General features: G+C 39.4%; 1 protein-coding gene and 2 long non-coding RNA genes across 9 annotated transcripts; 2 read left to right on the top strand and 1 right to left on the bottom strand.

The window, feature by feature from the left end:
- Nucleotides 1-72,707: 72,707 nt before the first annotated feature.
- On the top strand, nt 72,708-263,824 carry LOC132648924 (uncharacterized). 7 transcript variants are annotated; one of them, XR_009587312.1, is made up of 4 exons: nt 166,721-166,824; nt 259,651-259,710; nt 259,958-260,010; nt 262,965-263,824. It is a non-coding gene; the product is annotated as an uncharacterized LOC132648924 (long non-coding RNA). The 7 variants fall into 7 exon arrangements; XR_009587318.1 differs by lacking the exon at nt 166,721-166,824 and adding an exon at nt 185,122-185,225; XR_009587322.1 differs by lacking the exon at nt 166,721-166,824 and adding an exon at nt 253,596-253,701.
- LOC110553689 (protein UXT) lies at nt 106,303-106,873 on the bottom strand. The gene has a single exon (XM_021645752.2). It carries the CDS (start codon nt 106,821-106,823, stop codon nt 106,350-106,352), a length of 474 nt encoding a protein of 157 aa, XP_021501427.1. The 5' UTR covers nt 106,824-106,873; the 3' UTR covers nt 106,303-106,349.
- A 9,256-nt stretch (nt 263,825-273,080) lies between the features above and the next one.
- On the top strand, nt 273,081-276,269 carry LOC132648931 (uncharacterized). Its single transcript, XR_009587324.1, has 3 exons — nt 273,081-273,134; nt 274,837-274,888; nt 276,071-276,269. It is a non-coding gene; the product is annotated as an uncharacterized LOC132648931 (long non-coding RNA).
- Nucleotides 276,270-288,358: the final 12,089 nt, after the last annotated feature.

Here is a 288,358-nt window from a genome sequence, read left to right as displayed (position 1 = left end):
TTTCTTCACCATTTGTCAACCTGAAGCCTTCTCTTTTTCTTTGCGAGAAGAGTGTTCTACATTGATGTGATTGAAGTCTCACTAGAGGTTCCCTTTGGGCCTTTCACAATAACTGTGCACCCCTTCAGAATGATGTTTACATTTTCCAAAACAATAGTTCTTCACCTGTGGTTCACAACCACTTTGGGGGTCAAATGACACTTTCACAGGGGTTGCCTAAGACCATTGCAAAACACAGATATTTTTATTATTATTCGTAACAGTAGTAAAATGACAGCGATAAAATAGAAACAAAAATAGTTTTATGTTTGGGAAGTCACAATATGAGGAGCTATATTAGAGGGTTGCAGCATTAGGGCGGGTGAGAACCACTGCTTTAGAATGCCTACAGTCTGATTGCTGGTTTGACTCCTCTGTTATGGGGGTGTGGCTCAGAAAGTTCTTTCCTGGGCCATTGCATTCAAATGTATTCTTTCCATTTTTGTCTACTAGATTCAAGGTATCAAGACTTATTCATTCATTTGGACTTGAGATTTGTGTAGGGTGAGAGAGATAAAGAATCTACTTTTAGTCTTCTACATGCAGCTATCTTGTTTTAGCAGCATCGTTTGTTGAAGATGCTTTATTTTCAACATGTATTATTGGCCTCTTCATATAATATTAAATGGACATATGAGTATGGGTTTATGTGTGAATTCTTGATTCTATTCCACTGACCAACTCGCCCATTTTATGTCAGCCCTATGCCGATATTACCATAGCTTTGTAGTATAACTTGAAATCTGGGATGATGATAGTTCCTGTTGTTCTTTCATTGTTTAGGTTTGTTTTGGCTATCTTGGATCTTTTGTGTTTTCATATGAAACATATGGTTACTTTTCTAAATTTTAATTTTGCTCTGGATTTTATTGATTCTGAAAATTGCTTTGTGTGTGATGGGCATTTTCACATTATCAATTCTTCAAATCCATGAGCATGAGAGATTTAGTATCTTTCTCACTTTCCTTTTTCAGGGTCTTCAGTATTTTCATTATACAAATTTTTAACTTTCTTAGATAGATATAATATTTTTTATGCTATTGTGAATGGAATTGTTTCCCTGATTTCTTTCTCAGCGTATTCTTATAATTAATGTATACGAAGGCTACTGATTTTTGCATTTGTAACCTGCTACATTGCTGAATGTGTTTATCATTTGTAGGAAATTTCTGATGGCGTCTTTAAGGTGTTTAATGTTTGAGTCAAGTCATCAACCAATAAGACTTCTTTGACTGTTTCCTTTCATATTTGTATCTCTCTTATCTCTTTTACTTGTTTTACTGCCCTAAGACTTCTTGTACTAAATTGAATAGGAGGCAGGACAGGAAAGTGGACATTCTTGTCTCGTTCCTAATTTTAATGCAAATGCTTTGCGTTTTCCCCTGTTTAGAAAGATGCAGGCTGTATGCTTGCTTTGTATTGCCTGTATTGGGCTAAGATATGTCCCCCTTATTCGTGGATTATCTAGGATTTCTGTTATGAGAGGATGTTATATTATGTCAGCTGGCTTTTTGGAATCTAATGTGATCATCATGTGGTTTCTATATTTGAGTTTATTTATGTTATAGATTATGGTTAATCATTTGTGTATGTTGAAACATTCCTGCATCTCTGGGAGAAACCTGACTTGATCGTGGTGGTTAATATTTTTGGGTAATCATGAATTTAATTTGCAAGTGTTTTATTGAGAAGTTTTGCATTCATGCCCTCCAGAGGTATTGCCCTATAATGTTCTGTTTTGTGGGTCTTTGGTTTTGGTATCAGTGTGTTGCTGACCTTATAAAAAGAATTTGTAAATGTTTCTTTATCTTCTAGTTTATGAAATTATTTGAGGAACATCAGTGTTAGTTTTTCTTTGAAGGTCTGGTAGAATTTGGCACCAAATCCATCCGGCCCTGAACTTTTTAGTTGTGACATTTTAAAGTATTGTCTTTATCTTATTGTATGTCATGGGTATGTGTAAATTGTTTATTTTACCTTGATGTAGGGTTGATAGATCACATATATCTACAAATTTATCCATTTCTTAGATTTTTCCATTTTAGTGGAATATATGGCTTTAAAGAATGTCTTAATGAGTCTCTGAATTTCCTTGGTGTCTGTTATAATTATAACCCTCCCTTTCATCTTTGATTTGTGTTAATTTGGGACTCTCCTCTCATTCATTCACTCACTCACTCACTTATCAGTCAGTAGTATGTGGTTTCATTTCTGTGAGTTTTTGTATTAATGTAGTTTCTGTTGCTGTTGATACCCAGCTTTATTTCATCATTATCAGATAGAATGAAGAGTGTGATCTCAAATTTTATATATTTGTGAAGTCTTGTTTTCTGTTTTAAAATGTTGATTTTGAGGGACGTTCAGCAGGCTGCCTAGAAAAATGTCAGTTCTTTAGAGTTTGGATGTAATGTGCTGTAGATATCTCTTAGGTTAATTTGATTTATGATGCCATTTAATTCCCGGGCTTCTTGTTTCCAGAAGGCTTGTCTGTTGTAAGAGTTGGGCATGGAAATCACTCACTACCCAGTGTGTTGAGGTCAGCATGTGATTTTAGGTTGAACAGTGTTTCTTTTATGAAATTAGATGTCCCTGTGTTTGTTATGTATATGTTTAGGATTTTAATATCCTGTTGGTGGATTTTTTTTTTCTTTAATGTGTATGATGTGCTTGCCTCATCTCTTCTGACTAGTTTTGGTTTGAAGTCATTTTGTCAGATATTAGAATAGCTACACCTTCCTGCTTCTTAGTTTCCTTTGCTCAGAATGTCATTTTTATCCTTTTTTGCCAAAGGTAGAATCTATTGTTGGTGATGAGGTATTTCTTAGAGATAGAGAAGATGAATTCTATTTCCCAATTCAATCTGTTTTTCTGTTTCTTTTTATTGTGGTATTGAGATGATTAATATTCAGAGTTATTATCAAAAGGTATGTGCTAATTCCTATCATTTTATTAATTTTGTGAGAATGTTTTTCAGATCTATTTTGATTATCTTTATTGGCATTGTTTATATTTTTCTAATGACCTCTTGAGTATTCTTATTCTTCTCTTTAAATTGAAATATTCTATCTAGCATTCTCTACAGTTTTTGTTTTGGAAATCATAAATTCCTTTAATATGTTTTTATCATAGAAAGGTTTTATTTCTTCTTTAATTTTAATAGATACTGTTGCTGGGCATAATAGTCTCAGTTGACAGATACGGGGTCTTTCAGAGCTTGAGGTAAACCTTTCAAGCTCCCTTTGCCTCTAAATTATTCTGTTGAATTATTAGGTGTTATTCTAGTAGGCCTACCTCTATATGTGACTTGAAATTTCTCCTGTGAAGCTTTCAATGCCCTGTGTTCTGTGTTCTTAATGTTTTAACTGTAATAAGTCATAGTTAATTCTTTTCTTCTCTATTTAGTGTTCTGTAGGTTTCTTCTGTATAAATAGGTTCCTCTGTCTCTAGTTTGGGAAATTCTCTTCTATGGTTTCAATGAAATGATTCTGTATGTCTTTGTTGAAGTATTATTCTCCTTCTTCTATAGCCATAATTGAGAGGTTAGGCCTTTTCATAATGTCCTCAAACTCTGTTCATTTTTTTTTTAAACCTTTACTTAGTGATCCTGCTCCTCTAGTTTGTCTTCCATCCTAGAATTTTTTTTTTCTCAACAGGATCCATTCAGTTAGTGAGATTTTTCTACTGAGAATTTTAAATGTTTTATTAAGTTTTTTATTTCCAGCATCATTTCAGGTTAGCTTTTCTTAGATACAAACAGGCACAACTTGTCCTCTCTGCTTGAAATTCTTTTACTGTCCCAGGAAGAGATGGAGGCCCTCCTGAATCTTCTCATTACACTTTTCAGCATTGCATGTGGTAAGTTGTGTCCCTTTAAATCAGACTGAGCATTTTTGCAACGATGTCTCTTTGTCACAATTATATGTGTGTGTATGTATGTATGTGTGTGTGTGCATGCATGTGTGTGTGTGCATGTGTGTTTATCAGTTACTATGTTAGGATTTGATACACACACAAAAACTGAGAGAGAGAGAAGGAGAGAGAAAATGTGTTTAGTCTCCATTTGGTTAATTTGTCTGCCTGCAAGACCTGATTTAAATGTGTCTTAGATTCTTTCTTGATTACACCAATAATCCATAACAATTTCTCCTAGTATTTTTTCTCCACTTGATATACTGACTTTTAAAAAATTTTATTTGTAATAAAATTGAGTTACTGAAGAAGAGAGGATATTATTCTACCTTATGGCTAGTTCAAGTTAGGACTCAACAAAATTATCAGATAAATAATGACATTATTTACTTACAGAAATTATTTCCTAATCTAAAATCTATTTTTATGTCTTGGCTTGATTTCCTATTTTCATTTCTCTGTTTGTCTTTGTCTTCTTTGAGTTGTTTGACCATACTTAAAGTCTTTCTTTCCAGTTCTTTGTGAGCTTTTCCATAGTTTCTCTGTTTAGCCCAGGCTGTCCTAGAACTTGCCTTGTGGACCAGGCTGGCCTCAAACTCAGAGATCCACCTGCCTCTGCCTCTTGAGTGCGGAGTTAAAGGTGTGCGTCACCACTGCCCGCCTATAAATTCCATGACATTGTATTAGTGGCTATTACTATGGGATTTGTGTTCTTTGGAGGAGGAGACATGTTAATTTGATTTTTCACAGTTTTCATTTTTTTGTATTAGAATTTTCACATTAAGAATTATTTTACTGGTTAAGATTTTCTTTCTTTTTGTTCAAGTCGTCTTTCTTCTTTCTGTAGAGGTATGTACAAACATTCAGGATAAAGCTAATACAATATGAGGTTGAGGTTGGATGTAGATCTCCTCTGTTTGGTATTTTAGGATATAGTCTCTATCAGTTCTTCTGCTCTCTGCTGTAGTCTGATGTCTTCAGTCGTCTGGTCAAGGTGCCCGGAAAGAATATCCTAATAGCACATACTGGTATCAAGTCTTAAGAACAGATAGAGCAAAAATAGGGCTGTGGAACTCTGGGTCACCAGTGCTGGCAGCCTGGAGAAATGCTGGTAGGAATCAGGGAGTGATCTTATGGGTGTCAGGGAGAAAGGTGTCCCTGACAAGTGGCTTCAGGACATGAATGAACAAATGGAGGGAGGAGTGGAGAAAGGGTACTGGTAGCTTGTCTTTGTCTATGCCACATGTGATAGCTGCAGAGTCCTTGGTAGTAGCTGGTGGGGTGGGTTTTGGTGAATTCCAGAGGGAGGGAGACAGGCTGAGAAGGGGTAGGTATCTCCGGCAAGCAGCTGTGGGGCTTGGGTGACCTGATGGGGAAGGATAATTCTGCTAGTCTCTCTGGGTCTCAAATAATTTTCAGAACTCACATTTTGCCAATTTCCCCACCATAAAATTTTATGTTACTATTGCTGCTTTTTAATTTTTATCTTGTAGGGAAACACACAATGGCAAACAGCTATTATAAATTCAGTAATGATTTTTGCAGATAATATATTTTATTTATATGTAATGCACTTGAAAATAAAATAAGAGTGGCTGTATACTCAAACCGCCGTTTTTTTTCTAAGGGAGAGATGACACTTAATGCACGCAAATATCTGAAATCGTTTGCTGTAGTTCCATATTGTTCAAGGGCACTTGGCTCATAGCTTGAAGACTTTTGGTTTACAATATCAGCCATATAAAAGTTGGAGTGATTAAGCCTGGGAAGGTTCACCTGAAATAGACTTAACTCATTCCTGGCTGTTTGGCTCACTTGGCTGAGTTTCTAATGTCAGGCACTCTGTCCTGTAGAGAAGCATAAACAGACAGTGTCTGCACAATTCATCTGGGAAAATGCTGAGGACCTAAAGGGACATGCTTCATAGATTTCCTTCTATCTGCTCTGTTATTCTTAGATTTCTTTTGTGTATGTTTTTACCTGACAGTATCAAAATATCCATTACGTGGCCATGATATGGATTGCAAAAATCATGTAAAACAGGGCAAGGTCACATTAGATCAACAGCAGCCGTAGGAGGTGTTTTTGTATAGGATGGAACACTAACCGTGATTTTTAATTTGTGTTTTAATTCTCTTTTCCTTGCACTACTGAGGTCTGGGAAGCCAACTAACAGAGAGCTAAAGAGGATTCAGGACCACAAGAAGTTGTTGAAAAGGGAACAGATTGTTGTACAGACCAAGAATAGCTGGATGCCATTCATGGTTTGTGTTTGTTTGGCTCCTGTTATGCCAATATATTTGCAGAAATTCAATCACAAGATATATGAAAAACGTGTATACTGCAGTTGTTGCTGTCCGTTTTCTTCCTGTGGATCATGAAGGATATTTTTCTTCATGCTCATCATTGAGAAGACAGGAGCTTAGAGTGACTTGTCTCTGTGACTTGAAGGTCACACAGCTACTAAAAAATAGAACCAGGGTTAGATACAGGTTCTACCCCACTGAGAAGCACAGACATACTCGTTAGGATCTCTTGGGAGGCCTCATTGCTTCCCAGGGTCATTTGACCCAACTGTGAAGACTGTTAGTATCTGGTGTCCCTCAACAGAGACAGCTGGCTGCCTTCCTGTGGACCCCTTTCCTGTGTGTGTGTGTGTGTGTGTATGTGTGTGTATGTGTGTGTGTGTATGTGTATGTGTATGTGTGTATGTGTGTATGTGTGTGTATGAGTGGGCTCTGCCATCTAGGAAAAGGAGTGCTGCCTTGTGGAGGATTCAGTGGGGGGTGGTCCTGCATAGAGAAAGCAGAAATTCTCATTTTTGCTGTAAGGGGAAAAAAAAACCTTGTGAAACCAGAAGCCCATGTATATCATTGTTTGACTTTTAGTAAAATTCCCAATATCTCTAAACCTCAATGCCCTTTTCTGCAAATTAATGATTTATTCAGGTAGTTTTGTTGGCTTCTAACTTTGAACTGGCTATAAGGGAGAGTGATATTCTCTATCGTTCAGTAACTCAATTCCGTGGCAAACAATTTAAAAACAAAATCAGTGCACAAAGTGGAGAAAGATACTACGAGAAATTGTTATGGATGCCTGGTAAAATCGAGAAAGGCTTCAATAAAGAGGAAACATTTGAATCAGGTCTTACAGATGTACAAATTAACCACATGGGGGATTAAATTCAGTGTGTGTGTGTGTGTGTGTGTGTGTGTGTGTGTGTGTGTGTGTTTGTGTGTGTGTGCATGCACTTGTACTGTGTACCATTTACTGTGTTAGGCTTTGATGCATGTAGTGTGACAAAGACATAGATCTCATTGCTAAAATTCTTAATCTGATTGAATGGAACACAATTTACAATGTGCAGTGTTACAAGGTATGATGAGCACACACAGGAGGGCCTCTGTCTCAATCTGGGATAGGGAGAGAATTTCAAACAGAGAGAACAGGTTGTGTCAAGATGATAAATCATGGAAGGTCACAGCATACCCCAGCACTGTTTTTATGGGGAAGAATGTGGTGAGTGGAGAATGATTTAAGGGACAGCCTGAAAAGAGTTACACATGTCTAATTAAAAGTTCAGATTTTAATCTGAGCTCAATGGGGGACTTTAATTAGGGAAAAACGCCAAATGGGAGGGTTTTCTTTTTGTTATTGCTTAGAGAAAGTTAGAACAAAGATAACAGAATTTCCTCAGAAACTAGAAACACAGTAGTCATTGTGTCATTTTCCACTGCATTTTCACTTACCTATAAGTAAACTTTGTTACAAAAAATTAAATAGTAAATTCCAGAAATAAAAATAAAAAATCTCAGGTTTTAATTGTGTTCTGTTTGAGTAATATAAAAAGATCTTTAACTGTTTCATTTCTGCCTGGGATGTGAATCACTATTTGTCTAATGTATCTAGACTATATACACTTCTGACCCTTAGTAATTTGGGACCCATCTTGGTTATTTGGTAGGCTGTCTTGGTGTTGTAGTGTTTGAGTTGAAGGAACTAATAATGGCCTCAAAATGAAAGAATATCAATGCTGGCAAATTAAAATACTACTTAAAGACCATAAATAAAATGCCTTTTTAAAAGTTCCACCCCATATTGTCACAAAATAAAGGAAAGGGGCTAGAAAAAGTCACATTGCATAGTTTTTATGACTATGACTTTATTTCAGTATGTGTTGTAAAAAATAAAAAATCAGTCTATATGTAGTTCAGTACCACCAGTAATTCTAGGCCTCCCCTGTGGGTCCTTAGTAAATAAAGGGGCTATTGTAATGACTTGGGGCAGTAAGTGCAGATAGAAGGGCATCCATATAAGGAGGTACAGTACAGTGTTATTAGAGTGAGAAGAGCTGAGCTAGGAATTGGTTCTGAATTAGAAGGAATTTGCGGGTTGATAAGGTCCAGAGATGAAGAACACAGAGGTAATTTATAAGCTTCCATCTTGAAGGACAGGTATGCTAAAAACAGTGTGGAGTTCTCTGAAGAAGATCAAGGTGGGATTCATGTCTAGACTTCAGGAGAAGGGCAGGAACTTGAGGTCCGGATTTGATGATTGGTAAATAGGTGTGTTTCTGAAGTCAGAGGAACTGTGAAGAAGGAGAGCTAAGAAAAAAATACTCCCTAGGAAGGGGAATTCAGGGTTACCTTGAGTCAGATGAGTGGCTGAGTTTGAGGAGGAAGATGAAGTGTAACTGATGTTCTGGAGACTGAAAGCGGCAAGAAGCTCATGTCACAAGGCAGAATGGACATGGAAAAGGACTCACTGGGTAGCAGCTAAGGATGGACTTGAGCAAGGACCAGAACTTCCCAGGAAAACTCAACAGGGCTGCCCTGAGGTGGATGAGGTGATCTGCCTGAGAACAATGGAAGGAGAAATGAGATCAATAACACCATTGAGTTCTCCACCCGCACTTTATCTCCCCCCACTGCCCTGCCCCTCACATCCTCTCTAACTCCACTTCAGCTGCCCAACCCTTCTAACAAGCCCCTTGTCTTGTTCCACCTGCTTTCCAGCCAGGCTGCTAAATTTTTATTTCTTTGCTCACATTTCTCTGCCAGCCTTTATCTATTCACTTCTCAAGAACCTTAGGACATGGTTAGTCTATTTACTACAGAAAGTATTCTCTGATTCTTGGTGTTGGTCCCTTTCTCCAGGACACCCATCAAGGGCTGGAAAAATTGCCCCATCTTTGGTCACTCATAATTCATTATGTGTCCACACTTACTAAATAGTGCCTGTTTATAATGTCACTAGGACATGTTCTCTTTTCTGAGTGAGATTTCTATCTATTTCTCTTATAGTTCCCACAGTCCAACCCAAATGTTGGAACTTCACAGTCTCAATAAACTATTGTCGAACACAAATAATCAAATAAGACACAGACACTCGGGTGCTGTTTCATTTTCTAGAAACCAGAACAGTAAGTAGTCTTCTTCCATGATGTACCTAAGAAGGTCAGCAGTCTGTTGGGAACTGTGTGGCCACAACAATGTACAGTACTAACTACAGCACCGGCCCATGCATGTGTAAACCCAGAAGAAACATGTCAGGCAAGCTCACTCCTCTTCAGCATGCACCCCAAGAGCTTTTTCCTGAGCCCGGCTGTGGAAAAGTGATGGGCATCATGACCACTTGATAAAATTATTTCTATCTGGTAAGCATGAGTAGGCATGTAGGTACACAAGTGTCTTCAAAACCAGAGCAGGCAGGTCAGGAGCTGATGGGAAGCCAAATTACAGAGGTGTCAGGAATGAAAACAGGGTGATCAAAATGCCCTGGGGACCTCATTAGGTTTGGGGTTAGAGAGCATGGACTTGGGAGGAAATATCTAATTGTTGCATTTCTCATACACCATCCGACTTTCATGATCAATGTGGTATCAAACCACAGATACAGATCCATACCTTACACAAATGAGCTTGGAGACCCTCAGTTTACTGGAGCTTCAGTTTACCTGCCTGCAGCCACTGGGATGGACACAGAACAAGTCCAAGAGTTTATGTGGCAAGAAATGCTGTCTTCTAAGAATCTTTGATGCTCTGGGAGGAGCGGTAGTGATGGAGAGGAAGGCGGGGATTCAGTTTCTCCTCCTAGTACTATTACAAACTGTGTGAGGTTGGGAAAAACATTTGACTTCTCCGAGCCTTTGTCTAATTGTCCTTAAATGAGAGGCTTCACACTAACCGATTGCTAGTGTTCCTCAGGCTATGATCATAAAACGTTACCCTTTCAAGTTTAGAAGCATTGATATGCGCTAAATTCAAGCTCATTTGGAGATAGAGAAGCTGAACTTTAAAAAAAACATTTCCTGACCTGATAATTTAGACCACTCTAGCTACTTCTAACTCTTGTTTTCGCCTATTCATACAACTCTGTTTGTTTGGCTGAGTGTTTGCTATTTTTATCTCCTGGCCTTCGGTGATTCCCATTTTTCTTGATCTGACTCTCAACACTGCTGCTGGGCAGTTGTGAGCATCCAAGACCTGTCGTAGAATACGCAGAGAGAGTAGTAAAAGAAAAATGGAAATTCGCTTTGTTTGTAGCAGTGCACTTTCACGAGGCTATAGCTTCTCTGCAGTTGCCCACAAACCCATCCAGGATTGCTATCCAAGTGCCTCCCAACAGCTTCTGCAATAATAGTACATCACAGTGTCAGGCCTAGAGGGGTTCTTTTGTGCATGTACGAATCCTGGATTGCCACTTCAGGCTTGCTCAGCCAATAGGGACAGCCCTGGAAGGGACCACATTGCTCTGTGTGGTATCGACAGAGGTGACACGTTATTTTTCAGCACCAGAGGAGTGTCCAGAGTTTTCATGGAGCTTACTGCACTGAAATCCCTCCTGGACATGTACAGACAGTTTGCTTACTGATAGCTCTTGAAGCAGGCTCTTAATTTTCCTTGAGTTTCTTTCCGGATTTTCAATTGCTGTTACTCTAACAATTCAGCTTACATTATCTGTATTTAGGGAAGTCAGCAGGGACTCAGCAAATAATGGGAGCCCATAGGTTTTAGTCAACAGCCTCACTTTTCTCAACAAATGTGTATTAAATACCTACTGTGTGCCAGCCCATTTACCAGCGGCCACAATTATAAAAAAGGAATAAGGCTTCAAATCTGCAACTCTAAGATTATATGTCCAGTAAGAAAAAGAGTCCAAACTAGAAAATTGTCACCAGAGCTATGGAGTTGAGAGCTGTTATTGAAATGCAGATAGGTAATGGCCACTATTTCTTCCTTGGGAAACTGATGTCTGGTGTCAAGAGAAATTTTAAAACTGGAAACTGGGTAAGGTGTTTAGGGGAAGAGGGGATTGCTTCCAAGGAGACGGGCACAAATGTGAAGGATCACTCAGTGGAAGATGGAGAGTGGCTCTCAGGGGCTTCAGGCTTCTCCAACTTGTTCCTCTGAGACACAGTCTCTCACTGAACCCAGAGCTTTCTTTGTGATCAAGCCCCAACAATCCTCTTGTCCTCCACTCCAAGTGTTGTTTAAAGATGTCCACGACCACACCCAGCTCTTGAACTTGACTACTGGTCATCTGACCGCAGGCCTTCATGCTTGCATACTGAGCCAACTCCTCAGCCTCCTATTAAATAGGGGATTATGAAGGTTGACTGCAAAGGGAAGTATAAGATCAAATTTCTGAGGCTACCCTTTTCCTGTGGTGCTGGGAATTGTGCCCATACCATCTAGGATCCTGTCAGCTGTCTAAAGCACAGATCCTTCTTAAGTCTATAGTTCATGGGACAAAAACAAGTTGTTTAACAACTCATATATATATATATATATATATCAGAGTTGTCTGGTTTGACTGTGGTTTGTTCATAATAAAACTGATATTGTGAGATAAGAGGGTTTTTGTTCAATCTTTATGTTAGACCTGCTGCCAGGAAGATATCATTACACCCGTTTTACTATGTGCCTCAATCTATTTTGTGTCTCTATAATAGAATCCCTGGTGCTAAATAACATATAAAGCAAAAAGAATTATTTGGTTGATTTGGACCCAGGAGGATCCAAAAAACATAATTCTTAGTGTGGGAACTTTAGGAGGTGATTAAGTCATGGAAATTCCAACCTCCTGGATTGCTTAATGGTGCCTCCCTGGTGGACCTTATCTTGTAGGAGATAGAGGCTGGAAATTCAGGAATTCAAGGACATTCTCAGATACATAGGAAGGTCAAAGCCAGTCTGAGCTACATGAAACTATCTCAAGACAACAGCAACAGGACAGGACAAGACAAAACAAAACAAACAAGTATGTGTTGCTATAAAAAGATGAGCCTGAATGTCCCCAGTCTTAATTTACTTCTCATAGAAGTACACACTCTGCACGTAGTCAGTTTCCTCTGTACAGTCTCTTTCTCCCTTCCCCCATTTGATACATTCTTGGGACTCTCACCACAGAGCAGCATGCTATTTGGACTCTCCAGACACCAGGGTCGTCAGCCAAGTAAGTAAGTCTCTTTCTTTTTGGTATTAGCACAAAGCAAACTGAAGCAAACTGAGTAAAAGGGGCATGTAGTAAAATAGGTGTAATAATGTGTTCCTTGCAAGGCTGATGTCGAGGTTCTATGTAGAAGCCCAAGAGCCTTCTGTTTTTCTGGGCTTGCAAATACTATTTCCTGATAAAATGGAGCCTTGCAAATGTAGTGTGTGGATTCTGAGCAACCCAACCAAGAGATCCGTGAAGGTTCTCCTTATGAACCCTTATGAACCCGGGGAAGCAAAGGAGAGTGTTCTTTTTTCAGCACCCAAAGAGCCTCTTGTGTGCAGCACCACTACCTGTGAGGGGGCACCAGAGGTGGCCTGGGAGGCAGAACTGTAGTCACAGAGCTTCATTCAGATCATCTACTCCAGGTGAAAGTGCATGTTCTTGAATGGCTGGTTAGGAGAGAACAGCTGCGGGGCTTATCTGTTGAGGACTGTTGTAAGCATGGAGCGTTATCAATTGTCAACTATCATAACAAAATGATGGTAGAAGTAACGGATATAACAATAGCATCAATGGTTTCTCAGCTTCTGCAAGATGCAGGAGGCTGTGCTGAATACACTCTTTCTTTGTGCTTTATTTTATTTGTGTTATTTAGTTTATGCCTTACAAACTCGCAGGTCAGTGCTATTGACCCCATTGCATAGATGAACCACAGAATGACCAAGTTTTTAAAGCAGGATTTTCAACTAGTGTTTAGAGTTGAGAGAACTCCCCAGACCACAAGACCTTCCTCCAGAGCTTGTTTGTCCTTTGTCTTCCTTCTCTTAGGGAGCGTTAGTGCCTTAGATCCTTTCCTACCTACAATGAGGTGGGATGGGGATCTTGGGACCTTGTATAATCAGGGCTGTGCACAGCAAACCAGAGCTGCGGAGGGGAGCTAATGCTCTCCACACAGCTGTGGGGTGAAGAAGAGCTGTAACAAAGCCTCTCCTGTGAGGCTGTGTGGGGAAGCCATGCTCTGCTAACCCCTCCAATGAGAGCTTGCTGATAACTACATATTACAGCTGGAATCGCAGGCAGTAATTACCAGACAGGAATTCAGCCTGAAAGGTGAGATGGGAGCGGCTGGCATTGGCACGCTTTGGTCTCCTCGCCCACGGGTAATGTCTGTAGACAGAGGAGAGTGGGGCCCTGGGACCTGGAGGAGGAGATGAATTTTGGAATTCTAAATGCCCTATGCCCCTGACTGTAGAAAAATCGTAAACAACTCTACCCAGTACCCAAACTGATATATTCAAATGCTTTGAATATTAAAAAAAAAAAAAAAAAAAAAAAAAACAAAACTCTGCCTTCTCATTAGGACAAAACTATTCTGATAAACTACAGTCTTAGTTGGCCTCAGCAGAGCCCCATGAGAAGACAGTAATCCCATCCCAGATACTGGGTTGGATTTAACATTTTCGTTTTAACTTCCTTTCATTTCTTGATTTGGCTCCTATTGCCCGAACCTCACTGTTTGGTTTCACGGCTACGGCTATTTTGGATTTGTGAAGTAATTTCTATTCTTAAGTGAGGAAGTGTGGTCAGACAGTGCGAGCCCACAGTAAGGTGCTCCAGCATCTCTCTACCACAGACAGCAAAGATTCACTTAGCTTGTCTGCTCTGCTTTCCAGAGGCAATAGGACTGGGTGTGGCTGGTGTTCCATTTGAGATACCAGCACACAAATAAAAGATATCTCCATTTCACTTCTGACATAGCAATAGTGTTCATAGTATACTGTAAATCCCCAGTCTCCTAGTTTTACCTACTGGTTTGTCTTACCTGGAAATGGCCAGGGATTTTTTTCCAGTGCCCTAAAAAGAGTGCTCAACTACTACTAGCGCTGACAGCATTGCATCCATCTTGATCCCAGGTGTGAGGAAGTACCAGGGTGCCTGGCTAACCTGTTCACCTCCTTTTCTCTTTCCTGTTCCCCTATGATTGGGAAAGTGCTTCTCTGTCTTAAAAATGCATGGGCATTGAAGATAAATGAAGACTGAGAGCTAAATTCACTATTACTGTTCTATTCAAACTTGTTTGTTTCCCACGGAAACTAAATAATGGATCTAAACTGTTTTCTATTATTTTAAGGAGTTGCTGGTGCATCCTAGAAGTCTTTGAAAACATCTTCCTCAGATTCATGATTTTACTTCAAATACAGTGATTTTCTCCACTCCCTTATTTGTTTGGTTTTATTTATTTTATTTTGTTTTGTTTCCTTCAAAATCTTTGCAAGGGCAAAGATCCTTTACTGGCTGGGATTTGCAATAGCAGTTGCTCTCAAGCTGGAATATACTGAGATGCCGGAGCATAAGCGCATACCCTTTGTCCCAGTCTTGCCCACGGGTGCTTTGGCACTCTGCTAACACATAGTGTTTCCCTTAATTTTCTCCCATGGGTACCGAGAAGAGGCTCAGCCAAGGCTTCAGAGGAATTACATGGTAGAGTTAAATAGGTCAACCTCTGTCATGATTCTTCTTGCAGACTGCAAAACTGAGAATTGATATTCCAAAGGAAAGGAAAAGATTAAATTCATTAAAAGTCTTTTACGTAATTGCTTAATCACATAATTTTGCTTTTGGAAGGAAACATTTTATTGATCACCTATTCCAACCTCATCTTATTACTGGTGAGGAAACTAAAACAAGAAAGGAGTTCAACTGTCTCCCTAGCTCAAGGTCATCCGGGTGTTTGGGGATGGGACCAAATCTGGATTCACATATTCCAATGGAAAGTTCTTGCCAGCCCATCTCACTACTCATGACATCTATACAAGAGAGGGAGATTCAATCAGCATATCTGGTTATTTTGGTTATGCATATATTAGGCAAATGTTATGCAAAGACTAATCAACTGAAACAGGTTGCATTAGATTCTGATGACGCACATATTTAGATAATATGGCCCCAGTTCCTGGAGCTCAGAGTGAAAGGCCACCAGTCACTATCCATGCCTCCCCTTTTCTCTCTCAATGGATTCCTGGCCAGGAGTTCCCACTTTAAATTATCAGAGGACCTTACTGAATAGAAATTTCTGTGCAGAATCTCACTGTTAATTGTAGTTTTGTAGTTATGATTATTGATGGAGAAGGTTGAACAGAGGAGTACAAGTTCTGGATGAAGTCAAGGTTTTTGGATGGAGGATAGATCTGGCTAGAGGCAGGGTGTGTTTCTCCTCTCACTCATCTGGAGGAAACCTGTGCAGAACTCATCCTCCTTTCTTAATCTAAGCTCAAAAATACTCTAGAACCTAGGGTATTTTCTCATCCAATCTGATGATTGCTGTGGTTTGTCCCTTACAGAATAACAGTACAGAATGCTAGTTAAATAAAAAAGTGAGTAGGACTGAAATCATTACAGAAAAAAGACTAATTTTATTTTTGCAAGAGCGGTGTGTTTCATTTTCAGCCTATTGTGTGTCTTTGTTTCATGTTCTTTTGTCCTTCCATTTTCAACATAGATGATATCGTCTAAAGGACCTCACTATGTGCATACAACTTGATGTTAGACTTCTCAGCCTATAAAACTCTGAGAAATAAATGCATGTTCTTTACGAATTACTGAGAATGTTCTACTCTGTTGTAGATAGGAAAATGGGACCAAGAGGTAGGGCTATTGCTACAACAAAGTGCTGGAAATGTGTAAGCATCTTTGGGACTGGGTAATGAGTAGCAGCTGGAAGAATTTGGAGGTTTAGATTTGAAAATGTCTAAATTGCCATAAAAGAAGCAGTAAGGGTGATTCTGGTGAAAACTCTGGGAGAATAAAGAATGTAAGAAAAGTTTTGTAACTTCCTAGAGGTAACTTAAGTAGCTCTGAGTAGACAGTTGTTAGGAATGTAGACTTTAAAGGTTGTTCTGATGAGGTCACAAATGGAAATAAAGAGCAAAGTACCAGAAGCTAGAGTAATCAACTGTCCTTGTGATAGATGGCAAAGAATCTGACTGAATTATATCCTTGATCATTGGCTTTAAGGAAGGCTGGCTTGAAGATATCTAATATAAAAAAAATTCTAGAAAAACATAAAGGAGCTGTGTGGCTACTTTTAACCACAAGCAGTAAGATGTGAGAGAAAAGAAATGGCTTAAATAAGGAATCTATAATTAAAGGAGAAACAGAATGGGGAAAAAAATTGGAAGACTGACAGCCTGGCCATGTGAAAATGAAAAGGTACTTGGAGCTACAACCCAAGGGTGTGACCAAGGACTTTTTATTAAGGTAAATACAGATGACTAGAAATGCTCATCAACACAATGGAAAAATAGATGTCACAAAGACATCTGGGAGATATTTTAGGCTACCTGTCCTATCACTGATCCAGAACTCTCAAAGAGCTGAATGTTTCAAAGGATGGGCCCAGGGCTACATTCCCAGGTTTAATGATCAGAGCCCTGTTGCATCTTTGTTCCCTGAATTCATCCCAGCATTCCTGAGATGTCACAATCATGGACCATATGGATATAGGACAGAACAAGTCATATAAGACTTGGTGGCATTTATATATGCCAGTTTGAAGATGGGCAGAACCATTGTAGCCTCCACCTAGATCTCAAAGAGTTTATCAGACAACTTAAATAAATTTGCTTCAGACATGTGGCCACTCAGAGAAATGCACAATGGCACCATGTAAGTAGCACAACTCAGAGAACAACTCTAGCTGGGGACAGCTACAAGTACCAAGAGTGTTAAAGTGTGGGTTCAGCTCCTGGGCTTGAGGCTTTGACAAAGGACTAGAGATTTTTTATTTTGTTTTATTTTTATTCACTTTACATCCTTATTGTAGCTCCATCCCTCTTCCCCTCCCTGTCTCACCCTCTTTCCCTTTCCCTCTCCCTTTGCTTTTCCTCAAAAAAGGGGAGTTCCCTTCCTCATCCAGCCCAGCTCATCAAGTTGCATCAGGACTGAGCATGTCCTTTTCCCCTGTGAGCTGGCAAGGCAGTCCTACCAGGCAGAAGTGATACAAAAGCTGGCAAGTGAGTCTGTCTAATGCTGTCTCCACTTCCCTTACTAGAGGACCCCCATGAGGCCTAAGCTGCTCATCTGCTACATGTTTGTAGAGGGCCTACGTACAGTTACTACATGGTCCTTGGTTGAAGCTTCCCTTTCAGTAAGCCCCTCTGGGCCCTGGATAGTTGGCCTCTCTTGGTCATCTTGTGGAGCTCCTGTCACCTACAGGTCCTTTTCTCTTTCTTCCAACTTTTCCACAAGACTTCTTATACATCACCCAATGTTTGGCTGTGAGCCTCAGCATCTGTTTTGAGGCACTGCTGGGTAGTTTCTCTCAGAGGACAACTCTGTTAGGCTCCTGTCTGTAAGCTTAGCAGAGTATCATTCATAGTGTCAGAGGTTGGCACTCTCCATTAAGATAGGTCTTTGGGCCAGGCATTGGTTGGGAAAAATGCAAATAGATTCATATTTATCTTCCTGCACAAAACTCAAATCTAAGTGGATTAAAGACCTCAATATAACACAAGATACACTAAATTTATCAGAAAAGAAAGTGGGGAAGCACCTCAAACTCATTGGCACAGGAGACAACTTCCTGAACATAACACCAACAGCTCAGGCTCTAAGATCAACAATTAATAAATGGGACCTCTTGAAACTAAAAACCTTCTGTAAGCAAAGACACTGTCAATAGGACAAAAGGACAGTCTATAGATTGGGAAAAGATCTTTACCAATCCTACATCTGACAAAGGGCTAATATCTAAACTATATAATGAACTCAAGAAATCAAACAACAATAAACAATAACTCAGTTAAAGAATGGGGCACAGAACTAAACACAGAGTTCTCAACAGAGAAATCTCAAAAGGCCAAAGGGACTTAAAGAAATGCTCAACTTCCTTAGTCACCAGAGAAATGCAAGTAAAGATGACTCTGAAATTCCATCTCATACTAGTCACAATGGCTAAGATCATATTCTCAAGCAACAGTACATGCTGGCGAGGTTGTGGAGAAGGGGAACACTCCTCCATTGCCAGTGGGAGTGCAAACTGTACAACCACTTTGGAAATCAATCTGTTGCTTTCTCAGAAAATTTGGAATAGCTCTAACTCAAGCCCCAGCTATACCTTTCCTGGGTATATACCCAAAAGACACTCCAGCATACAATAAGAACACTTGCTCAACTATGCTCATAATAGCTTTATTGGTAATAGCTGAAAACTGGAAACAACCTAGATGTCCTTCAACCAAAAAATGGATAAAGAAACAGTGGCACAGTTATAAAATGGAATACTACTCAGCTATTGAAAAAAAAAAAGGAAAGTATGAAATTTGCAGGCAGATGGATGGAACTGAAAAAGATCATTCTGAGTGAGTTAACCCAGACCCAGAAAGACACACATGGTATGTACTCACTTACAAGTGGATTTTAGCCATATAGTACAGGATAAGCATACTATGAGGTACAAACACAAAAAGACAAGTAACATAGATGACCCAAGGGAGGACGCATAAACTTCACCTGGAAGGGGACATAGAATAGACAGATGTAGTGGTTGAAGAGAGGGAACCAGGTAGGAGAGGGGGTGCAGAGAGATAAGAGGGTGTAGATGAGACCTGGGGAGAGGGAGGGCAAGAGGATAGAAGACCTGTAGAGAAAAGAGAAATCGAAGATCTGGAGACCTAAGTCAGGGTAGGCTCCTGGAAAGATATGAGGGGTACTCAAGCAAAGACTCCTAGTAGCAGAGGCTATAGAGACTGAAGAGGACACCCACTAACTAGACTTGTCTCCTAGCAGAGGGATGAGAACACCAACATATCCACAAAAACTTCGACCCAAAATTAATCCTGCCTACAGGATGTTCAGGGATAAAGATAGAGCAGATAGAGCAGAGGTTGAAGGAAGACTAGAATCTCATCCTCAAAAGTACCCAGGCTTCAGTACATACAGTTAAAAGAGGTGAGTGTTTGGCTTTAAGAGTCATAAAAGAGGAGAAAGAAATATTAAAGAAGAGTTGAAAGTAGGGGGTGATGCAATAAATGTGACATAAGAAAAGAAAGGAGAACTCTGAGGGTGAGAAACAGAACCAACAAGAGGGTTCAGATGGCACAAGGGAGGGTAGTGCAAGACAGGATATATTAGAATAAGATTTAACAACACACATATGAATAGCATAATGAAACCCAATGCTTGGTATGCTAACCTACTAATTTGTAAAAAAAGATCTTGTTCTAAATGCTGTAACCTTTACTTTATTAGTTCACTGTGGTTTTTCATATTCTTTATCTCTATTTCTCCCTGTTGTTGTCTCCGTACCTATATTAATAATGACTTTTCATCGATTCAACTTTCATGTTAGAGAGAAAGCTGCAGTAGGAGCAGATGGGCTGCTTAGCAGAAAGTGTCATAGCTAAACATTTTCATAAACCAGAAGTTCAGTGAATACGCAAGGCATGCTTTTCTAATGCCCTACACATGGATTTTATACCCTCTTAAATTGGCAAAATATGAACATATTCACTAATAAGACTCAAAGACATAATCAAAATTAACAGATGAACAAATAAAGAAAATGTGGTATATACACAGTGGAGTTTCATTTAGCTAAAAAGAAGACTGAAATTAAGCTGTTTACAAAAAACAGGTGCACCTGGAGATCATCATGTTAAAAGCCATCAGTCAGTCTTACTGTGAAAAGAATAGCTTAGTTTTCATAATATGTGGAAGCTATAGGGAAAAGGACATGAGATTAAGTCAGATGTGGTGGCACATGCCTGTGTTTCTAGCACTCAGGAAGGCAGAGGCAGGTGGATCTCTGTGAGTTCAAAGCCAGCCTGGGTTACAAAGCAAGTCCAGGACAGCCAAGGTTACATAGAGAAACTGTTTTTAAAAAATGGGGACTGCTAGGGATATGGTAAAAGAAGCGACAAAGATGAGGAACACAAAAGAGTAATGAGAGGTGAATATAATGAAAATACATTATACGTATGTACAAAATGTCATAATAATACCATAAGATACACTTAATATATAATAGAAATGAAAGCACAAAAGACTCCATCTTATTTTCTCTTTTGTGCTATCAAATGACTTGGGGAAAGTCACCCCCTTTTTTGTCTATTTTTCCCTTTGGAAAGAGATTAGCTTATGCTAATCCTGCCATTTCATTTTGAAAAATATGTAACTTGTTTTGACATCATATGGGCTCACAGCTAGAGAGGAATTCACCTAAGAATGAATCAGGCCTGAAGTCTGACCCATGTTTGATTTAGATGAGACTGGGGACTTTTCGGAGTTTTCATTTCATGCAGGAACAAGTAAAGAGCTTTGTTACTATAGGGATGGGATGGGTACATTTTGCACATGGAGGAAGAACATAAGTTAGGGTGCGGAGCACACTGCTGCTCAAAACTATGGTTGAATATGTCCTCCACGATACATTGGAAACATTTTCTCTATGCGACAAGTGGGATGCGTCAACTCTGAAAGGAGGCGATTAGGTAAGAAATTACACTGTCATCATTTGTAAGATTAAAAAACCAATGTTCCAGGAGTAGTTACCACAGTCATGGGCTTCTGAGCAAATTCTGTTACCTCTTTCTCTGTTTTAAAAGCTTTATTTTATCAGTATTTATTTCATGGCACAAGGGTTCTCACCTATTTCCTCATACATAATGGATATGGTACCTTTGAGCTATGCCCCCTTCCCTTTCTTGTCTCAGAAGGACAGACCCTTCTGCCACTGGATAACACAGCATGGAGGCCTTCATCAGACGCCAGCACTCTTTGGAATTGGACCTCCCATCCTCCATCCTAAAAATATACTTATTTTCTATGTTACTCAGCCTGGCTATCCTGTTATAGCTACATAAAACAGAATAAGACAATCAAGTCTCAGCAGGAACGTGGAGCCACCAAGCCTACATGAAAAATATTCAGTTCTGGCTTTTGCATCTTGGGACCAACAGGAGATATTACAGGCAAGAGCTGCCACAAGATGCATCTTTCAAAGTCATGAGAATAATGATGTGGTCTGTGTCAAGAGGCGAAACCAGTGCATCCTCCTTTATTTTCTGTTTCTTGTCTGGGTCTCACATTGGAAGTTGCACCTCGGTTGGCCTGCAGGGGTGGTCAGCATGAATCAAAGGCTATTTTCAATTTCTAGCCTGCAGGACAGAAGGCTTTCCCACGGAGAAAGGCAAAATTAGACCTAATTTGTTCCCAATGTGGTCCACAGGTCACCAGCTAGGAGTGGGCAGACTCCTCTCTTGAATACCAAATAACATGGTATTCCTGCAGGACAGCAGAAGAGACAAGGCGTGGTTCTGAGTAGACATGTGGCTTGAGGACAGCTGCAGAGAGCATCTTTGACTAGATGACCCGGGTAGCAACTCTCAGCCTCTGGATGCGGCCTGACAGCAGCAGAGTAAGAGCTAAGAGAGAGATGGAAGGAAGCTAGAAGTTAGGATTCTGACCAATTGTTATTAGATTTTCTCTGAGAATCAGCAGTTCTTCCTGGCTGGTGCATGGGTGGTGTAGTAGCTTCACTCAGGCCAGGGGCCTTTTGAGGTGACTGTAATGAGCTTGTAGGTTTACCTAGAGGAAGTAAAGATAAAGTGGTTATATTTTTACTTTTCGGATCATGTAGTGTAGTAAGGAACATAAATAGGTTGGTTCTGGGCCACATCTGCCTACCGGACACATACTGATAGGGTTTAGAGAATTCGATTTTAAGACAGTTTATACAGGATATGTGTCACTTTCCTGCAGCGCCTTGCTTTCAGCTGAATTTAACTCTTGTCCTATTGCCTAAGTTCTAATGTCACTGGGGCTTGTCAACTCCTCTGTGTTGTTTGTGGATCCACTCAACCACACGGGCAGGGTTGCTCTTTCCTTGTGTGCTGAAGAAGCTGAGACAAGAGAGCATGTGGGAAGCTGCAGTCACAAATATGGTTAATTACCAGAGCCTAGCTCAAATCCTTGAATAGTAGGCTTCAAAGCATTAATTTCTCCCCACAAACCTGAGACACAGTACCTGGAAATTCACTGCTCAACCCAATTTCCTTGTGTCTCTACCTTCGACATACATACACCACAAAAGCACCCTGACTCCCATCCTACAAGCATGTGCATGTGCGCGCATGCACATACTGGCATCTTCGGATCTGGAGTTAAGCCTAGCATATTTTTACCTATTCTCTTCCTTTATGAAACGAAGGGAGATTTTAGTGATGTTGGTCTCTTCATACTCCAGTCTTCTTTGGAAAAAAAAATGTCTGATTCCTTTGCCCAGTTTTTTAATTATTTAATTTTATGTTTTGTTTTTGTTTTTGTTTTTTTTTTTTCTGTTGAATTGTTAAGAACCTCTTTGAGAAACATCAAAACAGCCAACCGACCGTGTGTTGCTGGGGTAGGAGAGGGAGATAGTGCATATGGAGAGTTGTTTTTAATAAGTACAAAGTTTTTCAATTCTGTCAGATGATTAAGTTTAAATATTGGCTGTACAACAGCTCTCCTGTCCTCAACAGTGAACAGTAGACTTAAAAGTTGTTAAGAAACTAAATCTCAGGTGAAGTGTTCTTACAATATGAAAACAAGTGACACGTAGGGGGAGAAGATAAGGATAACAGGATGATGGAGTTGATGTGACATTTATTCACTAGCATCTTTGAAAAAGGTAGAAAATCTCATACATATATCTGGGGGGATATATTCTGGAATCTATACAGCCTTTATCTTTCCCATTTAAAAAAATTAAAAATCTAACCAGCCCTGCTATTAAACTTTCATCTCGAAAGAAACTCAAAGTTGTGAACGTGAAAATTCAAAATATACTACAACTTGCACTTAAATGTACGGACCTAGCAGGTCTGGGGTGCTATTTGTGGATTCAAATATCCTATTCTATTGAAAAAAAAAAACTTATGTGCATCTTCCCTTTAGAGGCCACCTCTCTCTGATCTGTGACAATCACAGCGAAGCCATCTGGCAGCAGGTAATGTGGAGTCCTGGCTGATGGAAATTGCTGAGCTTGCCCTCTACTGAGCAAAAAAAGCTGTTGGGCGTAAATTACTTTCTGTACAAGTATGAATGGATGACCTTGCCATCTTGACCTTTCAGGCTAACGTGGCTCAAATGTCTAGGCTTCTTGATCACCTGTGCGATGGAATTTTTTTCTGTGATGAAAAAGACAGCATATTTATTTCTCTTCAGGATCCATTTTTTCCTCATATTGACTGTCAGGGTCATTATTTTTGGCCACCAGTGAAGCATGAGGAGGTTTAATAGCCACTGGGAGGAGGTCAGCTGGGTGCTAGGAAGGGTTTCACACACAGCCATAATACAGATCTGGAAGAGGGTATCTCCCCTTCTTGTTGTCCCTGTGGCTGAGTTCGTTATGACAGGCTTCTGCATGGTGGCATTGGATAGGGATGTTATTTCACAACAAAGACCAGTCCCCAGGATGGTGTTCATCATAGTGACAAATTCTACACCTCTCTCTCCTCCCCATCTCCTGCACAGCCTGTGATGTTGGGTCACTCAATTTCAAAGGCTTGCTGTGCTGTTTCTTGATTCTGAGAGTGAATGTGGGCATGTGGCCTGCTTTGATGGCAGATATGTCATTGCTGCTGTGCCTCTAGAGCTTTCATGATGTGGTCTTCTTCCCTGACCCATATTCTACTTATCTTTCTCTTAGGGTCTATCTGCACCAGCAGAGAGGGAAACCCACGGTATGACCTGGATGTCAAGAGAAGGGTAGCAGAGGAGTGTAATACTCCAGTATTACAAAAAATGGTCACATCATGTCAGACATGATGACACACATTTCTAATCCCAGAACCTGAAAAGCTTAAGGCAGGAGGATTGTTGTGAGTTTGGGTTCAGATGAGATATGTGATATGTTTTATGCCAACTTGTGCTACAGAATGAGACCTGTCTCAAGACACAATGAACAACAATGGTAAAATGAAAGGCACATTGATTGTTCTTGACAGGATGTGCAAGTGAAGATCAGAACTAAACCCAGGCTGGCACCAGGGAGCTGGGCTGAAGATAGGAGGGAACTTGGACAACAATGGATCAAAAATTATAATTGGGATGATAATAGTTTCTGATTAAGCAGCATGGTGAGTTGGTGGAAGGTGGTAAAAAGATGGGATTCAGTGGTACTCAGACCACATCAAACTATCAGGCAGTACAATTAGCCAATCATCATGGAGCCTGGCTTCATTATATTAGCCCCTTTCCTCCCTTATCTCTTCTCCTTCAAACGCATTGCATTTCTCATATTCATTATAAATGTCTCCTCTCTCTCTAGCTCATATTCTTGCCTCATCCTCATCACTTAAGTATCACTTGCTTAGTTTTTATAAGCAGTGGTCTAAATGTAATTTCCTTTAAGAAGACCTTTAAGACCTCTTTCTTTCTTTCTTTCTTTCTTTCTTTCTTTCTTTCTTTCTTTCTTTCTTTCTTTCTTTCTTTCTTTTTTGGTTTTTAGAGACAGAGTTTCTCTGAGTAGCCTTGGCTGTCCTAGACTCTCTTTGTAGACCAGGCTGGTCTTGAACTCACAGAGATCCACCTGCCTTTGCCTCCCCTCTGGCTCTGGGATTCCAGAAGTGCACCACCACTGGTTTAGGAAGCCATTTTAAAGTACTTTTGCTTTTCAGTTTTGATTAGATACTTCTCTGTCTCCTCCTCTTTCCTATACTTTCCACATCTCAGCATGTGCCACACTTATTCTTCCCTGCAGAGAAGGCTCAAGAAAACAAGGACCATGCCTATCTTGCTCTACCATCCAATGTAAAGTGTCTACCCTCAATATATATATAGCAAATGGAATTGTATTTGTTTGTGTGAGAAACTTTTCTCAAATGTGGATTCTAACAAGCAAGAGCAAAGCCAGCATTAAAAAAGATCATTCTATCCTTCAAATGAGTTAATCTGGTCTCCTCCACAGTGTATGAGTCACTTGAAGACACAAACTGTGTTCTGCTTCCTCCCTGCCCCCACAATAGACTATTTCTTTTCCCCAAAGTCCAGCATCATGCTGGGACTTTAGAAAAAGCTCATTTCAAAAAAAGAGAAGTGTTATTTTCAGGAGTTTCAAGAGTGAGCTTTCAGAAGGAGGAGGGGGTGATCTCTTCTTTAAGACAAAACAATTTGCTTCAAAGCTGAGTATTTGAAATCAGACAAAATTTCTTTTTATAATGGGAACGAGGGACTTTAATAGGTCTTGCCCTCATTTTTTTTTTCCTGTAGATGAAGCAAGCATATCATTCCATTGGAGATGTTGTCTGCAACAAACAACCCTTGGGATTTGAGAGGGATTATTTGGCCACTGGAGGGCTCTTACCTTTTCCTATGTAATGCAATTGAAACCTATTCAGACTGACTAAATAATTAATGCCACAGTGTTCAAAGCGAGCTCCCCAGCTCTGATCACAATTCCTCTAAATGCAGAATATCAGAAAGACTAGACTTAATTTACTGTGTATTTTGCTACTTCAACAAAAATGTAAGATGAATAATTTCCCCACATCATGGCTTTACATTTTCTTACAAATACGGCATCTGGTAGGATGGATCATTATGTAGGCAGCACTAACATGATTAGGTTTAAACACTCACCCAAAGTGGGGATCTCTTAAAGGAGTGACTCATGGAAAAGTGAGAATGAGAATCAAAGGAGAAAACATTTTAAGGGGAATGTGATAAGGCCAAGCAGTGGAGACAAAACTAGATTTTCATTTCCAACTAAAAGGATGAGCACCTTTCTTTGTAGTGTACTATGGGTCTATTGTACAGTCAGTGTGGTCAGTGTTGCATTTTTATGCAACAGTGCTGTTATTTTGCTACTGAGCATACAAATAAGGAATGCAAATAACAACACTAATCACCTCATCTATTAAGGGTCCAGACTTTGTCTTCATCACCTCTAAACCTGGAACCTCATTAAAGTAGGGCATCAGTGTGTGTATACTATAACTTTAAATGGATAGCCAATGCTTGTGGAGAAATTTATATGTGCTTTGTATCATCTTTAAATCTTTATCATCTATTATATCTTTAATCCTCCCAATAACACAAGGCTTGCGGTATTTTTAAAAATTTTAAAATGGAGGAAGTTGAGGCTAAGTGGGATTGAGTTGTCTGAGGTCACCATAAGTGGAATTAAAATACCAATCTGTTGGACACCAAGTCTGATATGTAAGTGCTTTCCAATCATTAAGCTCCACCATATAGATGATAATCCTGCAATCTGTGCTTTCACACCTAGTACCCAAAATAAATGTGCAAGCGAGTGGCCAAAATAAAAGTAATATAATTAGAGAAAGACACTTCTGCTGCCTCACTTATCTGTCTGGAGAATTCTGGAAGGTTTTGTATAGGAATTACAATTTGATCTGGTTTGTGAGGATGATGTGAAACAGAGGTATACTTCATACCCAAAGATACATTACATGAGACAACCATAGTCCTTTATAGTTACAGGTTCGAGGGCAAAATCTTTTGTTACTATGAAATGTCCTATCATGTTTTGAATGCTGCACTATGATAAAACTCAAATTATTTCAAAGTGTTATAAAGAGAAATTTGACACGCACTTACGTATGTGTTTATATATATATATATATATATATATATATATATATATGCATTCTTACGTTTGTAAAGTTTTACATACACACACTCACATAGATTGTACAGCCCAGTGAGTTTTCATAAGCTTAATATGTTCACTCACAGAGAAAGAAAAATAATACAGAACTTTATCCGCATCTTAACAGGCGTTATTAGTCTATTATGGCTCGTATAACAAATAGTAAAAGCAACATTCCCAGGTGCATTCTGGAGGCCAGATGTCTACAGTGACGTCCTGGTGGGGACAGCTATTTTGGAGTCTCTGAGGGAAAACCTGATCACAGCTCTCTCTTAAAAGCTGGTGGTTCTCACCCATCCTCAGCATTGTTCTGCTTAGTAAATGCATTGCTGCATCCCATGTGCCCACGTGCACATGGTCTTCAGTTGTGTGCCCCAACTGCCTCGCCTTTTTCATAAGCACACCAGTCAACTGATCATGATGAGCTCTTCATGGGAGCCTTGTTTTCTTGCTATTGGCTATCTTTTCAAAATACCTGAGAAGCCAAAAGGAGTCAACATTCATTTTGTCTCATAGTTGTGGAAGTTTATCTCTTGGCACCCAAGAAGCAGAGAAGTAGGGGCAGAAAGAGAGAGACAGAAAAAAAGGGGGGGATAATAAGGGACTGGGATTCCAACATTGCCTTCAAGAGAATGTGCTCAGTGACATGACCTCCTTACACATGGGTGCAACCTCCACAATGTTCCACCATTTCTCAATATATCCACAAGTGGGAAATCAAGCTTTTAACACATAAGCCTTTAGGGGACATTCAGAATCTAAACATAAGAGAGATAATTAAAATTTTCTTTTCAAATAAGCTCCCCTTCACCAGTGTCAGAGGTGAAGACTTGGACCATTTTTGGATGAGAACAAAATTAGTCAGGCGCAGGCTCCTTCTGATTACTAACGGTCTCAAGGGCAACACTGTCCCGCTTCATCTGCTTTCCTTCTTCACACAAATGGAATCATATGTTTCAAACATATGTGTCAACACTTTGGTGCTTAATTTTTTTTCTTAGAATTACATTTATGATAGTCATTGGGAGTTGTTATCTGTAGAAAATTTATTATCATTATTATACAGTATTACCCCGTGTGGCGATCATAGCATTTATCCACCATTCTATCGTGGATACTTCATCTTTTTCAGTTTTCTGCTAATACAAATTCCTTCCCTGTAAACTTTTATTTTATTTTTTTAAAGATGAGCTTGTTTTATGTTGGGTATATTTCAGAAAAGAAGTCCCAAGGAATACATAGACTTGCTGTACTGGACTTGCCAGTCAGTTCTCCACTGTGATCTGATAAGATTTCAAGCAGACAGAGCCATGGTTGGATTCATGCATTGGGAGCATCTCTAGTTGCAGGGATACAGCAACACTGAAAGTTTATTTCTGATCAGCACTCTCATGGGAAGGAAAGAGGAAGCAAAGCTGAAGAAGAGCTTTACCAGAATCTGAGTGTTCCCAACTTGTACCCTGTAAGTGTGGACTCCTTTTCTTAGGAAAAAAAAAAAAAAACACAGAGAAAAGAAAGAATGGCAGTATTAGATTTATTTGTTCATTAGGGAAATAGGTGATAGCCAGTTTTAGACAGATAATAAGACTTGGGTTGGGGGAGAGTATATAGGGTCTTAGGCAAGAGGTGCAGGGATGGGAGAAATGTGATGGAGCAGACCAGACAGTTTCTACTTTACCCAGTAGTATAGAAATGGAGGACTTATTGGGACCTTTCAGATTAACAACTCTTTAAAGCTACTTTCTCCAGGGCTGGTGAAATAAGAGGATATACCTTCCCCCACCTATGCTTATTTTGACTAAGGACCAGTAGACATTAGAATGATAGACATTTCGTACTCACAATGCTTCGCTGTGGGTAACTGAAGATCTTCGTGTCACCATTGTGCATCTGTTTTCGTTGTGAAGTCTTAAGGCCACCTGGAAATGTGCTGTCATCTCTGTACTCTTAAATACCAGGAAGGAGAAGAAAATTAAGCTGGCTCACTCAACCTGTGTATTTAAAGGAACCAAGCACCTGAACAAAGAGAAGCAGGTCAAGGTCAACAGGGATGTCAACAGAAGGAAGCACATGGCCTGACCAGAGTATCTGGGAAGGCGGTGGAGAACATGTGCACCAGGCTTCGGTGTATAAGTAGAACTCTTAGAAGAAGAAAGGGCTAGAAAGCTGAGGACGGAAAGTGGTCCTGATGGAAGGCAGTATGGGGAGTGATGAAGGCCATTATTGGATGATGCTAAATATTCAACACAGGTTGCTTCCTTGGATCTTTCTCATGTTCATGAAAGCAGGCATACTTAGTATTTTAATATAATAGATAGGAAAACTGTGGCCCAGATAAGTCAAGGTGTTCAATGTCTTTGGAGACAGATTAAATTATCACCTTAGAATTGTCTCACCCTTAGAAGACACTTAGAATGGGGTGGACATCATGACAACAGCTTGCCTCTCTCACAATGAAGTTAGAGCAGACAAACTCTTCATTCTCAGCATAATGGATGGCAGATCATTTCCAAAATTCTTTCCTAGCCCATGCGAAAAGAAATAGGAATGCCCCTTTAAGACTTTGAATACACTAGTGATATTTACTTATGTTGATACATTGGGATAAAAATAGTCCTTTTTGCCCATTTCATTTAACCCTTACATTTTAGCTCAATAGGCCTCAAATCCTGCTGCTGCTGCTCTATCCCCCTCCCCAACCCCTGTTTGAAGACACATCAGGCCTCAAGTTTAGCTTAATCCAACTGCTAGATGTATTATTCATTTCTTCGCTTTAATGATGTGATAAGGTTTCTGGAAATAGGAAAAGGCTCATTAAACTGTCATTTGAATATAGATCACACCTAAACTCTAAGGAAGACAAAGTCTGCCAGCTGAGGATGTGTTTTCCTTCTCTACACAGCTCTTTGCAAACCGGGAAGGCAGAAAGAAACATTTCAAAGACAAGATCCTTGGATTAGCATGTATTCTTGATTTATTCTGTAATTAACGATAACTCACAGAATGACGGAGTCAGGGAGACAGGGAATGAGTACAGGGCCAAACAGAGAAGGGATCTGCAGTGTCAGACACGGTGAGATGTGTGTTTTGTCCCTGTCTCTGTTCCGTGGTTTGATCAGGCAGGCTCCATTAGAAGCAGGGGCATGTGCAGGGATTTTAATTTGACTTGCATGGTTTAGAACACGTCATCCCTGCCTGCAGAAGCTGATTTGAAAACACAACAGCTTGTCTGCCCATTTTCGACTCTGTTTACTTTCAGGCTTGAGAAGATGTTAGAAAAATGTAGTCACCCAAAAGAAGGATTTGACTTGTTGCCAGATGCTAGTGAGAGTGGTGGTTTTCCATTTCTCACTTGTAGCATCTGAAGAACTGAAAGCGTTTCCTATGCTAAAAACACTGTCCTATACCAACCCCTGGCTTGTGCACTCTTCAGGAACTTTGTCCTTTATTTCATACTGGCATCCTATGAGTCAGGTTCTCTTGTCCTTAGACCATGGTGGCCTCCATCCAGATACCTTGTATGTTCAAGTCTATTCTAGCCCTCCACAGTTGGAAGGGCCTCAGTGAGAACAAGAAACCACTCTCTGAGGCTAAGGGGCTATTTCACTGGCCTCCTAGAACCCTTTCCCAGCATCCCAAGGGCATTCCAGATTCTGAGTGGAATTCTTACTTGTTCTATCCTGTGTATCTGCAGCACCATTTCCTCTTTCTCAGTTGCAAGCTATCCATCAGTGTGGATAGTGAACAGAGCTTCAGGTGGACCAGGCTGGAAGCACATAATGTGGGATGGAGCCATCACTGGAAGAGAAGAGGATTGAGCTGAGAGCAGAAGCTGAGGCTGTGTTCCTTGCATATTAGAACATGGAGGAAGCCCACAGAGTACAAGAACTCTGAACTCAAACCCTGTGCCTCGAAGCCCTTATAAAATGGGATCTGTCACAAGAGGGCATTTTTATTTAATAAATTGTTAGCTTGTGTTGTGTTTTTCAATGATTTTTTTTAGACATTCTTCCCTAGGCTGTCAGTTGTACTCTTGATCTAGCCCCCAAATTTGTGGAAGGTGGGCTTGATGTGGGCATAGCCATGCCTGTAGATTACTTATGAGAATGCAGACAGCTGAGACACATGCTAGTAAGTGCTAACGTCAGAATCTGAATACAGGAAGTCTTATTCCAGGTCCATTTTCTCAATCAGTATCTGAGATTTTTTCTTTCTTATTGGGTTTCTGTGGTTTAAATGATGATGTCCCTTGAAAATGGATGTTGGCACATAACACCCAGTACAATGAAATTAAGATGGGGATCTTGGGGAGGTAATTAAGGCATGAGAGGTGATGGGGTACATATGAATTTGCCAATGAATAACTAAACAGTATTTTATTAATAAAAAAAAAACAGTAGAAGACAACTGCTTTGCTGTCTCCATCAGGTTTTTCTTTCATCAGGGGAGGGTATATAGAAAGTGGTTTCCCATACATACACAGAAAGCAGCCTTCAGCAGATCAGCCAGCACCTACATCATAGACTTCCCAGCCTTCAGAACTGTGAGCAATAAGCATATGTGCATTATAAACGGCTCCGACTGAGGTTTGTTTTTATAGCAGCTTAAATGGACTAAGACAGAGGGAAACCTGCGGTGCACCCATTTAAGTCATGTAATATGGTGATGGAATTAGAGTTATTTCATGAAACTGAAAGAGCTTCAGTGGGCAACTCTTTCTTTTACCATGTTCCTAGAAATGGAATAGGGCCCTTGGGACTCTGGAAGAATGGGTAGTGTGTGCATGAGTAGAAATGGCAGGGGTAGGTAGAGGGAGGGAGGGAGAGAGAGAGAGAGAGAGAGAGAGAGAGAGAGAGGACAAAGGAAGTTACTGGAAGCACCATAGTGTATCAGAAACATTTCACTTAACTTTATTAAATTTATTCTAAGGAACTGATGTGAAATCAAACAAGTCTAGAATGGAAGACTTGATGGAAGAAATCCAAAGCTATGTCCTGAGACTTCCTGATGTATGAGCCTTGTGTTATACCTATGGCAAAAGCCATTGGGTTGTGGGTAGAACCAAAATTTCTACTTAATGGATTTACCACAATACATTGCATATGAGATTCTCAGAGTACAGCTGGTCCTGAGTAAGGCCTGGCCTGAAGGACCAAGCTGCTATATCATAAAGGGGGCTGTGGCAGGTGCCAGTGGGTAGCTTTCACAGGGCAAGAATTTGAGACTTACACATTCAGGGAACTCAATTTCTCTCACTAGCTAGTGAGAGGGGAGGAAGGTCATCAGCCTCAGGTCAGAAGCCATCCTCACCACACCTTGCTTTCAGTCTTGTGATTTCTCGTGAGAAGAACCCAGCTAACCTGGTCTCCCTGTGGCCTGAGTGCTGGAGCTATGAGAAAACAATACTGGGTAATTTTAAGTTGCTGAATGTACACTAACTTGTTTCAAAGCAATAGGAAACTAAACCCAATAAGACAATTAATTGAGGCCCTTTAAAATAGCATCAGTCATAGAAATCAACACAACAGAAAGTAATGTGATGGTGCTAGCTTAAGTGTTCTTTTCCAGAAAGCCAGTATTAATAGTCTGAGGCAACAGCAGCCTTGTCTGGACTAACAGAAGCCCGAGTGCTCACATAGGCCATGTTTGGAAAGCTCAATGCTAATCCTGCCTCTGGAATATTATTTTCTCTTCAGAGACCTTTCTCTTCCTCTGCTTGGTATATGTAACCATGGCTTTGGATCTTCATGAGATACAGAGAGTTGAATGCTAATAATTACAGTTTCAAACCTAGAGATGTGATTTCTGGCTCCCGTTTGTGGCAGAAGAGCAAGAATTTACTAGATATGTTGGGTTCAATATCTGTGGACCATAGCCAGCCTCCTCTCTTAGCACTTAGAAGGTTCACAAGCAGGGGTGAACTACTATGCAAATTTATAGTGATAGTTTTCTTTCTTTCTTTCTTTCTTTCTTTCTTTCTTTCTTTCTTTCTTTCTTTCTTTCTTTCTTTTCTGTGTCTTTGTATCTCTGTTTCTCTCTCTCTCTCTTTTCCCCAGGTTTTTATATAACCTATAAGTCCTATATAACCTGTAAGTCCTCAAACTTGATCTTGTAGCCTTGTAGTGTGTGACCTTGGATTCCTGGTCCACCTGCCTCAGTCTCCCAAGTGCCGTGTGCCACCGTGCCTGGCATGCATACTTTTTCAACAAGGTCAGACTTTTGCAATGAAAAGAATTTACTCAGAAGCCCATGGTACAGTTTTTCTAAATCATGAAGCCTGTCATTTCTCCACATAAAGAAATTCATTTCCTACCTTTGTAGGAAGGGAAAATACTTGGAATCTCATTCCCGTTGTAAGAAGAGCGAGCTCTACATAAAGCTCTGGTACTTGAAAAGATTGCTGGGTGAGTCCAATGCTTAATCCAGATGAGAGCAGTCCTAATGGCAGACCTTCAGTCTTAGTGACACCATGATATTGGAAGTCAATTTTAAGATCTCTAGAATGTTCTAATTATTTTACTTTACTCTAAGAATACGCCTATTAGATAAAATGCAAATCCTATGCTCCTCAACTCATTCACCCCACACACTCACACAAAGAGAAAGAGACAGAGACAGAGATAAAGACAGTGCAAAACAGAGAGACAGACACAGAGACAGACACTGACTAACATACCACCACCAGCAGCAGCACAGCAATTAGGCAGACACTAACTTAGATAGGCTTAAATTTGCGGGTAGAAGTGTAGTATAACCATGTAGTCACAGACATTCACAGATGGGCATTAATCACCATATCATTAAGTATGTATAGCAAGCTTTTCTTTTCTATGCTGTATGGGGCATCTGAAGAAATACTAAAGATACAGGCAATTGCTTTGTGTTAGTGCTCTAAACCGAACCTAACCCTGTGCAGTGTGACTTCTCTGATATCAGCTCATCTAAACTACCATGTAAAGGATTTATGCAATGTGTTCCATTTTATGTGTGATATATTGAGACCCAGAAAATTAAATAAGTCCCTCAATGCCACAGACAGAAAAAGACTTGTTTGCTCTCCAAATCAGCATTCTACATAAATCATGAGTCGGGAGGTCTAATTAGCTGTTTTCTTTAAAGAAAGACACATGGCTGTGAAGGGTCAGAGAGAGAGAGAGCAGGAGAGCTGAGGTGACAGTCAGAGAATGCTTCTTGGAGACAGTGACACTGATTTGCATATATGTATATATATTATGAGGGAACACAAATGAGTAGTTAGAAAGGGCTAAATAAGGACCCAAAGATTAGTGTAAGCTGAGAGGGCACAAGGGCTCACCCCACATTGATTACAGTTGGAGCCAGAGTCATGGTGATAGGCAAGCAGTGAGCAAGAGGAATGTGGGGTGGGAAATCTGGGGCACAAAGGAGCTGGTTTCCTCATCCAGGAGCCGGCCGCTAAAATCTTACATTCGAGTGTGGAGGGAAAGGTAGTGGGTATGTCTTTACCTTAAGGTGGTAACTTACCACACTGTGGTGCTGGCCACAGGAAAGCACGAGAGCAGGACATCAGCGATGGTGATAATGAAGATGAAGGTGGTGGTGGCATGCATGAGCTTTAGTAAGCACTTACTTTGCACTTGCAGGAAGTGCTGCTTGACGTTACATGTAACAACTGTAAGGAAGACACTATGAACAATGACACTTTACAGGGAGAAACAAGTTACACAGCCGGTCTGTGATCCCACAGTTTGTGACTGGCAGGAATAGAGTCTGAGCCAAGAGGCAGAGTTGAAAATATGGAGCCATTCCCCTGCTGAGGGATTCTCAATGGGAGGAATCTTGTAGGAGCCCTCTTTTGTCCTCCTCCCGCAGCCCACACCAGAGGAGGCATGCAAATATGAGAAAAACATCAAACCATCTACTAGCTGTAAAGGGTTTAGAAATGTATGCCCATTCCCCTGCATGGAGGAATTGCCAGCTCCTTATTCTGCCTCAGAACCTTTTTATCTTTTAACCATTTTTTTTTCTTCATATTTAACTCTGCTGCCTTCTGCATTGAGGATTAACAAAAGGCCAAGTTTGACATTTTTAATCCCAGCTCATCTGAGTGATCTGAGAGCAGAAAAAGTACAGGGACAACTCTTAAAGTGTTAACTCTGGAGGTGCCACAGGGAGCTGAAAGGGGCAGTTTCTTGCCCTCAGGACCCTGCAGGGGTCACACCCATGGGGAAGCACCATGAGCTGGATACTGCTAAGTGATCCTTCGAGGTCTCTGGGCCCCTGGTTTGTTTAAGCTGTGTTTGAAAAAAAATGCTGCCAGCACATAAATCATATATAGCCCCTCAAGCTACCTGAAAGTAGTTCCCAGAAAGATCTTAGCTGGAAAGACAGAACTCCTAGGGAAACTGTGAATTCACGGAAATCAAGCTGTTGAAGAAAACTGACAGGTGTTTCTTTGTGAGTATCTGCTGTGGGTCCAGAGACAGACTGGTTTAGGGAGCAGAAGTGAAGTTGCATGATGATCTTTCACATCATAGTTATTCTTCAGCATCTGCAGTGTGACAGCCTGAAAACATAAATACAAGTAATGTTGTACAGACTGAGCAGGTTATATACATAAACACATCTATGAATGCGTATATATACATGTAGCTATACATGTATATAAATGCATGTATTTATACCAACAAATAATGAAAAAAGGCCATGGATTTGAAAGAGAGCAAGGAAGGCTATAAGGAGCATGGATAAAAGGCTATAAGGAAATGGATAAAAGAGGGAATATGATATTATATATTATATTTTTATTTGAGTTTATATAACTTCTTTCATTTTTTTTAAAGGAAGGAAAAATACAATGTTGCTGTGCCGTGTGCAGACAGGTGATTCAACAGTGAACAAAACATACTTTGTCTCCTGCTCTCATGGAATTAGTATTTTAGATTTACTTACACAAAATTAAGGCGCATTTCCTTTTTAATTATATTCTGAATAGCAAAAGGAAACACCGGGCAGGCCCAACAAAAGTCATCATCACCTGGACCAACAGATAACACAAAATTCTAACCCATTATTTGTAGGAGCATCTGGGACAATGATGGGTTACCATGACCACACACCCAAAGGCACACAAGCAACATTCACCTCCTATACAAAACATATGCTCTCTGTTTAGGATTAGCTGAAGGAAAAGCTCATAGGTTTTACAGTTTTAATAAAACCAAACTAGAGAGCAAAATCTTTCCTATTGGGGATCCTACAGTCAGTTTGTAAAGATTTTCAAATGTGGAAAAAAAAAAATAAGTGAACAATTCAAGATAATACAGTCAAGCTCCCTATTACCCAGACCACCTCTATTAAATTTAAACATGGATTTTACCTTCTTAAGGGAGCAGACTGCTTCTAAGAACATAGCATTAATTACTGCAATGCAGATGGGTACAAATAGATGCTCCCAGCTATAAATGAGTCTTATCTGTTCAATGAATTAGGACTCATCAAGAATATGTTATCTTTCCCCAAGTCATAAAGTACATTTTTTTATAGTTGTATCACTTTTGTATCTTATTTATCAACTCATTTTATTTATCAACTTGCCCAAATTCTTTAATGTATGGCAGTGGCCCCTGGAGATAACACAGTGAATGAAACAGAAACACAGAGTACCTTTCCTTCCAGAGTTTGCATTCTAGTGGTGAGATAAAAACAGGCTTAAAAAATATAAATTAAATGATTGCAAACTGCAAAGAGTCTATGGAAAATAAGAAGGCAACACTAGGAGAGAAAATTACAGACAGAGCTGTACTTCAGATAGAGTGGCCGGGGAAGGTTTAGGGTTGAGTTGGTGGAAGTTCAGCCAGTCAAGGGAAAAGAGTGACCAGATGAAGCCAGTGACCTGGAGCATTCAGGGAGTCAGGCTGAATGAGTGTATGGCTTTGCAACGCCCTTGATTAATGAGGAAGAAAGAACAAGAAGACCTAAGGATGACCATTTCTTTAACTTGAGTAATGAGTGGATAGGATGTCCATGGTACTACTGAGGAAGAAGAGAAATGAGGCAGAAAAGACTTTCCCTCTCAGAGAATGAGGAACTTTGTGTTTGATGGTAAATCTAAGGAGAGAGTCTTTGACCATAGCTTTTGTTATGGGTGAATTAATTTTAGAAAGTTTCTTCTGAAGACCTCTTCCTACAATATTCTTTGAGTTGCACAGTTTCATTGAGTAACCATTTTTTCTCCGTCCGTCCTCTTAGCATTTGTACCTTCCCATTCTATGCCAAATGTGTCTACAAGCTCTTTCTGCCCTCTGAGTCACTTAGCAGGTATCTTATTTTAACCCCCCCGACACCCCCCCCCACATTCTTCCCTAGATGCACATTCTGCTGAAATCTAGACCCAAGGGAACAACAAAACGAGGTAAAGGATGTTGAATTTCTTTTAGTATCACTGCCTGTGTCCCACTTTAGGACACCCTGATTGCAGTGAGGGGATATAGAATAGTGCTTTCTTTCATTGCCAATTTAATGACTCTATTATACTAATTGCTTCCTTTACCACAATGCCAACTCTTCTTCACACATCTCAAATAACCTAACCTTCCAAACACAGTTTAGGAGGTACCTATTTACTATTTCAGTGTATTAAGCTAGGGTTTGCACATGTATGTATGTATCCATATGAACCATAATGTAATAGAAGAAAGTAAAAGCTAAAAATAAATGTAATTCCATAATTACATTACTTTTCTTTCACGAGTTGCAAAACTTGAGTCCCAGCAAGTAAGAGGATAAGGATCTGCAGTTTAAGCGATTTGTGTTCAGAGTCCAAACATACAGAAGAGTAGCACATGGGGACAGACCTGGTTGGAAAGGATCTGATCTGTCCCCATCATTCATTTATCAATTCTTTTATATCTCAAATATCCATAATGCATCTCGCATGTGCTCAATGACCTCTCTGCATGTTCTTGGCACTGGGAGTTTAAGAAATGAACAAGAATTAATTATCACCGAAGAGCAGGGATGAACTCAACAAGCTGTGGAAACTGGGACTTAGAAGGGACAGCTGTCTAGAGGCCAGGGTCCTGTCAGCGTTGTAGACAGTGCAGGAAGTAGCCAGGAAGAGCATTTAGGAAGGAGACTAATTAAACTGTAATCAAATCAGTATTACATTGCTGTATTATTTGAGATGCAGCTGATGAAGAAGATGGAGAATGAGAAGAAAGGAGCTTTGTGGAAATGAGGGAGAAGGGATATGCAGAGCTGGTTTACTAGATCTGGAAACATCCTAAACTACATTTTGTAAATGATTTCCACAAACACCTTGTAACCTCTTTTTATAAGAATATGATCCTTCCGGATATTATTTCCCTCTCCACCTCGCTCAGAAGTATGTTCTATAGGGTTTAATTTGACTTATGATCACCATTGCAGAGAGCAATTCTATGTGCCAAAGCTGACTCCGAACTCTGACACTTGCCTCCTAATGGATCAGCCCTATATGGGCATGTGTATACAACCTATTGGGTGCTGGTGGTGAAGAATTGCAAGGAGGTAGAGAGATAGTTCAGACTAAAGAAGCAAGCAGGGAGTGGTAGCACACAGTTGTGAGCCCACTGCCTGAGGTGACACACTGAAACCCTGTCTCAACACTCTACCACACATTAAAATAAAAGGCAGAATAAAGGAGGAAGGAAGGGTGCGAGGGAGGACCAAAGAGCCCATCTCAATGCTAGTTATGGCTTAAAAGTAGTGTTTGGGTATCAAGTTGACAAGGGTGGAACTGTGATGAGCAGCGATAATTGTCAACTTGACAGGATATGGAGTCGCCTGGCAGATAGCTCTGGGAATGCCTGTGGGGATTGTCTTGATCACATTAATTCATGTAGGATGATGTGTCTTAATCGAGAGTAGGACCATTTTCTCGGCAGAGCAACCCAGACTGTTAAAAATAGAGAACGCATGCTGAGTACCAGCATGTGTTTGTCCCCTCTTTCTCTGCTTCTGGACTACAAATGCAGTGTCACTGGCTCATTCAAGCCCCTTCTTCTATGACTTCCCCACTGCGATGGACTGTAACCTGGGACTGTGAGTCACAATAAGCCTTGTTGGCATAAGTTGCCTTCATCACAGTACTTTATCACAGCAGCAACATCACAGAGCTACTACTATAGTCCTCACGTTCCTTAAAATCTAATTGATGTGGAAACAGTAAGTTGAGATGACTGAAGAATGTATGCTGAGCAGCCTTTAGACAACTACCAGTTCTTCCTACCCAGAGTGAAAGCTTTGGAGATGATAAGCATGACTGCATCTTCACTGGTACCCTCCAACAGCTCGCTGAGCTGACCTTTGGAAGTATTCTGTGTTTTGTCATGGTTCAAAGAGGGAGCCAAAGAACGTCCTGGCCATGGAAGGAGAGGGAGAGGCAGGGGTGATAGTCAAGGGCGCACATTCAAGGAGGCAATGCTGTTGTGACAGACTAAACCCAGGAAATCTTTAGATGTTAAATGACCAACGTGGCTGAGAAACTGGTGCCCATTTGTTTGCCTGATGCAGAACTGACATTCACAGAACAATTAAATAAAATGAAAGACTTAGTTCTTTGGCAAGCCAATAACAGGTTTTGGGATTTTGCTTTAAACATTCTGCATAATCCTATTAGCAGCTTAGAAAAATGGGGTTGTTTTAATGATAGAATGAATATATATATATATATATATATATATATTCATATTTCCCATGAACCAGCATCTGTAGGAGGTTGATCCACACCAGCTGAGTTTGACCTTCTTTCTGGGATTTATCCCTGTCACTAGATTTGGAGAAGCAGGAGGCATAAGCCTCTCTGTGATTCCTCTGGAGCTGAGGCTGTCACACAAACTCCTCACCTGCTTACCTGTCTGGGGGTGTACAGTTCTCTTGGTGTCCAATGAACCAGGTCCATCATGGGCAACATGGTACAAAAGGCAGAGCCAAACTGCTGGATGAAAAGACATGAGCTTATGACTTGGTTATGGCAATGCCATTTTACCTACACAACGGAAATAATCATAATGTTCACGTCATAGGTTACCTTGAAAATCAAGGCTATCCAGTGGAGGTAACTGGTCAAGTACTTAGATCTCTACTATTGGTTGCTATTTGTGCCCTTCTGGGTGCCTCAGAGCTATTGGGTAATATTAATAGCCATGTCAGTAGAATAAGCTGCCTTGACTAGGATCAGGTGGAGTTTGTTTTTTGATCGAGTTACAACTTTACTAGAAGGTAGAAGGCACAAAGGAAGAGGTGCTCTTCTATTCTCTTTCAGCCTTTGGGTCCTGCCAAGTAAGGGTCACAAAGGTGAGCCCATGTTAGCTACTGTATTTGAATAAGAATATGCAAAATGTCTTATGGATGTGACCTGTGATTTCCCATACTTTGTGGTTATGTGATCTTAGCAATCTTTTAAAAAGTAGCTTACATTTACTTATTATATATGAATGTTTGTACATGGGCATAAGTACATGATCAGAATCCTTCACTGTGTGAGCTTTAGCAACTAAGCCCACGTCATCATGCTTGTTGGCAAGTGCCTTTATCCAGGAAGCCATCTCACTGGCCTTAGTAATCCTCCTTACATAACCTCTGTACCTTCTCCCCCAATTTTAGGAACTATGTCATCCCTGGACAAGATAGCCTGACACTTCTAAAGCCTTCCTGTTTGCCTGATGTTGTTACTTGCAGGGATAAGGCCTGCATGTTGCCAAGAACATTTCTCCTATATGTTGTAATGACTCATGTCCCCAGGATAATGAACAAGACTTGGCAACTGCCATGCCCCAATTCCAGAGCCAACAGAGGATGTCTACATCAGAAAAGCTGGTGCTCACGAGCACATCCTGAAGCTCTGCCTATAAGTGCTAAAGGAAGAAATAGTTTCTTAGCTACTGACACCTCTGTTCATTCTAACAAACAACTAATATGTCTCTCACATGTATATTCTTTTGTAATCACCTAAATTTCCCCTTGTGAATCTTTATTTCAATAGGTAATGGAGGTGAGGAAAGCTTTGGGACATATTAATTCAGTCAAGGAAATCCACAGAGAGGCATCTACAGACATTTTATTCATGGAAAAGAAGAGAGTACAGTGAAAAGTACAGCTCAGCTTTCGTTTAAAGATCAAATAGATTTAGGCTTTGTCAGGGCTGGCACAAGGAGGAGAGAGAGTGTGTAAACAGTATGCAAGATAGACTTTAGTTAAGGGTTAGCCAAATGAGTTGGGTGGGGAGAAGGGCTCTTTGGAGGAGTAGATATGAATGAGAAGAAGCACAACCCCAATAAAGTCCAGGGGTGGGGGTAGGGAGGAGGAGGAGCTCAGTGAGGCACAAGATGAACTGGAAGAAGGTACTGAAAGGCACATACTGGTCTCAGTGGTTTCAGAGTTCTGTTGCCTGCTGAAATGTTAACTGATAAACTATTTCCAAATACTCCTCAAATGTTTTAACCTTTAAACCAAATCCCCTGTAAATTGGATAACCATAGCAACGTGATACATTGTTAACTTTCTGGGTGGACAGCCACCTCTAGAGATGGCCAGAGGCCCAAGGAAATGGGTGGAAAGTTCATTTGGTGCTCACGAGGGGTCATCCCTGTCTTAGAATGAGGAATTCACCCATGAGCTCTAAAGCCTCCACGGTTTAAATCTGGAGTCAGGTCAGACAATGACCATCTAGGCTTGCCGTGTAGACTGGGGCTGCACCAAGAAGGGACCATGTTTGTGCATGCCCTGCGTATGGCTGCCCACAGGATTCAGCCATACATCACTGTACAAGACAATGTAACGGAAGAGTAAACAGCGCATTTGTTATTTCTGTCCAGGCAGAAAACAAACAGCAGCACTAACATCGGGCAAGATTCAGTGTAGGAACAGCCTACAAAATGTGGGCTATAACCTCGATGCTATTGATTGAGTGCACCTGTCCGTCTTCATTTTAAACCGGGAGCTTGATTGCTGGCAAGTTTATAGGATTATGGGTTTAATTGGATGCCTGTGTTTTACTAGATGTAAGTGAAATTTATGGCTGTGGGGTTTGTGGTGCCAAGGTTTACCTCAGTCATTGCCTCTCAGCTAAGAAGCCAAGACTCAGGGAGCCAATGAGAGTGAGCAGAGGGCCTCGCGTGCAAAGGAGGCACCTGAGAGCTGCTAGCAGGCTGAGGTCACATGAAGAGCAGATGGACCAGGTGACAGGAGCCAGGAGCCAGGAGCTCATGCTGTACCCTCGAGGCTGCCGAGCTCTCTGACCTCATGTAATGCTAAAAGGCTCTGGTAGCAGGCATCTTGCAGAAGTTATTGATATTCTGTTAGATCCCCAAGCACTGGCAGCGTGGACAAGTGCTCCGGAGGATGGCGGATGGCGGTTGCACTCTCTCTCTCCAGTGCAGTACTGTTGTGAAGTGTTTCCAGAGGGCTTCTGTGAGTCGGGGAGGGCTTTCAGCAGAAGAGTGTGTGTACCGTGTAGATCCTCCAAACTTGGGGGCTTGGCATACTTACCTGCCCCGTAATTACCTATTATGTAAATTAAAATTTTTTTTTTCAGTAACTCATTTGACCTTACAGTACTTATTCTTCCTCAGTTGAGCACATTATTCATGGAGTCCCTAATACAGGCCCTCTTCTAGGCTTAGGCAAATATGGGAAGAATTCCTATTGTCTTTACTTTACAGATGAGAAAAACTGAGGCCTGGCAAACATGTTTTTTCCTCTCTGATCTTCCAGAGATCTGAGAGTAGATCCCATTCCCCCCCCCCACACACAATACACACACACTCCTTGTTCAGAAAGAACTCAATCAACTGCTTGATGGGTGGAATCCTAGTTACAAAAACAAGCAAAGAACCCGCAAGGAATAAACTTGTTGCCTTGGACTTCTCTTCACCTGATTGGAAAATCCAAGTGCGTATTTTCTAATTTTAGTTCATCAGGGACAGTTTTATCATCATATTAGGTAGTTCCTTAAAAGATTATATGCCACTTAGCTTCTCTAACCCAGGACAGTGGCACACTAACTAATGAGATCCAATCCCAATGCTTCATTACAGAAGTGCTTTGCTGTTATTGAAGTCTCCTTGGAATAAAGACTATGGATAGAGCTCAGATTAAAGTAGAAAGTACCTACCATCATAACATATTCTGACAAACAAAAATAACAATTAAAATTGATACATACACACAGAGAGACTTTATGGGATGCATTTTAATTACATTACCTCTATTGATTCTTAAAAATACCCACTTTATAGATGAAGCTTAGAAAGTTATACAACTTTCCCTGGGTGTTCAACTCCTAAGTGGGAAGAACTAAGGCTCTAAGCTGCTTTAACTTCAGCATAGAACTCATGATGTTACCCACAAAACTCTCCTCGGAGTATCAAGGTAAGCTGAAATAGCTTTGCCCCTCAGAGAAGCACTACTTTCAAGAAAAGAGAGGGGTACACTGGTTGGAGAGGTGACCAGGGACTTATGAAGGAGGAAGGAGGTCTGATGCTGGACTATTGAGAATACTTTTGAAAGAACTTTTTAATAAGTAGACAGACACCATACCACTTTTTTCCTTCATTAAGTTATTTATTTGGTCATTTTGTAGCATAATTGCAGCCCCACTCCCTTCTCTCCTCCCAGTACCACCGTCCCACCCACTTCCCTCATAACCCATTTATCCCCACCCACCTGGTGCCAACCCACTCTGGCACATCAAGTCACATCAGGGCTAAGGGCCTGAAGCAGCCCTGCTAGGGAAATGGCATCCAGAGGGAGGCAACAGAGTCAAGGCAGAGACAGCCGTGCTCCAATTGTTAGGGGACCCACTTGAGGACCAAGCAACTCATTGGTTTCAGATGTGTAGGGGGCCTAGGACCAGTTCATGCATGTTGTTTGGTTGGTGGTTCAGTCTTTATGAGCCACCATGGGCCCAGGTTTGTTGGCTATGTAGGTCTTCTTGTGCTGTCCTTGACCCCTCCAGCTCTGCCAAACCTTCCCCTAATTCTTTCACAAGACACCCTGAATTATGCCTAATATTTGGATGTGGGTCTCTGTGTCTGTTTGCATCATTTTCTGGATGAAGCCTTTCAGACAACAATTGTGTTGGGCTCCTGTCTGCAAGGATCATTAATAGTGTGTCATTAATAGTGTCAGGTATTCGGTCTCTCTCATGGGGTGTGTCTCAAGTCAGGTAAGTCATTGGTTGGTCATTCCCTCAATCTTTGTTCCATTTTTATTCCTGAAGATCTTGTTCAGGCAGCATAAATTATGGGCAGATGGTTTTGTCCTAATCGACAACTGCCCAAACATTCTTCTAGTGTCCCCTCCCTCCACTGGAAGTCCTGCCTGGCTACAGAATATGGCCACTTCAGTTTAAGTATTCCCCACTTCTAGGAGTCTCAGCTGGGGTCATCTTCCTATCTTCCCAAGAGTCTTCCCAATTTCAGGTCTCCAGCTTGTACCAGAGATGCCTCAACACCATTTTCCCTTCCATCTTTGAGCCCTCTCATGCCCATCCTTGCTCTCCCCATACCTGATACCCCCTGCCCTGTTCCCCTTTCCAAACCTCTCTCACCTAGTTCCCTCTCTCCCTCCACTTCTGATGTCTTTTTTTTTTTTTTTTAATTTTGCTTTCTTAGTGGGATAGAGGCATCTTCCCTGAACTCTCCTTGTTAGTTAACTTCTTTGGGTCTGTGAATTCTAGCATGATTATCCTGTATTATATGGCTAATATCACTTATGAGTGAGTCTATACCATGTATGTCATTCTGGGTCTGGATTACCTCACCCAGAATGATCTTTTGTGTGATAACCTAGAACCCCTGCACAGATTTAGCCCATGGCTGTTCAGTCTCCAAGTGGGTTCCCTAGTAATGGGAACAGGGGCTGTCTCTGACATGAACTTAGTGGCTGGCTCTTTGATTACCTCCACCTGAGGGGGTGGGGCAGCCTTACCAGATCACAGAGGAAGACAATGCAGGCAGTCCTGATGAGACCTGATAGGCTAGGGTCAGATGGAAGGGGAGGAGGACCTCCCCTATCACTGGACTGGGGAAGGGGCATGGGAGGAGAAGAAAGAGGAAGAGCAGGATAGGGAGGAGATGAGAAAGGGAGCTACAGTTGGGATACAAAGTGCATAAATTGTAATAAATTTTTTAAAAAGACAAAAAAAAAAAAAAGAAATTTACCAAATGATATACTACTTAGCTATTAAACACAAGGACATCATGAAATTTTCAGGCCATACCATTTTTAAAAGAACCTAAACTCTTCAGAGGCTGTCTTATGAGAGAAGTATATAAATACATGGCAGAAAAAAAAGGCATAATGTTGAAAACTAAAGGGTTGACAGATTTTACTGAATAAAGAGGCTGGACCTGATTCTGTGGAAGCAGGGGATGTCTAGGGCTCTTGGGAAGGGCAGTGTAATGGTGAGGGTTACACAGTGGTGCTGCTGATGTCCAAGTGGAATTGTTCAGTAGAAGTAGTTGGATTTCCATTCCTGCTGAGTCCTTTCTCTTCTCAGGGCTAGTTTAGTGCAGAAAGAACTGAAAAAAGGGCAAGGAAGTAAGGGGACAGGAGAGGCATATGGGGTATAAAGAGGATATGAAAGGTTTTAGGTTCTTCAGTCGGGGAAGGAGGGTTGAGAAATGTCAGTTGAGGTACTCAGTGGGTAAAAGGCTTGCCAAACAGACTTGAGTTAAATCCCTGAACCCATGGCAAAGATGGGGAAACTGACCCCACAAACCTGTCCCATGATCTCCACACATACTCTGTATATATGTATGTTCCCACATACATTATACACAAACAATCATCATTTTTTAAAAAGAAATTAAATAACCATTTATCAAGGCTGGTTGGGGAAAGCCTTTGCAAAGAATGCAGGTGGCAAGGCAGTGGATATTTTCTTCCTGGAAAGTGGCCCAACTCTGCTGAGAACATGGGGTGGCTACTTGAAAATGGTAAGAGATTGGTTAGCTAGTCAGCAGAATGACAGTTTATTTTATGGGCTAGAAGAGAGAAAATATGTATAAAGTAGAACAGAAACAGTAAAGAAGACAGAAAGATAGATGATCTGAGACAGGTAGGGAATTTTTAATAGACTATCTTGATTCAGGAAGAAGCCCAGTGGCTTCTGTTTAAGAGCTTAGAACAAGACAGCAAAGAAAGACATACTGTTGGTGCATTTCTTTTGTAAACTCTATTTTATTTGTGATGTATGGGTTTCTACCTCCCTTCCACCAATCCTTTAACCCTAGGAAGAGAGAGAAGGTTAGTAGGGAGAGGGGGCGCAGACCCTTTTACTTCTCCTGTCTGTTTGGAGTCATTGGGTTCTTTTGCGTAGGGGGTACACCAATCTCCATCAACAAATGCATCAAATAGTCTCCTCCATCTTCCTCCTCCAGGCTGATGCACTGTGAAGCATCTCTCCAGTGTCTTTCTAAATCTCGACAATGTCTGTCTCTGGTCTCTCCAAACAGCCATACTTTCTCTTTCTGGGCTCTCATATTTATATCTCTCAGAGTCCTAGACCACGCCCCTCTCCATGCTGCATAAGGCAGGCCGTTACCAGCTGGCAAAGACCATGCCTGAAGGAGGGAGTTATCAGCTGTGGACAAACTAAAGTCCAAACTAAAATCCCACACTTGGGATTGAAATAATATGTATTTAAATAACATAACTTAGTTTTTAAAGAAACCCAAACTTCCATTACACACTTTGATCACCATAAACTATGCAAATATTCCTTGGGTCACCTGTTAGAGCATGGGTGGGTAGGGCAGGGGAGGAAACAGTTCAGGTGACTTTCAGACAAAATGAAATGGAAAGATTTCACATAAGATTAAAATGTCAGCTGAGTTTAATTAAATTGACTCTTTCAGCGAATGAACGTTAAATGTGTATTCATGAACTTCTGCAGTTATAGTTTAACACTGTATCCCAAGCAGTGTGTGTGTGTGTGTGTGTGTGTGTGTTTGTGTGTGTGTGTTTGTGTATATGTGTATTCTGGAAATTGAACCCGTGGATTTGCACATACAAAACACACGCTCTAGCCTTGAGCCACACCTCCAGCCTGCAGTTATATTTTAAACCTTGGAAAATGAATAAAAAAAGCAGGTGGCAATCTTCCCAAGTTCAGAATACAAGGAAGAGTATTGCATAGGAGGTGTGGCAGGGTGGCATCTGAAGGATGACATGAGCCAGTGTGGCACTAAGGTGAGTATGGAGTGACATGCTTGGTTTCTGGGACTTGCAGTGACCTGAATTAGGTCATTCCAAATTGAGGCAAAGGAAAGAGGAGAGCAAGAAGGTTAGAAGTGGAAAAGAACTATGGCAAGTTCAAGCCTCCAGCGTTAGAAGGTCTCAGCTGTAAATGGTGGGTAGTGGTGACATATGACTATGCTGGTGAAGAGATTAGCTGCCAAAGAGTTACAAGAACATCACCATGAATATTGTTCTATATTAAATCGAAACTTTTAGGTTGATGTGAGAACCTGTGACTGTTTTGGAGCTGGTAGCCACTGAGGACATAATGCATAGGCTTCAAAGCTTGGCATGCAACCATGGGTAGTAACACTGTTGTGGATGCTGCCACATATAAGAGCTAAACACTTTCAATGATATGGATGCCCAGGATTGGGAGTCATGTGCAGAAATAAAGCCTGTTCAGAAAGAACTCTGGGGAAGAGACTGGAGTGGTTATAAGCACAGCTTCTTGGTCAGATGACCTGATTCTTTTCAGCTGTAGTCATGGGTAAATTACTCAAGTCATACGACCCTCAGTATCCTTGTTTCGAAAGTGGTGATGGTGGTGATGATGATGATGATGATGTCTACTCTTAGGTGTCTGAAGGATTAATTGAAAAACTTATAAAAGGAAGTAGTAGCATAAAGAACATCAAATGATAAATAAAAACTTTTCTTCCTTTCATCCTTTATTACCATTACCATTATTGCTGAGAGTGTATGCAGAAAGTAGTGCTTTCAAGGGGAAAATAGTGTTTCATTTTCTGTGGCCATGTAAGGCTGAGTAGCTTAAAATATCAAAGATATGAGGAATCTTTTTCCCAATAGAATTGGGCACCATGTGTACCCTAGTTCTGCTCCTTAGAGAAAAAGTACCTTTGAGAACAGAGCGGTACACTGGTTGGAGAGGTGACCAGAGACTCATGGAGGAGGAAGGGTCTCATACAGGACCATTGAGAATTCTACAGTAAGAAAAGCCTGGGGTCCTGAGTTGATGCATGTGAAACTCTTTTTATGAGTGCACCCCACTCCCATGTTTGTTTGATTTCCTCCATGTTTAGGGTGAGCTTGATGACAATACCTCATAGATTTGCTTTGGAGAACTTTTAATGTAACTTTTGAACTGTAACTTTTGTACTAGCTTTATTAACAGATATAAATTTAATCAAAATCACTTGTGTTTTATTGATCTTAGGTAGTTTTAAAAGTTTCCTTAAACTTGTCATGAAATTTAAAGAAAATGTATGAACATGTTGCTAATTACAATCTTATCCCTTCTTCTACCTTGTAAAATGACAGATTCCCCTCAAGAAGTTGGTTTGGTGCCTTTTATTAGATGGTCTCAGCCTCCCGAGGAAAAGGCTCTAAAGAAAGCAGAAGGAAGAAACAAGTCCCATTCGGAAAGACTGTTTTAAGGGATTTATGGGAGATGGAAGGCATATGCAATGAATGTGAACTTTGAGGAGAGACATTGTAAAATACTGCTTAAAAATTGTTATGAAAAATTTAAAGCTTGCAGTAAGGTTGAAAAATTGTTCAATGAATAACAACATATTCACCATTTAGACTTGACAATTGACAGCGTTTTTCTGAATCTGCTCAATCCATCTATCTGGCTATCTTTACCCATGTTTATTCAAAGCCATTTACAAGTCAGTATTTTATCTTTAAGTTCTCTGGTATGCATCTTCAGAAGTTGTCAAGAGAGTACCAAGTTAATTTTTCTTCTTAACAAACCACTCTAAACTCAGGGGCACAAAACAACAACTGTATGAGTGTTATTTCCCTGACAGATCCCATGTGTCAGGAATGTACAGAGTGATGACTTGTTCCTGTCGCACATTATGTGGACTTTTAAATGGGAATATTGAGATGGCTAAGGGCTGGAATTATCTGGAGGTTTCTGCAGATTAGATGAGGAATGATTCAAAGTCAAGTTATAATTGGATGTGGAGACTAGACAGCTTACATATGGTCCTTCCCTGCACCTTGGGCATTTTCCACTATGGGACTTGAGTTTGGAGAGGGAACAGTTCAAGAATGGAGCTTCTAGAAATTGAAGTTCTAAAAGATGGAGGCATCTGTATGGACTTTTTTGCTATAGCCTAGGAAACTATGTAGCATCATCTCCAGTGAATTCTGCTCATATAGGTAGAAACAACCATGCACATATACACGAGGGAGGAATAGAAGCGCCCTTCTCCGTGAGATGTCAAAAGACTTATAGCTACTTTAAAAATCCATCAAAAAGACAATAACTTAAATTACATGATGCTACTATCATATCAGTACATAATTTGTGTATATTTTCTAATACAAATAATTTTTCTGTTATCTCAAAAGAAAGTTTTTAATAGTTGATTTTTAATTTATTTGTATTATTGAAACAAAGTCTTGCTATATAGATCTATCTGTCTTAGACTTCAAGATCTTTCCAAACAACACAAGGTATTGCCAAGGCTCTTGGTGGCTGTCCACAAATTTTTGCTAAGGCCTTACTGCAGAAGACATCTTTAAGACTCATTGATAAAGAAGTTGAGCTGGTGCCTACTTAGAGCCTTCAGCTGTAACGACTAATATTCATAGTATTGGAAGGTACTCTTAGCAGAGGAGAAAGGTAAACATCAACACAGCTACAAGCCCTTCAATCTATAATGGTGACCTGCCTACAAGATATGCTGCTGCAATAGAGGCACTATTGGATTTAAGGCCCCTGGGATAGAATCCATGCATGACACTGCCCAGAATGCCAAGAACCTGAGACTAGATAGGCCATGGAGCTAGAGGAAGTCGCTAAACAATGATGCAGAAATTGTGGTACATTTGCACAATGGGATTCTACTCATCTATTAAAAACAAGAAAATCATGAAAATGGCAGGCAAATGGATGGTACTAGAAAAGATCATTCTGAGTGAAGTAACCCAGAACCAGAAAGACACACATGTTATGTAATCACTTATAAGTGGATATTAGCCATATAATATAGGATGAACATGCTAAAATCTACAGATGTAAAGAAGCTAAACAAAAAGGAGGACCCTAGGGAGGATGCTTAATTTTCATTCAGAATGGCAAACAGAATAGACACCGGAAGCAGTGGAAGAGAGTGAACAGGATGGGAGCCTACCATAGATGTCTTTTTAAAGGCTTCACCCAAGAGGGGATTGAAGCAGATGCAGAGACTCACAGGCAAACTTTGGGCAGAGGGCAGGGAGTCTTATGGAAGAAGGGAAGGATAGAAGGATCTGAAGGGCACAGGAGCTCCACAAGGAGACCAATAAAGCCAGCAAATCCGGCCCATGGCAGCCTGCAGAGACTAATTACCAACCAATAACTATGCATATAGAGGACCTAGACCCCCTGCTCAGATGTAGCCCATAGGCAGCTGAGTCTCCATGTGGGTTCCCAAGTAAGGGAAGCAAGGGCTGTCTCTGACATGAACTCGGTTGCCTGATCTTTGATCACTTCCCTCTGGCAGTGCAGACTTGCCAGACCACAGAGGAAGAGGATCTAGGCAGTCATGATGAGACTTGATAGAATAGGGTCAGGTGGCAAGAGAGGAGGACTCCCCCTTTCAGCAGACTAGGGTCAGAGGGAATGACTAGTAGAAGATGAGGGAGGGGACTGCAATAGGGATATTGAATAAATTGTAAATAATACAAATTAAAAATTAAAAAAGAATGTAGCAATCAAATGACTTCTAATGACACTCTGCTGCTGTACTCATAGGTCAATGATTGTTCAGCCATTATCAGAGAAGCTTTCTCTTGCAGCAGAGGGGAACAAATGCATAGAACCACAAATGGATGGACAATGTGCAGAGAGTAAGAGAACTTGGAACACCCGGGCAAAAATGGGATGTCTTTCTCAAATCCTTCTCCTCTTGGCTAAGGGGACTTTGTGGAAGAGGAGGTGGAAAGAGTGTAAGACACAGTGGGAATGGAAGACAGCAAAGAAACAAGGCCCTCTACACAGAACAGTTCTGAGGTACATATGAACTCAAGAGACTCTAGCAGTGTGCATAGAGCCTATGCAAGGCTAAGCTAGATGGAGTCTTTGAGCTGAGAGAAGTGGACAAAAGCCCTCATCCCTAACTCAAAGCTATCTAAAATTGGTAGCTGCTCATAAATGAAAAAACAGTTTTGTCCAACGGAGCCTCACTGAGGAAACACCTAAGGACAGACCCCGTGCCCAGCAATAGATGTCCAACACAAGATGAACTCAATGGTATTTTTCAGAGTTTGTTTGTTTAATCTTATAATGCTTTCCTGGACATAAAAAAAAAAAAAAAACAAAAAAAACAAAAAAAAAAAAACAAAAACAAAAAAACCCTGACAAGTCTGTTGCTCATGTATTATGGTTTAGTGTAATATATAAAATAAAATAATTCAGTGTTTTTATGTTATCTTTCTCTCCTGTGTGCATGTGTGCGTCTATGTCTATATGTGTTTCTTATGCTTTTATTTAGGTCTCCTCCCACCTCTGCTTCTTTTATATTCTATTTTTATTGTTGTTGCCTGCTTGTTTTCTTTTCTTTTTCTTTTTTCTATTATTATACATCCTGACAGCAGTTTTCCTTCCATCCTCTTTTCTCAGTCCCCCCCGAACCTCCCCACTGCCCCCATCCCATACACTCCCTCTCTGTTTAGCTTCAGAAAAAGGCAAAGGCAGGCCTCCCATGGATATCAACCAAACATGGCAGATCAAGTTGCAGTTAAGTACCACCCCTCATGTTAAGGCTGGACAAGGCAACCCAGTAGGAGGAAAAAGATGCCAGAAGCAGGCAAACGAGTCAGAGACAGCCTCTGCTCTCACTGTTAGGAGTCCTACATGAAGACCAAGCTACACAACTGTAACATATATACAGAGGGTCTAGGTCAGTCTCATGGAGGCTCCCTACAGGCTTGCTACAGATTGGTTCAGTCTCTGTGGGGCCCTATAACCCCCTCTGTGGGTTTTCCTGTGCTGTCCTTGACTCCTCTGGCTCCTACAATCCTTCCTCCCCTTCTTCTGATGGATTCTGTGAGCTCCACTTAATGTTTGGCTATCAGTCTGCATGTGTTTTCATCAGCTGTTGGGTGAAATTTCTCTGATAGACACCAATCTATGATTATAGCAGAATATCATAAGGAATCATTTAATTGACTTTTTTTCCAGTTGTATTTGGTTCTATCCTATGTCTCTGAGCTATCTGGTCTTTGTGGCCTGGCCCTCCAGGCAGTGTCTGGTGGGGGCCTCTTTCTCATGGCCTGAGTCTCAAGCTGGGCCAGTCATTGGTTGTCTACTCCCACAATATCTGCACCACCTTTACCCCAACGTATCTTGTAGGCAGGACGAATTATAGATCACAGATTTTTGTGGCTGTCTTGGTGTATGAGAAGCCTTGCATTGTTATAGGAGATTGCAAGTTCAGGCTCTGTAACCCCCATTGCTAGGAGTCTAGTGTCACCCTCATAGATTCCTGGGAGTTTCCATTGCTCACCTATACCAGTTGTTTCTCCCAGCACCCTCTTCCTCCATCCTCCCCTAACATGATCCCTCTTGTTCTTGTGTCTACCTCTTCCCTCACTCCCAACCCTCCATCTACCTGGGATGCCTTTTTAATTTCCCCATCCCAGAGAGATTCATGCGCCCCCCCCCTTGAATCCTACTCATTATTTAGCTTCTCTGGGTCTGTGGGTTGTACCATGGTTATTCCTTATTTTACAGCTAACATTCAGGTAATATAAGTGGATACATACATACCATGTTTGTCTTTCTGGGTTTGAGTTACTTCACTCAAGATGACTTTTTTTTTTTTAAGTTTTCCATCCATTTACCTACAAATTTCATGATGTTATTTTTTTAACAGCTGAGTAATACTCCATTGTATATATGCACCACATTTTCTTTATTGTTCAGTTGAGAAACATCTAGGTTGTTTCCAGGCTATTACAAAGTGTCCTTGCAGTATAATGAGGGGTCCTTTGGGTATAGCTGGATATTGTGGTAGGTCGATTTCCAATTTTCTGAAAAACTGCCATCTTGATTTTCAAAAGGGCTGTACAAATTTGCTCTCCCACCAGCAATGGAGGAGAGTTCCTTTGCCATCTTCAACAGCTTGAGTTTTTTTTTTTAATTTTTACTTTTTATATTAATTACAGTTTATTCACTTTGTATCCCAGCTATAGCCCCCTCCCTCATTACCTCCCAAATCCCACCCTCTCTCCCTCATCTCCTCCCATGCCTTTCTCCAAATCCACTGATAGGGAAGGTCCTACTCCCCTTTCATCTGACCCTAGCCTATCAGTTCTCATCAGGACTGGCTTTATTGTCTTCCTCTGTGGCCTGGAAAGGTTGCTATACCCTCAGGGGGAGGTGATCAAAGAGCTAGCTTGATTTTTTGATCTTAATCATTCTTATAGGTGTAAGATGGAATCTCAAAGTTGTTCTGATATGCAGCTTCTCTCTGATAGCTAAGGAGGTTGAACATTTCTTTAAGTGCTTCTTGGCCATTTGAGATTCCTCTGTTGAGAATTCTCTGTTTAGATACATACCCCCCTTTTAAAGTGCATTATTTGGTTTGTTGATGTATAGTTTCATAAGTTCTTTATATATTTTGGCCATTAGCCATCTGTAAGATGTGCGGTTGGTAAAGATTTTTCCTATTCTGTAGGCTGCCGTTTTGTCCTATTGGCAGTGTCTTTTGCCTCACAGAAGCTTTTAAGTTTCATGTGGTTCCATTTATTAGTTGTTAACCTTAGTGCCTGTATTATTGGTGTTCTGTTCAGGAAGTTGTCTACTATGCCAAAACATTCAAGGCTAGTCCCTACTTTCTCTTCTATCGGTTCAGTGTGTCAGATTTTTTTTTTAAATTCACTTTATATCCTGATTTTAGACCCCCCCTTTTCTCCTCCCTGTCCCACCCTTCCTTCCTCTTCCTCCTCTTCCTCTTTTTCTATTCCTCAGAAAGGGACCTGACATATTAAGTTGCATCAGGACTGAGCGCATCTTCTTCCTCTGTGGCCTGGCAAGGCAGCCTCACCAGAGGAAGTGATTGAAAAACAGGCAACAGAATCCATGTCACAAACAACTGCTGATTCCCTTACTAGGAAACCCACATGAAAACTAAGTTGCCTATCTGCTACATCTGTATAGGGGCCTAGGTCCAGTCCAGGCATGGTCCTTGGTTGGCCCTTCAGTTACCATATATCCTCCTAGGCCCAGGTTAGTTGACTGTGTTGGTCTTCTTGTGGAGTTTTTGTCCCCTCTGGGTCCTTCTATCCTTACCCCTACCTTTCTCCACATGTCCCACCTAACGTTTGGCTGTGAGTTTCAACATCTGTTTCAATCAGTTGCTGAGTGGTATCAGTCTCTCAGAGGTATGACAGATGTTATGTTGAGGTCTTTGGTCCACTTGTACTTGAGTTTTGTGCAGAGTAGTAAATATGGATCTATTTTTATTCTTCTACATGCAGACATCCAGTTAGACCAGCACCATTAGTTGAAGATATCAAGAGATAGAAAGGTCTTCCATGCTCATGGATCGGTAGGATTATCAGTAAAAATTATCAATTTACCAAAAGCAATCTACAGATTCAATGCAATTCCCATCAAAATTCCAACACAAGTCTTTACAGATCTTGAAAGAACAATATTCAACTTCATATGGAAAAACAAACAACCAACAAGAAAAACACCCCAGAAGAGCTGAAACAATCTTATACAATAAAAAAACTTCTAGAGGTATCACCATCCCTGATTTTAAGCTGTACTACAGAGCTATAGTAATAAAACTATGTGGCTTTAGCATAAAAATAGATATGTTGCTCAAAAATTGAATTGAAGACACAGATATAAATCCACACCCAATTTTTGACAAAAAATACCCTGAAATTATATAAAGGAAAGAAAAACATCTTCAACAAATTGGGCCTTTTTGTTTTCTAAAGACAGAAAGAATGTATGTAGATTTGGATGGGTAGAGAGGCAGACAGGACCTGGAGCTGTTTGGGGAGGGTAAACTGTGATCCAAAGATATCGTATAAAAATAATTTTCAATAAAAATATTAAAAAAGATTCCCCTACTTTGGGCTTTCCTATGTTCTAGTTTATTATTTTTTTTCTTCAAAGATTTTTGGCTCCTATTATGAGTAATATGTTTTACTTTTTATTTCTTTTTTTATGGAGGGTTTTAAGAAAGACCTCTGGCACGATATTTCTTTGTCCCTGTAGTTGAGTGTCAGAAGTTCTTCAATGCTTTCAGAATCTGTCTCTTTGTTGTAGATGTAGTCTGTGTACTGAGATGAGCCTCAAATCACATTGACTGCACTTGAATAATTTGTTCCTTTAATAATAACATGGCAGGAACTTTCCAAACACTGTGTTAGAGCCTAGACATAGAACACAAATATGACAAAAGAATTAATAATGCTTACCTAACAAATAAAACTCCGAAAGTGTCTAGAAACAAGCAATAAACAGACAATCAGCAGTCAGTCAGGATAAGAAAAAAACTAAATAGGTAAATACAGTCTAGGAAGGTGCCTGTTATGACAGAGGAAACTTATCAGGGATCATGAAAGCAGAGTTATGTGGCTCTCAGTTTTCAGGAGTCAGTCCAGAGTCTACTGGGAATGTAGACATGTCTGTAGGTAAATCAGGAGGCAGGCACTATTGCACAGTAAGCACAAGCATAAAGATGGCTCTTGGCAACAGAAGCACTGGCAGTGGCCAATTTCCCAGAAGATGAGATCCAAATGCATTAGAAGACGGTGCTTTATCTCCCCTTTATGTGCTTTATTTCCTGATTCCTCTTTTTTATGTCCAGAAACATTTTCTTGAGTCTTGAGTCTTTGTTCTCTTGAATGTTCTCTGGCCTAGACTGTGGTACCAATTGGCTCATTTGAATATTTTTTTTTATAAGTTTAGACTTCCTTTTATATGCTTAGATGTGTTTTCTGGGCCCAGACACAAAGCCTGCCAAGTGCACTTCCTGTGTCTTTGTTTGCTTCCCTTTGTTTTTTTTTTTTTTTTTTTTTTTTTTTCTTTTTGCTGTAGAAGCTGGAAAATTGAAGGGTTCCCATAGACTCTACCATTTTGGACCACATCACTGCTGCTCACTAGGGAAGCAATAAAGCCCAGCTCATTTGCATGAATCTCTGCAGTGGCTCTTTTGACCCCAGGGCTGTTAGAAGTACTCATTAGATCCTCTTTAATTAAATATGTAACACACATCATGCCATCAAGAATAAAAAAAGATAGAAAAATACAAATCTAACAACAGCCCTGAACCTAATTAAAAGCAGGCTGCCTTTGCCTCAGAGCAAGCTGGGGACAGTGCTTTTATCCTGGCCACAGCCATGGAACCCCTGGTGCCAAAACCCAGGAGGCAAGGACATGGGACTTTGGATGTGCTGAGGGGAGGGTTCTGAGCTTTGTTGGGTGACATAGCCTCCCTTGCCTCCCAGTAGGTGGGATCTAATTTCAGCTCCTGATATGTAACTCAAGGTGAGGACCAGCTTTCATAGCCTTTCATCTCTTTTTTTCAATGCTCTTCTAGTGAATCCATCTAGGTAAACAGAACATGGACACAGTGGGATGGGCTTACCAGCAAAAAATAAATAAAATAAAATAAAGAAAAAAGCTCAAAGAAAACGACCTACATGCATCAGTTGCTTGTTTGTTACTCTGACTGAAAGTAGAGAAGGAGGTTGCATGGCACATGGGGGCAGGCTCCTTTTTTTTTGTACCGAGCCAAAGATTGAAAATAGCAAATCCAAGCAGGAGACTTGTTTGCTCACCTTTTCATAATCTGCTTCATAGATATCCTCTGAGCTGTCCTCCTCTCCTCTCCTAATTTCCTGTCTTCTCCACTCTCACTGATGCTCTCTTAAAAAAAAAATTCTGTAAAAACCTGTCTACCTCCACCCTTGGCTTCTCTTTTATTGTATGAGAGTCTCAAAATGGTTTTTTCTTGCTCAAGGGACCTGGAATGCCTCTGACCATCTTTTCAGTGATGCCAGCCCATGAACTGTTACATTGGTAGAAGTGCTGGGCAGGACAGGTGGCTGGAAGCCACATGTGCCCCGAGAGTCCATTCTTGCCAGTGGTTTATTTGCATAGCCCTGAAGGAACATGGGCACTCAGTGCTGCTTTTCTATAAACCAGAAATTCTGGTTCCTTTTTTTTTTTCAACATTGGTATTTGCAATTTTTTTTTTAATTCAAATGCTTATGCGATGCAGCAACTTAAAAGAGTAGAAGGTGGAGATTCGTGGCATTGCTTGTCATGTTTGCTGCCAGCTCTTTGGGCACAGGAGCTCTTGAATCTATCACAATCCCTCAACCATAGACATACTCGTGGAACAAGTAATTGTTACGATTCCATCATTTGCCAGGCCCTATTTGAAATGCCAGGGACCCAGCAGCAAAGAGAAGAAATGATACTCTGAAGGTTTTCATATGCTGGGCCAGAACCTCTTAAATCCTGGGTCATGGTCTCATTATGGGTCCTGTAATTGAGTATGGAGGTGACCAAACTTTGGCAATAGTAAAGGGCTTCTTAAAGCTCAGTGATCAAAAATTGGTTCAAAATCAAATGCATTATGAATCTGAAGTGCTTCCAGCAGAACCTACCCATGTGGTATTATGTGACTTCTCTACAGCTCTGGTTCTGAACCCTCCAGGTGTGCTCTTTGTATCATGCCACATAACATGTACAAACACTGCCTGAAACACCGCAGCTCAGATTCCAGGCTATTGAGTTATTAATTGTGGTGTTTTTACTGTAAATACTACTTTTTTTTGCTCTTATGGAAATATAATGGCTTAATTATGGAAAACAAAGATTTTGAATAATTTTTATATCACCATTTCTCAGCATCTCAGTATCAAATTAGTATGTCTTTGGATTGTAATGTGTGAAAATATTCGGTTTGAAAAATTGTTTGAGTTGCTGACTTGAGTTTTATAAAAAACAAAAAACAAAAACCAAAAATCCATTAAGTGAATTTTGGCTTGGGATTAGAATGGAATTTCCAACAATTTCTGAAATAGCTCTAATTGGTACTTTTGCCATTTTATATTATGTATTTGTGCAAAGCGATGTTCTCAGCATTGACAGTTTTAAATAAAGATATTGATCAACTTTGAAAAACGTTGAAGATAATCTATATCCTGTAGTATCAACTATTCATCCATGATTTTTTTTATGTAAAAATTAGCAGGCACATCTATTTCATTAGCATTCAGCTTGCTTTCATCTTTAATAAATGAAAATTATGTGTAGAAAGAATTGTTTTAAGATAAATGTCTTTATGATTATTGGTGTTTGATTTGCATAGTGATTCTGTACAGCTACTGTTCCAGTTTCATTTCTGTTGCTGTGGTAAAAACACCCTGACCAAAACCAAGTTAAATAAGGTCAAAGGGTTTATTTTGTTTATAATTCTAAGTTAAAGCCCATCTTTGGGGAGAAATCACTGTGGAAACTCATTCAGCTAGTTACATCATATAGAGAGAGGAATTAACCTATGTTACCTCCTTTTTAGGTAGCTTATGCTCAAAAACTTTGTTCACTTGTGTAGTTCAGGCCCAACTGCCAAAACAATGGCACCAACCACAGTGGCTTAAGTCTTCCCCAATCAATCAACAATCAAGATAGTCCCCCCTGAACATGCCTGTAGGCCAACTGATCTAGGTCATTTTTTTTCTTTTTTTTTAATGTATTCACTTTACATCCCAATCTTAGCCTTCTCTCTCATCTCTTCCCAGTTCCACCCCATTTCCCTCTTTATTCCTGTCCCCCTCACCTATTCCTCAGAAAAAGGGAACCTTCTTCCCTAGCAACTGACCCTAACCTATCAGGTCTCATCAAGTCTGAGGGCATTCTCTTCCTTTGTGGCCTGGCAAGGCCACCCCACCAGGAAGTGATTGGGGAGCAGGCAACAGAGTCAGCCCCTGTTCCCCTTACTAAGGACCCCACATGGAGACTGAAGGCTACACCTAGATGATTTACTTTTTCCAACTGAGGCTTTCTTTCTAGGTATTCTAGTTTGTTTTCCTGTTGCTGTGATAAAACGCTGACTAAAACCAACTCGTAGGAAGTAAAGAGTTTATTTGGTTTATAGGTCATAGTTTGTCATGGGTAGTCTCTCTCTCTCTCTCTCTCTCTCTCTCTCACACACACACAGGGAGAGAGAGACAGAGAGAAAGAGAGAGTGAGAAAGAGCAGAAACTCAAGTCAGAAGGCAGGAATGTGTCTCTCTCAACTCTCTTTCTCATACAACACATGATCTGCTAGAAATGGCTATCCCAAGTCAATCATCAATTAAAAAACGTTCCCCAGACACGATTTCAGGTCAATGTGATAGAGGTAACTCTTCAACTGGGGTTCTGTCCTCCCAGGTGATTCTAGTTTGTGTCCAATCAACAAAAATAAACAGCATACCAGGTACTTCTAGACTATAGCAAGTCGGCATTTAAAACTAACTAGTATACCCATCATGGGGTCATAGAAAAACTTCTCAGTTGAAAATAGTTTTTAAGTGAAAAAAGCTTAGAAACCTTGTTCTTGTGTGAGTCATAAAATAATAACAGAACCGATACCCAACTATAAAAACCCAGAAAACCTATGTAGGAAAACAAAGCAGTTAAAGCCACAAGAAATAATAGAGTTGGTAGCTTATATATGATGTTTGAGAAAGCCTCTCTGTTTTGAGAAAAATTGAAGCTAAGTGAATATTTATGGAAATACAGATGAGCAGGACATTTAAAGGCAACTTCTTCAGCTACCTACCTCTCTCTCAGCTGATAGAGAGGTAGCAGGATTCTTCTGGTTAATTCTGAAAAGTCAATTGCATATTTATAACATTGCAACTGCTTTGCACCACATCAGTGTCTCCATTGTAATAGACAAGTAATTTTAATGGACAAAAGTGATGATTAACTTCTACCATATAGATTGCTGGGAGGTAGATTAAAAAAATGGAGAAGAATACTGAACTGTGGGACTATAGGAATCTTTGTGCGAGTTACAGCGAGATCATCATGAAAATTGGAGACACTAACCATAGCTGTTCTTGAAAGAGTCTGAGCCTTTAAGATGGAATACAGACACAGAGAGGCAAGAGGGAGAATCAGGAATAACTAGTCTAGAATTTTCCTTGCAACTTAGGTCTTTACCATCTAGACTTATGTATATCCCCTGGATGATTCACCTCCAAGCTCAATATTCATCCTCCATCGTCCTCATCTCAAATGAAAGGTCTGTTTCCCATTTTGTTCAAACTTTCTTTACCTCTTCTTTTTTCTAAGACGTTATGATCAACTTTATGGGTTTTTCTTTCAAAGTATCTTCAGAACTTGAACACTTCATTTTATGGCAGCTCCTGGCCCAAGCCATCCTCTCCCTCACTTGAATGGAGGTGACTCCTGACCAGTCCTGCTTGTTTCTATCCTTGTCTGATTCATAGTCCCATCAGCCTATTGTGTCTCAGGTGCCAGGATAAAAATCAATGTAAAATCACATAATTCCTCAAAACTGTGAAATGGTTTTCCATTTCTTTCAGAGTAAATCCCCACATCCCTCAGATTGTGAGTTACCTTCTCTTGGGATCCCTTCACTATTGTGACATCATCTGCCTGAGTTGTTCACTTTGATCCCTTGATCCCTCTGTTATTATTATGCACACTGAAAAAGATACTTATACTAGAGATTCATTGTTCAGAATATGTACTCCAAACAGGATCATACACCCCTGTAACAGTATAATATGTATTTTATATTATGATAGTGTTTACTTTGTGGTTTAAGAATCCTAACCAGTCTTTTCTGATCCTCTGTTTGGAGTACATATTCTGAACAATGAATCTCTAGTATGTGCATCCTTTTCAACGTGCATAATAATAACAGTGACTCCAGCCAAGGACCAGGCATGGAGATGGCCTGGAACCCCTGCATAGATGTTGCCCATGGCAGCTCAATGTCCAAGTGGGTTCCATAGTGATGGGAACAGGGACTGTCTCTGACATGAACTGATTGGCCTGCTCTTTGATCACCTCCCCCTGAGGGGGAAGCAGCCTTACCAGGCCAAAGAGGAAGACAGTGCAGCCACTCCTGATGAGAACTGATAGACTAGGATCAGAAGGAAGGAGAGAAAGACCTCCCCTATCAGTGGACTTGGGGAGGAGTATGTGTGGAGAAGGGGAAAGGAGGGCAGGATTGGGAGGGGAGGAGGAAGGGGACCAAGAGGGGATACAAAGTGAATAAAGTGTAATTAATAAAAATTAAAATAAAAATGGAAAGAAAAAATGCAAAAAAAGAAATCCTAACCAATAATGCTGTATCATTCTCAAAACCTTAGATCATTCTCCCATTTTATTTTTTAAATTTCTATAGTTACTAAATTAGTTTTGATATTAATGCTATTTTTCACATGTTAAAATATACAGTCTCACTCATTTTAATCTTACCAGGCTTAATAGAGCTTTAATGCAATCTCACTGCCCCAAATAGCTTGACCTCTACAGCAGCCAACTCATTTTCTTTTCACAATATTAAAATAATATCCAGTTATGTTGTGTATATTTTAAGCTCTTTATTTTGCAGTATGTCATAGTCACAGAAGACCCCACACAAACACATAATTGCCTAGCTATGCACAAAAATGTTTACATAAAGCAACTTACATGTTTAAGAATGTATCACTCTCTGTTCCTTGGAAACCATGTTTGTGAGTCAAGCATCTTGTTACAACCATTGCCTTTCCTGAAGGTTAAATGGAGTTTATTATTATTATTAAACAGCTTTCATTTCTTTCTAGATTCATCTTTGTATATATTTTGAATGATTCATTTTTCTTTCTTTAAAAAATCTGAAACTATAGCGTTAGACTCTTGATGTGTTCTTTTGGATTGTTTCTTTACTCAGTTGTATGTTCAACTGTTTATTTCTATCATATTGACACAGATAATTACAAATAGATGAGTTTTTTCAGGCCAACATTAAGCCTAGTGTTTTGTGAGATTCTCCTATTCTTCTACTAGATCTTATGTAGTCTTTAAACAGCACTTTATTTTTTTCTCTTTGCTAGGGGCTCCTATATTTTCTCTTGTAATACAGTTTCTCATATTCTCTTATATTTACTTGTGGTTTATTGGTCTTTAAACGGCAGACTGTTTATCGCTGATTTTCTTGTTTTCAATAGCACCGGACTTAGAGTATGTGCATAATTTATGATTATAAAACACTTATTAAATGCATGATGTTGAGAACTACTGTATATATTTAGATGGCAGACCCTTTATTGCATATTCCCCAAAGTCTAGCTAGCTCAATAATAAATACATCTCATCTATTTCTCATCTCACTAGACTATTGTACACGGTCGGCTAAGTGTTTGACTTCAATTACATTCTCAATAGCATTTTTCATCTCTCCAAAGCTATGTTTTGTATCTGCTAACCTGTATCTGTCTAATATTGAAATCTTTGCTCTAAAGAAAACAATTGAGTAAACAAAAGGGTAAGTGGGTGAAGGATTAATCAGAGTCGGGCCTCTTCATTCTGTTCTGCTTCTGATAAACAAATGTAACAAGGGAGAATCCAATCATAGAAGCATGAAGAGTAAGAAGTGGTCCCTGAGAGTGTGTGGAGACATTGCTGTGCTTACTCCAGTTTCTGTGACATAGCAGTACAATGGTTCCCACGGCTGAATGTCCCGGAGCCCTGGGATGACTGCCTTTGTGAAACCCTTCTTCTGTAGCATGCCTCGGCCTTAGCTGAGCCCAAGAAAAAGTGTATTTCAGGAAGCTCACATGAATTCCCCTAAGCCTGAAACATACAGAGCAAAATACAGCATCCTTCTGCAAAGGAAATGAAGTGTTTTATTTCTTTATTTATTAGATGTGTTACTAACCGTACCCCATGCCAGAGGCCCCAAGGCAGAAAAGCTTATTGTAAAATAATAGAGATAATTAAATTTTATATTATGAAACAGCAATCAATGCAGCAAAACTAGTATCTCATCCACTGGGGATACTGAAACTAAAGAGGTGGGTTTGTCCCAAGGCCAAACAGCACTGCTATCTCTATTCTCTGCTCTCCTCCTCATCCATTAATAGTTATTAAAAATTGTGGTTGCTGTGAACCTTTCACATCTTGTTTGCTACAAATTAAGACTGGAGCTCAATTATATAATAAAGTCTCTTTCTGGATAATACTTGGTATATTGACCCAGGAAGAACTTAAGAATATATGCCATCACCCTAAGGTGAACTTATAAAGTTGGTTAATTTTGTTCTCAAGGAGGACTTTGCCTCTTTCCCATTCTGTTCCCCTTTCTGAACCTTCTTCCTCTAAGTTCCTACTTTACATCTCCCTGCTCACCCATGTGGAATTTCATGTAGAAATCTTTTGGTCTATTCCAGTAATATCCTCAAACCCAACTTGAATCTTAAATTTTGTGTGCTCATGGTATGGCATTTACATATATTTCAGTAAGTATCTTTTCTAAGAGGTTTCCTGTAGGAATAACAATGGGAAAATGAAAAACACTGGACTAGATACTTAAAAGACTTCATGTGAATGCTGATATACTGACCTGTTGACCATATGACTTCAGGAAGCTTACTTAGACAATTTTAGCTTTTATTTTTTATTATACCTGGAAAACAAGTCTATCTTGTTTTCTTTGAAAGCAAACTAGCAATTGTGTTCTGGTTACCAAAGATTTGATCTCCCAGGAAGAAGGGAGACTCTACAAAACACAGTAGAGTGCCATTCCAAATGCAAAGAGAACAATGTCTGCAGCCACCTGGATCTCTCTAATAGTGTGCTCCAACACTGGACAAATGGGGTTGAGCAAATGGCTACATCATCACAGCAGTAGCAATGTAGCAGCAGTGGAGACATTTATGGGGACTTTTAGAGCATCCACAAAATTCTCTGCAAAGTTTCAAGCCACTCAATGTCTCAGCTACATTTGGAATCCTAAAGGTGTTGTACATTTAGACAATAGCCATGCACACTGAGGTACCCCTCTCTAGAAGTTGGAGACGTTGGCACGTATGTACAGATGTGTTTGATTTAAAACCATCTCTACAAAAGTAGTCAGGGGGGTTGGACTTTTTGCTTTATCTTAGCTCTGTATGGCTCAGTTTGAGAGTGTGTATTTCAGTTTCAGACCCTGAATTCATGGGAGAATGAGGTTCAAGAACTTTTAAATAATAGTGGCATTCATTCAAGGAAAGAAAGTAATACTCCATCACATTTTTAAGTATTTGCGCATGGGCAGCAGGGGCCTAACTCCAGGTTATTCTGTTTGTATACTACTTTACTGTGCTCATTATTTTGTGATCAACTAAATCATTGGTGGTGCATCTTCTGTCCTTACTTCCACCACTGGATAGTAAATATTACAATTAAAAGGGGATAACAAAGAGATTATTTGTCTTGCAGTACAGTGGCAGAAGCATACCCTGTGCTATGATGAACAATCTAGCAATACAGGGATGGTCCTTTGGGCCTATGAGGACAACATAATGCCAATGGTGACCAATACAGAATTGGCCAACATTCACACAAGATGGCCACTTGTAGACTATACCACTTTTTTGTGTGCTTATAAGGGTAATAAGTAATTATTACTTATTTCACCAGGAACAAAAATATTATCAACAGATAACATCCAAATGCCTTTATTGCATCTGAATACCTGACAGTTGACCAAACAACTAGGCATTAAAAATCTGTCTTTCTTATCTTCCCTATGAAAACAACATTCACAAGCCATTGAAACCATCTAGAAGCACAATTATCAAACTTACAGAAGTGATGGAAAGAACAAAATATTTAGAATCACAGATTTAGGATCCATCATTTACCAGTTACAAGAACCCAGCCTGGGAAACAGAATGAGAATTATTTATCCTGTATGTCATGAAGACTGGATATAATGTATACAAAAAAAACATTCTGGCTGATACATTTGAGAAACTCAATCACTTATAACCATAGTTGTTATTTTGATCATGACTGGGAAAGGGTGTGAGAAGCAACCTGCTGACTACATTGACAATAATGGGAAAATTGTTTTTCTGCATGATGACTCATGAAAGAATGAGTTCTCTGAGCAAACGGTGCAAGCTGCCACTCAGATACCTGGAAGAATATGGAAACACACCCATCAACGTGATCGGAATAAACAAGCATTTAAAAAAAGCTAGAAATAAAGATCAGATGAAATGAAAGCAAAAGCTATACCTCTTGGGTGGAGAAGTGGTGAGAAAATGATGCCTATAATAGGAACAACATAGTAGAATACATATACCTACAGCTGCCAAACATTCTCAATAACCAAACACAGCCAGCTTTATATTTTTAGATATATACATATTTGTCTGTGTGTATTATGTGTGCATACATGTAAACCTATGTGATTATGCACATATACAGTACTATTAAACCTTTTTGTGTGGTTACTGAAAGTCCACAAGTGTTTGGATACAGTGTAATAGTGTAGTAATAGAGAAAGTACACCTGTTTTAAAAAAATAATAAACCAGAAGAGCAAGAAACTAAGGCCATCTGTTAGCCTGCAGTACACCTGTCATCTGCAACATCAGCAACAGGCTGGTGTCCCGAAGGCACATGTATGAACCCAGAAGCAGAAATGAGCAAAAGCTGGATAATGGAGGACACAGTGGTTAGTTACTATGATTTCCTGTGTCAATATGGTGGCTGACAGTCGTCTGTAACCCAGGTCCAGGCACACATGTGGTGCACATACATGTATGCAGAGAAGCATTCATTCACATGAAGTAAAACAAATACATCTGAAAATTATTCATGAAAAAGTCACAAAGAGGAAATTATTGTATTAATTTAATTCTGACCTTGGCAGGGAGGTAAGCGCTGTTGTCAGAAGAGCCAGGGACTTGGAAAAACAATTCTGCATTGTTCCAGAGAGCCTGGAAAAAACAGAAGTGAATAATAATAATATAAAAGATAATCAGTAAATATGAGTGGGTGTATAATCCATAAAAAAAGATGATGACCTGAGAGAGACAGCATGAGGTAATGATGGTAGAGGAAATAATCCCACGAAATCAGAAATTATTCTAATAATGGTAAAGAAATCTTAATGAAATGTCAGACTGAAAGTTGGATTCCTATTTTAAAGAGACACATGCTAAGTATTGAATGAACATCAATGAAAACCACAAAAGAACAGCCTAGAAACTAGGACATACGAATGGTTTTTCAGAAGCCTAAGACAGACGAAGATTTAGGATTGATAATTTAAAAATATGAGATTAAAAAGCAATGTAAAATACATGGTGTTAAGTCTCTGAGTCTGAGTTTTGAGCAAGCAGCCTCCGTCAGACGGTTTGCATACTGGGAAAGCATTCACAAGCAATCCTAAAGAACAATGATGAGGCACCACAGGGAAGAGGGAAAGTCACAAAAGAAAGCAGGGTAGAGTTGTTCCCTGTTCGGTTGCCCTTCTAGAACTTGATATTAAAGCCCTATTGCTGGAGACATCACATATATTGGTCACAGGACATGGAGAAATCAAATCAGTACTAACAGGGTGGGAAACTTCCTCTATGCTGGCTAAAGCTCATAGTACTGGAAGTTACTATGAAGGCTACTGGAGGGTGAAAATGTCATCAACAGTCTTATTCAGATATAAATACTGTGAACTGCAGTGATGACCACCATGGCAATATGTTCCCATTGATGCAGTAGTGGCATAAAAGTTATAGAGGTAATCAACTGCTTTCTGGTTGGATTTAAAGCCTTCACAGGAAGGAAAAACATGCTAGGTACAGCCAATCTAGCTCAGAATCTATGACTGGGTAGAGAACAGGCCCCAGGGCTAAATCCGCTTACTACTATTCTACTGAATGACAAACTGCCCTCTAAACCGATATTTCTCTACTTACAGATTAGTGCATTTCTCAAACCACATCAGAGATTTTTCTCTGAGCAGTGGAGAAACTCAACAACTTGTCAAAGTACAGAGTATAGTTTTCAGTGGAATGCTCCACCTCAAATGGGACATTTGTATCAACTTCTTAAGGCTTGGGGAAGTTCTTGGAAGAGGGAGAAGAAAGCCAACACTGTTCCTAGTTGTCTGAGAAAGCACCAGATTGATTTCCGAAGTGGTTATACAAGTTTACATTCCCACCAGCAATGGAGGAGGACTCCAAATGGGTACCCTAGTAAGGGGAACAGGGGTTTATCTCTGACATGAACTCAGTGGCTGGCTCTTTGATCACTTCCCCCTAAGTGGGGGCAGCCTTACCAGGTCACAGAGGAGGACTATGAAAGACAATCCTGATGAAACCTGATAGGCTAGGGTCAGATGGAAGGGGAAGAGGACCTCGCCTATCAGTGGACTGTGGAAGGGGCATGGGAGGAGATGAGGGGAGAAGGGAGGGAAGGCGGGATTGGGAGGGGACAAAGGTGGGGTTTTCAGCTGGGATCAAAGTGAATAAATTGTAATAAATAAAAAATATATTAAAAGAGTAAAACAATGCATTAAAAAAAGGAAAGCCAACAGTTGGGGAACTGGAACAAAACAATGTCTTCTGAGCATGGAAGGACTGCTGTACTCATGGACTCATAACAGCTCTCATTGCCTGCATTAGATTATGTCAGTCAACATCCTAGCAAAAGGTTTGAAATGGTTGAGGTGTCTACACCCCTAATTGATGACACTGGATGGCTTCTGGGGATAGAGGAGTCAGTTTTCTTCAAGGATGTGACTTCTAGGAGGTCACCTATTCTCCAGAGAAAGGGCCCACACCCAGGAATGTATGGGCAGCACAATTGGAGTCAAGTGGTAATTAAAATAAAAACTAAAACCAAAACAGAACATAGAGTTGGGATGAGTCTGGAGGAGTTGTGGTTGAACATGATCAAAATAGACTGTATGAAATTCTCAGAGGCAGTAAAAGTATTTAAAATAAACTACAGCCACGGTGCCTTGGAAGAGGCTTTGGAGGTCTCCTGTCTGGATGTCTAGACTTGAGAGTTGGTTGTTTAATCTATCAGTTCTGGCTGTTCAGTGGGGAAGCTTGTTGGAGAGCATTCCTGCATGGAGCTCATTTCTCTATACTTGTAACTTGTTCTTGCTCAAGGAGCACATAGATTTGATCTTCAACCCTAATTAATAGAGAGGAAGGGACACAGTACACATGTGCATGCATTATGGAAGTCTTCCAGTGGCTTCCTTGGAATGCTGCTGCTGCCAGAATAAGAGATGAAACCTAGGGCATCTGCCCAAACCCCTCTTTGTGTGTGTATGTATTTGTGTGTGTCTGTGTGTCTGTGTACAGAGGCAGTATAGGGCTCTTGGTTTTGGAATGTACTTTTGTAATGCATACAGTGAGCAAAAAGGGAATGTCGAACCACTGAGCTACAACTAGAATAAGGTAAAAAGTAGAGTTTATGTAGAATAGAATCTACTTTCCAATGTCTGCCACCTAGTATGCCCAAAGCCCTGGGTTCTATTCTCAGGAAGCTTTCCACTCTCTCAAAATACAGTGCTGTTGCCTGATGAGTCCAGTTTATTTCCCTGTGATCTTCAGTAAGACATCTAAACGGAAAACACTAAAAAATAAAACAAAATAATAATTAGGCAGGTGTGGTGTGCAAACTAGTTTTGTGTCAACTTGACACAACATAGTCATTTAGGAAGAGAGAATTTCAGTTGAGAAAGCAACCTGGCAAAACTGGCTGCTGGGCAAGCCTGTGGCGCATTTTCTTGACGGGTGATTGATGTGGGAGAGTTCAGATGATCGTGTGTGGCACTACTCCTAGGCAGTATAAGATGGTATAAGAAAGAAGGCCTAGCAAGCCCCTAGGAACAAGCTGGTAAGCAGGGCCCCCTTCAGGTCTCTGTATTAGCTCCTGCCTCAAGGTTTCTGCCCTACTTGAGCTCCTGCTCCGAGTTTCTTTGATGGTGTAGAAGTACAAGTGAAATAAGCCCTTTCTTTTCTTCCTTGAGTTGCTTTTGTTGGTTGTGTTTTTATTTTTTTCAGCACAGCAATAGAAACCCTAACTAAGACACATGAGGGCATGGTCTGATAATCCCACGACTAGGGAGGCCGAGGTAAGAGGATCAACAGTTCAAAGCCAGACTAGGCTACATAAGGGACTCTATCAAAAAAGAAGTGTGAAACCTCAAATAAATATCAGCTAATTGTGTAACAATTTGTACAGAAGACAGAATATTTAGGAAGGCACTCCCACTCCGTTTTAGGACGGTGGACACTTGTGTGATGTGTTTGCCTGTACTCAGTGTCTGGAGCCCTGTCTGTGAGCTTGAGAGGGTTTTAGGTCTCTATGTCTGTGTTTTTAGCTCTTGTTTTAAGGCATCATCCACACATTTTTCACAGCTGTGTCCCCGGCACCTGGATGTGAGCTTGTCACAGAGAAAATGTTCAATATAACCTGGTAAATGATCAGATGATTGAAACATTGTTGTTACGGTAGAGTGTTAAAATATAACTTGAAAGCAGGTAATTTTAATAATGTAACAAGTTTTAAATTGAAAATGTATTGATTTTCTATGGTACACGAAATATAGATCTCATTCTCAAATTTCAGTGAATAATTATGAAAATTGATTACATTATATCTCACAAAGAAAATACATATCAGAAATTGAGTAAGAAAATGTCTGGTTACCATATAATGCATGTAAATTAATAACTAAAGCTTTAAAAAAATCAAACAGAAATAAGACCTAGCAATTTGGTAATTTAAAACATTCTTTAAAAAACCTATTAGGACAAACAAGAAAAAAAATCAAAATTACAATGATAGGCTATTTAGAAAATAATAGAAATAAAAATACGTTATTATACTGAAAAGCAGCTGAAGTTATTCTCAGAGGCAATAATCTTAAATGCTTTCATTATTAAAATAATAATAAAATAAAGTAATATAGCAATCAACTGAGTGACTTTAAAAAAGGAACCATAGAATATACCTAAGGAAACAGAAGAGAACATATAATAAGGACAGAAAGATTTTTAATGGATTCAAAAATGAAAGAATGTAACTTCTTAGTAAATCTAAGAGCTTTTCTTTAAACACAATGCAGCAATATCAATGAAAAAAGGCAAAAGGCAAGCCCAGCAAAGATAAAAGAGAGGAAATAAACACAGTTTTTGATGTGAGAACATAAGAGCAGATAAAATTTTAAGTCAAGAAGACATGACTCACACTACACAATAGATATTTTTTTAAAGCTACATTAAATAAATGATTTCCTAGGGAAGAAAATCAATGCCCAACATTTAGCTAAGAAAAAGTAAAAAATTGGGTTTGACCAAAAATAGAAAATAAATGACTTTTGAAAATCTTTAATAACAGATCCGTGATCAAATAATTTTACAGTTAGAATTTCACAGAGCACATAATTCTCATACCACCCACAATTTTCTAAAACATTAAAAAAGAGTTCTAGATATTTCATTGCTTTTAAGAGTTCTGCCACCCCAAATAAAATAAAATAAAATAAAATAAAATAAAGTAAAATAAAATAAAACAAGCAGAAAGCATCATCTTCCTGAAACTGGAAAGGAGTTTTCTGAAGGGTATTGATATAAAACACTTAAACTGTTACCAAATGAAATTTGGCACTGTCTCCAAATAATTGCAAACCATGACCAAGTAGGATTTGTTCTGAGATTAAGGAGCTGGCTTATTGCTGTCATAATATACTGTGGCACAAATCTTGTATAAAAATTGCACCAGTAATCAAAAAAGATGTTGATACTGTTTGACAACAATCAATTCGCTTTCTGTTTTTTTCTCTTTGATCCTTTTCCCTTCCTGTGTCTTTAAGAAGCACAAACACATCTGTGAAGCTAGGTTCAGAAGATTAAGCCTTTGATTACGGAAGGGTGGCTATAGAGACTAGCAGGTAATGCGGTTAAAGGTGAAACACTAGAGGCAATTCCATTAAACACAGACTTATGCCTGTCTCCTCTGCTTCTTAATCCTGGTCTTTCATTATCAGAAAACAAAATAAAGAAGGGAGAAATAGAGGCAAAGAAAGGAGAGAAAAATAGTCACATCAATAGAGTTGGCAAAAGGATAATTTTGAACTGCATTCAGATGCCTTGGTATAAATAATTTCTATCCCTTGTTATGGGAAAAATTATGGAAATAGCTGGAGAGCCAATTGTGATGGCCTTTGAGGAACAGCCTGCCACAGGCTGCTAGACACACAAAGGCTGTGTTAATCTGTAATATGGAAAAGAAGGGGATTTCAAATTAGAGAATCTGATTATTGACACAGTTCGTGGCACATTAAAAGGTCATGAGATACAGGATATTTGTTTGCAGGGATTCTTATTATAAAATTTGTAAAAAAAAAAAAAAGAAAGAATATGATCAGAGTGTTTGGATCACTCAGAAAAGGCATAGGTTACTTTAACAGTCTACTCAAGGCTTCAAGTTTCTTTTTCTTTTGTTTTCCTTTCTTTTCTCTTTTTTCTCTTTCTTTTTTCTTCCTTCCTTTCTTCTTTTTTTGCTCTATTTTAGATTCTAGCATTCAAACTTAGGGCCTTGAGCATTCTAGGCAAGTGCTGTGCTACTGAGTATGGTACATGCCACTCAAGGGTACTGCCTTAGAAAGCCATCAGGTTCAGATCTCAACAAAAATGTTAAAAGTGACAAATCATAGCAATGCAGTTACATATAAACATATATAATTAGAGTAAAATATGACATAATTATCTTATATTCTTATATACACTATGATTTACAGATACATTATATATAACATATACAGTATTTGTTTTGGCTTCCTTCTGTGCCATTTGTGAAGCTTATTAGGTATATTTAACCTTTAATTTTCTTTATTCATAACTGTACTTATTCTAGTTTTGGCTTCTTTGATTTGTGCTCCTTTTTGTTTTAATTTTAGTTCATTCATTCATTCATTCATTTTCATGTTGTTTTTGTCTTGAGACAAATTATTGTTTATTATTGAAAATAGACTCTTTCCTCATATAGCAAATATATCCTGACTACAGTTTCCCCACCCTCCCATCAATGCTCCCTTAATTTTTCTTCAAAAAGAACTGGCCTCCAAGAGACAAAAAGCCAAACACAACAAAATGAGATACAATAAGACGAGGGCATGCAATCAAGGCTCCATAAGGTAATTCATCAGGATGAAGAGAGTCCCAGGAACAGGCAAAAAGAGTCAAAGGCACACTGCTCTCACAGTTAGAAGTCCCGCAAAAACAGCATGCCAACAGCCACAACATATACACCGAAGAGCCGCTGTAGTGGACCCCTGCAGGCCTCGTTCTTGCCACTTCAGTCTCTGGGAGTCCAAATGTGCCCTGCTTGATTGATTGAATGGACCATCTTCATCCCTCCTGACTCCTACAATTTTTTTCTCTCCTCTTCTACAGGGGAGTTATGCAATGGAGATCTCCAGTTTAGACTCTTTCTCTGTACAATGTCTGCCTATGGGTATCTGCATTGGTTCCCATCTGCTGAGGGAAGAAGCCTCTCTGATGACAACTGGACAGAGTACCCATTTGTGAGTATGGCAGAAAATCTTTAGGAGTCATTTCACTGATTTTTTTTTCAGGTTGTGTTTTATTTTACCCTAGATCTCTGGGCTATCCAGTCTCTGTTTCCTGTCCATGCAAGTAGTGTAGGGCATGGGCTTCCTCTCATGGTGTGGGCCTCAAGTTAAAGCAGACATTGGTTGGCTACTTCCATCTGTTCTGTGCCACCACTGCACCAGCAGATATTGTAAGGGTGACAGATTGTAGGTGGCGGATATTTTAGCTGTGTTGGTGTCCAGGTTTCTTTTTCCATAGCTCACAGAGTAGCTTTTCCTGTCAAAATAGTAGAATGTAAGGGTGATGGCTCTTAGCCTGCACCAGCTTTCCCTCAGCTATTAAAACAGGGACATCACAAACTTTGCAGGCAAATGGATGGATCTGGAAAGTATCATCCTGAGCAAGGTAATCCAGAACCAGAAAGACATGCATAGTATGTACTCACAAGCTGATATTAGCCATTTAATACAGGATAACCATAATATAATCCACAGACCCAAAGAAGCTAAGTAAAAAGGAGGACCTTAGGGAGGATGCTTAGTTCTTATTCCGAAGGGCAAATAGAATAGACACCATACATGTTTGAAGAGAAGGAACAGGACAGGAGCTTTCCGTAGAAGTCCTCTGAAAGACTCTATCTACCATCAAAGCAGATGCTGAGATTCACAAACTTTGGGCATTGCATAAGTGAGTTTGTGGAAGAGTCGGGGATAGAAGGACCCAGACAGGACAGGAACTTCCCAAGAAGACCAACAGAATCAACAAATCTGGGCTCGGGGGACCTGCAGAGACTGATGCACCAACCAAGGACCATGCATGGAGAGAACGTAGGCCTCCTGCTCAGATGTTGCTGATGGACATCTCAGTCTCAATTGTAGGTTGCCTATAAAGGCGACCAGGGACTGTATCTGACATGAACTCGGTTGTTTATGATTTTTGTTGAAAATGCATTTTGTGCCTTTGAGCTTGGATTCCTCTCCTTTCTCTATTTCTATTCTTCTTAGGCTTGGTCTTTTCATAATGTTCCAGATTTCCTAGTTTTTTTTTTTGGGGGGGGCGGGGGAGAGGGCAGGATTGCTTTTAGATCTAACAATATTTTTGGCCATTTATTTCTTCTTTGTGTATTCAATGCCTAAGATTTTCTCTTTAATCCCTTGTGTTGCATTGGTGAAGCTTGCCTCTGTAGTCTTGTCCACATACCTAAATTTTAATTTTCAAAAATTTAATTTCCTCAGTTTATATATTTTTTACTGCTTCTACATTCATGTTTTGGTCTTGATCAGTTTTATTGGTTTGTCTCTACTGTTTGTTTAATTTGGGGAAGCTTTGTTTAAGGAATTTATTTATCTCCCCCAATTGTTTGTTTGTGTTTTCCTTGCTCTCCTTGAGGGATTTATTAATTTCCTTCAATTGTCTGTGTTTTCCCCAATTTCTTTAAGAGGTTTATACTCACTGGGTCTACTGAGATGCTTGGGATCAGAACCATAGAACCAATCACCTGCCCTGTCTTTGGGACATAAAGGAACTCTATGATGTTCATATAGTTGGTTTTAAGGTCTTTTTCTTGTGCTTCAGATATGCTGAAATATTCAGTGCCAGCTTTTGTAGAATAGCTGGCCTCTGGGAGAGACATATTGCTTTGGCTGTTAATGATTGTTTTCTTTCACCCCGGAGTCTACGAATCTATCTGGGTTTTGGGTGATTATAGGTCTAGGTACTGATTTCTGGGTTTGTCTTTGTTGTATGGGTGTTTTTTTCTTCTTTTTTTAAATTATATTTTTTATTAATTACAGTTTATTCTCTTTGTATCCCAGCTATAGCCCCCTCCCTCATCTCCTCCCAATCCCACCCTCCCTCCTTCATCTCTTAATTTCTGTTTTCTCTCTAAGTTTCAGAGAGTGTGTTGGCTGTTTGTTGTGTATTTCAGTGGCCTGCTTGACTGGTGCATTCATAGGGAATGCTTGCTGGTATTGGAGGATGCAGGAAGAGGAGCCCCAAGGCGAGATGGTCTGTGACAACACTAGGAACAACCCTGAGATTTGGGTCTCGGGTAACAGAGAGCGTGGAGAATGTTCTTCAGCTGCCTACTTTGTCGCCTGGCAGGAAGGGCCTATCTTTGAGCCTGTGTTCTCTCACCAAATTGTGTGAGAGAACACAGAGATGAGAACTGAGGAGGAGGTAGGGGTTGGGGGAGCCATCTTTGGGATCCACAGAAGGTGTGGACAGGTCAAAGAGAGGCTGCAGTTGGTGTTCTGTTGCAGCGCTAGGGATGATCTTGAGAATTTGGTCTGGGGGAATCAGAGAGTTGAAGCAGAATCTTATGTGGCCAAGCTGACCTTGAATTCACTATGTATTTGGGAATAACCTTGAAATCCTAATACTCCTTCCTTAGTGTCTCAGTACCAGGCAAGAAATAATATGGTCATTTTGCCTTTTCTTTTCTTTTTCTTCTTTATTACTTTTTTCTTTCCTTTTATTATTATTATTATTTTTTTTTTTTGGGTGTGGTTGTATATGTGTAAATGCCAGGGATTGAGGGCTTGGACATTACACATGTGAGGTAAGTGTGCCACAACTGAGCTACACCCCTAACCTGTATTTTAAAACCTTTTAAATAGGTCTTTGCAAAGAATGGTGTGACCCTGTAAGATGGAAGTAGACCCTTTGGACAAGCCCCACCCAATGTCTTGCAGTTCATCGGTGTAAACTAGCCTCTGATCCAGAGGCTTCTTTGCTCATGGTGTGTCTCAAGAATCTCTGAGTTATCTCTATTTCTGTATTTCCAGCAAAAGTAGCTGTCTCTACTGACAGAAGAAGAAACTTGGGTTCATTAGAAATTACACAGCTGTCAAAGTTCATGCAGTAAATTGGGTGGCTTGTTTCTTGTCCTGTCTCCACCGAGTCTATCCTGGTTGGGACATGGCTACTGAACTTATGCATCAACCCTTACCACATTCCCTCAATGGCTATCCAAAACATTATACTTTATATTTATAAGAAAGGCTATACAATATTTTCTGAAGTACTAGCTGAGGACGATCTGAAAGTAATAGATGTACATTATGGATTAATCATGAAGTTTTAAAAATAAGCTATAAAGCATATTTCTCAAACCAAAACATATAATAATCTTATTTATTACTTTACTTAATATGGGCATTTTGTGGTGTATATGCATGTTCAGATATGTGTAGGCATGTTGAACCTTCCTTGATTGCTCTCCACCTATTCATTGAGGTAGGCTCTCTCGTCTGAATCCAGCAATCACTGAAATGAACTAAACTAGCTAGCCAGTTTGTCCTGGGTACCCCAGTCTTTGCCATGTGAGTGCTGAGATTATTTGTGGGCTTTCATGCACACACAACCTTTAAGTGAGTGATGGGGATCAGAACTCTGATCTTCAAGCTTTCAAGACAAGTACTTTAACCACAGAACCATCTCACCAGCCCCATATTTTTTGTAGTCTTTTAAAATTAAAATGCAATTCAAATATTCTCTATGGTAGAAAGCCTGCTCTCCTCTGTGCAGACTAAATGCATTACTATGAAAGGGCTATTACACAGTGAAGCAGTCTTGGTGTTTCAGGCCTCTGCATGGATGCATGTGTCCCTTTGGTTCAGCCATATCTTGAAGTACCACACAGTTCTTACTAGACAGTGCTGCCTAATCTTGGGCTTTCCATTTCCCAGAACTTCTTTTTTTCACTAATCACCTACTTTCAGACATTTCACTATAGAAACAGAAAACAGATTAAGCCAATCCTGAAAATTACAGAGACCCCTGTCCGCCCATAAAGACCTTCAAGATGTTCAGACCAGGGGGATGTGGCCTGCTAACAGGATTATAAAGAATTGTGTTTCTGTGTGAAGAGTTATGCTATGAAGCTGACGTATGGTGGGGGCTGCCAAAAAGGCCAGTGTCAATTTCTGTTGTGTTGATAATTCAGTTATGGACACAAATGGAGATTTTTCAATATTATTTTCTAGTTTTAAGAGAATATTTAGGACTTTAAAATTTTATTTTTCATTTCTAATTCTCTTGAACAAGGAAAACAGGCCAACAGGAGAAAATTAGTGATGGTTAAAGAAATCGCTTTGCAGCACAGTTGTCCTTAGGTATATGAAGAGAAATAGTTATTCTCTCTGTTCCCCAGAGGCAGAATTGTGTCCAATGATTGCCATTTCAAAGCAGAAATGCTTTTTTAAGTTCAAAGATCAAGAGAAGGTGGGAATAACGTGACCCTTCACTTACTGAACTTTTATGTACCAGATATTGCACTGTCTGCAAACTTATATACACCTCATTTTTAGTTGTTGATACTTTCTAAATGTACACTTACAGTTGTGCTCCCAATATATTTTATAAAGATTCCCAGGAAAGGTAATATTTAAACCTGCATATAACCCTTTACACAGACAGTTTATTCTTTTTAGCTAACAGTTCTACATGAGAGAATGAGGCTGGGCAGGACCTGGAAACACCCTCAAGGCTCCTTTACCTCTTATGGCTATAACTTTAGAGAACAAGGTGCAATGAAACATTTTTTTTCTAGTAAAATAAACTCTTTTACTTAGCTTACATAAATAATTTTTATCTGGTTATCTTTGGAGACAGGAACATACATTTAGTGATTTGCATGCAACAGGCATTCCCATCAGGTAAAGAATCCTTTCTGTGGGTCAAGTTGCCACAATCAGCTGTATAAGACTGAGCATAGCATGAAATGTACAGCTAGTGAGAGTACCAGATGGTAATTCAGACTATACCTTAATCTGTGCTCTCAAATATCAAGACAGTGATCTATTCTTGGGCTTATGGCTTGCCTTTTCTCTTTGTAATAGGAAAATTACTGTAAACATCATCCCAGACAAAGGCACTTTCATCTTCTGGGGGCGGGGTGCCACAATTCTTTCCTGAGGGGATTATCTTTTGCTTAGTAAAATGCCTTAATTAGCCTCCGAATCTTCAAGCTGGGATGTGAGGAGAAAGTTTAGTCCCTCCATATGAAAGGGAACATTTATTTTACAAAGCAGAAAGAAAAACAAGAAGGATCCTGCCTAAATGGGGCTCCACAACTTTACATGTGTGGGGGAATATTTTCAGAACTCTTTGACAAGAAGAATTTTCCATGGTCATGCTGGTTGGAGGAATTTTAGGAACTTGAGTGTTATTTAACACATGTGCTTATTTAATTTTTTAAGTCATGTCTGTCTGTTGTGATATGACAACCACTTGTTACAGGGAGCTACCTTGTGAGAACAGAGTTTTGGGAGACAAAGGGATGAGAAGATGGTGATCACCACGTGAGAAGATGGAAACAGCTGCTGGAGAGAAGATTAAGCTTAACAGGGCTAGATCATTAAAAATACAAATAGCCACAAGGAGGTACATGTTAGATGTGTGAAGACTGTTCCACAGGATATGGGGATTCTTATTAAAGACAAGAGTGTCAGTTGAAGTTAATTTATGTAAGTCTCAAAGGGCAAGATGACCCTGCTGACATCTAGATTGGATATATAATTGACTCAATTCTCTGTTTTACTAGGTGTCAGTAGAAACAACTTGAAATTAAAGACCGTGGAACAATTACAAACATGTCCTTATTATTGTCATGGCTCTGGGATTTTTTTTTTTTTAACTTTTTTATCTACTAAACAAGTTCAACTTTCTTGTTAAAGTAGACAAGGTAATGTGCCTATCAGATACACAATGCCATTCAAACCTAATCATTGTATCTGACCTGTATATACCATGAGACTGTTTAAAACCAGTTTCAGAAACTGGAAATTTCAGAAACCAGTTTCATTTAATTTTTAATGTGGTGCTAATGGAAAGAGCTAGAGAAACCTTGATTTAAAACTCACTATTACAAAAAGCCAAAGTAGGAACCATGATTTCCTTTAGTTCTTAAAAAACAGCAACAACAACAAAACAAAAAGATTTCTTTCCGTTCTTAAAAAACAACAGCAACAAAAACAAAAAATAAAACAAAACAACAACAACAAAAAACAGTTCTTGAGAGCAATTTCTAAACTGAAGCCAGCTAAAGTTCAATAGGAAAGTGGTCTCAGGCCTTCCTTTTAGCCAGACCCTGTGACTTCTCTTCTTCTGTTTCCTTCCATCTGTGAGCTCCAGTCTTAGCCGGCTAGACCATATATTGCTAGATTCAACTCCTGTGTGTTTTCTTTATTGATCTACTACAATGACATAGAAATATATTTCCAAATTAAAGGAGAGGTAGAATTGACACAAGAACAGCCACAGAATAGTTTCTGCTTTACTAGATTCTGAACTATTTTCTCCCTCAAGTTATTTGAATGTGAGCCGAGGTGTGAACAAGGCAGGAGTGAGAATCAATAATTAAGCCTGTTGCCTTTATACCCACTATACTGGAAAATCCATTTCTCTTTCTCAGCCTGATTATTATTTACCATTTATCTAATACCCTCAAGCCACATCTCTACAGAAGTGGAATAAAACTAAAGGAAAATGAAGCAAAAACGCAACTTTTAACAACCCATGTAGCCTGTTTCTGCAAGGTTGTTTTACGTCTGGGAATGGTCAGGTCCTGAAGGAGAAGGCTGGCACATTGTCAGGGTGGTGCCATATTTGGCCTCTGCTTTCTTGGATGAGAAGTGTCCTATTTTATCTCACAGGGCTATTCATCACACATGACCACTAAAAACCTGGAATACAGGTCTATGAAGAGTTGCTTATACCATAGTTCCTCCAGCTGACTAGGAAGAGGGTTGTATGCAGCAAATCAAAATCACCCTGTGCTCATAAGGCCACCATGCCCAATTTTGACAATGTGCTTCAAAAATATTGCTGACAGACTTTCCAAGAAATCAGCTGTGAATGGTGTCAAAACGTTCCTTGAGAGGCAAAAAGCAAACTGTCACCTGAGAAAGAGGAGGTGCCTGCTTCTTCCTTCATGGATGGGCAACGAGATGCAGTAGGAACTCAATTTTGAGACTGCCAGTCCCAAGGTGATAGCTTCACTGGTGTGAGGGAAAATTAGTCACAGCTGGAGACAATCCTTGCTCATGTTTCTCTTTCCATTACCTCTCCCAAAGGGTGGGAAATCATTGGGAAAAATAGGTGTTCTCCCATTGATTTTCTGGGTCCTCCGTCTAGTTAGAGCCGTAAGTGTCAATTTATTGGCTCTACAGTGGTGGCAAGGTATGAATTCATATTATTTGATTGTGTACGTGTTTGCATGTGTGTACAAGTGCATGTGTGGGAGTGAAGGCTGGAGGACAACTTTGAGTGCTGTTCCCTTCTTGCCTTACTGCTTATTCAATTTTCCCTTGGGAGGAGGGTCTCTTGCTGGCCTGGAGTTCACTAAGTATGTTAGGCTAGCCACTCTCTACAACTCCAGCTCTGTAATTACAATTACAGCAATTATGGCACTCTTTACCCCCTTTCTGACTTCAGTGTTTGGAACTCAAATTCCCCATGCTTTCAAAGTAAACACCTTACCAACTAAGATGTCTCTCCAACCTATGCATAGATTGCTCTCTGAAGAAATGGGGCAAGTCCTTATATAATTCAGGCCTTGGCTGACATCATGTAATACTTTTGAGATTGTGAAGAGGTTGTGTAAAGCTTTTCACACTAGATGTTTGACTCCCCTAAGTGTATATCACTTTGTAGCTTTGCTTTCTCACCTCTCATTCTGAAATTTGGCTGCTATGAATACTAGCCTAGGAAGAAAAAGCCACCATCATCCTGCAAGGGTTAGGAAGGTCTTTCACTTAGCTTTCTAGTGAACTTTCCCCACTTACTTAAGGCCTTGCCCAACCTGGGTCCAAGGTGACTTCTCCATCCATGTTGTTGATGCTCTCAGCTACTGACGCTTTCCTCTTTGAGTTTATCTTTTCTACACTTGGCTCTCCCTCTGACATCAGTTGTGGACTTCTGGCTGGATTTCCATTTAATTCATGTCTCATTTCAATTTTTCCTGATGAAACTCACTTTTTCTGTGGCAGGTCCACTGCCACCTGGCAACTGATGACATCACATGTCTCTCTCACTTAACTTCACTATCCTGACCATCTTTTAAGTTCTTTTTATTCTCATCATAATAAACTAGGCAGTCACCCAAACTGGAATTCCACCTTTGCTATGCTTGTCATGCTTCCTTCCTGTCCACACAAGTATGCTGGTTAGGATTGCTTTGGTCTCTTCCAAAGCACTTAGATCACTTTCCAGCTGCTCACTTTATCTTCAGTCCTGTTGTAGTTTATCTTTCATACTGTTACACATTCACTTGTAGAATGATGCCTTGAGCTTGCAGCTGTCCACTCCAAACTTACGATGACTCCAAACTAGACTTACTTGAGTGCTAATCATTCACATGAGACATTCACTAGTGACTTTCATGCTGGTCTTTACTTACTTCTTCCCAAACAGATTCGGCATTGCTTGATTGAATTCAGTGCTGTGGGTAGGGATTCTATCTTGCCTAAAGCCAGTACTGTTGTCTTGGCTCTAACTATTGTTCACCTCCATCACTAACTACCAGTTAGTTAGAAATAAACTAACCTATGTTAAAACAAAACAAAACAAAACAAAACACAACAAACAAATAAAAACCCCAACTATCAAATTTTGCCATTATACCCAAACCCACTGTACATTATTTTTGACATAAAAAAGCATTTCAGAATGCACAAAGGTTGATTTTGTCGTTTCATGGACATCATTTGTTGTCACCCCTCAGTAGATCTCTTTGTAGGTCAGAGGTCTTAGATTATTGCAATTGAATCCCTGAAGTTTTAGATCCCCTACCTCCTAAGTAGTAAGTGTTCAAGAAATCATTGTGTTTTAACTTTTTTTCTCCAGAATCCAGTATTTATTTTGTTTAGATCCATACTTTAATTGTTTTCCACTTCCAGACAATCCTTCTCTTGTTACTCATGCTCTAAAATATGAATTGCATTTGACTTTTGCGAGCCAAATCTATGCATATTTTTGCAAATCAACTCAAAGAAAAAGATTTTTGTGCATGATGTACATCAAGATTAAAAACATTGGCAGCAGTTACAGGTACCAGAGAAAAAAAAATAAATGATTTGACTGTAAAAGCAATCTTAATTACAGTCATTTAAATGTACTGCATACCATGTGACCCAACAGTAATGATTCATAATAGTAATGCATGTTAAATTAACTTTGTTATAAATTTTACTTGATAGGTTTTTCTTGATTACACTGCTAAAATGTTTATATGTATTTAATTGTTCCCATTTTCTTATGGCTCTGTATTCAGAATTTAAAAAGAAACATGAGATTTTGCTTAGCCTGATCTTAGGTGTTGTTGGGTGTGTAGGAGGTAAAAATAAGAGATGGCTTCCTTTAAGAGACTGAAATGTCACTGAAAAATAAGCAAGCTGCTAAATTAACTCTTGTGGAAATAGTTTAATGACTTTTAACAAATAGAGATGTAAGCAGACAACTCCAAAACAGGACATGAAATATATTGATATATATATATCAGTTCCTGGTATTGCCTCTTTGTGAATCCATATCATCTTCCCATCTCCTATTCCTGTCCCAGTGAGATACATGTTACTGAATGTTTTCCCAAAGAGTCATGAATGACCCAACTTCTTGAAACCAAATTCTCTCACTTGGAGTCATCAAGGTATTTGTGCATTGATGGCTATAACTTTTTAACTTCCAAGTAGCAGTCCATTAGAAATTGGCATGAGTTTGTCTAGTCACCCATTTAAATTGTTTGTAACTTCTAGCAATTATGAGTAAGCTAATTACCATTCAGATTCCAGTACAGCTTTCTTGTGCAATTGTAAGTTTAATTTTTCTGCACAGAATGTGCAGGAATCTAAATACCAGGTCGTATGGTAATTGAATATTTAACTGTTAAACACTGCCAAACATTTTCCTGGTGTTTGTATCATTTTACATCAGCACTGAAAATATATAAGGGTTCTAAATCCTCACCATTACTTGCTATTGTTAATTTGTTAATAAAGTTGACCTCTTCTAGTTTGTAACATTACAGCTTCTTATGAGGGCTTTAACTTGTATCAACTGATATAGGGATATATTGATGTTTAATTTTATCTACCCACCCCCACGAGAGTCTCCATGATGAAAAGAGTGAAGAGTCACCCAAAAATTATAATATGAATACCATATGAACTAGTGATCTTATTGGTGAATATATATTCAAAGAAAGTTAAATCAATGGATAGAGGAGATACCTGCATATATACTTATATAATCATATATTTTCTTATGTGAAGTGTCTAATCAAATATTTTAACCCTCAAAAAACTAGATGTTTTTTTTCTCTTGTTGTTGTATCATGAGAACTCTTTGTATATTCTGAATAAAACTATTTTATCAAAAATTTAATTGGCAAATAATTCTTGTCAATTATTTTTCAAGAGTATCTTTTGTTGTTTTTCCTATTTTTTATCTTGCTAAAGTCTGAGGTATAATTTCTCATTTATGGATTTTACCCTTGATATTTCATTTTTGAATTCTTGTCTAACAAGAATTTAATGGGATTCTTTCCTATGTATCTTCTAAAAGATTTGGGTTACATATTTTACAAATCAGTCGTGATCAATTTGAAGTTATTTTGGAAGAGGTTTGAGGATATCTATAGCTGTCTTTCTATTTAGCCATTTAGAATGTCTCTAACATCCAGCAATAACATGCACATATATGCAGGCATCTCCTCTACCCATAATTTAATTTTCTTTGAATATATATTCACCAGTAATAGCACTAGTTCATATGGTATTCATTATTCTTTTCATCATGTAGACACTCCTGTGTGTGTGTGGGTGTGTTTTCAGTTGTCATGACAACTATTGACAAAATTCTTCCCCAAGCACCAAATTTCACTGGTTTCCTCTTTAAACACTATTGTATCCTGTCTGCCTGGTGTGTTGATCCGACTGGTGTATGCAGTTGATCTGTGTCTGTCTTTCCCTAGTCCTACAGTATTATGCTATCTGTAACTTTATAATAAATTCTGAAGTTGAGCAAATGTTCTTCCTGCTAACTTTCTTATTTTTCTAACTTTTGTAGCTATTATTTATTTATCTTTTCACGTGAATTTAAGAGTGCATTACCCCACAAAAATCCAGCTAGTTTTTTTTATGATCATATTAACTATATACATCAATTTAGGAAGAATAAATGTCTTTACTATGTTGAGTTTTCCAATCAATAAAAATTATATGGTTTATGACTTGTTTGTGTCTTCTGTTTATTGAGTTTTTGATTTTATCTCTCTTTTTGCAATGGTTGTTCAAGAGATGCAGTATTCTTATTTAACTTTCACATTCCTCTCAGAATAAATGTTTAACTGCTTTAAGTGGAATGCTAAATCCTTGCCACTGTATAGATTTTTGTTGTAGTTGTCAACATAAATAAAACATTTCACCAAAAATGTTAGAATTTTTCTTTTCCAGAGTATATGTGTTTTAAATACTTTTATTTTTAATTGATAATTATATATAGTAAATAGACAAATATATATATATATAATATACATATATAAACCACCTAGCCTATATTTTTCATTTTGCATACCCTGTGGGATCACCAAATATATCCGGTTTTCTTTTTTTTATCAAATTTTTATTTTTTTATATTACAGTTTATTTACTTTGTATCCCAGCTGTAGCCCCCTCTCTCATTCCCTCCCATTCTTACCCTCCCTCCCTCATCTCCTCCCTTCCCCTCTGTAAGTCCATTGATAGGGGAGGACCTCCTCCCCTTCCATCTGACCCTAGCTTATCAAGTCTCTTCAGGATTGGGTGCAATGTCTTCCTCTGTGGCCTAGCATGGCTGCTCCTCCCTTGGTGGGGGGGTGTCAAGGAGTCACCATTGAGTTCATATCAGAAACAGCCCCTGTTCTAGTACTAGGGAACCCATTTGGAATCTGAGCTGCCATGGGCTACATCCGAGCTGCCAGTTTTCTATGCATTATGTCACATACTTATTTAGAAAGAAGATTTCAAATCAACTTTCTTAGCAGTTTTCAGAAATTTCAAATACTGTCATTAACTATCACTACTTTATTCTAGAGTAGATCTCTTCTGATTATTTCCCCTAAGTGAAATTTTCTGTACTTTGAACAGTCTCTTTCTCCCGCAGTTCTGCTATCCACTCTCTAATTCTGTGAGTCTGAGGGTTTTTTTTTCCTACATATTGTGAGGTCATGTAATATTGTTCTTTGTCTAGATCATCATACTTGTCTTCCTACTTCACCTGTATCATTTTAAATAACTAAAGTTCCTACTTTTTAAAGCCAGAAAAGCATTCTATTGTGTAGTGTAGCATTTTATTCACCCCTTAATACCTGGATGGAAACTTAGGTTGATTCGATCTGTATCTTCATTATTGTTACTAATGCTACAGTGAGCACAGGAATGCAGGCATCCCTTCTATGTATTGTTTTCATTTTCTTTGAATATATATTCAGAAGTAGGATTGATAACTCATTTTGTATTCCTATTATTATCTTTTGGTGACTTCTAATTTTCTTTTTCATGATGGGGACATTGATTTACTCTCACCAGTGAAGATGCTTCCTCTCTCCATATTTTCTCCAACACTTAGTCATCATCATTCTTATTATGTGTGTGTGTGTGTGTGCATGTACATGATGTAAGTATGGGTGTATATGCATATGTGGTGGTCAGATGATAACTTGTCCCAGATAGTTCTTTCTTTCTACACTTGGGTGTGGGGATAGAAATTGGGCCATCATGTCTATGCGATATGTATTTGTCCTCTAAGCATCTTTCTGACCTTATTTTTGATAATGGGCATTATAAAACATGTAAGAGTATATCTTGTTATGGTTTTTAATTTGCATTTCTTTCATGAGTAGTGAGGTTGAGTATTTATAATGAATTTTAATGAGCATTTTTAGTAACTTTTATACCTTCATTTGAGACAACTCTACTACCAATTTTTAAACCAGGTTGTTTTCTTGGCATAAAGTAGCTTGATTTCCTTATAATTTTTCTTAATTTCGTTTTTGTGTATATGTGTCTAAGTGTGTGTGCTTGCGGTGTTTGTGGCGGGTGTATATACCAGAAAAAAAAACATCAGCTATTCCATTCTAAGAATCTCTGGCTTATTTCTTTGAGACAGGGTGTCTCACTAAATTTAGAGCTAATCTACCTGTTAGTAATCCCTAGTGATGTGCTTGCTCCCACCTGCCACAGTGCTGGAGTTAAAGACATCTGCATAACAATGCCTAGCTTTTTAAAACCATGTATGTTGGGATCAAAGTTTGCATGACCATGCTTATGCAATGAGCATTCTTGCCTACAGAGACCTTTTTCTGGTCCTCTTATATGAACATATAGTTCTTGAGACAAAGTCCCATTATGGAAGAAATAAGTGACTTGCTATGTAAAACAGACTCATCTAAAAATCACAGAAATCTGCCTGCCTCTGTCTGCAGAGTGCTAAGGGTTAAGGTATACCCCACTACACTCAGCTCTTATATATAATTTTGATGCTAAGCTTTTCCCCCCACCAATGGGACTTTCAGTGATGTTTCATTTTTGTAGTTCCATAGTATTAGGTTGCATATTTAAGTCTTCAGTCCCTTAGCATTTATTTTTATACTATTGTGTGACTTTGGGTATAATCTTACTTTTGTAAATATTCATGTCTTTTTGTCTGATACCACTTATTGAAGAGGCTCCCTTTACCATTCTGTATCTTGGCCTTATTGTTCAATCAGCTGAGCATAAATTTGTACATTTAATTATGGGATTAGTCTTCTGTTCTATTGGTCTCTTCCATGTCAACTCCATAAAGTCATGATTTCCATATACATAATGTCAGTTTTTATTACATCATCTTCACTGCTATTGCTCCTGATTGGCTGGACTACTCAGAATAGTTTGTTGATCCATATGAAATATAAGCTTTCTTTATTTATGCAAAAATGATGTAATTTTTTTGAGTGACTAAATCTGTAGATTATTCTGTGCCATATGGGCATTTTAATGATATTATTTTTTTCATCCATAACCATAGGACTTCTTGGCATTTATTATTCATATTTCCCATATATCCCATCAGTCTCCAGTGGGTTTTGCTGTGAGGATTTGTCTTCTTTGATTGAATTCATTTCTAATAATATCAATTAAATTTTGTAGTATTGTAAGTAAGTATGTTTAATACTTTTACGGACAGTTTCTTCTTAGTAGACCAGTGATTATGATATTTGAATGCTGACTTTAGTTTTTGAAATTTTGTTGAATTTGTTTTCAAATTCTAAGAGCGTTTTGGGGTTTTCTCTAAAGAAGATCATGCCTTCTGCAAGCAAAGACAATTTGGCTTCTTCCCTTTTAATTTGAGTGTCTTTAATTTGTTGGCTTGCCTAATCACTTGTTTTAAGACTTTTAGCATTACATTAACTATAAAGGGTAAGAATAAGCATTTTTTTCTTGTTTCTAATCTTAGAGGAAAATATGAAATCTTTTCATCATTGAGTTGCATGTCATTTGGTTTTTTTATTGTAAATGGGTTTTGGGTCATGATAGATTCCTCCTATAACTAATTTATTGAAGGGTTTTATGCTGAAAAGTTGTTAATTTTGTGAGAAGCTTTTTTAATATCCACTGAGACTATTATATAGATTCTTGTTTCATTTGTTGTGGTTTGAATGTGAACCGTCTCCCACTAGCCAAGTGATTGAATATCTGGTTCCCAAGTAGCACAGTTTGGGGAGGCTGTGAAATCTTTGGGATGCAAGACCACATTGGCAGAAATAAATCCCTGTGGGTGTGCTTTGAGGCTTACAGCTACTTCTCTTTCTGGCATGTTTTCACTGCTATAATGCAGACAAGAAGCTGCCTACTGCTCCCACCAAAACTAGCCCTGTGCCTCACTGACATAATGGACAGAAACCAAGAGAAAAAAAATTCTCTTCATAAATTTTTCTGTTGGGTATTCTGTGACAGTAAGACAAAGGTGACTGATATTGTGTGTATATCAATGTCCATCAAACAATTGGCCTATATTTCTTTTTCTTTTTTGGAGGGGGGGCTCATCTACTTTTAGTACTGGGAGAATAGTTGACCTTAAAATAAATTTAGATATATTCCATCTTCTCAGATTTTTGAACAGTTTAAGAAAGATTGCTATTATATTCTGTAGATATTTGTGGAACTCACCAGTTAAGCCACGATTAGATACTGGCATTTTTGTGGGGTGAGTTTTCTGAGTACTAATTCAATGTCTTTACTCATTACTGGTTATTAATTTAACCCAAGTATATGTTTTAATGAATTCAAGTGGAGAGATTGGTCTGTTGCACAAATTTTGATGCCTAAAGTTCCCATTTTTTCTTCCCCTTTCTAAAATACCAAGTTTCCCTCTGTTTCACTTTTTCCATGTTCATTTTCTTTAACATTGATTTCAAAGCTTGTCAGTGATAATAGGTTCCATTGGATTTCTTTCTCTTATAATTTCTTCACTTTTTATTTCTGAATAAATCTATGTGATATTGTGAAATATATATTTGGGATTTTTGTTCTAGTTTGCTTAATGTTACTGTGATAAAGGCATACCAGTAGCAACTTGGGGAGGAAAGGGCTTATTTCATCTTACAAATGGCAGGCCACAATCCAACATGGAGGAAGTCAGGATGGATACTCAAGCTGGAAAGATGGAGGCCGGAACTGAAGCAAAGGCCATGGAGGAACAGTACTTCCTGGCAGAGTCTTCATACTCATGCAACTTTCTTCTACAACCAAGGGCCACTTCCACTTCAGTGCTGGTTTAGCCCACAATGACCTTGGTTTTCTCACATCAATCATCTATCAAGATAAAGCCCCACAGACAAGCCCTCAAGATAATCTGATGGTGGCAATTCCTCTCTTGAGGGTCTCTCATGCCAGCTGCCTTTAATTTGTGTCAATTTGATAAACTGACCAGCGCAAATGACCCATTCAAGCCTGTAGCCTTTATGCTTCTAAAACCAGCATCATGTAGACTTTCAATGTGTAAGTTCATCTGACAGCTTGAGGTGCAGCCTTGGACCCTGGACCATGGCTTCTGTCTAATGACCCTGAGAAAATACATCTAAGAAGACTTCACCTCAATTCTGATGGTCTCCTCTTATTCATAGATAATTTTTCAAAGCTAGGTTACATACATCAATTATTTCAGTAAGCAAAGGTGTCACTTCCATAGTCTCTATTCCAAAATATTTGCTTCCCTCTAAAATTTCATCAGCCAGGTCTCCATCATCGGAACCTCTATCAATATTCTATCTTACAAGCACTCATAACAGCTCATCAAGCTAGTGCTAAATGGACTCCTTGGCATTAGGTACTTTGGTTCTAAACACTTCCACAGTCCTCTCCTAAAACTACATGATTGGGTTCTGCATGGTACTACCTTATTTTTGGTTTCATACACTTTGTATTAGTCAGGGTCCTCTAGGGAACAGAATCAGTAAGATGAATATATATACTTGTAATATTATTAAATCTGTTTATGTTAAAACAGCAGCTCTTCTTTCCCATCCAATCTGGAGGGATCCCGATGAAATGCTGATCCTTAGACAATTAATACAAGTTGGAAAATTCTGCTTCTGATATAAGGGAAGGGATAAGCTGTAGCAGCAAGAAGGTACGTTAGCTTGGTGTCAAAAAGGAAGGCCAGGCAAACAAAGGCAGAGACTACTCCTTCTGCCATGCCCTTTAAAAATAACAATCTGGGCTGTGACCCAGATTGCTGTGCACACTTTGGAGAGGATCTCTGCACATCAGTAAGGCCACAAGGACAATTCTTCCAGTGAAATTCTCTACTTAGGTGATTCTAATTTGTGTCAAGTTGACATTAAGACCAATCTTCACAGACTTCTTGTTTGCTGGCACATTATTTCTAAAGTTCTTGTAATCACCAGAGGCCTTTTTATATGCTGATGAGTGGAGTGATGGCTGGCTTCTGCCCCTAGGTAGCTAGTGTTAAAGTGAAGGCTGGGCTCAGGAAAAACCAAAGCAGGATTTGAGGGTCTGGACTTTTCATTCCCACTGTTAACTTTAAGAGAGGGAAGAGAGGTTGATAATGAAATTGAGCACAATGGTAATAGATTTGCTCAAACATCCCCCAGGAGAAAGCCTCCAAAAAGTCTGAAAGTGTAGATATGGATGAACTTTTGGATGCTGAAAGGCTTTCTAGAGAAAGATGCACCTGGAGGCTGCTCAGAAGCTCGGTGTTCTTTGCTGCGGCCACAGCATCTCTTCACGTCCATCACTACATTCTTTATAACAAGCTGATGAGACTATTTATCTGGTTTGTTAAGTTCTTGAAAATTAATCCACATGAAAAGGGGTTGTAAAGATTCCATTTTTTTTATTCACTTTACATCCCTATCTAAGCCCCTCCCTCCTCTCCTCCCAGTACCATACTCCCACCCTCTTCCTCCTTCCCCCACTCCTCCTCAGAAAAGAGCCCCCCCCCCTTCCCGTGCTAGTACCATGACCAGTCCCAGAGAATCTGGAACCCAGTTGTTGCTGTTTTGTTGTTGTTGTTGTTGAAGTTCCAGATAAGAGTCTGATATCGGGAACAATCTCGTGTGACTGATCCTTCGACTTATGGGATCTGACAGTGTTTCCAGTTAAATAGTGTCTGAATTAAAGTGAGTTAGAGGCCATCATGTTGGTGTTCACTGCAAATGTAATTGATTTTCTGGTTTCTGGAGACAGACTTCCATACATTTGGCATTACAAGTGTGTTGTGAGTGTACTAGGCTAATCTGGAATTTAAAAATCTACGGAATATAGGATCACTGAATATAGAAATGTGGACTGACAGTCATTTACTTTCAGAATTTGAAAATTTTGTTCTATTATTTTCTGGCCTCCATGGTGATCAAAGAAAGCTTCTGAAATGTCCTAAATTTACTTACAAGAGCTAGAAAAGCCGACTGGGAGAGAAATAGCAGAATTAAACATAAGTACTTTTATATTTTTTAATGTTTGCTAAAACCTTGGCTTAATTCTCAGTACGACTGTATTGCCCAGACTGTTCATCAAACTGTATTAGTTACTTTCTGTTTCTGTGATAAGGCACAGTGATCCAAGACAAATTAGGGAAGGAAAGACAGATATTATTTTGGCCTGTGGTTTCAGTGGGTAAGAGGACATCATGCCGGTGTGTCGGCATGGCAGCAAGCTGCAAGCCTAGGGGCTGAGGGAGAACATCTTGAACTTCAAAGATGAGACAGAACTGGAAGTGGGTGAGGCCTGCTACCAGTGACATACTTCCTTCAGCAAGTTGTCCCTCCTTATAACTCCTCCAAAGAGTGGCACCAACTGGGGATCAAATATTCAAATGCTCACACACATCACCTTACATTCACCTTCCAAATCAACCCAAAAGCAGCAATCACTTCTCTTTGTTGACTGTGAACCTACTCCAAATGCCGCCTGGCTTTGCTAACCCCACACCTCTCATCCAGAGCCAATGAATGTCTAATATAAACAATACATGCATCTCTTTCCTGAATTTTCATTTATAAAGTATCCAAGCAGGTTGCATAGTAATGGGACAGGGACTGTCTCTGACATGAACTGACACCTCCCCCTGAGAGGGGAGAAGCTTTACCAGGCCACAGAGCAAGACAACACAGCCACTTCTGATGAGACCTGATAGACTAGGATCAGAGGGAAGGGGAGGAGGACCTCCCTTATCAGTGGACTGGGGGCGGGTTATGGTGGGAAAGACAGAGGGTAGGGTTGGGAGGGGAGGTAGGAGGGAGATACAAGGGCGATACAAAGTGAATAAACTGTAATTAATAAAAAATAATTAAAAATAAAAAATATTATTAAAATTTAAAAATGTCCTTTTAACTTTAGGTTGAACAGATAATTTTTTTCAGCTGCTCTCAAATCTTGCTATCAGGAGTTGTGAAAACATTGTTCTAGACATTGTTCTTACTGAGTAGAATCCATGATATCTCAATAATTCTATACTTTCAGAGATCCCTCAGTCTCCAGTGTTCTGGCTTAGCAGTGGTTATGTATGAGAATCCTATAAACATTTGGGCTGACCAAAATTTAAGATGGTACCACATTGGTTTCTTGTTGCAATGATGGATGTCTCTTTCTTTTTATTTCTATTTCATTTAACTTTTTAATTTTATCTTATGGAAAATGGATTTTTTTCATACAAAAGATTCTGAACACGAGTTCCCCTGTCTCAACTCCTCACCACTTCCCTATCCACCCAAATCCATATCCTCTCTTTCTCTCAGTATAAAACAGATATTTAAAATAATAATAAGTTAAGATAAAAATAAAACAAACCTGAAGCATTTCTGATTCTCACATTGATAAAAGACTTCGGGCATATATTTCTCCTTGCTTATCTTGACTGTAGTTTAGTAAGCTTTTATATGGTCTCCCAACAAGTATGCAAAGTTTTAGAGTCTTTGTATCTTTCAAGTGTTTGCTGTATCAACTTCTTTTTTCTCTCCAGGTAGACACCAATTACATGCATAGCAGATACTGTTTAATTGTTTCATTGATACCAGTGGCTTTGTTTCTTTTATTTTTTATTATTAATTACACTTTATTCACTTTGTATCCCCCCATAAGCCCCTCCCTCCTCTCCTCCCGATCCCATTCTCCCTCCTCCTTCTTCACGCATGCCCCTCTCCAAGTCCATTGATAGGGGAGGTCTTCTTCTCCTTCCTTCTGATCTTAGTCTATCAGATCACATCAGGAGTGGCTGCATTGTCATCTTCTGTGGCCTGGTAAGGCTGCTCCCCTCTCAGGGGGAAGTGATCAAAGAGCAGGCCAATCAGATTATGTCAGAGGCAGTCCCTCTTAACTCTTAACTCTGAAAGATTCTACTGATCAAGGTATCGAAACAGAAGCTGGGACTCATAGCCAAACTTTGGGCAGAGTGCAGGGAGAGCAACAGAGCCAAAAAACAAAAAACAAAAACAAAAATAAAAACAAAACTGGGCCCAGGGGTCCCTGCAGAGACTGGTACCTCAACCAAGGACCATGCATGGAGAAGACCTAAAACCTTGCTCAGATCTACCCCATAGACTCATTATCCAAGTGGGTTCCCTAGTAAGGGGAACAGGGGCTGTCTCTGACATGGATTCAGTGGCTGGCTCTTTGATCACCTCCTCCTCTGTGAGTGTGTGTGTGGGGGCAGCCTTGCCAGGCCTCAGAGGAAGACAATAATGCCAGTCCTGATGAGACCTGATAGGCTAGGGTCAGATAGAAGGGGAGGAGGTTCTCCCCTATCAGTGGACTAGGGAAGGGGCATAATAGAAGAAGAAGGATGGAGGGTGGGACTAAGAGGAGATGAGGGAGGAGGCTACAGCCAGACACAAAGTGAATAAATTGTAATAAATAATAAATCAATAAAAATGGCTAAAGGATTGGTGAAGATTCTTTCCCATTCTGTAGGCAGTTGTTTTGTTTTGATGACAGTATCCTTTGCTTTACAGAAGCTTTTCAGTTTCATGAGGTCCCATTTATTGATTGTTGCTCTTAGAGCCTGTGCTGTTGGTGTTACGTTCAGGAAGTTGTCTCCTTTGCCAATGAGTTCAAGGCTCTTCCTCACTTTTTCTTCTAACCGATTTAATATGTCTGGTTTTATGTTGAGGTCTTTGATCCACTTGGACTTTAGTTTTGTGCAGGGTGATAAGTATGGATCTATTTGCATTTTTCTACATGTACATATCCAGTTAGACTAGCACCATTTGTTGAAGATGCTATCTTTTTTTCCATTGTATGGTTTTGGCATCTTTGTCAAAGATCAGGTGTCCATAAGTATGTGGGTTTATTTCTCTGTCTTCTGTTAGGTTCCATTGATCACCTCTGTGATCAATGGATCACATTGCTCCCCCTGATGGGGAGCAGCCTTACCAGGCAACAGAAGATGACAATGCAGCCACTCCTGATGAGATCTGATAGACTAGGATCAGAAGGAAGGAGAGGGGGACCTCCCCTATCAGTGGACTTGGGGAGGGGCATGGGTGAAGAAGGGGGAGGGAAGGTAGAATTAGGAGGGGAGGAGGAAGGAGTTAATGGGGGGATACAAAGTGAATAAAGTGTAATTAATAAAAGTTAAAAATATTAATTAAATTATAAAAATAAATAAAAAATTAAGAAAATTGCTGAAAAACAATCTCAATTTTATAAGCCTCCTTACCCTGTCTTAGTTTTTAGAGATTGGATGTCATGTAGCCCAAGCTGGACTCAAACTGGCCGTGGATAAACTTGAACTCTTGATACTCTTGTCTCTACCTCCAAAATGTTGAGACTGCAGACATGTGAAATGATTCCCAAACATCTAAGACTTTTTCACTTTAATTTCTACTAACCTTTTGTCAAATTTATTGATATTTTGGTCTTCTCTATCATGTTATTGAAGTTTTACAGCAATTATTATATTATTTACTTCTAAAGTTTCCCTTTGATATATTTTAAATCTTATTTTCCCTGATGAAATTTTGCATCTTTTCTAGATCTTTACTCTGTTGTGTTATTATAACTGTTTTAAAGTTTTTGTCAGATAATCAAACCTGGGTCATCTCAGAGCTAACTTTCTGCTACTATTTATTCCTTTGGAACTTCTCAAGCTTTCCTGGTACTTTGTGTGTTATGTAATATTTTATTGGATACTTTAACATATACTATAGAGCATTTGGAGAATGAGATTATGAGTGTTTTAGGAACCTTATAGAAATTGTTTGTGTGTGTGTGGTGTGTGATGAGAGAGGAGAGAAAGAGAGAGAGAAAGCAAGAGAGAGAAAGAGAGGGAGAGGGACAGAGAGAGAGAGAGAGAGAGAGAGAGAGAGAGAGAGAGTTGTCAGTCTCACTCACTTTCCATAGGCTATGGTTCTAATGTTTGTTTTAACAGTACTGGAGTGCTACTACATCTACTGAGCATTTGTGCCCTCAAAGAACAACCTCAAATCTAGACAGTATGACAGGCTGCTCAGCCCATTTAGAAGCATATTTCTGCTGAGATGACGCCAGGAGTTACACTTCTTAAACAATGATTCTGTTCTTTTTCTTATCATATAGATTCTCTTCAACCCTCAGGAATGAGACCAATGGGACTTCAATCTTTTGTCTATGAATGCTCACTTTTCCAAGCTGGGTCATACTTTGAGCTGCAGGACAGTGAGAGAAAAAAAGAACAACATGGACTTTTTCAATGGTCTTTGAAACCTAGATCTGTTGGGTTAGAGAGTGCATATTAGGTTAAGGCTACTATAAATTCTTTATTGGGATAGTTGCAACTTTGAAATAGGGTTGCCTGTGGGAAGAGATGATGGAAGAGAAGCATGAAACAGAGAGTTTATTCTATGTCCTCTGTCCTGAAAGGGACCTGCCATCTACAATAGTCTCTTAGGAAAGCTTTCTCTGACTATGCATGTGGCACAACTTTATAGATTATGCTGTATTTGAATAGAATATTAGAAGTGTGGAAGGAAAATTGCACCAGATGACTTACTGCCAAATTAATTGCTCTTTTTTTTCTTTTCCTTCCCATATTCTCTTTCTTGTCTTCTTCCAATCTGTGCCATCAGTTATTTTTTCAGTCTTTACATTATTGTCACATGTATTCTCTTTCAAATTTCTGGCTTATTTAGTAGGAAAGGCAATGTACTGTGCCTAGTCTATCTTCACCAAAACTGAAACTTATTTATAAAGTGGCTTTGGGACTAACTATAATAGGTACAAGCCTTCTGCTGGTTTCTGAGTGCATAGTTTTCTTAACTAAATAGAGTACAGCTATACAATAGTTTGTAACATAAATAGGTAAAGCCTGGTAAAATGATTGATTAGGACATAGTACAAAATGTTGAAGAGTAAATTTTAAGGGGTGAGTATTTACTGGTCACATCCTGGAACAGACCATTCATTCATATGTATTCAGTAGAGTGTGGAGTTATGAAGAAAACCTGAGAAGATACTCATGATACCTCTTGAATAAAGGCATAAAAATAGTTGGAAATAACATATAACCTCCTTCTAGATACTTAAGTATTCAACCCACTATTTCTTTACAGCATGCCACCCCACAGACTTCTGGGAAAGGTCTAGTTACTTTCAAAGTTGGAAGTATTGTAGGTTACTGCTAAGCAAGTGGTGTCTGATAAACCGAAAATATCAGCTTTTGGAAAGTAAGAGGGCTTGTACCTTTCCTCATGTAATTAGGAGGAGAGGAGGAAGGAGTTAATGGGGGGGATACAAAGTGAATAAAGTGTAATTAATAAAAGTTAAAAATATTAATTAAATTATTAATATAAATTAGTTGAATTTACTGGAACGAAAGATCAAAGTTTTAACATTTAAAAATCAGAGATTCTGAGAAATGAATGACATTATTTCTGTAAAAAATTTCAAAAGCTTCTAAGTTATTCTCTGCAGTAATAGCTATAACAAGCCAAATTGCTAGACCAGTGCATTCAAGCTAGTTAATATCTGACTTATTGAAGTACAATAGGGCTTAGAATATTCCACCTTCTTCCTCTGTTGCTTTGGAACATACCCACACATGCTTTCACATCCAAGTGTCTTTACCTTATAGGTAAGTAATGAGGAAAAAGAGTTCATTGTAAAAGTGTTCTGTTTGACTCTATATCTCACTGCAGAGATACCTGCCCTCCCATGCTCATTGCTACCCTATTCACAATATCTAGGAAATGGAACCAGACTAGACGTCCATCAACCAATGAATGGATAACAACATTTGCTATATATACATAATGGAATTTTATTCAGCTCTAAAGAAAATGAAATTTTCAAGGAAATGAAAAAATTATGCTGAGTGAGAGAACTCAGGTCCAGTAGGACAGATGTCCCATTTGGCTCTTACATGTGCTCCCTTTTCTAACTATTTTTTTTCTGTTTATTTAACATAACATACCTGTGGAAGCCAGTAAAGTAGGAAGGTGACACAGGAGGGAAATATGTTAAATACAGAAAGATAGAACATCAATAAAAGGAAAATAACGAGAGGAAATGTTGTAGGTAGAAAGTGCAGAATGCTGGGCCAAGGAAGAGTAAATAAAACAAGGGGACTCTAAAGAAGCCATAGTATAGTGGAAGCTTGTGTCTTGTAACACAAGTGAAACATACAAAATGGAGATTGAAGAGAGTCACCCTGCATTTCTGAATGGTGTTGCCTCCAGAAGCAGTGGGTAACTCAGCATAGTTTCTACTTCCTGAAATGAAATACCTCCACAAAACTGAGTCAGGGAGGCAAGAGAACAAAACAAATACAAGCTCCTGTTAATTCCCGGGGTTTTCACCAGACCTAGCAATTTGCAAGAGATTGAGATTCTTTTCCTCCTCCTCCTCCTCCTCCTCCTCCTCCTCCTCCTCCTCCTCCTCCTCCTCCTCCTCCTCCTCCTCCTCCTCCTCCTCCTCCTCCTCCTCCTCCTCCTCCTCCTCCTCCTCCTCCTCCTCCTCCTCCTCCTCCTCCTCCTCCTCCTCCTCCTCCTCCTCCTCCTCCTCCTCCTCCTCCTCCTCCTCCTCCTCCTTTTCCTCCTCCTCCTCCTCTAAAATTTATTCACTTTGTATCCCAGTTGTTGCTCTCTCCTTCATCTCCTCCCAGTCCCTCCCTCCCTCATTCTTCCTGCCTGTTCCTCTTTCCTAGTCCACTGATGGGGAAGTCCTCCTTTCCCCTCCAGGTCCTTTTATATTCACCTTCTTCCATAAGACACCCTGTGCTCTGTACAAAGTTTTGTTGTGAATCTCTGCACTTGCTTCGATCCTCTGCTGGTTGGAATCTTTTCAAGGATATCTGTGGTAGGCTCCAGTCCTTCTTCCTCTCTTCTACTGCTTCCAGTGTCTACCCTGTTTTCTCTTCTGAATGAGAATTAAGCATCTTCCCTAGGATCCTCGTTGTCATTTAGCTTCTTTAGGTCTGTAGATTTTAGTATGTTAATCCTATATAATATGGCTAATATTCACTTATAAGTAAGTATATATTATCATGTCTCTCTGCTTCTGGGATACCTCCATCAGGATGATCTTCTCTAGTTCCATCCATTTGCCTGCAAATTTCATGATTTCCTTGTTTTTAGTAGGATTCCATTGTGTAAATGTACCACAATTTCTGTATCCATTTTTTGGTTGAGGGACGTCTAGGTTGTTTCCAGATTCTGTCGATTACAAATAAAGCTGTTATGAACATAGTTGAGCAAATGTTCTTGTTGTATGGTTGAGCATCTTTGGATACATGCCCAGGAATGGTATAGTGGGTCTCAAGGTAGCACAAAATTTTCACAGAAAAACACAACCAATCAAAATGCAGAGTTATGGAGACAATGCTTAACTAATACATTTACAATTTAACTCTCACACTTAAGGCTCAGGGATCATTGCTAAGATGGCGCAAAAAGATTGCAAGAGCCAGGGGACCAGGGAATTTGCTAGGAGATTGTGTATATCTCCTAGGAATGACAAAAGCTACATCCATGAAGACTCACCAACCTAACTCTCTAAACATGAGCAGAACAAAGACAACAATAGACTTGTAAGATGTATAGGAGAAATCCCACATGCCCTCAGCCCTATACAAGGAAGTATAGACAACTAGGGAATACTGTGAGCAAAAGAAATAGTCTTCCCTAGGGAAGAATATCAATCAATTATCTAATACCAAATGGCCAGCTCTAAAGCATGCATATAAGTAACATTATACAGTCCAATCCGGTGTATTTATGTATTTAGATATGTTTGTGTACATATTCCCATATATACACTTACATTCATATATGTGATATATATGTAGACATATACACATTTTAACAAGTAACGAAAAGAGAGGTCACATATTGGAAAGAGAAGAAGGAAGTAATATGGAAGGGTTTGGATAAAAGAAAGCAGAGAGAGAAATGATGTAATTATATTAAAATCTAAAAAAAAAAAAGGAAATAATTACAAAACCCTTGCAAGCAGAAGACAAATGGTACAGATGTGAAAATACATTTCATTAGTCAACAGGTTTAATCAGAAAGCTATTTTTCTATCAGTTAGTTCCTTGTAGTTCAGAGAATTCAAGGAATCTGATGGAAAATTTTCAACATTAAAAAAAATCATTTTCATGAAATTATAACTTTGTATTTTAAGAATCAATATTTGTAAAGTGCCTTTCTGACAAAAGTCAATCCCCAACATAACAACTAACAATGCTGTATCTGACAAAGAAATATTTAAGTTATCAGTTTCATATCATCATCTAGTTTTCACTGTGCTCCATTGGCCTTATCATCAGTAAAATAGATAATCCATTGTTTGTAGCCCCAGATTTTGCTAATTCATATGTATTACTCCTTTCATATGCCCATTGGCTAGGTAGATACTCTCCACTATATTATCTAGATTACGTATTTACTCTACTTTTGCAACTGCATATTAGAGTCCATCAAATAAAAATAGCCCTTCCAAAAAAAAATACCGTCTTTCAGAACACACCACACACCTTGGTTGTACAGGCTAGAAATGAACTGGTCATGCTCTCACTGATGTTTAGAGAGGGAGGATGCAGCGTGGGCTGCTGGAAGGGGAAGGCATCATCAGTCTTTGCCAGCTGTGAACGCTGTGAACCAGAAATCCTACTTGCTGGGCAAGATATACCATACGCCTACCTGTGAAAAAACAGGCTGTGTGCTGTGGGAGTAATCAACTGTTCTCTGATTGGATTTGATGCCTGTTCTATGGGAGAGAGTAAAGAGGAATGACTCATGCTTATTACTGTAAGTTTGGCTAATAAGTCAAGCCTCGGGCTATGAAGGTAGGCCCATGTGGGGCACAGCATTAATGACACAGCATTAAACAAGCTTCTAAACATCTACACTTATTTCCATTGTCAAAGAGGTTTCCAGGCTTAATCATAGATGCCTTTTCATATAATGAATGGTAATGAATGAAGAGACTCATGGCTGTCCAAGATTCTGATAACAAATGGTGACTGTGGGTTCAGACCGAAACAAGACATTTATGCCAACCCCTCTGTCTTAGTCAGGGTGCTGTGAAGAGACAACACAACCACAGCAACTCTTCTATTTATTTATTTAATTAATTTATTTTTTCAATCACTTCACATCCCAATCATAGTTCTCTCCTTCCACTCCTCCTGGTCCCAGCCTCCTTTCTTCTTCTCCATATCCCTTCTCCCCTCACCCTCAGAAGAACCCTCCACCTACCTATCCCAGCACATCAAGTCTTATCAGGACTGACTGCATCTTCTGTCATCCGGCAAGGCAGCCCTTTCAAGGGGAAGTGATCAAAAAAACATTCAAATGAGTCTTTGTCAGAGACAGACGCCACTCTCCTTACTTGGGTACCCACAGGAAGACTAAGCTGTTCATCTTGTACATATGTGTAGTGGTCCATACATAGTCCTTGGTTGTGTTTCAGTCTTCACAAGCCTCCATGTGCTCAGGTTAGTTGGTTCTGTTGGTCTTCTTCTGGAGATCCTGTTCCCTCCATGTCTTTCAATCCTTCCTTCCACTCTTCCACAAGGCTCCTTGCACTCTGCCCAGTGTTTGACTGTGAATCTCAGCATCTGTTTCGATCCATTGCTGAGTCGGGCCTCTCAAAGAACAGCTATACTATTTTCCTGTCTGCAAGCATAGCAGAGTGTCATTAACAGTGTCAGGGTTTGGCTCTCTCCCATGGTATGCCAGGCATTGTTTGGACATTCCCTCAACCTCTGCTCTACTTTTATCTCTGGACATCTTGTAGGCAGGGCAAATTTTGGGCCAAAGTTTTATTTGTGGGTCTTTGGTATTTTCCTCCCTCTGCTAGGAGTCCTGTCTGGTTAGAAGGTGGCCTCTCTAGTCTCCATGTCCCACACTAGTAGGGGTCTCCCCTAGAGTCAACCCCATATCCATGACAACTCTTATAAAGGAAAACATTTAATTGGGGATGGCTTGTAGTTCAGAGGGTTAGTACATTACCATAATGGCAGGAAGCATGGTGGCACACAGGCAGACATGGTGCTGGAGAGGTAATTGAGAGTTCTACACCTGGATCTGCAGATAGCAGGAAAAGAACATTGAGCCACGAGGCCTCTTTTGAGCTTCTGATACCTCAAAGCCCTAGTGACACACTTCCTCCAGCAAAGACACACCTACCCAAACAAGGCCACACCTCCTAATATTGCCACTCCCTATGGACTATGGGGGCCATTTTTATTCAAATCACCATACCCTCTAAAGCTGAGAAAAAATACAATGTAATTATTTTTTAAAGATTTATTTATGTAATAAATAAATTTATTTATGTGCTCTGTCTTCATGCACAACAGAAGAGGGCATCAGATCCCATAGAAATGGTTCTGAGCTACCATGTGGTTACTGGAAATTGAACTTAGGACCACTGGAAGAGCAGCCAGTACTCTTAACAACTGAGCCATCTCTCCTGCCCTAGAGTGTAATTATATAAGAAATTCCATCCTCTGGACTCAGTACAACCATTGTAAGCAACACACAACAATGGTTACTTGCCATGGGTCCAGAGAAGACTGGTCCTGTCAATAATCAGTCATAGAACAGGAAGGGGTTCACAAACTCTTACCCCTTACCCTTGGTGAGGAGAATCAGTGTCTTTAGTTGTGTGCCCACTGCTGAGCCCACCAGGTTCCCGTGCATAGTTCCAACCTAAGGACATACAGACATTTCTGGGTAAACTAAGTGATTCATATAACGAAACAAACAGACATGGATGTGAGAGAAAGATTTTACGGGTGGGATAGAGAGAGCAGAAAGGTGGTAGAGATGGGAGAGGGCCAAGAGTAAAAGAAGCAGTATTTTGTACATGTGTACAAGTCTCTAAATTAAACTTAATTAATGAAAACAACGTGCTACTGTAGTGAATTGAAAGGTTGGGCAAAGATAACCCACAACATATGTCATCTTTAGTACTTTCTCCCTAATCAATAAAAACAAGTGTTTGACAACAGCGTTGTCTAAAAAAAAAAGTGGAAGTCAGGAAAATTAGCCACAGCTCCTAGCTTTGATGAAGCAAGAGACTGTTATAAGCATGGTGTAGACAGCCACAGCAGGGAGTGAAGGTTCTAGTGTGTTTCAGTCATACATTGTTATTATTTGGAAACAGTCTCTTTTGGAGCTGTCCATATTTTGAGTAGATGGCTCTGGAGGAGACCTTATGAAAACAATTAATTTAGGTGATGAATGGCTAAGCAAAATGAACCTCCACCTTCCATGCAGCTCTACAGTGATGATTCATCCTGACTGTCAACTTGATGGGATTGAGAATCACTTTGGAGAGTAAAGGCATGTCAGCCAGGGACTCTCTAGATTGAATTAATTGATGTGGGAGACCCACCCTGAATAGGTGAAGCATCATTCCACGGGCTTAAACCATGAGATGAATATAAAGGAGAAAGTGAACTAGGTACCAGCATTCATCTCTTTCTCTCTGCTTCCTGGGTGTGGATGCAATGTGACTGCCCCCCTCAAGCTCTGGCTGCCTTGACTTCACTACTCCATGACTTTCCTGACATGATAGACTGTAGGCACACATGAATCTTTCCTTCTCTAAGTTGATTTTATTAGGTATTTTGTCCTAGCTACAGACAAAGTAACACACGCACCTACTATTCTATTATTAAAATTGGTACACAAGTTTGGCCACCTGAGTTTGTCATAGCTGAATGCTCAAAAGGATGTTCTTTAAATTGAAACTAAAGTTTACTTATACAGCCCAAAGAACAAAAGCAGAATCACCAAAACTCTTAGAAGATACTTTTTAGTTTGTGCTATGGACATTTCTATGGTAATTTGTTTTTACAATTTTAAAATAACACAAGAGTGCTGCAAATGAAATGACTTTTCTCAAACTGTTTAAAGGACATAGCTATTCCTTTCAACACCACGGTATGAAAATCCCCCATGGTGTCTAGACAATGGATGCTCAGAACCTCATCATTTCTGTTTTCTTAGCTAGATTCATTCACGTCAGGGTCTGCCCTTTCCACTCTGACCTGTACTTTCAGATTTATCTTCCTAAGAAATACCTTTCATTGTGACTGTATTCATTTTTTTTCAAACAGTTCATTTTATTCTTGTATAAACAGAGATAATTGTATTTTAAAATATATCTCATATAAGATACATATATTCAAAGTCTACAAAGCAGATGCTCGGGCTATATAATGCATCAAGATTGAAAGCACACTTGTCATTACCAATAGATTTGGAAAGAAATCCTCCCAGCACCCTGAAATCCCACATTCCTTTCAGTCACGGAATCCACCCTCCCTCAAGGCATTATTGTGATTTTCAATAACAACCCCGCCGACAGATTTACTAACCAAGTATGCATCCCTGAATCCTATGTTTTAGCTCTGGTTGTATTTTAAACTTATGTAAACAAAATTGTGTATTATCTCTTCCTTTGTGTTTGCCTTCCTCATTGAAAAATATTTTGTTAAATTCAAATGTGTTAGATATCAATAGTAGCTAAGTCATTTTCGTTGCTTTGCAACCATTCTATTGTGGAAACATAATATAGTTTATCTCTTCTACTCTCTGTAGATATTTAAATTGTGTCCATTTACGAAATATTAGAAATGAAACTACTGCTACTGTTTCAGCGTCTAATTCCTGGTAAATGTAGGTCATAGCTTATCACATTACTATATATCAGATTTTCTATGAACAGGTAGAACAAAAATAGCACGAACTATATGCTTTATAACCAATAGAAATTTGTTTCTTACAGTTTCAGAGACTAGGAAATACAGACTCTAGGCATTGTTAGGGTTTAGTGAGTGGCTATGTCTCTGTTCTCAGGAAGACATCTTATTGTGGTATCCACACATGATGAAGAAGGTAAAGGAGTTTTCTGAGGTGCCTGTTCTAGGGCACTAGCCTATTACAGGATACATACTATGTACCTGTGTTTATGCATTCCTTGGTTTTCAATAGTGTATTTTATTTTCTGTGTGAGAATATTAAATACAAAGGGGCTCTGCCTCATGACCTAACCACATTTCAGAAGCCTCACCCCTCAGAATCATCACATTGCTGGTTAAGTTAGGCATATGAATTTTGAGTTGTACATATCTAGTCTATACAAGCAGATCCTGTCAAACTGAGGCTGGAAGACATCATGCCAATTATACTTCCAATGGGATACACGGGATACTCGCTGCTTGATACCATCAATGTACTGTGTGTTTGGTTTTAATCTTACCACTTATGGGAGAGTATTTTAAGTAACATTGCATTGTTTTAACTCACATTGGCCTGTTATTAATTAGGTCACCATTTTACATAGTTGATTGATCATTGTCATAACCAATTCTATGAGATGTCTATTTAGGTCTGCAATCTTTACTATCAGATGTTTTTGTTTTTCATGCATAAATACTTTATAATTGACTTGAAATTTAATTTTGCAAATAAAGTGAAGTCAGAGTCAATTTTCACGCTTGAATATAGATTGCTGATTAAATAACCTCTTCTCCAGGGTATCAGCTCTCTCTTGGTGGTCTGCAGACTACCTTTATCCTAGGTAAGGTGTGAGTGCGATGTTTAATTCTGTATTATGTTTAATTCAAAAACTGTTTTGTATAACAACATCATTTTATGATAGGTTTTTTTTTTAAAAAAACATTTATTATTACTTTTTAAATTATGGTGGTGTTATCTAGGTGTGATAGCTTAAGCCTGTAATTCTAGTGTTTAAGAAGCTAGAGCAAGATTGTGTGGTAAAGGCCAGCCTGGGCTACTTGGTGAGATTGGTGAGATACTGCCTCCAAAACAACACTGTGGTCTTTTTTTTTTTTTTTTAAAGGACACAATTTTATTTTGGTTCACTTCTTTGAAGGTTCCAGTCAATGGTCAGTTGACCCTGTTTTTGTTTGTTTGTTTGTTTTTATAAATTTTTATTTTTTTCATAATAATTCATTTTTTAATTTTGTAAATTAATTACACTTTATTTACTTTGTAGTTCCTACAAAGTAGTTCCTTTGTAGTTCCCTTCCTCTTCCCTTCCTAATCCTTCCCTTCTTCCTTCTTCTCCACTCATGCCCCTCCCCAAGTCCACTGATAGGGGAGGTCTTCTTTACCTTCCTTCTGATCCTAGTGTTAGGTGTCTTCAAGAGTGGCTGCATCGTATTCCTCTGTGGCCTGGTAAGGCTGCTTCCCCCTCAGGGGGAGGTGATCAAAGAGCAGGCTAATCAGTTCATGTCAGAGACAGTCCCTGTTCCCGTTACTATGGAACCCACTAGGAGACTGAATTGTCATGGGCTACATCTCTGCAGGGGTTCTGGGTTATCTCCATGCATGGAACTTGGTTGGAGTATCAGTCTCAGGAAAGACCCTTGTGTTCAGATTTTTTTGGTTCTGTTGCTCTCCTTTTGGAGCTCCTGTCCTCTCCAGGTCTTACTATTTCCCACTTCTTTCATAAGATTCCCTGCAATCTGCCCAGCAGTTAGCCATAAGTCTCAGCATCTGCTTTGATAGTCTGCAGGGCAGAGCCTTTCAGAAGCCCTCCCGGGCAGGCTCCTAACTTGTTTCCTGTTTTCTCATTCTTCTGATGTCCATCCTCTTTGCCTTTCTGGATGGAGATTGAGCATTTTAGCCAGAGTCCTCCCTCTTGATTAGTTTCTTTAGGTGTACAGATTTTAGTAGGTTTATCCTATATTATATGTCTATATGAGTGAGTATATAACGTGTATGTCTTTCTGCTTCTGGGATATCTCACTCAGGATGATCTTTTCCAGTTCTAATCATTTACCTGCAAATTTCATGATTTCCTTGTTTTTTATTGCTAAGTAATATTCCATTGTGTAGATGTATCATACTTTTTGTATCCATTCCTCAGTTGAGGGGCATCTTGGTTATTTCCAGCTTCTGCCTATTACAATTAAAGCTGCTACAAACATGGTTGAGCAAACATGGTTACTGTGTATTTGAGCCTCTTCTGGATATTTGCCTATAAGTGGTATAGCTGGATCTTGGGGAAGCGCTATTCCTAATTGTCTGAGAAAGCACCAGATTGATTTCCAGAGTGGTTGTACAAGTTTACACTCCCATCAGCAGTGGAGGAGGGTTCCCCTTTCTCCACAACCTCTCCAGCATGTGCTGTCACTTGAGTTTTTTTTTTTTTTTAATCAGTCCATTCTTTATGGTAATACAAAGGGCACTTTTACAAATATCTACAAAAAGGAATTAAAGTGTGTGTGTGTGTGTGTGTGTGTGTAGGGGGAGCAGTCAAGTTTCACAGACAAAAGAGGGCAAAGCATAATGTCAGGTGGAAAACACAATTTGGAGGCGAGATGCCTAAAATGTTTTAGAGGTTCTATAGAGAAGATGGGTCTTCTAGTAACTTTGGTCTCTAGAGCACTTAGTCAATCAGTGAGAATTAGGGGGAAAAGAAAGGCTGTGTGATTCCAAGGCATTCAGGCTCTTTAATATTGGAGGATGGGAAGAAGCATTCAATGGGAAGATGGCTCTGGGAAATTCTGCAGGCCTTGTAGTTCTCTAAGTCCCTCTTGCATCATCTGGATATGGGCCTTGATATTCACGGAGTCCTTGGTGAGGCTGTTGCTGAGCTCTGTGAGAAGAGAACTCTTTCGGTCAATGAACTTGAGAGCTTCAGCCAGTGTCAACTCCAGGAAAAAACCATATCCCAGGGCCACATAGATGCGTGAAGTATCTGGGACCACTGTGTCAACGAAGAAGTTACAGCCCAAGTCCACCTGCATATATAATTCCGGGTGATTGGTTTCCTGGAGTCGCTCAGTAACATTTCTCAGTTGAAGGTATATGGATAGCTGCTCATATACCTTGTCTCGATGGTCCAGCATCTTTTTCAAGTCTCGTTGCAGGACGTCACTGATAAAGGCCTCATACCGCAGCACTTTTCCCCCTGTAGTATCCAAGGCTCGCCGTTTCGGGGGCGTCGCCATAATGAGCTCCTTCGTTAGGCCCACCCACAATAACTATTAGTATGATCCGCCATCACTTGAGTTTTTGATCTTAGCCATTCTGATGGGTATAAGGTGAAATCTCAGGGTCGTTTTGATTTGCATTTCCCTGATAACTAATGACGTTGAACATCTCTTTAAGTGTTTCTCTGCCATTCAATATTCCTCTATCAAGAATTATGTTTATTTTTGTTTCCCATTTTTAATTGGATTACTTAATTTGTTGCTTTTTAACTTCTTTAACTCTTTATATATATTGGATATTAGCCCTTTGTCAGATATAGGGTTGGTGAAGATCCTTTCCCAATCTGTAGGCAGTCGTTTTATTCTGATGACAGTGTCCTTTGCTTTACAGAAGCAAAGGACACTGTCATCAGTGTCCTTTTTAGTTTCATGAGGTCCCATTTATTGATTGTTGCTCTTAGAGCCTGTGCTGTTGGTGTTCTGTTCAGGAAGTTGTCCTCTGTGCCAATGATTTCAAGGCTCTTCCCCACTTTTTCTTCTTTCAGGTTTAGTGTGTCTGGTTTTATGTTGTGGTCTTTGATCCACTTGGACTTTAGTTTTGTGCAGGGTGATAAGTATGGATCTATTTGTATTTTTCTGCATGTGGCCATCCAGTTAGATCAGCACCATTTGTTGAAGATGCTATCTTTTTTCCATTGTATGGTTTTGGCATCTTTGTAAAAAATCAGGTTTCCATAAGTGTGTGGGTTTATTTCTGGGTCTTCTATTTGGTTCCATTGATCCACCATTCTGTTTCTATGCCAGTACTATACAGTTTTTATTACTGTTGCTCTATAGTACAGCTTGAGATCAGGGATGGCGATACCTCCAGAAGATCTTTTATTGTAGAGGATTGTTTTAGCAATTCTGGGTTTCTCGTTATTCCATATGAAGTTAAGAATTTTTATTTCAAGCTCTGTGAAGAATTGTGTTGGTAATTTGATGGGAATTGCATTGAATCTGTAGATTGCTTTTGGTAAGATGGCTATTTTTACTATGTTAATCCTGCCAAGCCATGAGCATGGGAGATCTTTCCATCTTCTGATATCTTCTAATTCTTTCTTCAGAGACTTGAAATTATTTTCATACATTTCTTTGACTTGCTTGGTTAGAGTCACACCAAGTTACTTTATGTCTTTTGTGGCAATTGTGAGGGTGTTGTTTCCCTACTTTCTTTCTCAGCCCTTTTGTCTTTTGTATCATTGTGGTCTTAATATCCAATACAGTATGTCTTACATCTTTGTTCACTTCAAGATTTCTTTACTGGTTTTATTGCTTTGTATTTCCAAGTGAATTCTATAATTGGCTTGAAATTTTTCACAAAATAAGCCTGGGAGACTTTTATTGGAATTGTATTTGATGTATACATCAATTTAATATAATTCATACATTTATAACATTGAGCCTACTAAATCTTGAACATACTATGTACCTATGTTTATGCATTCCTTGGTTTTCAATAGTATATTTTATTTTCTGTGTGAGAATATTAAATATATTTGTTATTTCCAGCCTTGTGTTTTTTCATGTTATGGTATTTTATTACCCCAAAAGGGACATTAAAATAAATGGGCTAATAAATATTGAAAATAAATGAACAGGAATGATATAGCAAGTTAGCATGAAACAAAAGGTAAAATGAATTAAAGAAAGTCCGAGAAACCAATATAAGCATTGGGCAACTGAACTTAATAAATAATGCCATTACAACACATGAGTTATATCATATATTGATAATGTTCACTATGGGAAAGTAAAAGTATAAATCATAAACACATATGGATCTTTCCACAGAACTATGCATATATTAAACAATAACCATCAGAACTGAAATAAGACACACAGGAATCAATAACATTGGATCTTACCCCTTTCTGAAGCTGGCAGTGCAAATGCACGAATCATAGGCAATTATTCCAGCAAACTCTCTGGCACTCATTCTCACACAACTGCATTTGGGACTACAGCCAAGTAGACAGAAATGATACTATTTTCCCCCTCAAACACACTTGTAAAACTTACAAAAATAGACTATAATTTAGGTCTTAATAAACAGATATCTAAAACAAATATTTCCCTGACAAATAGTGACAATAATATAAAGCATTTGGACACACAGCATGGCTAGGAGGCATGTAACAATGTGAATCCTTCAAAAGAACTCCACATTTCCTTAAAAAGCTTTAACATAATACTTTCCATTCAGCCTACTCTTTGCACACCCAGAGATATGCAACCAAAGTTAAAATGTCTGTCTAAACAGAAGTGGAACCTGGATTTGTTTTTGATTGACTCAGACTAGAAGCAACTGTCTTCCACTTGCCTATCAATATGGCTAAATAAATTGTAATGCATGCACTCACATTAAAAATGGACCACTGATGTATGAAATGACATGCATAAGTCTCAGAATAATTATGCGGAGTGGCAGAACGAAGGCAAGATAAGATTATGCACCCTTTGATTGCACTCATGTGAAAATTTTGCAAACCACTGAAATATGGCAAATCCAGATCAGTGGTTGTGTATGGTTGATGGGATTGTGGGAGAGGAGTGTGGGAATTGCAAAGAAGCACAAGAAAACCCTCAGGGCTGATATGTGTGTTTGCTACTGTAGCTGAAAGGAAACCTATAATAATGAAGGTACCACACTACAACCTCAGTGAAACTGAGCAGTAAGGCACTTCTGAGGTTCCTGAGTATACCATGATTATTTGTATGCTCCTCTGTAAATGCTTGTCTTTTACTTAGAATAATACTGTCCTTTGTGGAGGGAAGGAAGCCCTGAGTGAGTGACTGCCTTGACATAGACATAGTCATGCCAAGGACCCTATAGCCTCAGAAGGATGGCAAAGCCTTCCTCAGGAGATTAGTATGAGTGTGGATAGTATGTGCAGAAAATGTCCACCATAGATTTCCTGAAAACTGCTTCCCTACGGAGACTGATCCTACCAAGATTAGCTACATCTTTCCCCTTAATTTAACTGTATACCATAAACCTTGCCTTCTTGTTTATCTGTATGTAATAACCCTGCCTCCTTGTTCAGCTGCATGCAATTGAACTGCCTCTGTTCCACTTAATATAAAAGGCACATGCAGTTTCTGGGGTGCTGTGGTTTTTTAAACAGAAAGCTTTGACCACCAGATCCCAGTTTTTTCTGTGTGTCTGTCTGTGCTTTTCTTTTCTTCAAACACTTTGCCATTCTGGTCATGCCCATCCCTAGAGCCCTCCTGGACATAGCACCTCCTATTTTAGTTAATGCACACGAGAAACTAACATCTGGTTGTCCTGTTTACTTGAATGTTAAATTTGGCACTTTTAGTTTGGTTGGAATTCTGTTTTATTTTAAAACACAATTGAATATGATTTCTGTTTCACTATTAAAGCCGTGATCCAGTTAAACAGTTTTTTTCCTTTTACTTTAAAAATTATTATTAATGTACTATCAATGTAGATGCTGAGACTTATGGGCAACCTTTGAGCAGAGTGCAGGGAATCTTAGGAAAGAAGTGGGAAACAATAAGATCTGGAGAGGACAGGAACTCCACAAGGAGAGCAACAGAATCAAAATTTCTGAGCACAGGGTTCTTTCCTGAGACTGATATTCCAACCAAGGACTATGCATGGAGATAACCTAAGACCCCTGCACAGATGTAGCCCATGGCAGTTCAGTATCCAAGTGGGTTCCATTGTAATAGGAACAGGGACTGTCTCTGACATGAACTGATTGGCCTGCTCTTTAATTACTTCCCCCTGAGGGGGGAGCAGCCTTACCAGGCCACAGAAAAAGACAACACAGCCACTCCTGATGAGACCTAATTGACTAGGATCAGAAGGAAGGAAAAGAAGTCCTCCCCTATCAGGGTACTTGGGGAGGGGCATGCATGCAGAGGGTGGAGGAAGGGAGGGATTGGGACAGGAGGAGGGAGAGAACCACAGGGGGGATACAAAGTGAATAAAGTGTAATTAATAAAGAAAAAATAAATAAAAATAGACTTGCAGGCAAAAAAATACTATTATTACTACTACTATTATTATTGTGTGTTTGTATGATTCTGAGTGTGCTCCTGTGTATAGCCACTGAGTGTTTGTAGAAATCATAGTACAGAGAACAAATTTCAAGAGTTATTTCTTTCCTGTTGCCGTGTGAGTTCTGGGGCTTGAACTCAAGTTGTCAGGGCTAGCTGCAAGTGCCTTTACCCACTGAGCCATCTTGGATGGTCTCGTGAACCAATTTTAAATCATGTTCCTTGAGGGTTTACAAGCTGCTCTTTTCTGAACTTCTCCAATTCCAGGCTCTGTGACATAATAACATAGTCTATGATAATCACCACATAAGTGAGTGGAAGAGTGACTGTGGACAGGAACGCTGCACAGTAGTTACATTAGAGTGGCAGGAATTTGAAGTAGAGCCATGATTTATGAGGCAGATCTAGTCACCTAGCCTTTAAAACACTTTCATCCCTAAAACATTGAAAATTTCCCCGAAGTCTGAATTTCCTCATTTGTAATATTATGATTTTTAAATGTATTCCTGAAGTCCATTGTAATTATTAATGTTCTTCCACCCTGTTGTTCCACAAAGTGGGAAACTTATGTTGCCCTCATAGGCATTCCTTGAATGTTGCTCTGAGTCTTTCAAGAAATCCTTGGAGGAGGAGGGTTGTCTATGAAATAAGAAAGAAGAACACGGAACAGGTTTTCTTACAAGAACCATTTTTTTTAATACATACATAAAGGAATTTAATAACGTTTATACTCTTGTTTGCTTTGCTCTACAATAGTCGGCCTTTTAAGAAATGGGAGTACCATCATGAAAAATGTCAAGATGCTGTGTGATTGATCACCTGATATGTGGGTAAATGACATTCAGTTTGTGCACTGATGCAGAGGCAGCATTTACAAACTAACTATCATAGTGATGTATGTGGTCTATTTTGTCTTCGCTGTTGTATCTTATATATCTCGTCTTGTTTTTTAGCATATGGGGCCATATTTTATTATCTTGTTTATTCTTCTTTTTAATAAAATATTTTCTCTCTGATTTGGAATTTTTGTGTGCCCTAACATAAAAATCCATATGAATAAAATTTTATCATTTCTCAGAGTAATTAAGTAATCTGTATACCATTTTTTTTGCTGTCTACTTTCATTCATTTGCACATTTTATCTTATGATCTGTTGTTGAAGTCACATCAATATGTTTTAATTTTTAATACATTTTGTGAAAGTTGGGAAATGCTGACTTAGTCAAATCATTATTTGTATGACTTTTTGATTAATGTTTCCATCTTTCTCAAGAAAATGTATCAAAATGGGCTCCATGCCTATTTTTCTGTTCAAGTCTGGATCTCTCATACCTACCTCCTGACACATGCAAGTATTATAATAAAATCACATATTAATAAACACACAATACATGCCATTGAGCTAGCAGGGACTTCCATTATGCATCAAGCCTCATGTGGGAAAGAGCTTCATTGACATGTCTTTGTGGTTAGGTCTGGGTTGATCCAGTTCCTTCTAACATCTTATCTACCTGCCCTGTTTGGAATTCATGTTGAATATGTTAGCATTTTGTATATTGGCCTTTCTGACAAGCCTTTCTTTGCTGAAAAGGAATGCTTAATTTGCCAGATTATGAAAATCTGTATTTAGTATCTTGTAGAATTTAAAGTCCATATCAAAGCACACTACTCTTAACGTTGTATTGGCTTCCTAGAATATGCAACCCTGAATTTAAATTAAGCATATCTTTGGTCATTGTCACATGTAAGTTATTCCACAACCATGAATACAGATAAAGGAAAGCAAAGCTCACATCAATTTGTAGTTTTAGATTCTGAACTGTTTAACCTGCATATTATTGATGATAACTTTTGTTGTTCTGTATTTATTAAAAACATATTATTAAGTTCAACCAACACTTAGGAGAATAAGAATTACTCTCCATATTTCAGGAAGAATTTGTTGAATGTATTTTCAAACAACTGTGTAAGATATTTATAAGAAAATCAATGTTCTTAGATGAAAGTAGACACTTAGTTTCTAAAGCAAGAATGGGCTATTATAAAAATAAATAGTCAGATAACAAGAAAAAAACATAAAGTTAAGGAAAAAAATCATTAACATGATTGCTGAAATATATGCATAGAAATCTAATAAAAGGGATAAAACATAAAATTGGAAAGTTGCCCAGAACTTCTTATGCAAATCAATGAAGATTAAAAAAAATGTAGAGAACAAATAAGATTATCAATGATCAATAATGAAGAGCCAACATCTGACTGATAGAAAGGCAATGTGAAGACAGAGAACAGAGAGTACTTATTAGCAAGAAGAAGCCATGAGTTGGGGGAGAATGGAGTCTTGCTGTTAAAGGCGAAAGTAGGAGACATACAAGGAAGTTGTTCCAGACCCAGTAGAGTTGAGTCCTGACCAGGACCCCTAATTGTAAGAAGATATGACTCTATGACTTATTATTTTTATTGTGGTGGTAAAACTAATGACACAACTACAGAATAGAAGATATTTGGCCCATGGTTTCAGAGCGTCAGCCCATGAACATTTGGTCCCATATACTGGACAGACCATCATATACAGAGCACATTATGGCCAATCAGGACTTAGAGAACATACAATGCTGCCCCTTTCTGGCTCTCCCTTTTCTCCTATTATTCTTCTGGGGCCCTGAAGCCCATGGGAAGATGTCTCAGTCATTCAAGGTGGGCATTTCCTTCCAGTTAATCCTTTTTAGAAACACACATACAGATGCCCAGTGGTACACTTTCACATTTCCTAGGTGATATGGAATCCAGTTAAGACAACAGTGAAAAATTGGATTTAATTGGATTAAGCATCTCAGTTAAGAAGATCAAAAACAAAAATATTATAGCCAGAAAAGTTCCATGAATTGGACACAGTGTCTTTATTTGTTTGTTTGCTTTGTTGTTGTTTTAATTTTGAGGACAAACTTGAATGTGATGTCACATGCCTGTAACCCCAGTATTCAGAAGCATCAGGAGTTCCAGGCAACTATCAAATACCTAATATGAGTCTGAGGTCAGTGTGCTCTATGAGAGACCCAGTATTAAAAAATTTACAAAGAAGAAAAATTTAAAATAATATTTATCATTCATAAAGTTGCATTTGGAGAAGCAGCTTTGGAAGTGGAACAGAAGGATTGACATCTCTGTGCAAAGGTCCACAGAGGAAAAATTGAAAAAATTATAGAAAGATCAACTGAGACTTTCCTGCTCCCCTAAAGCAGAATAGATAGCTTAGATCAACCTACTCCCTTAGAAAATCTGAAAGGAAAACCTGGTGGAAACATTTACAGTTAACAAGGTACTCAAGAAATATACAGGCAGAAATCTTACTGATACACTTCCAGCTGGGTGCAGACTTTTAATCCTATGACTTGGGAGGCTGAGGCACGGAGATAGGCAGCTTGAAGCCAGCCTGGGCCATATAGCAGGACCCTCAAGGTCAAAATTTAACCATAACAAGATCTGCCAATTCAAGAAATGCAGCTAGGAATCCTCGTATTAAATAAAAATGGTGTTTGTAGCTCCTAGGTACAAGTGTCTTGTGAAGTAGTTCTGCTCAGGGTTGAGAAACTGAATGATGCTACGCTAGTAAATTATAATGAGAAATCTCTTGCATGGATTCATGACTTGACTTTAATCACAATTGCATTATTGGATTAAGATAATTTGGAATTACTACTTCCCTAGTTACATGTCAGCAGAAAGTATTGCGAGGGAAGACAGTCATTCTGGAAGGCAAATACGTCTATGAATAGACAGTGAATTCAATCAGGAATGCAAAGATATCATTAGAAACCAAGCATGACAATGCACAATAAAAAGAAGCACACTGCAAATGGAGTAGAGAGAAACATTTAGACACAAACTGAGGTTTTAATATGTTAAGAGATGCTAAACATAACATCTAGAGTTCAGCCATAGACTAAATATATGCAAATGAACCTCAAAGCTCTAGAACCCGAAGCTGAAATTAGGCTCCGTGGAGGTTTTATTATTATTGCTGTTGTTGTTTGAGTGCATGGTGTATGTGTGTGTACACGTGTTTATGGTTGCATGTGGCTGTGTGTCTGCAGAGGCCTGAAGTTGGCATCAGTGTTTTACATTCAATCTTAACCATTTTAAGTGTTGTGCACATTATAAAAATGTGCATGATGATTGTGTGCATTTGTTTTGTGTGTGTGTGTGTGTGTGTGTGTGTATAAGGAGAAGGGGAGGGAGGGAGAAAGAGAGATCAGAGGACAACCTCCGATGTGGGTCCCCACCTTGGTTGAGATGGGGTCTCTGTTGTTCACTGGTGTGTGCATCAGGCTGGCTGACCTATGAGCTTTAAGCAATTCTGCTTGCTCCTCCTAGATAATTTCGTCTCTGCTTCCTGCCTCACTGTGGGAGGAGTAGGATTACAGACCTCTGCTACCCCAGAAGGCTTTACAAGGGTTCTGCAAATCTGATACTTTCTTGCCAAATTCTTTACTCGCAGAGTCGCATACCGGCCCTCAACCTTATTTTTTGAGACAGAATCTCTCACCCAACCTAGAGTTTGCTAGTTTGTGTAGACCGGCTGGACAGCAAGCCCTGAGGTCCTCTGGTCTTCAGCATCCAGCATTGGGATTCCAAGGCTCTGACTGTCCCAGTGGGCTTTTCTGTGGGTGCTGGGGACCCAAACTCGGGTCCAAAAGCTTGTGCAGGAAGCACTTGACCTGATGAGCCATCTCCCTAGCCTAAGCACATTTCAAAATCAGGCTTGTCAGGTACAGTGTGTCCCAATCTCTAAAATCCTTTCTCTAGAAAGGAGAGCATGCACAGTAGACTATTTAACCATTAAGATTAATTTGTCAGCCACGTGCACGCCTATCATCCCAGCACTCAGGAAGGCAGAGGTAGGCAGATCCCTGTGAGTTTGAGGCCAGCCTGGTCTACAAAGTGAGTCCAAGACAGCAAAGGCTACACAGAGAAATCCTGTCTCTAAAAGCAAAACAAAACAAAACCCACAAACCAACAAAAAGATTGTCTTCTCTCCCCCTCCCCTTTTCTGTATTGTTAGCACTTTCTCTGTGTTTGGATTTTGCTCTTTTGTTGTGATTTGCCTTCTAGTTTGCTCATTTTCTCTGTACCTAATAAACTTTAACAATGTCACCATCTGTTCCTTTTAAAATTGTTTTATTATATCTACTTATTTTATTTATGGGTGTATGGGATATGTGTGCATATATCATGGCCTTTTGGATGTTTAGAGGACAAATTTGAAATTGATTCTTTCCTTTTAAGAAGTGGATCCCAAATATGGAATACAGGTCAGGCTTGGCAGCCAGCACCTGTTGTGGTAAATAAAAAATGAGTTTGAGGCTATAATGTTTATTATTAGCCCTAAGATTATCATGGCAGTATTATTTAATCTGCTTTCATAAGTAATAAGACAAAGACATCTATTAGATTTTAATTTCTTCATTTACCTTGGGCCAGGCAAATATTTTCCTTACACTGTCATGATATCCTCACCATCTATCTCCCAGCCCCCATCCAATGCTATCTGCCATAATGCCTTAATCCTCCTCATCTGGTCTACCTTTCACACATAATCCCATGGTACTTGCTTTTATTCTTTATCTGGGCCTTTCCATGCCATTATTGGTGTCCTTTCTTTAGGTTCACATGTGTTTTTTTTTTTTTTTTTCTTCACGCTAACTCATCATGGTGCCTTCCTTCCTCCTCTCTTTCCATCTATTTCCCATGATTCTCTCTTGAACTCCCAACAAGCACCTTTACCTACTGAACCATCTCACTAGGCCATCATTTGTTTCTTGCAGCAAACTGCCAGTGTTGAAATGGGAAAACAATAGATCTGTAGGTAAATATGACAATGAGTCTAACTAAGCTTGAATTTAATAGCATAATGTCCAATGATATTATACACGTTTATAATTAAAGACCAAGAAAGGAATAGTCATCAAAAGGGATTTGAAGACTTTTAAGTGTCCCGAACTCCCTACTTTATATAGCAATAGGTGAAAATGACTGATTCATATTGTTATTTTAATATATTATGCTATAGACTATGTTGTAGCCACTGTAAGAAAAAAGTATAAGGATTGAAAGAGGAAATCTGAATACTAAAAATAATTCAGGAAAGAAATAATCCGGGTAACTTACTCATGTAAGTAATTTATCTCATAAAACAACAATCTCTCAAAATAAAACAGAATAAATGGGGAAGGTAAGTTAGAAAAACAATACAATGAAATATGTGTTGACTACATGAGGAACAGCACAGGAGGCTGACTTTTAGTGTCCACATGCAAATGCACACGCACACACGAATGCTCGTACATATGGCCTTACATGTGAGCATGCACAAACACACACACATGAGCATGCACATCATGCATATACAAAAGCGCATAGAAACAAGAAGAATGGACCTTGATAAATGTGTATTTCTGTAGATTCTTTGGTTTCGCAGAAGGAAATAATTACAAGGTTAAATCTGGCTATTTAACAGCATATGATACATTTTTAAACTCTTTCATCTTTAAATATAAAAGTACAAGCAATAATAAGCATTCTGTATTTGTAATTAAAATTTAATAAAACCCCAGTGACCATAACTAAAACAACAAAAATTTTTGGGCAAAGATTTTCTGCTTCATAATTTTCATACTCTGGTGTCAAATTATAGTACTTTGTATTTTTTTTCTGTTTGCCTTTATAGTAGCCAAGGGTAATAAATTAGTTGGCACCATTTAGTAGTTTTCCTTCTGTGTCAGCTGGAAATAATATATAAAGATGTCCGGTATCTAACTAACTTTAAAAAAAAAACTGACTTCTATTTTTATTTCTTCTTTATTTCCGTCCAATATCAGCATTTAAAATGAAAATTTCCAGTTAACTGCATTTTAAAAGCCATGCTTGCACAATGTACAAATTATTTGACTAAATTAAATGAGTGCAAAAAATAAGAGGGGTTGGAGAGAATTCCCAGAAGTTAAGAATGTTTCCAGTTCTTTCTAAGGACCTGAATTCAGTCCCTAGCACTCATTGAAGGCAACACCCCACCACTTGTAATTCCTGCTCCAGGGGACCTAGGATTCTCCTCTTCCCCATAAGCTCACATAAATGCACACATGCAGGCAGTTACACACAAGGTGCACATACACACAGACACAACACACATAAATAAAAACAAAATAAATCATTTTTAAAACTATAAGTGAAAATTCCATTGTAGCATTGATTTATGAAGAGAATACACATGAGAGCTGAGAGGTGTCAGGAAAATAGGCCTCCTAAACTGAAATTACATAAAACATGTAAAGTGATTGTTAAAATCCTGTGGAAGTACACTCTTTGTCATTGAGTGGATAACTCAGAATGGAATTGAGATTATCCACTATTTCCAATTTTACATAGAAAACAGTTAAGTACAGCAAAGCTAAAGATTAAGAATATCAGAGTTGACAGAGTTAGAGTCCACATTAAAGACGTGTTCACAGTCTTGTGTCCAGAAAGACTACAAAACTGTAGTATACAGTTTCCAGGGGCTTGATGTCCACAGCAGTTCAATGTTCAGTGACATACTGCGTTTCCAGTTAAATTCTGTTACAGGAGTTCAGGGCACAGGTATGCTAAGTGGTTCTTTACAAAATAGGCTAAAATTTTCATTCCTTTATAAATGTTAACTGATTTAATAAATGTTACAGTTATTTTTATAAAACTGTGTTTGTTTCTCAGTTTCTCTCTTAACCTGGCTATCACACAAATAATTTTTATATTTGTTTAATAATAAGCTTCACAACACAATACCTGAGCAATTATTACTCTACTCTTAACCCTCTAAACTAATCTGGTTTCCTTCCAGTGTACATTTTAGAGATATGTAGCTTTCCTTCTCCAGCTCCTCTCTACTGATGTCAGCTGGATATCTACTGGTCAGTCAGTCCCCTACTTCCTCTTCTAAGTCATCCATCCCTGCCTGGCAGGAAGTCCAGCCCTTTTTTCTTCCCCACTAAGCAACTGGCTATAAACTGCTCTATTGGCATATCAGCAGACAATTGGGGAGCAGAGTTTACACAACACTGAGAGAGAAGATTCTCAGAAAAAGGATTGCAACCAGATATTTTTATGCCCGGTTTTTGAGACCCCCAAAGAACATGAGGAATTGACTCTGCTGCAAAATACATGAGATTTTATTTATTTATTTTTTCAATGCAGTTTATTCAGGAACCTTGAACAATCATCTGACCCTGGGGAAAGCCAGCCCACAGCTTAAATAGCCTCTGGGTAGCCAACCCCAGCGTGCCACGTGGGCAATGCAGATAGGTCCACATACATGGAAGCAAGCCAGATCCTCAACCTTAAAGAGTTTATTTAATACAAGCTCTAGCCCGGGTAATAAAACTTCTGTGGAAGCGGTATGTTGTGGGATGGTCTAGGGAAACTAGCTTTCTAAAGGAAAAAAAAAAAAAAAAAACACAAGCAGGGGGTTACATGCCTTGGTGTTACATGATTGGGTAAGGGAAATTGACTTTTGAAATGATTGGTTTAGTTTAGATGCCAAGTCCATAAAAGGTTCTGGCCTGGCCATTTGGGCCAGTTTCCTAGCAACAGTATCTCTAATGGGCAGGAAAAGAATGTGGTAAGGCCAGTTCCTCCCTGCAGGTGGCTGGTATTTATCTACCTGGCTGACCTTTGTTCAGGCTTGTGCTTTAAACTTTAAACCAATACCCCAAAAAACCTATTTTTTAATTCTTTGGTATCTCAATATGAGGTATACAGAAATTGTAATTTGAATTACACATTAACCTTATGCCTACAGACAAATTTGAGGTAAACTGTGTACATTTGTCTATGTGGTGGATCAAACTGCAGTGCCAGGCAAAAACTTTCATTTTGTTAGTGCCTAGCTTTTCACTTTGTCTAGCTTCTGATGCCACCTGGCAAGGTGTCTATGGGGTGATATGATATAGTTCCCAGCCAGTTATAAAAATTAATAAATAATAAGCAGCTGCAGTAATTGTTAGTAAACAATGAAAATTATCCTGAGTTAGGGGAACAGGATCTGTCTCTGACATGAACTCGGATGTCTGCTATTTAATCACTTCCCCCTGGCGACTTGGCCTTTTCAGGCCACAGGATCCAGGCAGTCTTTATGAGACTTGATAAGTTAGGGTCAGCTGGCAGGGGAGAAGGACTCCACCTTTCAGTGGGCTAGGGGAAGGGGCTAGATGGGAAGATGGAGGGGGGGGACTGGGTGGAGATGAGGGAGGGGGCTACAATCAGAATATGAAATGAATAAATTGTAAAAAATATAAATTAACAAAAATCTTCAAAAAAAGATGATGATCTTTATACTGGATCAAAAATTCAACCAATTACCAAAATTAAGTGTGGCACTGAATTAAAATTAAAACATCATCAACTGTTATAATAACTTTAAGTAAAATGTAAAGATACAAAAATATATATTTACGTACACAAATATATCACCATAACAAACACTAAATGTAAGTTGGCATAAAATTTCGATTAGCAAGACATTTATTTTATTTTTTAAATTACATTTTATTTATTTATGTAGTGGATGGGGGTTACATGTTGAGGTCAGAGAGAGTCGGGGGAGTTGACTCACAGCTATTATGTAGGTCCAAGGATTGAGCTCAGACCAGCAGCCTTACTGTGAGGTACCTTTATGAGCTAAGACTTCTCAGACACCCAAGATAGAATATTTACAGAGAAGTCCTTTATTATAATAACTTAAGAGATGGTATGCCCCCCTTTTTTTAAAAAAAAGTAAATTATGTTTTTGAAAACATAATTGGAGAATAAAGGTAGCCAGCATCCATGCAGATTGTACGCCCTTGCATACAAAGCAGGTGGCTATATTAGGTAGACTGAACCAAGTGGGTCACCTAGGATGGTTTGTTATTTCCTTTCCGGTTTTGCTTCTAAGGGCCTTTGATGCCTGCTTTTTAATACTTTGATTGATGTATTCTGTTTTGAACAGACATCTAGAATGCCCTGGCTACTCAGGGTCCACTTCTGCCTTGCTTTCTCCAGAGTATTGTCACCAGAATGCCTGCCAATCTTAATCCCATTTCTTTTGTGCAGGAGTGGAGCTGGGAGAGGATTTTATATCCCTATGATTTTCTGTATTGTGATTATTCTGTGGACAGAGAATGCTGCACTTTTAAAGGTTATGATTTTCACTTAAATTTATATGAATATAATTGCACGCTCACATACAGCTGTAAGAAATAATGTTTAACAATGTAGTGTGCTCATTATCCAGTTTCTCCTAATGGGTCCATCGTGCAGAATTGTCCAATGGTTTCATAACTGGGACACTGAAACAACCCATCATTCTTATTTCCTACTTTGGACTTCTCATTTTGCTTGTACTCATTCATGTGTACTTAGTTCTGTATAATTTTAACACACATATGGATAGAGTTACCCAGCACCACAGCCAGCCATAAAAGAGCTCTTGATAGTTAATATGCATTATTTTTGTACCTGGAAGGATTCCTAGGAAGTTCATGATCAAAGTGGCAGTTGGTTTGTGGTGATGATTAGCATCTCCTAAGTTTGTAGATAGCCACAGAGACAGAGAGGGAAAGATAGAAGAAGAAGAAGAAGAAGAAGAAGAAGAAGAAGAAGAAGAAGAAGAAGAAGAAGAAGAAGAAGAAGAAGAAAAAGAAGAAGAAGAAGAAGGAAGAACATATTCCAGTCTCTTGTTTTTTTTATTTTTTATTTTTTTATTTTTTTTACTATTGATTACACTTTATTCATTTTGTATTCCCCCCTATCGTTATTCTTTATAGGCATTAAATCTTCATAGAGGCTCTACCCTTAAGACTATCCCTAAATCCATTCACTTCCTAGAGCTGTAATGCTCAGTCCAGACTCCTTTGGGTTCCATATCAGATATCCTGTAAAATCAGATGTTTACATTAAAACACTATCAAAATTACAGTTATAAACAGCAATGAAATAATATTATGGTTGGGGTCACCACAACATGAGGAACTACATTAAAGGGTCACAGCATTAGGAAGGTTGAGAACCATGGTGCTAGAGGCTTTACCCACACACTTTATAAAGGATTGGGATTTTAACATATCAGCTGTGGATGGACAAAACAAACAAACAAACTGATGTCAATAACAACAGGAAAGTTATAAAATTCTACCAATGTGAAGACTGCCAATCACCCTTTTCTGCCCTCCATTCATATCCTTACCTGTGGAATTCACTAATTTATTTTTTCTGTCTATGATGTTATAAAGAGTAACACATAAATAAATGGAATGGTAGAGTAGGTGATCTTTAGAGACAGACTTTTTTCATATCCATAAATCACTAGAAAGCTCTCTTTGCTGTTGTGTGCATCACGAGTGGTATAGTTGGCAGTTCACTAAACAGTATTCTGTTGTGGCATAAGGGATGTTTCCAGTTTTTGCCTATTATTAATGATATAATTATAAATAATCATGTAAGTTATATTTTATGAAAAATGTTTTTATTTCTCTAGGACAAAGAAGGCAATTGTTAAGTTATTATACTAGTTGCCTCTCTCATCACTTTGACAAACTACCTGACGACAAGAAGCAAAGGAAGGAAAGGTTTGCTTTAGTTCGTGGTTAAAAAGGTATATAGTCCGTTATGAGGGTAGTGGTGAAAGAGCAAGGCAGCTGGTCACACAGCACCTTCAGCCTGGAAGCAAAGAGTGACAAATGCTGGAGCACTGGGGGATTGCTAGTCTTTCTCTTTCTATTCTGTCCAGGCCCTGAACCCCCCAGGATTATGTCAGGCACATTCACTTTGTGCCTCATCTCTTTAATTCTCTTAAAAGAATTCCTTCATAGACACCTAAAGTGTGCCTCACTAATATTCTAGGTGGTTTCAATCCAATGAAGTTGATTGAAATGAACTATCATGGTCCTACAACTGCTGCTTGTTTGACTTCTTAAGAAAATGCTCAGTTTCTTTCTTTCTTTTTTTTTTGAGATTCTTTTTTCTTTTATTAAATTTTTATTAATTACAGTTTATTCACTTTGCATCTCCTCTGTAGCTCCCTCCCGCCTCCCCTCCCAATTCCATCCTCCTTCCCCCTTCTCCACTCATGCCTCTCTCCAAGTCCACTGATAGGGGAGGTCTTCCTCTCCTTTCTTCTGACCCTAGCTCATCAGGGGTGGCTGCATTGTCTTCCTCTATGACCTGGTAAGGCTGCAAGATGGCTGCTCAGTTTCTTTATAGAGTATCTGGACCATTTTATCTTATCACCAGCATGCAGGACCAATCCAGTTCTTCTCCACTTCTACCAGCATTTGATCTCATCCTTTTTTAATATATCCATTGCAATAGGTGTGTAGCAATATCCCATCGTGGTTTTAAATTGTCTTCCTAGTGAAAATACAGATCGTTCCTTGGGCTAGGTTGCCATGTCTATACCCTCTTCACTGGTATCTGTCTTTCTGCCTTTTGTGCCTTTCAATACACATATGTGTTGTATTGAAAGAGATGAGAGAGGAAGGGGGCTGGAGGAAGGGTGGGAGGGAGAATGAGCTTTGGTATCTCTTTATATATTCTAGATGCCATTCCTCTGTTGAATATTTGTATTGCAGATATTTTCCAATAATATCCACTTTATCTTCTAATATGAGCCTTTGCAGTTTTAGTTTAGATGAGTTTCACTCGAACAGATTTTCCTTTGACAAATGGTGCTTTTGTTATCAAGATTAAGAATTCTTTGTTGAACTCCACGTTCTGAAGATGCTCTTCTTCATTTGATTTTTACAAAATGTTATGGCTTCTTCCAGCAACGGATGGGAGCAGATGCCGAGACGCACAGCCAAATATTAGGCAGAGCTCAGTGAGTCCTGCTGAAGAGGAGGAGAAAGGGTTGTAAGAACCAGAGGAGTTAAGGACACCACAACTAACACAGACTCATAGGGATTCAAAGGGAGTGAATTGACTAATAGGGTGCCTACATGGCTCTGACGTAGGCTCTCCATATATAGGTTATGGTTGGGTAGCTTGGTCTTCTTGCAGGACTCCTAATAGTGGGAGTTAGGGCTATTTCTGACTCTTTTTCCTGATTTTGGGATTCTTTTCCTCCTACTGGGTTGCCTTGTCCAGCCTTTATATGAGGGAAGGTACCCAGTCTTTTGTTTGTTTGTCTTTTTTTTGTTTGTTTGTCTAATTATTTATTTATTTTACATCCTGATAGAAGTTTCTACTCCCTCTTCCTCTTTCCCCACTTTTCCTCTCCCCCCTGCCTCCCATCTACTCCTCATTAGTTTCTCTTCAGAAAAGAACAGGCCTCCCATGGATACAAGCCAGCCATGACATATCAACTTGCAGTAAGACTAGGTACTTACTCTCCCATTAAGGTTAGATGAGACAACCTAATAGGAGGAAAAGGGTCTCAAAGGCAGCCAACAGAGTCAGAGATTGTTCCTGCTCCTACTCCTAGGAGGCCCACAAGAAGACCAATCTATACAACTGCAACATAGTGCAAAGTTCTTGGTCAGTCCCAGGAAGACTCCCTGTTTGGAAGTTTAACCTCGGTCGACCCCTACGAACTCAGATTAGTTGTTTCTGTAGATTTTCTTGTGGTGTCCTTGACCTCTCTGGCTCCTACTACACTTCCTCCCCCACCTCTTCAGCAGGATTACCCAAACTTTACCTAATGTTTGGATGTGGGTCTCTGTATCTGTTTTGATAATTTGTTGAGTGAAGCCTTTCTGAAGACAACTGGGCAAGGCATCAATCTATGGTTCTATCCTAGGTCTTTGGGCTATCTAGCCTCTGGCTCCTGGCCCTCCATGAAGAGTTGGGAAGGGACAGCTCCCTCTCATGGCATGATTCTTTTTTTTAAATTTTTTATTTAACTTTTATTAATTACATGGCATGATTCTTTTTTTTATTTTTTATTTTTTATTTTTTTTTATCAGTTACATTTTATTAACTCTGTATCCCAGCCGTGTCCCGATCTCTCATTCCCTCCCAGTCCCTCCCTCCCTCCCTCATCTCCACCATGCCCCTTTCCAAGTCCACTGATAGGGGGGACCTCCTCCCCATTCATCTGATCCTGTTTTATCAGGTATCTTCAGGACTGGCTGCAAAGCCCTCCTCTGTGGCCTAACAGGACTGCTCCTCCCTTCGGGGATGGGGAGACCAAAGAGCCAGTCATTGAGTTCCTGTTAGAAATAGTCCCTGTTCCCCTCACTTTGGGAAACCAATTGGTTATTGAGCTACCACAGGCTACATCTGAGTGGAGGTTCTAGGTTATATCCATACATGGTCCTTGGTTGAATGTCAGTCTCAGAAAAGACCCTGTGCCCAGATATATTTGGTCCTTGTGGAGCTCCTATCCTTTCCCCATCAGACTAACTCCCCTTCTTTCTTATGATTCCCTGTACTCTGCCAAAGGTTTGGTCATGAGTCTTTGCTTTGAAAACACTGCTAGTTAGAGTCTTTCAGATGCGCTCAGTAGACTCCTGTCATACATTCAATGCACATCCCATCTGTCTTTCTAAATGAGGATTGATCATCTTACCCCATGTCCGCTCAATTGATTATCTTTTTTAGGTGTATAGATTTCATTATGTTTATCATATCTTATAGGTCTATATAAGTGAGTATATCCCATGTTTGTCTTTCTCCTTCTGGGATATTTCACTCAGAATGATCTTTTCTAGATCCCACCATTTGCCTGCAAATTTCATGATTTCCTCCTTTTTGATTGCTGAGTAGTATTCCATTGTATAAAAAGACCACAATTTCTGTACCCATTCCACTGTTGATGGACATCTGGGTTGTTTCCAGGTTCTGGCTATTACAAATAGAGCTGCTATAAACATGGTTGAGCAAGTGTCCTTTTTGTGTACTTGAACAAACTTTGGGTATATACCTAGCAGTGGTATAGCTGGGTCTGGAGGAAGCACTATTCCTATTTGTCTTAGAAAGCGCCAGATAGCTTTCCAGAGTGGTTGTACCAGTTTACATTCCCACCAGCAGTGGAGGAGGGTTCCCCTTTCTCCACAACCTCTCCAGCATGTGTTATCGCTTGAGTTTTTCATCTTGGCCATTCTGATGGGTGTAAGGTGATATCTCAGGGTCGTTTTGATTTGCATTTCCCTGATGGCTAATGAGGATGAGCATTTCTTTACGTGTTTTTCTACATGGCATGATTCTTAAGTGGGACTAATTATTAGTTGGCCACTCCCATATCTTTGCCACCTTTACCCCAGCACATGTTGTAGGCAGGACACATTCTAAGCCAAATGTTCTAGTTTTCCAACCCCTTTAGTGGAATTTTTGCCTAGTTACAGAAGATGGACAGTTGATGCTCTGTATCCTCTTTGGCTAGGAGTCTTAGCTAGGGTCACCCTTATAAGTTCCTGGGAGTTTCTATTGCCCTAGGTTTCTAGCTGGTTGCAGAGATGCCCCCTGATTCAAGGAACAAGATGAATCAGGTTGGGGGAGGATTAAGGGAGAGAGTACAGAGAGAGACAGAGGTGCTTAGTCTTATTGCAACTTGATATGCCATGTTTGGTTGATATCCCTGGGAGGCCTGTTCTTTTCTGAAGGAAAAAGGAAGAGGAGTGGGTGGGTGGAGGGAAAGACTGAGGGGATGAGAGAGGAGAAATCTTTGGTCAGGATTAATATATGGGAAGAATAAATAAAAGAATTTTTTAAGATTCTATGGCTTTACCTACAACATTTACATCTCTAATGCATTCAAATTAATGTTTATATGAGAAGTGTTCTTCATTCTTGTGTTTATTTAAATATATGGTAGCATATAGCTTTGAGTTTTTTAGTCAAAATCCATGCATTCATAAATTGTAAAAAAAAAAGGCAATAAAATAGCATGTTTTTACTTTCATGCCTTTGCTATTCTGTGTCAGTTGCCAGAACTATGTAAAAGTCCATGTTAACTCTTTAACCATGTCTGTACTGTCTGTATTATTAAAATGCAGCTCCATTACTACAGAACCCACTTGGACATTGAACTGCCATGGGCTACATCTGTGCAGGGGTTCTAGGTTATCTCCATGCATGGTCCTTGGTTGGAGTATCAGGGAATGGGTGGAGAAGGGGGAGAGAAGGAGGGATTGGGAGGGGAGGAAGGAGGGAGCTACAGGGGGACACAAAGTGAATAAAGTCTAATCAATAAAAATTTTTAAAAAATCATAAAAAAATTCAGCTCCAATTCCACAGTGTTTCTAGCCAACTTCTCCTTACAGGGTGTTTTCTTCTCTGGTATTGTGTGATACTTGTTTGTACAGTTAGTGTGACATGCACCTGGATGCTAGTCTTTGTCTCTTTTCCCTCTCTGTCCCTGCTTAAGTTGTAATCTCTCCTCCACAGGGCCTTTGCCTTCTCTGTTCCTTAGAATCTTCCCTCTACAAACTTAACTTGGTTGCCTCTTCAGTTCTGAGTTCAACATTTTCTTTTATAAAATGTAGTAAGAGCCCCAGTCTCCAGATCCCATGGAAACGGTATTCTTAACAGTTGTTTACTAGCATTAATTTATGTTTTTAAATGTTTTTGAGATTACAATTACCTTTCTCTTTCCCTTACTCTCTCCAAAGCCTTCCATATACTACTCCCTGTTTCCCTTCAAATTCATTACCTCTTTTTTTCGGTTATTGAATGTATATACATATATTCCTAAATATAACCTGCTTGATCTCTATAATGTTCCTTGAATGTGTGTTTTCAGGGCTGACCACCTGGCACTGGACAGTTTTCTAGTGTGTTCTCCGTTGGGGAAGATCGCCCATCCCTCTCCCAGCTTTTCTCAGGTGCTTATCATGCTTGTATAGGGTTGAGGCCTTGTGGGATTTTTGCTTCTTTAAAAATTATATTTATTTATCGTGTGTGTGTGTGTGTGTGTGTGTGTGTGTGTGTCTGTGTGCGCGCCTGTGGGCATGTGAGCACACATGTGAACATGAACGCAAGGAGATCTCAAGAGACAGCTCATCAGATCCCCTAGAACTGGAATTACAAGTGGTTTTGAGCCACCGTGTGAGTCCTGGTAACCAAGCCTAGGTCCTTTACAAGGGGAATAAATGCTCTTTGCTGTTGAGCCATCTCTCCAGGCCCATTGTGTGATTTAGCTTTCCCACTTGAATACAAAACAAAACAAAGCAAAGCAAAACAAACACACAAACAAAAAACAGTGAATGAATACATTTTTGATTTTTAAAGTTCTGAAATCAAAGATTGGCACATATAATTTAACTTTATAGACTCTAGATTCTAGAAAGATTCCATACTTAATTTCCAAGTGAGAAAACAGAAGACTTGCTTATTCACACAATGCAGTGCATAACAGAACAGAAATATTAGCCCCAGATAAAATAGAGGTTCTGGGCAGAAGGTGAGGTGCATGGAAAGCACATCCAAAAATACTCCTATGACTAGCATTTCATGGCTGCAACAAACAACCAGAGTGGCTACTTCTGTACATCTAATTCCTGAGAGGATGGAGTCATATCCCACAAAGGCTTCTAACATGCTTCTCACATAGTAAACTCAAAAGCATTAAGAAATGGAGGAGAGGGCAGGCAAAGGAGGCTATTAGTGGCCGGATATGTACCAAAGCACTTTACAAAGACTGAATATAATTTTGTTGGCCTATTTATGAGTTAAAAATATACATTATTTTGTTTGGCCCATTTTCCATTTTACCCTCTCCTGGGAGCACTGCAGAACCACAGCTCATTTTTTAACTCCCTCCCCTCGCTACTCATTTTCCATCCACTCATGTGGATGGGAGGGAAAATCACTTTGCCTTTGTCAGCTGCTCTGTAGCACTCAAGTTGTCTCCCTCCGAGCAGGGAAAAGTAAGGGCCACATGTTGAGAACTTTCCATTCAAATCCTGCTTGCTTTGGCCCTAATGACAAATCCACTAACTGGGGTGGTCATTTCCATGCCCGTGCTTCAGGGTGAGGCTAAGAGGGGGCAGGGGCAGGAATGCCATCTGCACAGTTTGTTTGCCTTGTTCCGCTTATCTGGGAGAATGCCAGCACAGAGGGCTGGCAGGAACAACGGTTTTCTTGGGGGGAATGGAATCTAACAGGTCACATTCAGGTGCTGTGTCTCATTAAAACATATCAGCCTCCCGTGTACCCAATCAATGAGAAGGGCGCTGTGAGTCTCATGTCTGAACATCTAACAGTCCTTTCCAGACAGAATGAAAATGTTGATCGCACTCAGCTTCACCAATGTCTCATGACAGGAAAGAGCAGACAAAATCTTCTGAACAAATGAAATGTAACTCAGAGCCCAAACCTAAGAAAACAAGATATGTTGTATTATTTTTGTAGATTAGAGATCAGCTGGTTCCAATTAATTCCTAGTATGCATAATAAGCTAGCAGAGCTGGTTTTATGATTTAAGAATATTCTCTAAAGCAGTTCAGCGGCTGTTTTTACACTGAGGCCCCTACTTTCCCTGTGAAGTTGCCATTAGCTCATGACTTGGAGGGTTGCTTTCCGGAAAGCCTGTGCTTTGGGAATTGAAAGCGTAGACTTTCTTTTTTCCTTCTTAATGAGCTTTAGTCTATAGAGTGTTAAAGCAGGTGAAGATTTGGAGGGCAAAAAGAATCTGAGCTGAGCCCTTTCCAACTTGACAGCACTCACCCCCACCCTTTCTTGGAGCTCCAGGTTTGTTTTTTTTTTTTTTTTCTTCCAAAGGAAATCTTTCAAGAAATTGGTTTGTGTGACAGTATGGGTGGGAGGAAGGGAGGCTTTTAGAATTCCATGAGGCTTTTGAAGTGGGTTGTAGATTTTTATGGCAGGGAATATGTCATTGGAAAGTTCACAGATTTGGTGATGCTCACCTTTCTCCTAGCTCTCCTCAAGGCAGGTCTCAGTTTTCATTCAGAGCTCACCAGGTCTTAGAGGAAAGACATCTCTTCCCAGCTCTGGCAGTGAGTATTTATGATACTTCTAATCTAGAGACCTCCGTGATAGTGTCTAGTCTCTAGATTACTTTAGAATTTCAGTGCTGGGTGCCACCTTATAGATCTTTCTGGATCCTGAAAATGTAGCCCAGTGAACAGACTATTTCCATCACTAGGGATCTGGTAAATGATGCAAACTCTACACAGGACCTGGGAAATCTCAGGTAGCCTTTAACTGAATGACAAGTTAAAAAGCTGAGAAACACGTCTTATTTTATATTTTTGGAAACCATTGCCCCCAATTGGGGTTTTATTTATTTATTTCATACAATGACAAACCTAATATTTCACTCTCTAGACATACCGTTCATCTTCCACTGGACACTGACCTTCTTGAAATATCGAATAAGCTTACTCAAACATTTGTGCTCATTAAAAAACTGCAAGTGGACCTCATCCACATAAGCACAAAGTGTATCTGGGTTCCCCACTCTTCCATGTAACTTGTAGAAAGAAACCTAGCCTGGTGTCTGTGCCTCGTAGGTGTATAATGGTGGCTGGTGGTCGGGGTCTGGCTTTGGTGTTTCTGAGTTCCTGAACTTTTATTCAAAGAATTGAAATAAAGGCTCAGACAAATTTTAAAATAGTGGGAAAACTTTATCCAAATGAAAGTAATGGCACATATGACAGAGGAATATGCCGTCACATTTAACAACAGCAGTCTACATGAGAGGTAATATACTCAAAGGTCTTCATCATTCAGGGTGGGGGGGAGTGCTGCTTTTAGGTGTCCAGGAGAAAAGGGCATTTGAACAACTCCACATTTGGCTAAGGCCGAGGTTCTGGCTTGCTTCCATGTGTGTGGACCTATCTGCATTGCCCACGTGGCACACTGGGGTTGGCTACCCAGAGGCTATTTAAGCTGTGGGCTGGCTTTCCCCAGGGTCAGATGATTGTTCAAGGTTCCTGAATAAACTGCATTGAAAAAAAAAAAGTATAGCATGGGAAGTTATATGTATTGATTGGCAGGCTTGGATTATATTAGCTTTTGCTAATATATAATTTTGTACATGTCCCCTCCCATGATACATCTGATGTTAACCATAGACCCATTTAATTATTCATAAGCACAAGACAGTAAATATGAGATTCAGCCTAAAAATTCACTTAGAAGACACAGTGTGCTTTATTGGCCATGGGCCCATAGACAGTCTAGACAATATAGGTCAGTTGCTTGCAGTTTCTCCCAGTGTTTCAGAATGTGTTTAAATAGAAATAGGATGTTATTCCATTGGGGGGAGAAGATAAGTAACTTATTTCCATTGTTTAAATTAAGTATCTCTGCAGCTCAATGCAGGTGGGAGTCCTAGGTTGATAATAGGATGCCTTGTACATTGTATGGAGGTGTGTATGTGTGTGTGTGTGTGTGTGTGTGTACATTATACATGCAGACAAGTTCATAAGTTGCCACATAAATCACTGGAAGAGAGGTATGTGTACAGCCTAAACCAAGTTGAGTGCCAGGTTCTTAAGCTATGTTTTTTTTTCATTGTTTCACAATTAATACTATTATATGATTAATATCGTGGGTAGCACTGAATGTGAATCATATCATTAATATTGTGTATGGGTAAAAGTGAGAAACGCTGAAAGCTTTCTGGGCAATGTGTCTCGTCTACCCAAATAGCTCAAAGACCAGACCAAGTAATACTTATTTTGGTAGTATGCTGAAATTGTACTGGAAATATGAGTGAAGCTTAATTTATGCTCTTAAAACATCTTATTGCAGCAGTCATGCATATCTATCAAAGAATGAAAACTATGAGAGGAAAAGAGGATACATGATTAAAAAAACAGAGGAAGTTATACTAAGAACAGTATGTATTGAGTACATGGACTGACTACACATGGAGAAGGTAAATGTTATTTATGTCACTTAATTTTCTTTCAAACAAGAGATTGTGCAGGAAGTAATACAATCATGTGCTGCATAATAGCATCTTAGTAGGTGATAGATTGACTACATTTGTAATAATGATCCTTTTATGAAGGAAAAAAAATTCTGTTGTTTAGTGATGTCAGAGCCATTGCATGCCATAGCACACCACAATGCTTGTATGTCTGACTGTGGATGCTGGTGAAGGCAAATCTCTTACCCTGTCAGCCCCAGGAGAGCATGTTCCATGAAGTTATGAACTTGACAATGACAGGGCATGGCCATTAGTAATTTACCATTTACTATTATATGCTACCATAAATGATTTTAGAGTATACTCCTCCCAAGTGTAAAAGCATGCTTTCTGTGAAGCATGCTTTCTGTTATTTTAGGAGCAGCCTCACCCATCTCATGTTTACTGTGCCCCTTGGTCACATCAAGAACCTCCATTGGCCTACACCATCTAGTTATGTAAGCATATCTACAGTGACTGCATAATGACAAAATAACAGCTATCCACATTAGTGTGGGACACATGACTGTGTATGAGTTGGTCTTGAGGACCAAGCTGTTTTTTTGGACCAGATAATATGATGATGCAATCAAGAAGTGTCCTTTTTGGTAGAAGAAACAATGTATGCATTGATGGCTGAAAGAGTTTGCTCAAATGACAGCCAAGAAGTGTTGTATGTTCTGGTGTGTGTGGAGAATGGATAATGTGGGTAATGCGGGGAAGGCAGGTTGAGCTTTGACTCTCTAGGGTTCTGGGTGTCCACTGGAATCTGTCTTCACTGAAAATCCCAAGTGGTGATGTGATGCAAATTGAGCTGAGTTTAAGAGTGCAATCCTTGCATATGGGTTGTGAGGAGGAACAGAGCTGCTGCTAACATTCTTCAGGCTAGAGTGGTCAAGTTCTTGATCACAGACGGTGTGGAAGGAGCAGTTATTTTCGACAAAACATGTCTTCCCTTCAATGTATCTCTACAAAGGGGGAGGGTTGGGGAGGGGAGGGGAGGGAAGGGATATTGTTGACTTTAGATCTGGACTTCGGGCTCAGAGGGACTACTTGTGAGAGTGTCCTTGGTTCACATATGTTTATATATGAAAAGAGGTGTAAATCGAAGGCCATTGTTATATACTTAGTTCTTTTAGGACTTCCTCTCCATGCATCCTTGGTATTTTTCTACTTGGATTGTAAATGAACATGGAATAGTTCCCAGTTTTGTGTTTTTTCACCAGATGAACTAGATACCTCTGTCAGGGTTGTGCCAACACCATCACATGCTCATTTATGCCCCTTTTAGCTTACAGATGAGTTAGAACTATGCTCAACCTGTGGCATGGGACAGACTTCTAGACCAGATGCTCATGTCCCATTCAGGACATGAAATGCTCAAAGTGTTATGCAATGAGAGTGCCAAAGGGCACAGATGAACATGTCTGTTGTAGAAGCTGCTAAAGATACTCATTTCAGGTTCAGCTCTTTAGGATTTTCATTTGTAGGGATGTAACATGCTGCCTGACAAGATGACGGGAGGAATTTGGTATGTGCTATTACTTTCTTGTGCAGGAGAGAATAATGACAGTCTATTTGACATGGCTCTACGGGTCCCACACTCAGACTCAGATGACCACCACTCTTCTAACTGAATACCGAACAATGTTTAAAGGCTTGAGTCACTTTCCATCTTGTTCTTAAATCTCTGGGTTTAAATAGTAGTGCCATATTTAATTAGAGCCCAAGTAAGGTTTCAGCTTCGAGACAGGAGACAGAACAAGCTTAGAAATACAGATTTTTTTTCAGCTGCTTAAGATTTATCAGGAAGTGAAGCCTTACCCTTGAGCATTCAGTGAAGGTGAGCCAAGCAGAATCTGGTAGACATCAAACTATAGGGTTCCAGGAAGGACTTTTTAGGAACTATATACAAAACCTGCCATGTTTTTAATAAGCACTTCCATGTACAGCTCCTATGGGGTGAATTTGATACTGTAAGTGCAGCTTTAAACTGATTAGAAAGCTCACTTTCAAAGCAGTAGAACCATACCTCCTTTACGTGAGTGTTGGAAAGCTCTTGTTTAGCACATAGCTACAAATTCTTTGAGAGCATCCATGCCTCTCAACCAATGTTGAACCTTCTGTTCAGGCTCTCTGACCTTGAACATTCTACACAGGTTTTCTGAATGACTGACTCATTGTGAAGCTGAGACTAGCAGAACTTTACACAGTGGAGAACTGTATGGATTAAGAGAGATAATAGCTGTCCTACAGAGGTGTGAGCAAGTCCCCTCACAGAATAAAAAGTATTCTCCTCCAGACAGGTCAAGCAAATATTATCAATCACTTGTCAGCAGCAACTGGGTTTCCCCTTTTGTTCTTATTATTAACATGTGGTATAAAACCAAATCTTCAGGGGGTGCACAGTTCTATGAATATTGTCCCTTAAACAGATCAGTATAAGCACAGGGCACACAAAAGTGACACGCACCCCAATACTCTCTGCACTATTCCTTCTCCCATACAGGCCCCCCTTTTCTTGGCAAACACTCACCTTTCTAAGTGAATTAGTAACGTTTTGTGTCAGATTCCTTAGCCATATGTAACACCTTTGATGTTTGCCTGAGCCTCCTATCAGTAGATTGTCCCTTTTGATGCTGGAAGGAGTCCTTTTGTAGGGAGGTGTTACTATTGATGCATTCATTCATGGAAAGTCACTCAGATTGCTTCCAGACCTGGAAACTCTAACCAGAGATGTTACAAACACTCGATGTATCAGTTCTGTGTGAATAAAAATTTCTCTAGATAAAACTTACAGAAATAAGATTTCTTATTCATATAAAGAGTAAATACATGTTTAGCTTTATAAAAGCTGACAAATGCCATGGTACATTGCTTCACATTCCCACTAGCAACACTCAGGAACATGAGTCAGCCTGGGAACTAACCAAAGCTTGGCATTACAGAATGCCTTCTTTCATCGTAACATTCTGCTAGGTGTGATGCAATACCAATGTAGCTTCAACTGGCATTTTGCTAACAGCTAGTGATGATGCCATTTATTTATTTATTTATTCATTTACTTTTACCATCTAACCCTCCTCTAGATGGAATGTCTGTTCAAATTCTTATTACTAATTTTTAAATTTTATTGCATTTTACTACTGAAGTTGTGTTACATGCAGATCAATTTGAGAATTAACTATTATGTCACATTTGGTCCGTCAGTCCATAAGCTCTTCTTGTTTTCCAAATATTTGGTCAGTCATGGATTTCTGTTGCTAGCATTCTTTAGCGTGGAGATGCCATACAGTAGAACATATTGGGTTTATATCCAAACATTTTGTGTTTCTGAAAGCTATTTTATACAGTGAATTTGTTAATTGTTTCAAACTGTCCACTGCCACTAGTGAATACACAATTTGCTATTTTTTGCTTGACATTGATAAACCTGTTTCCTATTTCGGGAAACACTTTTGCAACTCTCTTGGGATTTTTCTACTGAGAAGATTATGTCATCTGAGGGTGGGGGAGTTTTATGTCTTTCTCACTTCTGAAATGCTCTCCAATGTCAATGCTCACTTTCTTATTTCATGCTATTGTGTGCCTACAATGGGACAGGAGAGAAAAAGAGCAGGAAACTTCTTGTCCTTGTCACTTGGTTGGTATTTTGAATTTTGTCATCTTTCTCAGCCCTTCTTTGAGGTACTGTTTCACTAGAGTCTTCAAAAAATTCTCCTGAATTCTGCATAGATGTCATAGCTCCATTCAATCCAGGGTACAATGAGGATTTTGCTTCAAACCAAAACCAGAGGCTGTATTGAGGTGTATTCATGTTTCCTTATATCTTCCATCTCCCATAGTCAGGCTCCTTTTCTGACTTTATTCCCAGAAGTAAGCCAGGGCTCTGAGCTAGGATAATACCCTTGAGCAGAGAGAGGGATAGAGAAAGAAAGGAAGAGAAGAGAGACAAACAGACAGAAAGACAGATGAGAGAGAGAGATTGCCAGTACAGATAACACACTGAACTCTGTCTTCCTTAGCATTATGCTCTAAGAAATTGAGCTAAATGAGTCTAGACACAGGGCAAGAGAAAACTTTAACTCGGCTTATGTCCAGATTATTTCAAATTAGCGAGTTAATGAACCCCTGAAACCACAGAAATTATTTGGATCAATTTACAACACAGAAAATCAATGGGAGCTTTCTTTGGTTGGCCGGCGTGGTTATTGGTAATTCTGCACCATCTGCATCTCATCTTGAAGTGGCTGTGTAGGCAGGTACTGCTGAAGGACCGAGGACCTGCAGTGAGAGGCAACCCTGGGCAGCCAGTCAAAGGAAAAGAACCAAGGGAAGTGTCCTCAGGTGCTTCCTGGCTGTTCTTACTGGTCTTGTTGGGTTTTTGTCTAGTGCTTTGGAATCCCCCATGAATCTTAGCTCTCTGGAAATATCTGTTCTATCTCTGCTTCACTGGCAGGTGAGGCTAAATCAAGAACTCCCTAAAACCGTGTCTATAGCTTTCTTCTGTCCCCGGGGAAGGCTTGCCCCACCCTTACTAGGCTTCAGTTCACTGCACTGTCTTTCTGTCACAGATAGCAACTTCTGAGACTCTCTTTAGTATCTTTCTCCCCTTAATCGTTATGTCTAGAGGCAATGAGAGATGGTCAGCAACATCGCCATCTGGTGGCTCCAAAGCTTCATTCAGTGTTCAGAATAAGAATAAGAAAAAAGACCCTTTCTTCTTCTTCTTCTTCTTCTTCTTCTTCTTCTTCTTCTTCTTCTTCTTCTTCTTCTTCTTCTTCTTCTTCTTCTTCTTCTTCTTCTTTTTCTGGCCTCATCCCCTTTCTCTCATCCCTTCAAGCCATTCCTTACTTTGGTCATTTTTCAATTGATTTGGGATGAACTTTTGACATATCTGTGTAGCATTTTTAGTCTCTGCCCAAGCCAGTTCACTCTTTCTGGATGCCTGTGCCCAGAGGGATCTGAGCTGAAGGGCAAGTGGGAGAATTTGGAAAGCAACAGGGTTTCTGATAAGAAATTTCAACTTACATACACAGAAAAAATGGCACTGAGATGTATCTATCTATCTATCTATTTATCTATCTATCTATCTATCTATCTATCTATCTATCTATCTATTTCTCTATTGGGGTAATCATTTAAATATTTAGCTTCCTTAACACCGATAAATGCACTCAGCTTAGGAATTCCTTTCTAGTTTTATGTTTCTGTGCTTGCAGTGTTGTGATTTAAATGTGAAATGTCCCCCATAGGCTCAGGGTTTTGAACACTTCTTCTCCTGCTAGTGGTACTATGGCAAGAGGTTATGGAACCCTCAAGAGAAAGAGCCTTGAGAGAGGACACACATCACTGGAGGTGGGTGGGATTTGAGGATTACTAGCTTGGCCCTACTTCCTGTTTTCTCTCTGCTTTTGGACTGCCTGATGCCTTGTGACAGGCTGACCTTAGAACCCTTCTCCCACGTCTCCCAGATCAGGATGGACTGTGTCTCCTCTGGAACTGTGAGCCTAAACCAACCCTTCCTTCATTCTGTTGTCTTTGTCAGGATATTTTGTCACAGCAATTGGACAGGAAACCAAAGTGGAGGGTCAGTGAAGCGGAGTGGCTTCTCCGAACAAACTCCTTCCTGTTAAGTCCTCTTCTGTGGCCCTTCCTCATGTGTCACCCCACAGAATGCTTTGTTGTTTCATAGAGTACAGCTTTTCTCTTTTCTTTCACTCTCTAAACAAATCCCATTTTCTGAACATTTTAGTATTCTAGTTGAAAATGTCAGCTAACTGCTTCAGCCATACTAATAGGACACAGTGCTGCTAAGGTAAAGGGATGGCTTTATTCCACTTTGTTGACATCTTATTTCTCTCCCCCATGTTCTCATCCAGAATATCCCTCTTTCTCCTTAATGGGACACATTCTCTATTATGTTTCAATTCCTTGATTTGAAAAGGCTGAAATGTACTTGACTTTCAGGAGAGACTTGCCCACTGAAGTACACACACACACACACACACACACACACACACACACTATACATATATACAGACACACACATACATATAGTTTTTATTTAGTCCTTGAGAATATCATATGTGCATACAATTCCCATTCACCACACTGCCCTTACTTAACTCCTTCCAGATACCTCCCACGTATTACCTTCTCCTGACTTCATGTCTTCCTCCTCTGCCTCCTCTTTTATTATTATTTTTTTAACAACGTGCTGGTGCTGTGCTGACTCTAATTGTGCTGCCAACATATGCGTGACTGTGAGGCCACCCACTACAGCGTGGCCAATGAAGTAGGCACCCTCTCCCTCCACAGCAGTTGCTGAACTTGTGTCTTTTTCTCTTGGAGCTTTGCTGGCAGAAGCTCATTTCTGGATCTGAGGATTTGGTAGCAAAAGCCCCAGCATCCTTGTCCCACTCCCTTCCTTTATGATGTGTCCTGCCATTGGGCATTGGCTGCCAGGTTCCATCTGTACTTGATAGTTGTCACAAAAGCTAGTTATGCAGCACATTTAAAAATTAGTATATCATTTTAGGAATTAACACAGCAGGATCGTCACTCTAAGCAATGAAGTGAGACTGATTCCGGGGCAGCAGGAGAGATAAAGTGGGTGTGGACTGCTGCTGAGCTATCTATCTGACAAATGACCACATTATGAAGAGCTGAATATGAAAATGATTTACTACAGGTGAATTTAGATGCATTGAAGCACAGGCGTTTAACCCACTTCATTTTCAAAAAAAAAAAAAAGGAAAGATCTAAGAAACATGGAAATCACAAACTAGTCCACTCAGAAATACAGAGAGATGAAATAATCAGCTGGAATCCAAGTGTGAATTAGAATTGGAGACTTTATTGTCAAGCAAACTCACTCACAAAAAGGCTATAATTATCTGGATCACTGATAATAGTTTCACCTGGCATACAGAAAGCCGGGGGTGGGGGTGGGGGAGGAGGGAAGCTCTATGACTGGAAGACTGGTATTGTAGACCTTATGTGACAAAACTTAAGGTTTAATTTTTTACTCTTAGTTAATTCCTTATATATAGAATATAAGTAAATGGCTGTCAATTTGCTAAAGAATTCTTTTACTAAGTGTGCCTATCTGATTTTCAAAAGCATATTAGAAATGCAGAGTTGACAGTGGAAATTCTATTTCAGGAAAATAAACTGCCAACAGCAGGAAGTTACAGATAATAATTTAGGAAAAAATTTCAACATACAGAAGAAATGAGGTAGGGAAGTATTTTGATGGCTGGGTTCAGAAAATTTGTTTGGTTTATTTTTATTATTTGATTTTATTATGTTGAAGCCGTGTCTCATTCTGTAGCCCAGGATATCATCATACTTAAAAGCATCCTTCTGCCTCAGCCTCCCATGTACCTCAATGACAGGTGTGAGCCAATTTGCCAGCCTCTGCTTCACACATCACAAAAGCACTTAAGGGTACCACTGATTTTTAGTACTCCACGGAATATCAGCTGAACACCAGAATCCACATCATGCTTTTCACCCTGGGCTTTAAATGCTGCACACATGCATGTTGTTTTTGTGTTATTCTGCTAACACGATGGCTGAAAATATTAAATATACTTACAAATGAAATCTGGTGACCAATAGAAATTAGACATACAACTTTCACATTTCTTGTGTTACAGTGTATCTGCTAAAAAAAAAAAAAAAACACAACACTATTATATATAATCATGAAAGTGAAAATGTCTAACCCAAGAACTTCCTGGAAGAAATGATGTGCATGAAATGGGAGGAAGGGGGAATATCATTTTTGTGCAGGTACTTCAAAATAAAGCTTGTAGGAAGAAAGAAAGAGAGAAACAAGGGAATTAAGAACAAACTGTATACTCACGTACCTTGTTATTCACTAAGCTAACAAGTATGTATTGAGTTTTCTGTAGCAATAACTCAGTCTTCATGATAATATTAGCACACAAGCCTTGGGGTTAATTTCTCAAGGAAGTTTCTTATTTAGGGTAAAAAAAAGTCAAGTCAACAGGAAAACAGAAGTATGGCTCCAAAATGGAGAGTAGGGCAATTTTGGACCTCTGCTATGCCAGCTATGGTCTGTGAGTCATTGGCAGCCACTGGAAGATTGTGAAAACCACTGTTACAGTTCATAGTAATTGATCTGCCATGACCTAGATACTTAATCTCAGAAAGGCTCTGCTTTGTTTATAATACCATTGTTGCCTTCCTGAAATTCTTCTCCCCTTTTATAAAAAATAGGTTCTTTTCCCATATAATACATTCTAATTATGGTTATGATCCCCCCTTCTCCTAGTGCCTCCCCACATCCCCTCTCATCTGGATCCTTTCTCTTTCTGCCTTTCATTAGGTAAGAGCAGGTTCCTAAGGGATAATAATAGAATATAGCAAAATAATGGTATAGTAAAATAAACAAAAACCTTCCCATCAGTTTTAGAAAAGAAAAAGAAACAGAAGAAAAAAAAGAGTCCAAGAGAAAGCACAGAATCTGAGACTTGTTCTCACACTCAGGAATCCCATAAAAAAAAAAACACACTAAATTTGGAGCCACAGTACATAAGCAGGGGATTTGGTACCTGTGCAGGCCCTATGCATGCTGCCTCAGTCTTTGTGAGTTCAGATTAGCTTTGATGATGTTAGAGGGCTGTGATTCCTAGGAGTCCTCCAGCTCCTCTGGCTTTTATGCTCTTTCTGCCTCCTCTTCTTCAGGGTCCCCTGAGCACTGAGGGGAGGAATTTGATGGAGACATTGCATTGAGGCTTGATTATTCCAAAGCCTCTTACTTTCTGCACAATATATGGCTATGGATCTCTGTATTTGCAACTTGAAATTCTTTTTATTATTATTATTATTAATTACACTTTATTCATTTTGTATCCCCCGTAAGCCCATTCCTCCTCCCCTCCTGATCCCACCCTTCCTCCCCTTTCTGCTTAACTTTTGAGAAACGTTCTCTAAATTTTCAGTTCTCACTGGACTCTTACACATATGCTTGTTCTTATGTAGATCCTGTTTTAAAAATGTATTTTTACTTTTAATTGTGTACCTATGTGTGTTTGGGGGTGTTTGTGGGTATATGCATGAGTGCAGATGCCCAAGGAAGCCACAAAAGGGTGTCACATAGCCTGGCGTTGGGTTTGCATGTGCTTTGGTTCATTCAACATGGTTTCTGGGAACCAAACTTGGATCCTCTGCAAGAGCAGTACACAATCATAATGGCTGCCGAGCCATGTCTTAAGTTCCTCCTCCTACCTTGTAGGCTCTCAGATCTGCATATTAACAATGTCCTCAGGTGATGGGCATGTCTCCTGAGTGTAACAAACATTATTTCAGCCATAAGGAGTTTAAAAGAAAAATAAGTTTAACATACAGTGTGCACTGAAGTATCTGTATTAAAGATCCTACAGACTATTTGACCTTGGCTGACTACAGCATCAAGATTGTCCAGGGAGAGAATATTTCAGGCCAAAAGCCAATGTTATTTTGGCTTTTATCTGACCTGATATTGCCATGAATAAATATTGTCTTGATAAAATTCTTGGAGTATAGCCTTAAATTTGAAAGTCTTAGCCTTCACCAACCCTAAAACTAGAAGATGACATTGACAACATCTAAGTCCTATAGATTTTTCTGCCTTGCTGAATTCTGCCTGCTGGCTTAATGACCCCACCTAAGTGTTTTGTGAACTCTTTTTTTTTTTTTTATTCCTGCCTTTTGTTCCTGTCAATGTAAAAATGGATGTAACCTTTTCTGTGCCATTCAGAGTGACTTGAATACATGTTCTTTTATATCTATAGTCCCTTATATCCAGCTCAAGAAAAAATATTTTTCCAATTCTCTTAATTCAAAGTTACTGCTTTCTGTTGACAAGAGCATCTTTTGTTTGTTTTGTTTGGTAACACATAAATCATTCATGTTTTGTCTGCCTTGAGGTAGTAAAGGATTCATTACTAAAACTCTGTTAGTCAGTTTTCCATTACTGTCAGAAGTATATATGGTAAGTCAACTTAATAAGACAAAAGGTTTATTGTAGATCACAGTTTGAAGGTTTCATTCCATGACTGGAAAGACTCATTGCTTCTAGGCCTGTGGGAGCAATGACACATCATGGCTGGGAGTGCGTGCGTGAGGAGAGCTGCTGACCCCAGGGTCAGGAGGTAAATGAGAGAAAGAGTGGAGGCTGGGGTCTCACTCTCTACTTTGAGAACAGGCCTTATAGAAAGCCATCGCACTCAGCCACCATCTCTCCTTTCCTTAATGTTTCCAACACCTTCTAGTAGAAGTAAATTACGGAGGCATGCTGTTGCTTGGATTTTGATATGAGAATATTTATTCTTGGCTTCATGAAGAAAAAAAAAAAGTAACAAGTCTAGATTCGTTATCAGCAACAGTACAGAAACCAAGAGTTGAAGCATCTATGAAGAAATTGCTGTGTTTCGAATATAGAATATCTCTCAAGGGATCATGCCTTTGTTGCTTAGTACAGTGATGTCAGAAGGTGTGAACATGATGATGCCAAAAGTTGGAGTCTGCAATGAACTCCAGTGTGTACTTGTGCACTTGGAGTTCTGCTAGGCTTTCCCTATATTTCTTCTTGAGTTACTCTATGAGGTGCATCCTTTTATAATGAAAATATAACAATAAACATGGCAATCCCTTCTTCAAGCTCTCTGAGTTATTCTAGTGATTATCAAGCCAAAGGGCATCCAGGAAACTCTGGGCTTTCTAGCTGGTAGTTTAGAAGGGCAGATGACCTCCGAACCACTCACAAGTGGCTGGCACCCTCAAAGGTGACAGTCTCATTAGGAGCTGTGCCCTTTCACTTGTAGGATCTTCATTAACTACAGGCAGCTAGTGTAAAATTTCAGTACAGGACACGGGTGGGTCAAAGGTGAAGAGCTGCTGGCACTCAGTGTTATCCATGTAGGTTCACCCTAGCTGCACAGATGTACAACAGAATTCAGTTAACTTTATGAGGATCACAGATCTTCTGAAAACTGTCATGGCTGCCTGATATGTAATTCAAGTTAGAAAGCCCCTCTGTTTTGCAACAGTTATGAGATGATGGATTAAGAGTTATCTAAATTCAAAATGCTTCCTAAACCTCGTTTTCTTTAAACTTTCCATATGCAAGTGCTTTCATTTAAGAAATTTTATATCATCCAGGCATATAGGTATATAAATAGATACACAGATCAAACAGTTACTGATCAGAAATCATTAAAAAGTTTATTCTGAAACAGTTCTTTGTTGTATATTTAATTTACTCTATGTGAAAATTAATGTAAATGTGCATACTAATGAGATAGATACACCTACTTATCTTTAAAGAATTAAATATTGTCTGAATAGTTGATAGAATATGATGCAAAGCATTTTCAGAGTTGATCAATATTTTTAAATTTTGATAACAATAAGTTTTAGTGTTGACTTTTAGGCCATTTCAGAAATTTCAGAAATCCTCTTATAATCCCAAGCAAAATTTATTTAGTGATTGTGATCGTGTGTGTTTGTGTATATGAAATTCAAGTCAGTAATTCAAACATCAAATTTTAAAAATCAAACATTCTAAAACAATACAGTACAAGGAGATGTGAATTTTATACTTACAAACTGGAGAAAGATGGTAAGAAAATATTAAAATCTTTGTTTTTTTTGTAAACAAAACAATTCTGTCTCTGCGAGGGCAGAAAAAACTGTGTGTGCACAGTAAAAACACTTTAATTTATGGCATATAATAGTCTTGAATGTGGACCAGGGTGTGTTATGCAGCATTCAGTGTCCTTTTGTGGTATGTCCGAATGATGGCATACACAATGCAAAGTGTACATCTAGCATTCTCAAACAAAGGATGCAAGGAAGTTGTGTGATCAATGCAGAGAGCAATCTTAGAAACACCGAGGGCTCATTATCCATTTGGTTTTGAATTAATTTTTGTTCGTTGTCTGTTCAGAAACTCTTCATTGCCAAATTTTCATAGTCCCCATACTAAGTTACATCACCCCATATGGAGCTGAAACCTACAGTTTAGGAAGCTGGGGTTTAGATTTGCACACATAATTTAATTTTTCAAGTTGTACTTTTCATAACTATTCTGAATAGTAACAGACATTCATCCAGTGCATTGGAGCTGCAATGGTGAGGCTGAAAAATTATTTTCCAAAGAATGTGCATGAATGTTAGGCAATTTATTTTCAGTTTGATTTTCAAGAATTTAAAAAAGCATATTACAGGATTGGAGAGATGGCTTAGTCAGTAATTGCTTGTCTTGGCAAACACAAGAACCTGAATTCAATCTCTGTAATCCACAGTAGGGTGTGGTGGCATGTGCTTGTAATCTCAGAATGAGGGAAGCAGAGGCAGCTTGATCCCTGGGACTTGCTGGTTAGCTATCTTAGCTTAATTAGTGAGGTACAGGCCAGCGAGACCAACGAGCCTGTCTCAGAAATAAAAATAACATATGTCTCCAAAGGAATGGCACCTTATGTTATCCTCTGTCCTTCACACACATGAACATCCATAAGTACACATATCCTGGACACATATTTATTTACCTGAAGTCTTGAATATCCAATGAATCACACACACACACACACACACACACACACACACACACACATATGTTTATATATTAATTATTGTAAATAAAGCTGTGATATCCCTAATATATGCCTTGGGTACCCTCATTTATTTTTAAGGAAATATTGCTAAATGCATATTTCTTAGTCAAAGGGTACCTCTTCTTGCTACTTACAGCCTCATTTTCTCTCTCTTGCTGTAACTTTCAAACTTGTAGCTAAGTTGAAGTGACTTTTATAAGGTCAGTTCAATCTTTGGAAAGACACTAGGTTTAAAAACAAACAAAAACAAACACACTCCAAATTAGGCAAAGGAGACACTCCTCCTCCCCCACTACTCTATTTTTCTTAGATTAACCAGTACTCCAGGATCTTCAGCATCTACTACTTGGTGTTTTTTTTTTTTTTCTTGTTGCCTATTTAGAGACAAATGAATTTCTTCGCTTTCTTTAATTTTCCCAATGGGTTAAAATTTGTAATACAAGTTTTTTGTTTGATATATAGTTTCATTTTTTCCCCCAAATTTCCACTTGGAAATACAAATTTATTTGTGGTATTTTTTTCTTGATAAAGAAAAAAAACATAGTCTATATTCAATATTTAAATAATAATTTCTATGTTTAAAACCATTTTCAGAAGGGAATTTTGCTCTTCAAGAAATCAGTGTACTATGTTAATCTATAAACATTTGTTTCCTAACGCACATAGCAATGCCAGAACAATTGTAAAGCCTATTTTTGATATGAAGCTATTGATTATTATTAAAGACTTCAAGAACAGTCAAACTTTGGCAGGCTAGTAACAAGGCAAAGTCAAAATAGCAGATCAAAAGCAATGGCTTAAAATACTGGCATGCCACTTAGAAATGAGGCAACCAGCCCAGGGCAGTGGCTCATGCCTGTAACCCAGCACTCGAGGGAGAAAGAGGCAGGAAGATCTCTGTGAGTTCAAGGTCATCCTGGTCTACAAAGCCAGTCCAGGACAGCCAACGCTACACAGAGAAACCCTGACTCAAAAAACAAAACAAACAAACAAACAAAAAACAACCAACCAACCAAACAAAAAAAACAAAAGAGGCAACCTGTGGGGTATCTCTTCTGTACCTCAAGTTTGCTAAGTATTTAAATGCGTGTTCATTACCTATTTATAAGTCATTTTCATCTGCTGAGTGCTATTGACTAAAGAATGCTCTGTAACTACATTCAGCGCTTGTGTTTTTGAGAATTTTCTGATTGGTCTAAGATTTTCCTTCCCACTACTCTTCCCTCTTCTTTCTTTTCTTATATTTTGCATGTTCATTTGTATTTTTCTATCGATTTTAATTAAATATTCTGTTTGTGTATTTTTTTTTTGTTGCTGCTGTTGTTTTTTGTTTGTTTGTTTGTTTCTTTGTTTTGAGGCAGGACCTCAGCATGTAGCTCTGGCCACCCTGGAATTCACTGTGTAGACAGACTGACCTGTAACACACAGAGATCTGCCTGCCTCTGTCCCCTGATTTCTTAGATCAAAGGCGAGAACCATCATACTCAGCTAACCAAACATTCTAAAATATTAGCTTGTACAAAGATAATCAAATCAGTATATGTATCTAAATAAACAATGAAACAACAAAATCATTACCCATGTGTAAAAATAGTTCTCAGTACCTCAAGGACATGAATAAGCTTTTTACTTCACTTAATAATGTATTAAAATACTCTAATTAATTTTGTTTTTTTATAATCTTGTTTATAGTTCACCACATGTACTGTTTCTGGAATTTAAAAAAAAGTTGAGTTGTGGGGAATACATTTCTAGCTTGTCTTTATTTTTTTAAATGTATTTGTTTATTTATTGCTTTGTATTTCTGAGACCCACTGTGTGTCTGGAATTCACTCAGTTTTATGTTTATGTAAACTCTAGTAATATGTGCAGCTCAGTTTTGTTTTCCCTCAGATATCTCTAGCTGTTTGCTTCCCCTTGGTTGCACTGGAGGGCAAACTCCAGGCCTTTCTCCGGCTGGCTAATATTTCAGCACTCAGCTGTCTCCCAACCCCCTCTCATTTTGCATGTCAGACTATTTGGGGAGTGTTGGATTCTAGACAAAGCAAGATCGTCCACTGCACTGTCCGAAGTTTATTATGGTTTCATACTCGCTTCACACTAAAATGAACTCTCTTTACACTAAAATGAGAGTTTCCAATATTTGACCATTTGGTGATGGTGCAATGCTGTTTCTGAGTGCTTTTAACTTGAGTGTTCTTTGCAATTGGCAATGCTGGACACAATTTCTTATATTTGTGTAATTTCTTTTTCTGTAAAGTGCTATCCAGTCCATTTGACAATTTTAATTTAGTTGTCCTTTTCTGAAATTCTATAATTCTTTACAGATTTTCTGTACTAATGTTACATCTAATATTACAAACACCTGAAAAGCTCAGATGCCCACACCAAGCTCTCCTCTTCATCCCCTTCACAAGAGTATGCCCAGTCAGACAAGGATAGAAGTTGGTGTATGGAAAGACTTAGGGATTCCATCTCGTTTCTTTCACATGAAAAATTAACTTCCTAAGATTATTGATCTAGATATCCGTCCTTTCTTCAGCGATTGGCAGTGCCAGTTTGGCATATGTCAACTTCCATTTGTTTAAAAGTGGACTACTCTCTGGCCTCTCACTCAATTCCATTTGTCTATTGATGCGTCATCATTTATACATCTTGATATCCAGTAAGAAAGTTTTATTATCATTTATGCATCTTGACATCCAGGAGGAAAAGTCCTCCTAAATTATTTGATTAATTCAGAAGTCACTTGTCTATTTGCAGACCTTTGCTTCACCATAAACTTTAGAAACACATTTAGTCAAAAGTCAAAAAGAAAACAAAGTATAAATTAAACTATCAGAGGAACTGACAATGCTGCAGTGCTTAATTGGCTGTTGTTCAAAAATAGAATGTCTCTGCATTTATGTATTCTTTCTTTAATATTTTAAAATCAACATCTTTGGCATTTTTATAAAGATTTCCAAATGTTTTCTTGTTTTTATATCGGGAAATTTTTTTACCCTTAATCTCAGTCCAAAGGAAGAAGAATAGTTCCTAGTGTATTTTTGGTTGGTCCTGTATTGATGCCTTTTTAAAAATAACACAACCTATGGATTTAAGAAGTGACCTCCCCTCTCCCTGAGGGAGGAACAGCCTTGCTAGGCCACAGAAGAGGACATTGCAGCCAATCCTGATGAAACCTGATAAACTATGGTCAGATGGAAGGGGAGGAGAAACTACCCTATCAGTGGACTTAGAGAGGGGCAGGGAAGAGGTGAGGGAGGTAGGGTGGGATTAGAAAGGATTGAGGGAGGGACTACAGCTGGGATACAAAGTAAACTGTAATTAATATAAAAAAATAAAAATTTCCTAAAACACAAAAAAGAAGTGATTTGTGTACTAAAAGCATAAAAACCTTGGAAGTCTGTTATTATTTTAAAATGTTATTAGTTTTTTTACATTATTTTGGAATTTCCATGTAATAATATCATTCATTGGTAGTAGCTTTATTTTTTCATACTCCTCTTCCCCTCCCTCTTCTTTTAGCCTCCCTTCTCCTCTCTTCTCTCTCTTCTGCCCTTTCTTTCACTTCACATTTCCCTTACTCTTTTCTCCCTTCCACTTTCCCCTCTCCTCTCCTCCTTTCTTCTCTTCTCTTCTCTTCTCTTCTCTTCTCTTCTCTTCTCTTCTCTTCTCTTCTCTTCTCTTCTCTTCTCTTCTCTTCTCTTCTCTTCTCTTCTCTTCTCTTCTTCTCTTCTCTTCCCTTCTCCTTCCCTCTCCTCTCTCCCCTCCCCTCCTTTCCCTTTCCTTTCACTCCCCTCCCCTTCCCTACCCCTTCCCTTTTCTTCCCTTCCCTTCCATTCCCTTCCATTCCCTTCCTTTCTTTCCTCTTTCCTCCCCTTTGCTCCCATTCTCTCCCCTCTCTTCCCCTTCTGTCCCCCTTTCTCCCCTCTCCTTTTTTACCCTCCCATCTCCTCTCCTCCACCTCCCTCCTTCACCTCCTCTCCTCTTCCCCCTGGATCCACAATGCCAAGGGAAAATGAGAATAGGTATTTATTTTGTAGTCATGGCTCTAAGGTAAATACTTCACACAGTTTTCCACTAGATGTGGTATATCGTTGATGATAAAGAGAAAGCTAACCTGTTATTCTAATTGGAATTCATACAGGCATTTTAGCATAGGATGCTGTGTTGACCTTTATGCTATAACTGTTTTATTGTGTTCTTATGCCTAGATCACTCTTCCAGCTCTTCTTCCACCCTAATCCCCTCCAATCCCCAATACTAGGTAGGAGAGAAAAAAGGTTAGAGAAGAAAGGGTGTACAGATCTCTGTAGACTACTTCCTGTTGATTAGGGACATGGAGTTCCCTGAAACAAGTCCTTCTTTGTCAGAATATCCAGCAATGCAGTAATAGCAAAGTAGGCAGTAGGAGGAAGCAGCAGTAGCAGGGGCAGCAACAGGGGAGCAGTAGCTGCCACAGGCCATCTCAGGACTCTCCTATTTATACCCGCTGCAGAGTTACCAGAACTAAACTATCTACAGCTTCATGGGGCAAATCATAATCACCTGCTGGGAAGCAGCCTTTTATCCCACACCTGGCATTAAAAGAAAAACATTTTCACATAACATAACTAGGGGTTTGAAGGCACTAAATCTCTCACTAACAATTCTGGTTATTTTGTTGAAGTGTTTTCTTCTATTGATAGGGTCATATGAGTTTTCTGACCTTAGTCTGTTAATATTGTAAATGGGATTGATTAGTTGTTTTTCTGATTATAGGCTATTCTTGAATTACTGTGGAAACCCATCGAAACCATGCAGTTTACTAAACTTACAGCTTAGGTGGCTAGTGTATTTTCTAGGCACATGTATTTTTCAGTGAAACTGTCATATAATTTTCTTTTCTCATATTATACTTACCTCTTTTAAGAATCATGTTAAACATAGTGTCATAAAATATTTGAGGTACTGCTTTTTTTTCTTTTCTAGTAGAAATAGATTAAATTAAAATTATTACTTTCTGATGTTTTGAGAGAACCTGCTTGTAAAAATCTGGCTATGGTATTTTGGAGGCAAAGATTTTAAACTCTAAATTCAATTATACAAAATCTTTATAATTATTTATGATCATTTTTTATTGAGTGAATTATGCATTTCTTTGATGAGGTGCCTTCTATTTTGTTTAAGTTTCAAAATTAATTTATATAGCAATTAATTTTAATAACTACTGTGTGTTGTTTTATTCCTAATAATTTTATGCCTTCTCTTCTATTTTGTGGTGAGTCTGTGATTGATGCCTATTTTTTTTTTTTTTTTAATTCTTCTCATACAATACATCTTGACTACAGTTTTCTATCTCTCCACTTCTCCCAGGTCTTCCCCTCCCCCTCCTCTCTGTTCCAGATCCACTCTTCCTCCATTTCCCTTCAGAAAAGAGGAGGCCTCCCATGGATATCAAACAAATATGCAATAACAAGCTAGAATAAACCTAGGGACAGACCCACATATCAGCACCTGGTGAGGCATCCCAGTAGAAAGAAAAGCATCCTAAGAACAGGCAAAGAAGTCAGCCACCCCACTCCCACTGTTAGAAGTCCCACACAACCAACCAAGCTAACATCATAACGTATTTGCAGAGGACATAGGGCAGACCCATGCAGATTTCGTGATCAGTGCTTCAGTCTCCCTGAGTCCCTGTTAGCACTGCTTAATTGATTCTGTGGGCCAACTTCTCCTGGTGTCCTTGATCCCTCTGCCTCCTAAAATTATTCTTCCTCCTGAGCTCCTAGGGGAGGGACCTCATGGTAATCTTTAACTTAGCCTATTTCTCCCCCTAATGATTGGCTGTAGGTGTCTCCAACTGCTCCCATAAAGCTGTTAGAGGAATTTACTTTTTTCTATCCCAAGTCTCTGGGCTATCCAGCTTCTGTTCCTGGTTACCCAGGCAGTATCTGGCATGGGCTTCCTTTCATGGCATGTACCTCAAATAAGATCAGTTACTGGTAGCCCACTCCAACAATTGCCTTTATTGCCTGTACATATCTTTCAGGCAAGAGAGGTTGTTGATTGAATATTTTGTGGCTGGGTTGGCGTCCTAGTCCAACAACTGAAAGTTTCCTGGTTACAGAACATGGCTGATTTAGTCTCTGTTACTATTTACTCTGTTACTACTCCACTAGGAGTCCTCCATTGAGTCAGCCTTGAAGAATCCTGGGGCATTCCTACTGCACTTGGCTTCCACACTGCTCCCCCAATGCCCTCAAATTCCAGCTCTTTCTCCCCAAACTCTCTTTCTTCATCCACACAACACCAGATTACTAGTGTTCCCATTCCCAACTCCATATTCCATTTCATTTGCAAAAATCTATTCTATTTCCCCTTCTGAGGGAGATCCAGGTATGCCCCTTCAAGTTCTCCTTGTCACTTAGCCTTTCTGGATCTTTGGTTTGTAGCGTGATTATCATTTATTTAATAGCTAATATCCGCTCATAAATGAGTACATACCTTATTTGTCTTTCTAGGTTTGGGCTAACTCACTCATAATGAAATTTTTTCTAGTTCCATACATATGCCTGCAAACTTTGTGATGTCATTTTTTTAAAAAAAAAAACTGCTGAGGTACTCCATTGTGTAAATGAATCACATTTTCTTTATCCATTCTTCAGTTGAGGAACATCTAGATTGTTTCCAGTTTCTGGCTATTAGGAATAAAGCCCCAATGAACATAGCTGATCAAGTGTCTTTGTGGTAGGATGAGAGTTCTTTAGGTATATGCCCAAGAGTGATACAGCTGGGTCTTCAGGTAGATCAAATCCCAATTTTCTGAGAAACTCTCATACTGACTTCCATAGTAGCTGTATGTACTCTCGCCAGCAATGGAAGAGTGTTTCTCTTGCTCTACATCCTCACCAACAGAGCGTCACTGTGTTTTTGATCTTAGCTATTCTGACAGGTATAAAATGAAATCTCAGAGTCATTTTGATTTGCACTTCCTAATGGCGAAGGTTGTTAGCATTTTTAAATTTTTTTCTTACACATTTGAGATTCCTCTATTGAGAAGTCTCTATTTAAATCTGTACCCCATTTTTAAATTGAATTATTTGGTGTGTTGGTATTTTGAGTGTTATATATTTGGGCTATTAGCCCTTTTCTGGATGTAGAATTGGTGAAAATCTTCACATTCTGTAGGCCCCTCTTTTCTCCTATTGACAGTGTCATTTGTCTTATAGAAGATTTTTAGTTTCATGAAGTTCCATTTATTAATTGCCAGTCTTGGTGCCTATACTATTGGTGTTCTGTTTAGGAAGTTGTCTTCTGTGCCAGCATGTTCAAAGCTATTCCAATTTTTCTTTTCTGTCAGGTTCAGTGTATCTGGTTTTATATTGAGGTCTTTGATCCCTTGAACTTGAGTTTTGTGCAGGATGAGCGATATGGATCTATTTTCATTCTTCTATATGCAGACATCCAGTTTAACCTGCATCATTTGAAGATGCTTTCTTTATTTCATTGTGTCTTTCTGGCTTCTTTATCAGACATCAGGTGTCCATAGGTGTGTAGATTTGTATCTGAGTCTTTTATTTGAATCCATGCCAATGGATTCAAATAAAAGTTTTTATTACTAAAGCTATGTAGTACAATTTGTAATAAAGGATGGTGATACCTCGTTATTGTTCAGGATTCTTTTCACTATCCTGTTTGTTTTTTTTTTTTCAATGCAGTTTATTCAGGAACCTTGAACAATCATCTGACCATGGGGAAAGCCAGCCCACAGCTTAAATAGCCTCTGGGTAGCCAACCCAGGCATGCCACGTGGGCAATGCAGATAGGTCCACATACATGGAAGCAAGCCAGATCCTCAGCCTTAGCCAAATGTGGAATTGTTCGTGACAGAGAGCACTCACCATCGGGAAGGTGGAAGGCAGAAACCAGCTCCATCTTTAAGGCATAGCATTCCGCAGCTCTCTACAGTTCCCCCTTTTTGTTTTAGATGCATCAGGCAAGAGTAGAGGTCTGATCTCTGATATTAGAAATAAATTGGGACTTTGTACTGATGTTCATTTAGGTGTCATCCACCCAAAGAGCATCAGACCCGTCTGATACCTTTTTCTCAGAGGCGGGACCTGGGGCATCAACCCGCATGCAATCAGACATGCTCTTCTCTGGGTCCAAAGCGGCTGACCCTGAGTGCAGTGCTTAGCCTCGCATCCTGAGCGTAACATTTTAGCTTTTTATGGTATCCAACCATGCTTGGGGAGAATGTCCTGCTTCAATGGCTGTAAAGGCCTGAATGATCATGGCTGCATCACACTGTTGTGAGACTCTAATCTTGCATATATACCACAGGCAAACCAAGGAGACCAACACCAGAAGGCCTGCTAACGCTCCCATGCCCGCCCATTCCTTCAGATGATTCATGGTTGCAGCAATCCATGATGATAATCCTGTGGCTAGTCCTGCCACTCTGGTAGAATTTACTGTGACAATGGCCACTCTCAGCTGCTCCATCGTAGTATCGAATTCTCCAGTCCAATTACCTAAAATATAGCTCGACAATTGTTTAGACAGATTTGCAGCACAGGAAAAATTCTCATGTTATATGCTAGTGACTCAAAGTCCAGCATATTTTCATTGACAGCCAAGTTGAGCGATTTGCCATAGGGTATCAATTTGCTCCTGCACGAGGTCAATCCTCTGATTGAACACCATCAAGTTTCCTTTTAGTTGAGCATTAACTCCTTTATGTACAACTAAGGCATGGTCTACATATGAAGTTGAATATTTTCCTTTCAAAGTCTTTGGAGAATTTTATTAGGATTTTGATAGGAATTGTGTTGAATCTATATGTTGCTTTTGATAAGATGGCCATTTTTACTATGTTGATCTTACTGCTCCATGAGCATGAGAGATATTTTCATCCTCTGATATCTTCTTCAATCTTTCTTCAAAGACTGGAAGTTTTATCATACACATTTTTCACTTGCTTGGTTAACATTACCCCCAAAATATTTTCTATTAATTGTGGCTCTTGTGAAGGTTTTTTTTTTCTCAGTTTGTCATTTGTTTATAGAAGGGCTTCTGATTTCATTGAGTTAATATTGTATTCAGCAACTTTATGGAAGATGTTTTTCTGCTGTAGGAACTCTCCTATAGAATTTTGGGAGTACTTGTGTATACTATCATATTATCTACAAATAATAATACATTGACTCCTTCCTTCCCAATTTGTGTCACATTGATCTCCTTCAGCTGTCATAAGGATCTAGATAAAACTTCAAGGACTATATTCAATAGATATGGAGAGAGTGGACAGCATTGTCTTGTTTTTTATTTTAGTGGAATTGCTTTGAGATTCTCTCCATTTAATCTGATGTTTTATAGGCATGCTGTAAATTGCCTTTATTATGTTGTGGAAGGTTCTTTGTGTCCATGACTTTTATCATAAAGTAATGCTGGTTTTTGTCAAAGGATTTTTCTGAATCTAATGAGATAATTACATAGGTTTTTTTCTTTTAATTTGTTTAGATAGTGGATTACATTTATTGATTTTTGCATGTTTAACCAAACCTGAATCTCTGGGATAAAACTTACTTGATCATGGTAGATGATCTTCTTGATCTGTTCTTGGATTTGGTTTGTATTTTATTGAGTATTTTTGCGTCTATGTTCATAAGGGAAATTGTTCTGCAGTTCTCTGTCTTTGTTAAGTCTTTATGTAGGTAGGGTACCAGACTGATTGTGGTTTCATATAACACATTTGGCAATGTTACTTCTGTTTCTATTTTGTGGAATAAGTTGAGTATTGGGGTTAGTTCTTCTTTAAAAGTCTGGTAGAATTCTGTGGTAACACTGTCTGACCCTGGGCTTTTTTTTTGGTTGGACATTAAAAAATGCTTCTATTTCCTTAGGGTATATACACCTATTTAAATTCTTTATCTGATCTTGATTTAACTTTGCTAAGTGGTGCCTTTTAAGAAAACTTATACATTTCTTTTAAATTTTCCAATGTTGTGGAATATTCGTTTTTAAAGTATGACCTAACGATTCCTTGAATTTCTTCAGTGTCTGTTGTTATGCCTCCTCATTTTGTTTCTGATTTTGTCAATTTGCATATTCTCTCTCCATCTTTTAGTTAGTTTGGATAAGGGTTGTATGTCTTCTTGATTTTCTCAAAGAACCAACTCTTTGTTTCATTGATTATTTGTACTGTTCTTTTTGTTTCTATTTTATTGATTTCACCCCTTATTTTGGTTATTTCCTGCCATCTACTCCTCTTGGACTGGAGATAGGGTGGGCGAGCACCCAGACAAGGAGGGATGTTCACTGTCTGGCAGCCTCTCTGGGCTTCTGGTGGCCTCTGGCTAAGCATGGTCTCTTTGCTCTAGTTTAACACCAGGACATGGTATTGTGGATGGGAGGAATGACAGGGGTAGAGTGGGCAGGCACTGAGAGAGTGGGGGGACTCCAAGGGCCGGTAGCTTACCTGATGTTCTGGAGGCTGTCATGGCCTCTGACATTTTCAATTCTGTTAATAAGGTTAGTTTTGGCTTTTATATCTTTTTGGCTCTCCTTATCAATTCTTCTTTTCTTCCTTTACCTGCACATGTGTGGGTGTGCACGAAGAGGTACACGTTACGTTACTCTCTCTCTCTCTCTCTCTCTCTCTCTCTCTCACACACACACACACACACACACACACATCCTCACTGACCTTGTATCTCACCAGTTGGATGACCAGTGAGCTCCAGGCATCTTCTGACTCTCCTGCACTCATATTATAAACACATATCTCCAGGCTCCATGAAATCTATGGAACAGAATTCTCACGCTTATGTAGCTAGCCTTGTATTACATCTCCCCAGGCCCACTTTCCTTTGTTGTGCTTTTCTCTTTCTAACTTTTTAATTGGAGTATTTGTCTCATTTCATTGTTAACACTTCCATTCTACGGAGGGCAACTGTCACATTGTGAGTTGTCCTCTGGGCAGAAAACTGACTCCCCTGTAAACTTCACTAAACATCTGAGGCAACTAGACACTTCCTAGAAGCAGATGGCGATAATTCAAACTTCTTAATTGCAACCCACCAAGACACTAAGCCACACAACAGAGCAGCTTCTGAACTCATGACTTGCTGAGTGTAAAATACTGGACATTGTTTCCTGCTTGGTAGTTTTGGGGAGGCACTAATTATAGATAACTGTTGTAGATATATCTACGTCTCTCTCTCTCTCTCTCTCTCTCTCTCTCTCTCTCTCTCTGTGTTTTACATGTATTAAAATAAATATATATGTCCTTTTAAGTTATTTTTATTCTCATGTACTAGTTTTGAAATTATAAATTATTGGTACTCTTTAATCACTTACCTGATAAATTATATCAAACATATTTAAAATCATAAAATTTTATAAAGCTTAGATCAACACAGGAATTTTAAAGTAATCTTTGATCACTCTTCTCTTAACTGATACTTTATTCTAGTTATACATTCTAACAACATATTTACAAAATGTGATAGGTAAAAACACTATGCAAAATTATCTTATTAATCAATATTTCTTTGCTAAGCACCACCTCTTTCACTTGAAATCTGCTCTCTGGGTAGAGTTACTCCTTTTAAATCAAAGCCCTTAGGAATGCCTCTATATGTTTTCTGCATATGCTTTCAGTTTGGCTTAACTCAAAATATTTTATTTCAAAGTTGCTTTAAATTTTTATTACAGTATACTCTACCTACATAAAATGAAAGAAGGAAAATTGCACAATTTGAAGAAAATATAAGCAGTGAACACATTTGTGTAATATAAGTACATTTGGTGAATAACATTTCCATGACAGCAGTCTGGAGTCTCCCTTTACATCCTTCATCTAAATTAACACCCTAAAATTAACAATAGTCCCCATTCTAGTACCATAGATGAATTTCCAGAGTCTCCCTTTACACCCCTCATCTAAATTAACACCCTGAAATAACAACCATCCTCTATTCTAATACAGTTGAATAGCTTGCCATGTGTGAACTCTCCACAGTAGAATTCTATGGTACATAAGTTTTTAACACCAGATTTCTTTTGTTCAAAGATTCAATTGTGAGATTTATCATATTGCTGCACATAAATGTAGTTTGTTCATTTTCATGGATGTAGACATTTTATTACTTTTTATACTTGCTATCAGTAAATAGAGAGTTCAGTATCTGTCTATTGCAAAGATGTTGCTATGAAATTTCTTGTATACATTCTTGTGATGAGCATATGTGCTGCTTTGCACCTTTACATGCTGGCTCCTCTATTTGCATGTATCTAGTTCCAATAAGTAATCCCAACATTTTCCAATTCTTATACTAATGACTTCTTCCATCACCAGGTATAGGATATATAATTGGTATTCATCCTTGAATTTGGAATTGCTGACTTTTGTTTTAGACATCCTATACTTTGGGCAGTCATGTTGCAGTTTTTCCTTGGAGAAGAGGGTTAAACTAGTCTCATATTTCCATCAGCTATTTTAATACCAGCTCGGGACATGCCTATTCAATTTTGGTTCCAATATTTTTAGTTGTCCCTAATTTTATATTGGCACATAGAAGTCTTTGAAATATTATTGATGAAAATCCTACAGGAACCTTCCCCCCCCCCCCCTATGACTTATCTTTTCCACATTTTCAAAAGCATAGTGTGTGTGTGTGTGTTTATGTGTATGAAGAGTGTGTATGTGATTAAGTGTGGGAGAGTTGTGGTGTGCGTGAGTTTGAGAGAGAGAGAGAGAGAGAGAGAGAGAGAGAGAGAGAGAGGGAAAGAGAGAGAACAAGTATGTGCTGCTGAAAGTTAAATCCATGGGCTCAGTAGTTTGTTTGATGAATAATATTTCCTAGTTTAAAAACATTACTTTTACTATTTCCCAGTTCTTACCTAAAATTCCATTCACTCTGCCCAACAGTTGCCCATCAGGCTCAGCATCTGCTTTGATAGTCTGAAGGGCAGAGGCTTTCAGAGGCCCTCTGTGGTAGGTTCCTAGGTTGTTTCCTGTTTTCTTCTTCTTCTGATGTCCATCCTCTTTGCCTTTCCGGATGGGGATTGGACATTTTAGTTAGGGTCCTCTCTCTTGCTTAGTTTCTTTAGATGCACAGGTTTTAGTGGGTTTGTCCTATGTTGTATGTCTATATGAGTGAATAGTAAGAGCTGGAGAGGACAGGGTCTCCACAAGGAGAGCAACAGAACAAGAAAATTTGAACACAGGGAACTTCCCAGAGACTCATACTCCAACCAAGGACTATTCATGGAGATAACCTAGAACCCCTGCACAGATGTAGCCCAGGGCAGTTCAGAGTCCAATTGGGTTACATAGTAATGGGAAGAGGGACTGCCTCTGACATAATCTGATTGGCCTGCTCTTTGATCACCTCCCTCTGGGGGGGGAGCAGCCTTACCAGGCCATAGTAGAGGACAATGCAGCCACTTTTGATGTGAACTGACAGACTAAGATCAGAAAGGATAGGAGAACCTCCCCTATTAGTGGACTTGGGGTGTGGCATGCAAGCAGAGGGAGGAGGGAGGGTGGTATTGGGAGGGGAGGAGGGAGGGGCTTATGGGGGGATGCAGAATGAATAAAGTGTAATTGATGAAAAATTAAAAAAAAACATTACTTTTAATCAAATAAATAAATGTTCATTTTATTAAGATTTAAAAATTTTAATTATGTGTATGTGTGTGTGAGTACAAGTGCCCCTGGAAGCCTGAGCAGAGTGTCAGATTCCTTGGAGCTTGAGGTCCAGGCACTTGTGAGCTGGCCAGTACAGGTTCTGAGAACTGAGCTCAGGTCCTCTGCAAAAGCTCTACATGCTTTCAATGGCTGCTCCATCTCTCCAGCCTTAACTACTTATTTTCTGAGGCAATGTGTATTCCAAGTTGGCTTGCAACTCCTCAGAGCTGAGATTGCAGCTAAGACACCATTCCTGGCTTAAGTTCCTAGTTTTAATGTGACATAATACAGTAGTTATATTCCCTGTGGTTGGTAATTACAGGAGTCATTAAAGCAGTCTTCACCTATTACAGTGTCTTGAAGACATCCTCTTATGTTGTATTCTGAAAGCTATATTGGTTTCCTTTCTTTTCTTTTTTATTTTTTTTTTGTAGTATGATACAGTACACAGTAAGAGACTAAGTCTGTCTTATTGCTCTAATTATATGGAAAATTTCCTGTTTTCAAACATGTTTTAAATCTTCATTTTTGTAAGTATGCCTTGATATCAATCAGTAATGCTTTGTGGTCGAGTCTTAAACATCTTTCATTAAACTTATTTGAATTTTATGCTATCTTAAATGACTTGTTTACTTTGGTTAATAATTGTACTAAAAATAAAATGGGTTTTTGTTTGTTTATCTTATCCAGATATTTTTGTCCACAAAATTCTGTATTAATCATAGTATTTTACATATACATCTTTTAAAGGAACACAATCACACCATATCTGAATCGGCACAGTTTTATTTCTCCATTCCGATTTTGCTCTGTTTTCTTTCCCTTCTTTATTATTGCATTTGCTAGGACCAACAGATCAGTGCTAAGTAACCAGCAAAATGAACTATTGTTTCCTTCAAATTCCAGGGAGGGAACATTTCAACATTTCACAGAGGAAATGATATTTGCTTTTAGCATTTTTAAAATGTATCATTTATCGGAAAAGGATGTTTCCTTCTAGTATTAATTTAAAGTGTTCTTTTAATAATTAATGGGAACTGAATTTTTTCAAGACCCTTTCTACTTCCATAAAATGACTAAGTTTCTTTCTATATATTGAGTTGTAATACTTGTCTTCAAAATTCAACCAATGTTGCAAACTTAGATTTTAGTCCGTTTGATCCATGATATAGCAGATATCATTGGAGTCTACTTGCTAACATTTTATTATTTACTTTTGCAATTATCTTCATGAAATAGTTTAGCATTAATTTTTCTTTTTTTTTCTGAGCCAAGAGGCTTTCTCTTCTTTTTAAAAATTCTGTTAGTTTATTTACTTTATATCCTGAGGGTGACCCCTTGCCCCTTCTCCCAGTCACTCTCTACTTCCCTCCTTCCCTCTTCCCTTCTTCCTTTTCCCCCAGAAAATGGGAGCCCCCTCCCCTGTAATAACCTTCCCCAGCACATCAAGTCACATCAGGACTGCACATATCTTCATCTCCTGAGGCCAGGCAAGGCGTCCCTGTCAGGGGGAAGTGATCCAAAAGCAGGCAATGGAATCCATGTTAGAAACAGTACCCCCCCTTTACTCATCAGGTGCCCCATTTGAAGACCAAGCTTCCAGTTGGCTACATGTGTGCAGGGGGTCCTAGGTTCACATCATTCATGTTCCTTGGTTCATGTCTTAGTCTCTGAAAGCCCCCATAGGTCTGGGTTAGTTATCTCTGTTGGTCTTCTTATGAGGTTCCTGATCCCTCCAGGTCCTTCGATCTTTCCTTCAACATTTCCACATGACCTGAGAGTTCTGCCTGCCCCATGTTTGGCTGCAAGTTCCAGCATCTGTCTTGATCTGCTGTTGGCTGGAGCCTCAAAAACAACAGTCCAGTCTGAAAGCTTAGCAGAATATCATTATTAGTGTCAGGGGCTGGCTCTCTACTGTGGGGTGGGTTTCAGGTTCGGCCAATTATTGATTGGACCTTCCTTCAATCTTTGTTCCCTTGTTATCCTTACACTTCTTGTATACAGGGTAATTAAAAAGATCTTCACCAACCCAACCCTTAGACAGAGAGCTGATGTCTAAAATATGCAAAGAACTTAAGAAATTAAACACCAACAAATCAAATAATTCAATTAAAAATGGGGTACAAAGCTAAACTGAGAATTTACAACTTAAGAATAGCAAATGGCTGAGAAGTACTTAAATGCTCAATGTCCTTGGTCATCAGAAAAATGCAAGTCAAAACAACTCTTAAGATTTCATATTACACCAGACAGAATGGCTAAGATACAAAAGTGACAACACATACTGGAGAGGATGTGGAGAAAGGAGAACACTCCTTCATTGCTGGTGGGAATGTAAACTTGTTCAACCTCTCTAGAAATCAGTCTGATACTTTTTCAGAAAATTGGGCATAGTTCTACCTCGAGACCCAGCTATACCACTCCTGGGCATATACCCAAAAGGTGCTTCAGCATTATTTTTTCTTATATTGGTTTTGTCATGATTTGTAATTCAGGTATCAGTTGCTTTTAAAATGAATTATGAAATAGTATCTTCTCTTATGTTCTCTGGAATAATTTTTGCCTTGCTGGTGAGGTTTCTTCCTTAAATAATTTAGAAGTTGCTTAGGAAGTCACTAGTCTTAAAAAAAAAATCTATATTTAAATAATCATTTTATCTTGAGTTACATCCCTCTTTCCTGGGTATAAAATATATAGGCTGTCCTGAGAAGACATGGCTACTGGTGTAGTAGTGGCATGAATTTCACAGGAGTAACCAACCACTTTCTGGTTGGATTTAATGAATTTCACAGCTGGCACTATTATTATCAGACAGGTCACAGGCCCTGGGTGAAAATTTGTTACTATTGTGTTGTTAAATAGATGTTGTATTAGAACAACTCCAAATAACTTCTCATTATACTATAGACTAAGGCATCTCTCAACTCTCATCAGAGAAACTTCTATTTACAGTAGATGGTTATTAACATAGAGTGACACAACTGTCCAAGATACAAAGAAAAGGAGATTGCAGGATGTTCAGCCCTAAATGGAACATGTATATCCTACATTCTCATCTCTAAAGGCTCAAGGATCATCACAGAAAAGGGACAGAAAGAGTGTACAATCCAGAGGTGGTAGATACCACAAGGAAACTGTATCTGTTGGACACAGAAAGGCAGCTGTGAACTCAGGGAAGCATATATGACCTCCCAGTAGTTCTGACAGTATGCTTAAGACTTCTGAATTCCCAGCATGGAGATGAAAGTTTGACATAAATTTTCACTCAAATGTAGGAACAATTTTTATGGGAGAAGTTTCTTTTCTTTTCTTTTCTTTTCTTTTCTTTTCTTTTCTTTTCTTTTCTTTTCTTTTCTTTTCTTTCCTTTCCTTTCCTTTCCTTTCCTTTCCTTTCCTTTCCTTTCCTTTCCTTTCCTTTTCTTTTCTTTTCTTTTCTTTTCTTTTCTTTTCTTTTCTTTTTTCTAAGAGTGTATGCCCTGATAAGTTGGTTCTGCTATAGGTCAGTCATTATTGTAGTTCATAGAATTTACAGTTGAGCAAAAATCATGGTTGTTTCACTTCTGACATGCAAAGCACCTTCTAGCAAGCTGTCTAGGAGGGATAAATCTTTCAGTTGAGTACCAAGTAGATTTCTCTACATTCTATGGCTCAAGTATGTGCTATTCTAGCAATACCACTCTTAGGCACATACGCCAAAGACTCTACATCCTATTACAAAGATGCTTGCTCATATATGTCCATTGTTGTTCTATTCACAGTAGATAAATGTCCATCAACTGATGTACAAATAATGAAAATGTGTCATATTTAATATTAAATATTACCACTAAATATAATCAGCTATTAAAAATGATATTTGCAGAAAAAAATGGGTGAAAATGAAAGGAATTATTGTGAAAGAGATAATCTAGAACCAGAAAGACAAATGTTTCATGTTTTCTTTTATTTGTGGATGTTAGCTTTGAATCTTTAGATATGTATGTTTCATTTGGATTAGCCATAGAGGTCAGAAAATCATAAAGGGGCATGACTGGGGGGTTTCATGGTAGAAAAGGTATAATACACCTGTATAAAGGATAAAAAGGGAATTTTAGAGCTGAAAGGGATAAATTGTGGTGAGGGAGGGGAGGGCAAGGTTGACAGAGAAACTAGGAAGGATAAATAAAGCATGCTTTGCAGGATCAATGGTTTGAAATTTATTAAGAGAGTATAACACAGAATTTGACTAGTTTCTACATGTACTTGAAAAGAAAGCATATTCTAGATGAAGCTTAGTCTTTTAATTGAATATAGTCTAATTTAGTCTAATCACTTTTAATGAAAATTTTAATGTAGTTAAGTGAACGTTGATCATTTTGTTATTCATTTTATTTTGGTATTATGCTACTTTTATTTGCCATGCTTTACCATTATCCAGATATTTGAATGTACTCCATGTTTTTGTTCTGTTTGGTTATATATGTTTTAATTTTTTATTTGTTTATTTTTATCAAAAGTACAGAGATGGCAACATGGTTCCCTGAAGTTTAATAGAATTTTAAAAAGTCATTTGACAATTAGTGGATAAAGCATATAATCCTTAACACTATTCAACCTCCTCTGTCTTTTTAATGCTGTTGTTACGTTTTATTTTAATTCTGTGTACTATTTTTAAGCTATTCAAAATGGTTTAGTTGGGGGTGTAGTGGTTTCTACTGGAAATCTTAGCATGCAGAGGCAGATATTGGGGAACTTCTAGAAGATTGAGGCTGGCTTTGGTTACGTAGTGATTTTTAGGTTAGGCCTGGATTGCAGAGTTCTGTCGCTACTGTTGTTGTTTACCTTTCTTTTTTTTTTTTAATTTTTGAGACTGTAATTTAATTACATGTCTCTCTTCCTTTTTCTCTCTTCAAGCTCTGCTGGCATACTCCTGCTGGCATCATTCAAAGTCATGGTCTTTTTGTTGTTATTAACTGCTGTTACACACATATGCATGACCTCTTTAATCTGTGTAATGCTGACTGAATTTATGTTTTCAGGGCCGACTGCTTGGCATTAGACAACCAGCAGCTGTGCTCTTCCAGGGGAAGGCTACCTCTTCCCTTCCCAGCTTTCCTCAGGTACCTTTGTGTAGGGTTGAGGCCTCATAAGCGCTTCTCTGCTCAGTTTGGCATGCTCATTGGTGTCATCCTTGTTCAGCACAAGGATGTCATGTTGGTGAAACTTTATGGGTATAGCTTCTGATTTTACTGGGAGCCAAAACCTCACAGCAAACTCCCTGGTCCTCGGACTCTTACAATTTTGCTACCCTCTCTTCCACAATGCTTGTTGTTTTGTGTTGTTTCATCTGCCTCTGGTATATCTTTGCTTCAGGCTTTTCACAGGACAGCATGGATGTCCACTGGGTCTCCCTTACACTGACTCTTGTCATTGCCAGTGGCTGAATGCCCCTGAATACTTCTAGTCCCACTGGCAGCAGCTACAGAATTTTCTGTGTCTTAAAAAGAAAGTGGCCACATCGTCACCCATTCTTCACTCTTCATGGATCAGACACCTCAAGTAATTTTTTTTTTAAACTTTTCTCTGCACATCTGTTTTCTATACCTAGAGGTAGCCTTCCTCTGCTAGGACACCAGGATTAGTAAATAAAACTGAGGGAAAATCAGCTGCTTGATATTAATGGTTCCATTCTTTCTGGGATTTGCTCTTCTCTAAAACTCATCCTCTCCAAGGAGGGGGAGCTGATTAGTCCCTGATATTCCTTCACAAAAATGTTTGCTTAAATTCCACTCCAGTTTCCCACTTGTTGGCATGGGCATTGTTTTGCCATCAGCTGCTTCATTATGCTTGAAATGAGCTGGATTCCCCTCTACCCAAGTCATAAAGTGTAGTTTTATTTATTTTTCAATACTAAAATTTTGTTAGATGCTTTTAAAGATTCTGTTCTCAGTCATCCAATACTGTTATTTATAGTCACACCAATCACAATACCTTTGAAGTTCTTTGGGATCCTTTGCAGGCCTATTTCTTCTGCTGTTCAGTTCTGCTGCATCCTGCTGAGGGTTCTTTGTTTTCTCATGAGTTAGGTATGTTTATTATTAGCTCATGTTTTCTGGTAGATTATTTGTGGGACTCTTCAGATGGCTAAGCTAAAGTTGTTCTGTTTCAGGTAGTATTTTTTAAGCTGCTCCTGCTGGAGACCCCTGGTTACCACCAACCTGGTACCCCGTGCTGTCTGCACAGCACACACCTTAAACATATCAAGATTCTGCATTTGCCCTGGGGCAGAAAACTGGCTTCAATCCTCATTTGGCACTCTGAAGTCTTCTTTGTATTCCAGTTTTAGACTTTGAGTATTTTCTTTGTTTTATTGCCAACTCTATGATGAGTTCAGTGTATTTTAACCTTTTGTTGTAAAGTTCAAAAAAATACAGAGGATCATGCAAAAAATCTATAGCTTACTGTAGGAATGCCCTTCCACGAACATTTAAGACAACTTATAGGACTCTAGTCCCACAGCTCTTCTGCGTAAACCATGCCCCCTTTCTTTCTGAAGACCTATTATCCTGACCTTCTGGAAGCATTTTCTTAGATTTTTACATAATTTAACTACCCAAGGACACATGCAGAGTCACTAGAATGCAGTTATCTTTTCTTTACACTTATCTACCAAAAAAAAAAGCAATCATCGTAATAGAATTTACTGATTGCCTGTGCCTGGTGATGGGCAGTATTATATGTTGTTCTCTGTATGCCCCACAAGTGGTTAGCAAGGCTTAGCTGTGCATTAGGTTTCCTTTGTTCCCCTTGGCAGGTTTACAGGTGGTATGTGTATTTCCCCCTGCTGGCCACACGGTGTGTGAGCCTCTAGCATGTGTTGATGCTCTATGCATTGATGCAGCCATTAACTGGGGGCTGCAGATGGCAGAATTGTAGCCTTTTTTTTTTAATTTATAACTCTGAATACTTTTATGAAGATAGATTACTCTTCATCAGTTAATTGGTGTTTGCTTTGTCTAACCCAAATAGTAACCTCAGATATACTATTTGCTGTAATCAGTTTTTGACTTATTAAAAACACACATGTACACATGCACATGTGCACACATACACACACACAGCACTAATGTATGAATAGTAAAGGTATATAGCTAAGACCACATTTAAGTATTTTGATAAGCTTACATTGATTGAAAATAGCTTTCCCAAGTCCTAGGTTCAACTTGTATATCCCTGACCCCATACATAGAATCAGCTATTCATTTTTTTTTAACTTTGAAAGCACAACCTAGGCAATGTTATTATTATTATTATTATTATTATTATTATTATTATTATATTGTCTATTGCCAGTAAACCTTCACAAAGTACTTAATATACCCATAATTAACTTTCAACAGAAGTATTGCCCCCAGTATTTTGTCTGGCATATCTGAGAAAAAGGAGGTATTTGTTTATTGGTTTACAAGAGGCCATACTGTATTTCAACATCATGGATCTTAGTTTAATATGCATATACACAGCTAAATTGGAATTTAAATATGAATTACAGATATCTCTCTACTTAGAATATTTAGTTCTTTTCCTCCCAAACACTATATTTCTATATGCACAAATACTTTTTCAAAGTCCTAATGATGTCCTTAGTCCAAGGTTCTTTTAGGTAGAATTTCAGGTTCAATTTTACGAATAGACTACTGACTTTAAACGAGACTTCAAGCTTCTTTTTTATTTTTTTTTCTTGTTGTTTTACTTGAACCAAGTAATAGTGAAGAGAATAGGAAGAGAATAAGGCAGAAACAAACAAACAAACAAACAAACAAACAACACCAGATTGTGGGACACACATAGCGTAGTATTTTTCACTATAAAATACCACATGGACAGTCGCGGTGACCCCTAAGTGCAAGGACAACTTGGCCAGTGTATTAACACCCCTAGACCATAATCAGACATCGAACAAACAGAAGATTCAGTTACTGGGTCTTCCACCTGAAGAAGCAAGTCTCAGGGGTCTGGCTGAGTGGGCACACAATACACAGTGTCCCGTGGCCATTTTCGAGGTGGGGCAAGATGCCTTTTCAGTCCAGCGATCCCAGAGTGCGCACAGACCACAACTCTCCTCTCTCCCTCTTCTAGCCCCTCCACCGCAAGGCAGGGCAGAGTAGGCCTTAACCCTCGTCACTTCCTGCTCTTATTTCCAACCTGTTCTTATTGTTAGGACACAGATTTCATTTACTTACCTTGCTGAACCTCCAGAATTAGCACGTAGGAGCTGCCAGGGTGCTTGGCTCATAGCAACTAGGAAAAAAAAATCTTTGTCCTTGGCCATGGGCCGTGAGACTCAGATGTCTCACAGGGCCCAGGATGTTAAGAAAGGCGTAGTTTTCTTGGGAACAAGAGGGCTGGACTCTACATCTGCCAGCTCTTTCACAAGGCCAGACACCATGGAGGAGGGGTCAGGCATTAACACAGCTGGCAACCCACAGTGTTAAATTGTCCGTAAAAGCGGCTGTTAAAGCCAGGGATTTTTTTTTTTTTTTTTTTTTTTTTTTTAATGCGGCCCTTCTGCAGACACTCCATGGGCTGCTTATTCAGGAATTTTACAAAAGCTTAAGGCCGGTAATGAGGCCTCTGGTACTCCTCTGCAGCCGCCTCAGCGTGACCAACAGGCCACGTGATCCCTGTACATTGAGGCCTAATTGATGAGGTTTTGATGCTTAAATGGAGCGCTGATTGCAGGAGTTTCAAGGAGCTGCTGCCAGCCAGGTCTCGGAGGTGAGGGGAGATTTTTACACTTCATTCCCTGAGCTCCCCTAATGACTGTTATGAAATGAAAACTAACTTAGGGAAAAATGGAAAAGGGGAGGGGACTGAATGCCTCCAGGCCAAATTCTGTAATCTGATAGTCTCTTAGCAGGAGGCAGCTGGAGAATAAATGGCTGTGGAATACCTTTGCTGCCCAGTTTCTGAAGAGTAGTAAGCTTGTTTCATTGTGAGTTGTGCCCCGTGCTGCTGGTTCTGGAAGGTTCCGTTAGTGTGGAGAAGCAGATGCCATAAAATGAGACAGTATGAACTGGAAACCGCTTACCTTGGGTGGGCCAGCAAACAGACCTGCTCTGGTGTAGGCCAAGCCACTTACAAGCTTTGTGAAGGTTCTCCCTTCAGGAGTTTCAGTTTCATTGTCCGTGAAATTGGAGCTGAGGTGATGCTGTGGTGAATTTTTGTAACAGTTAGAGAGACAAACAGGCAAGGTTCCTGACGCAGCGACGGTGTGGCTCAGATTCGCTGCTTCCGTATCTTTCTTCGTGATCCCTCCTTGCTTCTTGCTTTTACAGATGGCAGGTGAAACAATTATTCGACATAAAGAGCCATCAGTCGTCAAGATCTCTAACTCTATCTTAAGCTTTGCCATATACCAGTCATTCTGTACTAATCCTATGTTTCACGTTATCCCGTGAGATCACGTTATCCTGGAATCCCCAGGAGATGGTCCTTGCTGTGGTTTGCAGAGAAAATGTTTCTCAGGAACTCACATGCTGAACTCTTGGTCCTAACTGGTGGTACCATTTTGTCAGCTGAAGAATTGAAGGTGACTCCTTCATCCCTTAACTTGTCCCCGGACGTTTCCTCTTGGCTTTTTTTTTTTCCAGGAGGTAATAATACCTTCTCATCTGCATGTTTCCACTGTGTTGTGTAGCATTTTCATCCCCACTGAAACAGAGGGAAAGTTTTTAAGCCTCAGGGTGTTTTTGAAAGGAGGCTCCTTAAATTTCAGTCAGATACCCCAGGAGATCCCTGTAACTTTCCCCTATGGAAAGTTTTTATTTTTATTATTTTTTTATATTAATTACAGTTTATTTACTTTGTATCCCAGCTGTATTCCGCTCCCTCATTCCCTCCCAATCCACCCTCCCTCCCTCATCTCCTTCCTGCCCCTCTCTAAGTTCACTGATGGGGGAGGTCCTCCTCCCCTTCCATCTGATCCTAGCTTATCAGATCTCTTCAGGGCTAGCTACAATGTCCTCTTCTGTGGCCTAGCAAGGCTGCTCCTCTCTGGGTGGGTGGATGGGGGGTCAAAGAGCTAGCCATTGAGTTCATGTCTGAGACAGTCCCTATTCCCTTAACTAGGGAACCCACTTGGATAATGAGCTGCAATGGGCCATATCTGGGCAGGGGTGCTAGGTTATATCCATTTATGGTCCTTGGTTGGAGAAACAGTCTCAGAAAAGACCACTGTGCCCAGATATATTTGGTCCTTGTGGAGCTCCTGTCCTCTCATATGGCCCCATATTTAGCCAAGATCACATGTGCAGTAGGCCTGCTGGGGAGGAGAGACTCTGACATGCTGAGCTGCCTGCATGCTGTACAGAGAGCTCCAGAGTACCAGCCTTCATGCGTTGTCACCCGTACTAGGTGGACTTTGGTGATGCAGCTACCTTTGAGTAGTTCATGTGATTATAATTCCTTACCCATAGTCCTTTAAGTAACCCTAATAAGCTTACTGGTTCATCAAGTTGGATTTTAGTGAGGTATTTAGGGTAAGTAGCTGTTTGTTCATGTCCCCCCAGTAGTGTCACAAGACATATTGGCACCTGAACAAGGAATGACAGAACCAAATATGAGTGTGAGCCAAGTGATTGCATGGTCCTGGCTATGAGTAGCTAGACATGCAACTATGGAAAAACAGTCTCAGGGTGGAGCATTTGTGTTGGGAATCCGGTAATGGTTGTCTTTTCTCATTTTATATATTCTGTCTTTTTTCTATGGTATAGGTTGCATGGGTCTTGCTCACTGTATGAGACTTGCTGAGCCAAGTGTAACTTGGAAAGTGAAATGTTCATGGTAGATATCCCAAGCTGATAGTTTTCTTCCGTGTAGTATGGAGTGGCAAGTCTCTTGGTGTTTGTGGTTTGCTATGTGAGTACAGAGATTCCCTGAGAATGGTTGAAGGTTTAGAACAAAATTTCCAGTCACTGAGGATAACATGATGATAACGTCATTAGGCTTAAATGGTGGTTACTTGGCTATGTTATAGATAATAAGATGAAATGGTTGATGAGCATGATTGTATAAGGGAGAAATTACAGTGGAAAAAAGTGAAGCTAGCATCCTCCCCATTGTCCTCTGATTTGTTAGGTAAATTGGATAAAAGAGAGAACAAAATGGAGGTGATGGCTTCTCATTTCTTATAGCTTGGGGTAGAAGAAGAACAGAGTACAAGCTAGATTTGTGCTAAGGAGCTCTGTCCTGAATTCCAAAACTTGGAACCATAGGAAGAAACAGAGAATGAAGAGGAATAAGACATAGTAAAAGAGATAGAAAACAACTTTCATGTTGAACCTTTAACATAGAGGAAGAAAAAGTTCAAGATTCTGCACAAAGACCGGGCCTTAATGACAGACAGTGAGGAATAGAACATGGTGGTGCCATAGAGGATATCCCTCTGGTCTGACTTTTTTTTTTTTCCTATGAAGGCACAGTCACCTTGATAACTAAATATTACGAAGACCCAACAAAGAAAGATAATTTCAGGCCAATCTCCCTTGTGAACATTGATGCAAAAATACTCAACAAAACACTCACAAATGGAATTCAAGAACACATCAAAAATATCATCCACTCTGACCAAATAGGCTTCATCCCAGATATGCAGGGGTGGTTCAATACACAGAAATCCATACACGTAATCCACCATATAAACAAACTGAAAGAAAAAAACAGAAAAAAAAAAAACATGATCATCTTCTTTAGATGCTGAAAAAGCATTTGATAAAATCTAACACTCATTCATGTTTAAAGTCTTGGAGAGATCAGAGATACAAGACACTTAGCTAAACATAGTAAAAGTAATATACAGCAATCCCACAGCCAACATCAAACTAAATGGAGAAAAACTTAAATCAATCCCACTGAAATCAGGGACAAGGCAAGGCTGCACACTCTCTCCATATCTCTTCAGCATAGTTCTTGAAGTCCTTGCTAGAGCAGTAAGACAATTAAAGGAGATCAAGGGGATTCAAATCAAAAGGAAGAAATCAAAGTGTCACTATTTTCAGATGATATGATAGTATACATGAGTGACCCCCAAAATTCTACCCAGACAATGCCTACAGCTGATAAACACCTTCAGCAAAGTGGCTGTATATAAAATTAACCAGTCTGACTTTTAATAGAGAAGAACGGAAGGCATGCTCACAGGAACCTTAACAATGGTCCAGTATAAAACAAACAAACAAACAAACAAACAAACAAAACAAAACAACAAAAACTAAGATGATCAGAAAATACTCAGCACCTGAAATGTTTGAATTGAGAAGGACTTTTTAAGTAAGTTGCAAAAGAGCCTCTTGCCACCTGGATTGTGAGGCTTCGGGAAATGGGGAAATATGGGATAGGAAAGATGTGAGGGAGAGAAATGTGGTACAGTGGCCATCCAGAACTACTTGAGGCAAAGGGCACATAAGTCAAGAAAGCTGGAAAAAGATCTTTTTCCAGTGGACCGGTTTAGAGGGGCTGTTGATACTTGTTTTCTCCAGCAGAGATCCTGGTGGATATCAGAGACTGGAGAAAAATAGGGAAAGGGCAAGCATTGCCAAGAGAATTGGGCATGTAAGTGGGAATGTTTGCTGTTGAGTTTATAGGACTGAATAAGCTTATGCTCACCAGACTATTAAGAAAAAGAATTCATCAAATAAGACTGGTGTGGAGCCAGAGCAGTGCTGGTCAGGCCTATGGCAAGACATGATCTTTATGACATAAAGAGGGTTTGGTGGACTTAAACGACCCAGAGAAGCATTTAAATCAGGTTCATTCAGTGATAAACCAAATAAAAGTATATGAAAAATAAGGAAGCCAAACAAAAGGGCTGTGAGGTTCCAGTTCCAATGCTAGCACAGAGGAAGATCATGGGTCTCTGGAAAGTTGAAGTGAATATGAGATGTACTAGGCAGATAAACTGTATTCTATTCACTGGTTGGTACTCAGGTAAATGCCAACACATAGAGGCCACACACAGGTAGGCATGGGCACACATATGCAAACTGGTACACAGGTGGCAGTTAGGCACACACAGTCATGAACAGTCTGGATAACAATAGCAGGACACTTTTGATCCCAAAGCCATATTTATATTAAATCCACACAAAACTGGCATTCTGCCACAAAAAATTGTAAAGCGCGCGCGCACACACACACACACACACACACACACACATTTCACTGTCCATTAGTTGACTCATAATCTACTGGATATCTAGTATCAAAATATTATTGTCTAAATATAAACTGGCCTGTAAGGTCTTCTATTCTCTTCTTTTGCTGTTCTGCATCATTCAGAGATGAATATGGTTAGATTTGCATGAAATCAGAATCCATAAGGAAAACAATACTGGAAGAGCAAAGGTACAACTGATGAGACTTTGGAACACCTTGAGTCCCAACTGGTAATTCATCACAGAGTAAAAGAAAACAGAGAAAAAGAGAGGTATAGATGATTCCTCATTCCACTCCCCAGTTCAGAAGAAGGAAACATGTAAGGATGGAAGCTTTTTCTGGCTTCTTCCTTCCCAGAGCGGCCAGGGTGCCTATAGTGCGGACTCTGCTGAAAAACTGGAAGCCCCAAATTGAATTGTGGACTTATTGGTCTTCTATCAATGTAAAGAAAAAGGCCTTGGGCAGATGCTGGAGTGCCTTGGGTCCTGATGGTTCCAGGAATATGAAAGGCAATAAGTATCAGACAATAGATATGATGGTACAGCAAAACTGATAAAAAGGGTTGATTTTAGCTTAAAGTTGGGCAACTTTCTTGCTTGAATGTGCTCTGTATAAGCAGGATGTAAGACTGCTCAACCATAGACCTTTTCAGCAGCCAGATGTGGCCTATGGAGAGACATTGCAATACAATGCCAACCAAGAGTCTTCTAGCTCAATGGATGCAGATACTTGTATTGGTAGCCTAAAGGGACAGACACTGTTTCTTGTTGTCCCCAAACCAAACCAAACCAAACAGCTCAAGATGGCCTCATAGAGCTTAATGAGGGTAAAGAGATAAAAACAAAACAAAACAAAACAAAACAAGAGAGTCTCTTAGCATAAAGAAATAAGACAACCAAGGGAGAATGACTATGGATTTAAAAGAAATAAAATAAAAACCCTCATCTATGTTGTTATACTCCATATTGCTCTTACAATGGAATAATTGATAAAAAAATAAGATCCTTTCATGATGTACTGTATCTTGTTACTATTTCTTTTTAGAATCCTTTTGGCTACCCAATACCAACTGACACTTACTAGAAATGCATGATGGTGGGCCTTCAGAGATCCTGAAATCCTGTGTAAAAACATTCGCTATGTAATGAAAACCCTTGAATGCTCTACAGATTTGGGAACAGATGAGGACAAACAATAATAAAATCATTAGTTGAATTTAAAGTAAAACACCCTGAAAGAATGAGAAACAGCACTATAAGGAGCCAAAAGATTTCTACGTAAAAATCCCAGTGCTGGATATGGCTTATTTCTCGAGGAGTTGTTGGCCAAGTAGACATCTGAGATTCTCCAAACTATGAAAGATACTGCTACTATTGTTGGTGACATGCCAAAACTAGACAGTAAGTTCTCATTGTTGATGGCTCCACAAGCTTTAACTTCAACTGCAAGTACTCTCACTTTTGTTGTTGTTGTTTTTATAGTGACAGAAGGTGCCATACTTACTATTGGAGGATTGTCAGTAACATTTCTATATTACGATGGACACTACTTACTACACTATCAAAATGCCAAGCTGGATGTTATTGTAGGTGCAATAATGCTATGGACTATTTGGGGTTCTATCAACTGTCTTTCAGGTGGATTTAAGGGCCACTTCATCAAAGAAATTTTATGTCTGGTTTTTAAATATGGAAAAAAAAGCCATTGGTTTGGGCAATCATAGGTCAGAACCAGTGGGCAGATAATTGTTATTGTTTTGTTAAATTAATGTGATGCGACTGTCAATGTGGCTTCTAAACATGTTTACTTATGCCCATAAATCACTGTTACTAAATGCAATACATTATAGAAGGAAAATCCGTTTTGCAAAACTCCATTTTCTACAGAGAGTCATGACCACTAGTGAGGCTTTTGGGAAAAAGTGGCTGTTACTGTGGCATAGCATCCTAATGCTTACTTTATACAGATATATCTATTATCACCTCCAAGGAACAGGGAGCATTGAAAAAGAGGCAACAGAAAGAATGTAAGAACTGGGAGAAGGGGTTGCATTTTGACTAGCAATTTCCTCCCAATTGAAAGATACCACCCCCAAAGAAAGCTTGTTAATGTTAGGGAAGTTCTGAGGTGAGGATTCTTAAGACTTAGAGAAAAAACAACTCACAAGTTTCAATAAATTCCTGAAGTTTATCATAGTCACAAGGTCCTCTCCTTCCCCAAAGTTATATTAGCAGTAAGTACCATGGGGGAGAAGAGATTCTCTGATATACTGAGATGCCTGTAAATCAGACAGAAATTTCCAGTGTTTCAGCTTTTGTTAGCTGTCATCTATGATGCCGTAGACTTTTGATGGTGCAGCTGCATTTCATTCATGTACACTCCTATAAGTAATTCAATTAAATTCTGTGTTTACCAAGTTAGACTGTCAATATTTTTGCTTTAGTGTGCTGTGGCTCTCTATCTAGGATGAGTACATTTTTGTTCATAATGCCTCAGGAAAAATGTCATACAGTTATGTGATTCAGCCTCATCATAGACTCAGAGTCAATGGCGCCAAAAATCATGGTCTGAAATCTCTGAAACTATGAGTCAAAAATAATCCCTTCTTCCTTTAAGTCAATTATCTTACGATTTTGGTCACAATAGCAAGTATAACCTTCTTGCTTGCTTCTGTTTTTATCACTTGACCTTTCCTGATCAGTACAAACGTTGGAGCTCACTGAAAGTTCTAGACCAAGGGTGGCAGAGCAGTAGGCTGGATCCTGCTGGGAGTACCATCATGGGAGATTAGAATCTAACCCAGTGGTTCTCAACTTTCCTAATGCTGTGACCCTTTAATATAGTTCCTCATGTTTTGGTGACCCCTAAACATAAAATTATTTTTGCTGTTACTTCATAACTATAATCCTTCCACTATTATAAATCACAATGTAAATATTTTTGAAGTTAAAGGTTTCATAAAGAGGACATGACTGACAGGTTGAGAACTGGATTAGATTATAGGTACTCAAAACAAGGAGAAGTAATATGATCTAGTGTTCTGTTGCATAGGAGAAGGACCTGTTACACAGTTTATGAGCTACCAGAAGACTGGAAGCTAAGAATGATAATTCAGGTCTGTAATTCAGCATTTAGGGGAGAGAGGCAACAGCCCCATGCGTTTCAAACCAGCTGGGATACAAATGAACTTGTGGAAAGCCTTTGCTAAAGAACAAAGCCAGAATCCAATGAAACTAAACAATAGCAAAGCAAAAACAATGCACACTAGAAGAAAGGAGCCCAAAGACTCTAGGCCCAAGTTAGTGATAAGAAGATAGAAAAATTATTCTAATTCACTTACTATATATCATATTTATGTAACTGAGTGTATTTACTTATAACTATATCTTCTAAATATGTATAAGAATTGTGTTGATAGAAGTTTGTTTTAATATTTAAGAAATACTAAATATGGAAATATTAGATTATTTCATCATTACAGACTGATACATGAATCATATCTTCATACCAATCTGATATGTAAATTTAGATACAATTAAAACTAGAAAAGAATAGTTACAGGGGCCAGTGGAATGAGGCAGGGCAGTGGGTGGCGGAGGATGAACAGGAAGAAGGTATAATGACTCATGGTAATGTCTCATCAAAACCCATCCTTTTGTATGCACACATAAAAAGCAAATTATATAAAAATGGACAGAACATAGGGTTGTTTGTACTCAGAGCCCACAAATGGCAGTTAAACGTTATGTTTTCAGCACACTGACTCCTGTGCTAGCGGAACTGGTAGCCACAAGTGTAGATTGCTGCTGTTCTAATCTTCTAAAATACAAACTTCCAGACCTTTGTCAGGGTGATGGAAAGCCCATCATCAAGTTAACCTGAGCCAGGGAGAGGATTTGACAACGTCGTAAATAGGTTTCCAACCAATCTTCATTAACTTAGCTCTTTCTCATCTACCCTGCTTCTGGCATGCTTGATGTCACCAATTATTGAGTCTTTGGCGGTGCTGGTATAAATTGTGTTTGCTGTTGGATTTCCTCCTGATTGTTTGTCATTCAGTTTTCTAAACCTCAAAACTGTTTTCCCCTTTGTCCATCCGATTTACACCACATACGGTTCAGAATCTGTTACTCCTTTCTCACTTTCTATGGCTAACCTTTGCTATCCTTTTGTCAAGACTTTAGGAAGAAAAATAAAAAGCTTCAGGGGACCAGTTGTACATCTTTACATGACCCCCTGTACTTTGAGTTATTGCATACTTAGAGCAATGAAATTTTAGAGACTTTATTTCTGAAGGTATCTCTGTTTAGTTCTCAGACTGGGGATGATAACATAGCTAGGAAAGGCTTTTGTTGCTGTTGCTCCAAACTGACTTTTCTTATTGCTGTAGTGATAATCTCTATTGTTTTCATGAAATAATTGATACTCGTGATGAATCTTATCCTCCTCTTATTTCCTTGTAGACTATCTTTGTAAAAAAAATGCTGTAAACTATAATGACTTTCCTTATTCTTTGGTGTCTTGAAATTTCTTAGCTTTTTCTCCTTCTGCAATTGCTGTTAAATATATACTAACTTTCTGAATATGTCCTCCATGTGTCCTAATCTTGCATTTGGTAGATAATTCCTCAACTACATCTTCTGGCTCATGCATCAGCCCCATACAAATCCACTCTGCAGTTACTTGACATTATTTCTGATTTAAATGCTGTAATTGGTACTAAATGTCTCATGCCACGAATCCCATCTTACACTGTTGCTATTTTAAGCATATATCCATCTGTCAATTTTTGTTGAAGTGTCTGTCTTTCTCATGTAGTCCTTCCTGTCAGATGTCGCTATTTCATGACATACTTCTTTCTTGCCTGTCTTAACATGTTGCTCTTCAATGATGACATGGAAGTGTCTTGTTTCGGGGTATATTTATAGTAGCTACTGTATGACAAGGTGATTCTTTTCCTTTTTGTATAACCAAACAAAGATGTCCAGTGGTACCTAAGCATGGGGTCAGGTAGAGGAGGTGGGGAGGACAAGTTTACTGCTATTTACCCTCTAGGTCTCCTTGCTTCTTTGTACATTTAGTTCAGGATAATCCCATCTGTATTCCACTCTTGAGAGAATCTTCATCAATTTAAGCTCCATTCATGCATCTCTTTCTCATTCTCTGTAATGTTATATATTTCTAATCATTTTGAAATAAAAAGCTCCCTAATCTCCATGGTTTTGTGGTAGAGTTATGGCCTAAAGCTCATGTAATCCTAACATTTCTTTACCATCTTAATATATTCATTTAAAATGTCTTCTTTGTTTATTATTTTGTGTAACTGATATTAGTCTCCAATTTGGTACCCGTACTGCCCACCCCACCTATAAGACTAATATAGCCAACATCCTCAATACTTTACAACCCACTGGAAGCTTTGAACTCTCAACAGACTAAACCAATTAATATTGGCTTCTCTGTCTTCAGTGACCTCTTAAGAAATTCTGGTGTCCTCACATCTTCTGCCCACTCGTTCCTGGTTTCCTCTACCAGTGATTGCACCTACTAGGGATAATCATGGAAGTTCTGTGCCTGCTTTCTTTCCTGCTTTCTTTTCATCTGTTAAGACAGCTTTCAGTTGTAATGTGACAACTCCAGACTCCACCATAGTCATCCCACTGCCTATGTGAAATGGTCCACTCTTGTTAGATGACAGCTCATGATATAGTGCAGTGGAAGTTTTGATTATGTTATGTAAATGTGTTTTTGTTATAATCCCAAATGTGGGATGCCAGAATCCTCAGCTGATAATATCCGCAATAAAGGGTATGTGAATCTTGTCAGCTGAAAAATGCCTTGTGTGGAGGCATGGTTTTTTCCAGCTGAAAAATCCTGGTGCACACTCTGAAAAGATATAAATAGGAGGAGGAGGAAGAGAAAGAGAGAGAGAGAGATACAGAGACAGAGAGACAGAGAGAGACAGAATGAGAGAGACAGAGACACAGAGACACAGAAAAACACAGAGAGACACAGAGAGCTTCAAGACACTCCTAGACCTTTGGAGAATGCTTCAAGGAAGTTGCTGCTGGCCCTGCTGGTTTTTGTTGATGATTTTGCTATTTTTGGATTGCTGAATTGCTGAATGGTTGTTCCCTGGACTGTTGGAATACTGACTGAGAAGATTGGAATGGTCCCAAGAAACTACTTCTAAAGGTCTACATCTCTTGTCCCCACTAACCTTCTTTCTCTCCTACGTAGAGTTGAGGGGTCAGAAGGGAGGTAGAAGGAAGCTTAAAAACCCCATATAAAGCCAAAGCCTACAATATGACCATATAGTTGGTATTCTATATTAGAACACTGTAGTTGTTTATAATTGGTTGTTCCCTATAGCCTGTCAATCTCATTACCAGGCCAGTCTTGAACTAATTCATTCCCGAGTAAAAGGAACATCAAATGGAGACTTCCTGTTAGTGTGCAGGTAACTGATGAAGGATAGTTGAGGATCAATATTTGGGGGCTACAGCACACTTGGCTAGGGTTTTTCTGGCTGGAGGGGATTTTGAAAGTGTCAGATGCAGACAGACAATTCTGGATCACGAGCAGTCTGTTTATTAAGGTGAGGAAAGGTACAGAATTTGGAGCCAGCTCAAAATAGCATTTCTTTCTTTTTCATTTATTAGCAATGTGACTTGGCAGGCGAGTTAACGTCCCTGAGCCTTTGTAACTTAATCTGTAACAATATAGGATTGTATTACATCATGCCTAAGGTCTCTATAAAACCAGATGATTGAATTATTTGTCAAGCAATACCTTATTGTTCTCTGGAAAGTTCCACTCTAAACTAAATTTCCAATTATAGATCTTGCCCCACTTTGCCTCCCCAAGACATTACTCCTGTCTTATCTGACAACACTGGGGTGCTTTTCACTCTGCTTAGTCTGTGTCCAGTAGAGCCACACCCAGTTCTGAATTCTGATGGTCATTTGCTGGTGGGAAAGATGTATCGTACGTTGCCTGATGCCCTGAAACATCCCATCCCAGGACATATAGGCAGGAGAGATTGCATAGCTCTGTGGAGTTATCAGCAACACCCAAGAGACTCTGCAAACTGGAAACTGTGAGTTCAAGTCATGTAATCTCTCTTCTGTTACACCAGTGTTTCTCAGTCTTGCTAATGCTGTGATGCTTTAATATACTTCTTCACATCGTGGTAATCTCCAACCATAAAATTATTTAATTGCTACTTCATAACTGTTGTGAATCATAATGTAAATATTTTGGGAGTTAGAAGTTTGTCAATGGTGCTGTGACCCATCAAAAATATTCTTTAGATTTATTTATTTATTTTATTTTATTTTTATGTTGTTTGAGTGCTTGCCAAAATATATGCATGTGTGTGCATGGTGCGTGTTCCTAGTGCTCAAGAGATCAAAAGAATGTATTGATTTCCTGTATCCCCAAAACTGGGGTTATAATTGATGTGAAGCACCATGTGAGTGCTGGAACCTCAACCTGGGTCCTCTTCAAGAGCAGCAAGTGTTATTGAGTGTAGAGCCATCTTTCCAGCCTCATGCATTAAGCTCATAATTAGTATATTAGAGCAGAATTTGGTTCCCTTACATAATTGAAAAAGAATTTTATAATTCAATTTCTATGTTCACCAACTTTAGTTTAAAAATATCTTTACAATGTGACATATATTCTCAGCTCAGCACTCAGTTTGTCTGCCAGTATATATAATGTGTATGATACATAGATCACCTTTTCCTTACATCTTTACAGATGGGGAAATTTTTTACAGATGGGGAAACAGAGAAACAAAAAGTTTTGTGTCGTGCCAAAAGTTTCAACGTTTGCTGAGGGAAATGAGGAACATTTAATATATTGAAGTGAACTCTGTTAGCATGTACATATCTTTCCTTTTAATTTTTCTTTTTCTTGGGAAAAACAATCCTTAAATAACTTTCGTTCAGCAGATTGCAAAACGTTGTTTTGGCTTCATAATTTGATCATCACATCACAGCACATTTCTGGAAAAGAGTATGAGGAGAGCAAACTTTGCTTATGATTCGCTTCATATTACTTGAAACTTGTGTCGTGGGATTCTGTGATTGCCCATGGTGTCACCATGTTTGTCTCATAGTGTGTGGGTGTAGTGAGCAAATCATTGTTGCCCCTTATGTTGGGAGGTCTTATCTTCAAGACAGCTCTTTCTTTGTTGTATGCCAGCTTTTGCTAGGGGAGTAAAGGAGTAACTGAGGCCTGAGGCTATAGAAATGGTTTGTACCTGTAGAAGCCAGCTTCTGATTATGTGTCAAGAATATGGCTACAGTGATTGGCCTTAAATACGGAGTGTAGAAAACTTGTAATTATCCATCTGATACTACCAGATCCATCCATCCATCCATCCATCCATCCATCCATCCATCATCTGTTGCAACCACATACACAAATAGCCGGATTTGTTCTACAATGGCATCCACACAAGAAAACAGCAAGGAATATAGATACCATTTACCTAGTTCATAGCAGGAAAAAAATACTAATTTGATGTCTAGGAATCAGGATCATAAGCCCCAGCTTAATAACTGTGCAGAGAGAGCCTGGTTATGAAGCTGGGGTACGGGGAGGGGCTGTCAGGAATGTATTAGTGTTATAGGAAGCAGAATGATCATACAAAACTCTCTGGATTATACAAATAATATTAACTTTTGGAAATGTCCTTTGAGATCATGAATACAAGGTCTGAGATAAGTGGCAATTAAAAAGAAATAAAGGTTTATCCTCCATGTAATATGGCCCATGTATTAGAGTTGTTTAATAATATCATTACACTGACTCTCTGGTATGTGGAATCTAGAATTAAAAAATTAGCCTGTTGAATGTTTAAAAGAGTTTTTCCAGCCACCTTTATTAGTATGCTGGCTAGATTACTCTTCTGGTTTATCCATTTTGTAGACAAAAATGTTTTTGTGCTGTGTGACTTAACAGTCTGATTTGTTACATGAGGTGACATTGCCTGTCTTTTCACCCTTCACACAGAAAATCTCCTAAGGTGTTGCTCTGGAGTGTCTGTAATGGACACAATCTGCTTTGGGAATATTTCAGTAACTGTGAGATGGTGATACTCAGAGAATGAGTTTTTTCCTAGACCCCCAACCCCATATTGGGAATCTGGCTGCTCCATTTCAATTACATTTAATATCTTCAGCTTCAGCAACCCTTAGCCTGCTGTGATTAAATATTGATACTGTTCTTCAATTTGGGCTTTAGTTTTTACCTTTGTTAATGATTGTATTGTATCTGGGGACAGAATGCTTATTAAATTCTCCCCTTTCCACCCCAAAAATCATATAAGTGAAGACAGATCTCAAATAATTGCTTCCTTTAAATAAATTGATGAAGACATCCTGATAACTGTCTCACCTGCAGGTCTCTGCACTGCATCGCTGAGAAGGCTCACTCACAAGGTCTACATCTGACTATGAAGTGTTTCAAGGCAGGGTCACACTTGGTCTTTATAGCTTAACCATTTTCTTAATTTTTTTTTAATTATGTATGTGTATCGGTGTATCTACCACATGTGAGCAAATGCTGCAGAATCCAGAGGAGCGTGTAGGATATCTTAGAACTGGAGTTAAAGGCAGTTGTAAGCCATTGATGTGGGGGCTGGGATGTGGCTCATTGATGTGGCTCTTCTGTAAGAACAGTATATGCTTTTAACCACTGAGGCATCTCTCTATCTCCATCCTAACCTTGGCTTTGAATGCTGGCATCATCACTGCCATATATCTGATCTGTCACTCTCTAGTAACTCAGTTGAACAACAGAAGAATCCAGTATCTAGCTTCTGTCTTCTGTCTTTGCTCTTATTCAGGGATTTTTATTTCAAAATCAATTATCCCATTACTTAACATTTTCATCTTTGCAGAGATAGTTGAAATGACTGTAATGGTTAATTTTAAGTATATACTTGACTGAATGAGGAGATGTCCACATATCTGAAAAGTCATTACTTTTTTTTAACCACTGAGGCTATTTCTGGAAGTCATGGACATTTGTTGATTGCATAAGGAAGGTCTAGCCTAACTGATGAGCATTCACCTGCCGACCTAAAGGTAGATGATGATAGGCCTTCTCATCTCCAAAATCAGAAGTGCTCATTCCTGTAATAAATCAGCCAATCTACCTATCTGTCTATGACCTATCATTTATCATATTTATTTACAGCCATCTCTCTATAGATCCTGTTAGAGCTATCTTTCTTGAGAATTCAGACAAACTCAGAATCTTCTCCAGATGTCTGATAAATATTCATTGGTGTTTAGCCCAGTGTCCTGCAGCCTCACGGCTATGCGCTTGAGGTTTAAAGTAGTTATTGAATGAATTTACTTTCATCTCACACAAAAGGAAAATGATTTTCTAGAACAGAACATCTAGCTTATTTCCACAAAGCCCCGTGGTTCTTGTCATGTGGAGGGGTGTGAATAGTCCAAAAGAAGTGTGGAAGGTAAGTCAGGAATTCTAAAGAGTCCCCTTTTGAATTTGGCATGTTTTCAAGGTCTAGAGATAAAGTGGTGTTACTAAAGTGATTCCAATTAAAACTAGAGAAGCCTATAAACAGAGTTAGGATTAAAACTGCATGAGCCAGGGGAGAAAATGACTCCTCTCTAAGGCCTTTCCACCTATGACTTCTGCAGTGGCTCTGTTGCAGGGTCGGCATTCAGTAAACTGTACTCATTACTTCTTTGTTTTCATCATCTGTGGTTATCTTGTATCAACTCATCAAATTTCTGGTTTGTTTCTAGGGCCACTTGAAACTTCGCAGGTTTTTAAACAGCTGGATTTTTTTTTTATAATTTTTATTTTTTATATTAATCACAGGTTTTTACTTTGTATCCCAGCCATAGCCCCATCCCTCATTCCCTCCCAACCCCACCCTCCCTCCCTCATCTCCTCCCTACCCCTTTCCAAGTCCACTGATAGGAGACTGACCCTAGTTTATCAGGTATCTTCAGGACTAGATGCAATGTCCTCCTCAGTGGCCTAGCAAGGCTGTTCCTCCCTTGGGGGGAGGGGAGGAGGTCAAAGAGCCAGCCATTGAGTTCATGTCAGAAATAGTTCCTGTCAGTTCATGTCAGAAATAGGTTACCCACTTGGATACCGAGCTACCATGGGCTACATCCGAGCAGGGCTTCTAGATCATATCCATACATGGTCCTTGGTTGGAGAAATGGTCTCATAAAAGACCCCTGTGCCCAGATATATTTGGTCTTTGTGGAGTTCCTGTCCTCTCCAGGTCAAAATAACTCCTCCTTCTTTCATATGATTCCATGCACATTGCTGAAGGTTTGGTTATGAGAAACAGCCGGATTTTTAGTATTACTTTATAGCTTATACTAAGAAGATATAGAAGTAGAATGGCTTGTAACTTCTGCTCTTTCAGAAGTCTCCATTAGACAGGGTGACATGGTGCTGTGCTCAGAGATCTCTGTTTTCATTTCCCTCCCCTTGCTTCTTGCGTCTATCTGCTGAGTGGTTGGGATTTATGTTAGAAACCCTGGGGAGGAGGCATTACCCTGCTATGTTGCTCTAACTCTTGGCCATATTAACTATAGTAGGTGAGACCTCCTTTATATGTATATAGTAGACAAAAGGAAGACAAACTCAACCTCACTACCCAGGAAGTGGTTTTATTTCTAAAACTTTTACTTAAGCTTGGGTCATTTATTTTCTGTTTAGATTATACTGTGTTTTTTTGATGAGAAATGGAGGATAGGGATTGTGACACTGTTAATCAATAATCAAACAAAAGGGAAGCCATGATGCTTTTGTGAATGAAGGCAAGTACTGCCTGGTGGAACTAGAATTGACTAAATTAAACTGTAATAAGCAGCACCTTGCTTCTGATAGCATATGCTCTCCAAAAGGATGTCTTACATTTTTACTGCCCAAAGAATGGAAAGGAACCCTTTGAAGCTGGCCTATTGACTTGAAGCATAGTTTGAAACTAATTTATAGAAAAAGAAGTATGCCCAAATAATTCATATCACTGTCTGTTCCTAGTGTGTGTAAACAAAACAGAGCAGTAATGAATTCTAGATGGTTACTGGTCAGCCTGCTGTGAAGAGGCAACGTCATTTGCTGTGGGAGATTCCTGAATTGTTGACTGGCTGCTGAGAATTGAGATCCAGTTGCCAGAGGGAAAGAAGAATTAAATCTTAGCTCTCCACGGTGCATAAATGCCTGAGATAAGATAAAATGGAAAAATCTGCTGCCTCAGTGAGACAGTCTGAGATAAAGGCCTGAGAGGATTTTACTTATTCCTGAGACACAAGTCTGAATGTCCTGCTACAGGGCAATCTGAGTTGTCCCTTCTGGATGCCAAAGGTAGCTGAAAAAGAAACTTGGCTCATCACCTGCTCAGATGTGATAGGTGTGTTCCTGCTAGGCTCGTCTAGAAGGTGAGGCCTTGGAAGTGGTCTCTTTCTTGAGAGAAAAACAAGTCATGTGACTGATGAACTGCAGAGAAGGAATCAAATTCTGGGTCCTCTCAGCTCCTTGACTCTATTGCCTGCAGATGAATCTGGCGATGTCAGTTCTAAATCTATACTGTTGATTAGAGCTTTTAGAAGATGCTCAAGTCCAGATCCCACCCCCAGAGAGGATGCTTTAGTTCATTAGGGTGGTGTGAATGCTGCGCACTGATTGTCTTCAGAACTCCCTACCTGGTAGTAATATGTAGCCAGAATTGACAAAGCACTAGCCAAGCCTTTCTCAGGACAAATGACTCCCTGCCCTTTTCTGTGGAAGTAGCCTGAGGCTATCTGTGAGGGTCTGTGACAAGATGGGTGAGAAAGTCACTTGGGGAAAATATTAGCAAACCCAGTTGTAGTGACATGTTGGAGAAGCATGCTTAAGTGTGTTTTACCAGGAATACGTCTGATTTTTCTCCACGTCGCTGACTCCTACCATATCTCATTTTGTTCCAAACTTAGAAATGTGATAAGTATGATTAATTTTCAGCTTCAACTTCAAGATAAGGCTCGTGCCATCTTCAGCCAGACTCTTTCACTTGCTATCAGTTAGTTCTGCATTGCAAGTTCCTCCATACCATGTCTTGCTCAATCCTCTGAGGACCAAAGGCTCCAGTCCCAGTGAGGCCATGGACATATGCTCAGACTTCCTGTCAAGAACATTTCATTTTTATATTTAAGGAGTATAGCCAAAACAGAAGTAGCTTCTGTACTTAGCCTATCTTTAAACTAAGTATATTTAGCTATCTGTAAGATATTTATATAAGGAGAAAATATATTTTTCAGGATTAATCAAAATCAAACAGCCTTATTAGGCTCCTGTCATGATGTTGATGGCCACATAACAACAACAATAACAGCATCAATATAATCATCAACAACCAAAATACACCTACATCAAGCCCTCGTTTCCTGAAGGATTTTGGAATGCACTGTAATGAACCCTGTATTTATGAAACCATAGTGGATTTGAGGAAGTTATCAGTTTCTTTTCTTAGAAAAGTCTTTGAAGACTATATTTTTATATTTGAATGGAGAGACTCCATCATTAGGATGTGTGTGTGTGTGTGTGTGTGTGTGTTCTAGAGTTATATAGGATATCTAAATATCTCCCAACTTAGTGGGAGATATTTTCAGCCAGCCAGTCTATACAGACACAGAGAAGCAAGAATGTGTTGTCTGTGTCGGCAATGACTGTAAACATAGTACAAGCTTGTACCAGGGATGCCAGGCCCTAATTCCAGAAGTGCTTCAACCAGGCAGTGAGGCACAATAGATCTAATCTGCTATGCAGCTGCAATGTTAATGAGCCAACTGCTCTGCCTCACATTTGCCTGAAAGGAGCAGCGGTGCCGGCACAAGAGCTATGATTTCTAATGCAGTTGAAGGGACCTGCCTCCCATGGACCCAGGTTGGCAAATGATAGACCATACCCTGTGATAGGAGGTAAACTTACCCTGCTTCATTCAGACCCTAGAGAACAAAAGATTTAGTACATAGAGGAAAATGAGCAAGAGAACAGATTCTGAAGGAGAAAAAAAAAGAAGGGTGTAGTTTTCTTTAAATTTTCCAATGAGGGGAAAGGTCCCAGTATGTACCAACTTTGGTAGAGGACAGGATCTGTATGTAAGTGATGCTCAGCAAGTGTGCGTGAATCAGGTCATTCAGCAGAAAAGTCAAAAGGGATCTGAACTCAGGACTCAAAAGTCACTGCTGATCCTTAAAGGTCATTTAAGGTTTGCTCCCATTTCTTTCTTTGTATTGGAAAACGATAATTGTCTCACAAAATTCCAGAGAAAGGCCACTCATGCCTAGGGAGTCCTGCTCTTTCTCAAAGCTTAACAGAATGCACATCAGGTTTGTTTATATCACTACTTGTTTTGTGGGTGTTTCTGTGACTGCAGCTGTGGGGTAATGCCAGGGTATGAATGCAGAGAGAAGAGCTGCATCTATCCTAAAGGGGGGCTGCCTTGAAGAGAGGTGTCCTCTGTGTGTGTGTGTATGTGTCTAATTCCCTCTCTTTCCCTTTCCCCTCCCTTCCCCGTTCCCTCCCTCCTTCCCTCATTCCCTTCTCTCCTATCCTTACAAGTGCACAGAAACCTGTCATTCTTTTTCATATAAAAATAGAAGCTTTTAAAAATTATCCAGGGAAGCCCTTGAAGGAAGAGTAAGACACAGATGGCAAGATGCTGAGGAATTTGTACAGGAGCCATAAAGGTGGAGCCATCTGCATGTCCTTGGTGATGAGGGTCAGACTTCCCAGCTAGAAGTATAAATGTCAAGAAGAAGGATGAACACCATCAACCTCCCTACTGAAGCCTTCAGCCTGTTCCCTATGCTCTTGGGGAAGAAATGTCCAGGTCACTGATTTTGATAGTACCTTGACCAGCTTTGTCATAGGAGCAAACTTAGTTTTTCAACTGTTGCTTGAAATAATTCATGTGGCCAGGATTAGATTTGAAATATCAGCCAACTTGTTTTTTCCATACTAGACAGTTCTTGTCTCTTGCTCCACTTGAGCACTGTCTCAAGAAAGCACAATAGAAGGTAGAAACCAAAGGGCCTCCCTGGTATGTGGAATGATGAATGATTAAAGGAGGAAAAACAGAGTTTACAGGTATTGGTAATAATTTCAATAAGAAGGCGAGGTGAACCATGACTTTAGGAGAGATAATAAGAGCCACCCATGATGCATAAAAAAATTAAGGGAAGACAGAGATGATGAAGATGCTGAAACTAGGTGAGAGCTTCATAAGTTTGAGGAGTGTATGTAATCAGAGAGGTGTGGAGAGTTCTGAAGTGGCAGGGATGACACACGAGAATGGAAGCCACAAGTCTTGCAAGCCTCAGGGTAATAGAAAGCATCATTGAGATGAAGCCACTGAGAGACTAGCAGGCGTCTTGTCTTCGAAGATATGGTAGACACACTGTCAACATCTCCCAGGACAAGAGTCTTGCTGATTGTGGGTATGAACACTTCTCACTTCTCAGCAAGATATTTAACCCTCAGTAACTTTGAAGGAATGATGAGTAGTCAGTGCATCTGAATGCATCTAGGTTTTCCTTGAGGGGTTGTTACCTATTCTTCTTCCTCCTTCCTTCATCATAACTCCAGGGATCTTTGAATGCCGCAAACTTGATCCCTTGCTTTTCTGATCTCCAGAGGATATATAGCCCTTTTAATCAACCTGTTTTGACGCAGACCCATGTACAATAATGAGCTCTTAACAATGGCCCATCTAGGTATGAAGGCAAAAGCGTGGAACGTGTGGGAGGGGTTATCATGCTGATTTAGTGAGGCGTGTGTGTGTATGTGTGTGTGTGTGTGTGTGTGTGTGTGAAATTCTGCCGGGTAAGGGGATTTGAAACCTGTAGTAGTGTACTAACTACAATGTTTTACCTCATTTGTATGTTTTATATGTTGTAGCCCAAGTTGGCCTGGAATTTACTACGTAGCCTTGATTGTCCTCAAGTTTATGGCAATCATCCTGACTCGGCCTCCCAAATGTGGTTGTTATAGTCATGACCTAAGTAGTTCTTGAACATGTGTTAAAAGTCGGGGTCTTCTTGTACTCCTCCAGTCTTGCAAAACTGGCTGTCTTCTCCCTACCTTTATATGATAATACAACACTAATTTTCCTAGATGATACAGCTTGTATCACACAGGCTTTTATCTTTTTCCCTGTTGCTCCTTGACACTGCTCCTATTAAAGCATAGTGTTTGTTTCCTTTGAATCTGGAAGATCTCTTGCCAATGGAAAATTTCAGAAGTGACATGTCATTAGTTCTGAAACTAATCAAAAGAATACTGTGCATCTTTGTTTTGTTTTCTTGGAGCCCATGCTCTTGGAAGTCATCATCCAGGCTGTAAGTATGAGCCTACTCTACCTCATGTGTGAGAATACTTCAAAGGTCACATGCACTGTCCAACAGTCTGGCTGAGGTCCCAGCAAGCAGCCAGTATCAAGTCCCAGGGTGTGTGACTCCTCAAGGAATGAAGGCATTTCTACATTATTCCAGCCCTACCCAAGATAAAAATTTCCCTGCTCTTCCCTGCACCCAACAATCATTCCAATTCTCTGTAGTTTGTTCCAGAGCTTCCTTAGCTATCCACCCTGAGTAGTTTGGATCAATAGATCTTTTAAGTTGACTTATACCTCTTCCTATAGAACTCTTTGAACATGAATAGCTTTTCCAATATTCACCTCTTTTCTTCATATGCATACTTTTGACCTTAGATGTTGTGTTGGATGTCTTGATTGACAATGACTCCTTCACCCGTATTCTCCTGGCTTTTATCTCACTGAGATTCTATATCTTGATAAACTGAGATTGATTTTCTCATAAAATATCAACTATCTGTATCCTCATTTAACCATCCTTGCATTAGGAGTATTTTTAATCACTTGTATATGTCATTATCATAATGCCTCTTTTTGTGTATTATAAGTGAATAAATCACATGCATGCACACACACATATACGCATGTATACACACAGCAATGAGGACAACAATGATAACAACGTGCTGTGTATCTCTTTTAGAACATTTTATTGGATATATAATGAGAAGCTAAAATCTTCATATTGGATTATAATATCAAGGCAGTCTTATGAACAGATTTTCATATCTTATAATGCTTGAAGTCTGGAAGAATTTACAACTGTCTAACTTAAAGGTTTCATACAAAAATTTAAATATATATCCTCTTGACTTTCTCTGAACAAACACAGAGGAAATGATCACAAAACCCACTGTCACTCATGCATTATTTCTTCTCCTGCTTGAATACTGCCAGGAAAGTTTTCAGAATGCAGGGCATAGGCGAACTCACTAGCACGATTCTTCTGTTCACCTACCTCTGGTACATAAAATGCCACAGGAGTATTTCTGGTCATCTTTTGTACTCTCCGAAGCTGTATAAATTCATTCCTCTCTACATATTTTGTTTTACAAAATAAAAGCCTAGAGAAATAATCTGTCTTCTCTTAAAGAAGAATATCCTCAAAGTTATTAATGATAAGGCAAGAGATAAATCTTTATGTTTTGACCATATCTTTCTTTGGGAAAATGCTTAAAGCATTGTTTGTCTGTCTGTTTTAAAGGGAAACAACTGTCACTAAGAGGAATAAACTCTGGTAGGAGAAGAAGACAAGTATTTCAACCTGGTGTTATTTTGCTTTTGGCTCAGAAAGGGAAAACACATTTTTGTTAATAGATTTTTTTTTTTTTTTGCTCCTGTCACATGTACCAGAGGTTATAGAACACAAATGATGGCAAATCTCCTGCTCTTTGCATTAGAAACAAATAAACAAAAGAATGTCAACCAAACAAAATAATATGATTTATAATTCTCTACAATTGCATCTCTTTCCAGCCATACATAATCACTCTGCCTCTCTCATTTTTACAGCTTGGAAGGGATGGAAGAAATCACTTTTTTTTTTACTTTTGCTGATAAAAAATAATAAGTCGAATAATAAAATCCATCTATTTTCTTGAGTGTATTGTGGAGAAGGAGCAAAATTCTGTAGTGGTTTATTAATCACTTGGATTGTAAATGCAGAATATGTGACTTAAGCTCAATCTGTGCCAAAACAAATATCCCTACAGCATGCTCCGTATTAAAACCATTTTTCTCAGATTAAAATCTTCCAAGCACTGCCGTTGGTGCAGTGATTGCTTAGGGTCCTGGAAACTTCCTGGAGACTTTTTTTTCCTTCCCAAGCTGCTTCACATTCAGAAGATACTCAGGGCTCCTTCTCTGTGCCTCCCTGTAAAGTCTAGCTAGAAAGAGAGTGCTGTGATTTCAGTTGCTGTTTGTAGAAACATCGAAGGTCAGTGGAAACCAAGGTTAAGGTTTTCATGTAATCTTTTTTACTATATTTATAATTTTGTCAGACGGTATTCAGGGATTTGATATGTTGTCTGCTTCGTAATAGCTGGTCAGCCCTTCAATCAAAGCTATTATTTATTGTTTGAGAAATTATAGGATGAGAGATATCTATTCTACTGAAGCTTATTGCTAACGTGGATCCCATAAGTTAAACAAATATGTAAGCCACATGCATAAATTCTATACATACAGCATAAATATAAACAGAAATATATAATATGTATTTGTTTTATACTGTAAATTAGAGAGGGGAGAGAAAGATATGATAACATTAGGGAGTGTATAACAAGATAAATGATCTAAGGTGTAGCTAGATAGAGCTATTTCGAAAACCATGAGAAATTATGGCCTTTTGGAGAGGTTGCTATTTGAATCGATATTTGAAAAAAGTAATAGACAACATAAGCATAAGACAGCGAAAGGCAGTATGTTTCAATTATAGTTTACAGCAAATATACATTTCCAGTAGTACACAGACAGAGGGAAAGTAGGGGCAAAAGGAGAAAGTCGATATAAGAAGAAACATGGTTGTGGAACCAAGCCTGTGTCCGATTCTGTGTGGTGAAATGAACCAAGGGGGTTTGAATGTGGTAGACACGCAGTCTAATTCACAGTTCAAAGACATCACCTCTGGCTGCACTGTGAACAGATGAAGTAAAGGTTGTCTACCTTTAAAACAGACAACACTGTGAAAGCAAAACAGAGGGTTTACTTAGAGTCAGTTGCAGGAGTCTAGAGAAAAGAAGGTGGTGGCTTGGATGACAATGATGGACATGAAGTTGGGAAAGTAAAACTGATGTAGTTTGATGAAGGACGGTACGTGGAACATGAAGCAATGGTACACTTATGGACAATGCCCAGTGGTATTTTCCTTGACATAGTAGGAAGCCATTTCTTTAGAAAAATATAACAATTTTCAAGGACCAGGGTAGAAAAGAGGTATTTGCTTAGAATGATATTGCCAGATATTCCATATCAAAGAGTCATTGATGTGTCTGTTAACGTCTATAAATGAGTATGTTAGATAGCTCAGTAAGAAGATTTGACACAGGGGTCATCAGCATAAGGAACGTGCTGTGTGCCTGTGCGCAGAATGGAAGGGAAAGGCCCAGGACTGAGCTCCAGGACCTCCCAGGCAGAGACAGCATGGAGAAGTAGCAAAGGGATAACGTGAAACTGCAGCCAATGAAGCAGGGAGCAAAATGCAGGGTGTGGCATGCTAGGGAGGACATGGTTCAAGAAGGCTAGGTGGGTGAAAGGTGAGGATTTGGTGATTAGCTTGATAGCTTGATAGCTGCTTTAGTGGAATTGGGAGGTGTTAAGGAAATCAGGGATGTCAGTAAAATATAGTATAAAACATAATGCACTGAATATGCTAACATAGATAACTTGTGTAGGCGTTCAGGGCTCTTTCTTTAACAGTTGAGAGCTCTATGTTTTTGTGAGTCAGGCACTGAATGTAGATCCCAAATCCTCATCTTTATGAATAAAAGCATTGCTTTCATCAGAATTACTTAGAAGCTTACTTTAGAGAATATGTATCTAGTAATTTGTAACAGTGTTTGGCCAATAAGATATCCAAAAGAAACGGTAGAGGTTGGTTAGAACTTCTGAATGAAGCATTTAGATAAAATTGGCACAAAACTTGAAGCACCAGCTTACTTTTGGCCATATATGGATTTTGAATTCCACTTTCACATAGAGCCATTAGAAAGGAATGAAATATTGGGGAGGTTTTAATGGATGGATTTTTTTTTTTTTGTGAGACTCATACGTGTCAGCCCATATCTATGGTTTTTCTTGAGAAGGCTCTAGAATGTCTCTGGCAGCTATGGGAAGCAGTAGGGCATGACTTGTCTGACACTTAGAAAAAACCAAAAAGCAAGAGAAGGGCTGTGAGCTGCTATGGCTTAAGGAGTGCTACAGTCACTGTATTAGGATCATCAACTGGTCTTTAGGCTCCAGAGATAATGAGTAAGCCTGAGGTCATTGGATATTTGTCTCTGGAACAACTTGAAGGAGTTCAGACCCAAATAGAAAAAGTTTGTGTGAAGTAGTGGACAGATGAATACATCTGCGATGCAGAGGAATAGAACGCATTCTTCACACCATGGTAAATGTACAGTTCATACCACAGTAATTGTATGTTCACACCATGTGTGTTGCATGTTCACTTCATAGAAATTGTATGGTTCACACAATGTAAAACATCTGGTTTATGTTTTTGGAATTGTGTAGTTCAAACCACGGAAATTTCATGGTTTGTATAGTGGGCATTGCGTGTTTCAGATCATTGGAGTTACATAATTCACATCATGGGAAATGCGTGGTTTATATCTTTGGAAATGTATGGTTCACACCATCAGAATTGCAGGGTTCACATTGTTGGAATCACATGGCTCACACTGTGGAATTGTGTGGTTCAGTCCTTGGGAATTGCATGGAGGGTCCCAGCAAGAAAGACTCCCAGAACTCAAGACAATATCCATAGGCAAATCACTCAGTGGGAACGTGTGCTGCTCAGTGTGATGTGAACTACTCTTGCGAGCTGGCCGTTCCTTTTTTCCCTCGGTTTCCTGTCTGATTCTTGACAGAGTCAGGAACTACAGAAATGAGTGGGAGCAATCAGACAGACTGCAGAGAGGTGGACTACCCTGATATCACAAATTGTCACCTGTCATGGAGAGTTGGAGGAAAGGATTCTGGTATTGGCATGAAGACTTAAGTGCCAGTCATTACTGCTAACTAGATCTCCAAGGAATAGCACTACAGTTTTTGTGGAAGAAAAGCCAGCCCAGGATACATCTTCTTTGGAGACTCTTGCTGACCTTGACCTTCATCCCAGATCTTGCTGTGTAAGTTTAAGACCATACCTCTAGGGTATGTATTAGAATCTCATCTCCTCCACTTGCCAGCTGTGTGGCCTCATTCAGGTTATCTAACCCCTCTGTTTCTCATTAGTGAAATGGGATATGATAGTGTTTTCTACTTTTTGTCATGTTTATATGGATTAAGCAGCTGATGTGTGAAAAGTTTAGAGCAGTATTCATTAAAGAGTAAATACTGGTAAATATTACCTATTGTTATTACTTTTGCTGATTGGGTTCAACAAAATCATGCTAATTAATAAGCCATGCTGATGTTTCTTACCACAGTAATGACCCAAGGAAGACCTTGTAGAGATTTTGATGAATTAGCCTCATGTTGCTGGATAATAAAAAAGTGTACTAGATGCTGGCAGTGGCATAGCGAGTGACTTGTGACAGCTGCAGCATTTGTACTCTTCCCACTCTTCTCAGCCTGTCTGCACCTGAAAACCTTTCTCCATCCGCCTCAGCTCAGGCCCATTGTAATTTACCCGTCTTTCCTGGTGAATGGTCACACTGGTTCAGATTTTATTTTTCCATTCCTGCTTTCAGCCCTGTTGTAGATGACAGCTTCCTTGAGGACCGTGACCCTAGAAACATGGGTTCAGCAGCAGGTATGCTGCTGTTGTTTGCAATTCTCTGCCTCACTGTACTTGTTGACTCAGCAAACAATTCCCCCAAACACTTGAAACTTCAGGAGAGAGGCCAGGGGCTACGGTGGTGGTTTGGGGATTCAATTCCCCTTTCATCCTTATAAATAACTGTTTTAATTTGAGGCCAGGGCCCATTTCTATGGGAACCTGGCACTCTCCTTGCTTATAAATCAAGAATGTCAATCTTCCCTGCTGTCAACCTTTAACCAGAGGCAACCACACAGGAATTTGTGTGGCCCACTTCAGTGTCCTTGGGCTGTTTCCTTTCTGGTTTGTCTGGTTTTGGCTAAAAGTACTGGATTCACATTTCAGGCAGCATTAAACTTCCTCTCCCCACACGGATATGCTCAGAACCCCTTGTCGTTTGACAAATTGTTTCATTCTCACCAAAGCCAGTTTAGCTTGGCAAATCTATCAGACCTGCCATGATTTCACAGAGACTTTTAGAGAGAAAGATATCTTGTCCCCACTGGTAGCTGCTTTCTAGGAAGAATGCCTACGTTTGCAGCGTTCTGTCAAGGAACACAGTGTAGATGACAATGATGGCAATGGCGATTATTGTTATTGTTTAGGTTACCTCTTCTAGAAAATGCTCTAGGCTGCATTTCTGAGGCATCAACCTCAGTCATAGTTCATACTTCCCATTTAACTTGTGGCTCAGGCATCACTAATTTCATCATTAACAATGTATTGAACATTTGTAAAGATTGTTTTCCATTTTGTCTTTTTTCTCTATGAGAAGGATCAACTACAAGTGATGATTAGAACTTTCCTACAGATGGTTCAATAGTGTAGGTACCATTTAGTCTACCACTTTGTAGATGTTGTGCATTTGGTGCTTGGTGGTCCTGTTATTTGGAGGCAATGAAGGAACTGATTCTAATTTGTTCATTGGGGAGCACAGGTGTCACAGCACAGCATGGAGAGAACAAGGTTCTTACCTGGCAGAGATATATTATCCAGGTGTTGAGACAAACACATGGAAGTAATGTGGCCCAGCACTTGTCCAGGGCACAAATCAGCAGAGAGAAAAGCAGTGGCTTTGTGAGTACAGTAGAGGGGACATGCACTTACTTGTTCCCAGAATCCGTGAAGCACTTGAAAGGAGGTTGTCCTGGAGATGGACCTTCAATTATAAGCAGATGTTTATATGAGATGGAGAAAGGACATGCAGGTGTAGTAGGCTTAGAGCATGATGTTTAGGAAGGTTTTCTTCTAGTGGGAAAGAACAATTTAGAGAGTGCAAGGAGAGCAAAGAATGAAGAGCCTTGAGCTGAGAACCAGGAAGCTGGTCTCCTAAGACTGCAGTGGGCTAAGAACCTGATAATAACTGGCAGAGGCTTCATTCTTCTACTTAGGGAAAGGGTTGGATTTTTAGACTCTTGCACTTACAATACTCTTTCCTTTCCTCTTATTAGTCAAGGTCCATTGTTTTGTTGTTTGTTGTCATCTGTTTGTTTCTCCTAGTTGAAACATATTTCTGGAGAGTAGTTATTTGACTAGTTACCTTGCTTAATAATTGGAAATCCAAGCCTCTTTATATTGTAGTTGTCATTGTAAGAAGAAAAAAAAAGAAAGGTGTTTGGCTATATTATATTTATTACTGGCCCTAAGATTATTGCGAGGGTATTATCTAACCGGCTATCACAAATATAAGACACAGACGCCTGTTAGATTTTATAATTGCCTATTTACCTTGGTGCAGGCAGATATACCTACCTACACTGTCTGAATCACTTCACCATCCAACTTCCAGCTCCTATCCAATGCTATTCTCCTTAACTACTCTATCTTCCATCCATAATCTTATAAATACTTGCTTTTAGTCTTCATCTGGCCTTTTCATGCCATTATTGGAGTCCTTTCTCCTCACCCACATGGTTTTTTTCTCCACGTTAACTCATCACGGCATCCTCCTTCCTCCTCTCTTCCCGCCCATCTGTCTTCTAGTGATTCTCTACTCCTCCAAAGTCCTGGAACCTTATCCATGCCTGCTCCATTCTGTTCTGCCCAGATATAGGCCATTGAATGAGCCAATCAGGCACAATGTTTTAGGCAGGTTTACACACACAAGGATGGGTGTATCTGTTCTAAGATCTCGAGTGAATATCTGAAACTGTAGAGCCAAAGCATATACAGTGTTCACTGCTGTTCATCTAACACACATTCATGATGGTATTTAATGTACAAAAAGATTAGTAAAAATAATAACATGATGGAAAGATTATGGCACTGTGTTATGTATCAGTAAGGTTATGTGGCTAGATACACCCTCTCTCAAGGTGCTTTACACTTCTTACTTTCTTCTTGTGATGGTATAAGAAGACATAGCACAGGCACAGTGAGCTGAAGCCTGGGAATGAAAGGCCACATAGAATGATTCATTTCATTATGAAGTTGAAGTTCCGCAAAGAAGAGCCTCTAAAAGTGTCTATGGAAGATTTTCTTGATTGCAATCATCAAGATGGGACAATCTACCCAAAATGTGGGTGGTGTTACTTCTTGAACTGGGTCCTGGCCAGAATGAAGGGGAGACAACCTGAGCATGTGTGTGTGAATTCACTGCCCTCTGCTTACCACTGGCTGTGACTAGCTACTTCAAGTTTCTTTTACCTTGACTTCCCTGCAGTGATGGACAGTGAAGCAAACAAAATTCTCCCTTATGCTGCTTTGCTAAGGATATGGATGTTTCATGACAGCAAGAGGAAGCAAAAGTAGGATACTCTGTGATGTAGCAGTAGGCTGCTAGTGATGTTACTTTAACACAGCCCTGCACGTCCTCAACAGGTAATCTGATAACTGAGGCGGCCAGTAAGTCTCTCACTCACAGGTGGCTTCTATAGCATCAGTGCAGTGTGCCAAACCAAGAAATGAGCCTATGTGTCTCAGGCAGAACAGTGTGAGATTTCATCACACTCCTTAGAAAGCTGCTCAAGTGAACAGAGATAAACTGTGTCCTTTTCTTTTCCTGATGCTATGATAAAACACCCTAATATAAGCAACTTAAGAGAGCGAGGGCTTATTTCAGCTCACTGTTTAAGGGTACAATCCATCATCACAGGGAAGTCAAAGCACAGTAGACTATATTACACCTACAGTCAGAAAGCACAGACTATAACGCACACAGCTGCCTTGCTCCATTTATATAGTCTATGATCCCAACAAGGAAACAGCGTCACCCACGTTTGGGCAGGTATTCCCTCTTCAGTTAACACAGGTAAGCTAATCTCCCTCAGGCATGGACAAAGGACTTTATCCCAGGTCTTCAAGCTGATTTTAGATTCTGACAAGTTGACAAATAACAGTAGTAACCACAGATTGTTTATTGTTGGAAAATTTCATTTAATAGTATTTAGGCCAGAGTTGACTGTTGGTTACTGAAATTATGGAAAGTGAAAATCATATAAGAAGAGACAACTGCATGAGAATCAGCTTTTCGAACTTACTCAATATATGAACTGTAAGAACAAATGTATAGGTAATTAGAGAAAATGGTAGCCTATGCTAGTGAACCATTTGAATGAAAGTTTATTCTTCTCATAGAGCAGGAAGGCATAATGGACAACAATCCTCACAGAAACTCAGTGCATTGGGAACAATGGAATTAAAGTCTGAATACACATATGACTTCTGAATATGTCCATGATTTAAAAAAAATACAGCCAACTTAATATATATTTTAGGAAGGAATTTGGTTCACAGAATGAAGCGTAGCAAGTAGCAAGATTCAGCTCTAAAAGCTTGGCCCTAATTTATGCTAAATGGACAATGATTGATGTCAAATTGCAGAAGAATACCTAAGACATTACCTACCACAGTCACACAAATATCAGAAGAATTCATCATAACTAATGGCATTGCTCTGAGAATAAGAAAAAAAAAAAGATGAGGAGTTTGCATTGCTTATAAAATGCTAACTATGTTATTTGCTTCAGGTGATAATTACAGTACCCAGGCTTGCTAAATGGCAAAGTTAAACATGCAGGGCTTACAAACAAAGCTGCATCTACAGGCGGCTTGCAGTTAATTTGAAGTGAGCCTATGGACTCCCTGTCTCTGCAGCACACACTCTGTCCCACTGTGCTAAATTGGTCTGTGATTTTGACGGTTAAAAGGAATAGAGTAGCACGCATCTTAAATGTCACCCAGCAACCCAGCATCACAGGCTGAGCGAGGTCCCTGGGATGTGATGGTCAGTGACACGTTTTTACTTTTATGTTTTTTTTTTTTTTTTTTGGAATGCTTTATAACCACTTTAACCCTCATAACAATGCTGGATAGAGAATTCTTATTTTTTCCCCTCTTAAAATATTTTTATATTTTCTTTTTTAAATTGAAAATAGATTCTTTTCCCATACATTTCAACCACAGTTTCCCTTCCCTCCACACCTCCCAGTTCCCTGTCACTTTTCTCTCTCTCAGATCTACTTTTACTCTGTTTCTTCTTCAGAGGAAGGCAGGTCTCCAAGAGATGACAACCAACCAGGACAAAACAACACACAGTGAGACAAAGCAAAAGTCTTTATATTGAGACTGAACAAGGAGACACAATAGGAGGAAAAGAGTCTCCAAAGCAGGTAAAATATTCAGAGATACAGCTGCTTTCACTGGTAGGCGTCCCACAAAAACAAGCCAAGGGTTCAACATACACGCAGAAAACCTGGTGCAGAACCACGCAGGCCCCATGCTTATTGCTTCAGTCTCCATAAAGAGCAGTGACAAGGAGAACAACTGGTGGGTGAGCTTGCACTGAGTCACACAGCTGTTGAGAAGTAGAGGTTGGACTGGATCCAGATTCTGGGGTCTTGTACATGCTCAGCCAGCTAAGGAGTAGATCCTTCTCTCTGATCTGTGGGCCAGCCACTCAGCACCATTTGTGTCCTTAGTCCTGAATTAGGCAGAACCAAAGGAGTCGGTCCTACAATGCATGACTCAGTGCCCTTTCTTACTAAGTGTGAAGAACACCTTCATTCAAAATATAAATTTGGCAGGCTAATTTTGCCGGAGCAGAACAGTAAGATTAATGCTACATTACCCTATAGTGCTGTATGTCTAATGCTAATATGATATACAACTTGAGTATCTGTGTTTTGTTTTTGCTTTTTTCCAGGAGTGGTCGATGAATCGATCCACTCACACTGTCCTCATCACAGACATTGGCACACAGAAATCTTGTGTATTACTCACAGCTGTAGGTGCTAGAGCTCCTCAGAGATTCGGCCCTCCTAGTCAGGCTGGGGGCCCCACACCTGTCTGCACTAGCCTTAGCAGAACTTTGGAAAACAAGCTGATGGCATACATCATAGTTCACCTTGGAACTTCTCTTTCTATCTTCTTTATTTTTTTAATTTTTATTTATATGTATAATTGTGTGTCTGTATGAGTGTATGCAAGGTGTGTGAAGGGGCCCTCAGAGGCCAGAATTGAGCATCAGATCCTCTTACGCTAGAGTTTATGGGCAGTTGTGAACTGCCCAAACTGGACCCTGGGAAAATAACTCAGGTCCTCTGGAAGAGTAGCAAGTGCTCTTAACTGCTGAGTCAGTTGTTTTTCCCAGTACACTCTTGTTTTTTTTTCACTCAAGATGCCATGGCATACATACCTGGGGCGGTAATGAGTTCAGGTTGGAATTCTTGGCTTTAACTCCAAGTGGTTATGAAATAGTCATAGCTCTACCAGATTTTTTTTTTTTTTTTTTTTTTTTTTTTTGCTGTTGCTGTTATTTTCTCTCATGGAAGGACGTCGTTTTAGGTGACATGTGTTTCTGCATGGTTGTGTGCACTCAGAACTTGCAGAAGGCTGCGGCTGCTTTCCATTTCGTCACTGTGCAACTAATTTGTCCTCAAAGGTGTTCCTGCCTTCCACCAGCCCTAAAGGCTTCTGGTTCTACCCTGGGCTGCCATCAGAACACTTCCTTCTTTTGTTCATTGATGACACTCCATCTTCCTTACTTTATTTCTTTGCTGTCTTTCCATTATTAATACAGAAGTGCCTTCTCAGTTGCAATCCTCTTATCATGGTCATACTGCATGCTACATTCTACACATCACTAGCATCACATCACTACACATCACTAACATCAAACCTATCAGCCCAACTGTACTCTTATAGCATATTAATAACTGAGCCACTAACTGTCATGTTAGGGAGACATTAGCCTTATCCCCCACCCCCGGCTCCCCAAAAGAGAAGGTCTGACAACAAACAATTTCACAAAAGTCCCATAATTGGCATCATGTATCATACTAATTTATATACTAATATATAATATAATTTATATACTAATATATCTATTAATAATAAATACATATATATATATTTACCCCAATAAAATGCCTTCTGTGTTTCCTTTGTTAAGTGTACTTTGTATGATAACAAGTTAGGAAATTAGTGAGGAAATGAGTTAACTTTTAAGGCTTTGGTATTATTCTCCCCTAAGGAAATAGCTCCATAATTTCCAGAGCTACAGTCATCCTGAGTGTGGTTTTGTTTCTCATGTAGACATCACACACAGCTCCTTTCATGAAGCATGCACTCTACACAGAGAGTTGATGAACCTAATGGCCAGGAAAGACATCCTGCCTTTCTTGACTTTGGACTGACTTCCAGAACTTAGAGCTTGAAGAAAGTCAGGAGAAGTTCAACTATAGGCTCAACATTAATTGCAGTCTCCTAAAGGTTAAAATAGTGGTCAAGGGGTTGGAGAGAACCACAAGCGGTGACCCAGGGCACTGCTGCCTTTTTGAGAGGGCCTGGGTTTGATTCCCAGGTGCAGGGTATCATTACCCTCTTCCGGCTTCTGTGAGTGTGGGGTATCCACATAGTAGTACATAGGTGTACATGCCAACAAAACACCTATAGGAAAAAGATAAAAACTAAAGTAAAATTCTTTGGAAAAATAGAATAACGGCCAAAGGAGGACACTTGCTGAGAAGATGGCATGCCATCAGAGAAGAGTACATATAGGAGTCCCTGCCTAGAAGTTGTTGGTGATATGAAGGCAGTGTGTATGTAGCCAGGGCTGGAGAGAACTTGTACAAATTCAGCTTCCCGCTATCTGAATCAGCTAGGGCAGCATATAAAATGTGCAGCAAGGGAGGATAGTGGGAAGATTAGGTAGATTGCAGACATACTTTAAAGTTCTGACCTTACCTCTTACTGCTGCTTAAAACACAGTAAAAATGGAAAACACTACCTTCTGCGTTGCATCGCAACAGGAATAAATAAAACAACAGATGCAAACTCACAGTAAACTGCCTGTCAAATAGCAATGTTTTCTGTACCTATCTACAGTTGTGAACACTTTACGCTCTTCTGTCTTTAACAGTCTGTGTCCAATTTTGTCCATTATTGGAGCTTTATCTCTCTCCGTTAACCCCACATTGGAGGATCCTTGTCTGTGACATTTCTTGAGCCTCTGAGTTGAATGACTGGACCTCCTTGGGTTTTGATACACACAGCACCACACACTATTTGTTATTTATGTATCTTTCCTTATTAACGCTTGAAACAATAGCCTTTTGTCATGTTCTTTTCTAACTCCTAAGGTAAGGAGTAGACAATGAAGTTATAAATGCAGAGTTACAAACAGACAATATTGTGCTCTGGCTATTTAATCCACTGTGGACAATTAGGCAGAGTAGAATATTTTAGTGAAGACTGGTATGATGTACTCTGACTTGAAACTAATATGTCCTTTGCAGGCTCATGTGTTTGAACACCTGGTCCCTAGATAATGGTACTATCTCTCTCTCACACACACAATTTTAAACACTATGTGTTATGCATCAAAATATAATATCTTATATTTATATAACTTTATGTGATTGTTTTATTATGTGCTGTGTGTAATTGATGTGTACCACATGAGCACAGAGGCCAGAAGAAGGAGTCATCTCCCTTAGAACTGGAGGTACACATAGTTGAGAACCATACAATGTGAGCACTGGATTCTGGTACTTCTGGAATAACAACAAATACTCCTAGGTGCAGAGCCATCTCTCCATTCCTGATTAGTGATATTTCTGGACTTCTAGTAACATAATAATATGAGACCTACCAGAGGAAGTAGGTCATGGAGTTACAATTTTGAGGATTCTTATTAAGCAGTTATTTCTTGGGAGGGACATGAAAGAAAAAAAAATGAAAAGGGCAATTTAATTTGTTTTTTTATACTTTGAATTTTCACAAGAAATATGTGTTTGTGTGTTATTTGGTATTTGGAACATTTTCAAATGGAAAAAGCAGAATAAAAATCAAGAGAAATTCTCTAAGAAAAGAGACAGTACCACACAATCGTCTGGTAGTTGTCCTTGAAAGTTTTTAATTTTAACAGCTGAAGTCTCTGCCATAGAAACCAAAACAAATGCATTTCTAAATACATAGGCCAGTGAGTATTAAAACCTTATGAGGCAGGCAGTGGTAGAACATACTTTAAATCCCAGCACTCAAGAGATAGAGGTAATTGGATCACTGTAAGTTTGAGGTAGTCCGGATCTACAGAACAAGGTCCAGGACAGCAAGGCTACACAGAGAAACCCTGTCTTGAAAAACCAAGTAAGTAAGTAAAACTCTTATGATGTTCACATATTCAGAAGTTTATGCTCAATACTGAGCAAATACTGAATTCATATTTAGTGATACAGATTTCTAATAAAAATCTTGAATGTTTTTGATAAAGAAACCAAAACCATACAATGGAAAAAAGACAGCATCTTCAACAAATGGTGTTGGTCTAACTGGATAGCTACAGGTAGAAAATGCAAATAGATCCATATTTGTCACCCTGTACAAAACTAAAGTAAAAAAACCTCAATATAAAACCAGACACAGTGAATCTGTTAGAAGAAAAAGTAGGGAAGAGCTTTGAACTCATTGGCACAGGAAACAACTTCCTGAACAGAACACCAACAGCAAAGGCTCTGAGATCAACAGTTAATAAATGGGACCTCAATCTAAAACCCTGACAATGCAGCCACTTCTGATGAGAACTGATAGACTAAGATCAGAAAGAAGGAGAGGAGGACCTCCCCAATCAGTGGACATGGGGAGGGGCATGCATGCAGAAAGGGGGGGAGGGTGGGACCAGGAGAGGAGGAGGGAGGGGCTTATGGGGGGATACAAAATGAATAAAGTGTAATTAATAAAAGTTAAATAAAAAAAGAAAAAAAATAAATGGGACCTCATGAAACTGAAAGCTTTTGTAAAGCAAAGGACACTGTCATCAGAACAAAAGCCTACAGATTGGGAAAGGATCTTCACCAACTCTATATCTGACAGAGGTCTCATATCCAGAATATATAAAGAACTCAAGAAGTTAAAAAGCAACAAGTCAAGTAATCCAATTTAAAAATGGGGTACAGAGCCAAACAGAGAATTCTCTACAGAGGAATATCAATGGCAGAGAAACACTTAAAGAAATGCCCAGTGTCCTTAGCCATCAGGGAAATATAAGTCAAAATGACCCTGAGATTTCACCTTACACCCATCAGAATGACTAATACCAAAAACTCAAGTGACAAAACATGCTGGAGAGGATGTGGAGAAAGGGGAACCCTCCTCCATTGCTGGTGGGAATGTAAACTTGTACAACCAATTTGGAAATCAATCTGGCACTTATTCAGACAATTAGGAATAGTGTTTCCTCAAGATCCAGCTATACCACTCCTAGGCATATATCCAAAATATGCTCAAGTACAAAACAAGGACATTTGTTCAACCACATTCATAGCAGCTTTATTTGTAATAGCCAGAATCTGAAAACAACTCAGATATCCCTCAACTTAGGAATGGATACAGAAATTGTGGTACATTTACACAATGGAATACTGCCCAGCAATTAAAAACAAGAAAATCATGAAAATTTTAGGCAAATGGTGGGACTAGAAAAGATCTTCCTGAGTGAGATATCCCAGAAGCAGAAAGATATATGTGGTATATACTCACTTATAAGTGGATATTAGACATATAGCATAGGATAAACATATGAAATCTGCATACCTAAAGAAGCTATGGAAGAAGGAGGACCCTGAGTAAGATGATAGATCCTTACTCAGAAAGGCAAATGAGATGGACATCAGAAGAGGGAGAAAACAGGGAACAACACAGGAGCTTACCACAAAGGGCCTCTGAAAGACTCTACCCAGAATGGTATCAAAGCAGATGCTGAGACTCATAGCCATGAACATGGCAGGGAATGGGCAGAGTGAAGAAAATCTTATGGAAGTAAGGGGAGATTGAAAGACTCGGAGGGGAAAGGAGTTCCACAAGGAGAGCAACAGAACCAAGAAATCTGGGCACAGGGGTCTTTTCTGAAACTGATACTCCAACCAAGGACCATGCATGGAGATAACCTAGAAGCCCTGCACAGATGTAACCCATGGCAGCTAAGTATCCAAGTGCATCCCTAGTGAGGAGAACAGGGACTGTCTCTGACATGAACTCAGTTGGTGGGGCTCTTTGATCACCTCTCCCTGATGGGGGAGCAGCCTTATCAGGCCACAGAGGAAGACAATTCAGCTAGTCCTGATGAGACCTGATTGGCTAGGGTCAGATGAAAGGGGAGGAAGACCTCCCCTATCACTGGACTTTGAGAGGAGCATGGGAGGAGATGAGGGAGGGAGGGTGGGACTGGAGGGAATGAGGGAAGGGCTAGAGCAAGGATACAAAGTGAATAAACTGTCATTAATATTTAAAAATATAAAGAGCCAAAAAGGAAAAAAATGAAGATTATATCTCGTCTTTGGGTCTTGGTTTGTTTGTTTGTTTCCTATCCACTAAGATGTAAAGAAAAGGACTTGTCACTTGATTCTGTCACCAGTTACTGCTACCAGTGCCTGGGAGCCAGCCACCCATGGAATGAGCCCTCTACAATATGAGTTCAAATGAGTTCTTCCTCCTATTTCTCTCATATATTAGTCAGAGGTAACAAAAAGCCAATTGTTATTATGGCATACAGGGAAAGGAGAATGTGGTAAAGATCAAGGCCAGCCAAACTATAGACTATACTTCTAGTAAAGTGAAAAATAATCGTAGAAATAAGTGTTATGTCATGATTGGAGGAAACTATTTATTCATGTCAGGTCTCAGATTATCAAAAACTTCTGTGCCCTATTAAAGATCATTTGAGTCAGCCTGTGTCCTTGAGAGATAATTCAGCTCTAGTAAGGGTAATCGGGTGAGCCTAAGAGTGGAAGAGCAGGAATGAGGAATGAGTTAAGTTGTTTCCATCTGTGATTGAGGTGAAGAGGTCATGTGGAGAGACATAGGGGATCCATCTGGAGTTTGGGGGCTTTGAATGGGAGTACTATTGTTTGATGGAGGAACAGGCACACCTGTGCTCTGACTGTGCCAGTACAGCCAATCTGGTTCACATTTAAACTGAACTCAATTATCAAATCAACAGGCCTCTGTGGAATAGAGGTGAGTCAGGGCCACATCCTCCTTTCCAAATTAGTGTCAACAGTCAGATAGCAATGCCCAAGCTTATAATTTTGTCAAGTGTGTATCGCTGTAGAGCCCACACACCTGAACACCTGCCTTAAGGTCTTTACCTGGCTCTCATCAATTCCTATTGACTAGTGCTTAGGGTCCTCAGCAATATAAAACCCAAATGAGCTAATAAAAAAAGTCGTAAAAATTTGCACAATGGTATGCTATGTTAAAACAGCAGGAAAAAATATCGTAGGAATAATTTCTTTTAAAAATAAAGCAAAAGAAATAAAAAGCAAGGTTACCATATTTTGTCCTTGTTGTGTCAATGTTGTATGAGAAAAGCTATTGTTCATTAACATGTTGCAGTGTACGCGAGTACGTGTGTGTGTGTGTGTGTGTGTGTGCTGAATTAGGAATGGGCTTGGTGGTGGTGGGTACGTGGTGGTTACTGACCCTGTAATTCTGTGCCGATATCAGTTCTTTATTTCGTTTTCATGTAACAAAAGTTCATGAATTTTTTTTTTTAAGTTTGCAATGATTCTTATAAAGTGGCTTAGTACTATTTATTTGTTTTCTTTCTTTTCATGATGCGTCTTTGTTAGGAGTGAAATTTAGGTGCAAGGATCTCACATAATTGAAACACAGACATCTTCCCAGCTAACCCTTTCTGATGCCTTCTATAGTCCTTTTTAAATCTTGTTTTTGGCAATATGGGGGACATAACCTAGGGAGTTGTACACAGTATGTAAATAATTTGTCACTGGACTATGGCTTTGCCCAAACTTGTAATCTTGTAGGTAGATATACAGGATAAATTTAATCCTACATGCACAAAGACCTAGGCAAGGCTTGACAATGTTCAGTGCCAGTGACAGCACTCAGACTCTAGTGTGCAGTCTGGAGCATTCTATGTACATGATGTCCCCTTCTGATTTTTCAATGTGGACTAACCCCCTTTTATGTATCAAGTGAGCCTCCTGAGTCCCCACTGATCCATCTGGGCACCAGCTTGACTCACCAGGCCATGTCTCCTTCCATAGAAGCTTGATAAATCCTCACTGAGATAGTAGAGAAAACACCCTCATCCTTTATTTTGCAAAATCAAAGATATGACTAGTAATAAGTTATTTTTAATCCGTCTTCTGGGGAAAAAGCTTTTAAAATTTATTTATATTTTTAATAGGCCTGTATTTACTGCCTTATAAATTAAATTGTGGTCAGGTATTGCTAGAAGGACATAGTCTCACTATTTTTGAGTCTAGAAAAAGCCAAAGATTGTGAATCACAGGTCAGCCTGCTTTATTAGCCATTTTTTGGGGGGTGTTATTGTGAGCTGCCTAGCATAGTAACCATTAACTAAATATACCTATGTAAATAGAAATGAAAATAAAGTAAGGAAAAATTAAAAAAAAAAACATGTTAAGTGGCATCAGTCCTATTTCAAATCCTCCCCAGTTCCGCAGAGTTAGCCGTCAGTATTGCAGAACCTACATATTTGGGAGAGGTTCCAAGCAAAAGCTTCTTAAGGAGGCTACTCTAATGCATTTGACATGCATGGCATCACCAGAAATGAATACACATGTTACTACTTGTCATAGAAACATTTGCATGATCTTTGAGATACTGTCTTGTGAATCAAACTATGTTTTTTCATTTGAATGAATCATAGAACTCTTGTGCATGGGGTAGAGAAATGTGACTAAATAAACATGCTTAATCTGTGCATTACTTTTTCAGACACTGTTACAGGGTTTTCTTTTTCTTAGAATGTTGGCATGGCTGGCCCTTGATCCCGAGTTCCCACAGGACATAGAATAGATTTATTATTCTCTTGTCCACTGTAATAAGAGCAGAGGTGATGGGTCAGAGTAGACATAGAGACTAGAGCAAGGGGGTCTAGAGAGTAAACTGCAGTGTCTTTTATACATGAGCAAAATCTTTCATGGGATTCATGGTCAAGCATTTGTTCAATGTATAGAACTGAAGGACCCAAGAAATGTCTTTTCTGGGCAGTTTCAATGATAACAAATAATCTTTCTTCTCTCCCCCACTTCCTCCCTATGTCCTTACTGGTTCCTCTTCCCCTTATTCGTTCCTCATTTCTTTTATCTCAAATTCCTCCTTTGCCCCAAACACATATTCATTTTAAACATTTATCTTAGTTTAAAGTGTGTGTGTGTGTGTGTGTGTGTGTGTGTGTGTACACAACTGTATTTGCCTATGAAGGCCAGAATAGAGTGTCAGATTCACTGGACTGGGACTTACAAGAGGTTGTGAGCTGCTTGATGTGAGTGTTGCAAAGCACACTCAGGCAATTTGCAAGAGCCACAAAGACTCCTAATTGTTAGTTCATCTCTCCAGTCCCCACAAATACTTATATTGTATATGAATCATTATTTTATTGATTCTTTTTTTACTTTTTATTTTATTTTATTAATTATAGTTTATTCACTCTTTATCCCAGCTGTACCCCCTCCCTCATCCCTTCCGAATCCTACCTTCTCTCCCTCTTCTTCTCCTATGCCTCTCCTCCAGTCCAATGATATGGGAGGTCTTCCTCCCCTTCCATCTGACCATAGTCTATCAGGTCTCATCAGGATTGGTTTATTTGTCTTCCTCTGTGGACTGGTAAGGCTGCTTCCCCCCTCAGGTGGAGGTGATCCTAGAGCTAGCCCATGAGTTCATGTCAGAGACGGTCCCTGGTCCTATTATTGGGGAACCCTCTTGGATACTGAGCTGCCTTGGGCTACTTCTGTGTAGGCATTCTCTAAGTTATCTCCATGCATGGTCCTTGTTTGGAGTATCTGTCTCAGAAAAGACCCCTATGTCCAGATTTTTTGGTTCTGTTGCTCCATTTGTGGAGCTCCTGTTCCCTCCAGGTCTTTCTATCTCCCCCTTCTTTCATAAGATTCCCTGTACTCTGCCCAAAGTTTGGCTATGCATCTCAGCATATGTTTTGATTCCCTGCTGAATGAAGTCTATCAGAGGCTATCTATGATAAGCTCCTGTCCTGTTCCCTGTTTTCTCCCTCTTCTGATGTCCGTCTCATTTGCCTTTCTGAATGAAGATTGAGCATTTTGAGAATTTCATACAATATGTTTTGATTGCAGTCATCCAGCAGCCTCCCTTAACTCTTCTGAGATCTACTCCCCCTTCTCCATCTCTGGGTGCCTTGTTCTTTCTCTTTTTTCAGTTTAATAGCTTAGCAACTAAGCAGCTATCTTTTGAGAGACTATGAGATTTGGAAACAGCTCAGTGAATAATACAGACACAGTCCCAATTCTCCATAATTGATCTGTAAAGTTTGCTGTTAGTCACTATCCCGGTGTGTGTAATAAAGGAGGCATGCATGATTGTAAATGAGTAAACAAAAAGCCTTAGCAACCGAGAGGTTTGAATTAAGGGGTGGGAGAGTAACTCACACAGAAGCACACAGGCATCTGCTGATCACCGTTTGTTAACTCATGGGCCTCTCCTGCTCCCAAGAAGCCAAGGGAAGACTATTTAAAAAGTATGAGATAGCTGATGTTTCCTTCGTGGTGTCAGAGTTCCTCTGGGCCTTCTGACTAGAATTTTGGGCTGGTCTCATGAAACCGTTTCCAAGAACAAGTTAAGAATGACTTCTGAAGCTAAAATGATACGCTCAGGATGCGAGGCTAAGCACTGCACTCAGGGTCAGCCGCTTTGGACCCAGAGAAGAGCATGTCTGATTGCATGCGGGTTGATGCCCCAGGTCCCGCCTCTGAGAAAAAGGTATCGGACTGGTCTGATGCTCTTTGGGTGGATGACACCTAAATGAACATCAGTACAAAGTCCCAATTTATTTCTAATATCAGAGATCAGACCTCTACTCTTGCCTGATGCGTCTAAAACAAAAAGGGGGAACTGTAGAGAGCTGCGGAATGCTATGCCTTAAAGATGGAGCTGGTTTCTGCCTTCCACCTTCCCGATGGTGAGTGCTCTCTGTCACGAACAACTCCACATTTGGCTAAGGCCGAGGATCTGGCTTGCTTCCATGTATGTGGACCTATCTGCATTGCCCCCATGGCACGCCTGGGTTGGCTACCCAGAGGCTATTTAAGCTGTGGGCTGGCTTTCCCCGGGGTCCGAGGATTGTTCAATGTTCCTGAATAAACTGCATTGAAAAAAAAATAAAATAAAAAAATAAAAACCCTCAAAAAAAAAAAAAAAAAAAAGAATGACTTCTGGTGACATTTGGGGATGGATGAGGGGTATGGGATGCTGGCGTGAGGAATTTTCCACCCTTCACTGAGGAGAGAAAAGAAAAGGGGACGTTGTGTGCTTGTGCGCACACACACACATGCACATACACGTTTTTGTTGATGTTTTATGTTTCCTGTGGCAGCTTTGTTACTTTGTGCCCATCGATACTGACTCATTGATTCCAACATAGCTTATTGACTAGATCAAAAGAATAAGACGTTAAATCACCTTGAATCCCAGCTTAAAACAGGGCTGGGCTCTGCCCTTGGCAGTAGTGCTGTAAGTTGTTCATGTCTTTTTTTCTGTCATTGCTCTTTTCGCCTCGGCCTCTTCGTCTTCCGCCTCCACCTTCCGCCCAGATTCTGTTAAAGAGTGTGCCACTAATCACTGGCGTCTATGGAATTCAGAGTGAGTGCTTATTACAGGGTTTTAGGGCATTTTTAACGCCATTGAATTTAAGAGCTATGATGTGTTATAATATAAGGACCCCAGTTCTCCTGCTTGTATGTGTGTGCATGCATGAGTTTCCTTGGTCTGCAGTCCGATATGCTTCTGAACTGTTACTTTAGAAATGCAGTTGTCTCTTCAAAGTGGCTATCAGGGGAATTAAAACTCAAATTAAGGATTATTAAAAAGACGTTCACGCTGAAATATGTTATTACTGCAGAAGCTGTTCTTGCATTAGCAAAATGAAACCAGTGGAACCACTGGCATTTACAGTGGACTCTCTAAATCAAAATTCTGCAAAGCATTCCTGTTTTTCCACTCTGATAGCATGCTTCTCCAAAATTTTGCCACCATGAACTTTCGTAGCTCTGCTGCTGTGAAAAACACTCAGCAGTAGAATGTTTGGCTCCTAGTTACCATGTTTTTCCAAACATTGGCTGTGTTTCTGTTTGGTGTTGTTGCTTGTTTGTTTTTCCTGGTTTGTACAGAATTGTTCACCAGGAATCTGAACACTCTGGGTGCTGGATTTGAGAATCATGAACTTTGGGCATTCATTCACTTGGTTGTTTGATTTCTAGTATGCCACACTCGGAGCTACTACATGGAAAGACACAGGCTTATCTCTAGGAACAAATCTTTCCCACGTTTTCCTAAACTCTGCCTTCCTCCTCTCTTTGCTTCAGATACTATGCCTTCCTTCTGCTGGGACACTGTGCTTGATCTTTTGACCTCCCTCTTCTCACACTGTGCACAGCATCACAGAGGTACTGTACACACCCCAACACATCATTAACAAGCCGCGCTTACCCTCCTTCCCCATTGTTCACTTGCAGCATCCGTACTCTAGTTCCATCTGTCATCTCATCATAACTGCCCTGATGCCATGATGCTGAAACTGGTTGCAGAGCCTTTCGTAATATTGCCTATCTCTCCTCTCTCTCTCTCTCTCTCTCTCTCTCTCTCTCTCTCTCTCTCTCTCTCTGGCTAAGAATCCATCCAGTGCACCTTAGAATAGGCAATTTTATTACATCACATCATCACGTCTTTATCAAAATTACACCAACAAGAGTAAATTTAAATCGTGGATGTTTCCGAGATGTGACATGTCATTCTGCACATGAAATCACAGTGGCTGTGAATGCATGCAAATGACCTGCCTGGGGTCAAGACAGCCAAAATACTCCATGGAAGAGGAGATGCCTCACCAAGTCCCACCCCTAGGTGAGCTATTGGCAATTTATGGTTACTGGGAGATGGCGACTCAGTTTGCTTAAGAGACATAGCTCCTGATTGGCTGCCGATGTTCCAGTTAATGGCTCCACATGCGTGCCCATAATGGTGCCACTAAGTGGGCTTTTTAAAGGAGCATATGAATTTGGGAAGGAAAAGTGATGAGAGATTAGGGGAAGAGACGAGGGAAAAGAGAGTGGATTTGATCAGACAGCATTCTAAAAATGTATGAAATTCTCAAACAATAAAAAGTAAACAAAACAACTCTGTATCAGGACTTTCACTTGTTCCATATTTTACTGGATTTCGTGCTGCCTTGAATTAGATGTAGCTTCATTGTGGAATGTTCAGCGCTACACAGTACCACCGTCTCATTTTCACCTTCTCTTTTCTCTCCTTGCTTCCAAACGTGCAAAATTCAAGAGTTGTTGCTTGATAGATTTCACTGAACCCCTAGATCTTCAGGCTCTGTAGAAACAATTTTAAAAACTATATGTTTGGGGCTAAACATAAAGAGATAGCTCTCCAGTTAAGAGCACTTGCTTCAGAATCATGAGGACCAGAGTCAGACTCCCAATACCCAGTGCATCGAGGCAGGCATGGTGTATCCACCTACACTGTGACTCCAGCTCTGAGAGATCCAATGCCTTTTTCTGGCTTCATTGTGCACTTACAGGTGCATGTACATATACTCACTATATTCAGACAGACAAACAGAAACCAGCAAGCAAGCAAGAAAACAAACAAATAAATAAAATCTCAGAAAATAAAACCATCTAATCAGAGAAATCATATTACTCATGACAATTTTTTGTTGCATGTGTGCATAATGTTGTGTGTGTGTGTGTGTACATGTATGTGTGTGTGTATGTAGTGTCGTGTGCAATGTTTTTTGTGTGTGGTGTATGAACTCCTTAATGTAGACACACACAGGTATGGTGGTGAATGCATTTTTGCGTATGTGTGGAGGCCAGAGGTAGGTGTCAGGTACCTTTCTTTAATTGCTCTCTGATTTTATTTTCTAAGATTCCCTCCAAAAAAGTTGAACCCAAAGTTCATCAATTTGCTTAAGCTGGCCGGCCAATGAGCAACAAGTATAAGCCTGTCTCCCCTTGCCCCAGTCTAGTGCTGGAGTTACAGGAACATACTGCCATGCTTAGCTTTTGATGTGAGTTCTGGAGATGGGTAAGTCATCAAAACTTTCATGCTTATGGGGGAAGTGTGTTACTCACAAAGCCATCTCCCCAGTCATGTGGGAGATGCTTGGTTTTGCTTTATTGAGATACCATTTACTCCACCCACTTAAATGGGATGAGTCATTAAATTTCAGTATTGATGCAGACTTAGGACATCGTCTTCACTGTAGGTCAGCTTTCCAATATTTGTACTAGCACCCTAAGAACACCCCTAACAATCTTGGGTGACTTCTCATCTCCCAAGAAACACCTGTTCTCCAGGTAATTATATGCTATTCTATCTCTTGTCCCAATGCATTTGATTATTCTAGACATTACTAAAAGTAAAATAGTATGCTCCATGGCCTTTTGTGACTGACTTCCTTTCATGAGCACAAGGTTTTCAAGGTTCAGCCATGATGTAGCATATACCACTTTCATTTCCTTTTTGTTACTAAATATTATCCTGTGTGCTTTGAATCTGAAATAACCAACCCAGGTATTACGGTCACATTGATACAAACAAAACACATCTTGTTTCCTCTCTTCCACTACTTCTGGTAAATATCTTGTTTGCCATTCTGAATGAAATTTAAGCATCCTCCCTTGGGTCCTCTTTAGTGTTTAGGTCTGTAGATTTTAGTATGGCTATTCTATATTTTACAGCTAATACCCACGTATAAGTGAGGATATAGCACGTGTGTCTTTCTGTTTCTGGGTTACCTCACTCAAGATGATCGTTTCTAGCAAATTTATGATTTCCTTGTTTTTAACAGCTGAATAGTATTCCGTTGTGTAAATGTACCATAATTTCTGTATCTGTTCCTCTGTTGAGGGAAATCTAGAGTGTTTCCAGATTCTGTCTATTATGAATACAGTTGCTATGAAGATAGTTAAGCAAATGTCCTCATTGAATGGTGGGGCATCTTTTGGGTATTTGCTCAGGAGTGGTATAGCTAGATTTTTGGATGGGAGCCTACTATAGAGGGTCCTCTGAAAGGCTCCACCCAATAGGGATCAAAGCAGATGCTGAGACTCACAGCAAACTTTGGAGTCTCAGGGAATCTTATGGAGGAGAGGGTGGTAGAAGGACAATGAGGGGACTGGAGCCCCACAGGAGACTAACCAAGCTAAAAAATCTGAGCCCAGGTGGTCCTGCAGAGACTGATGCACCAACCAAGCACCATGCATGAAGAGGACCTAGAACCCCTGCTGAGATGTCAACCCTAGGCAGTTTAGTCTCCACGTCGATTCCTGAGTAAGAGGGGAAGGGTCTATCTATGTCATGAATTTGGTTGCCTGCTCTTTGATCACTTGCCCCTGGGATGTGTCCTTACCAGGCCACAGAGGAAAAGGATCCAGGCAGTCCTGATGAGACTTGATAAGCTATGGGCAGATGGCAGAGAAGGAGAGCTCCCCCTTTTAGTGGACTGGGGAAGAGGATGAGAATGGGGGAAGAAGGAGGGTGGGACTGAGAGGAGTTGAGGGAGGGGGCTTAAATCAGGACATCTAATGAATAAATTATAAAAAATTAAAAATATAAAAAAACATAACACATATTAAATATATAAGCCATTTGCTTCACCTCTTCATCTGCTTATGGTTTTGTGGATTCTTTTTACCATATGGCTCTCATGAATGATGCTTCTACAATCATATATATAAACTTTGTAGGCTTATTTCTTCATAGGTTTTGCACATTTCTTATTATAAGGACGTTGGTGTTACTGAATTTTCAGAGTGGTTTCTTAATTCTTCTTATTAGACTTGTCTTGGAGATGATTGATAAATATGGTCTCTCAATCTATGGTGGTATTTGGGATTCTTTGTAATTCTGATGATGTCAATATTAGTCAGGGTTATCTAAAGGAACAGGACTACAGAAGAAGTATACATTAAAAGGGAATTGTTAGAATGGCTGACATGATGTGGTCTGAGTTGTCCAACAATGATAGAGAAGTTGGTCATTAAAAGGCCTGAGAATCTGTTATCTCTTTAGTCCATGACGTTGGGTGCTTAGCACTCTCAACTTGGCACTGAAGACTTGGAAAATTTTTAGAGACCCAGTGGCCTTCAGGCCGTGCTAGAAGCCAGACAAGCTGTGTTCTGATAACAGTGAAAAAAATGCCACGAAAAAGCAGATGACCTAACTAGCAAGACATGAAGACAAGCAGGCAGGAAGCAAAGCTTTTTTCCTTGCAGACTACCTTTTATCTGGCAGCCCCCAGAAGGTGCTTTGGCTTAATTAAAGATTGCCACTTTAAATAAAATGACTAAGAAAGTCCTTTACAGGTTTGACAAGTAGTTTATCTCTTAGTTGATCCCAGATACAGTCAGGTGACAGCCAATATTTACCCTCCAATGTATCTAATTTCTAATTGGACCTTTCTTGGAAGATTTTTTTGTTTTTATCATTTATGTGTGTATGTGTGTCTGTAAATGTATGCCACATGTGTGTGGGTGTCCTCCAGGTGAGAATAAATTATCATTCCCTGGAGCTGATGTTACTGGTACTTGGTGAGCCACATAACGTGGATGCTGGAAACAAAACTAGGTCCTCTGAAAAAGCCTCCAGCCCTGTCAACCACTGAACCATCTGTCCAGTGCCTTGACTGCACTTTTCATAGTCCTGTGCTTTTGTTATCACATATAAGAAATTATTGCTTAACCCAAGGGCCCAAACATTAGTCCTAATATTGAAGTGTTTTATAATTTTAGCTCTACTGTTAGGACACCAACCAATTTTGCTTTAATTTTATGTATTGTATACGGGAGGACTCCAACGGCATCATTTTACACACACATAATCAGTTGTCTGGAAGCACTGATTGGAAAAAAAAATGACTCATCTCTCCAGTACATTGTCTTGATAACTCTCATTGCAGATTAATTGGCTACAAATTTGAAATTTTATTTGCAGATTCTCAATTATTTCTCATTGACTTTCGCATTTATCCTTATTTCAATGTATGATACCTACCGCTTTGAGGAACATTTTAAGACAGGTGAGTAGAAATACTTTGTTCCTTAAATTTAGTTTGGCTACTCTGGAAATTTTGCACTCATGAAAAAATTTAGAATATTTAGTTAGAATTGTTATTAAAAACTGAAATAAATTTGAAGATCAATTTTGGAATTATTGCCAGTTTTACAATTGTTTTCCTATGAAAAATGGATCTCTTTTTGATGATTTAGATTTCTGTTTTTTTTTTTTTTTTTAGTTTTCAGAGCATTTATCACTTATCTTGTTTCATACTTTTGAAACTTAGTCATTTTCTAGTTTTCCCTTTTGAGTTCTTCATTGTAAGACTATAAACATTCAGGTGATTTTTGTACACTGATCTTACATGATGCAACTTGCTGAACTTGCTTGTTAATTCCTTTTTACAACTCTTTAGGACTTCTAATATAGAAAATAATGTCATTTATAAATGTAGATAGTTTATTTTTTTCCTTTAAAATTGGATGACTTTTTTTTGTCTTGTCTAGAATCTCCAATATGATGGAATATAAGTTGTAAGACAAGCAACCCATCTTGTTTTTCAATATACAGTGACAGCATTCTGTCTCTTCACTATTATGCATGATGATAACTATGTTTTTTTCTTACCTCATATCCATTTGAGACAGATTTTTTTCCAAGCATAATTTAAATTTTATCATGAATGGCAATTATATTTTGTCCATTTCTGTTTCATTCTCTTTTTAGATGGTCTGATGGTTATTTAGATTTACTTGTCAAATTGCTCTAATGCAGAATAACATGAGAAGGAAGTCTCAATAAGGAATATCTTTTTTTTTTTTTTTTGAATTTTCTGATATGTTTATTTTACTTATGTAAGTTCAACTGCATAGTCTCATATATAATTAGGGTATTTTAAAGTTATATTGTACATAGACATACTACATATATCCTGTGTTTATATAAACATTAATGAGACACATTTTATATATACAAATCAAGTTATCTTGTAGGCCTGTGGGCATGTCTTCAGGGGATAATGCTGTTTACATTAATCGAGTTAGGGAGATAGACATCCCCATTGTGGAGAGCTCCATTTCCTGGGAAGGAGATCCTGAGCTGTATAGTAGTCGAGGAAGAAGAAGGGTTAAGAGACAGGTCAGTGATTAAAAATGCCTATTTCTCTTATAGATGACCAAAATTTGTTTCCCAGCATCCACATCAGGCAACTTATAAGAACCTACAACTCCAGTTTGAGGGCATTTGATGACCTCTTTTGGCCTCTATGGTCATGTGCACTCATGCGCCTATACTTACACATAAAAAACTGAAAAGTGAAAGTAGAGAAGTGAACTGAATACAAGCTTGGCATTCCTTCTCTCTATGCTCTGGAGCGTGGCTGTGGCTAGATGCTTCAAGATCCTGTTGTGTTAACTTCAAAAGATGGACTGTAAACTGGAACTGTGGGGCAGAATAAACCCTTTCTTCTATAAGTTGCTTTCACTGGGCTCTTTTATCACAGCAACAGGTGAAGAAACTAAGATAGACTGCCACCTACTGTTTTTTTTCTTGGTATTGTAAAAATTATTTGATTTTTGCTTATTGGATCAACTCTAGAGTAATATCTAAACCAGTAATTGTGTAATAGTTTCTTAAGCCGGATTTCTGTAAGAATCTTGGTGTAAGACAACTTAGAATTCTTAGAATTTCCCCCCTTTTTCAGTTATCTGTAGTAGTTTGTGATTAAGAATTTGCCTACTTCGTCAAAAAATCAAGTATTCATAGGTGTGTGGGTTTATTTCTGGGTCTTCTATTCAGTTCCATTGATCCACATTTCTGTTTCTATGCCAGTACCAAGCAGTTTTTATTATTAATGCTCTGTAGTACAACTTGAGATCAGGGATATATCCAAAAGATGTTCAAGTACACAGCAAGGACATTTGCTCAACCATGTTTGTAACAACCTTATTCGTAATAGCCAGAACCTGGAAACCACCCAGATGCCCCTCAACTGAAGAATGGATGCAGAAATTGTGGCACATCTATACAATGGAATATTACTCAGCAATGAAAAATAAGGAAATCATGAAATTTGCAGGTAAATGGTGGGACCTGGAAAGGATCATCCTGAGTGAGTTGTCCCAGAAGCAAAAAGACACACACGGTATATACTCACTCATATAGACATACAACATAGGACAAACCCACTAAAATCTGTGCATCTAAAGAAACCAAGAAACTAAGCAAGAGAGAGGGCCCTAACTAAAACGGTCAATCCCTATCCTGAAAGGCAAAGAGGATGGATATCAGAAGAAGAAAACAGGAAACAACCTAGGAATCTTCTACAGAGGGCTTCTGAAAGCCAGAAGAAGAAAACAGGAAACAAACTAGGAACCTGCTACAGAGGGCCTCTGAAAGCCTCTGCCCTGCAGACTATCAAAGCGGATGCTGAGCCTGATGGCCAACTCTCGGGAAGAGTGAATGGAATTTTATGTAAGAAGTGGGAAATAGTAAGAGCTGGAGAGGACAGGGTCTCCACAAGGAGAGCAACAGAACAAGAAAATTTGAACACAGGGAACTTTCAGAGACTCATACACCAACCAAGGACTTTTCATGGAGATAACCCAGAACCCCTGCACAGATGTAGCCCATGGCAGTTCAGTTTCCAAGTGGGTTACATAGTAATGGGAAGAGGGACTGCCTGTGACATAATCTGATTGGCCTGCTCCTTGACCACCTCCCCCTGAGGGGGGAACAGCCTTACCAGGCCACAGTAGAGGACAATGCAGCCACTTTTGATGAGAACTGATAGACTAAGATCAGAAAGGAGAGGAGAACCTCCCCTATCAGTGGTTCCATCTGAACCTAGCCTATCAGGTCTCATCAGGAATGTATTTCATAGTCTTCCTCTGTGGCCCTGTCAGGCTGCTCCCACCTCAGGGGAAGGTGATCAAAGAGCCTGTCACTGAGTTCATGTCAGAGACAGCCACTGCTTCGCTTACCAGAGGGCCCATTTGGAGACTAAGCTGCGATGGGCTACCTCTGTGCAGGTATTCAAGGTTATGTCCATGAATGGTCCTTGGTTGGAGTGTCAATCTCAGAAAAGACCCCAAGGCCCAGATTTATTGGTTCTGTTGTTCTTGTAGAGTTCCAGACCCTTCCAGGTCTTTCTATCTCTCCTGTCTTTCATAAGATTCCCTGCACTCTGCCCAAAGTGTGGCTATGATTCTCAGCCTCTGCTTTGTTACCCTGCAGGGTAGAGTTTTTCAGAGGCCCTTGGTGGTAGGATCCTGTCTTGTTCCTTCTTTTTACCTTCTTCTGATGTCTATCCTGTTTGCCTTTCTGCATGAAGATTGAGCATCTTACCCAGGGTCCTCCTTACTTAGCTTCATTAGGTGTACAGATTTTAGTATGGTTATCCTATATTATATTTCTAATATCCAATTATAAGGGAGTATATACCACATGTGTCTTTCTGCTTCTGGGATACCTCACTCAGGATGATCTCTAGTTCCCACCATTTGCCTGCAACTTCATGCTTTCATTTTTTTTTAAGTATAATTAACTTTATTTTCTATTATTATTTTATTATTAGTTACATTTTATTAACTCTGTATCCCAGCTGTATCCTGCTCCCCTATTCCTTCCCAATCCCTCCCTCCTTCATCTCTTCCTTGCCCCTTTCCAAGTGCACTGATTGGGGAGGATCTCCTCCCCTTTCATCTGACCCTGTTTTATCAGGTATCTTCAGGACTGGCTGCAAAGTCCTCCTCTGTGGCCTAGCAGGATGCTCATTCCTTGGAGGGTGGGGAGGTCAAAGAGCCTGCCATTGAGTTCCTGTCAGAAATAGTCCCTGTTCCCCTTACTATGGGAAACCATTTGGTTACTGAGCTACCACGGGCTTCATCTGAGCAAAGGTTCTAGGTTTTATCCATACATGGTCCTTGGTGGAGTACCAGTCTCAGAAAAGACCCCTGTGCCCAGATATATTTGGTCCTTGTGGAGCTCCTATCCTTTCCATGTCATACTAACTCCCTTTCTGCCTAAGGTTTGCTTATGAGTCTTAGTATCTGTTTTGAAATACTGATAGGTAGAGTCTTTCAGATGCCTTCTGCGGTAGACTCCTGTCATAACATCTAATGCATATCCCATTTGTCTTTCTAAGTGAAGATTGATCATCTTACTCCGTGTCTGCTTTCTTGTTTATCTTCTTTAGGTATATAGATTTCATTATGTTTATCATATCTTGTAGGTCTATATAAGCGAGTATATACCATGTTTGTCTTTCTCCTTCTGGGATACTTCACTCAGAATGATCTTTTCTAGATCCCACCATTTGCCCGAAAATTTCATGATTTCCTCCTTTTTGATTGCTGAGCAATATTCCATTGTGTAAAAATACCACAATTTCTGTATCCATTCCTCCATTGATGGACATCTGGGTTGTTTCCAAGTTCTGGCTATTACAAATAAAGCTGCTACAAACATGGTTGAGCAAATGTCCTTGTTGTGTACTCGAGCAAATTTTGGGTATATACCTAGGAGTGGTATAGCTGGGTCTTGAGGAAGCACTATTCCTTATTATCTGAGTAAATGCCAGATTGACTTCCAAAGTGGTTGTACCAGTTTACATGCCCACCAGCAATGGAGGAGGGTTCCCCTTTCTCCACAACCTCTCCAGCATGTGTTGTCACTTGAGTTTTTCATCTTGGCCATTCTGATGGGTGTAAGGTGGAATCTCAAGGTCGTTTTGATTTGCATTTCCCTAATGGCTAATGAGGTTGAGCATTTCTTTAGTTTCTCTTCCATTCAATATTCCTCTATTGAGAATTCACTGTTTAGCTCTGTTTCCTATTTTTTAATTGGATTACTTGGTTTGCTGCTTTTCAGCTTCTTTAGTTTTATATATATATTGGATATTATTAGCCCTTTGTCAGATAAAGGGTTGGTGAAGGTTCTTTCCCAATCTGTGGGCAGTCATTTTGTTTTGATGACGGTGTCCTTTGCTTTACAGAAGTTTTTCAGTTTCATAAGGTCCTATTTATTGATTGTTGCTCTTAGAACCTGTGCTGTTGGTGTCCTGTTCAGGAAGTTTTCTCCTGTGCCAATGAGTTCTAGGCTGTTCCCCTCTTTTTCTTCTAACCCATTTAGAATATCTGGTTTTATATTGAGGTCTTTGATCCACTTGAACTTTAGTTTTGTGCAGGGTGATGAATATGGATCTAGTTTCATTTTTTTTTTTTTGCATGTAGACATCCAGTTGGACCAGCACCATTTGTTGAAGATACTGTCTTTTTTTTCCAATGTATGGTTTTGGCTTCTTTGTTAAAAATCAAGTATTCATAGGTGTGTGGGTTTATTTCTGGGTCCTCTATTCAGTTCCATTGATCCTCCTTTCTGTTTCTGTGCCAATACCATGCAGTTTTTTGCTCTGTAGTATAGCTTGTTTTCTGTGTCCATTTGCTTGAAAGACATTTTTCCAGCCCTTTACTCTGAGGTAGTGTTTATCTTTGTTGCAGAGGTGCATTTCTTGGATGCAGGAGAATGTTGGATTCTGTTAGTCTGTGTCTTTTTATTGGAGAGTTGAGTCCATTGATGTTAATAGATAATAGTGACCAATGAATGTTAGTTCCTTTTATATTGGAGTCGGTGGTCTTACTGTGTTTCATTGCTTGTTTTCTTTTCATTTTTGTTAGGATATTATCTGTATGCCATCTTTTCTTGGGTGAATTTGTTTTCATTGGATTGGAATTTTTCTTCTAGTATCTTCAGTAGGGTTGGTTTGCTGTGTAGATATTGCATAAATTTAGTTTTGTCATGGAATAGTTTGTTTTCTCCATCTATGTCAATTGAAAACTTGGCAGGGTTTAGTAGTCTGGGTTGACATTTGTGGTCTCTTAGAGTCTGCATGACACCTGCCTAGACCCTTCTAGCTTTCATAGTTTCTGATGAGAAGTCTGGTGTGGTTCTGATAGGTCTACCTTCATATGTTACTTGACCATTTTTCCTTGCTGCTTTTTTTTTTTTTTTTTTTTTTTTGGTCTCAAACTTTTTTTTTTTTAAATTTTTCATCAATTACACTTTATTCATTCTGCATCCCCCCATAAGACCCTCCCTCCTCCCCTCCCAACCCCACCCTCCCTCCTCCCTCTGCTTGCATGCCACTCCCCAAGTCCACTAATAGGGGAGGTTCTCCTCTCCTTTCTGATCTTAGTCTGTCAGTTCACATCAAAAGTGGCTGTATTGTCCTCTACTATGGCCTGGTAAGGCTGCTCCCCCCCCAGAGGGAGGTGATAAAAGAGCAGGCCAATCAGATTATGTCAGAGGCAGTCCCTCTTCCCATTACTATGTAACCCAATTGGACTCTGAACTGCCCTGGGCTACATCTGTGCAGGGGTTCTGGGTTATCTCCATGAATAGTCCTTGGTTGGAGTATGAGTCTCTTGGAAGTTCCCTGGACATCAGAAGAAAAAGAAAACAGGAAACAACCTAGGAACCTACCACAGAGGGCCTCTGAAAGCCTCTGTCCTTCAGACTATCAAAGCAGATGCTGAGCCGGATGGGCAACTGTTGGGCAGGTGAACGGAATTTTAGGTAAGAACTGGGAAATAGTAAGAGCTGGAGAGGACAGGGTCTCCACAAGGAGAGCAACAGAACAAGAAAATTTGAACACATGGAACTTCCTTGCTGCTTTTAATCTTTTCTTTGTTCTGTAGATTTATAGCTTGGACTATGATGTGACATGATGTGTTTCTTTTTTGGTCTAGTCTATTTGGTGTTCTTGTATTGGCCTCTTGTATTTTTATGGACATCTCTTTCTTTAAGTTGGGAAGATTTTCTTCTATGATTTTCTTGAAAATATTTTCTGGACCTTGGAGCCTGGATTCTTCTTTTTCATAAATTCCTATTATTCTTAGATTTCATCTTTTCATGGCATCCTTGATTTCTTAAATATTTTGTGTTTGGGACTTTTCTGATTTTACTTTTTCTTTGAGAGAGGTATCAATTTCTGCAAGTGTATCTTCAGCTCCAGTGATTCTCTCTTCCATCTCTTGTATTCTGTTGGTGATGCTTAGCTTTGTGGTTCCTGGTCTTTTCTCCAAGTTCTCCAGCTCAAAGGTTTTCTCAGTTTGTGTTTTCTTTATTGATTCTAATTCTGTTTTCATGCTTTGCACCATTTCCTTCATCTGTTTGAATGTGGATTCTTGTCTCTCTATGATGGTCTCTATTTTTTTGTTCATTTCCTCTCTGTATGCCACTAATTTTATCTCTACTTGTGCTTCTATTTGTTTGGCTATGTTTGCCTGTGTTTCTTTAAGAATTTTGTCCATTTCCTCTTTCTTTACCTCCAATTGACTGGCCAAATCTTTGATAGATTTGTTCATTTCCCCTTTAACTCTCTGAATTTGCATGGTTATTGCTCTGAGAGAATTGTTTGTTTCCCCTATATGAGCTTCAAATAATTGGGTAAGCATAGCTTTAAAGTCATTTTCCTGTGCTTCTGATGAATTGGAGTATCCATCAATTTGGTGGGTTCCTGGTGAAGTCATGATGTCCTGATTTGTGTTGGATTTGTTCTTTTGCCTACCCCTGTCCTTTGGCTTATCTGAAACCGTCCCTGTTTGTTTTGGGATTCTGCAGTTCAGACTGGTACTGTCTCTCTCTGGCATCTGGAGACTTCTTCAGGAAGCTGAGAGAGGTCCTGTGGCCTCAGGGTGTGTGTTGGTAGACTAGCTGTACCCGTGGGAGAAAAGTACTCAGGCACAAAAGGGGCAAATGCAGGCGCGTGGGCGTGTGTATGTTTGTGTTTGTGTGTGTAAGTGTGCGTGGAGGTGTGTCTCGAGAGACAGAGTGATAGACAATGTTGAACCCTTGAGTGTGTGGGAGGGGCTCTGTACTGTATATGTAGCAGGTGCTAGTGATGGTCATGGTGCAATTTCTGGCATTAACTTAACTCCTCAATTGGACACACAGAGGAGGGGCTTCAGTGTCCCAAGTGACCCTCTGTTTCCCACAGTGGGTATATTTGTGGGAGGGGTCCGATGCCTGGCTTCTGTTTTAGAAGGACCCTGGATCTGGGGCTTTGCAGATACTCAAGGGTGCACTCACTCTCAAGCAGGTCAATTCGGCAGGGATCAGGGTATCCGGGCTCTCTGCTCTCTAGTTTGGCCCTGCTTGTTCTTATGCTGGAGGACTGATGTGCTCTGCCAGCTCAGTGGTGCTGCCGCTGCCAGGTTAGGAAGTCCTGCTGTAGATGGAGACTGGGTTGCCAGTCCAGATGCTTTCTGGGAAGTCCTGGGGGCTCTCCACTGTGCTCTCCAAGCTTGGGAGGCCCAGCGCCTGGTGTGCCTATTTTATATGGCGTTTCTGCCTGATTTTGGTGAGTATATAGCGTATTCTCTGTCACTGTGGGATTTGTCGGACCATACAGTCAGTGGCTGGATGACCCTGCAGAGCCAGTATGGTGGCTAGCAGAAGTGGTTGGTACCCTGGGAGGATGGTGCCACGGGTCTGGGACTCTGAGGCCAGTACCACTTGTAGTTGCCGCTAAGGGGCTAGGAGCTCCGCCTCAGCCGCTGCAGACCCCAGACAGTTAGGTCTGAGCTGAGAATCTTGGTAAGTCTACTGTGCCAAGGAGGAGGGATGTCTGAGAAAGAGGAATGCCGGGAGATCAAAGGATCGTTGTTTCTCTCCTTCCCCAAACAAGTCCCCAGGTGACCGGAGACCAAAGTTCTCACCTCATGATATGTTCCCTATTGTTTAGAAAGCCTCACCATTGTTTTCCTGGCTTCAGAGGTCCTTCCACTCACCAACTCAGGCATTCAGCTCTTCCACAGCTCAGAAACTGTGAGGGCTAGTTGCCATCTTGCCTCTGCCCCACCTTGTTTTTCTTAAAACAGGACCTTGTGTGTGATTTATCACCTTGAATCCTTCCAGGGTTTCTCTGTTCTCATTTCTTCCTTGATTTTTCTAGTAATTTGGGTGAAATATACTGTTGAACTCTGTTTTCCAGATACGAAGCCTCTGTGTTCACTATTTCAGAGCCTGCAGACTTGGTCTTGTACACAATTACCCTACAAGGAAAGTGGTTTTTGCCGGGCTGTCTTCAGTTTTTTCCTTTCCATGTTATACCATCATTCCCTGTTGTACTGCACCGAGCATTGCTTCCTTAGTTGCTGGTTGATTGGTGCATAGTTTTTCAACCCCGGATAGCAAAACTTGCTTTACAACCTTATCTAATTAAGTCCGAAGCTCTGGAGACCATGAGTAAGGATAATTTATGAACACAACTTTCAAGGTTAGTTTTGATTTCAGAAAACCTCTCAGGTGTTTCCTTGCATAATTTATTTCTGGTTAAATGGTTGGACTATAGTTTATCTTATGCTATAGTGGCATTTCCATCTTATTTGTGTACCAACAAAAATCTCCATTTTACCCAAGGTTTCAACTTCCACACACTCTGTTTCAAAATATCTTGTTCCATTAAGAAGAGTTTCATACTGATTTTTCTCATATCCTCATTTCCTGTTGGGCAAAATAGAGATGAACATGAAACAACACTCTCCTGTTTCCAACTGTGATACACTGCTAAGTAGAAAGGTGTTTGGAATGTAGGTGGTATTTTCTTCTTCTGACTTTGTTTCCTACAAAGATCTTTTCCTTGTATGTGAGTGGGAGGAAGAACTACCAAGGCTCTAGAGTCCTTAGATGGCTGTAGCCTCCACTCTATGCACTGGGGCTTTCCAGAAAAAAGGAAACGGCTGACTTCTTAGTCATACATATTTGGGATTTAGCTTGTGTAACAGAACATTATGGGTAGTTAGAAATGCCTAAATTCTACCCTTTCCTGAAAGGTAATATTTGGCACTTGGCTAGGGTACTGGGTGAAACATCTCTCTCTTCTTTACCACATTAACATAGAATGTGAAACCCACCATACTGAGCTGCACCAGGAAAGAAGATTGGACATGTCTGGTCCAAGTGACATAATGCACCTACTGTTATGCCAAGATTTAGTAGATTATCTTAGTAAAATGTCCATATGTTTTCTGTATGACCTTTATGAAATTTTCCTACATTTCAAAGAGCTCTTTTTAAAATAGTCTTTTTAGCAATTATGAATATTTCACCGGGCAATAGACCTGCAAAGTTCTTACATCATTATTCTGGATATTGTAGTTTTTGGTGTGTGTGTGTGTTTGTGTGTGTGTGTGTGAGAGAGAGAGAGAGAGAGAAAGAGAGAGAGAGAGAGAGAGAAACAGAGAGAAACAGAGAGAGAGAGAGAAACAGAGAGAGAGAGATTTACAGGATGCAATATTGGCTAGTGTAAATTATTTTTAGATATTACTTTAGTGGTGATAAATAATAATGCTAGTAATTTGTAGTAGTAAGTAAAAATTTCCTGTTAAGATAAATTAATGTAGAATATATAAACATATATGCAATTTGCTTAGTATAGCAACAATCATAGTACTCAAAAAGAGACCATTAACTTTACATGTTACATTGGAGATAAAACAAAAAAGTAAATGAAGGCCCCTAAAAGTAAATATGTTACCACCTTTGATTCTAAACAGGAACTGACAGCATCTTTAGTGCTTTTGATCATCACTAACATTCAGCCCTGTTCCCAGTACCCAGACTCTGCTCCCTAGTGTTTTCAACATAACAACTAGGCCTTACAGAAACATAGTTTGAGGCAAGATAAATATCAATATAACTCTGTGTATTAGTCAGCTTCTCATTACTACAGTAGAATACCAGAGGAAATACATTTTATGAAGAGAAAACGTTCTTTAACTCACTGTTTTGGTCATTCAAAGTGAAATATATAACAGAGATTCAGTGAAAGCCTTTACTAGAAACATGCTTGACCTAGCACAGAGAGGGACTGAAAGAGAAGTATTACTCAATTCCTTCTGAGAATACACCTCCCCTGATGACCTAATGACTTCTCACACAGCTCTACCTCCTAGAACCAATGTTTACTTTTGTTGTTGCTGTCATTCGTGTTATTGTTTTTTGTAACAGCTCTAGTAGTCAATTGTCTAGAGAGAAACAATTTTCTACTTCTTTCTTTCTTTGTATGTGTGCAGAGTATGACTATAGTCTCTCTATAGCTCTGTGTGTGTGCTTGTATGTGTGTCTGTGTAAGTATGTGAGATGACCAGAGGAGGACATTGTCCATACTTCTATGTCATTCTTCACTATTCTCTTGAGACAGGGTCTCTTACTGAACTCAGAGATGTACCCAGCAAGCTCAAATGATGTTCTTGTTTCTGTTTTCCCACAGTGCTTGGGTTACAGACACATATGCACATTTGACTTTTTATGTGGGTTCTAGGGATTCAAATTCAAGGTCTTATGCTTTTTACCTATTGAGACATCTCTCCAATTCCAACCTCCCAAGATTTCAACTATCTTTCAATAGCCCTACACATGGAACAAGTATTAAAAACATAAGCCCTCAGAAGACATTAAATATCCAAACTATAGTAGTCTGAAAATGTCTACTCTTAACATTAAGCAAGGGTATTTTGAAGACTATTAACAATGATAAAAAGATACTAGGTTAAGGGAGCCCAACTTAGAAATATCATCATTTTCATTACAGCAGACAATAGGGTCAATTATAAAAGTTTTGTAAAGATAGAATAGTTCCATATAAAAAGTTTTGTAAAGGTAAGATAGTTCCATAAAAATTTAACTTTTTTGCATTAATTAATATGGAAATGTTATTTGTTAATATTGTATTTATTAAAGTATATGGTTGTGAAGTATATTTACATTCCTGCATTTCTCTGTGCTAAGATAAAACTTGCAGTAAGTCCAATAGTCCTAGACAGACATGGGATTATACCAATGAAATGAAGAACTCAGCTGTAAAATTGATCATACATCTGTTAGTAGATTGCCAGTTAGGAAAGGGTCTTTTGGTTAATAAGTACAAATTATCACTTTCCATCAAATTTGAATGTGTTTCTAGATAACAACTGTGTCAGATACCCTATGCCCTGGAAAGCAAAGTAATGGATTCCATATCCTCTGTGACCTACAAACTTTAATTGGCACATTTAATTAGAATAGGATGCTAGTAAGGCAGAGCTTGTTTTTAATGATACTATAATGAGTAAATATATAATGATTGAAATATAATGCCAGACAAATATAACACGGAAACAAAAGAGCTGGAAAATTCCAGGTAAATAAGATATCAGGAGAATATTTCAGTACAAATCCCAGGTGGCAAACTATTTAACAGATGAATGAATGGCATGGAGTCCAGAAACTCTGTTGATGTAAGCAGTGGAGTTAAATCATGAAAGCAAGCGCTGCCTGGTGTTATGTGGTTCAAGGGTATGTCATATGTGAAAAGAATCAACCAGCTGTTACAGCCAGACCAATAATCCATTAATTAATAACCCAAATCTTATGACTGTGGCTGTTCTGAAATGGTATCATCTATCTTTTTTTGGTGAGGACTTAGAAAAATTACTATACAACTCTTTAGGAAGATTCTACAAGGAATGTAATGATAACCCATTTTTGAACAAAACCAAATACATATAATGATAAAGTAAACTACACAGTGTCTTTAACCTAGAACAGATTTTAGAATAAGCATTTAATTCAGCTAACAATTATATTTGTACATATTTCACATGATACTTTAGTAATAAAGAAATTAAATAATCATTTTAAATTTATAAATCTATAAATTATTTTTCTGTCTTTTGTTTTTCTCTTTTGTTTGGTTGCTTTTCAGACAAGGTTTCTCTGTGCAGTCTTGGCTGTCCTGGACTCACTTTGTAGACCAGGCTGGCCTTGAACTCAGAGAGATCTGCCTGCCTCTGCCTCCCCAAGTGCTGGGATTACACACGTGCACCACCGTGCTGGCTCTTCTTTTTATTTTTATTTTTGAAGTTATTCATTTATTCACGTCACATCCTGATTGCAGCACCCCTCTCCTCCCAGTCCCCGCCTCTTCCTGCCTATTCTCCAACCTGATCTAGCACATTAACTCTCTGCACAACTAGGCACCTCCTCTCATACTGAGGCCAGACAAGGCAGCCCATTTAGGGGAATGGGATCCACAGGGAGACCTCAGAGTCAGATAGGGCCCCCAATCCAGTTGTTGGAGGATCCACATGAAAACCAAGCTGCACATCTGCTACATATGTGCATGGGTGCCTACAACCAGTTAATGCATGCCCTTTGGTTGTTGGTTCAGTCTCTGTGAGCCCCCATGGGCTCAGGTTAGTTGAGTCTGTAAGTTTTCTTGTGGAGTCCTTGACCACTCAAGCTCCCTCATTTGTTCCTCCAACTCTTTCATTCGATTTCCTGAGCTCTGTTTAATCTTTGGATTTTGGTCTCTGCATCTATTTCCATCAGCCACTGAGTAAAGCCTCTCAGAGGAGTTATGCTAGGCTCCTGTTTATAAGAAAAGCAGAGTATCTTTAATAGAGTCAGATGTTGGTTCTATTCCATGGGCTGGGTCTCAAGTAGGGCCAGTCTTTGGTTGGCCATTCACTCAATCTTTGCTCCATCTTTTTTTTTTAATTTTTAAATAATTTTATACATTCACTTGTATCCCAGCTGTAGCCCACTACCTCTTTTCCTCCCAATCCTCCCCTCCCTCCCTCATCTCCTTCCTGCCCCCTTCCCAGTCCACTGAGAGGGGGTATCCTCCTCTCCTCCCATCTGGCTCTAGCTTATCAGGTATCTTCAGGATAGTTGCAATGTCCTTATCTGTGGCCTAGTAAGGCTGCTCCTCCCTCAGGGGGGAGGGGAAGCTCATGAGTTCATGTCAGAAGTAGTTCCTGTCCCCCTTACTAGGGAACCCACTTGGATACTGAGCTACCATGGGCCACATCTGAGCAGGGGTTGTAGGTTATTTCCATGCATGGTCCTTGGTTAGATAAACAGTCTCATAAAAGATCCCTGTGCTCAGATATATTTGGACCTTGTGGGGCTCCCTGTCCCCTCTAGGATATATTAATTCCTCCTTCCTTCATATGATTTCCTACACTCTGCCTAAGTCTTGGTTATGGGTCTCAGCATCTGCTTTGATACACTGCTAGGTAGAGTCTTTCAGGTGTCTTCTGTGGTAGGCTACTGTCCCGTTATTTGTTTTCTCCTATTTCCAATGTCCATCCCCTTTGTCCTTCTAGATGAGGATTGATCATCTTATTTCTGGACCTCTTTCTTGTTTATCTTCTTTAGGTGTACATGTTTTAGTATGTTTATCCTATCTTATAGGTCTATATAAGTGAGTATATACCATGTGTGTCTATCTGCTCCTGGGATACCTCACTCAGGATGATTTTTTTTTAGATCTCACCATTTACCTGCAAAATGCATGATTTCCTTGTTTTTAATTGCTGAGTAGTATTCCATTGTGTAAAAGTACCCCAATTTCTGTAACCATTCCTCCGTTGATGGACATCTGGGTTGTTTCCAAGTTCTGGCTATTATGAATAAGGCTGTTACAAACATGGTTGAGTAAATGTCCTTGCTGTGTACTTGAACATCTTTTGGATATATCTCTGATCTCAAGTTGTACTATGGAGCAATAATAATAAAAACTGCTTGGTACTGGCATAGAAACAGAAAGGTGGATCAATGGAACTGAATAGAAGACCCAGAAATAAACCCACACACCTATGAATACTTGACTTTTGACAAAGAAGCCAAAACCATTCAATGGAAAAAAGACAGCATCTTCAAAAAATGGCGCCGGTCTAACTGGATGTCTACATGCAAAAAAGTGAAACTAGATCCATATTTATCACCCTGCACAAAACTAAAGTCCAAGTGTATCAAAGACCTCAATATAAAACCAGATACTCTAAATCGGTTAGAGAAAAAGTGGGAAAGACCCTAGAACTCATTGGCACAAGAGACAGCTTCCTGAACGGAACACCAACAGCATAGGTTCTAAGAGCAACAATCAATAAATAGGACCTCATGAAACTGAAAAGCTTCTGTAAAGCAAAAGACTCTGTCGTTAGAACAAAATGATTGCCTACAGATTGGGACGGGATCTTCACCAACCCAACATCTGACAGAGGGCTGAAATCTGGAATATATAAAGAACTAAAGAAATTAAAAGGCAATAATCCAAGTAACCCAATTAAAAAAATGGGGTATGGAGCTAAACAGAGAATTCTCTGCAGAAGAATATAGAATGGCAGAGAAACACATAAGGAGATGTTCAACATCCCTAGCCATCAGAGAGATGCAAATCAAAATGACCCTGAAATTTCACCTTACATCCACCAGAGTGGCTAAGACCAAAAACTCAAGAGATAATGCATGCTGCAGAGGTTGTGGAGAAAGGGGAACCTTCCTCCATTGCTGGTGGGAATGTCAACTGGTACAACCACTATGGACATCAATATGGCGTTTTCTCAGACAATTAGGAATAGTGCTACCTCAAGAGTGTCAGCTTGGGTGACCCCCATAGATTTCTATCCCAGGTCTCTGGCATGTCCCAGAGGAATCTCCAATTTCCATTCTCTCACATGGCTCCCTGCTTTTCCTACTCCTAATCCCCATACCTGCTCTTCTCTTCATCTCCTCTCCTATGCAGTTCCCTCCATCCATCCACCCCAATTGCCCGTTTTATTTCACCTTCTGAGTGAGATTCTCCCTGGGCATCCTCCCTGGGTCTTCTTTGTAAGTTAGCCTTTTTTGGGTCTGTGGATGGTAGCATGGTTATCCTGTACCTTATGGCTAATATCCACTTAAGTGGTACATGCCATGCATGTCTTTTTGAGTTTCGGTTACCTCACTCAGGCTAATATTTTTTAGTTCCATCCATCTTCCTAAAAATGTCAAGATGTTCTTGTTTTCATTAGCTGAGTATTATTCCATTGTGTAAATTACCACATTTTCTTTATTCATTCTTTGGTTGAGGTACACCTAGATTGTTTCCAGTTTCTGGCTATTGTGAATAAACCTTCTATGAACATAGCTGAGAAAGTGTATTTATGGGATGGTGTAACATCTTTTGGGTAGATGGCCAGGAATGGCATAGCTCGGGCTTGAGGCAGAATATGCTTTTGCTTGAGTTTTTATCATAGCCGTCCTGAGAGGTTCATCTGAAGTTCCATCTTACACTTATTTTATCTTATACTTATTTTGATTTTCATTTCCCTGATGAGTAAGGATACTGAACATTTTTAAAAGTACTTCTTGGCTATTCAAGATTCCTCTGTTGAGAATTTTGTTTAGCTCTGTACTTCATTTTTCCCCTTAGCATCCATTTAAATATTTATTTATTTACTTATTTATTTGCTTGTTTATTTATGTATTATAATTTATTCATTTTGTATACCCATTGCAGCCTCCTTCCTCCTTTCCTCTCAGACCCACCCACCTTTCCTCTTCTTCCCCTATACCCTTTCCCTAGTTCCCTGATAGGAGAGGACCTCCTCCCTTTCTATCTGACCCTGACTTATTAGGTCTCATCAATGTTGGCTGCATCATCTTCTTCTGTGGTCTGGCAAGATTTCACCTTACACCCATCAGAATGTCTAAGATAAAAAACTCGTGACAACACATGCTGGAGAGGTTGTGGAGAAAGGGGAACCCTCCTTCACTGCTGGTGGGAATGTAAGCTTGTACAACCACTCTGGAAATCAATCTGGTGTTTCCTCAGATGACTAAAAATAGAGCTTCCTCAAGATCCAGCTATACCACTCCTAGGCATAAACCCAAAAGATGCTCCACCATTCAAAAAGGACACTTGCTCAACTATGTTCATAGCAGGTTTATTTGTAATAGCCAGAATCTGGAAACAACCCAAATGTCCCTTAATGGAGGAATGGATACAGAAAGTATGGTACATTTATACAATGGAATACTACTCAGAAATTAAAAACAAGGAAATCATGAAATTCACAGGCAAATGGTGGAAACTAGAAAAGATCATCCTGAGTGAGGCAACCTAGAAGCAGAAAGACATGCATGGTATATAGTCACTTACAAATGGCTCTTAGCCATAGAATATAGAATAAACACACTAAAATCTATAGTCTAAGGAAGCTAAACAACAAAGAGGACCCTAGGGAAGATGCTTAATCCTCTCTCAGAAAGGCAAAGAGGATAAACATCAGAAGTAGGAGAAGACAAGGAACAGAACAGGAGCCTTCCACAGAGGACCTCTGGAAGATTCTACCCACCAGGGTATCGAAGAAAATACTGAGACTCTATGCTTCATTTTTAAATTGGGTTATGTGGTTTGATGGTGTCTGATTTCTTGAGTTCTTTACATTTAGGGTATTAGCCCTCTGTCAAATGTAGGGTTGGTGAAGATCTTTTCCCATTCTGTGGGTTGTCATTTTGTTCTATTTTCAGTGTCCTTTGCCTTACAGAAGCTTTTCAGCTTCATGAGGTCCCATTTATTAATTGTTGATCTTAGTGCCTGAGCTGGTAGTGTCCTGTTCAGGAAGTCATTCTGAACCAATGAGTTAATCCTGTGCCAATGAGTTCATGGTTCTTCCCCATTTCTCCTTCTATTAGATTTAGTGTATCTGGTTTTATTTTGAGCTTTTTTTTATCTACTCGCAATTGAGTTTTGTAAAGGGTTATAAATATGGATCTACTTGCATTATTCTACGTGCAGCCATCCAGTTATACCAGCACCATTTGTTGAAGATGCTTTCTCTTTTCCATTGTACGGTTTTGGTTTCTTTGCTAAAAATCAAATGTCCATAGGTGTGTGAGATCATATCTGGGACTTCAGTTCGATTCCATTGATCAATTTGTCTGTTTCTATGCCAATACTATGCAGTTTTTATTACTCTTGCTCTGTAGGACAGCTCTAAATCTTATAGTACATAAAGAAATTAAATATCCATCTTAAATTTGTAAATGTATAAATAATTTAAGAAAAATTTTAATAACATGTGTCTGTGCATGTTTAAAATTTATTGATCATGTATGCATTTAATTGAATCAGCATTTAATGAGGTATAATTTATATTTATATTTCTTTATTCAATAATAAAGTCTTTGAATCAAATCAACAATGGGAAAATTAAATTGATTTCAAGCAAATTAGTAAATAGCGAAAAGAACATAAAAAGTTGAGAATTATTTTTGGCTAAGCTTCCTTTATCAACTTGACTGGATTGAGAAATACCTAGATCATCAGTAATGCACACCTCTGAGTGTTTCCAGGAAGGATTAACTTAGCAACAACTTTCCCTGAATGTGTAAAGAAGCATCCTGTAGACTATCCTGTAGGCTCAGATGGGACAAAAGGGAAGAAAGGATAAAAAGATAAAAAAGCTCACAGAATCCCACTTGTAAAATATTCTCATGTGATCCTTCTGCCTTTGCCTCTGCCTCCTTCAGCAAATCCTACTGGTATGCACAGAGTGAAGGAAAGGAGGACCTCCCCTATCAGTGGATTTGGGGAGGGATATGGGTGGAGATAAGGGAGGGAAGGTTGGATTGAGAGGGGTAGAGGGAGGGGGCTACAGCTGGGGTACAATGTGAATAAACTATAATTAATAAAAATAAATTAATTAAAAATATTCTTATGTGACATTTATTAGCCAATTAACCTACTAAAATGAAAGATTTTTTTAAATGTTTGTATTTTACCTGAAGAAAGCCAACCGAGGCAAGGCTATACCTCTCTGCTTGCTGACTGTCATATTTGTCAACAGCTTTGATGTATGAACCCCTCTCACCATGATGGAGCACAAGCTCTGAAATCACGGGCTAAAATAAATCTTTCTTTCCTCAAATTTTTTTTTCCTTTTTTTTTTTTTTCAATGCAGTTTATTCAGGAACCTTGAACAATCATCTGACCCTGGGGAAAGCCAGCCCACAGCTTAAATAGCCTCTGGGTAGCCAACCCCAGCGTGCCACGTGGGCAATGCAGATAGGTCCACATACATGGAAGCAAGCCAGATCCTCAGCCTTAGCCAAATGTGGAGTTGTTTGTGACAGAGAGCACTCACCATCAGGAAGGTGGAAGGCAGAAACCAGCTCCATCTTTAAAGCGCGGTATTACACAGCTCTCTACAGTTCCCCCTTTTTGTTTTAGACGCATCAGGCAAGAGTAGAGGTCTGATCTCTGATATTAGAAATAAATTGGGACTTTGTACCAATGTTCATTTAGGTGTCATCCACCCAAAGAGCATCAGACCCGTCTGATACCTTTTTCTCAGAGGCGGGACCTGGGGCATCAACCTGCATGCAATCAGACTTGCTCTTCTCTGGGTCGAAAGCAGCTGACCCTGAGTGCAGTGCTTAGCCTCGCATCCTGAGCATAACATTTTAGCTTTTTATGGTATCCAACCATACTTGGGGAGACTGTCCTGCTTCAATGGCTGTAAAGGCCTGAATGATCATGGCTGCATTACGCTGTTGTGAGACTCTAATCTTGCATATACACCACAGGCAAACCAAGGAGACCAACACCAGAAGGCCTGCTAATACTCCCATGCCCGCCCATTCCTTCAGATGATTCATGGCTGCAGCAATCCATGGTGATAATCCTGTGGCTAGTCCTGCGTCCACTCTGGTAGAATTTACTGTGATAATGGTCACTCTCAGCTGCTCCATCGTAGTATCGAATTATCCAGTCCAATGAATTAAATTTTTTTTTTTAATCCCAGTGTTAACTCTAGGGTTGAGGTTATCTAAGGTAGAATGGTTGGCTTAGCGTCAGCTGTGTGCTTTGGGTAACCCTTATCTAATGTAATGGTAGATGTTGATTATCAGCCTGACAGGATTTGAAATCACCTAAGAGGTGAAGCACCAGGCATGTTGTGAGATTTTATTTAGATTAAGTTAGCCTCCTAATCATTGGAGGGTCTGTCTCCATTATGCTGACTGAAGTAGGAAATTCCACTCTAACCATGGGTAGCACCATTCCTTGGGCTCAAGTGCCAGACTGCATGAAAAAGAACAAGGTTAGCTGAACAGCTGCAGTCATCTTGACTAGGAATGAACTGTGACTACCTGCCGTGAACTCTTGCCATCATGACTTCCCCACTCTGATGGATTATACCCTGGAACTGTGAACCAAGATACACCCTTTGTTTCTGATGTTTCTTTCAGGAGACTTTATCATAGTAATGGAAACATAGCTAAGACACCTAAAACGTTCACTTAGACTTTCTCCAAAATGCTTAGCATAGGATAGATGGTAACAATAAAAAAAAGAAGCCATTGTTTTTAGAATTTATTTAAATATGAATTCTCCTGAGAAAGCCAGTATAATGAAAGTTACCCCTTATACTCATCTTTTTTTTTTTTCCTATGCTGCTCTCTAGTGTTTGTGTGTAGGTTTGGGTGGGGTTGTGCGTGCACATGTTAACCCATGTTAGGTATTAATCCCAGCCAAGGCCCGCCCTGAATATTCAATACTTCCCTCTGCAACTGAGCTGGACCTTAGCTCTCCTCCTGCTTTTCACTCCTTGTTAGCCTCCTTAGAATGCTTACGTATTTAACACCCTACTCTTCTTGCCACCACTACTTATATTTCAGTGTACATAAATCCGATTTTCACACTTATCACTCTACTGAGATGTCTTCAGTACTCTCCAGCCTTTATTAATGATCACTTGTAGCATTAAACTATAATGAGCATATGCTAAAACTTAATTTACTTTCTTGGTACTTTTATTAACATTTTGTACCATTTCTTCTCTTCCTTTAATCACTTATTTCAAGTCCTTTGGGCTGATGTGTCATTTCCGCCTCTCCTATATAAGAGGATTTATCAGAAAACATTGTTAGCATGCATCCCACTCTTATTGAATCCAATGATGATACGAAAATTTTCTTTCATGGTCTTGACCTCTCCCAAGTACCACTCCTGCATAGTCAAATAAAAATCTATTTAAGAGCCCCTCTAACTTGGCTAATAAAGATTGATATATTTTTTTTATCTTAGATATAAATGAAGCTGGGGACATTCATTTCATTTATCACACATTAAACCCTCATCACACATGAAAATACAGAGAATGGAAATAGGTGTGTAGAATGCTGGAAAGTGAAAACCACATAAAGAGGAACAGAGGACACAGTAGTTGAGGCTACCAAGAAATGGAAAATATGCTTTTAAAACAAATAGTCGCCTTAGTTTCCATCGACAAAGCAACATCAAAACCAAGCTTTGATGAGGATGTGTTAGGTAGTCATTCAGTGCAAAGGACCTCACACAAAAGCCTTCTTGGAACAAGCAACAAACAAACAAACAAAACAACAGTAACAACAAAAGTCCCACATCTTGTGGACAGAAAGGAGTGTATGTTAAGAGACTAGGTAGTGAGGCAACAAATAGCAGGGATTTCATCTGACATAATGATTGGGTATACCTATCATACAGAGCTATATGCTATTCTAACTTGTGTGCCATCACAAGAACTTTAGTTGTCAGTATAAAACATTTTTGAGTTTGTAGTTTTCTTTATTTGTTCCAGTAATAATAGCAAAAGTCACTTTGGCAATTGTCTATAACCTTTATGGGGGAGTAGCCTTGGGATACCTTTGGCCAATGACTCAACAAGATGCAAGTTCTTCCAGGTACTGGTAGGACATGATGTCTAATTGTGGTATTCTCTTCCCCACTATCTGGTGGCTCTTTTATAAATTTTAGGAAGCTTCTAGGGTAGTAGGTTTCTGCTTAATTTTTCAAAGGACATTTATTGTTAGTTGTTCTTCCTTTCCAATGCCCTCATATCTTCCTCACTTTTTAATCCTCCTAGTCTAGTCCCTCCTTTATTCCTTTATTCAATTTATCTTTCCTTAGAAGATTCCATCCTTTTCTTTGGTCCCTTATTAGCTATACCACTTTGGTAGACATTCTGAATTAAACACCTATATGGAAAGCTTTCAAAGAGGACAACCACATATAAGAGAAAGTATATTGCCAATGTTATTGGCAATCCTCCAAAACCAGACAGTAGAGCCCTATTGTTAAAGATACCACTTACTCATACTTACTTATACCACTGAATATGCAGAAACTGAATGGTGTCTGACTAAAACCTTCACCTGTACTGACTAATATTCATAGTGCTGAACACTAGAGGAGGAGAAAAGTAATCATCAATTTCCTACAACTACAAACTCTATGACCTACAAAGGTGATTTGCCTACAAGATATATTGGTGTAGTAGTGGCAAAACTGTCACAGTCGTAATCAACTGTAGTTTTAAAATAGTGTTAAAAGCTCGCTATATGAGATGGAACCCATAATGACATTGTTAATAAGTTTAACAACATGAGTCTAGAAAGGTCATAAGCCCTAGGGAATAACTTACTACTATTACTCTGCTAAATATCATGGCAATAAAATTACTCTTAATGACATACTGGTATAAACATAGATAAGCACATTTTTCAACTGTCATCAGAGAAGCTTCTTCTTGTAGTAGATGGTAATTAGCACAGAGACCCACAGTTTGACAATGCGTGGACAGCCCTAAAGGAGATGCCTTAATTAAACACCTCTTTTCCAGGCTTGTGAATCTGTAGGGAAGAGGCAGAAAGAATGTAAGAACCCCAGGTAGTGACTGACTCCAAGAAACAGTGTTTTCCAAACATAGCCTGACTTACATCATACATGTGTAAAAGCATGCACAAGATGTTCACAGGTTCAAGTCCAATAAAATGTGAGCACTGAGAAGGGAAAGTGAACACACAGTCCCACCCATAACCAAGAAATGGTGCGCGTGCAACTCATCCCTATGTGGAGAAGGAAATCAATTTTTTCTGAGTGACACTGAGTATATCAACCACACTTGAGGTCCTTAGGAGTGGTTGACCAACACAAAACAGACTTGGTATATTTTTCTGGGATTTTGTTGTTGGTTTGGTCAAATGGTTTGCTTTTTTTTTTTTTTGCCTTTCTTGTTTTTGTTTTTATTTTTAAACTTTGTTTTGAGAGAGAGAAAGAGGAAAATAAACCAAGAACTTAAATGGGGAGGGAAATATGGAGGATCTGGGAAGACCTGGGAGAGGAGAAAGAATATGATCAAAATACACTGTGTGGAAAATTTAAAATGAGATTAAAATGTAAATTCTTAGAGTCAGTTTGGAATGTTGGGGAAAAGTCAGAGATGCATACCAGTCTTTTATTCATCTCTAGATAGATATGCATCACAGCCATGGCTTCAAGTGAAAATATAGAATTGGTTCTTGTAAGTTCCCAGGGACACATTCTGCCGCTATCTGCTTTATTTAGTGTGTGTGTGTCTGTGTGTGTGAGGTATATACATGCATGTTGTCTATAGGGTACAGCGGTCAGAGGAACCTATCCAAGGTCCATCTTTATTACCCTCCACTGGCTACATAGTCGTTTACCTGGATGCTATGAACCCAAACTTAGGTCGCTGTGCTTCTACAGCAAGCACCTTAACCACTGAGAGGTATCTCCAGCCCCTGATGCCTGATTTTTTTTTAATGTACTTTTCTTAGAACACAGCCACACCTATTAATTGATATCTTGACTCAGGTTGTTTACATCCTACTACAGAAGATATGTATAGGTGTGACAAAAATATTACCTACAAAGCTGAAAATATACAATCTATATTTTTATGTATCTAAATGTACCTCACACCCTGCCCAATGCCACCAAATGGCCTGAGAGAAAAAGTAGGCTGAAGACTGAGTTTGGGCCACATCAGCACTCACTGTTCCAAGCAGAACACCTTATATGTGCTCAGGAAGAAGGAAGTAAACAGCCATACGGGTAAGACTAGAACAAGTGGTCCAAAGTATAAAACAGTTTCAGCTTTTAAATTGTGAGTTCTTCTCTGAGTTTAGCCCTTTGAAGATGAGAAAATTCTCTCAGTGAAAGCTGTGTCAGTGAAATTGAGTTGTAGAACTGTATTCAGGGTGAAGTAGCATGTGGGTTGATTGCATGATACATACTTTGACATGTCTGTAAAGAGGAGAATGAAGGTGGCACTATGGCTGAAGACAAATGTGAACGAAGTGAGAGAGTTTGCTGTACTTTGTTTCTAGTTTGTTGTTCATAGTAAATTCCATTTCCCTGAAACTTGGTGTCAGAATATAAATAAAGAGATATTGTCACTCCAGAAAGTGGGCTTTAGAATAGTGTTGTCCTTCACTTGGTCTGACAGTATGAGATGGTAGAAACATATTATGCAAACCTGTACAAGCAGCCAGAGCATCACATAACAGCCAGAGTGGGAAGATGTAGACAGTGGAAAAATTTTATATCTTGAAAATTAAAGATGAAAGAGTTCCTATTTGCTCGCTACTGATTTCTCTATAACACCGGCTACAGAGTTAGCTATAGTATTAATCACTGAAATGAGAAATAGTAGATTTATGTTGTCTTTTAGAAGACCCAGTTTGCTTTGAAGGACATAGGGTTGTATGACTGTGTTCTTCTCCATCTGTGCTCAGCTACTCAGGTGAACACAGAGCTGACATATGAGTGGCTTCACTCATTGTCCAGGTTTGAAAGAAAGAAGACAACACACATCAGGAACAAACATAAGCTTAGTTTATGCAGAACAGTCTTCTGAATTCCTTATTCTGAAATAGAATGATGGAGAGAGCTGACTGTAAGGTTGAAGAAAAAGTCACTTGGTAAGCAAGATGGAAATAAAAACATTTTGCTTAGAGAGGTGGATGCTTGAGATAGGTATTTGGGGATGTTTAAGCCTGAACTACATAGCCAGGCTTAAAAGTTAAACCTGTGTGTATTTGAGATGAAGAGGTCAAGAAAGCAAAGCCAAGTGTTCAATCAATCACCCTTAGGGAATGTGAGGCAATAAACATTGAGACTGGAATCTTGACAGAGCTTTCATTGATTATAACATGGAATGCAATATCCAATGGCTTAAACTTCATGGAACAGACTATTTGATAGATGAAAAAGAGTAAATAGATGCCAGTAGATAATATTATTTTAAGAATGATCTAGTTAAAGAGCAGAATCTCAAAGAAAACAGTTGGATTTTAATAAGGTCATCAATAAGAAGCCACTGAGAATCAGAACACAGGATTTAGACTTCTTACTTAATGTGCCCTCAAGGCAGAAGATGTGGGAACTAAGAGAAGACACATACATACACACATGCATGCACACACTCACACTCACCACACATGCACACACACTCACACCCCTCCACACACAGTGTACCTTGTAACTGATTTTTTTTATTTAGAAAATTACAGCACAACCTAGAAATTCTAAAACCAATTTTTTAGTTCGACCATCACTTTATCTGTAGTTTTGCCTCTATCTTAATCCAGAACATTTCACCCCCACTTGTTGCAATATCTCTCCTGTCTGTTTCCACACTTTTATTGAATTCACTGCAAAGTTCGTAGGTTAATCTGTATGTGCTATATTTGATCAAATAAACACCCCAACTACGCCTAGGAGTGAGTGGCTTCCCAACACATGACTCACCTTAATAATGCTCCACCTGTCCTCACCCCTCTTTTGTCCTTCCCAGCATTGCTACACTTCATCAGTGTAGAAACAGGCATTTCTGAATCTTCTTTGATATTTCACACCTCCCAGCCTTTACCCAGGAACCTTCTCTGCCTGGAGCTCCCATCCACATCTTCTGCCAGGCATTTATCTCTCACGGTCAAGTATCTAATTCAAACATGTCAGTGTTTTCTTTTTTTTTTCTCCCTGAGAATTAATCAATCTTTCCTTTGTATCTTGTGTGTGTTCAAATTGCTTTGACAAATGTTTGTTGAATACATTTATTTTTGCCTGACCATTTTCTCTAGCAGACAATGAACTCCTTGAACAATCAAGGGGCTAGAAAGGCGTCTCATAGATGGCGCTTAATAAAGGCATCCCAAACTAAAGCATACTTAACATACCAGCTCTTGCCACAAGCACCTTGCTTTTAAGTACATTTTCTCTGTTTTGTTTTCGCACTTGAAATACAAATTGACCACTCAGAATTTTTCCCCTAATGCTCTTGTTGGAAAATGTTAATAACTGGTCAGTGACAGGTGTGACAAAGACTTCTCCACCCCCTTGTTTAGAACTGTGTCACCGTACTGGCTCAGAGAGAGCTGTAAGGAGCATTACGACTGCATCCACCATGACAGGACAAACCATTCCCTGGAAACTGATAAGGGCTTTTCTCTGCATCTGCATTTTGTAGTGACGAAACAAACAGGCACCTCAATTGCCATCCGTCTTTACTTATTTAATAACTTGCTTCTATTTCCTAACCCTCTCTCCCCGATTAATGTAACGAATGCATGTACTTTTGAGGGATGGGGGTGAGCAGAATTTTCTGATCCAGGTGAAAACAATCCCCACTTGAAAATATCATTGTGGAGAAGCTTTTCCTCAGGAGCTTGGGCTCCTGGCTCTTACATGTCTAACAGGAATCAGCAACACAGAAATTTCACAGCCTATTTTAATTCCTGGATGGGGATAAAAACATGTGCACTCGTTAAACCCAAGTTTCAATCAAGCTGTTTTCATGCAGTTAGTACCAGAAGATGTGATTAGAGAGTGAAACAAAATTTTCCTTTGGTTCTGTAAAAAAACTACAATGAACACCATCGGTGTCTTCAAGCCTCCTACATAAATCCTACAGATGTGTGTCAGGCAAGTGCTTGTGAGCCAGGAGCTCTAATTTTATTGTTAATGTGTGTTTCTGATTCCTTTAAATTCTGTTTGTCAACAAGGAGTTAAGTAAAAGAACAATCCAACACATGCCACTGCAATTGCAGTTTTACCCATTTTCTTTTTTATCTTAAAATTTCCCATTTTTGTTGTATTGAACAAAACTTGCTATAAGTATACCTTAAACACTCTCTTCTCTAGGTTAATGACAGAATTTAGGTGTCTGAAGAAAACTAGTCTTAAATACATGGCCTCTCTTCCTCCTCCTCCTCCTCCTCCTCCTCTTCTTTTTAAAGTCCTCTTCCATTTGAACTCATTTCAGGCAAATAATTGAATGTGGAAATAATAAATCATGAAACACAAGGAAACAACCAAACAAGAAAATGGTGTGTCATCTTCTAAGTCCATCTCTCCTCACTCCTCGATGTCCTCCACGGAAGTCACAGATGGAGTACCCATTCAGATAATCAGCCAATTACATGATAACAACTGTCCATGCCCTATACTAGTGTTTTACATCTAGAGTTATATAAACGACTCAGTTTTACGCAAGGTATTCTCTACTCTTCTTATGACATGCTTTAGAACTTTTTCAGATTGCTGGCGATAACTTGAAGTCTTACGCTGAAGGCAAGAAACCTTCTAAGTGAGGGAAAAAAAAAGGAACTTTGAAGCAAAGTTTCTCAGTTCAGTTAAGACTACCTGAAATTACAAAACATTTTTTTTATTATTATTTAGTATGTTCCTTCTGTATCATTTTGGTAGCTCGTGAATAGAATGCAAGAGAGAATTATTAATCTAGAACCGTTGGACATAAACTGTCATTCAAGAATTTTTTTCCAACAGTCACAATAGCTGATGCTCACACATCGACACCACATCTCGTGGTGTCTCATTTCATCCTCACGACTGGGATCACTGGAGAGTGTGAATGTTGAATACTTGCCAATGTTGTTAGAATTATTTGTCAGTAGGGATGGGATTCGAGTCTCAGGTTTTTTAACTACTTATGGTCAATTGTAGATAAGGAACCTTCAAGGAAATATCGAAGAAAAGCTTAATAATACAAGTGCCTAAATAAGTTTTATATTTAAATAAGTTAATTATTTTTAAGGTTAAATTTTTAATTTTAAATTAAAAGTTAAATTTTAATAAGTTAATTTTTTTTAACAAATGCTTTTTGCATACTGATGCTTTTCTTTGTGTACCCTAGTAAGGACAATGGGTCAGGACAGGTACAATTAATATACATTACCAGAGTTTGCTAGGGATACATACAGGTACACTGAAGTACAGAGCTACTTTTAATTTCTCCAGAGTGAGTTGACAGTTTTCTTTTCTCCCAATGTGTGCATTTTTTTTTTTTTTTTAAAGAGCACTGTCTTTCTTTTCCAGTTCACTTTCTAACGTTATGCATCAAGTTCTTTCTGGGCAGAAAGGCTAGATTATTAAACTGGTTAACAATAGCAACAAGTAGAACAAACAAAATCCCAATTTTGGTGAGTGTGAACAGCACTTGGGGAGTATACTCAACAGTAATTCATGGGGATACCCTTGGGCATATTTATTCAAAACAACATCCTTGTTTGCATAAAGAAGATTTTTCTCCTGTCCATAGCTTAATAAATATTAATTTGGGAGCAAATGATATATTTTATGCATGAATATATGACATTAATTCTTTTTTTTTTCTATTTACATTAGATTTGCGAATAGGTCATATGACACTGGGAAGATGTGTAGGATTTAAGGTTGGTCACATCTAGATTGAAATCTCTTCCCATTACTATCCAGTTAATTGGCCTTGGGGAAGTATCTTGACCTTTACAGCCCTCATTGTGTCTCCCACAGAATCATTTCGTTGCTGTATCTGATCAAATGAGAGAATCCCAGTGAAAAATCTCCATATTACCATAAGCTTGGACACAGTTTTACAGAATTTTATAGTTTGTTATCTTTAGGTTTATCCTTTGTTTCTGAAGTTCAGTGGTTTTCCAGTTGGGATAGCCAAACTGTTGCTGTGCAGAGAAATCCCTTCCATATCAACAAATAAGTCAGGCACTAGAGACCGGTGGATCCAGTCTGCCAGTATTTTGGGAGACACCAAGAACCTAATGTGCTCAGGATTCTACTATCACGTGTGGAAATGGGATGCACAAGAAAGGAAGAGCCTTCTCCCAGAGAAGTGGGAACTGGAAGGTTTTATTCAAGCAGATTTTTTCTTCAGCTTCAGCACCTGCTCAGTCACCCAACCCTCCCAATTTGAATAAGTGATTAACAACTCATTAACAGATCATTAGCTAAATCAGCCCAGTGCAGTGGAGAGGACCCAGGTTCAATAATTCCCCCAAATTATCACCAAATGCAGACTGAAAAAGAAATTAACTTTGTCTGATAAAAATGCTAGTGTTTGTGCTATTTTTATAACCAGATGGAGTGAAGTGATTTGTGGGAAATGGCTCTTCCCCTTGCATTTAGGAAAGTGGGAGCTGGCCTTGCCCCTCTAAGAAGACTGTTCGGGGTGAGTCATACCCACCCCCAGCTCCGAGATGTTCCCAGGTGCACAGGTGGCTGTGGGATCCCAGCTGCTCTGCCTTTGGAATTTTCAGTTTTTAGTCTCTTCTCCCAGTGCAACTCAGATGAGGTTTTGGCCAAATGGCAGCTTTTCTCTGTTCTTCACATTTTCTTCTTGTCTGTGTTCTGGAAATGTATTGACACAGAGTTCAAACCAACTCGGATACTCCTTTCCTGAACAGATGTTTAGGGCTGGAGGCAGGGAGGAACTTTATCAGGGACAGACTAAGAAGCCCCATGAGCTGTCACTGAGAGAGACCACGGAGAGATACAGCATACAGGAAATCTTGGAGAAAGGGTTTTGACTCCTTGAGATTTGAGAGATATGTATATTTAACCCGATTTAAACATTTCCTATCACATGGCAACAGGCCACTTTGACCAGAGAGACAGGTAGGCTATGTGCAGATCTTCTCTTATCTCTCTTCTCCTCCAAATCCAATCCACCTGCCTCATCCCTAGCTTTTTCAGCTACCGCCAGCTTCAGCCTGTCCTTCCTCCCTGCCTCTTTCTCCAGTGGATTAGACAGATCTTAACTTCAAACTTCACTGCCCCAATTCATTGCTTAATCCCAGTACCCAAATTAAATAGGTATTCCCTGAGAACCCACGGGCCACTTTAGAAAGAAATCAGGTTGCCTGACTGTAGATCTTCACTCTCCCGTCCATTCTACCAAGTCCAATGAACCATTCTCATCTCCAGCTGTGTCGCAGACCTCCTCCTGTGGATTGTCCACACTCTCTGTCGGCATTCCTAGGGGGCTAACAAGAACTGGGTAGGTCCCCCTGTTATCTGCCTCCTGTGGATACCTCAGGTGCTCCTTCCTAAATCATGCAAAATTATAGTAATAGAAACAGTATGGTATTGGCACAAAAATAGCATGTTGATCAATGGAATTGAAGACCCAGACATAAAGTCACACACCTATGGCACCTGATTTTTGATAAAGAAGTGAGAAACACACACTGGAAAAAAATACATTTTTTTTCAACACATGGTTCTGCATGTAAAAGAATCCAAATAGATTCATACTTATCACTCTACACAAAACTCACTTGCAAATTAATCAAAACCCTCAACATAAAACCAGGTACACTGAACCTGATAGAAAAGAAAGTGGAGAATAGCTTTAAGCCCACTGGCACAAGACACAACTTTTTGAATAAAACACTACTGACAGCAGAGGAACTCAGATCAACAATTAATAAATGAGAGCTCACAAAACTGAGAAGCTTCTGCATGCCAATGACACTGTAATTCAGACCATTTGGCAGCCTACAGAATGGGAAAAGAGTTTTACCAACTACACATTCAATAGAGGGCTAGTATCCAAAATATATTAAGAACTCAAAAACAAACAAACAAACAAACAAAAAACTCAACCCTATATATCAAGAAAACAAATAACCCAATTTAGAAAATGGGGTATAGAAGATATCTAAACAGAATTATCAAAAGAGGAAACTCAAATAGCTAACAAACACTTAAAGAAACAATGTCCTTAGTCATCAGAGAAATGCATGTCAAAACTACACTGATGTTTCAACTTATGCCCATCCAAATATAAGATAAATTTTTTAAAAATGACAACTCATATTGGAAATGATGTGAAGTAAGGGGAACACTCATCAGTTGTTGGTGGGCGTGCAAACTCCAACAGCCACTGTGTAAACCAGTGTGGTAGTTCCTCAGAAAGATATACCTCAATATACACCTGTATCACTCTCATTTCATTTTCACACAAAGGCACTTGCTCATCCATGTTCATTGCTGCTGTATTCATAACAGCCAGAAACTGGAAACAATCTAGATGTCCTTCAACAGTAAAAAATGGATCAAGAAAATGTACATTTACACACATACTCAGCCATTTATTAAATGAAATTATAAAGGTTGCAACTAAATGGATGGAAATAGAAGAAAACATTCTGAGTGAGGTATCTCAGACCCAGAAAAACAAATGTGGGTTGCATTTGTATATGTGTGAATATTAGGTATTAAGTCAATGACAACCAAGCTACAAGTCACAGAACTCAGAGATGTTAGAGATGAGGTAAGGGACTAGGGGGACAGATGGATCTGGTTAGGAAAGGAAAATAGAATAGATAGCTTTGGATGGATGGTGTCTTGAACAAGAGTTTCATGCGTAAAGTGGGAGAGAAGAGACAGTTAAAATGAAAGGTCATTTGAAGGGTAGTATGGAAATCTAATATAGTAGAAACCTACATATATCTACACATATAAACATACATATATATGAAACTATATATAGTATATAACATTTATAATAACTGTGTTTGTTAAAGGAAGGTACTCTGTATAGCTACAAAAGCGAATAATGAGCTCCAACTCAGCCAGAAACTCCTTGATCTACAATGCTATCCTTTATGACACACTAAGGCATCTGTGGCATATAGCTTATGGGAGGGACCAATGAATTTGCCGTAGGCCCACTCAATTAGAAAGAACCCATACTTGACACTGTGTGGGTGACCAAGGACCACAGATTAGATAGCCCATGGACCTAGGGTAAAACCAAATAATACTGGTCTAAATACCACCACCACCACCATCACAACAGCAACAACATGTAGCAATGAAGTGACTTCTAATGACATGCTGCTATGCTCAAAGATCAGTGTCTTGCTGAGCCATCATCAGGGAAGCTGCCTCCTGCATCAATTAGAAACAAATACAGAGAACCACAGCTAGACATTCTACTGACAGTGATAGACCTTGCAACACTTAGTCTCCATCAAACACCTCCCCTCAGGGTTCAGGGTACCCAGAGGAAGAGGAGGCAGAAAGAATATAAGAATCAGAGGGGCTAGAGAATACCAAGAAAACAAGGTCCTCTAAAGCAACGTGATCAACGTTCATACAAATTTATAGAGACTTAAACACCATGCATAGAGCCTGTATGAGTCTGCATCAGGTCCACTGCATATATATATGGTTTCCAATTTAGTGTTTTTATGGAATTTCTTAGTAAGTAAACAAGTGTGTCTCTGATTCTTGTGCCTTCTTTTGGACTCTTTTTCCTCTGCTTTATATATTACAATTTTATTAATACAATATCATATATGCTATATAAAATACATATTGAATGAATGTATATATAATATATAAACAATATATGTCTATTTCAATAAATGGAAAAAAGAAAAAATTACATGGCAACTCTAAGAACATTTATAGGTTTTGTTCCATGTATCTGTTAAAATAAATTTAATTTAAAATAAATGCATAGGTGTATGTATAAATCTGAAACTGAAAATTAGTTTTCATATCACTTGCTCTCAGTGTTGTTCCAAGCCATTCACTTGTGAGTCCTGCCTTACCACCACCTCGTTAGCCCAGATCACCTTCCAATACACTACATTTGTCTAAGGCATCTCGGAGTCAGTCCTGTTAGTTTCAGCCAAACTATTCTGACTGACAGAGGACATTTTAGCTTCAAACTGGAGTTATGCTTTAAAATTTGAAGCACTTGTCTCATCGCGCCTGCTTAGATGTCTTCCTGCAGGAAATATTTTTTTTTTCCTTCTTAGAAATCCTCCCACTGCCCACCATGTGGCTCATGGTAGAATGCTGGGAGCCATTTTTGGTTCCTTTAGTCTTGTGCCTGTGTTATCAGGTCTGATCATTGCAGTTCCAGGTTACACTTACTTTGTTCATCTTTCTCAGTCTTCACTGAAATATTTTGAATGTAGCAGCCATGCCACTTTGCCCGTTTAACATGTATTCAGCACTCGCATAGGCGACTGCAATAATGCCAATAGCTTCCTGTTGCACCTAGTAGAAAATACTGTGCAACCTCGCTCTCTATTAAACTGTGTTCCTCTGTTTATTGGAGTTTTTCCAGAAAAAAGTACACCTTTCTATTCTTGGCCCGGCATATCATACTATCATGGCAGTATATGGCTGACTGTGCGCCCCTGCCTTCCCCCTTTACATCCTTTTCCTTTAGATTCTCTAGTTGTTAGCATAATGTTATCAACATTGAGTCCTTTCTTGATCATCCTATTCAAATAAATTTATTTCCACTTGAAGGACTCATAAACTTAAAATTGCATATATATTTGTCCATTTACTCTTTTATTGTTGACTGCATATGCATTTGTTCATTTACTTATTTATTGTCCATTAGTAGCTAAGCATAAATTTCAGTTCATTAGGAGCAGCCTTTGTCTATGGTTTCTGTTTCAGCAGGTTATTAATGGTACTTCCTTTCACTCTTAAAATACCTAGGTCTAGAGAACAAATTAAAGGGTCATCGCTCCCTTTAGGTCACAGGGACAAGATGTGCAGAGATCATTCTTTTCTTTTTAATCTTACCAATGAATATCACTTTCAAACAGAAAGATTTATTGAGGACCTTATATCATGCCAGAAATGAAAGATCAATCCTTACCAACTATTTTTGCATGTTACCACACAGCCTCTATTGCATCACATCTCATGAAACGACTGTTTCTCTTTCTCTGTGAGAACTTACGTGTAGATCATCACCCCCTCTATGCTTATAAAATGTTTTAACTAGAGTCATATGATTAAATACATGACATTATTATTTTTCTCAGTTCACCATTTTCTTCAATTTCTCTCTCTCTTTTTTTTTTCCTTAAACTGCATTTTAGACCACCTAAATTTTTCCTCTCTTTTCTTCCTAACTCATTCACATACCACCATCCTCACTTCAAATTCATATTTTGACTTTTGGATTCTTTCCCTTGCTTTCTTAATGATAGGCTCCCGAACCTATCCCCACCCCTGCGGCTAAACAGGTGGGCGACTCAGCCTACATTTGCTTCAGGTGAAGCATGGTTGCTGTTGTGATTGTGCCTTTTCCAGCTCGTGATTTTGGATAAGTTTTAATATCTTCCCTGCCACAGTTTGACAGGAAATCATGCCCTAGTGCTAGGGGAATGTTGATGTTCAGTCTATAGTCCTAGATAATTGTGCAACGATCCAGTAATACAGTTGGGAAACACCATAATAGTCCCCATTGCCTTCATTAATCAAAAAACAGGATGTTTGTAGCTTGTTGCTTGAGACAAGCAGGCAATCTTTATTTACTATCACAAAGTCGACACTGTAGTATCCTCGCTGACCACCAATATGATACCCAAGAAATTGGCACAAACCCAGCTCCTGGATGTTCACTTCATCTTTTGGGAACCAGAACCACTAAACTTCCACCCTCGCTCTTTCTCACCACAGACCCACATCACAGGTTAATTTTGTCCATGTTTCATTCCTTTCTCCTTTCGTTCGTTTTTATGTTTATGCTTTCCTTCCTGATATCTGTACCTATATGAATCTACTTCTGAAGATAAACGCTTTTAATTTAGCCTCCAGAGAGTTAATTACTAAAAAATATTCTTGGCGGAATGTAGTTTGACGAGCAGGATTAGAAAAGGCTTTTAAAGGAACAAACTTACATACTGCTTAGAATATTCATTAATAAATACCTTATTTAATCCCAACCTAATAGGCAGTCAGAGAAAATCCTCAGTGAGCTCTGCCTACTGGTATTGTGTGATCTTTTACCATAGAGATTTTTTTGTTGCCAAAAGAATTAAGGAAGCACGGTGGATTCAGGTATTAGATAACAAAAAGCCATGACTTCTGTTTCACCATTGTGTGTTGTTGGCTTGGGCATGTTGATGGCACTAGTTGTCATGATATAGAGACTCCAAGATAACTAGTCTAGCAGCGTCCAGCAAAGATAAGAGGATATTGTATAACATCTATCTTAGTTAGGGTTTCATTTCTTTGAAGACACACCATGACTACAGCAACACTTATAAAGAAGAAGAAGAAAAAAAAGAAACCATTTAATTGGGGCAGGCTTTTAGTTTCAGAGGTTTAGTCCATTATCTTCAGGGTAGGAAGCATGGGAGCATGTAGGCAGATGTGCTTGAGGAGCCCAGAGATCCACATCTTGATCTGCCTACTGGTAGCAGAAGGAAACTGTGTGACACAATCAGTGTAGCTTGCTTATTGGAGATTGCAAAGCCTGTCCCCGCAGTGAAGCACTTCCTCCAACAAGGCCACACCCATTCCAACAAGGCCACACCCATTCCAACAAGGCCACACCCATTCCAACAAGGCCACACCTCCTAATAGTGCCACTCCCTTTGAGCCAAGCATTCACACACATGAGTCTTTGGAGACCATACTTATTCAAACCACCACAAAATATATGAAAAGTTGTCTTGCAAAGAAAGAATAACAAACAGGTTTAGAATCAGAACATTCTCTTAAAAGACTGCAACCCAACCCTCGCCTTGATGGCAAACTGCAGGAGACTGTGCTTTAGAAGATCCAGTAAAGCCATGCCGTGAAGGAATGACATTTGAAGAAGCTAACTTTGGGGGCCATGTGTTACATAGCAACAGGTAACCAGAGTACCCTGGGACCTTTCTGTTCATTTTTCCTCATCTCCAGCTCAGCATGTTAAATGCTGATTGTATTTTAAAGCTTGATGCCTGGGTGCTCTGTAAGTTTCTATTATAGCCTTAATTTAGTCTTCACTATCACCATCAGAGAATGATGTTTCAAGACCTTATTTCTGTGCCTTAAATTTACTTTTAAAAATGGCATAACTCAGAAGAACATCAAGCTACACAACCATAACATATTCAGAGTCCCTCATGCCTTCCTATGCAGGCTCCATGGAAGACACTCCAGTCTGTGTGGAACTCCTACAGTGAGAATGGGGATGTCTCTTACTCTTTTTCATGTTCTTGGGATGACTTTACTTCTACTGGGTTACCTCATCCATTCTTAATAGGTGGGTCTGTGCCTAGTCCTACTGTATTTTGTTATGCCATGCTTGGCTGATATCCCTGAGAGGCCTGCTCTTTTCTGAAGGGAAACGGAGGAGTGGATCCAGGGAGAGAGGGGAGATGGGGGAGCAACAGGGAAGAGTGGAGGGTGGGGGGAACTGCTGTCAGGGTGTAAAACATAAGAGAAGACTAAGAATAAAACAGTGAAATCAAATCAAATGATATCTGAAGCTAGCATTCTTAGATAATAACTCACCTTCTTTCTAAAGTGAGTTTAGCCTTAGTCACTCCAGCTCCCAAGTCCCTTCTCTATTCTGTGCCTTTGACTCCCACCTGATTCTCTTCCATATCTGAGAATGGGTAGGCTTGCCTGTTTTCTGGTGACTGATATCTACCTTTCCTCCTCCTTCCATTTCTTCTTTTAACTTCATTATAATTATTAAACTCTTTGTTCCATTCTTTCTTGTCTCCTTTCCAGGAACTTGACACAAATTTAGGCGTATCAAACCTAGTCTCTCTCTCTCTCTCTCTCTCTCTCTCTCTCTCTCTCACACACACACACAAATTCCAGCAATGATTTGTACTTTTAGTGATTCCTTACTATTTCTTCAACAATTATAAATTTTAGCTCACTTTGTTGTAGAATTACTATTCTGATACAGTATGATTATCTCTTCTTCATTTATACCTATACTCTGTCACACAGTTCATGAAACGTAATAAATATGTGTTCACCGATCATTTTGTTCTTGCACCTGGTTATTCTTCTTGGTCCTTCTCCCTCTACTCACTGAGAGGAGATCCTGGATGTCTTGTGGCCCCTCTATTAAAAAAATAACTCATTGAACCAAGGTTTATTAAGTTTTTTCCTGTAGACTAGGTATTAGCCTCAATGCTGTATCTATCCTCTTTGGCCATTTTATAATTTTAGTTTTTATTGTTGTTGTTATCCAGAGATCTTTGTATGAGTTTCTTGCTAACAATTGGAGTGCCTCCTTGCTCCAGAAGTCCTTGTAACTCATCATTCCTACATTGCTGTTCCCTCAAATGTCAGGCTTTTCTCCTACCTTCATCCTCTCAGTTATGGATAACTGCATGGTGTTACTACTTCTTGCATGCATCCTTCCATTGCCTCCCAAGGCTAACATCCTAGAGCAGGCCTTGTTACTACTTTCTTTGAATAAGACATCCCCCATTAGAAACCTTAGTCCCCAGTTTGTGGTACTTCTTTGGAAAGCTTAGAAGGAATGATCTTTTTGGAGGAAGTATGTCCCTGGAGGTAGGTTTTGAAAATTTAGAGTCCCTCTAAACCTAGTCCCTCTCTCCCTCTCTCTCTCTGTCTCTCTGTCTCTCTGTGTGTCTCTTTTCTCTCTCTCTCTGCTTTCTACTTGATGTTGGAGCAATGAGTTATTTTCAGCTGCTCCCATTGCCATGTCCATTACCTCTTTCCAGGATTCCCTACCATGAAGGAGTCTCACCCTTTTAGTACTGTAAGCCTAAATAACTGTTTTTTATCACAGAAATAGAAAAGTAACTAAAATACCTTCTAAAGTAACTATGCTATCATTGCATGGCTTTTTTTTTTTTTTTTTTTTTTTTTGATCCGGTTACCTTGAGTTTCTGTATCTCCCCTTCCCTTCCCCTTTCTCCTTTCTTCTCCCTGCCCCTCCCCCTCCTCTCCCTTTCTGCTTCCATGTCTGCTTTTAGTTAAATTTGATTCCAGACACACTATCCTTCAAAGGATTTGTTCTCAATCTTAGTTTTTCAAGCCAGGTCTCTCTCTAGTGTTTTTTTGATTTATTCATCCCATGGAAAGACCCAAGCCTTGGCACTTTTAATTTTCATATGCAACCAGAGTTTAAAGACTTAGGCTTAGTCCAGGAGAGAAACTAATGTTTTTACACCTGTCACTGAATGAGGGCTTGATTTCTTAATCCAGGATTTTACAAGCCCTACAGGATGATCCTAAATATTTCTAAAATTTTTTAATTCTCACAATGTTCTCTTTTGGAAAGTTATGTAACTGAACTACCTGCCATACACATACATACTCAAGATCTTCTATTCACATATCTTTTCTTTTTTGTAATTCCATTATCTAGAGTTAGCAATTATAGAAAGCCTGGTACCATGGGCCTATCCTCACTTTTCCACTTGTCGAAAATTAAGCTAATATGAAAAATTCTTGAAAAGTGTTAAATAAACAAACTAAAATATTGTTTTTTTTTTAAATATTTGGGATAAGGGCAGGAACCAATATACATAAAAGATAAATTGGTAACAATAAGTAAACATAAGAAAAAATATTATTGAGTCAAATACTCTAATGCTATAACAAATAATTGATAATTTAAATAACATCTTAATTTTTAATAGTATTTTATTTCAAAAAGAGGGTTGTGAGACTAACATAGTCATTGTTGTACAGTATGCAACTATGTTTTAGTTTGTTCCATACGCGCAATATACAATGAGAATCTCAAAATCATTTGTGGACACATTTGATGTCCTGCAGAGGCCAGGAGAGGTCATTAGATCCCTTGAAATAGAGTTACACCCAGTGGCAAGCCACCTGATGTTGGTAACTCAACTTTGGTCCTCTGAAAGAACAGTATGCAAGCATAGCTGCTGAGCCTTTTTTCCAGACCCAGAAAACGGTTTTTGAAATGTTAGTTCCACTTGTAGACATATATCCTAAGGAAATTATCAGAAATTTATACAGATGCTTTCAAGTAAAGATATTTACCAGAGAGTTATTTGTTATGACAAACACTAGAAACAAATTAAATGCCCAGTGATAGGTGAATGGTGAAATAAATCATCTACACGTTGGAATGTTTGAATCATTTAAAAGTAGTGTTTTTAAAAACATATAGATGTAGGAAATGTTGATGATAGTAAGTGGGAGCCATCAAACAATTATTCTGCCTTTTTGTTTCAGGTGGGCACTCTTTTTTCCTCCTGGCATGCCCTTGCTGTGGTGAAGAAACTGTTCTCCCATTAATGTTACTACTTGTCACTCACTTCCCTCTCCCATTTCTTACAATGTGTAAGTAACTTGGTAGCTGGAGAGCTAGTTCAGTGCTTTCTCTGTAAGCATAAGGACTTGAATTTGGATCACCAGTACCTACATAAAAAAAAAAAAATCAGGCATGGCTGTGTGTACATGTAATCCAAGCTCTGGGAGGCAGAGACCAGGGGATCCAAGGGTTCACTGGCCAGCCAGTCTAGACAGTTTATGAGTTCCAAATTATGTCTCAAAGCAACACGGTGGAACCCAATTGAGAAACCACCTAACTACCGTAGGATTCTGCTTGTTTAAGTATGTATACACACACAGGAATAGCTTGAAAGATGAGTGAGATAGCCCATCCAGTTCTTCCTTCTGACTTTCTATTTTCTAATCTCTTTTGCAATGTCTTCATAAGCAAGTTTTACAAAGGTGGCAGCTCTTTAAACAGAGAGGCACCTACTTGTCCAATTTGCCAGACACATTTTATATAGCTAAATCTGAAAATTTTTGTTCCATTGTGCTGTGTGTTTTATGTACATCTTTTCCCCTAATGCTCAAACATTTCAGGACAAGTCACTTTACAAATGCACACCTTGAGAATAAGCAACCCATTCGCTTACCTCAGGGCTCTAGTCAGAGAACTGAGAGGAAAGGAAAGGACTTAGATTGAAATGACCATGAGACTTGTGGTTGGAAGCATCTGTTTGCTGCTTCCCTGGCATACACAGATGCTTCTTGTGTTGCAGGAATGGAACTTACTCCTAAATACTTTTTGGTCTCAAGAACCATCTTACTGGTAAAAGTTGAAGTATAAAAACTTTTTCACAATAAATGTATGTCCAATTTTCAGATTATGCATTAGAGGGAACGAGAAGTCCAAGGTGAGAGGATGAGTGGGTGCATGAATGTTGTTTGTGTCTCTCTTCCAACAACCTTGAAGCTAGAGCAAAGACCCTCCAAGAGCGCCTACAACAGCTTCACATTCTGTACGAAGATGCTCAGTAATAGCATGTACTGCCTTTAGAACTCCAGTAATTGCTTGTAAATCCTGCTAAGCCCTTGAAGCTTTGGGTCCATTTGTTCAGCTCAGATGTGCTATGGACTAATAAACCAGAAAGAGAGGCCAGCACTTGGCATCATCTCTTGGGGATAAAACACACCAGCAAGGGCCTAGATGATCCACATCAGATGCAATGGTTTAGAGAAACATTGTACATAGTAGAGGGCATCCATTCATATATAACAGGTGGCTCTTTGCTGGGAAAAAAACATATGCCTCAATCCTTGCTGAGCTGCTATGTCTATGGCAATCTGTGGAGAACAGACCAAAAAATATTTTCAAAGTGCTTGCTTGATTATAAGCCTTGATGACATGCTCATTCTGCAGTTATTTGTAAAGTCTACATGTGTACGTATGGACACACATTCAAGTCAACCTCACTGGACCATTATGTAACAGAAAGTTTTATAACTAGGCTAGACAGTTTTGTTGTTTCTCAAGACTATTAGTTCTTTCTCTCTCTCTTATACAATTATATGTCATTATAATTATATATTATTTGTATACTGAATCTCTATACTATCATAAAATTAGACTATGGTCTATCCCATTGGTACTTCTGTTTCGTATCTTTCTCATCCCCATGACAAAATACCTGACAGAAGTGATGTAAGAAGTGGGGTCTATGGTGCTGGACCAACTGGATGTCTACATGCAGAAAAATGAAAATAGATCCATATTTATCACCCTGCACAAAACTAAAGTCAAAGTGGATCAAGGACCTCAACATAAAACCAGATACTCTAAATCAATTGGAAAAAAAAGTGGGGAACAGCCTAGAAGTCATTGGCACAGGAGACAACTTCCTGAACAGAACACCAACAGCACAGGCTCTAAGAGCAACAATCAAAAATGGGACCTCATGAAACTGAAAAGCTTCTGTAAAGCAAAGGACACTGTCATCAAAACAAAACAACTGCCTACAGATTGGGAAAGAATCTTCACTAACCCTTTATCTGACAGAGGACTCATATCTAGTACATACAAAGAACTAAAGAAGCTGAAAAGCAGCAAACCAAGTAATCCAATTAAAAAATGGAGAACAGAGCTAAACAGAGAATTCTCGACAGAGGAATATCGAATGGCAGAGAAACACTTAAAGAAATGCTCATCCTCATTAGCCTTCAGGGAAATGCAAATCAAAACAACCCTGAGATATCACCTTATACCCATCAGAATGGCCAAGATGAAAAACTCAAATAACAACACATGCTGGAGAGGTTTTGGAGAAAGGGGAACCCTCCTCCACTGCTGGTGGGAATGTAAACTGGTACAACCACTCTGAAAAGCTATCTGGCGCTTTCTAAGACAAATAGGAATAGTGCTTCCTCCAGACCCAGCTATACCACTGCTAGGTATATACCCAAAGTTTGTTCAAGTACACAAAAAGGACACTTGCTCAACCATGTTTATAGCAGCTCTATTTGTAATAGCCAGAACCTGGAAACAACCCAGATGTCCATCAACGGTGGAATGGGTACAGAAATTGTGGTATTTTTATACAATGGAATACTACTCAGCAATCAAAAAGGAGGAAATCATGAAATTTGCAGGCAAATGGTGGGATCTAGAAAAGATCATTCTGAGTGAAATATCCCAGAAGGAGAAAGACAAACATGGGATATACTCACTTATATAGACCTATAAGATATGATAAACATAATGAAATCTATACACCTAAAAAAGATAATCAATTGAGCGGACATGGGGTAAGATGATCAATCCTCATTTAGAAAGACAGATGGGATGTGCATTGAACGTATGACAGGAGTCTACTGAGCGCATCTGAAAGACTCTAACTAGCAGTGTTTTCAAAGCAAAGACTCATGACCAAACCTTTGGCAGAGTACAGGGAATCATAAGAAAGAAGGGGAGTTAGTCTGATGGGGAAAGGATAGGAGCTCCACAAGGACCAAATATATCTGGGCACAGGGTCTTTTCTGAGACTGACATTCAACCAAGGACCATGTATGGATATGACCTAGAACCTCTGCTCAGATGTAGCCTGTGGTAGCTCTGTAACCAATTGGTTTCCCAAAGTGAGGGGAACAAGGACTATTTCTAACAGGAACTCAATGACTGGCTCTTTGGCCTCCCCACCCCCAAAGGGAGGAGCAGTCCTGTTAGGCCACAGAGGAGGGCTTTGCAGCCAGTCCTGAAGATATCTGATAAAACAGGATCAGATGAATGGGGAGGAGGTCCCCCCCTATCAGTGGACTTGGAAAGGGGCACGGTGGAGATGAGGGAGGGAGGGAGGGACTGGGAGGGAATGAGGGATCGGGACACAGCTGGGATACAGAGTTAATAAAATGTAACTGATAAGAAAAAATAAAATAAAAAAAATGAAGTGGGGTCTATTTGGCTCCTTTTTTTGGCTGAGCCTGGCTGGGAAGCCAGCATAGGAGAAATATTCTCAGTCTGAGATGGAAGTTTGCAGGCGATGTTGCTCACATAGGGGCCAACCAAGAACCAAACAATGTAACAGGTGGTGGAGCCAAGTTATAACCCACAAAGGCCACCATTCTCTGCCACCTGTACCTCCTGTCCTAAAAGCTCTGAGACAGCACCACCAGCTGGGGAGAAAAATGTTCAAACATGTGAGCCTAAGGGGGATACTTTACATTCAAACCATAACACCAACCAAATTCCACTGGCCAGCTACCTCAAACTCTAGCAAGAACTCCCTTATCATCTAATAACACGATATCTTATTTTATTCCAGGCAGGGCAAGGAACCCAGAGCCTTATATACATTAGGTAATCACTCTACTCAAATTGCTACCTCAGTTTTAGTAGTAGGTATGGTTATGTTCCAAAGACAACAACCCACTCTTTTGGAGAAGAATTGCCTGTCACAGGACAGTTGAAACTACCCACAGAATGAAGCAGGGAGAAAATAATTGAAATAGTAATTTGATTTTCCTTTCAGGAAAAATATATGACTGGAAGTGAGCATCGTATGACAGGCCTCACATGCTATCAAGCGGGACAGGGATACAGGGTGTTTCCCCAAATGCACCAAACCTATAGATTTGTACTTTTTTTGATAGCTATCACGAGATGGAGTGATACAAGTGGAACAAACCTGATTACACACAACTTTAATGACTTGAAAGAACAGGCTTACAACAGAGAAAACAGCAGGAATACAAAATGTTGCTTTTCAGCTTGTTTCCAATTGGAGACTGTATAAGTTTGGCAGGGAAAATAAGACATGAGTAGGCAACAGCTGGCTGTGGAGATGCTGTCAGAGCAGGATTTGTTTTCCTGTCCACAGCTTTCCAGAACAAAAAGTTTCTGGCAAGAGACATTGTTCATATCATAGGGAACGTGGGAGGAGAGTTGCTGACCTGACCAAAGAGCTTAAAATGAAATTTGTGGAAGAAAGTGAAAAATGCCCAGATAAAACTGCCAAACTGGATGCCCCAGAGGATAACAGTGACACAGAGAGAAGTATCATGATACAGACTCTGTTCTGTTATTTTCAGAAGAAAATAAGAGGGCACTGGATCATGATGCTCTGGCCCTGGATGTCTCTATTCCAGTGTAAGCCAGGGCCTAGCTCTATTCCCTTGTGTCTGTTCTTTGAAGCTCCTGTAGCTCCCCTTGCTGGTGTGCTTTGGTGCAGATTCATTGTGTTTGGGATTCTCAATTATTATCAGGAACAGAGGGGAAAATAATAGGCCCAAAGCATCTTAACCTTGAATCAGAAGCATGCTATACCTCTTGGGATTGCTATCCTGCTTGGCTTCTAGGTATCCACATCAGGCTTCTCAATTGGTAACAAAACTAAAGTCTTGCTACCACACGCTTTACAGTGGTCATCTATGTAGGTCTCAGATGAAGATACAGCTACATCTCATCTGTGTATACTTCTTCATTTCATTTCATTTTGTTTCTTTCTTTCTTTTTTTTTTTTTCATGAGATAAGGTCTTTCTCTGTATCCCTCAATGGAATTCATTGTGTTGACTATGTTGACCTGGAACTTCTGGTGACCCTTCTGCCTCTGCCTCCCTGTGTGTGGAGATTACAGGTATTTGCCACTATATGACCATTATTATTTATTGATTGATTGATTTGGAGTAAAGTTCCTCTTCAATTTCCTTCTTTTAAATATGCCTGGCTTCCATAGTTCTTCATCCTTATCCTACTCCTGAATTCTAGAAAGCCAACATGGTATAGATGTCAAGGTTAAAAGTTTTCCAGTGAGGCAATCAAGGATGAGTCCTAATCTCTGTGTGTCCATTTCCTTCTTCATAGACTATGAATTATCATGGTGCTGTGAGTCTTAAAATATGTCACGTAACATTTTGGCTCAGCTTAACAAATCACAATAAGCTAATTATATTTATTTTGTTACTTTGGATTTCATTGCAATCAACCCCAAATCTGCCAAGTCTCTTTCTGCAAAAGTATCTGATAAAATACTAAAAGTCCTAATCTGGGGGAGGGGAGTTCTTGCTCTTCCCTTTTACAACCACTCCACTTGGCACATTGCCACTTGCGCTGTGCCCATCAGGCCTCCTTCCTGCTATATACTTGGTCATCAATACAGGTGTTTGCCTGGGCAACTCCTGTTGTAATACTGTGTAGAGTATTCAAGATTGTCAACCAGGAAAAAGTGACCCAGCCTTTCCCTATACTCTCAGCAGCAGTTCTCTACCTATGCTCAGAATCTTCCTCTTCTCTGATGGCCTCATTATGTCAGCACTCAGCATGGAAAAAAAAATTTAAAAATCAATAGGATATTTTCTCATAAGACAAAGAATACCATCATTATGTATTCATCCCTAAGGTTTTATTTGTACAGTAATAATGACTAGAATGTAGCATAGAAAGGAAATACTCTATCAGAAATGTATCTTCTAATACTTGAAGACATGTCAGTGAGTGTTTCTGGTATGTTTGTTTTCTTTTGTTTCAGCCAGTAAGCCTGAAAGCAATGAATACAAATGATACAGAAGTTAATGCCAACTAATTAAAGGTGAGCTTTCAAATGAATAGAATTGTTGGGGAATAAAATAAGATGCTTAAAATCTTTGCCTTTCTTCAAGATTCACATAACAATAACAGCTACAGTAAGTAATTATCATTCTAATAATTAATCATTTCTCTGAGTTTAGGGTCACTTTTACATTATGAGCTCCACTCTTTGTCTTCTATGCACAATTCTATGCCTTCCAGATTTTAAAAACAAAGATATTCTAAAATATGAAACCATTCTTCTACAGACTTGCAAATAAGAAAATATTCAAAGGAAGACTTAAAACACAGAACAAAAAAGGTATTTTGAATATGTGAAACCACTAATAGACTATGATCTTTTATAAACATCTAAAAGAATTCTTATCAATTCATTACTCTGCTTTTATGTTAATATTTATATTGTTATCCTTTTATACCACCTAATTCCAGGCTATGACTGGATGGGTCCAATTAGGGCAGTGGTTACCAGACGTTTTGAGAGCCACTTGTTAGGACAGCTCTTACAAAAAGAGGGTTGCTTCAGGAGACATCACAGTGCCTACAGCAGAACAGAGTCAGTCAGAGAGACAAGCTGTTCACAAAAGTGGCTCAGTACTGGCTCTGTGCTCCTATGGTAAAGAAGAAACTCTGGCAAGGAAGGCATTGCTATATCAAAGTGGTCAAGGGTGGATTTTCAGCACCACTTCCTGCATCTCTCCAATGGCTGCAGAAAAACAAACCAACCAACAAACAAAAACCCAAAAAACAAAACAAAACAAAAACAACTTTATCTAGGAAATCATGATAGCTGTGAAATCACAGTAGAGAAGAATTTATTTAGGTCTGCCATTGAAGGTATAGAGATCACTACAACAGAATTTTATCACTGAGTATAATGATCTACTTATTTCTATATGTAGCAGGGGCTAGTGGGAATTTGTAGCTGAGAAACAAGGTTGTTAGTTAGTGGATAGAAGGAAACACCAGGGTTAAGGGTGCCTAGCTGAAACCAACTTACATGATGGTTGTTAGAGAAGTACAGGGTCATCAGAGAATGGTGAAGAATGATGACTTCAAACAGTATCTGCGAATATATTCAGACAATGGACAACTCTCTGGAAGATTCAAGCAGCCAACTTAGCACCTTTGATGCCTTTGCTTCTTTTTTTGTGAAACAGAAATAATGCTTTAGTGGTTTAAAGGTTAAATAGGCATATATAGGTTAAGTGTGCACAGAGGGAGCTATGCCAGTCCTAACTAGGTCTCCATCCATGAATAAGTTAGCTCATCTTTATAAATTTACTTTTCTTTACCTGTCAAATAGATTTAATGTTGTCTGTTTACCTAGTTTTGTCTATTAAATTATTATCAAGTTTGTAGAGCTAGTAGCAAAGTACCTGCTTAATAACAATCTTCTAATTCCTTCTTCTATATAATTATAAGAATATATGCAGATATGCGGAAGAATGTATGCAGTTCTTCCAAGTGCCTCTGACTCAAGCTTCCCTGTATCAGGTGTTAGAGTAGACAGAGCGGTGGGTTTGATTGAATAGAGGCAGTGATGTTTGGGAGGCTCGCTGACTGAGTACCCTGCATTTTCTCCAGATCTTCAGACATTTTCTGCAATAGAATGGAGCACAATCAGAGAAGGGCCACTTCAGTGATCAAGGGGTTGGAAAGATTGACAAAGAGAAGAAACTTGTTATGCATGAAGGGCACAAAAATAGATACATTGAAACTGTTGGCATGGCTTTTCACTGTAGAAGAACGAGGGAATGAGGAACCCCTCGAAAGCAATGAAGAGGCAATTCAGCAATACAGAAGAAATTTAGTCCACAGTAGGAAGCAAATTTGTGAAATTCATTCCTACAACACGATGAAATGTGTTAAAGTGCTAAAATCATGGCTATGATGAGTTACGTTCGCTGATCTGTTACTGAGAGACCGAGATTTAGTAGACAAAATAGTGTTGATGGGCAGAGGCATATCCAGAATCAGACTTTTGAAGGACAGTTTACTCTATGTGTCTCTATTCTGCTCCTGATCATATGTATAGCCCAGCACTTCCCAACCTGTGAGTTGTGTTCCCTTTGGCAAAACTCTGTATCCAAAATTATCTGCGTTACTATTCACAACAATAGCAAAATTACTGTTATAAAGTAACAGAAATAAATAATTTGTTGGTTGGGGGTCACTACAATATATAAGAACTGTTTTAAACAGTTGTGGCATTAGGAAGGTTGAGAACCGCTGCTCTAGACAGAGCTAGCACAGCCCTTCATAAACTTTTTTTCTACTGTGACTCTGTGTTGGCATGAAAAACTTTCAAGTGGCATTGGGTATATAGCTATGGAAATAGGTATGCAAATCAAACTGACAATAAGTGATAACAAAACTTATTTTAAAGCAATCCTTTATTGTACATATAATTCTACCATGTATTGGAGGTCAAGGCAAATTTGCATAGATGTGCTTCTTTGAATTAAATTGTGGCTAAGTGTTTGATACTGCAGAACACAGAATATCTTCATTGTATTTTGGAGCCAGTCAGCATGCTGAGGATGCTGCTTCACATAAGCACGCAATCTAAAATGACAAAAGTACATTTTTGGGCCATCTCAGACATTGTTAAAAATTCTGTCCAAACCTCAAACCAAAAGCCATTTAACTCTTGTTCCTAATGAACTCAAATCATCAATTCAAACTGCAGTTTTTAAACTCAAGCATTCTAATACTAACACTCTAAACTCTAAGATATGCTAATTCAATCCTTAACATGCTGAGGAATGACGGTGAAGAAATATTAAAGATTTTTTACTTTTGTAATTAAAACATTATGTTTCTGGAAGATTATAAAACTTTATACCTGCAGTGAAAACACTGCCGTTCATAACATGCAGTGAGGTTTGAAGTCAAGTAGAAGCGTTCCCTGCTCAGCCAATAGCACTTGTGTTGTGTGCTGTGATGGGGCTGCACTGAGGCCGCATCACAGCTCTAACACACAATGCAGGTGTGATCTTGGCATGTCTTTTATGTAAAGTGACGGTAAGAACAGTAGTGAGCACACAAACTGAACAAGAAAGGAACCATCTCAGGTTAAAAAAAAAAAAAAGGGGGGGGGGACATCCGGCAGTGTTTCAGCGGAGCATAGGGCTAACTGTAATTGATTTTGGGTCAGGTGTTGGAAGACAGAGCTCAGAGACAGGAGGAAGCATTTGATGTTACTTACCTCTAAAACAAGCTCTCTAATGTCATCTTCTCTTTTATTTACAGCTCAGATAAGTCATTGGAAAGCTGAGCCTGAGAAGGCTGGACTAAAGCAGGCCCGACTGACAGTTCTGGTTACATGGTTCGCCTAATCTGGGAATCAAAATCTTTAATTATAAGTCATCCATTTCAGAGGATTACCTTTAAGTCTACCCAAAGCTGAATGAACACACACAAACTATCTTGTAAAAATGAGTAAATCAATCCTGGGACATCCTGCAAAATATGAATTTAGTCATAAACCCATAGCATATGGTATAAATTTCACAGAAGGGGTCGATGGAATTTTAAAACTTCTTGAAAACTGCACCCTCAGTGTTGACTAAGAAGGTGTCTGTGTCTGGTCTTCCTGAAGTAGGCCTTTCGAGATTGCCCATACTGTCTTCTTGAATTGTTTCCACCACTCTCAGTTGCTCAGCCTCATCACTATTGAGTACTGGGAGAGAGAATTCTTTGCTGTGGGGCTATCTAATGCCTCTGTAAAAACTTTAGTAGAGCCCTATAACTCCTAGCTGGTCTTATCAAAAGCCTGGAACATGTGCCACTTCCTCTATCGAGCTGTGGTAATGATAAATACCTTTCCCAGGTCAAGAAATAGTGATTCCAGATTTTCATCCAGAGATCACTCAAATAGAATAAAATATGATGCTAATAAGAAAGATTATTGTCAAATTAATAAACATTATGTGACCCAATGATGCATACACCAGAGTCTCAATTTTGTATCATCATTGTTGTATAGTGGCTGAGTGTCATATGCCACAGACTTTGACTTACTGGACATTGAAAAAGTTATGCCAGTTTTCTCATTTATAAAATTGATGTGTGTCTTGGGGGGGGAGGAGGAGAGAGAAAGAGATACTATTTACTGCATCACTACATAAATATTTGACATTATCCTACTCATGAACTTATGTTATGGGAAGAACTATCGCCCATCATTTTGAAGACACAGAAGTCCCGAAAAAAAAAAAAAAAAAAAAAAAAAACAAATATCATTCCCATAGCAATATACACATTGTAGTATTGATATTCTAATCTAGGATCTTCTGAACCCAAATTCAGCTTGTGCTTTCATTCCTTTCTACGCTCTCACACCCACTTAACTATTTCAAAGACTTGATTAATTTTCTATGTTCTATTGAAAATGTGGTTTATGCTTTCTATTACGTTTTAACTCTATACAGCATAATTTTATACTTTTATATATCAGGTGTATTTTATATATACATTCTATATATAAGGTATAGTACATGAATAATCACAATGAAAAAAATGTTGGTTAACTTGTTTTAATCAGTTTCACCTGTGAGTCATGCAACCCTCTCTCATCAAGGGATTAATGTTGCTCTTACAGGATCTTGAGAGTGGTTTCCTATAATGAAGTTTGTTTCCTTGACTTGTTTTATTGATTCCTCCTTCATACCTGTTAATATGAAGGTATTCATTTCTGTTTCTCTGTCATGTTGCAATATACCAGAAACCAATCAGATGCTAGTACCATACTTATGAACTCCCAGAAAAATAAGCTGAATTAACCTTTTGGTTTTATTATTTACCTAGCTTTGGTTACTTTCTTTTTATTTTTTTAATTCTTTATTAATTACACTTTATTCACTTTGTATCTCCCCTGTGGTTCCCTCCCTCCTCCCATCCTAATCCCTCCCTTCCTCCACCCTCTGCGTGCATGCCCCTTCCCAAGTCCACTGACAGGGAAGGTCTTCTTTTCCTTCCTTCTGATCCTAGTCAATTAGGTCTCATCAGGAGTGGCTGGCATTGTCTTCTGTGACCTGGTAAGGCTGCTTCCCCCTCAGGGGGAGGTAATTAAAGAGCAGGCCAATCAGTTCATGTCAGAGACAGTCCCTGTTCCTATCACAATGGAACCCACTTGGATACTGAACTGCCATGGGCTACATCTGTGCAGGGGTCTTAGGTTATCTCCATGCATAGTCCTTGGTTGGAGTATCAGTCTCAGGAAAGACCCCTGTGCTCAGATTTTTTGGTTCTGTTGCTCTCCTTGTAGAGTTCCTGTCCTATCCAGATCTTACTGTTTCCCACTTCTTTCATAAGATTCCCTGCACTTTGCCCAAAGGTTGCCCATAAGTCTCAGAATCTGCATTGGGCAACCTTTGGTTGTTTTCTTATAGTATGAGAAAATTGATTGAGGCAGCTACAACAGAATAGCACAGACGTAAAGCATTTTGTTTCAACAGTTTAAGATCAGAAGTTGTCAGATTCAGAACCTGATGACGTAAGATACTGCCAGAATATCTGTTATTGCAGCTAAATATTCCCGTAATACGGAAACAACCATCTTTTTCAGTGATCTTATAAGACTCAGAGAGAGCTAGAGAACCCTCTGGGGTTACTTTTAAGGGGAAATTGTTCCATTCATGAGCATTCTACTTTCATATCCCAGTTGTCTGCCAAGGTCTCCACTTCCTAATTACATCACTTTGGGTATAGAGAACTTGTGGAGGACATAGACATTGTTCTATAATTTAACTGCCAATGAAATGATTCTAGTAAAAGGAATATGTGAAACAGGCAACATCTGTAGTGTAGCATTATTTACCTCTGTTTTTGTCAATAGCTGCTCATTCTATGACCAATAATCATGTTCATTATAGCAAGGTCCAGAAAGTTGTCTGGTCCCCTACACTTGTGAATTGAGATACAGTGAATAGCTACCACTTGGGGCTGGAGAGATGGCTCAGAGGTTAAAAACACTGGTTGCTCTTCCAGAGGTCCTGAGTTCAGTTCCCAGCACCCGCATGGTTGACTTACAACCATCTATAATGAGATCTGGTGCCCTCTTCTGCCCTGAAGGTGTACATGCAGACAAAGCATTGCATACATAATAAAAAATAATAAAAAAAATCTAAAAAAAATAGCTACCACAAAATTTACTGACATCTGGTCCATTTTGCTTGTCCTAACAGAGTACTAAACATACAAAACTTAATAAATAATACATGTATTTCCTACTCTTTGAAAAGTTTCATATGATGTGGATCTTCTCCCTATATCATGACATGAAGAAGAGATAATATAGAAAAAGAGGGAGAGCATGTTGCTGTCTGTCTCTTTCTCCTCTCACAAGCCACTGATTGGATTATAGGGAGCGAACACTCCTGGTTTTATCTGACTCTGCTTCCTAGCAATCTTACCTCTGAACACATGACTGTCCAAACTAGGGAATGCAGCTTCCAACATATGTTTTTGGGGGACACATTCTAACCATAGCATCTAATGTGCACCTATTGCCTACCAGGTGAATAACTGCTTTCTGGAAGGAGCCTCAAAAAGCTCTGGGGTCTAACAAAAGAAGACTCCATGTGATGGATTGTTTTATGTCAGCTTGATACAAGCTGAAGTCATCTGAGTGGAGGGAACTTCAATTAATAAAATGCCTCCAAAATGAAAAAAAAAAAGAAAAAGTAAAAGAAAAGAAAATGGCCTTACAAGAGGACTGTAGGCAAACCTAGGGCAATTTTAAAAATTAGAGCCTAGTCCATTATGGGTGGTGCCATCCCTGGGCTGGTAGTTCTGGATTCTATACAAAGACGGGATGAGAAAGTCAGGAACACACCAGGAAGGAGTACCCCTCTGTGACCTCTGGATGAGCTCCCGCCTCCAAGATCCTACCCTGTTTCATTCCTGTCCTGACTTCTTTAAAGATGAAGAGTAATATGGAAGAGTAGGCCACATATCCTCACCAAATTGCTTTGATCCTGGTGTTTCATCATGTCGTAACCCCAATTAACACAATCTCAGAGCTCAGCGGACTACAAATACCGTAATGCACTTTGCCAAGTTTATATAACCAGCAAGCAATTGTTGAGAGAGGAGTTCTCTTCAGCGGAATTGATTGAAAGTTAGAAAAATGACTTCAAACATGGAGCTTGCATGAATTACATCCATCCATGCTGGGGACAGACCTTTCAGTGATGTAGTTGCTTCTGAATCATCCATACTTCTGCTAACCTCAATCATCACTCTGGTATATCGAGCTAGACTTGGGTGGAATTATTTCTCTGATTTGTGCTCTGTGCCTTACCTGGAGTGAATACATGTTTAATGAAATATTCCCAGGAAAAGTCATGGAACAACTGGTATGGTAAAATGTGTCAGAAAAAGATAAATAAGCCTTTTTTCTGTTACTTATAATATTGTGGCATGTCTTGTTTATTGGTTGGTAGTTTATTCTTATCACTTTCCTTTTTTACTTCCCATAAAGAGCCAGAAGAAATTAAATATAATGTTTTCCTGACTCTCTTGCAGCTAAAATTGGTACAGCTCATTGACATAGCTCTCAACTGAGATTCAGTCAGATTCCTTGGGGTAGCAGGAAGGCCTGGCCTTATGTTTTATGATTAAAGGGAAAAGCACAGCCATAATGTTTCTACTTCTGTCTGAATTCAAGTATGGTGTTTGAAGATTCAATGATAGTATTGTTTCATAACAGAAATACATTGCTATTTCTAGCATTTGTTCTCAAAGCTTCTGAATCATTGCCAGCAACCCCCCCCCCCTCCTTCAGATAACTACAGGAGGAAACCAAGTATTTCTGTGCCTCAGACACCGAAGCAGGGTTTCTGTTACCTGTACCTGAATGTATTCATATCTTATAGACAAAAAACATCCATTTTCTAAGAGAAGGAGATAGTGACATTGTAGATGAATATAAAGTGTGTGTGTGTGTGTGTGTGTGTGTGTGTGTGTGTAGATATAGATATTGAGATCTTTTTCTGTAAATTAAGAGGCATAAGGTGAGAAATTCAGTTGTTTATTAGTTTTGTAAGTTTTGTCAGACATTCATTCATTTCACCATCATGACCTCATTTACTCCTCAACAAGCCTGTTGCATTTGATCTGGTTTCCCTCCTTTTCAGACAAGAAGAGGAAGATTCCCTAAGATTATACAACTTACTGAGAATCACCAAACTACTCTGACAGTCATTAATAGAACCAAGCGGTAATTGGTGCACAAAGCTTGCCTCCCCTGTGCCCTTGGAATGAATGCTTGGATCAGAACTGAAGTAAAAAGGCAGATGTTCAGGAAGGAATGGAGACCGTGTGCCCTGGAGAATGGGAGAGTGGAGTGGAGAATGGGAGAGTGGAGTGGAGAATGGGAGAGTGGAGTGGAGAATGGGAGAGTGGAGTGGAGAATGGGAGAGATCCCTCATTCCAAAAGCATCAGCGCACCCCCACCTTTCCCCAGCAACGAGAGCCAGGGATCTGTAAGCAAGGCGAAAGTTGGTCTCACCTTGTCCTGCTGCTTCAGAATCATGCTTTGCGACCTCCCTCTCTTCAAGTTGTCACGGAAAACCACACTTTCCAGAAACCTCCAGTAGATGTGCGCTTCTCCGATAAACAGAATTCATATACCTGCAGGCTTGCTACCAGATTTCCTAACAGTCTCCAGGAAGATTTTGACAGCTGAGTGATGTCAACCAACTGCGAAATGCAAAATAGAACACAAAGAAAACACCCGAGGGAGTCTGCGCCTGAAGCTTCATTCGGGTTTTATGAAGCCTGAGCAAACATCTCAGGAAGACAGGCATGGAGCTGGCATCCATGCGAGCCACACTGTGATCCCACATGGCCAGTCACCATTCTCTTCTGGACAATGGATGGATGCTTGAGAAGAACAAGGATCCGGCGCCCTATGGACTCACTTTGGTGGATAGATGGCTGACTGTCTACAGTTCTGCAGGATCACAGTTGGTGCCTGTGGCTGAGCTTGGTGGAGGGAGCGGTGAGAGGTGGGGATCACTGATGAGCAATGGGATGGTTGCTTCTGTGAAGCCCAAATGCAAGCAGAGTCTGCCAGAAGGTAATTGGAAGCTGACAGCTTTCGAATGTCACCTTCAGCCCAGGGTCAGCTCTGTAATTGTACTCCCAGAATGCCGGATCGCACCCTCCAGACCCAGAGCTGACCACCAGCTCTGTTCTCTTTTTTTCTGGGGCCTGGACTCAGCAGGAGGCCTTGGGTCTTGAGGAAAGTGGCACTTTTCTCTTCTCCCATCTGGTAGCATATTACTTCCCATAAATTGAGTTTGGAGGGGGGTCCCAGCTTTGCTCTGGGGAATCACTTCTCGCTCTAGTAGTTCCAGGATTAATTTCCAATAAGTGACTGTGGGAAGTACAGAATGCAGACTGATTTGAAAGCTCCAGTATTATAAAGCACAATGGATCTAAGTGTAAGACTCCATATTAATAAAATGTGGTGACGACAGCAGCCACACATGTCTGAGTGGATGTCTAAGTCACATTCCTGGGTCCCCGTGATACTCTGACTCTTCATATTGGCATGGAGGCAATGCATATTTAAAATGGAGAGGTTCTCAGAAGTTTTCTCTCATCCTGTCTGAGAAGCTGTTCTATTCATCTCCTGATGTTCGGCTGGAGCAGAGGTGCCTCCAGTGTTCAGAGAGCGTGGGGAATGCCGGACAGCAGAAGTACCAGAGACTTCAAGTATAGAATAATGCTCACCAGAGAATTCCGGGGGTGAGGAAGGACAGAGGTCAGATCTCGTGTACCAAGCTGAAGTTAGCTAAGTAGAATCAGCACCAGTGTACAGTTTACAAAGAATTGTTAAGTATTTATAAAGAACTAGATGGAGGATTTGGGTCTTTTCCAAAACAGGAAAATAAGAAATTCTAAGGAAATGAAATGCTAACTACCCTAATTTTTCCTCCTTCATTGAACACCTATATAAGCTATCAAACTGTCCTTCATAAATATTTGCAATAATTGTGAGTCAATTAAACTTTAAGAAAAGAATATTGAGAAAGGAAATAGGAATCAGGAATACTGAGGAGACACTCTCTCTCGATCCAATATTGCTGCAAATATTAATGTCACAGGTACTGTAGAAAATATGTAAGGATTTTGAATTCTTTCTATTTAAACGTTACTGAAGACCCCTCACCCATATCCCACCTACAGTTCTGACTTGTCTGCTGGCACCAATGCTGCCCTCCTCACCTACTTGCCCATAGGCTTCAACATCAATTGTCTTGGATTCTAGTTGTAGAGTATAGGCATTGGAAAGATGCAAGCCAGCAGTAGAGGAGGCCAGACGGGAAAGAACCCCTCTTTCTCTGTCATTTCATCACCGTGTATCTCAAGTGAATAATCCTAAGTATGGCTCTTGGACAGCAGTTTACTTAAGAGCCTGACAGAATGAAAAGTTCCCAGCTACCCTGGGTATACTGAACAATGCTGTTGGATTGGAGATTCCTCAGAGAGTCTGGGATCACCTCTAATGCCATTTCCAGCCATTTCTGAAGGCAGAAATTTCTTCATGAAGCCACCTGGATAGTAAGGTGGTGATATTTACTTTGTCTCTTGGCTTATTGTTCTCCCTCCCTTACTGAAATAATTTAAGCTTTCAAACTTTAATTCTGCCATTGAAGATAAATGCTGCACTGGGATCACCTAGACTCAAATTTTCTTTACCACTCCCATTTTAAAGAAACCAAAGACTGAGGCCTAATCCCTGTTTCATGTGGGAAACTGCCACTATCTCTGAGCATTTTTTTCAGAAAATGATCAAAATTTCTTGCAATGCTGGCTAAACCTGACAGTCTTTACAAGATAAAAATACCTCGCAAATAAAAAACCTCTTAAAGGCAAAAACAAACGTTAACAGGTGAATATATTTCCAGTGAATATGATGAAAATGAAACCGACACTCCTTGAGTGTTACTGAATGAAAATATTAGCTGGATAAAAATGCTAACTATAGACACAAATGCTAACAGCTGAACTGAGCTAGCACTGCGCCACAAATAATATTTGCTGAAGGAAAATATATGAACTGCAGGAGAAAGGGAAGAAGGTGGAGTGATTTACAACAAACAAAGACCTAGAGTGGAGGATGCTTCCTACAGTAATAGATTGTTACAGTGTTCACAGCCCGTGTCACAATGCCTCAGCCTGACTTGCCAGCTCTTTTATTTGATGCTCTTCTCACAAACGTGCCTTTCCATTCCAGCCGCCAACAGCATGTGTTCATTTTGAAAGGGTTGTTGCCTATGTACCCTAGATTGTTTGGCAAATTGCTCTCCTGTAGCTCATATACCCAACATTACACACATCCTTGACACTGGTTCCCACCTTATGTGCTACTTAGGGGTCAGAGGCCGTAGACGCTATGGTCCTGGGTGTGGGGTCATATGCGAGCCTTTTGTAGGAGAAGCTGCATTGAAATGAAGTTACCCACATTAGCAAATAACTTTCTTGACCACTGTGCTCAAAGAGAACCTAAATGGAAAGAAGTGTATTGCCAGCCTATATGAGGTAATTGTTTTGACTCGTTAGTGTAATTAACATGAATGAAATGTGGAGTTTGCTGAAGACTGCCATGGTAAATGAAAAGAGCCCTTTTGTGCATGTCTATACAAATTGACTTTGCAGTGCACTGTGAGAGGTGTCAAATGCTGTGGGTGAGTTGAATGAAATCTTTTTGTTGTTGCTTGCTCTCACACTTATTTATTTATTTCTGTATGTTTTTGCAGGAAGGCTGAAGTTTTGCATGTCAGCTGTAGACAGTGTCTTTCTTCCAAGCATTTCTGTTTGTTTTATCTATTTTATTTCCAAACTTTTTCTGGGCTTTACAGTGAACTTAAAGTACTCACTGTAGCGGGATAACAAATTATAAGAGGCGATTATAACAGCCTGTCTTACCTGGAAATCATCTCTGAGCCAGAACTTTGACAAAAATGTTTCTGATACATAGTAGGCAGACTATAAATAATTTATGGACTAAACAGAAGAAATGTGCCTAGAAGGAGGTATCTTCCATTCCTTTTCATGATTATCCCTAAATTTCCAAATTGCAGATGTCAGTGAACTAGATAAAAAATCGAGGACATGTAGGTGACTTAACAAATGACTCCTATGTTTACCACCTTGTTTAGCATCAGGGTCTGAATGAGTTAATGCTTACAGCGTGCTCACAGAATGGAAGCAATGGCTAATGTTGTGTGAATAACAGAGTAAATAATTATTTCTTTGCCTTTATGAGAGGGCTTCTAGGCAGAAAAGACTCAGGAGGCCTCAGTGTAGTCTGCAGGAGTTGAGGAATGAGTCTTGGATTCATGGCAATAGACCTGGCATAGGGCCTCACCTAGGCACAGATGCTGGGCTTACATTCCAGGGGATTGAGAACTGGGAAGCGGTCCTTGTGGAGGTGTTCTGGGTGGGAAGGAACTAAATTCTCTTAGTGCCCACAGAGCCAAAGTCACACACCCAGTAAAGCAAGAAGCAGGTGCTGATGGAATAATTTTTATTTTCAGAATTTTGGTATTTCTCAACTTTATCGAGGTGTAATTGACAAATTAAGATAATGTATATACAGTACGTATGATGTGATGATTTGATTTACATTGTGAAATGATTACTGAAATAAAATTAATTAACACATTTATCACCCCAATTAGGGATGTTGTGTGTGTATGCATGTGTGTGTTTGTAGTGACAAAACCTATGTTAGTTGAAATTTTTAAGGAAACAGTAATCACCAAGGTGCAGAGTACTTTTGCAGATCTTATTCTGTTTACAGGCTATAGTTGGTACCCTTTGACCACCATCTTTCTTGCCCTTTCTCCTATTTCCAGTCTCCAGAAACCATTAGTCTACTCTTGGCCTTTATGAGCTTGACTTTTACAGACGAGATCACACAGTACTTACCCTGATGTACCTGGCTTATTTCATTTAATATAGCGCTTTCTAGACTCATCCATGTAAATATGGTAGAATATCCCTACTTTTAAAAGCTAAGTACTAAATAGCCCACTATGTACATACAGTTTTATGTCCATCAGTGGACAGTCATATTGATCTCATATCCTGACTATTGTGAATAGCATTGCAATGAACACAGAGATTCATATAAAAACAATCTGATTTCATTTTCTTCAGACATATGTATGGCCAGAGGTTGGATGAATGGCTCCTATGGTAAATCTGTAATTAATTATTAGAAGCACCTTGTACTATTTTCCATAAAGTCTGTAAAATTTTTCATTCTAATATCAGTGTACAGTAGCTTACTTTTAATACACTCTTACCACTATTGATTGTCTTTGTTTGTAATTGCCATCTAGACACATATGAAATCGTATATCACAATGGCCTTGATTGGCATCTTCTTCAAGATAAAAGGTATTGTCATTTTATTGTTTATTTATTTCATTTTATTGTGGTTATAATATAATTATCTCCTTTCCCGAATCTTCACTAACCCTTTATCTGACAGAGGACTAATATCCAGTATATACAAAGAACTAAAGAAGCTGAAAAGCAGCAATCCAAGTAATCCAATTAAAAAATGGGGAACAGAGCTAAACAGAGAATTCTCGACAGAGGAATATCGAATGGCAGAAAAACACTTAAAGAAATGCTCATCCTCATTAGCCATCAGGGAAATGCAAATCAAAACGACCCTGAGATATCACCTTACACCCATCAGAATGGCCAAGGTGAAAAACTCAAGTGATAACACATGCTGGAGAGGTTGTGGAGAAAGGGGAACCCTCCTCCACTGCTGGTGGGAATGTAAACTGGTACAACCACTCTGAAAAGCTATCTGGCGCTTTCTAAGACAAATAGGAATAGTGCTTCCTCCAGACCCAGCTATACCACTGCTAGGTATATACCCAAAGTTTGTTCAAGTACACAAAAAGGACACTTGCTCAACCATGTTTATAGCAGCTCTATTTGTAATAGCCAGAACCTGGAAACAACCCAGATGTCCATCAACGGTGGAATGGGTACAGAAATTGTGGTATTTTTATACAATGGAATACTACTCAGCAATCAAAAAGGAGGAAATCATGAAATTTGCAGGCAAATGGTGGGATCTAGAAAAGATCATTCTGAGTGAAATATCCCAGAAGGAGAAAGACACACATGGGATATACTCACTTATATAGACCTATAAGATATGATAAACATAATGAAATCTATACACCTAAAAAAGATAATCAATTGAGCGGACATGGGGTAAGATGATCAATCCTCATTTAGAAAGTCAGATGGGATGTGCATTGAACATATGACAGGAGTCTACTGAGCGCATCTGAAAGACTCTAACTAGCAGTGTTTTCAAAGCAAAGACTCATGACCAAACCTTTGGCAGAGTACAGGGAATCATAAGAAAGAAGGGGAGTTAGTCTGATGGGGAAAGGATAGGAGCTCCACAAGGACCAAATATATCTGGGCACAGGGTCTTTTCTGAGACTGACATTCAACCAAGGACCATGTATGGATATAACCTAGAACCTCCACTCAGATGTAGCCTGTGGTAGCTCAGTAACCAATTGGTTTCCCAAAGTGAGGGGAACAGGGACTATTTCTAACAGGAACCCAATGACTGGCTCTTTGGTCTCCCCACCCCCGAAGGGAGGAGCAGTCCTGTTAGGCCACAGAGGAGGGCTTTGCAGCCAGTCCTGAAGATACCTGATAAAACAGGATCAGATGAATGGGGAGGAGGTCCCCCCTATCAGTGGACTTGGAAAGGGACACGGTGGAGATGAGGGAGGGAGGGAGGGACTGGGAGGGAATGAGGGATCGGGACACGGCTGGGATACAGAGTTAATAAAATGTAATTGATAAAAAAATAAAAAATAAAAATAAGATTTAAAAAAAATAACCTTGTTTTACAAAAAAAAAAAAATTATCTCCTTTCCCTCTTTCCCTTTCTTTCTACAAACCTCCCATATACCCTTTTTGTTCTCTTCCAAATTCCTGGCTTCTTTTTTTCCCATTAATTAATGTTACATGTGTATGTGTGTTATGTGTGTGTGTGTATTCCTAAATATAATTTTCTTAGTCTTTATAACGCTAGTTGTATTTATATTTTTAGGGCTGATCATTTGGTGCTGAACAAAAAATTGGGATGTTCTTCTCTGGCAAAGGTTATTTCTCCCACTGTCAGTATTTCTTAGTTGTTTGTAGTTCCTTGTGTAGGGTTGGGGTGGGGCAGGTCTTCCCCATCCGTGTTATATATCTATTGTTGTCCTTGTTCAGCTCATCAATAGTAGTCATGTTGGTGAAACTTTAAGGGTGAAGTTTATAACATTTCTAGTAGACACAGTCTCACAGAAAACCCACTGATGCTCTGTCTCTGACAATTTTTCCAAGCCCCCTTCCACAATATTCCCTGAGCCTTAGGCATGGGTGTGTTTAGTAGATGTGTCCATTAGGATTAGGCTCTGCATTTTGATTGGTTGTAATTTTCTGTAATGGTATTGATCTGTTGCTAAGGGAAGTTTCCTTGATGAAGGTTGAGGACTACACTCATCTTTGGATATAAAGTGAAATAATTAGAATGTAGATAGAGATTATGCTAGTTTAGTAAAGTGGTGGCTGAACATTTTTTTAATATACTTATTGAGGAAACAGTTTGGCCTTCAAACTAAAAGACAAAGCTATAGTAATAAAAATAACATGATACCAACTTGGAAAGAGACCAATGATGCAAAATACAGAGTCCATAATGAAATACATAGTCCATTAGTTAGTTTTCTCTTGCTGTGATAAAATACCATGACCAAAAGCAACTCAAGGAAGAAAGGATTTATTTTAGTTCACTGTTTCCAAAGTCTAGAGTCTACCTGGAAGGGAAGGAATGGCTTGATGACACAAGCTGGAACCTCTCTGACTACATTTTATTTTTATGCTGGAACCTGAGAGAGAAAACAGAAACTCTGCATACTCTTAAATTCAGTAATGTACTTTTCCATCAAGGTTGCACTCCTAAAGATTTCAAATGTCACCATTGCCTGAAAATCAAATTTCCAAATATATATAAGCCTATGGGAGATGTTACTCGTTCAAATAACCAAAGACAGTAAACTCATCTGTGACACAAGACATCAAGAAAACGCACTGAGAAAGTATATTTATTCCAAAAACAGTTTGAGAAAATTGGAAACCCACATACTTAGGAGAGTGAGAGTGGTTACTACATACAGGGGAAAAAAAAACCCTAACTCATAATTGATAAATGCTAAAAATTTGAGAATAAAACAGAAAAAAATATGGCTAACTTTGGTTCTCACAGTATTTTTTTTTTTTTTTTTTTTTTTTGTATCTAGCTCCACAAGTACAGACATCTACGGCAAAGCTGAATGAGACAGCACAGTACACTGCAAGGCTTCCGCACAGCAAATGCAGCAGTCAATAGGTGAAAGGGAGCCCTTGGGGTGGGAGAAAACTCTTGTAAAACATGTATTCCACCAGGGGTTAATGTTCAAATTATGTAATTTTATGTAAAATATGGAACTCTTACAACTTAACAACAATGAAGCAAACGAGTATAAAACTGTACAAAGACTTGGGCATTTTTGCAAAGATGATATTCAAATGGCTTTGTGGACTGTGATTAATTTATTTCTGGGACAGGCAATTGCCCATGGCAAGTATGCCTGTAGATGGAGGGATTGTACCAGCCACAGACCACTTCTCCTGGATTCTCTTCCTTTTGTCTTTACCTATGTGAGGCTACTTCTTTGTTCAGGGAACTTTATAAAATAGGTCTCAGGCTGGAGTTGGGTACCCTCCAAGTTGTGGTCCTTTATGAGAGAATATTGTCCCCACAGTCAAGCAAGATGAAACATCTTTTACTACGTGTGATTCTGTGACTTTGGAATCATGTAAAGTACTAGAGATGCAGGATGTAAACAATAGGAGGATAACACGGATGCCTTCTTGCCACCATACAAGTGAGAAAAGAGCATGTCTCCTAGAGGAGGAGATGGGAGGCCCAAAAGCAGAATTACAGACTGTGACACTAAGATCGGAGGTATGAAAGCAGACCTGGGAAGCAACACTGAGTGACACTATCATGGCTGCGCTGGAAAGGACCAAATCAGAACTAGTGCCCACAACAGGATGAAAGAAGATAACGCTGGATAAAAGCTAGGGATTGGTGCTCAAGACCTGACTCACACCCTTGACATATTTCAGTGATCTTTAGCCAGGTTTGCTTAAATTTTCTGAGTACCCCCATGGACTTATAGGAAGGATGGTTGCTGTGATTTATGTGAGATCCATCTGCATTTTAGGCCTTAAGAGGAATTGGCTCCATCAGTGATCCATTCAGCTATTCACTTATTCCCTCACCAGTTCAGAACATCTTCCAGTCTTGTGTCGATGCCTTCACGCAGTAATCACTAACAGCTAAGGACTTTTTCAGTGGTAGAAAGCGCTGGGTCATAAACACCAGCAATAGCGGTAGATGAGAGGCGTGAGAATCCATTACCGTAACCCCGCATGTCAAACACTTTGTTGCTCACTAGGTACCTGAAAGGTCAACTTCCCTTGCAGGCTCCAGACACTGCCCCACTGACAGCCTGACTATGCCAAAAGGTTCATGAATTCAGGCTCTCCAAAACGAAGGAATAAATAAATCCACAACAGGCTTGTTCCCTTTTCCTCCATGCAAACACTCCCTGAGGTACCATATAATCAGAGGAAGGCTGTGACAGCTAGCACATCTCTGCTCTCCCCACATCCCAGCAGTGATACAACATTAGAAGCAATTAGAGCTTGTTCTAGGTTGTTTGTAAGATGATTATTATAGCCATTGAAGGGACATTTCAAAACAGTGGAGTTAAGGATTACAACGTGTTCCACATTTCCAAAGCTGCTGATGGGGGTGGTGCAGAAATGAGCTGAAGATGCAGGGCCAGACAAAGCCTGCATCTCACGCCTGCCAACAAAGCCACAGGCTGAGATATCACTGTGGAGCAAAGGAGGGCAGGGAGGGGCACTTCATCTTTGCAGAGCTGCTCCAAAGAGGAGCTTGGAGGTGGGACGGTGGGTGGTACCTAAGCTCACCCATCCTGTCATTTTGTTTCCCCCAACATGTCAAAAGTCCCTCCACGTCAGCCATCCAAGCATCTAAACAATAAGAAGACCCTGAACATGGCCCTTCCATTCCATCAAAGCAATGAATACTAGACCAAGCTCCTTCAGGGAAATCTGTAACCTCCACCTTGCACAACTGCGTTTAAGCTGACTTTTGTCCACAACAACAACAAAAACCTAAGCGTGTCAGCCTGCTATCCTAAGTTGTTCCCTTGCCTCTCTACCTTATTCTCTCTAAGAACCATTCTTCTAGCTCTGCAGGTGCAGACTCACAGGACTGCCTTATTCTCTTCCTTCTCCCAGAGTCCATGGACTATTTCTGTAATGGTGCTTACCATTCAGAAGCACGGTCTGGTCTGTGAGCTTTGACTAATTAGACAATGGAACTAAGATTCCTGTCTTGAAGCAACTTACGTTATGCATGTGCAAATAAAGGAGCATAGTAGAAGATGGTGACGATCCTTCTGCAGAGGAGAGAAAGAAGAGCAGAGGAGATAGGATGAGGTTAGTAAAGATTTTGTCACTGAGCTGGAGCATGGCGATATTCTCTTTGCTGAGATTTCCCTTCTCCACCCCAAACCCAGCTCTAACAGCATCCTTGATGAAAGCTAGTGCTTTGCAACCTTCTCCATTATCACTTACACATCTGAGTCCCCGCCCTTCAGCCTGACCTAAAGAGCACCGCTCTTAAGCTTCAGTTCAGTATCAGACAGGAGCTCTGTGCGCCTGCCAAGATGAGCTCCAGATTGCTTCTAACACAGTTGTCCTTTCCTGCCTTAGAGGATAGTGTTTTGGAAGAGAGGGAGGCCAATACTGACTGCTTTCTTGGTGGGCAGAGACTCATATACCTTTTTTCAGTGGCTCTGTGATGCCTAAGGTTGGAGAACAAAGCTTTTCCCAGAAGCTGTGAAGAAGAATATGCAAGAGCCAAAAGTTAGATCTGACCCACCGGAGTCCAGCGGTACTGCTCTCTCCAGGTCACAGCCTGCTGTGAGTCTGGTCCCAGCTTCACACTGGGACTCACCAGTGGTAATTGGTGTCTGTTACTACTGTGCTCACACTGTGGCTGGCATAAAGTTTCATAGGAGCTAGGTGAAAAAATACGATGCGAAGTAAATTTATTGGGATATAATTGAATTAAGTCAAACATGTTTTATAAGGCTATTAATCAACTGGTCTTTTAGCAGCCTCCTGTGTAGATTTTAATCGGCTAGTTCTGTTTGTCAGCTCTGTAATAATCTTGTGTGTCTCTCCTGACTCTACACTTATTCTGTGACACTCCCCATGGTCCCAAAGCTATGCCTGATGGAGAAGTGTTAGAAGGCTCACAATGGCGTCTTTCATTATCTGTGTCTTTCAGTTTCACATCCTCCCTACCTGCCACACTATTCTATTTGAGATCCATTTTTGGACAGCTATCTTACCACACCAACAAATGCAGAATCCATGGGGGCAGCCATGATGCCAGGGCTCTGAGTCTTCTACACTGGCTCTCGTTCTAATTATTCCCTCCTGGAAAGGTGGGGGGGTGCTTTAGGACAATCACAACTTCTTTGGGGTTTGTTTTCATTTGGGGGATACCTGTATGATTTTTTAAACAAATCTTTACCAGATCTTTGATGAATAACATTTTTATCTTACTGCATGCAAACATACGTCAGACCTTGTCTAGCTGGAACATTCTCCCTGAGCAACAACTGCCCAGGAACATACCTCTACCCATGAAAAAATTTATCGCAGGCCTTTAATGACTAAGATGCCTTCACCAAGATGGCACCAGATAGGGGAAAGTAAGTTCTTTGTCTTTTAACTGAGGGTGTTTGGGGAAGAAAAGCAAATGTACACAAAGACACTTTGAAGCATATTGGGCCCTGGCTGTGCAGGGTTTATGGCTCAACGCTGATGCAGGTTTTTGGTCATGCTAAAATTAAAGTTCTGTGATTTTACCGTCTTCAAACATCTGCGCCCCTTAGTGAAATTTGACCACTTCCCATGTTCTCTTTCTCAGTAGCTGCCAAACCACAAAAAGCCACCAGTGGCATGTGGCCCTAGATTCTGCCTCGCAGATGGAACTTTCAGTAAAAGGGGTCGAGTTGCTAAGTAAATAGAATGCATTGTAAGTGTTGATAGATTTTCTGTTCTGTCCTGGCATTGTGCTCAGTGGAGGATTACCGCTGTGTGTGTTTAAATGTGACAGCTGTTTCATTCACTCCCTGGTGTGTTGGAGAAGCCGTGATAAAGCCAGCAATATGCCTTCAGAATCCTTAAAGTAAAATCCTACAGAAATTAAAAAAAAAAAAGAAAGAAGGAAAGAAAAAAAAGAATGAAATTGTGTTTCACCTCTCTCTATGTCTATCTTCCTGTCCATTTCTCACATGCAATATCTGATTTTTAATGTTCTAGATGAGAAATATGCATTGAAGACCTTCCACCTCTCATTGCTGGGCATCCCCGAAGCAGTCGGCTTCATTTGGTACTCTGGGTGCAGAGGGAATGCAGAGCATTTAGAAACCTTAATTAAGGAACATTTAGGAAGATAGGCTGATGAGGGGCAAGATTAGCAATGGATTTCACTGTTGCCTGCCTGCGATTTTCTGTTTAATTATTACAAGGAGAGCTGCCAGCAAGGCAGACGCTGAAGGTTTGACGGTGAACTGTGCTGACCTGGATTTCTGTTTCATTAGATTTCATTTAATTCAGGCAAAGGAGGCAATTTCTTAGACCCTAGGACTGTTAAATGTTAACCTTCAGGCCATAAGAATGAGAGGGAAGGAGAATGTTCTCTCCTGAGATTACTGATTTCAAAAACATGATCCTGCTGGGGTCCAGCACCTCTCACTGTTTGGGGAAATGGAGAGAGTGGGAATCCACTGTGTCCCATGGAGGGCTTAAATGAGCTGAATAATCCATTCAAGGTTATTCCACATGAGAAAGGGCTCCAGAATGTTCTCCCCATTAAATTTAAAGGAAATGACTTTTGTCTAGATCCTCAACCTATGGATCACAACCCCTTTGGGGGTCAAATGACCTTTTCACAGTGTCACAAATCAGATATCCTTCATATCAGATATTTACATTACAATTCGTAATAGTAGCAAAAATTACAGTTATGAAGTAGCAACAAAATTTATTTTATGGTTGGGGGTTACCACAACATAAGGAATTCTATTAAAGGGTCAAAACGTTAGCAGGGTAGAGAACTCTATATCCTTCTAGCTTTTTCTGGGATATCCAATTTTAGCTTGTTTTGGGTGACCCCTGTTATCACTCCAGTTACCAGCAAGGGGCTGGGAAGGACTGTGGTACAACTGCCAGGCAAAATAATGTGTGTGTGTGTGTGTGTGTGTGTGTGTGTGTGTGTGTGTGTGTGTGTTTGAGAGAGAGAGATTGAGAAAGAGAGAGAGAGAGAGCGAGAGAGAGAGAGAGAGACTACAGCAATGTGCAAAGTTAGGCGACAAACTCATTGTGGCTGCAGCTGACAAACCACGTTTGCCTAGAGCAGTGGTTCCCAACCTTCCAAATGCCATGTTGCTTTATTACAGTTGCTCACGTTGCGGTGACCCGCAACCATAAAATTACATTCATAACTGTGTTTTGCTACTGTTGTGAAGTGTAATGTAAATAGCTGTGTTTTCCAATAGTCTTAGGTAAGCCCTGTCAAAGGGTCGTTCAGTTCTTCCAAAGAGGTCAGGATCCACAGGGTGAGAACCACTCCTCTGTGGGATCCTGATTTTGTCTGGTCTATTCTCTGTCTTCAGCCAATGGGATGATCACAGTTGTTTGAGAGATGCTGGACTTTCTAGAAGGAATTGGGCTGAGTGGTTAGAGAATTTAGTTTGAGCCACCAGCCTGTGCCTTCTGAATCACTTAATCAGTGTTCTCTGAAACAATAGAAATAGTGTTTTTTATATTTCAGAAAGCTGGTAGAGCTGGGTAAGAATATGGCTACTATAATTCAGCACATGATAGGGCCTTAATAAATGTTAGTTTAATTAAATCAATGTACTTGTGGGAGATGAGAAGCCCTTCTAGGGAGAGTTGAAGACTCTTTTATTTGTGTCTATGTTCAGCTAAAAAATAATAAACCCCAATCAAAATACCTTATTGAAGAATTAAACACACCTACGATATGTCTATAAAATGAAATTCTTATTGAGAGTGAAACTGCATGAAATATTGATACATGTAAGAACAGATATACATAGGATACCATTCTCTTTAGTAAAGTATAAGCTATTTTATTAACTTGATAGCAAATCTTATGATCAAGCCTGCAAATATCACCTTTCATGTCTGTCTAAGGTGACAAACTCATACAGTAATTCTCATTTTGATTAAATCTTCCCTCAGGGGGAAAAACATTATGCTTTGTAATTTGAAGTGAATTAGCCAGATACAGAAGGCTACATATTATATGGAACTATTTACATGACATTCTAGAAAAGACAAACTTTAGAGAGAAAATTGAGATCAGTCTGTATTAGGGAAAGAAGGTGTCAAAAGAAAAGAATGATTGAATCAGGGCAAAGGAAATTTCCAGGTTTTGGGGATGGTTAGCCCATGGCTTACTTATGGTGTTGGTTATACTTGAAGTACACTCTTACTGTATCTGGATTACACCTTAATAAATGCGCCTTTTCAATATTATGTATTGAACTGAGAGCCTTAGGTGTGCTAGGTGTGTGCTTCATCCCTGAGTCATATACCTACCTCACTTTGTTGTTATTTTTCTGAAAAAGTTGCTCAAGGTGAGTTTGAATTAGTTTTGTTGCCCAGATTGGTCTTGAACTTGTGTTCTTTTCACCTCAGCCTCTCAGGAAACTGAGATTGTGCTACACTAATAGGCTCAACACATGAACATTTTTAAAGGCAAGTACTTTTTTTTCTTGTTTTCCTTACTTTCTAAAAAGATCTGACTCCTAGTTTGATATGCTGATGGACATACAGAAGCATACTTAAGTTCATTGAGTCCTTAGGGCTTCCCCAAATGGATATAGAGGAATCCAAGCTCTCTATAATGTTTCTGTCGATGCACAGCTGACCTTTTCTGTGGTAGTCACAGTTTTAAGTACAAGCTCTAAGGTGTTTATTTCCCCCTGCCCTTCCTACCAAGAGCAATGAGAGAGGAAAAGAAAACAGGAAGGGGGAGGATGAGTGATGAAGAGGGAGGGCTGAAAACAGGGAGGAAGAAGATATAAAATAGGGAAGAAGAGAGGGAGGAAGGAATGAAGAAAAGAAAGGATGGAGAAAGACTGGAAGAATGGAAGGAAAATGGAAGAAAAGCGAAGGGAATGAAGGACTAAGACAAGAAGGTACCAGGGGTGAGGAGGAAAGGAAAGGAATCTATGATCTATTTTTCAGTGAAAAAGCTCAACTAGAGTAGGCATTGTATGGAAAGGTGACAAAGCTCTTGGTTGAGGCAGGGCCCAAAGCTGATCTTCACATTGACATTATCAGTGGGATCTTTTTTAAAGTCTCATATGAAAGGCTTGTTTCTGTGGACCTATAGTGTCATTCACTCTGATACTTAAGCTCGTAGCAAGGAGTGAGGAATGCAGCTTACATAAATACTCTCACATTTGGACGATTTAATAGGTTCATTGCACAGTATCTCCAGAGGTTTGAAACCATAAGTAAAGGAAAGAAATCAACCGAACAAGGAAGAAACCAGGATGTCCAGCACACTCTAATGAAGTCCACGGTGTTGATCCAAGTGGCAAATGCATAGTACTTTAATTGTCTGGCAGGGTCTCAACAATGATTGGGAGCTCTTGTGAGATGCCTCACTAAGAGCCTGTTCTTATAACTACAACCTAGTCCCATGCCTTCATGAGATACTTCTATTAGTGAGAAAATTCGGTCATGAAAGCATATTCCTGCTGTTGACGCCATTATATCACCAGCTTCCAGGCAGGGACATCTCTTTATGCCATGCACATTGTGACCAATTAGTCCATTTGAGATGGCTGATGGTGATGACAACAGTAATATGAATGTGGTAATAACAGGCCAGCTGTGCTCTTCTGTGGGCCTTGAAGAATGGGTCATTTTGGAGAAGGCATTTCCTATGTGGAGATGGTCACCTATGAATCTCAGCCACAGAGGCCTGATTCATGCTAATGAAATGTTGAGGAATACCTTCTTGTAGCAGACATCACAATAATGATGATGAGAGGCTGCTTCCGTTGAAAGACGGAATGTTCAGTATTTAAAACACACACAGTGATTAACAAAAGCATCTTCTCTATGCTGGCACACCCTTTAGAGCCCCTGGACTGTGAATGTGGATAGACCAATTTCCCCCAACCCCAGGGATGAATTTGATTCTGAAATAGAAGTTTATATAAATTCTCTAGACCTAAGTTTTCCAGTGGAAGACATGAGGTGAAACTGCAAGGGATTTTGTTAAGATTGAAAAGAAAGAAAGAAAGAAAGAAAGAAAGAAAGAAAGAAAGAAAGAAAGAAAGAAAGAAAGAAAGAAAGAAAGAAAGAAAGAAAGAAAGTTGCTGCTGAGGTCAGTGTTGTTTTTCATAGTCCTCTCAGAACCAAAGTAAATAACCAGCAATCAACACAAAAAGCAGTTCCTTCATGCTAGGGAAGCTGAACTGCTTCCTCTGAGCTGGACTGTGGCATCTCTCTGGAGATGAAATGTATGGAAATGGGATAGGACCATTTGCTCTCATAATCAAAAATATGTTCATTACAGAACATATTCTTAAATAACAGGGACAAAACTTTATAGATCTCTTAATTTTCAGACTAATACCTTTCTGTCAAAAAAGAGTGATCTCTGTGACAAGCATGTAGGACCTGCTAATTTTGATTAGGAGCTAGGACCCATGAAGAGTTAAAACAGAGCACACACCTATATTGAGTGTAGGCATAGCCATTTTAGAGCAGCTATCAGAATTCAAGAAACCAGAGTCTGAAGTCTCCAAGGCATCCTGGAGAATGCACAAATGCTGGGAAATGCAACAAGGGCTTCTATTTGCCATTTTAAAATTTTATTTATTTATTCACTTTGCTTCCTGACTGCAGCCCCCTCCTCTTGTTCCAGTCCCCACTTTGTATACCCTTTGCCCCATTCTCCCCTCTCCTTCTCATCAGAAAAGAGGGAGGTCCAATCTGCCCTGGAACATTGATTTGTTGCAGAGCTAGGTGCAGCCTCTCTTACTGAGGCCAGACAAGGCACTCCAGTTAGGGGAACGAGATCCCAAGGGAGGCATCGGAGTCAGAGAGAGCCCTTGCTCCAGGTTTTGGGAAACCCACATGAAGACCAAGATGTGCATCTGCTACATATACACATGGGGCCTAGAAACAGTCCAGGCATTCTCTTTGGTTGGTGGTTCCATCTCTGTGAACCGCCATGGGGCCAGGTTATGTAGTGGAAGTTTTGGTTATGTTAATATGTTTTTGTTGTAATCCCAAGTGTAGGATGTAGAAATCCACAGTTGATAACCGCCTCATGAGAGGGCGAGTAATCCTTGTCAGCCTGAAATGGCCTCATGCAGGAGATATGGATTTTGCTAACTGAAAAATATCCTGGTTCAGACTCTGAGAAGATATAAATAAGAGCAGAGAGAGAGAGAGAGAGAGAGAGAGAGAGAGAGAGAGAGAGAGAATATGCTTCACTCTGAGACACTCCTAGAGAGAAACACTTTGGAAAATGCTTCAAGAAGGTTGCTGCTATACCTGCTGCTCATCTTTGTGGCTGCTCTTGCTATTGCTAGGTTGCCAGATTGCTCTTTGGCTGGACTGTTGGAATCCTGACAACAAAGAGTGGAATCACGCCAAGGAATTACATCTAAAGAGATCTACATTCCTTGTCCCTACTAATCTTCTTTCTCTCCTACCTAGGGTTGGAGGATTGGAAGGGTGGCAGGATTAAGGTACTACAAATAAAGTAGGTTTTAAAAATCAAAGCCTACAAGGTTAGTTTACTCGGTAGGTCTTCTTGTGGAGTCCTTGACCCCTCGAACTCCCACAATAATTACCAAAACTCTTCCATAGGACTCCCCAAGCTCTGTCTAGCGTTTGGCTGTGGATCTTTGAATCTGTTCCATCAGGTGCTGGGTGAAGCCTTCCAGGGTAGTTATGCTCAGCTCCTGTTTACAAGCATAGCACAGTAACATTAGTAGTGTCAGGGATTGAATCTCTCCCATGGGATGAGTCTCAAGTAGGGCCAGTCTTTGGTTGATCGTTTCCTCAATCTCGGTTCTCTTTGTCCATTCACGACAATATATTTGCCACTTTTAAAGCTAAGAAAATACTTATACCACTGAGCTGAGAAAAATTTTACGAGATCTGACTCAACCCACGGAGGACACAGGTTTCAATAGAATATCGGGGTCTCAAGCTGGATATTTTATCAGTGACTTGATAAACAGTCAATCAGTATTTGCATCATCATAGAAAAGGATGTGATGTGTTAAACTGGTAGAGTGGTGAGGCAAAGAGATTGAATTAGTGATACTAATGTCAACTTTAATGAGTTAAGGTTTAATAGATTAAAGCCAAAGATTCCCTAATAAATTGTACAAGGATACAATCTTACTTCTTCCTGATGAGTGAGCTAAGGTTTGTTGGTAGTCTCTAAAGAAAGAAAAACAAACAAACAAACAAAAAACAAGAACATGAGTGAGTATATACTACATCTGTCTTTCTGCTTCTGGGATACTTCAGTTAGGAACATATTTTCTGGTTTCCACCATTTGCCTGCAAATTTTATGATTTCCTTGTTTTTAATAGCTGAGTAATATTCCATTGTGCAGATGTACCACAACTTCTATATCTGTTCCTCAATTGAGGGACATCTGGGTTGTTTTCAGATTCTGGTTATTACAAATAAAGCTGCTACAAACATGGTTGAGCAAATGTCTTTGTTGTATACTTGACCATCTTTTGTATATATGCTTAGGAGTGGAATAGCTGGATCTTGAAGTAGCACTATTCATAATTATCTAAGAAAGTGCCAGATTTATTTCCAAAGTCGTTGTACAAGTTTACATTCCCACCAGCAATGAAGGAGGGTTCCCCTTTCTCCACACTCTCTCCAGCATGTGCTGTCACTTGAGTTTTTTATCTTAGCCATTCTGATGGGTGTAAGGTGAAATCTCAGGGTCATTTTGATTTGTATTTCCCTGATGACTAAGGATGTTGAGCATTTCTTTAAGTGTTTCTCTGCCATTTGGTATTCCTCTGTAGAGAATTCTCTGTTTAGCTCTGTACATCACTTTTTAATTCAATTACTTGATTTGTTGCTGTTTAACTTCTTGAGTTATTTATATATTCTGGATATTAGCCCTCTGTCAGATATAGAGTTGGTGAAGATCCTTTTCCAATCTGTAGGTTGCTGTTTTGTTTTGATGACAGTGTCCTTTGCTTTAGAGAAACTTTTCAGTTTCATGAGGTCCCATTTATTGATTGTTGATCTTAGAGCCTGGTGCTGTTGGTGTTGTGTTGGGAAAGTTGTTTCCTGTCTCAATGTGGATTTGGAGGGTACAAGAGAGGGGGTTATAGCTGGGATACAAAATGAATAAATTGTAATAAATAAATAAATAAGTGAAAAATGAGATTTATCAGTAAATAAACACATTTAAAGAACAGTATACATTTGTATTCTTGCAAATCTCTATTAATAACAGCTTAATATAGCATAACAGAATTTTCATGTCTGTTTTTGCATTCAGTCTTAAACACTGTAGTTGGAAAAAGGGTGTTTCTAATAGCCTTATAAATAATTGTAGATAGTCTACTTTGATGCAACACAAAACTTTAGAAAGTCTTAATTTCTTAAAGGTTAATTGCAATGAGAATCTGAGACCGTATATGAATGTTTTATAATTTGTTACACTAAAATCCAGTGGTCATATTCTTGTTCTTTGTGACTTCATATCTCCTGGCAAACCTCTCCCCCATCAGCATCCTTGTCGCTTTTCTCTCTCCATTTTCAGATGAGAGCATTCTAGTTCCTAATTCTATAAGATCTCCTTTTTTTTTTTTCCAATTGGAAAGCATAGTTTTGCATAGTTCTCTTTAAAGTAATAGATAATCAAAAAGTGACATAAAAATATTTCCACCAAAACAGCACTCCAAACTGATATACACAGGGGTCAATTTGACAGAAGCTGCATGAATTATTCACTGACAACAACATATAGAACACTGAGGAGAAAATATCTATCTATCATCTATCTATCTTTTTATTTATTTATTCATTAATTTATTTTATTTTGAGCCAGCATCTCACTGTATAGATCTGGCTGGCTTGGAGCTTGATTTGTAGGACAGGCTAGCCTCAAACTCAAAGCAATCACCCTACCTCTGACTTCCAAATGCCAGGATAATCTACTTAAAAAAATTAATCTGTATGTTGACTCCAAAATTAATATGGAAATGCCTAGAATTAGGAAAACTTAAGAAACTTTAAAAATTAAAAAGGAATTTGACTTTAAGTGTTTCTTTATAAAATTATAAAATCACAGTAGTCTAGAAAGCATAGTAAATAAAAGTGC

This window comes from Meriones unguiculatus, chromosome 1 (assembly GCF_030254825.1).
Source record: "Meriones unguiculatus strain TT.TT164.6M chromosome 1, Bangor_MerUng_6.1, whole genome shotgun sequence".
Taxonomy (NCBI): Eukaryota; Metazoa; Chordata; class Mammalia; order Rodentia; family Muridae; genus Meriones; species Meriones unguiculatus.
The sequence above is the reverse complement of the archived record's forward strand: the minus strand, read 5'-3'. Positions and strand labels throughout refer to the sequence as shown.

Coding starts and splice junctions, on each gene's coding strand:
- LOC110553689 (XM_021645752.2), bottom strand. CDS start 106,823: ATGGCGACGCCCCCGAAACGGCGAGCCTTGGATACTACAGGGGGAAAA.